At 40.4% G+C, this 288,358-nt stretch overlaps 3 protein-coding genes and 1 long non-coding RNA gene across 15 annotated transcripts in view; 3 read left to right on the forward strand and 1 right to left on the reverse strand.

The window, feature by feature from the left end:
• The first annotated feature begins 1,898 nt into the window (after positions 1–1,898).
• On the forward strand, positions 1,899–117,514 carry NRP1 (neuropilin 1). Of its 2 annotated transcripts, none has more exons than XM_075046197.1 (18): positions 1,899–2,039; positions 2,249–2,748; positions 6,026–6,200; positions 49,715–49,896; positions 54,618–54,845; positions 62,501–62,656; positions 65,389–65,555; positions 82,963–83,118; positions 85,996–86,140; positions 87,712–88,043; positions 92,543–92,687; positions 95,622–95,726; positions 99,240–99,299; positions 106,443–106,580; positions 109,943–110,214; positions 110,716–110,809; positions 112,414–112,473; positions 113,719–117,514. In XM_075046197.1, the coding sequence occupies exons 2-18, from the start codon at positions 2,682–2,684 to the stop codon at positions 114,006–114,008; spliced, it is 2,772 nt and encodes a 923-aa protein (XP_074902298.1). In that variant the 5' UTR covers positions 1,899–2,039; positions 2,249–2,681; the 3' UTR covers positions 114,009–117,514. The 2 variants fall into 2 exon arrangements, with proteins under 2 accessions (XP_074902298.1, XP_074902306.1); XM_075046205.1 differs by having other exon boundaries at positions 95,622–95,705.
• A 10,802-nt stretch (positions 117,515–128,316) lies between these two features.
• On the reverse strand, positions 128,317–174,216 carry LOC142039556 (uncharacterized). Of its 3 annotated transcripts, XR_012652937.1 has the most exons (5): positions 173,743–174,216; positions 171,609–171,724; positions 136,068–136,373; positions 133,383–133,500; positions 128,317–128,759 (listed from the first exon to the last, which is right to left on the reverse strand). It is a non-coding gene; the product is annotated as an uncharacterized LOC142039556 (long non-coding RNA). The 3 variants fall into 3 exon arrangements; XR_012652936.1 differs by lacking the exons at positions 128,317–128,759; positions 133,383–133,500 and adding an exon at positions 138,278–138,416 and having other exon boundaries at positions 134,720–136,373; XR_012652935.1 differs by lacking the exons at positions 128,317–128,759; positions 133,383–133,500 and having other exon boundaries at positions 134,720–136,373.
• Positions 174,217–174,419: 203 nt separating this feature from the next.
• ITGB1 (integrin subunit beta 1) lies at positions 174,420–221,493 on the forward strand. 2 transcript variants are annotated; one of them, XM_075046235.1, is made up of 17 exons: positions 174,420–174,677; positions 195,048–195,111; positions 195,352–195,437; positions 196,947–197,169; positions 199,136–199,306; positions 199,619–199,857; positions 202,188–202,343; positions 203,326–203,421; positions 204,128–204,217; positions 204,945–205,085; positions 205,219–205,421; positions 207,436–207,674; positions 209,168–209,390; positions 210,620–210,852; positions 212,990–213,156; positions 214,039–214,119; positions 220,263–221,493. In XM_075046235.1, the coding sequence occupies exons 1-16, from the start codon at positions 174,669–174,671 to the stop codon at positions 214,111–214,113; spliced, it is 2,415 nt and encodes an 804-aa protein (XP_074902336.1). In that variant the 5' UTR covers positions 174,420–174,668; the 3' UTR covers positions 214,114–214,119; positions 220,263–221,493. The 2 variants fall into 2 exon arrangements, with proteins under 2 accessions (XP_074902336.1, XP_074902340.1); XM_075046239.1 differs by lacking the exon at positions 214,039–214,119 and having other exon boundaries at positions 174,422–174,677.
• A 47,499-nt stretch (positions 221,494–268,992) lies between these two features.
• The window catches only part of EPC1 (enhancer of polycomb 1), a 71,304-nt gene continuing 51,938 nt past the window's right edge, over positions 268,993–288,358 (forward strand). For 6 of the 8 annotated variants that reach the window (XR_012652963.1, XR_012652964.1, XM_075046254.1 and 3 more), the window contains exon 1: positions 286,175–286,564. Coding sequence is in view for 4 of the 8 variants with exons in the window: in XM_075046254.1 (XP_074902355.1) it covers positions 286,412–286,564 (153 nt within the window). In the remaining 4 variants the exon portion in view is untranslated. Of the gene's footprint in view, positions 269,321–270,061; positions 270,166–286,171; positions 286,565–288,358 lie in introns of those variants that run through there. The other 2 variants (XM_075046283.1, XR_012652962.1) reach the window with 2 other exon arrangements.

Consider the following 288,358-nt stretch of genomic DNA (forward strand, 5'->3'; position numbering starts at 1 on the left):
AGTGTACAGAGAGCATAACAGGATCAAACTGCACTTTAGTGCATGATATTACAGAACTGCAATCACGGAAGAGAAGGGGAATGTCTGGCAAAAACTCAGAAAGTAGTGATGAGAGAGTGTGCAGTATGAAACCAGCAGACAGATTTCCTACGGACTTAATCTCCAGGCTTCAGCTGACCTTAAAGTCGGGGCTTCAAAAGGGCAGCGAAGAAGAGTGAGAGTGGAAGGCTTAAACTTGGGGCTGGAGACAAAGGGATGGAGGAGGCTGAATCTGTGTATGATTTCTGAACACAGATGTAACACATTTGTAGTTAATCTGTGTGGCTACAGACTTACAACTAGGTTTGAAAACTATTTCAAACATAGTTACACCTTCAGAGTGGACAGGGTTTTACTGCTGCAGCTGCACTTGGAGGATGACCCTGCCCCCAGCAAAGCCCAACTCTTTTCCCTCCGCATCCTTCACAAAGACTCCTTGTGGAGTGGGTCCTCTAACAGGTCTTTTTCCTGATGAAGCACGAACAGAATTTGCCTGGGCTGTGCACCAGTATCAAACTGTTTCCAAACTCTGCTCTGGGAGATGAGAGTGGCTGACATCCACCGTTGGCCGCAGGTCATTTTCCTAGCACAGACCCATCTTTGGGGACCATTTAACGCTGTGTTTCAGCTTTCAGCCTTAGAGCTCTTCCTCTAACCCCTACCCCAGCGACTGGATTGCCTCCACACAGAGGGAGCTCAAAGCACTCCACATAAAAGAAGCAGTTGGGTTCAGCTAGGTAATCGCTCCCCCGGTAAGGCAGGGCAACGGGGCAAGGAAGGGACAGGCCCCATAGCTGGGGAGCACCAGACCGTGCAGCCAAAGCAGCGGGATTCAGAGCCCACTCTGTCCCCGCTTTGTGCCTGTCCCCTGGTGCCAGCTGGGGGAGGGGATCGCTCAGAAGGAGACACGCACTCCCCGGTGGGGATTTCATGCCGCAGAGCCTCCGCGGGGAGCAGAGCTGGCCCCGGGGGACCCCAGCAGCTCCTCAGACCCTCAAGAGTCTTTACGAGAGACAGACAGACTGGGGGGGGGCAAAGCCGCAAGGGAAGCCGAGAGAGGCGGGAATGACAACCAGGGTGGGCGAAAAGGGAGGTGGGAAGACAGTGGGGAGGGAGAGGGTTCAGGAAGGTCCCCCAGAGATGCGGGAATGCAAAGGGGACAAGGGCAGCGGGTCCGGGTGAGCCTGCCACCGGAGGGTCCCTCCGCGGGGGTCCTCACAGCTCGCCCCACAGCAGCGCAGCCAGCAGCCCCTAGGATAGGTCCACGGGGGTCCTCACAGCTCGCCCCACAGCAGCGCAGCCAGCAGCCCCTAGGATCACAGGGGATAGTGGTGTCCTACCGGGGGACAGCAGGGACTCCAACAGACACGCGTGGGGCGGGTGCTTGGCTGCGCACTCGCGCGAAACAAAAAAGGGGGTCGGGGGGGGGGGGGGAAGGTGGCAGAGGGGGAGGCCCGGGAGGGGACAGGCTGCCCGCGGAGCGTGGGTCACGGCGGAGGGAGCGGGCCGGGAGGCGGGTAGGGGTACGCGTGTCTGCGTGGGGGGCCGGGGCGACGGGGGCGGCCGGGCCGCGCAGGAGCCCGCGGGGGCGGCGGGGCGCAGGTGGGTGCCTCCGCCCGGCTCGGCTCTACCTGCCGCGGCGGGGGGAGGCCGCCTCTCGTCGTCGTCCCCCCCTCTCCCTCCGCGTCCCCCCAAGCCAGCCCCCGCCCCGGCTGTGCGCCACGGCCGGGGCTCGGCGTGTTTGTTTGTTGGTTCTTCCGCGCTGCCGATGTCTTGGGGGGCTGAGGAGGAGGAGGAGGAGGAGGAGGGGGGCGGGGAGGGGGAGGGGACTGGGGCTTGGGAGACGGCGGCTCCTCGGCCTCTCTTATTGCCGCTGAGTTGCGCTCCTCTTCCTCAGGCTGCGAGCAGGAGCCGCCCGGGCGCTTCTCCCTTCCCCGGCCGGCCGGGAGTCCCTGCGGCGGCAGCGCGCTCGCTCGCCCGCCCGCCTCCCGCCGGGGCAGGTGAGTGCGGGGCGCCGGGCACCGCCGGGCACCGCCGCCCCGGCCGGGCAGTGCCGGGCACCGCCGCCCCGGGGCTGCCGGCCCCGCGGGAGCCGCGGCCGCGGGAGAGCGGGGCAGGCGCGGGGGGGGGGGGACGCAGTTTGGCAAACTCCAGCGCCCGGCTGGTCCCCGCTCACGGCCGCTTTCCCTTCCTTCTCTCCTCTCCGCAGAGCACCCCCGCCCCGTCTCCCGGAGCCCGCCCCGGCAGAGCGCTCCAGAGGTGCCAGCAGCCGCCAGGATTTTTGTCTGTCTTGTTTGTGTGTTTGTTGGGTTTTGGTTTTGTTTTTCTTTTTCTTTTTTTTTTTCCCCCCTCGTTTTCATTTGGCTTTCTAGTCTTGCTGGGAATGGCAGGGGCAGCGGCGCCTGGAGAAGGAACAAGTGTGGAGAAAGGGAGAGGGAGCCGGAGCTAAATGACAGGATGCGGGCGACTTGAGGCACAGAAAGAAGCCAGCTTCCCTCTGCCCCCGGGACTGCCCTTGCGGACGGCGCTTTCTGCTCCTGACTCCGGCCGGAGGATTTAAGACCTAGGAAGAGCTGTGCTTGGAGGGCGTTTATTTTTTTATTATTTTTTTTTTCCTCCTTTCCCTGCTGTCGGAAGGGAAAATGGATTGGGGACTTCTCCTGCACTGTGCAGCCCTCACCTTCACCCTCGCCAGGGCTCTGCGAAGCGGTGAGTGTCACGGGGGACGTCGGGTCTCGGCCTGGGCTCCGGGGCTGCCGGAGCGGGGGGCGGACGATGGGGCCGGCACCGACCTGAGCCCGGCCGGGGGGAACTTTCTGCCGGAGGAGGGAGGCGGCGCGGTCCTCGCCCGAGGCTCGCCCGCCCCGGCATTGCCTTCCGACTTTATTCTCTGCTCTTTTGGGTTGTTGTATAAAGCAGGCTGCTCGTTCTCACTAGATCAGGACAGCCAATTATCTTAATAGTGTTTCCTGCCATAGGCAATTAAATAAGTCTCGCCTTCGATATCTGAAAGATAATGAACACTTTAAAGGAAAGGCTTTCTCCCCCACCCCCCTTTCTTTTTCCAAAGCGTAAGACTTCAGATTATCGTGCCCTTTAGTAGTTGTGTGTGTACCTGCGAGTAGTCTTCAAACGGAGAGACCACTAGACTACTCCTTTCCCCAGTCTGCAGTTTACGTGCAACTTACACGGTGCCAAGAGAGAAGCTGAGCTTTTCTGTGAAGGCTCAAGACTCCCTTCCAAGAGAGAAATCCCGTAACAACTGGCTGATGTAGCTAGTGTACTATCAGGCAGCCCTTGAAAATACAACTAATTAAAAGCAGCGTGCTCCTCCTTCCCCGAACAATGCCAGAGCACTGTGAATATTTCACTGCATGATGCATTTTTAAAGGCGGTCTAATTGTGGGACTGCTTGACGTTTAGCTCTTGCACATGAAACGGCTCATGCGAGTTCTACTTTCCCGACAAATCCTGAGCAATTATTATTAACTAATGATCAAATATTTACTTTTGCCTGACTGGGTTTTCAATCAAAGTAATTAAAAGAAGAGAGCACCCTCCACTTACGCTGTTATATTGTTTTAATAAGGGACCACAAGTGGAGTGTCATGGAAGAGAGAGTATTAAAATCGCCTGGTTTATGATGGAAGTTAATCTCTTTCCCAATATGTTTTGAGGAAGCTGCTTAATTTAATCAGGACGAGCTGCCTCCTCCAGTGCTGCGGTGCAGGAGCAAAGGCGTTAGAGGTGTGCGCCAAACCCGACTTGGGGATGCTCTGAGAGGTGCACTTTGCTCATCCGCCCAGCCCAGGTGAGGGGTGCAGGCAGCTGCCTCCCTGGCCCCCACATAAACCAGGATTGCCTCTAGTCCTGCACCCTCTGAGGGGCAGAAGGAGGGCACCCGGTGCTCTTGTTGATCATTTCTCCCCATTAAAATAAGGGAGTGGGTTGCTTGCTGGGCCACAAGCTGTTAATGTGGTGGCCCTGCTGGAGTCACCAAGGCCATTAACCTCCTCTGTAACCTACCAGACCTACTAATGCCACCTTCACCTACGTGCAGTACTAGTGTCCGCTAAATTAATTCATTAACCTTATTTAGAGCTAATGGTCCAAAGTCATTAGAAACTGCTCTTCTTAATCAAGTGTGAGAGAGATTGCACAGAGCCAGGGAGTCTAGCAGACCGCATTATCTTATTACACTGTCACTTTCCCAGAAGTCGCAGATTAAGGAGTGCTGGTGGTAGTGAGTCCACCTCAGCGTCCTCTGAAGTGACTCTGTCAAGTGACTAGAAGCAGCACTGCTTTATTTCAGGCATTTAACAGATGCCAGACTCTGCCATGTTATTTGCAGGGCTGGAGTGGGCTTAATGAGACAGGATCACTTTCCGAGTGTGCTTACACGAGGAGGAAAAGGCAAGATTCCCCGAGAGCCCCAGACAGTGAATTAGCAAGATCACCAGTGACAGCTTTTGAGCTTTGAGCTGCAACGCCTTTTGTTCTGGTCAGAGGAAAACAGCCCGTTTTGCAAAGGCAAAGCAGAAATAAATAATAAGATAGCCTTTCCCAGCAACATGCTTAGCAGTATCTGGGTTTTAACCATACACCTGAGTATGTCTCGTCCCCTTCCCTCTTAATTTATGGCAAATAATTTCTATAAAGAGTGTAGCTTTATGCATTTTTGATGTGCGCTTCCTCATTCATTTCCATTTGACCTGTTTTTCCTACAATAAAATCCCCTACATTTATAAATTCATGCTGAGAGCAAGGAATGCCATTTTGCTTTCACAGGCAACGTATTAGATACAGCACTGCAGCCTGTATACACCATTATTGGGATGTAGTGATACACAGTCTTGCTTTTTAATGTGGACATTCTTCCTGTCTGTAGTTTATTGTCATATTTTATTGCTCAAAATTAAACAATCAAAGTGTGGAGAAAGTTTTTCCTCCCTGAAGGTCTATAGAAAGAAATCCATAGTAGTAAAGAAGTGATAACACAAACCTGCACTGGACAGTGAAGTGAGTGACTGTGTAGGTTGGAGTTCTTGTCCCTTTTTATTTTTCCTATAAACGTTAAAATGTAACCCTGACAATGCTGGCCAAAGGAGCAAGATGCAGCATACCACATTTCACAGTCACACTTGGTGATTCTGGAAACTTTTGCAACTATTTTGCTATTAGAAGTAAATCTTTGTTGTTGGGGTGGGGGGGGGGGAGGAAGGGATGGAGGGAAGAGGAAAGGATGTTGTTCTGCTCCATTACTTTGATGCAGTCTCCAAGCATGAGCAAACTTCCTTGAAGGAATAAATAGTGGATGATTTCTGCTTCACTAAAACCACTTTGTTCTCTGCTACCCTGGGTTTGAAGAGCACAGATAGTTTCAACCTGCCTAGATTTATGGACTGATAAAACAAAGGGAGGGTCTGCTGTGAATGAGCTTGGATCCACCAAGACAATCCCAATGGTCAGTGACATAGACCAGGCTTATCCCATAGCTGGGCAGGGGGTCAAATGGCATCCTTTTAGCTCTTCTCCCAGCTTTCCTTAAAACTTCATACTTAAGAAGATTATACTTTTTGGAGACAATTGTGTCTCAGACACCCTTCTGAGCCAACATTAACACCGTTGTGAGGATGCAAGGTTTTAACACTGTAAGGGGCACTGTTTGCTCTGGGCAGGGGGGTCTTCTTGAAAGGGTACTGTTTGGAAATGGGGTACCTTCTGCTGCCTGTCCAACTGCTGGGCTTATGGATGGGCACGCAGAGGCAGGCCTCTTCCCTCCTGTAAAATGTAGCAGAAATGCCTTTGAGTTAAAGGCATAAGGATGCAGCGAAAGTTTGCCTGAAGAAGGCTGCAGACCACCCCCCCACACCCCCCTCCGCCCAGCATTCCCACGGCGGTCGGCTGGTTCGCTGCTGCGGGCTGAAACCGGGTCCTTGCCGGGCGGGAGAACTGAGAAAAGCCGACCTGTTTGCTTCCCCTGCAGATAAATGCGGCGACACGATCAAAATTTTAAACCCCGGGTACCTCACGTCTCCCGGCTACCCGCAGTCCTACCACCCCAGCCAAAAATGCGAGTGGCTGATCCAGGCGCCGGAGCCCTACCAGAGGATCATGATCAACTTCAACCCCCACTTCGACCTGGAGGACCGCGACTGCAAGTAAGTGCGGGCGCCGCGCTCCGGAGCGCCACGGCGCCACCTGCCGGACGGCCGCCGCCCCGCGCCCGCGGATCCCCCGCCGCGCTGGGCTCCGCGGGGCGCCGCGCCCGGGGCCGGGACCGGGACCGGGACCGGGCCGGGGCCGGCCCCCCCGTGGCTGCCAAGGGGCTGCGGCCCGTGTTTGCTGTGGCGAGACGCAGGGGACGCTCAGCGGAGCATCCTTCGGGGCGGGGGGACGCCAACTTTTGGAGCGTTATAAAGTATGCTTGAATTCTCTCTGCCGGGTGGGGACGCCAACTTTTGGAGCGTTATAAAGTATACTTGAATTCTATCTGCCTGGTGGGGACGCCAACTTTTGGAGTGTTATAAAGTGTACTTGAATTCTATCTGCCTGACGGGCACGCAGGTGGATGACGGTGCTAATGCGCGTTACGGGGGCCCGATTAGGGGTGAGGCACCGCTGGGTGTTTGTTGGCCTGCTTGCTTTTTTGAGTAAGTCTTTGGAGTTTTAAAAAATAGTCCCCTTTCATTTTGTAGCCCCACCACTACAAACAGCCTACGGCAGAAACAGGCAATTTATAAATTGCCAAATCCTCTTAAAGCGGTTAGTCTGGCATTTACTTTCACCCATTAAGGGGCAGTGGACTGCAGGACTCACAGTCGTACTTCCCCCTTTCTCCATTTGCTGCTGATTTATAGCCAGTAGCTCTCCTTTCCCCTCCTCCTGCTCTACAGTAGTGCCCTGAGCAGAGGAAGGGGATAGCTGAGGCTCCCTTTGCTCCCCTGTCCTTGCATTGCCTTTGACCACCTATCTCCAGGAGTGGGAAGGCGAGTCAGAGCCTCCCAGAAGCTGTTCTCCACTTTTCCCCAAATCTGTAAATCACATAGCTTGCACAAGGCAATACAAGGTCAGATGATTCTCTTCTTCAACAAGCCCTCTAAGTTCAACCTGCTTCTTTCATGAAGAAAGTGATTTGTTTCATTTAACTTCATTTGTTTCATTTTAGTGATTCGTTATTTTAAAATTTCTTGAGTATCATGGTTTTTTCATCCCCTTAAAATTGCAAAAGGGAGTTATTTTTCATCAGTGCTACCAGTCAAGGTTTCCTCTGCATGTCAGAAAGAGATTAAACTCAATAGCCATTGGGGCTTGGCATTTCATGGGAGTAGTCAAGATTTTACAGGATTTGGTCCTGTAAAATGATGTTCAGCATCGTCAGGAGTGGTTGTAACACACCAAGAGGTTAGAGTGCTGGACTTAGAGAAAGAGACCAATTGTACTCAAGCACTTAATTTTTACCATGCACATCTTTGTTCCTATTATTTAATAAATTGATTACTTAGATCACAATTATTGATTTCCCTTAAAATGAAGTTCTTTAATGATGCAGTGTGGTGCTTAGCTGCTTTTTTGTTGGTTGTTTTTTTTTTATAACCTCTTACACATCAGCATTTCTGTACCATAGTTGAGTGATAATGCAGGAAAACCCTATGCTCATAAAACTAACCCATTTCTTCGTTAAAATGAGTTTTTACTGTGGTGTTAGAGCTGCAGCTCATATTCATGCCATATGCTCACACGCTGACTTCCCATTCTTTAATTTTTAATTTGTTGTACTCAGGCAGTTATTCACTTCCATGTGTCTTCCTGATACAGGTTTTGCTTTCGTTCTGTGGGACAGTGCTAATGCTTTAAAATGGTTGTCTGTCTCTCTTTGTCTCTTACATAAAGATTAGGAAATTAAATCAAGCATATTTCAGTGTCAAATCCTTTTTGCTCCTTGCTAGAACACATGTTTTTCCAACGCTGTAAAACCAACATGGTCTTTGACAGCGGTAAAGTGGTGTACAGCATACAATTATTTGAAGAACAAGTAATCTTTGTGGCATAGTGCTGTGCTAAACAGTGCTAGACTGAGCTGAACTGGGTCCAGGGAAGGGATTGATTCCCTCTCTCCATTGCTCCTTTCTCAATATTCATTGTCCACTCTTCCCCCTGCATTATTTCTTCCTCTGAAAGGGGGGCCAGTGAAGTAATGAGATGGTACTGGGTGCAAGGAAGTCTCTAAATAGGGTTGTTTGCATTGTCTTTGCTGTGTGCGATGGTGATGACTTTACCATTATTTGGTCTATGCTGAAACGCTAATCTTCCAGGCTAAGCTAAATTACTCAGCTGCTACTTCACTTATATTTAAAATTGTTCTTTTTAACTTGAGAGGGATTGTATTTGTGCCAAAAAAAACTTAGGACCAGAATAACAGAAAATGATTTCATCAACAGGAATTTGTCAACAATCTCTGTGGTTTGAAATTTCAGTGTCTACTTACAAAATTCACATTCCTCGTACCAAATATTGGATACAACAGGAGATTAATGCAATAAAACATATCACAAGATTTTTTGGTTTTGCAGCTAAGTACATTTTGATTTCCTAATATACTTAGTTTATTAGCAACTCAGTCTGCAATCTAGAATTGTGCAATTTAGGTTACACTCTAGTTTATTGAAAGGTTTAGCACTGGAAATTAATAAGCACTTAAATTTGAAATGCAGATAGAAAATGAGAGATAGGGGAATTCATGTCTGGGAACAAAAAATGCCCCATACAATTAGAGTAGACTAGAAGACAAGATTAGTTTGCTGGCCTAGCTCCCAAAATCCTCTTTATAATGCTGTTCATTGCATCTTAGACCTCAGTTAGCGTTGAAAACAACTTTAATAACAAGGACCCCCGGAGCCCAGGGAGGGAAACAATGTGACTTTGGAAAGGTTACCTTCTTGTTCTGTAGTGCCAACAAGAAAATCAAGAGACCTTATCTAACTTTTTAAAATATTACTCTGTATAGAGGCCTAGATGTATTGAAATGTAAAAGTGGTGAAAGGTTGATTCTCTGAGGAGAATCAAAAGCAGCAAATTTAAGCATTAGCTGTACTGAAGCTGTTCCCAGTTAGTCTCTTTGTATGTTAGGGTTTGGAATGAATTTTAAAAATATGCCCTTGATTTACCTACTTATTATGCTACGCTTTAATGAATAAGTATTTCTCAAATGACTCTTAATACAATTCATATATGTATGATTTTCTGACAATCAGAACCATTTGAGTTGTTTTAAATTTCAAGCAAACATGATGAAAATTCCTGTTTCTCTGGAGGCATTCCAAAGGACTCAACTTTCACAGTTTTGAAGAATAAAGATACGCAAATAATTAAAAATATGTTCACACAAGCTAGGTTCATCTAATAAAATATCTTCTAGCCAGAACTACTGAACCAGCATAATGGAAATACTGGGTCTTGACAGGAAGTATACAATCATGTCAACCACAGATTGTTATCAAGGACATACATAATGAAAAAATACACAGTCTCTTTTTAACTTTTAACTTTAATGAGTGTTATGCCTCCTCTTCAGGAGGCCAAGAAACAGGAATTATGGTTGTACTTCAAGAGAAAAGTAGTTTCTATTTGCCATTTTGCCTTTTCTCAAACAAGCCCAAATAACAGCCATGCATTTTTGGAGTCAGGAACATGGTTAAAATGAATAGAAGAGACAAAACATATGGCTACATATTAGTTTAAATGCTCCAGTGTTTGTTGCATGTGGTAAATGCTTTTCAGCACTTAGTGCAAGCTGTACAAGTCTCGTGTTGCTGAAGTATCCTACTGTGTAAATGTAGCCATCTTGAATCTAGTAAAACTTTATACCTAGATAATAAACAAGAATGTCACTGATACAGTACTTTGAATTTATGGAACTTTTCCGGTTTCCCAGCAATGCACACTATCAGCATGATAATTTATAATGGTTTGTGACAAATGTTGCTGAGCAAAGAGGTGTGTGGTTACATTCAGATCAGATGTCATTATCTAGGGAGCAATAAAAATTTCACAGACACTAGGTTAAAAACATTAAGAAAATGAATGTGAAGCTTCAGAAGAAAAGGGCTTAAGAAAGGTGGAGGGTTGGGTAGAGAAAGCCCAATAGTGGTTTCCTTACTGACAAATTATTGACTTTGTTGCCAGACTTGACTGTATTGTTTTACAAAGTTTTCACAGACATACCACACAGCACAATTGTTTTATTGGCCATCATTTCTAGACATAGAGAGTAAATATCATCCTTGCTTGACAATTATAGAGTGTATACACAATGCTGTCAAATCACTTGGAATGGAAAAATTGCCCATTTTGGAAACATTCAAGTTGTGGAAGGAGAGATGTCACAGATAATTATTCTTTATATTACATTTACCAGGGATTAGTTACACTGATGAGATTAGAGCTGTATAGAAATTGCAGTTAAGTTATAGAATACAGAGCAAAAAATACCTATGATTGTTTATATAGAAGAAAACAGCCCCTCCAGATCCTTGAGTAAGGAGGAAGGCATAGCTCTCCAAACCTACAGAGTGAAACTATAGCTCCATGGAACTCCTATAGACCTTAATGATGTTAGAAACCCATCCATCCATTTTATTTCTAAATAATGTCAATGGATTTATGCTATAAATCTGCAGGTATAACAAACTGAAGCTGGTAAAATAAACAGGAGCAAGGCAAGCCATGGCTCAGCCTTTCTTTAGTTTCTGCAAAGTTTAGGCTTTCATTTACTTTTGTCTAAATCCTGATTCCTATTCTTCCATGCAGCGAGGCGGGCTTTGTGCAGACCTTGTGCCTCGTGTTTCTCTCATGCAGAGGCAGTTTGAGCCCTTTGGGTTGAGCCGATGGGAGTAAGAGGAGCCCCGGATGGCACTGAGCTGCTGTGGCAATGCAGCAGTGCACATGGCCTAGCTGCCTGTCCAGAGGAGAACCGCCGGTAAAGGACATCACTGACAGGGCTGCCTGTCAGAAGGGTCCTGTCGATGGCTGCACACATGATAACTGCTTTCTGACTCCCTAGAGGTGCGGCTAGAGCCTAGCTCTGGGCTTACCAGCCCTGAACTGCTCCCACAAACTGCCCCAAGGACATCTCAGGTGTAACGGAGGGTCTGAGCCCAGTGCAACCCCATTATTGTTGCCCTCCGCTTCCACGGAGCTGTCTCCGGTGACTCTTTTAAGGCTGTGAGGAGGGGTGCAGCGCAGGCCCTGTGGGACTGGTTTATAACCGTATCAGTTGTTTTGATGGCAAATGTCAGTCAGAGCTTCCTGGTTCCCTCTCCTTCTGCTGCTGTTGAGCATGGCAGGCAGCGGGGTTGCTGCAGCTGACAACACGAGGAAAGCAGCAGAGCTAGCAAAGGAGCAGATTCGTTCAGGCCTGTGAGAGGCAAGGACCAAATTTGTCCATGGTTGAGCAGAGAAGTCCAAGGACCCAAGGCCTCTGAGCTTTCAGACAGAAATACGGTTTTAATGGCCTGGCCCCGTTCCTCTGGGCATCAGTGTCAGGCTTTTAGCAATTTTCCTCAGGACGAGGTACCCGAGCCAGGCGGGAATGCCCCCTCCTCACCTGCGGAGGGCAGCTCCTGGAAGGCCCACGCTCCTGTGTTTGCTCTGATTTAAGTTAACTAAATCACCCAGCCCACACACCTTGAGCCGCCCCACTCATGTACCTCACTGCAGGAGGCTGGCAAAGGCCGGAATGTCTCTCTGTCAAAGCCAGGCTCCACGCAGCTGTGAGTGGGACGTGGGCCCAGCACCGACAGACCCACTGGGAAGGCTGTACCTGGGCCGAAGGGGCGGCATCTCCACCCCCCTGTCTCCCTCAAAAATCTGTCCCTCAAAAGCTGTTTGGGGTTACTGAGAGATTATTTGGGAGTACTAACGGGATGAAACGGACCATCCTTCATTCTGTCCCCCAAAACAAGAAACAGGTATTTTTGGCATAGTTTAGGGTGAGTCGTTGCAGTGGATTTGGGGGCCATGTGATATCTCATGTTTCTGGGTGCACTTTGAGGGCATTTCTCTACTTTATATAAAGCACCTGAAAGGCTTTCTAGGGGACCGTGCTGCTAGACTCCAGAGAGCCCTGCTGGTGACCACTGCTATTCCATACCCTCTGGAAGGCTACATTAAACTGTGCCAAGGGAAGGACTCAGCCCAGAGACTTCACAGGATCAGAGAAGCAAAAAACACTTGTTGCAGTAGACATGGAGCATGTTACCACACAGACACACACACAAAAATAATACTTTTTCTTAAATGAAAAGTTCTGGATCATGAAAGTATATACAAGTATGTGCTCTTTGCTACAGGATTCAGCATGACACACAAGTATCAGATGCAAGTACCTAAAGATAATGCTCTTATTTTGTTGTGCTTTAGAGACTAAATAAGAGTTGAAAGAAGTTGGAAATTATATTGGTCTTCTGATTACACAGTGTAATAATCTGACTCTTTTGTTGTTTATTCAAGCAGTTAACTCTTGTGAAAGGCTCTATTGTCAAACTGTTTAACGATTCTTTCTTAGAGTAGCGGTTTGAGTTTTCTCAGGAAAAGGTATTAGGGAGACCATGACCAAACTGCCTGGTCATAGCTAGAGAGTCTGTGCTGGCCTCCCTTCAGGGCTGAGGTGTTGGATGCAGAGCCTGGTTTTGTACTCTAGGTGTATGGGTGCATTCCCTGGCCCAATAAAGTCTTGACTTGGGTCCCTGTACAGTAGTGCACTAAAATTATAATAACAAACATATGCAGGTGTTTCTGTTAATCCAGACAGTTAAGTGACCTATGGGGAGAATTCTGTCCTGATGTGCTACAACCAGATACCATTCAGACAGGAAAAAGTTTGAGGGTCAAATATGGATTCCCATGATCTTAATCCTTCATCCTTTCTGTGGACAGAAGTAGACAAATCCAGAACAGAGGGCTGAGTTCTTTCTAAATTGAAGCCCAGAGTCGTTGGCATTAGCCCTATGAAACACTCAATGTGTTTTCAGTCAACCCCACCCTGCTCTCCTCTCCACCCCCCTCTCTTCTGCTGATATAATTAAAACAAAAACCTATGTGTTGCTGAAAATTAGTTTCTTAATTATAGCTTATTGCAAGCTATAACATTGGATCATAATTTCATAATTATGATACAGAGATTTTTATACAGCTGATGTAAAACCAAATTCAATTATTTTCTTTTGTAGTATTTCCAAAGAATGAAATTATGTCTGAAAACAGGATATACATGCACTCACATGTATATGTCTAGACTTATATATCACACAGAACTACTTGGATATAGGCGTATGTGTTACATGAACCTCTCTAAGACTGTGCATATATACATTCATTTAGGCATATAGTATAGATTTCTTAGTTTACGTAGAAGTTCCTAAAGTAAATCTACTAATTAAAGCGCTAATACCCATCTTAAGGCTGATAATTAGGTATAAAGAGAAAAAGAGACAGGATTAGTGTTCAGATCATGTTCCAAATGCCTCTTAATTGGGTGTTTGTAATCAATCCTGATTGCAAGAGGCAGTGGTTTGGCAGAATAAAGAATGAAAAAGGCTTAGCCCTACTATTTTCCTGTTAGATGACTTGGCCATAGTATTTAGGTCAGGATCCAGTGTCAAACAAGGTAATTTTGTCAGCCTTAGTGATCCTCATAAAACATATAAAAATCTTTTCTAATGATATTTTTTCAAGCTAAAAACTCTCTTAAGCTAGAGAGTTATTTTCATCCAGAATCTTAAAAAGTGTTTTCAAGTGAACCACAGAAAAGACTTTGTTCTCCTGGCCTCCATCCACCACTGACTTCTGAAATCAGGTCTGAGTTCACTACAGGTCTTTCATTGCATTGACCTTGGCACTTTTCTCACCAGGCCATGGTTTTCCATCACAAAACCACACAGCTTGGTATAATGATTATTTCTTTATCCCAAGTAACCAAACAATTTTTTAAACAGGGTGACAGATTTCCCTCTTGCACTGTGGGAAGCAAGCACCTGGCCATTTCCAAATAGAGTTTTAATGAACTTCCTGAAGGAGATTTGAGGGAAGTTTAATAAGTCACCTGCCAACTTTTTGGGAGCATAGGTCATTTGCTATTCTGTAGGAATTCACAAAAATGTGAGAATAACCCCCTTCCCAAGTCCTAAACTTCCATGGAGGAAATTGATTTTCATGGGCAATATCAAACGTTTTTGAAAACGTAACCTCAAAAAATCAAATTTCTGGTTGTTTCTCACACATAAGGTACTGTGAAACTCTGTGATCCACAAAGCTGGTTCTGAACCGTGTGAGCTTTATAATAATTCATTTAAACAGAAAAGGATTGTACATATTTAAACTCATCTTGCATGTTAATAGCATTACAAGTATTTTACGTAATGCTATAAAATGAAGAATTTAGATGGCTCAAAAGGACCATTGAGAAAATATCTCCATATGTGGAAGAGACACCCATTTGATGTGGTGATTTCTTCCAGAAGAAGCTATGCACATCCCAGAAGCACAATAACCAGCTGTTGTATAGGAGAAACTGGGTGGTTGTCTGCTGCTTTCCATGCTGATGTGGAGCTGCAGTGGCCACATGCCCCATGCCTCCGCTAAATACAGATGGGCTGAGCCTCACACTGAATGAGAGCCTGGGTTAATCCCTTCCTTACACTCCCAGCAGCTGGGGCTCCGTTGTATATTTGCACTGTGGGCTGCTCCGTGCCCTCATTGAAGACACAACCCACCAGAGCTCTGGGGTGGGAGGAGGGTTGGAGCACCCCACTGCAGGGGTGGGCACACACTGCCCTCACAGCTCAGTCCTGTGCTGGGGCAGTGCCCCACCGCTTTTCATGTTGGAAAAGAAGCTACAGATAGTATTTTTTCTTTTCTTTTACAACATTCCTTCTTAAATTGGAAATTAGTAACCTAGAGAAAAATAGAGAGGTCTGTTCACACCTGTGTGATTATTCTGCCTCAAGCTTTGAGAAATGCTCCGTCACAGCCAAAGTTTTGCTCATCTTGTTCATATAAGCAGTCCCGCTGAAGTCAATTAAAACAGCAGACTCACTTGTGCAGGGCTCATAGTCAGGACATACATTTATGGCACTACACAAATTAATAATTACTTTTCATAACAATGGATTTCAGATGCTTGCAGATTAGTTTACAATACAGCAGAAAATTCAGCTTCCTTCTTTTTTGTCCCTTCAATTCATAAATCACCATGAATAAGTTATCAATTGTTCTCCAGAATCTTAGCTCATAATAGTGAAGGTTTGGGACAAGTTGCTAAGTGCATGAGTAAGAATCAAAGTTTGCCTTGTTATAGGATCTTGTGCCAATCTGTCATTAAGCCAGTCAGCTTCTACTGACTTTCTTCTGATGTATTCATCTGTAACAAGGGAAGCAGATCAGCAACTGAGAAAAGCTTTAGCTGGATCACCATGCAGAAACGTAGGCTACGCTGCCTATTTCCATAGCGATCACTTCACTTTGCCAGATGCAAAATGAGAGGCTTACATCCCTCATGCTAAAAACCCTTCTTAGAGGAAATTCTAGGCTGTCGCTCCATTTGAGTAGCTTTAGTTAAGTCTGGAAAAATATGCAAAGGTAGCTCTTAAATAAAAGTTCTTTTTTTTCTGTTTCACAACCATCTCCATAATCTGTTTTAGAGACAGAGGCATAAGATATATTAACATGGCAGGCATATGTTCTGATTGCTGAGTGTTTTTTGACATTCCCACAAAACCCCTGAGACTTTGTGTCACAATTCTATAAACTTTATCTATTTGTATATTCATATCTGGGCTTAAATCCAAAACTTTACATGCATTTACAGCAGCCAATTTAGGTTCATCTCCTTGTATTTCAGATGGCAAGCAGTTAAAGCAGGTACACATTTTAACCACTCTATACAGTCTAACATTCTAATGCATTTCAGAAGTCTTCTGTTGTGTTTCAATAGCACATACACTATGTAATATAAGTATATAAAATAGATACAGTACCACATTGAGCTGGGAAGCAAGTGAAGACAGCCCCGCTGATGCCAATAATGTTGCACCTGCTAATAGCTCAAACACAAAATACCGTAAGCATATTGTATTATATTCCTTACTGGTTTCCATTTTCATTTATCCTCCACAGCTATGGCCTTCAAACAGAATAATAGTCGTCTTTATCTAATTTCTCTGACATCATTTTCAAGTTCCTTATTACTCTTGAACAGTGTAGCTAATAGTGCCCAAATTGCTTCTTATTCTTCCCATCATAGCATGTCATTATTCAAGAAACCAGTGCTCTTCAGCCTTTCCCACATAAATAGCTCTCCCCCAAACTAAACTTAAAACTTACTTCCAAGAGCCAGTATCACATTTCCCAGACAATTAGGCTCTTTCTACTGGCTATTACATTTTTACTTTGCACATTTTTACACTTTTTAATTAAGTGTACCTGTGCACTCCTTGAGAATTGTATCTTTACCTTCTAAAGCCTAGTCTTCATACACTGATTTTTGTACTGATTAATGTTTTCAATTAAGGTTTTGTTTGTGTATAGTTAAAACAACTCAGCACGCACTGGGAGTTACATATATTCTAGTATAAAGATGTCTTATGTCAGTACTTTGCAGAATAAACCTTGCTAATGTCAGCCGTTTGTAGCAGGGACTGTACTGCTTTATCAATAATGTTTTCTAAACTAGTATAGCTGAAGTGTCTGTAAAAACACTGTATAGACCTACTTTGGTGTTGCATAACTAGTCACAAATGCTAGTAGAGGTTTTTAGGTACTGTATTAGCTAAATTTGTTAGCAAAAATTAATTAGATTGTCTTACTGATTGCAAGTTGCAAATTGCAATATAGACATACATATATATATATGTGTGTGCATATTGGGGGACTTACTGACACATCCATTTTCTCCCAGCTTTTATTCTTTGAACAAAAGCTTAGGCAAAGTGCCTAAGCTAAGCAGTTCCTCTGCCTGCTGTAACTATGCTTTCCAGGAAGGTTTTTTTTTGAACTTGCCTCACTAGGCAGCTAGATAAATTACTGTGGTGTGACCTTCAAGCACCTCGCTTACTCCATGGAAATTGTCCATATGCACACTCTCACCCCATGATAGTCCATATGACGTACAAGGTAGTTTATCCCTTCTCTTAGTTATTCCTCCCCCCACCCCCAACATTAGAAAGTAAAATATGCTCATAGGTGTGACCACAGCTCAGCTGATGCTCTGAAATCAAACTCTGAGTGCTCCGAAAATAAACATCTGATCACTGGGTAACTTTTGCATGTCCCCATATGCTCAGCATAGAAAGGAAAATATATCCTTCCTTGCCACATCCCAGCTTCAGCTCTTTCTCATCTGAAAGATATTAGATAATTTTGATTTAAATACATAAAGAAAGGAAACTGGTTTTCATGGGCCATATTCTTAATTTGTCCAAAGATCATTCTACTGATGTTAGTGGAACACCAGTGATTTATATCAGCTGAGTGAGGAGCTGACTCTACATTTCTACAGTTCCCTAGACATTCTCAGAAGAAAGGCCAGTATTGTAGCTGAAATGGCATTAACTCAGAGTGAGGTCAGTTAAAGTTTTGCCATTCAGCATGATCAGACCTTAATACTCAGGCAGAATGGGTAGGAGCTTCTTAAAAGTAGGTGGCATAAAGACCAAAGTCCTGCCATGTGTACAAACCTTTCTTTCCACTAACTGCTTTAATGAAGTATACAGGATTGGGTGCTAGGGCACTGTGGCAGTTTAAAGTGCTAACACTCTCATACTGCTTGATTTTGGGCCAGCCAATCATCACCTTTGTGCCTCAGTTTCCTTAGAGAGGATAATATTTCTCTGGTTTACAAATATCTGAGGATGCGCTTATTAGTGTTTGTGAAGTCCTTAGAGACTGCTGGGTGGAAATGTAGTGTAGTATAATAGTTATTTGCCATTGTTTTATATTTGTTCATCTTCTAGCTGTTAATTTTTTTTAACAATATACTGCTGTGTAAAAATGCATGTGGCAATCTTTTGACTTTCAGAGAAGTGTTATCCAAACAAAAATAAAGAATAGGACTCATGCTCACAAGAGACACATTATCCATGATGAGAAGAATCTATAACAGACACAGCACTAACTCAAAACTGAGCACCAAACAGCATCCAAATGCAAGCAATTTCAAATGTGTGCATATTGCCAGTACAAACCCAGGCCATTCTGCAAATGCAGCATCCCCTGAGGAGTAGTGAACCTAGCAGCAGCAATGCTAATGGCTGTCTTCTCATGTGCAGCGAGGGAAAGCAGCACTTTAGAGCCGCCTTGGGCAGCTGTTAAGTTATTCATTCTTAACTTACTTCTATAAAGCTGTTATTGGGTGGAACCAGATGACACAAAGATTTTGGGCCTGCTCTGTCTGCTATGGGGGGGTGTCGTGGCTTAGGCCCAGCTGGTAACAAAGCACCACGAAGCTGCTCGCTCACTACTCCCCCCCACCCACCCCGGTGGGATGAGGAGGAGAAAACATAAGGAAAAGCTCGTGGGTCAAGACAGCTCACTGACCACTTATGGTCACGGGCAAAAGACAGGCTCAACTTGGGGAAAAAAAAAAATCAGTTTAATTTACTACCAATCAAATCAAAACAAGAATAATGACAAGTAAAACCAAACCTTAGAACACCTTCCCCCCACCCCTCTCTCCTTCCCGGCACAACTCCACTCACAGTTTTCTCTCCCTTCTCCCCCCCAGCAGCACAGGGGGACAGGGAATGGGGGTTGGGGTCAGTTCATCACATGTTGTCTCTGCCGCTCCTTCTCCCCAGGGGCAGGACTCCTCACTCATCCCCTGCTCCACCATGGGGTCCCTCCCATGGGAGACAGTCCTCCATGAACTCCTCCAGCATGGGTTGTTTCTGTGGGCCAATCCTCAGTCACAGACTGCTCCAGCATGGGCTTTCCCAGGGAGTCCCAGCCATCTTTGGGGGCATCCACCCGCTCCAGCGTGGGGTCCTTTCTCCCCAGGCTGCAGGCGGGCATCTGCTTCCCTGCTCCCCTCCCTGGGCTGGGGGGACATCCTGCCATCTCACCACGGGCTGCGGGGGCATCCCCTCCTACAGCGCACCCCTGCACGCTCCTTCACTGACCGTGGTGTCTACATAAGGGGTTTCTCTCACATTCCCATCTCCTCCCCTGCTGCAGGTTCCCCTTCTTAAATCTGCTCTCCCAGAGGCGCTACCGCCGTCACTGACGGGGTCGGCCTGGCCCAGAGGCGGGTCCGGCTTGGAGCCGGGGAAGCTTCCAGCAGCTCCTCACAGGAGACACCCCTGCAGCCCTTCCACCGCTACCAAAACCCCACCACACAAACCCAAAACAGGAGGGAACATTCCCCATTCTTGCACATAGGGTGAAATTCTGGCTTCCTTCAAGTCAATAGCAAAATTTCTCCCCAGTCTCACTTGGACTGAAAAAAGTTATTTTAGGCTCCAGAAAACCCTTTTTTGAAGAGCACTGTTCTGGTGCCAGTGTATCTTGTAGAATTTTTCTCAGTTTGGGCATTACTTTTCTTCCAGTGCACACAGTGCATGTAGGGGAGCAGAGGCCCATGAGTTCTCAAATGCATTTGTACTGCTAGAACAATCATGAAATAAATAAATAAATAAATAAATAAAAATTCTGGGTTTAGAGTACATGTAATGCACGAAGTACTGTGCTAGGTCATCCACCTTGTTTCTTAATCTCCTTTCAGAACATTTCAGGCTGTTTTGTGGCTTGCTTATTCCACCTGATGCCTCATCCTTCCCTATCACCTCTCTATAGGTGATATGAAAGCTCACACTCTCCTGAGTAAAACACAGCAGTTTTCTTTCTCAATAGTGACCACTCCAAGTTTTGGACATCGTAAGTCAGGCCTCAAAAAATAGTGAGACTTTATAAAAATCCTTGTACCTCAAAAATCACTGTTGATTTCTTTTTCATTTTCCATCTAGTTTATTTTGGGGGATTTCCTCTGTGATAATAATAGCCAAAAAATTCCTCCACCTTAAATGAGAAGTTTGGCAATACCATGACATCAGCAGCTCATGCTTTAAAATCTGCAACAAAATTTCATGATACTTATGATAAAAATCATGAGAGCTGGCAATGCTGGATTCTTGCTAAACTCCCAGCTTCCTGATGCTGTTTCTGTTCTTAGTCACAGCCCTGAAACTCCCACTCAAGTGGTAGACTTACAGAAGAAAAATAGAATGAAAAGGATATGGAAGTATTAATTTATTAATTTATTAATTTATATTGATTTCACTGCTTGGCTATATTTCTTCACCCCTCGCTGCATAATCAAAACTTTCAGAAAGCAAACTTCATCCCAGCCAAAAAAAACCCTCTGAGTTTACCATCCTTTTCTCTGAGTAAAAGTAAAATAGCATTAGGAGTCCTATTGTTATGGAGGCTACATGTTTGCTTGACCTCAAAGCCAGCTTACACCAATGAGAAGAAAATGGATTTAAAGCCGTTAAACACAAGGACATGACTTTTGCCTCAGGAAGACCGTCATCTGCAAATTGCTGGCATGTTTGGGACAAAGATCCTTACACTGTCCCTCTGCTATCCCCTGGCAGGTGTGTTGGAGATAAATGGGGTGGACTGACACAGAAAAAACTTCTTATGCCATGCTCTTTTATGTATTGTGCAGGCTTATGTTTTGAGGAGATTGTTCTCTTTCAAATACTACACAAAAATACTCTGCAAAATAGCTAACATTGACATTAAGGATCCCATCCTCCACCTAACTATACCATTTTTATGTCTGCATGTTTCTAGTGAAGTCAATGAAGTTATGACTGACTGCTTTGTATTTCCTTTACTGTTTGGATCCTTCCCTGCTGCAGTTACAATAACTGCAGTAGGTCTAATCTGATGTGCACAAGCTGAGAAGTGGCTGTATAGCTCTAATCTCAGGGGCTGTTCTGGGGACAAAACTAATTTTCAAAACATTTTTATAAACTCAAGGAAATCTTAATGTCTTTATTCTGTTATTGCTTTAAAATAATAATCCCATACTGACCTGGGAGCTATTACTCAGTGAGCACTGGCCCCTTGGAAGGTTTCAACTTGTCAAGTTTAGCCATTTTTGAACGCACAGAGGAAGTCATTAAGGCACATCAGGCTGCTGATTGCTATTAAATTCTGCAGAGAGTTCTGTGTAAAAATCAATGGCATAACAGGGCTACAAGAATCTAAGAGGTAGGAAAAGCATTTATTTACCCTCTGGTAACACAAAAATGGATTAATAGGTTTTGTGAAACCTCAAAAAAATATCACCTATGAGCTAGGGGCCAAATGTAAACCTCTGTGACAAAATAATACAGCTCAGAAAGCTCTGAGCATGTGAAAATGGGATTATAATGGAACTGTCACTGCTGTAACCTCAACTGTATATTTCAGTGCTGGAGAAATCTCACACATCTGCACATACACACATGCACGTGCTTATTTATTGTATCCCAAGGAACACCTTTTTTGCTGTATTGCCACTAAGGAACCTGGAGGGAAAATGCATTTTTAGTACAGTATGATCTTATATAGCTTTTGCCAGAAAAGTACTACAAGAATTTTCCAGATTAGTTTAGTCTCAGCATCAGTAAAATTGTTACATAGATGGCTGGTGGATTTTGCTTGTGTGGGAACTGCACTGAAAAATGTAACACAGTTTGCTACTAGTTGAAGACTTCTGTAGAAAAAATATTTTTCATGGGAAAAACTAGTTTAAATCATATTAGGAAGTTGTATTGTAAACATGTACTATGTAAATCAGGCAAAGTCCATTGTCTGGTTCTGAGGCTAATTGCCATGCAACGGCTTAAATTCAAACTGTTCAGTTCTCTTCCCCCAGAAAACAAAGTGGCAGCATTCAATTCAATTTTGGCATGAATTTCATTCCATTTTTGATGATAAAATATTGAAACATCTTTTAAATTTGATTATTTTTCTTTGGTTCTTATATGAAAATAAAATTTTATTGAGCTGTATTACATTTGCTTCATTCTATCATAGGATCATTTGGGTTGGAAAGGAACTCAGGAAATCGCCTCATCCAACTTACTTCTCAAAGGAATTTCATTTTATATAATACAAAAGCTAAAATGAAGCAATCCATGTAAACCCAAATGTTTCCATAAAACCAAAGAAGACCTAGTTAGGATGTTTCAGAACCTTTATTTCATGGCCTATAACAGCCTTTCTGCTGAAGTAAATATTAGTTTCTCACCAGCTCTCCTTATTAATTTTAAAATTTTAGATTGCATGCTTTTATTGAAAAGAAGGTTCCCTTCTGTTTTTCCATTTTAAAATACATGGAAATATCATGTAGGGTTGACCCACCCTAGGAGGAGGGCTGAGGGGTAGGGCCACAAGCATGTCCCTACATGGTGGCCCTACCTGGGTCATGGTCTGCGGTCTCAGCTAAGCCCAGAAAAGACCTTTTTAAGGAAAGAACACGAAGGTGAGCCATCTCAGTATCAGGGCTCAGGGCAGGCAGGACTTGAGACCAAACCAGCCAATACCAAGTGGAGGTAAGTTTTGCCCAAAGCTCACCAAGGCTGCATGTGTCTGACAGTTTCCACTCTGTCCTGGCGAGCCACCACGGTGCATCCCCCCCAGTCTATGAGGAGAGCATACAGTCATGGCCGCAGCCAGCATGGCAAACCCTCCCAAAGTATCCAGGCCCAAGACTGAGGTCTGGAGAAAAGGATCGAAATTAGACTTTTCTGTTAAGGACCGTATCAAGCACATACAATGAAAAAGCTCTTAACAAGTGGGTTGTTAAAGCCAGTTTTAGTGCATATGGTCTGTATTGGCTGCAGCGAGGGGGCAGATTGTGGACTGTTTCCCCAGCACGGCACTGAGAAAGAGGGCTCCTACACTCTCATTATATAGCAGGGGAAAATCCACTTTTCTTGCATGGATAATTTGAAAGTTATGAATCAGCCTGTTGTTTTTATTTCAGTGGAATACAGACAAGAGTTGTGTAAAATGAGGCTGCTGCCTGTCTGTCAGGCAGCTGTAGTTTTTTACCCTGCAGCCTCTTTTAATGTGCATTCTTGGCAAATTCTGAAGAGAAGCAGTCACAACTGTGTGCTCAGATGTTAGAACAGATCTCATACCCTAGTCATTGAGCTGGGGACTTCACTTGTGCATCGCCCTGTGTTTGACGCAGCCGTTAAGCATCCTGACCCAGTAACCAGAAAACTGAATTGGTGTCTGAGTTAAAAGGCCCTGTAAAAATATGGTCTTGAATCATCCGTTTTTGAACAGAGATTAATATTTTCTTGCAGTGTATCTACTTTTCCCAGGTGTTAAATAGGCCATTTGCTGTCTGCTGGGTTTTAGATTTTTTTAAAGTCAGTGTTAAAGGCTATTCCAGCCTAACTCTACAGGGGTTTAAGGCTAGAGAGATGGTTAAAATGTATAAAAATGCCCATCTCTCTCAAATAATTAGCAATTATCTGTCAGAAAAGCTTCTGAACTGACTGCAGTAAGAAAAACACTTTTCATCTTTGGCTTTTTTTGTCTCCCACTTTCCACCTCCTCTTCGCCTCCCTCCCACCTTTCCCCTAGCATTTTCTGAGCAGTCTTTGCCAAAGGAAACACTGATGAAAGTAACTTTCAGTGGCTGAGCAATTCCCCCGTCACCTCCTCCCTGTCCACCCCCTAGATTGCAACAGACATCTGCCTTTGTACACACCGTGTCAGAGTCCAGCAGAGACATTTTATGTTCATTGTTTCTCCAAAATAAATAAAAGCAGCACAGACGAAGCGAACTGGCTGTAGACATCCAATTGCTAATAATGGAGGTATGTTGGTAATTGCTAATAATGATACAGTGTTTCAGCATGGGAACACCATTCTAGCCTTAATGTGGATCTGGCCTGAATAAAGTGACACAGATGGTAACATTATTGCATATTGCTTTGCAGTGGAAGTTGAAATTTTACTGTGGGAAAAAAGCCCATTCCTACATTTCCTTCCGGTTATTTCTTTAATATTAACAGCACTGGCATACTTGATTTGTGAACTGTGTCAGTGCCACCTGAGGAACTTGAACAGAAGTCTGCGAAGTGAGGAGAAGCAATTGTTTCCACTTAGCAAAGGAAGCACTTAGATGCTGTTTGACAGAATTGCATTTGCCTCCTTTGGCAGGGATGACCCATTTTGATCATACACAACAGCCAAACAACAAACAGCCAATTTGCAGTAAATCAGACTTTAAACATCTCTGTAACTGCTATCTGAAAGACTGGTTCTGGAGCCCTCGCTCATGAACCACAGCTCCCACATCTGTACCTCAGTCATCCGGGAGTGCTTCGCTGCTTTTTTGCAGGCTACAAACAACGGGAACACATGCTTTGTGGGCCAGCTCCTGGGTTTCAGCTTCCTTTGATGAGCGCAAAGTACGTGCTCCTCTGGGAGTGCCCGGCATCCTCCATGCTTACGTGCACAACCACTTCAGCACCCTGGCGAGCCAAAACCAGTGGAAGCACACACTGCTACTTTGGCCCGACTGCAACATGTTTCCTTTGAAAGGTGTTTGTAAAGCTGTGGCAGCATGTCAAAGATAAGAGGCAGGAATTGGTTGTATTTGCCAAGCGCCTGCCTTTGTTGGCTCTGTCCGCAAGAGCAGCTACCCTCATTTTTGAACTCTCCGAACTTGCTGCATGTTCATCCACAAAAATCGCTAGCTCACCCAGACCTAGAGTGTCAGGGCCAGAGTTGTCCTTCCTGCAAGATTAGGTCACAGCATTAGATCAAAGTCCTACTATGCCATTTTACACCACGTGGATGCAACAACCAGCCAAGTTTCAAGTCCCAAGCACAAGTGTCTAGTAACTGTAAGATGCACACATGAAAGTTAGAGCCAGAAGCCAAACTTACAAGCTAAATTTCATCTTTTTCCCCAACATTACACCTCTCTCATCCACGTTTATAACTGCATCCCCAATTTAAGTTTCAGAAGATCACTGCTAATGCCTAAAAATTTCCTGCCTGTCTTTCTTTTGCAAGTTTCTCTTTTCATCTGTCAATTCAAACCTGGGCTTAATAATGCACTTTTAAACAGTTGAGAAGGAATGGTGCACCAAAGAGGCTTCTTCCTGGTCAAAGAAGTGCTGCACAATACTAATTACCATGTGGAGGGAACATGTAGCAGAAAGCAGTGTTAGCATGTGTGTAGGAAGTAAACACAGTGTATTTGCTGCAGAGTTGCCATTTAGCTGGAAGTGCAAGGCATGATCAGGAGTGATAAGCAAGTGTCATTTAGAAATTATTATGAGCAAAGTAGTGAGAAAGTGCAGAAAGAACACCTAATTTCACCCTTCCAAAAGCTGAATGTCTCCTTTAAACTGGATATCTGGGCTGCTTCTGTGACTTATGGGGAGGGAGATACCTCCAGCAAAAATACATCCCACCTTAAGACTGATCACCAGGACAAATTATTCTTTCAAGGTGCCTTTATCTCTCTCCCCAGACTAAGAAGGGATAACTAGCTCAGAGTATCTCCTGGGTTTTAGACAACTACTGTAAGATCAACTAAATTTCACCCAAAGTCCTCAGAAATGGCTGCCCAAAGTGGACAGGAAAGCTGGCAGACTTAGATAGCTGCAGAAGCTCATTTCTGTCATGGTGGAGACATTGCTGATTGATTGCCAGGGTTGGTACAGTATTGCCCATTTCAATGAGGTAAAAAAAATCTTGCAACTCTTTGGAAATTGTTTGCCATGTCACAGGCTTAATGCACAAGTGGTATAATTGGTTTACAAGTGAAAACGAAAACAGAAAATGAGCATGAGAACTTTATGTTCTGTTCATAGAGAAGTAAACGTTTTCTTCAAGAACTGAAACTGCTGTCTTAAAATATATCACATGTTGATGTACTTACAGTGTAAAATTGTGTTTGCTTGGGCAGTGTTACCTGCAGCTTCTGTGGCTTGACTCAAAGCCTTTTTGAATCTCGGTGGGGCAGACTGACCTGTGCTTACTGGTCTGTGGTATTCGAAGTCACTCCTGCAGAGCACATGCACCACAGGAGCATGCTGGTCAGCAGTTAGAGGTCTTCTGTAGCAAAGATGATGCTTGATAGGGCATAAGGATATGAGCAACATCCCTGAAGTAGAAGGGAATGGAAAGGAAAATACCAGAGTATAACTGCACACAACATAGACTGTCTAATTCAGCAACTGCAATTCATTCACTTGAGCTTCCTCATTCCTCTCTCAGCACACATTCAGCCCTGTTTAACATATGCTTGAACCCCACTTATTTTAATGTAGCCAACAGGTGCTTACAATTAGGCACATGCTTAGTAACATGACTAAATTGAGGCCCAGATATTCCTGCTTCAACACATGAACAAGACTGTTTCTATTAAGATGGAGCATTGCACGCTAGGATTTGTAATCACATGCTTCCATTTAGGTCTGAGCTCAAACCTTTTTCTTAATCAGGGTCAAAGCAATGACTGTGTCTTAGACCAAGTTATGAAGCCCAAATCCTGAAGTTCCTGTTGCTGTAAACCTCCCACAGACATGAAACGTGCAAATTGTATGCAGTTCGTAGACTCCTGGCAGATTGTCAGGACAGTGTCCTTAAGTTTCTGATGTTTTGCTAAATTGTAGTAAGTAGTTCTGTAGTTTAAAATTCAGGAAAAAATAGAGGACACTGCATTTTCACTTACAATCTGATTTGTTGTCTCTACCTTATGTAACTAAAATAGGGTGGACTTAAGCAGCAATAGGTTAAGCAGTAATGACGCCAGCATTTTCTTTTGCTGAGGCTTTAGCCAAGCTAAGGATGCAATGCTAATCTAGAGTTGTTTCTCTTTTTCCGTAAATAATATTTTTATTGAGCAAGAAGCGGATGCCAGAATGGCCTTTTGATCAGCTAAAAACAACAGTGTCTCTAAGGGAATCTTTCCTGTTTATTGTATGCTGCTGCATTTGAAAAATGCTAGCCTACAGTAGAGCTAGACTCCTTAACATACAAGAAGCAGGGCAAAACAGGATGAGGCCAAAATGGGAACTGTATATCACAGGAACTCGGAAAGGCAGGAAGTAACAAAAGAAGTAGAAATTCTTGATTAAAAGTATAATTGTACCAGCTTGTGCAAGAGGATAATGACTTTCAAATGTCAGCCTTTGTGCCTGTTCATAATGATAAAGCTATTAAACCATATGTACTGTTCTTAATTCCATTTCTCATGGCAAGTCATTTAGGATCCACAACTATTCTGTCCACTAAAATCTAAAGTATTTCTTCAGCAGTATATTCAAACAGTAGATTAAAAGGAGTGCTAACCAGAGGAGTGCCAACCACGACTGCTGCACAGTCATTTAAAACGTGTCAGAGATTCTGTTATAAGCCCCTACTTTCAAGGATTTAAATATCAGCCATAAAAATTCACTCCCAGGATAAAAGTCAGCCAAGGAGTGAATATTTAAACCTAATTTGTTAAAATAAAAAGACATAATTTTTGTAGTTTAGAAGTTTTGTGTAAAAAGGAATAAGGTCTTAAACCATCATTTGCAGATCTCTTACTGAAAAGTAAATCTATTTCAAAAATTAACTCAGTAAGAAATTAACTCTTAAAGCAGTCAATAGCTTTGTTATTGCAGAAAATTAGTTATAGCAGAGACAGCCACAAACAAGTTACCAAGTTTTAAAACCATTGCTGCACAGCTGAGCTTGGTCCAGCTCTGCATTGCTAGTGGAAAAAGAACATTTGCTTCAGTGGTAATTAGATCAAATGCTAACTTCCTTATCAGGAAGTTAGATTCTGGAAGAAAAAGGAAAAGAGCTCAGTTTGGCAATCACAACACTTGGTAAAATGTTCACCTGTAAAGTTGCCTCCAAAGACAGGAAGACAAACGTTGTGCTGGTGTGACCATGGGGGCTTTAGCCTTCCCCAGCATCTCAGTCAGAGTGTCAGTGCTTCTGATCCCAGGCCATGGGATGGTGTTGCTTCCAGACTGAAGCTAGTAATACCATGTTTTATAATTACAGGCACATGCCAACAGAAAAGCTATAGAATAAATTGTCATTACCAGATGGTTCAATGTTTCAGGGGGGGAAGATGTTAGCAGAGAATTCTGCAGCAGCTTCCGCAAGTCCTACCCAGCAGGTGATATTTATGGACTGTTTACAAGATTTCCACATATGGCATTCTAAAGAGGTTTGTAACTTTTATACTCTGCCATCCAGTTTATTTATTCTACAAAAATCCTACTCCAAAGGTCAGCTATGTTCTGTCTGTCTCAGCAACTCCAGGCCTCGGGAAAAATACTGAACATAATCTCAGCATGGAGTAGTTAAACAAATGTGCTTTTAAACATGGTAGAGATGGTTTTGTGTCTTGTTCTCATATATCTTAGACCCCGTGTCTCTTGGCTTTAGGCATCATTTAAATGAGAGCACTGTTTAGCACCTCTTTCACATTCAAATGATATGTTTGTGTTCTTTTGTGTGGAAATGTCTGTATATTTTCAACACTGCTCAGTTCATGTGAAAGCAGACAGGAACAAACCAAGAAGACAAAGATTATGTCAAAGTGGGTGAATAATACCGAAGTGATCATGATGCATCTATTCTTCTTTTCAAAATCTTCAGAAGAAACCCTCCTTTCCTTTTCCAGCTTCCAAGCAGTGCAAGGAAGCTCATTTTAAACCCTTCCAGCCTGACACTCTGCTCTTGGTTGGGTTGGGTTTCTGTCTCTGAGCCTCCTCCTCTGCTCTGTCTGATTCAGGCATGGAGGCCAAACCCAGTACTGACTTCCCTCCTTAAGTGACAGCAAAACAGAATACCTTCTCTTTTTTCTTGCCACATCTTATCCATACATTTGAATAGATCCCATGCTAAGTAATTAATTGCACGTGAAACTCAAGCAATGCAAATGCTGCTACTCTCGTCTGGTCAAATCATTTTGCGGGTGCAAAACGCGCTCACATACAGGGAAGCCTCAGATCAGCTTTTTGGTTAGTATCCTAAACATCACTAGCTGGGAGATATTAGTACCTCAAAATTATATTTACTGTAGAAGACCAGTGATGAAATTTCAAAAATTGATTGAATAGTTGAATCTCTGATTCACAAAAGCAATATCATTACAGGGTAACTATTATTTATACAATGTCTGATTTGTGATATATGTGTATAATCAATTGCAAATTATGTGCTTTTCAAACATCTGCTGTAGTTTATTGTGAGTCTATTAGAGGATATCTAATATCCAGTAAGAAATGATGTGTAAGAAATCCGTCACCTCTTTTCTGGCAGGAGGGTCCTGTAATTCAAACAGATACTGTCTATCTTCTTTGTTATATTGACCCTCTGGATTTGAGGATCTGAGGTTTTCTGCTGAACCATCATGAAAATGCCTTCATGATATTTTCACATGTGCCATAATAAGTGTCTTTTCTGACCAAGAGGAAAAAGCAGCTATGCAGTATGCAAAAATGGGCACAGCTGTAAAAGAGGCATTAGTTCGAAGTCATGAAATAGTGCTGTTAGAAAAATAACAAAATACATGTTTTCAAGTCAAAATCACAAAATTGTTATATTCATCAGCTGGTAATATCACAAGGACTATTTCTTTTATGAATACTACCCAGGAGTATAGATTCCCTTTGTCTTAGGGGTCTGATGTACAAACTTTGGAGGCGGGATGTGCGGTTGCTTGTAGGATGCAAAGGAAGGTTTACGATTTCTGGTCTTATGCAACTTTTGTCAAATCACCACAATTTACAAATCCCACATTCTTCACTGGAGGAAGAACACTTGAAGTTGCATCTCAGCTGCAAGGTATAAAAGCAGCTATTAAATATACCTACTGCTACATGTTTATAGGTGTACTAAGAAGGACTTGCCTTGGGCTAGGCCTCAGCAGGTTAAATTGCATCCACTTAAATTAATAGAGCTGTGTCAGTTTTAAACTTTGGCGGAGCTGGAACAGCAGGACAGGACACCATGCAGGTCCTGCAAGCAGGACCAGAAAAGCTCTGTGAGAAGGACTTGAACATATTTTCAAAGTGCAGATTTCAAATTGCTCTTTAAGAGCTGAGATTTTTCAGTTGGTAACAACTTTTCTGCTTCTGAGAATATTTGGCTCTACCAGCAGAACCTGCATACTGCCATGCCCTCTGCTGCCAAAGTCAGCAGAGTTTCACGAAATGCCAGGGAGGAGAGTGTGACTGCAGAGTGTAGGTTTTTCGGGTTCCCTGTTGGGCAAGGTGTTGGCCATGGTCCTGTGGCACGGTTGCTGCACGGCTCCCTTGGAGCTCCTGGTCTCAGCCACGTGGCAGACTGTCATGGGTGCATTTTTCCCTTTTCTTCTCAGCCTGGAAAAAGTTCTATTATCTCTGTGGGAATTTAACTTATGCAGAGACCGTGGGATCAGGTCCGTGGCTTACTCTGTTACACCTAATTAACCCTGGGAATTCATTTCCACAACACAGAACTAGGCCAAGACCATAGGTAGTTTTACAAAAGAAAATGAAGGATTTGCAGTGAAGATGTGGAATATCCACAATTACATTTCATGTGATACAAAATAATTAAGGGATATAAGCCATAATGGTTCATGGCACAATCCAAGTTCTAACAGATGGGGATACGATGAAATTTCCCCATGGGAAAGTGATTTTGTAATTGTAGAGGTGGGTGTATTCCATTTACTTCTGTATTTATTTTAGCTGTGTATTTATATTTGTATAAACATTAAGGAAAAGCATCAATCTATAACCTCTGGGTATTTTTACCATTTCTTTAAAATACAGAAGTAATTGCTGCATACTTCTTAAAGAATAAAAGGGGGAAAAAAAATAAAACCCTCGTTTTTCCCCACCCACACATTTCTCTTCACTTCATATATCCCAACCCTCAGATTGCCCCTCCCTCTGCAAAAGCCTGGGAAAAGATTCACAAGCACATGTGAAAAATGATAGTTTCACATGGCTGTAGTAGGTTCACATCCTTATTATGTAAATGAGTGGTTTTGGTTTGGGCGTCTCTTTTGTGGTTTTTGTGCAGATGGTTAAATACTTAAACACAGTGGGCCAAATTGTTCCTACTGGAATTTCACTGGCTTTGGCTAAACTACACCAGGAATCGAAATAGGCCGTGGAACCAAAATCTGTTTTTGCATATAATGAAATAGCCAAATGGGTAATGGGATTGCTGCACAGTAGCAGAAAGGAAGAAGCAGCCATGAACAGATTTCCCTTTGTCTGTTCAGTAATTAATGAAGTACCTGGTGAATGATAGATCTGAGAAACCTCGCTTTGCTCCTGTGATCTGCACTTCCTCCAGACAGGTAAGCGCAGAGCCGTGTGTGCTGAAGACTGATTAATTAGCCCAAGCCAGTTGTAAAATCTTTAGGAAACAAGTGGTGTCTGTTTTCTTTTGCACAGGATGCCAAGAGATGTATTTAAAGTGTGAGAGTCAAAGGTCAGTTTGACATCACATACTCTAAGAAAGACCCCTCACTTGGATCCCTGTTTCATGTTAGAAATACTGTCTGCGAGCCGTGAAGCTATTGTACTTGATAAGAGAAGGAGTGGGATTAATCTGCAGCAAGGAAAATTTAGGTTAAATATTATGAAAAACGTTGTAACTGTGAGATCACTTAAGCAGAGTAGCAGACTGTCAAGGGAGACAGTCAAGGCTAGAAGTGACACTTTTCTATCAGAGCTGGTTTGGAGAATAATTAATAAGCATTTCTCTTTGAACGGGGGGAGGGGCACCAGGCTCCACTAGAAGTCTCTGCCAAACCAAATGAGCCTACGAATCTCACAGACACGCTGTGAGTTAATGCCTATGTACAGATAAAATGGAGCTCTCTGAAAGGACTTTTCCAGCCTCTTCTCAGCTTGTGTTACATATTCTAAATGTAAATTGAATGCAAATACTTTGAGCTGTTCACCACAAAGCAGTTTACAATCTCCTACTCTAAATCTGACCCACTGGAAATTTAAGGGGCCGTAGTAATGGTTCATAGAATTCTTTCAAAACTAATTGGGTTACAACAGCGAAAAAGTCTGCTCCAATCTGTATGATTTCTTATGCCTGTTTCATAGTTATTTCCACAAATTTCTTATTATAGTTTAATATTTCTAAGTTTTTAACCGATCTCTTCCACTATTAAAGTTAATGAATGTGTTAACATTGCATTCAGTGAGAAAATGCATAAGCTAGGTGTGTGGCTCAAGTTCTAAATATTCTGCTAAGGTTTTTATCTTCAGATTGTTCAGGCTTATCCGCTTGCACTGAACCAGTGATAATAAGGTATCTTTCTTTCTGTCTTTGCTCTGGAAAGATAAAATTTGTCATTTCCTAGCATTATATCCAAGTGCAGCAAATTGCAAAACAAATGCATTACCTCTACATTATTTTGGGGGTGCAGTGTGTGTTAAATTCATTTTCAAAATCAGATTACAGAAGGTTAAATCTCAGTCCCTAATTTGTGCCAACAAAATTGGCAAATCATCTTAACAAAGGGCCAAAGAATTATTGCCTTGATAATAACAGAAAATTTGAACTTGGCAGTTTTATAGATTGGCCCGTCTAAAAAGCTTTAGTAAAGGTTGTTCTCCAACATCTCCAGTGGAGTGCTGCTTCGTAAAAGCAAACATTGATTTTGCTCACTAACAGGGGTTTTGGCAAAATAAAGGGGGGCATAGGCAACATGAAATTTAATCCATAGCTTTCCATCTACTGCACCCTACAGAGCCACAACCCAGGGAACCAGAAGAACGAGATCAAAAGGCTTTAAAAATGTCAGGCAACAGGATCTTATTTAAATTATTAGGTGAGATGCCCTCTTGTTTTTAACAATAGCAAAACATATCACATAGCCTGTTTTCTTCTCTCCCTTTATGCTGTTTTTGACAGGCTGGTGCAAATTGCATGTAGAAATTGTATTTCTGCTTTCCCATATCACTTTGGACAACATTTGAAAACATGTTTTTGTAAAACAATGTAATATTCAAAGGTATTTGAATTGTGTAGAAGCTGCAGTATTTATAACAGGTTCTTAACCAGTATTGACTGAAATAAAACTAATTTGATGAAAAACCAGAAACCTGCCTTAGGTGAGGCCAATAAGCAGTCAGGGAATATAAGAAGGCTTATCTTAATTCTGTTAAGTGATTCAACTTTAAGGATTGCGCATTTCTAATTCACATACATATGCTAAAAGGGTTTTTTGAGTTTCCAACAGCTGAAATTGTTAAAACCATATAAGAAGAGATTTTTTTCTTGTTATTTATGTTGGCTTTATTGCAGAGAGATAGATACTGTCCCAACCTGATGTCATACTTGCAGAACAGTAAAAACTTTCTCCCAAGCTCTGTGTGCAACCTCTATGCTGCTAAATCATTGTGCACGAGTAGTCTCACTGACGTCAGCAAAAGCAGGGCTGTACAGTCTAATTCTTAAAATGTCATGTACATATCAATTCTGATGCTGTCATTTTTATCTCAGATTTTGTAAGGTGAAGCACATGGCCTGAATGTGAGACTGGCTGAATATTAAACTTCTCTAGCTTACGAGTACTTCATGTTTCTAAATCACATGAGTAGTGGATAGTACTGATTTAATAAAGCACCAATCAGCCAAGACTTAGGTGCTTAAAATGAAAGAAATACAAACAGAAGGTCTTTGATATACAAATGATTAATGATCATATTTAAAAGCAGTTGTCACCATGCCTCCTAATCATGGATTTGCACATCTGGGTGTCTGTGTGTATGAAGGGTGGGCTGAAATGAGGGAAAAGAAGACCTCAGCACCATTCTGTCTTCCTTACCTATGTTAATGCCTTTGGGATTCTTTTACAGAATAACACAGATATTGCAGATTAAGGAAAACAGGATGAGCTATTTTTAGGATTCAGTTCATATGAAACCATTTTCACTTACCTTATAGCAACTCCCTCATTTTCTTCTAACAAAGTGTGTTGACTTAATGTAGATGGGCAGGGGACCGCAAAATTGAAGTGAGAGGGACCTGTGTCCTTAAGGATTAAAAGCATCAGGACACAAAACATGTTGGGAGAGGAGCAAGCTTAAGTTCTGTGTGTAAAGGGCACTGGTCATACTGGATGAAAGGCACTTCACATTCAGAATGACTTGCCATAGTGAAGTGTTTGCTAATGTGCTCGCTTCCTCTCATGTTGCCCCAGGTATTCAAGACAGTTCTTACACGGCAAGCAGAGGAAGAGTCGTTTATAACATGACAGACTCATGCTAAGGCTGGCAGGGAATATCGTTAACCTCACAAGTCTTGATGTGACTGAAGAGGCTCAAGATCTGTATGGGAGACAAGTCTGAAAATTAACAGCCTCATTAATCAAATCACAATGTTTTGACAACTTCATGGTGTGTATGTAATCTATCCTGTATACAATTTCGCTAAGGCTTTTATGCAATGAGAGGTTTCTTGTAATAACTTTATGTGAAAAGACTCCACCCCACAGCACAATTCTATGCTGATTATCAAAGGGCAAAAAAGCATAATCAGCTGAGGTTTGAATAGAAAATACTGCCAGGATTATGAAGGAGGTAGCACATCTCCTTGTTTCCTATTCTGTTTTACTGACTGAAGTATAATCACCATCATCCCTTATTTAGAAAGTCTGGGGGAGAGGTGGCCAACCTCTCACACCTGAGCTCAGGTACAGGAAATACTCCTCTCCAAAAAATAAATCCTTTGAATCCATTTGCCCAATGTGTTTAGTCAAGAGTGAAACAATTGTGGATAATCTGCTGGGACCCCTACTGCGACACACCAGAGCATGTCCCTCAGATAACCAGCTCTCCAGAGCAGCAGAACACTCAGCACAGGGTAATTCAGAGTAATTCTGGGTTCCTCAGATGTCAGACATTCATTTTCTGGATAAAAACAGACTCTCCCCCATATCCTTTGTTCTTCAGTCTCCTTGTAAGTACCTATCTTAAGGAGCTTAGGGATACGCAGTCCACACCTAGGGATTTATGCAGAAGGCTTATTAATTCTTTTGAGTATTAATTGTGTAAATCCCTGCACATCTAGACAAGACTACATCCATGAGTATTTCTGGGTTATAAAGAAATGTTATTCCTTGTTCTAATATGCTCAGTAGAACAAGGTCTGATATAGTGGCAAGAGTAGCAAAATGCCATATTTCACTATGAACATTTTGAAATGGAGGCTCACAAAAATGCGTAGTATTTTAAGTGTCTTTGTCCTTCTTGTTCATTGCCCACCTGCAAAGGTAAAAATTTTACATCAAAGCTGAAAAGGGTTAGGAGCAAGAATGCAGAGCTGTCAACTAAATATATTTACAAAAGACATATTAAATCACAAAATTGATGACGGTGTCACTACTGTTGCAGCCATCTCAATTCATCCAATGCCTTCGAACTCTTTCAGGGAAATATCAATATGTGATTTTCCAGACTGGTAAACTGAGGCACAGGGAAGTTAGCTGACTCTTGGCTTCACTGAATAGTGATGGCACAGGAACAGAGCCTGTGCTTTCAGCCTTCCAGTCCAGTCTCTGCCAACTTTCTCCCATCATTTCCCATCTCTGTAAAAGACGTAACTAAGCCCCACCATACTGAGGGCCATCTAGGCTCACATTTGCTTGCATTTGAAACATGACATCTCAACTCTCTCTCTCATCTCACAACTTCATGGCCCTGTTAGCTACTGTGTGAACAGTACAGAGCTTTAATGACACAGAAAGTTTACAGGTGACTAAACAGGCAACCCCTGGGCAGCCCAATTCCCTTCCAATGCTCCTGCCTTCCCAGCCATTTTCTTCTCACGAAGGCAGAATGACTCCCAGCTTCCAACCTGCTCCATGTTGGACAGCTGCATCCACGCTGCAGTTGAAGATGTGACTGCGGCATCCATAATGGTGCCAAATCCTTACCCAGTTTGTGGCAAAGCTGTGGTGGCATAGGTTTTGTTGTCCCCAGTGGGAACACTCAGCACTGATCAGAGAATATGACATTATTAATACCTCAATCAGTTAAATAAAAATAGTCCAGGCATGTATTCCTGTGTTGTAATCACATCTCTGGGTGCAAGAATAGCAATTTTTGGTAGAGTTTATCACTGCTCTGAGCAGCACCATTAACGAGCAATACTGTGATTTTACCAGAGCATAATGCTGCATAGAAACCTTCCTCAGGTTCTTTCTAGCTGATATTGCTATTGAAGATAGCCTTTTATTGCTGGCATGAGAGGCTCTTCCATGATCCTTATCCCTATGGGGAAAAAAGAGACAGTACTTCATCGGTTTCTTTCTTACCCCTCTGCTAGTTCTGATTTTTGTGAATTCCCACATGGAATTTTCGTGGGGGGAAAAGACAAAGGTTTGAAATATTTCTCAAAGTTGTCTGGCTGGTGTGGTTCCCACATTAGACATGTGGCAATTGTGCAAGGGCAGAGGACACTTCATAGTATCTGTTTGAGGAGAAATGTGCAGTAATTGAGGAAAAGCTGAAATCTGGGATGTTATATGTCAAATACATGAAAATTCAATTCACTGGAGCTGTTTCAGGAATCTGTTCATCTCAACATGTGTTGGTACTGTGAGTCAGGCAGCATTTTGCCTCTCCAATTGTCTGTTAGTCTCTTAACATCCCTTTGTTCAGAGAGAGAGAAAGAAGGACTGGCTTTACAGTGCCTGTGAGACCAAATTCAGGTTAAAGCTAATGAGGAATGCGTACGTTTAATTTGTTAAAGGGTTTTTCTGCATGTTTCAGGAAAGAGGGGGGATTATTACCACTTTGCCCCTGTAATAAAAAACAGGATCCTGTATCTTGGAAATGTTTACAATGTAACAAAATGAGGTTATGTTACGTTGTAAAATTTTAAGGGGGACTGCACTGACACCTAGGCTCAAGGCATGAAACATGTGAGCTGTTCAGACATAGAAATTATGGAAATAATGTTTCAGTTTGAGAAAAACAAGTGCTTTTCACAAAAAGTTTGAGATTCCCCCAACTACAGATCCTCCCCCTGCCAGGTACCAACTGTTTTATTCAGAGTAGGGGATGAACACGATGCGCATATCATCTGGCTGGGTGTGATGTTGGTTATTTCTGTATCTTAGCTCTGAGAGAGCAGAACTGCAGGTTTCCCTTTCATTAACATGCTACAAGGTGACAGTGTCTGGCTGTACCACTGGCAGAGGGAGGATGCCTCCAGACCTGCACCTTGCGACCTGCAGTGCACCCCGGGAGCTGCACCCCCTCCAACACAGCACGGGGAGGGTTTGCAACAGGAGGATGGAGGCTGCGCTGCCAAAAGGAGTCCCTGATTCCTTCTGTGCAAGCCAGACATCTCTGTGAGCCAGCTCAGGCGGCTCGAAGTGAGGAAAGGGATGGGGCATTATCTCATTTCCTTCCCAGACTTCCTACTACTGTTTTGGGCAATTTATACCTTTAAGAATGTGTAAGGCAAACAAACCTTGTCCTCCCTAGTGTGTGAAAGCCTGTCTTCTGCATTATTAAACCGCAAAGGAAAGCATGGCGTTATCTTGCTCAGATTCTCTGCACGTACAAGAGAATCCGGCCCAAATATATTTCACGGCTTGTCTGTCTGGGTTAGTGTGCTGCTTGCCATGAGTGAAGGAGAGGAAAGAATCAATGCTTAATACCACAGAGTCTTATACAGATTGTTCCTGTATGCTCATCACTACTAAGTAGACAAACAAAAGTAAAAGCATTAATAGAAACCTGACTAGAAGTGTAAACGAAACAAAAGCCATCAAATCAGGATTTTATCCATTTAATTGCAGACTAGGTGTTATCACAAGCCATGTAGTGGTTTATTGCATTTCAAGGCTTATTTGTTGTAAGTGATTGATGAAGACATAGAGCACCACTCTCTTATGGATAACAAAAGGAAAGAAGTTGCAACACCATTTGTGCTTGCAATTCATTTGAGTTACTACAGGTCCCCTTGAAATATCAGGTAATACATTATTATAGCCTCATGTCACACTGTCCATTCCCCTGAGTAGAAAGCAAGGACAGAAGCGTGACCCATGAAATGCAGAAGACAAATCAACATCATTATCCCATGCTTTCTTGGACCCAGTAACAGCCTTTTCCTGAAGACTGTTTTTCTGGATCACAGCTGTCAAAGCAGCCAGGACAAGGATGGGAGAGAGTGGTTCTAGGAGAACATTGCTGCTGACCTCAAAAGCAGCAATTTCTGTGAGAGTGTGTTAGTCCTGACTTACAAAGGCAGGGGCCATCCCACAGCCAACGGCTGCAGACAAGATTTAGCCTTCAGAGTATAGGTCCACATGCTCAGCAGATTTAGGAGAGTGTATCTCAAGAAGTTGCACTGATGAGGGAGGAAAAGGAAGCGGAAAGAAGACACACTCAGTCCCATCTAATGAATACTTGCTCGACATTTGTGCAGCTCCTGCTGGGGATTTGAGCTGGCGTGCATGTATGCAGTATGGTCTCAATTACTGAAGCCCATGAGCTGTGTATGTGTTTGTGTTGTGTGTATGTTCATTTTCCTGCTTGCTTTCACAAGTAAGTATTTAGTACCAGAAGAAAACTATGAAAAATTCTTTAGCAGACACTTGAGAATTCTGGCAGGTTTTCAACTTAGTTTTCCATTTTAAAAAAGTGCAGGCCAATGCAGCTCTGATGCAACTCCAGTAAACTCTGTAAATTTGTACCAGGGATGATGCTGATCTGCTGTGCACATTTTCCTTCCTGTAAGTCATTATCACATGCCTCTCTTTCTAAGAAAGACATTTTTATGAGAGGTGGATCACTGGGGTGGTTTTTTTGTATGGCTGGTTTGCCCCATGCTCCAGCTATAACAATGCAGTTTCACTAGGCGCTGGGTCATATGGCTGACCTCAGCTAACAAGCTGTTCCTGTTTTTAGGCTACTGGGAATGTTTATTGGCCACTGTTTTCCTCCATTCTAAACACATAGTTATTTCTCAAGATGCATATAAATCGTAAGGTCACAAAACTCATAAAAACTGTGACATTCTCTGTGATATAAGATACAAATGAACTAACTTAAGGCTTAACAGCTTTAAACATCTATGGTATATTTTATCATAATATAAATTCATTCATTGAAGTTATATATACTTTTTAGTTCAAGGATACACACAATAAAATGGTAATAAAATTGGTCAATGGGACAAACTTTTATATACTGATGTTTCAAATTGGTACAGTTTAACTGTGAGCTCTATTACAAAAACAACGTACTGTAACTGTATGAAACTGAGTTTAAGAGAAATAGCGATCTGTTTGCAATAAACATTAAGTTTTCACGTACTTTATAAGAAAATTATGCTGAGGATGCTATTGAATTTCCTAATGTAGATTTCAAGAGCAGAAACCCATGAGAAGGTCTGTACTAACACGCTAGATTGACACACTGATGTGTGCAAAACCCAACTACACTTATAAGGAAACACTAAGTTATCAATAGAAGTTTTATTCATAATGTCTGTACTGAAATTGGACAACAAATTAATAGAAAAGGATTGGTAACAATTACTATAGTTAAATTCGCATAAAGGTTTCCACTCTGCTTCCCTGTTCTCATTTGCTTTAGTTGTTTTGAAATGCACTTTTTCCAGGCTGAAAGTTTCCCAGGCTGCTCCTCTGCTTGAGAATGAACTTTGGAAAGGGACAGCTAAAATGATTCAGGTCTTTTTTTGTACAAAGAATGTAAAAATATACACACAGAAACACAGACACATACATGCATACACGTGTCCCCGTTGCAAAACAGAAGAAGAACCGTGGGACTTTTTCAGGCAGCTCTTCAACCACACTTATGGAGATCAGAAGGCTGAATTTTGAAAGCACCATCCATGAGTAAGTGTTCCTTGCACTGCTCTTGTGAAATATCATTTAGATTTCACAAAGCCAGGGCTTCTTTAAAGTTGCCAGCTATGCGTATTACTCATGCTGCTTAAGGGTTGTTTGTTAAAGTGGCAATGTACACAACCAAATGATTTTGTGCTGAGATAACGGCCCGCCAGGAAACATGCAGACATTGTATGTGGGTTGATCTCTGAACTACAAACGCTTCTTATTCAGCTTTGTGTGCCTCCTGTGCCAGAGAGCACTTCTAGATGCTATGGCCAGGCACTTTGTCTTTCCAAGTTTGTATCATATGAAAGAAGTAAGGAGAGATGGTTTTCATCTTTAAGTGTTACAACAGACTGCCAGAAGTCTTCTGACCATTGTGAGAATGTTTAGCTAATAATGCCACACATTTCAGACACTTTAGGACTCCGTTTTCAATCCAGAAAAGCCTTGACAGCTTTGATTTCCTTTATGTAATTCAAACTCTTTTTTTCTTGGTGACAGCTTAAGAGAGTTTGCCCCCTCTCCCCCCCCAAAAAAAAAAAAAACGCAGGAAAAGCTCTAATATGTGTACATGATTAAACACTAATGAGTCAAAAGCTTCGACTACAAAGCTGTATTTTTTCCAATAACTCCACTTGTTTGTACGTATGCCTAGTCGTGTAGCTATACACAGGTTTTAGATTCAGTCTCAGCAAAAATCAATCCACTCATTTACATGTGTCACTTTCAGGCAAGGAAGACCCATAGCAATCATTTATATCAATACAGACTAGGTATATGAAGACACTAATCCCACAGTGGATTTTTCACTTGGCCAACAGTCTGCCCAAAGGGACTGTGGTGCAGAAATCAGGACAAAGGGAAAAACAGTGAGAAATATTGAGTTCCAAGTGCCTAATGCTCCATCCTTAATACTCTCTTAATATAGTTCCTAACTGGAAATAAATGAAAATACCCATCATTTTACTGCATTTATAGAGCTTCAGGACATGGTTACCATGGAAGAAAATTGCCATAACTTGTGTTCTAAAGCTGATATGTATGTCTGCAATTTCCTTTCTCCTTTAGCCTCTTTTAGTTTCGTTAATTATGGGTGTTGCTCAGAGAGGTTGTAGACAGCCCACAAGGGACAAATATTTGAGTTTCAAAATTGTGGAACTTACTTTATGTTCTGAACTTTCACAGTTTCTGTGAAAAGCTAAAATCCACTTAATACTTTTAAAAGTCAAGTTCCTAAGGTTATGATTAATATACCACATACATCCCAACAGGATAATTACTAATTAATCAGCAGTTCAAAACTCCCAAATGGAGTACTACAAGGTTGCCATCACTTTAAAGCATTCCTTTTCTACTTTCGTGGAAAGAAAAAGAAATCACAATTGATTCTGATCTTCGTTTGATACAACTCTTTCTCTGTTCTTTAGGCGTTCGAGGAAGCAAAGCTGAAGCTTCTATAACTTACCAGTTTAAGCAGGCTTTTTAGTGAATTCAGCAGTACATGCTAACAGTACTAATCCAACCACAAATCATTAAACTAGTCAGGCACATGAAAACAATGTTTAATGGATATAAAGGCACACAGATAGTGTTTGACTCCTTGCAGCAGCATGAGTGTGTATATATGCATGAGTCTCTGTATGCAAGTAATTTAGTCTAGTTCTCCTACAGAAATCACACAAATGTGTTTGTGAGACTGTGTGAGACTTTGCAGCCCCTTCTTCCAGTCATTCTGTGGCTTAAGAAAACTTCCAAGTTTTGAGCCTCTGTTAAGAAGCTTTATTTGAAACCCACAGAAGCTGTTAGGAATCTTTCCATTATTTCAGGAGGAGCTAGACTGGGCTCTTGTATTTAAAAGACAGTATCTGGCTATCTAGGCTTTGTTCCTTGATGTTTGCAAAATTTCTGGGAGACTGTTGGCACTCAGTCTCTCTCTTCTGTCTCCACATATGTAAAATGAGAATGACAACTTTACCTCAGAGGAATGTTGCAAAGCTTCACTTATAAACAGATTGGCATACTTGGACGAAGTTGCTCAACTAACGAGAAGTTTTCTGATAGATAGGCGTCTCTTGGGAGGTCATAAAAACAAAACCAAAACTGTATAATTGAGTTTTTGGAAATAATTTTTTTTGGCTTACAAGAACCTACTCTTACACAAGATGACTGCTTGTGCCATCTTTTTTCTCTCTCTTATCACCTAGAATATCTTTTGAAATCTAATCATGTCAAATTAGTGGCTAAATACTAAACTAAGCCAAGGCGTAACCCTCACACCTGAAATGTCCGTATGAAAGAATATAAAGTCGAGGTATAGTGAATAATAAGAAAATTACTTTAAAAAAAACACATTTTTTTCCAGTTTCTTAAGCCCTTAGCTGGCTCAATGTAGATAAAGTAACTATGAAACAACCAGTAAAAATTAGACTGCATTTTATTTTGTGAAGAACACTGGAAAGTTGGCAAGAGGTAAGATTTTGCAGTGAAATAGGGAGGTGAACAAGTTGTAAATGACTCTAATATCTTCCAGATGGCATATTTTACTTGGGAACTGAGTTTAGAGTAATTAGAGGCATGTGAATTTCCTATAAATACTAAACTTCACCAGTTTGACACTAGAAAGCTCCTTCATCTCTGAAGTCTTTAAACTGCTAAGTGTTTCTTTTTCCCTCACTTAAAGGGGAAGTCATAGATTTGTAAATTTGTCTTATTTGACAGACAGAAACCTTTTTCCATGAAAAGATAGCATTTTTCTATGCCAGAAAGTTATGAACTGAAGTTCTTCACTGAAGAGGTTTAAAATTGAATGTTTCTTCCCAGAAGAGATTTTCATTTTTATGTACTGGGATCATTATATTATAATTTATTACAGTATGTGGCAAGCAGTGAAATCAGTGGAGTTTGCCCTAACTTCAAGATCAAATCTTTTCATTGATAAAATGCTTTTTGCAGATAGGTATGCTGAAGACCTTAGCAGATGAATTTTGCTTTTACTTCCCCCAGGACATTTCAATACTAAAATGGCAAAACCTGGACCACAACCTCTGATTCTTCTTCATTTTCTGCATGACATTGTTACATTCATTCCCAGAGTGAATCCTGGTGTTCACATTTCTGTTGAAGAATTTTCCAGGTTTTATTTGGTCTAAATGGAATAGAACTAAGTAAATACAAGGCAAAATATTCTGTCACCACCTGCACCCTTTCTAGCCATATATCAGTGTAAACTGGCTTAGATCCATTGACATAAAGGGGCTAATCTCATTTGCAGCAGCTAAAGATCTGTCTACTGTTCTCTGTGGAGCTGTATAGATAAAAGTGCAGATATAATCTTTCTTATTTAGTTCAGATCTTCAGTTCTGCCAGTCCCAGGTATTCAAAAGGCATGAGCCAAACAACCAGAAGCATGTGATAAGATGAAGTATAATCAGATTTGAAAATAGTAGTGATTATTTTTATTTCTTCTGGGTTTTGAACTTTTATTGGTTAGGGTATGTTGTATTTCAGATTCCTCTGTTCAGCAGAGAATTAGAAGCTTAATTTTAAAATGAAAGGGCAAACCTCAAGGCATTAGATGATTCCAGAAACGAGTGTAATAACAAAACTATTGCTAACATTAGTCGCGATCAAACTGTTACAGTGGGTAACTGCAGATCTTCATCGATGTCTTTGTTACATCTTTTCTCTTTTTCACTACAGCATTGTCTTGTACTAAAATAGACCCTCACTAGTTCATTCTTAATGGAGACCCACTGTCAGTTAATGGCATTAGTAAATTACTGAACAGTGGCCAAATCCCAATGGCCTTATTCCCAGAAATCTCTTAGGTTGACAGGATCTTTGTATGAGTAACTTCAGTGAATTTTGGCCCTGGGTGAAGACCATAAAAACACAAGCTCACAAAAGATCAATGGGAACAAAGGCCCCCCAAACTGACAGGGATTTCAGTAAATTACAAATCATTAATCGATTGCAAATTGCATATTTAAATAGCCAGCATTTTAGAGGACTGTGGGATCCAGATGATACGTTGCCTCCCTTAGGGGGCTTCATCCACATCATGAATCCAGTACAAGCAAAACCAGCTTAAAAGCCTCCTGCCGTGGGCACTGGTTCCCACCTCCCTCTTTCTCACAGAGTTTGCACTGCCTGGCTGCTGCTAATTCAACCGTATATGTGTCCACACTCAGAGAAATGATCTGTTGAGCTTTCTAATAGACTTAAGAAAGCAAGAAAGAGAGAAAGTAAGAAAGAAAAAGAAAGAAAGAAAGGAAGAAAGGAAGGAAGAAAGAATTAAAAAAAAGGTCACTTCGCTCATCCTGCCAAAGACACATCCACACCAACAGTTGACTTGGCAGGATGGAGGAAGACTTCTCCATTGAGAAGACTGCACTGTGTTATGGGAGCAAAGAGCCAGGCAGGAATGCACCACGCAGGACTCCATGGCACCAAGCACACTGGGAAGGGGCTAAAAAAGCAAAAAAAAACCCCGCAGTTCCCTGCAGTTCCCGTGCCTCCCGGTGCTCAGGGAGTACCCATGCCCTGCTCAGGCCTGGTGCCTTGCTGCAGACCCAGCAGTCACCCAGGATCCTCCGAGGGCCACGTGCAGCTTTCACCTCCCTCCAGGTGTGTTTTGAGGGCCCACGCATGAGGAGTTATACGACCTCCACGTGGATACCTGCGTCGGCAGTCCCAGCTGCCAGGGAAGGCTGACGTGTCCCCACGGGAGGGGGCAGCCCCTCAGACGCCCATTAGACAGGTCGCCTCGCCAGGGTGGGACACAGGAGGCCCCGGAGAGCAGTCAGGCTGCTCGGAGGCTCAGATGGAGAGCAACCCGACAGACGCTGAGGTTACAGGCAGAAAAACAGCCCGTTTGGGGCCGTGCTTAATTTTTTATTTTTAACAGCATGTGCTTCTTTTTCTTCTTGCTAATAAACTGGGTTTAAGGTTGGTGTCCCTCGAGAGCCTGCAGTTCTTAAGCTTTTAGCTCTGGGATACAGATTGCCTTCTGCCACAAGCACCGCAGTAAATCCCACACCTCTAACCCTCAGTCACTAATGGGGCACAAATCCACGGTGCAGAACAACTTGAAACTCTTTATTTAGATTTCCTCTTGCAATGCCTTCTGTTCAGCTAAAATGGAGCCTTCTGAGGAATAAAGAAAAATTCTTTATAAAATAGAGGCAAAAAAAAGATACATACTAAGAAGAAAATTCTCAGAGATAATCTGACCAGGGTGGATAATTTGTGTCAGGGAGAGATTTAGCAGCTTGGTGGAAGTGGAATCAGAGTGATCAAAGAAACAGAGAGGTGGGAAATCTTTTCATTCTAACAGGTGAATAACTGAAATACTCATAACCACCCTATAGATGCATATCATAGTAGGCTGCAGAAAAATACGGCGTATTCAGATGTAAATTATAGATTTATATGCTTCACTGATTGTTTCATAAGGTTAAATGGCAGATATTTAGATTTCAGCTGAATTCTGCATATATCTTGGGAAGGAATTTTTTTAGGCAAAAGGCATCTCACTGCCCTAATAATAGGAAAATGCATAGAAGCGGAATGTATCTTGGCAGAGTGGCTGGCTTCAGCAGCAGGCAGGGCTTTCCAGCACTTTCACTTCACTTTCTGCAGTACAACGTGCTATGGTGTATTTCAGGGGTCGCCAGCACGTTCAGAACTGAAACCAGACGTAAGCACTGTTATCACCTACTAGAAACTGGAAATAGAAAATTCACCAAAATCTGTACTCTGCAGCTGTTTATGTTTTTCATTGCCCAGTGCTCATTTTATAGTATTGCTTGGCCTTTTCCTTGAACCCATAACTTAGACTTTCCAAAAAAAAGCAAGTTTTTTGCAATTCCATCAAGAGTTTGTCGAGGAATTCTAGATTCCCTCATCTTTCCAATGGGAATCTGTCCCAGACATTGTTTTACTGAACCGTAAAAGTAGGACCATCTAGTAATGGTATGTTCAGACACCAGCTGGGAGGAGCGTGCAAGCTCTGCAGTGCATTTCAGCAGGTTCCCACCTGAGAGCCACACACGTTCCTTGCACACCACAGAGGGTGCAAACAGAAAGCAAACAAAAATGGGATATCCAGAAAGACCCAGACAAGCAAAAAGGGAATTGCTTTTTGCGTCGTAGCATAGTGGTTCCATGAACATATCCACTGATTACCCCCTCTTCTGGGCAGGTATCTCCTATTTTCGCACATGAATTTGTGCTCTAGTCTTTCACCTGAAACTACACTCAATGGTTAGCACCATGTTTATATTTACATCTCTGTGCCATAAACCCTAAAGGACTATAACATTACAAGAAATATTTGCCACACCATTGACAGCAGTAACTGAGCGAAGAATTGCCAAGTGGGAAATCCAAATTTGCAAACTCAGTATTCTGGGCTGTGCGCCAAGACTGTCTGGGCGCTGCGGAGGTGACACATTCAGTCTCCTCACAGGGATGCCAATGTGCCAACTGCATCCCTGGCACAGCATCTTCTCTTGACAAACTTATGGAGAAGAACTGCTACCAAGTCCAGAGGGAGATGCAAGCTGCTTTCTGAGCTTCCTTGGCAGCAACTCCATTTTCAAGTTGTGACTGTACTTTCTCCTATTTATGAGAACAGTTGTTTGTGATACACTATGGTCTCTGGTAAGATTTTGAAAAGTGCAAAAATGACAGCAGGACATTGGTTTCCAAGTATAAACTAGTAAAATCCAGAGTAATTTCATTTCCCTAAGAAAAAAATAATATAGATACTCATTTACTGCAGCCCAGATATCAGAAGTTGCCGCCAGTGTGGGAGAATCCAAATCCATTTGTTAGCTGCCAAGAGAAAGACATGATCCTTAGAATATGAAGGTTGTAGCACTGATCTCTAAAGCTTCCCCTTTTCAAATCGTACTTCGTACCTATTGTTTCACAGCTAAGCCTTTTTCCTGTCTGTCAGTAATTTTTCAAAGCAAAAGAAAAAAACTGAAAAATCCTCCAATCTTCCACAGGGCTGCATGACCTATAACTTGCAAAATCCATTAGAAGACAGCCTTTTAGTAACCAAATTGTGTCATTTACAACTGCACAGCAGCCAGAAAGAGCACCATAAATTACAATTCTGTCACTATAAGGGACAATGGAAAGGTGTGGGCAGGCTATCGCTTAAAGGTAGAAACCTAAGAGAGTGACAGAATTTAATTTGAATACTTTTTTCCTGAATTTACTTCATATAATAGCAAAATTGGTACTTACAGGTTAATTATTTTTTTGGCTGTATACAAAAGACTTAGTAAGACTATAGAAGATGGTCTGTTTTTAAGGTGTAGCAGAATAAAAATACTGCATTCAAAGTTTTGGGGATTTTTTTTTCTTCTTCATACATGAAGTAAAAAAGCATGTAAAAATTTACTTAGCATTTTTAGTTAAAAATTCTCGTATCATTTAATAATTCAGAAATAGGGTTCTTTATATTAATTTGAAAATTTATCTACTGTTGTGGCTCGAAAGATGGATGGAGCCTGGGAAACTGGTGAAATAATGTCATCATGGGGAGAAAAGCGAAGACTGTCACTCTGATGCTGTGTTTTTATGTGGTTACTCTTTCTCTTTAAGAAGCAGTTAATTATTTGGAGAAAGGTTGTCTTGTTAAAAATTCTCAACAGTTGTTTTTTCCCTGAAGTCTAAAAACTAGCAGACTGCATCCCTGAGTACTTCCAATAGGTTTTGCAGGGAACCTAGATCCAGTATTCTTAAGGCTATTTCTAAAGGAAAAAACCAACCAAACAAACAATAAAACCCAAAGAAAAGCAATTCTGAGGTCTTTTTACAAGTGTCCTAACTCTCAAATCCTGTTATACTTATATCATAATGAAATTATACAAAGAACAGAAGTCTAATTTGAAAAAATGCAGGCTACTTAAAGTATCTGTAAAATTATCTCAGAAATAAACATTTCCACTTTGTATTTCCACCAATCTGAAATGGGACAGTGAACCTAACTAGCTGAGCAATTGCTACTAGAAAAAACAAATACATAAGAGGAAATGCAGTTAACACAATATTTCACATATGTTAATGCTTACAGTTCCATCAGTGTCAGCTTTATTTTCTACTTGATATACACCAAAGCTGGCACACAATTTTAACTGATGAGGTAATGTCATTTTTAATTTAAGGAGCCTTAAGCCGTCCACTTTAACTAGTGATATCATCTTTGCAGTTGTCTCACGGGGCTTCATGTAAACATAAGTAATGTGCCCTGGACGGTTTGGAGCAGAGTTGTTAAAAATGACATTGGTCATCATGAAGACATTTTTTTTCCTTTGATCTCTTTAAAAACGTCAGGCACACTTTATTGTCCTGTCATTTTTACCTCTTCCTTGTATATTAATATGCTTGGAACATTTCAGTGAACATAACAGTAGAATAAAGGTCTAAACAAATTAATGGCAACGTTTTAATGTCAGTCGTAGAAGGATAATGAAAAGTAAATGAGATTGTCTGGCTAACAGCAACTTGTTAAATAAAACAGCAGCACGGCTGAGACACAAAGACAGAGGGGCGGAGAAAAGCCTTTCGCCCGAGTCCGAAAGAGGCCCAGGGCACAGCCCAGGCTCCAAATGCCACCACCTTTTAGGAGAGGATTAAACTGATTCTACAGAGTGTGGCTGCTCCTCCTCCCTGTCCGGGGTGGAGTGAAATCATCTGCTAATAAAACTTAAAAACAGACCTGTCTCCACACCTGCAGCTTCTGCCTCCCTGTGACTTTTATTCTCCCTTGTGTTCTCTTGGCAGGCTCTGTACACCCAGCTCCTGGGCTCTCCTCAGCCTCTGAAACCAAATGCGTCAGACCAAGCCCCAAGTGTCGGCATCTCTGGTGACAGGGCTGAGGAACCCTAACGTGACTGTCGCTCCCAGGCAGACTTTTGCTACCCATCGTTATTGCATTATTATATGCTTTTCCTCATAAAGTCCTTAGGAAGGAAGCAAGTAACCAGGGGAGGATTTGGCCCAGCCTGTTCAGTAATCACATGCTGTACAAGTACGAACATTATAACGTGCACTTCTCGATTCAAATACCTAAGCAAAGACGATTTGTAATGAAACTTGTTTTGTCTGAGAAAAAACAAGTGCTGTGACTGATGTGTAGATTCTGTGATTTGCTCCAAACTATTTGTCCAGCTAACAAGGAAAATAACAGATTTTTCTACCACTGATCTGAAACATGGTGGAGTTTTGAACAAAATCTAATGTTTAGGGATTTATTTATTATTCTGTGGACATATGTTTGGAGGACAGCATATGGAAATCAAAGTATTGTTCATAAAGAGCTCCAGCCAAAAAGACATTTTTGAATTCATAACAGAACTTCACAGTTTGAAAAGAATGCTATGCATTATGTATTGATAACAACACTACACAGACAAAGGAACACAATTTAATAATACAGAATTGTGCTCATGAGATTTCCTTTTTTTTTGTTAATTGGTTACTTTAGCTGACATTGTCTGCAAGCATAATGGACACCATTCTTCCTAATAGTTCCATGTTGCCAGATGATGTCTACAGACATAATGTAGTCCATTTTAATTATTTCATTTTGCTTACATCTTTCAGCATAATGCATTTTCCAAGCAAGCTAGCATTTTTCTTGATTATCTATGTTGTGTTATGGTTTCTAAATTAATTAGGTCTCCTTCTTTCCCGGAAGTTAAAAGTTTCTTCCTTCCATTTATCTTCCAGGTATGATTATGTTGAAGTGATTGATGGAGATAATGCTGAAGGACGCTTATGGGGAAAGTACTGTGGAAAAATTGCTCCCCCTCCTTTAGTGTCTTCGGGGCCATATCTTTTTATTAAATTTGTTTCCGACTATGAGACACATGGAGCAGGATTTTCTATCCGTTATGAAGTTTTCAAAAGAGGTGAGAAACAATTCATTGTTATATAGCTTGTAACTTGTGATTTTTGCTCGCATCTAAAAGTTCACCGTAATTCTTTGGAATGGGGGGAATGCATGAAAATACTTGGAAGATAAAATTGTATTACCCTTGTCATTCCAAGGCAGGGCATGTATTCAATGGGTGTAAATCATTATGAATCCAGTGGGTCAGCTGCATCTGAGGATTGACTCCTCTGGGTGTAATGTGATAGTCTTCATCAGCTGGTTTTTTGGACCATCTTAAGACCATTAGCTTTCTTCCCCACCCCCCACCCCCACCTTTTTTTTTTTTTTTTTTTTTTTTGTGGTAATAATTACTGTATGATTTACAATGTTACTGCCTTAACAGCACTGTAACATTCTGAGTCCCTGACTTATTTTGGTTAGTGTTTTGCTCTGCATTCCCAAGAGATGGCTGTGGGCTTGGAAAGGACCAGAGTACACATGGGCAGCAGATGATGTTGCTGTTGCTTTCTTTCACAAGTCATGTTTGGGAGGTAAAGGAGAGGAGAAGCTCACACTGTTCACGGGCATGACCTGCTGGATTCTTGTGCCAGGAGTTCAGTGGTAGTGAGCACAGATAGCTGTATAGGGCACAGAGAAAGCCCAGAGAAACAGACAGTCCAGGATTAACCAGATCTATAGACAGTCCCTCTTTGATAACTCTCTTTCTGAGTCAATAGCTAGAAAGGCAGTAAGTTCTTTTTTTTTGGCATACACCTTCCCTATAGCAGGTTGGAGATAAATAATTCATATATTCCATGCCTGGAGAATACAGGACCAAAACTCATACTATATAAAAAGACAATAAGCTTAACTTTATAGAAAAAAAACCCGACATCAACATCAATGTTTAGGGCTATATTCACAAAAGCAGCTCAAAACTCCGAATTTCCAATGCACACCACTCCCAGACAGTGCCCCATTTTCAGAAGCAGTTCAAGTCCTTTTAACACACCTAAACCAGAGCCAGATTTTCAGCTGCATTCAGCACACTTGCTTGGTGGCAGCTGTACTGTTAATGAGGAGAAGCACAGTAATGAAGTCTCTTTTCTATTACATGCTATTGCTGCTCTGCACAGTGCTAACTGGGGCCACAGACTTCTTGTTCACCATCTTCCCTGTCTGTAAATCCACTCTTGGCTCCTAGAAATTCTTTTGGTGACCTTCAGGGTCACATTTTTTGAAAGAACTCAGCATCCAAATGACACCAAGCTTTCCTGAAAAAATATGTCTATTTATTTTCATGTCTTTAGGTGGCTAAACTCTTGAAACTGTGTCCTGACGTTTCTCAGTGCTTATGTATTCAGTACCATCTTTCGTAAAGAACAAGGATGAAACACAAGAAGAAGTGAAAGAATGACCTGTGAAACAATCTATATTAGCAACTGAGTGTTTTCAAGAAAAAAGCTTTTATTTATTTCCTAATAGTGTAGTGGCAACTCAGAGCTCTGACAGGAACATTGTGTTTATTTCCTTGTGTGGTCATTTACATCTCTCAGTGATATACATTAACCATGTTAAGATGGCATTATGAATGTGATTTTACACACACAGAAGTCAAGAAACTCAAAATTATGGCTCCCAGAGCAACTTTAAGTCTAGTTCATTCCACATAAACTGTATATTAAGGCAGGAAAGTTATCACCAGGTACAGTGTTAGAAAATGCTGTGTGTACACAAAGTATGCAAGTTACAGTTGCTGTGGGAACACAGCCCTTTTTAACTTCTGAGTTAATGCATAGATGCTATTCCAAATTTACATTTTAATATTTGTACCTAATAAAGCTGACCAGTTCACCCTGTTACACAGGCGAAGCTCAGTTGCTCACACTAGACTAATATGCTTTGTTTTAGCATATTCACAACTCAGCTCATCATTTCCCAGGTGTGAGAAGTATTAAAATTATCCCAAGCCCAAGGCCCTGTGGTGCTGAGCTGAAGGCTGAGCTGCATTCCAGCACACAGTATATTTTTTCCCATTGTTCCTGTGAGACCATCCTTACTTTTTTAAAAGAAAAACTGCATTACGCTACCTGTGTCTTAAGCTGAATTCTAAACCTGATGCTTAAAATGCTGCACGCCATGGAAATTGTAAGGAGAGAGCAGCACGCATAATGACTCCGATAAATGAAGTATGGGCTTTGAAAGTAGGAGCTGCCTTTACTTCTCATCCAGCTCCTTAGCCAGAAAGACACTGAAGAAGTTGAATTCCAGACTAAAACATGAAATGCATATTGCCCAACATTTAGCCCATCTGAAATGTTCATCATTTTGGCTTCAACAGCCAGCCTATCTTAGGATGGATGAGTAGCCTATTCACTGGAAGAGGATCTACATGGTTCACATTCAACATTCCTAACTTTAGTCAACTAAATGGTGTAAAGTGAAAGAAAAGACAGTGTCAATCAAGAAGGCAAATGATTTTCTGGCTCAGTGACACCTACAGAGAGCAAATGAAATTATTCCCAATGTCAACTCTTTCTCTTTCTTTGCTCTCTCTATTGCCTCCTCTCTCTCTCTTTCCTTCAGCTCATATCTCTTCACATGTAGATATGAGATGCATACATGAGTTTCTCCACTTCAGAAGTATCTATTCTGTCAGGTCTCTGCTAGAACCTTTTCTGCCAGTTTTCCATTAAGATCGCCCCATGGACCTCCTCATAACCTCAGCATTGATTTAATTCCTGGAGCTTCTTCACAGTGTCAATAAAGGGTCAGAATCTGTGGAGGGTATTTTAGTGAGGCAGCTCTTCTGAAAACAGTTTTTGTCTCTTGCACCAGATTGACTTGAACGTGTTTAAAATAAAGCAAGCTGGTATTGAGATACCATGTGCGAGTGTAAGGAGCCTGACGATCGTGCACTCACAGAGCCAGGATCTGGCTGTATTTAATAAAGCAATAATGATCCTGGCTTACATTTTATATTGCATCTTTTATTGGATTCCAAGAGGAGCACAGAGCACTTTATGCTATGAATGGCATAGCAAAACTATTTTATCCTGGAACAGCAGCTACTGGTGGGAGTGAGGAGCAACAACCAGAATATAACCCTCCCATACATGACAAGGAGACAAGGGAATGACAGGGAGAGAAGAAAAATATCCGACTAATGTGTAAGGGGGCGATTTAATTATAGGCAAAATGTAATTTCCCAAATTGGAATGGGTCAGGTTACATGAGCATTAATATCTACATCTTCCAAAATATGCCATGAAGTGTTCTGAATATTGATATGATAGCTCAAGCATTTCCTATCAGTGTCTGTTGAAGGACAAAAATACCTGAACTGATTAAATTCAGTCAGACCTCTCTCTTGCATGCTGAATTTAGCTGGGATGTGGCCAGATCTGTGGGGGGTAATAATGTTTGGCACATTAACAAGGAAAACATTTTCTATGGTGAAATAACAGTATTCATATATGCAACAAGCCAGACTGTTTTCCTTCAATGATCTGTGTTAAGCATTGGAAATCCTCTAAGGCTCCTGACTACAGTCTCTAAGGATGCTGGGTATCCTCATCCAAATTGAAACCTCGTACACACTCATCCTCCAACACAGACCTGCCTGTTGCAACCAAAGTGTGTTGCCTGTGGCTTTACTCCATGTCCAAAGACCTTCATCTGAGTCATCCTACTCAAACTCCCCAGGTCCGCTGCTGCCCACCAATGCCCCAAATCCTGTAAAATAATTTCCATTAAATTCAGAATGTCAAAAGTCAGAGAGGGTTACCTCTGCTGACCTTGTGGGAGGATGTGTGGGCAGTGCCTGCGGCTGACTTCTGAGCACACCTGCAGATGTGGGATCCACAGAGAGGATTCCTGAGGGACCTAAATAAAGGAGAAATGCGATCTGTCAACAAAAGAGGGACTCCAGTTTTAGTCCCCTGTATTCACAAAGGCAAACCCAGTGATCTGGCCTTTTATATCCTTGCATCGTTACTGCCACTCTCCTGCTCCGCCAAGAGCCCTGTTTGGAGCATCCCATTATGCCATGGTGGGGACATCAGGGAAAGCTGGTGTGTCAACATTGACATTAGGTGACTTCTAGCAACACTGCCTGTAATCACACAGTTTATCATGCCTGCACTAACAGCAACATTTTACTGGTGCACCTGTGTCAACACCACTCAGAATGAGTCACTCACCCTTGGTACATGTACGAATTACCTTTCACATTTAGTTTGTCAAGGAGGCATAGGTCACATCTGGCAGAGTTACTGAGTCAGTGCTCCAGGAATCTGAAACCACTACTCCCTCTACTGAATTCACTCACCCGCTTTTGTAAAAAATTCTATTTCACCAATAAAAGCCTGTCAGACGTAAGATTTAAAGATTTGAGCTTGAAGGGGCTATAATTATTTCTCTAGGGCTCTGTCGAGATTTCTGCAGCTTAGACTTTCATTGTTCCCACATGACTTTGTATTTGTCATAATTTTTTCTAGAGCTGGTACAAGTTTTCATATTGTTCCATACAAATTGAAAATTGGAGATCAGACAGTATATGCGAATTGCGTTTAAAACCTGACTATCAATAATAGGAACAAGCTGGCTGAATGATTAATGCAGCGATTAAAATGAGGTGTTTCATTGAAAAGCCACCTTTGCTGCTGGAGAGACAATACAACCTAATTTGTTTTCCAGCTAACTACTTTGCTTAGTAGCATAGTGTTAACCCAGGTGATTTTTCTCTTTCTCTTACAGGACCTGAATGTTCCAGAAACTTTACTGCATCAAGTGGAGTGATAAAGTCCCCCGGATTCCCTGAAAAATATCCCAATAGCCTTGAATGCACTTATATTATCTTTGCACCAAAGATGTCAGAGATTATACTGGAATTTGAAAGCTTTGAGCTAGAACCTGATTCAAATACTCCAGGGGGAGCATTCTGTCGCTACGACCGGTTGGAAATCTGGGATGGATTCCCTGATGGTAAGAGAAAAATGGACTGTGAAACGCATAACCATTACTCTGTAGTGGGCTGCAGAAGGCATATTCTCATTTTTTTAAATGTCATAGTACAGAGGTCCTTGCTTGATTTATATGAAATTAGTTGAATTAAAGAGAAATGGGGAAAATGGTCTGTAAATTCATTCAGTAAAGCATATCACAGTGTGAATGATTTTTTTATGAAATATGTTTAATTTTGAACAGTTGGCTTGGGGGAAACCTCTGTTTTTACAGGGAATATGTGAGGGACCTCCTACACTAAAATAAATTAAATATGAAGCCTCATAATTGGTCCCCAAACTTTCACAGCTAACACATTGTGCAGAAATTTCCAACAACTTGTGCAAACTGGACTTCAGGTACTAACCCTCCAGCTTGTGGAGGAACCAGGTTACAGGCCAGCTGTCAAAGCAGAGAATTTCTTTGCCAGAGAAAACGTGGTGTCCATACAATTGAAATCATAGTGACTAAATGATTACCCAGGTCAGTAAACAGTCACTGAGTTATTCATTCCAGGTAGCTTTGGTGATTGAGCTTTGGTGTCTCTTCCAGCAGTATAAGCAAATCCAAACGTTTTATCTTAATTTGTTCATTTATAATCTCTGATTAGCTGGGTACATATGTCAGGGTGGGTGTGTTGGGTACCCTTCTGGAGCTTACTTCTCTGCCATCTCAGTAATTTTCCACTTAGCTGTTGACCACACTTGACCTTGTGCAAATTCACTAAGTGCATAGCTAGATATTAGCTAAGCCTACAGAGCCAGTGAGCCCTCATTTCACCCTCTGCCCCATCTCATATCCCTGTTTTACACTGAGACTGATGAACAAAATAGCTGCATGATTTCTCTGTTTTTTTCATATATGGCAATGGGTCTGCAAGATCCAAGTTCCCTCTGGGGAGGGCAGCCATGTACCAGTTCTCTAAGGACCCCAGCTTGACAGGCTGCAGCTCCAGCCTAAAAGGGACTGTTCAAGCTGAACACCTAACCTTACAGTGCCCAAATGCCTATATGAATTCTGCAAACAGCGATGTAAAACTGATTGTTTGTGATGCCTTTTTCACTGTTGCTATGTATGGCACAAGCTGATAAAGAGAAGCATCTTGAAGCTGTCCTTTTTCTTCTTAATTTTGTAACTTGTAGCAAAACTCAACAACTGAAGATTTATGTTGTTTGTGTTGGGCACTAATTACAGCTATTTCAGTTTTCCACTGATGTGATAACCCACATTAATAGATATTTTCTTTGCTCTTATGAACAGCAGTGGCAGCTTCTACAAACTGTTAATCCTACATTAATATTTCATTTAAATGAAAACATGTAACTTAAGGAACATATTTTAATAACACATTTAAACTTGCCTTTTTTCCTGGATAAATCCCCAATATAATTTTAATTAAAGCTTTTATTGATGATGCAGTAAATAGGTATGTGCTTTTTAATGTATATTTGTTTTTCCTTTTTGTTTTATGCTTAATGGATTTACCATGACTCTTTTCAATACACTCCAATAAATAGTGAAGAAAGAGCCATAACAGTAGCTGAAAGACTATTTAGTATTTAATGCCTCAGTTAGGAAAACAGTATTGTAACACTACAATAATGATGTCTGGAACATTTAATAATAGGTTTATTTGTACATAGGCCAAATCTGTCCAAACTGAATTCCTGTAGAACTTGCATTCAAACTGACATGTGAAAAGATGATCCAATCCATCAATTTATGTGTAATATTACCAAAAAGAAATGCATTATTGTTAGTGTCAGGGGGTTTCAAAGCGGTAATTTCCTGGTTCAAGAAAGCGACTGAGCCATACTGAAGAGCAATTAACAACAGGCTTTATCAGCCTTCCAATTCCCTCACAAACTGTCTAAACCCAAAATGATCCTGACTTCCAATAAGAGTGTTTACATGTTTGTAAATATTCAACTGAATTTGTAGACTAGAAAGAAATGTTTTCTTAGATACAAACTGTTGGAGGTTGCGGCAGTTGTAGGGAAATGTTTGGTGCATCATTTCACTGTAGGACGATCCTTAGCCAGCAGCCAGTCTCTCTTGGTTAACTTAACACTACAAAGGCAGAGAGAATGTGATTGCTTCTCTATAAATGCATCACAGGATGAGTGCCTGGGAGGGAGAATAATTATTTCAACCAGAGAGCAAAGCTGACACAGGAAACCACTGGTATGACCTGGCCATAAACTGAAGATAGAAATTAAAAGTTTCTAGATATCAAAAAGAGAGTATCCAGATAATCTGGGGGGGAAAAAGAGGAAGGAAAAAAAAAAAAAAAGAGAGAAAGGAAGGCAAAATAAATCTAACTTGCATCTACATGGAAGTAGTTAATTTTTGAAAAATATTAGACAGTATGGTTGCCTTTCATGAAGGGAGGCTCACCCAGGGTGAGTCTTTCAGCCATTTGTCTATTTCCCTTTAGTCTGTGAAAAAACATTCTAAAGCTACATCTACACTATTAACTAAAACAGGGCCAAGGAGTGCCTGTGTGTACTTAATTGCTGGCATACTCCCTCGCATTATTTTAGCCCACGTCGGTTTGCCCTTTCCCAAGCAACTCCTAAGCGGGTTTTGGAGGACAGCGAAAGCCGGAGGTCATTCCCAACAGGTACATTGGACACAGCCATCTTGCTTCAGAGGGAAGAGCCCTATGGGAGCGAGGTGTGTCACACTGTTAGTTTGGTCCCAGGAACAGTCCCTGACCACTGGCTGCAGGTCCAGAGGCTGGTCCCTGGCCTGCTCTACTTACTGATATAGACATAGCTGTAAAAAAGGAAGCTATTTTGCTTTGTTACACTGCATTGCTGCTCACATGCCCAGTAGTGTTAGAGGTTAAAGCCGCCATTGCACCACACTCATAAACATGAAGTAGAAGGATTTTTTACATGTTTAGAAAAAATGTATATCCTTCAGTTCAAATCCCTTGCTCACCAGCATGATGGCAGTTCTTTAATAGGACACAGAGAACAGTTCCATGGAAAATAGTTGTGGCCGCAAGCAGGGCAGAATTAGATGGACAGCCCCCTGAACACGCTGCCCTCACCCAACTCTGGAAACCAGGTGTCAACATTTGAGCCAGGCACTGTCAGTCCCTCTGTTCTCAGCAGGGAACAGCACCCCACTCTGATCTGTCGCAGACACCTACTTTAGGGTGCAGTTAATGGACCTCTGGAGATTCTAATCTCATTGACTGTACTGGGAGCTATGGATCACTAACTCAGATGGAAACTTTAGATACCTAAGTTAGAGCAGATGAAACCCAACATAAGTGGAAAATGTTTTCACTGTAGAATTTGATCAGCTATAGTCACTAGAGATCAACAGGAAATGAATATGCTGTTTTCTACAGTTGTGATTTTTTTTTCCTCACTTCCTCAAAAAAGCAAAACAAAAAGAGAAATGTTCTCTTAAACAAATTTTCACAATGATGTTTAAAAGGATATGTCAAAATCAGTATGCTTCCATTTACCTTTTCCTTCTATGTAATTGCCATTTTTTCTGACGGAAAACAATTTTCTGTTAGACAATTTGCCAGCAACTGTAACAGTCATTCACAAAGACGTTAATCGTGAAATGCTCTGTCACAATCATGGAGCCCTCAGCCTACCTGGTTGTCCTTTTAGTGGATTGAATCTGGCAAGTGCTGAGTACTTGTGTCTTGATTCTGCAAAACATGTGCTTATCCTTGAAGCATGTGAGCAGTTAGATTGACTTCAGAAAGAATTCACCAAGGACACTTATAGATCTGAAGTTAAACACTGGTGTAAGTAAGTGTTTTGCTGGTTCAGGAGGGGAATGGTAGGCATTCAGGAATGCCTCAAACCTGGCGTTTTGTTTCTGCGTAACTGCCTGCCAAGGGCACCCTTTGGTCTCTTTAAAACAAAGCAATAAGTGAAACGAAACCTGTTGGAGAATATTCAGGAACTACAGGTGTACATTACAAAAATTGTGCAGAAAATGGACCATGGTTTGAAGGAGATAACAGGTAGAGTTAGAGCAGGAGAGTGAGTAGATCACAGAACAGATTTGTGATTTTGCATGAATAAACTAGACTCCAAAAATATCTTTGCCCAAGGCACAAATATACCTCAGCCTGCCTCAGCTGAGAAAAGTCCATTGATGATTTTGAAGAAAAATAGCCCACTCAAAACGAGGACTAGCTTAAGTGATGAATTGCACGTATTCATCATGCAGCTCTCTTTGAAGCTCTATAGACTGTCTACTAGGGGCTCAAAAGTAATTTAAAAAAGTTTACATATGGCTTGAGAACCACAGGCTAAGCATTGCTGCTTCGGTCAATACCACAAGAGCTTCCACTGAATTACAGAGCAAAACGAAATGCTTTACTTCAGTCTTTAACATCAGTGCAAATGAAGGTTGCTATTAATCTAAGTGTGTTTCTCCTCTGTTGTGGTTGCTTTCTACACTCTTGTGAGAAGCTATTAAGACACAAGAGCATACACAAGCTTAGTGTAGGTTAATAGTGGACTGTGAGGATGGGATTCATTTTTCAGTTCTTTTCTCTTTAGCATCCTAAATTGTGTGCAAATGTTTTGTCAATAGCTATCATACTGCTGTGAAAATACTGTCCACAGCACACCAGCATATTTTTAAAGACCAGCTTTAAAATTCAGTAAAATGGCTAGTTAACATGACATTTCTTTTAATATTTTAGAAGTCTGATATACCATATTTCCTTGCTTGTGTTTTGTTGGGTTTTTTTAAACTGAATTCCAAAAGCTAAGATTTCAACTGGGTGGGCAAATGTGTATTTCAAAAAGTCTCAAAATTTCCTGATACGGATAATCTTTGTCCAGAAGGGCAAACACTAGAAAAGAAAAGATTTAATAAGGATAAGGTTTCTATTTAGTCTTAAATCACCAGCCATATTCTATATGTTCCGCACTCAGATCTGTAAACCTTCAAACATACATATTAAGAATAATCAAGGATTTATTCAAGTTCTAAAATTAGATTCTGCATTTTGGGAAAAGCTTGCAAAACAGTTTTCTTAGTTGCCCCTCCATCTTTTAACCTGAAAGTTACCCAGTTTTCCACTATATCATACTATGCCGGTGGAAAGAGGAGCCAAGGTCCCAGAAATAGCTACAGCATGGGCAGTCAAATGAAGTAGCTGGCTCCCTGAAATGTCTTTGTTCTGTGGGTAATGTAGAAGTGTCCTTCACTGAGGACATTTCCAAGTGACTTATATTTGGAGTCGGCGTTCCTGGAGGATGCTGACAAAGCAACATGATGGCCTACAGGTAAAGGTTGCAAAGAGCTTTCTGGGCCTAATGACTTTTCAGCACCTGCCACCCTAAAATTCCCATTTGGAACTGTATATGGTCTAATATGAAAGCCCATCTCGGTTCATAAGGAAGGGTCAGGAAGATGGTAAGAAAAAAAAGCAGTAGCATCGTCTACCTAAGCAGACAGCAGTATCATCCCCTGAATGATTGCTCAGATGGTGTTCCCCACACAGCATTTACTTGATGTGGTCACACCTGAAACATTTGATAATTTCTTGTCTTTCAACAGTTTTCAAGACTTGAATGGAAAAAAGGAGAACTTCATGTTAGCTATTTATGTAAGAAGAATAAGAATCTCTATTTCATCCAGCTCTGCTTAGATCAATACCATATTAGCTCAGTAGGCTAAGGTTTACATGTTGTGCAAAAGAATTCAATACCTCTTTGTGTCATATTCTGCAAGTTTTTGGCTCTTGCATCTACATAGCTAGCAAAGGGAACAGTACTGTGACAGCAGGGCCAATCTGTAGAAGACTGAAATGCAGAATCACTAAATATGTCTTAAAAATTATAAACCAGTGAGTCATGGGGAATCTTAAAGCCTGTCTGCTTTAAACAAAGTTCTCTTCTGTTTGTCATTTCAAAGAGGCTTCCCTACAGGAAATGGGAGGAGGGAGGCTCAGAGTGCCATAACATGGTGGCCTTATCCTCCTTATTTTCTTGCGGTTCAGAGCAGCGTCAACAGCTATAATGTTGAAAGCCATCATGGGAAAGAGCAGGATCAGAGCTGTTTGCACATAGAAAATGCAAAAGCAAAAAAAAACCCCAAAACCACCACCAAATCTGCAGCATTTGGAGTGGGGGCATTATTTTGTGGTTTTAAAAAGCCACTAATAGTAACAGTCTAAAACAACTTTCTCACTCCAAATAATAAAACTGTAAAGCTTTAATGTTTTCTAGTATGAGGAAGAATTCAACTCATATCCTCTATAGGGTGTTTCATTCTATCAATAATGCATTGAACAATCCTGGTGGAAAGGGGCTGAACTGGCAGGTATTTTAAATGCCATGGGATTGCCAAGGCAACTGAAGACTAACTATGGCCAGAATATGGATAGAAAAGCACATGCTGGCAGCAAGAGCTATAACATCTGAGCCCCGTCTTTCTGGCAACTCTAGGGCCTTACAGAAATGTGTAGCTTACATAATAAAGTTATTCCAAGCTGGAACTGTTTTACTTGCTGGAAAATGCCAATAAATGACTACAAAATTATGTTAGCTAAGGATTTTCTTTGAACTGTGAATAATTAGGATATATAAACATATTCTATTTTAAACTGAAAGTGAAATGGACTTCCTAGAGAAATGACAAGGTGTTAATTTAATCCTGGAAAGCCAGTGGTGTAAGCATTAGAATGACATCTTATGATTATTTTCATGATTGACTCCATGGATGGGTTTCAGCATTATCTTTTCATATTGTTTGTAAGCACAGACATACCACTATTCAACAACCTAGGGACCTATCTGTAGGGAATGCTCAAGTGCTAGAAGGCCACATATGTTGGTTGCAAATTGAGTGGCTTAATTAAGGAAAAAGATTATCTCACTGCACAGGAAATCCAGAAAAATATCAGGAATTGGTTTATACATTATTAACACTGAGAGAGATCATGTATGTGTGTATGTGTGTGTGTGTTCTGTGACTGGAGATATACTTAAGAAATCCTTGCTCTTTTGAAAGGATTAAGATATTCCTCTTGAATTCTTTTACAGTATTCTTTAATATCGAGCATATGGGCAAAAGATCTGTGAGGGTGTGCTGGAAGGCTAAATAGGAGGGCATAAAGAGTCATTGGTCACAGTCTCAACATGAGTGCAAAAATGTTTTTCTAAGTTCACTATAAAATTAACAGATTATTTGCAGTATTGAGCTTAAAACCTGGAAGGTGCTGTTTGAACTTCTATTCCCAGTGCATCTTGTAGACTGCGTCAGCAAATCAGGCCATTCAGATGTCCTTGTCATAAAATAGGTGCTTCAATCACACTTTGGAAAATACTTCTGGTGTTTGCACATATAATTTTGTGCATTGTTGCCCTCTCTGCACACTTTAAAGGACACTTTCTAAAATCCTGGTTCTTTACATTTTCAGAGGTTTATGGAGTGCTATCTGGAACATTTTAGAAGTAGGATTACTGGCGTAGGATAAGCAATTTATTGTTCACCGCTAAGTTATTGATGAGATTGTGATTTTGAACTGTTGTAGAGGTTCACTATTTGCTGCTGAGGGACTCTCTTCAGAAGGCTATTGTAGTGGCATCTATTGTTGTAGTAGAACTGGTAGTTTACTATTATATCCTGTCTCTTTGCAGTTGGCCCACACATAGGGCGTTATTGTGGGCAGAACAACCCAGGACGTGTCCGGTCTTCAACAGGGATCCTTTCAATGGTATTTTACACTGACAGTGCAATAGCAAAAGAGGGATTCTCAGCAAACTACAGCGTGTCACAGAGCAGTGTATCAGAAGGTCAGTATTTATCTATACTGCAGAGCTTCTTGGAAAATATTCTCTGTTATGTCTTCTTGCACACCAGGTGTTGCATAAAACTTTAAAGAAACCTTAAATAAATAAGATGGTGGGGAAGGGTTGGTTCTGTCTTGCTTTTTTCTTTTTTTTTTTTTTTTTAAAGAATAGCTGCCCTTTGAAAAACAGTGCAAGAAACAGAATTCTCCTTACAGTTTTATTCCACATTATTGCCAGGAAGTTCGGGTAATTATTGTGAAAAACTGTGCTGACCAAGGAAACGCAGGAATACAGAGCAATTGAACACTTGCATTAAAACAATGAAACATGAACAATGAATGCACTATCCCAAGCCTTCTTTTATTACATGGAATAAGCTTTGATGATCTATTTGTTGAATAAAAAGAACCCATTTAATACATGTGCTCTTGTTAAACCATTTCATAAGCTATCTAAGCTTTGTTCTCCATCTCGTATTTTTTTTCCCAGTTGCCTCATTTTCATGCTTACCCTTTGGATGGAGAATGAAATGAAGTGAGGGAGATGCAGGAAAATAACAGGCTGTGTTACACCATGTCCTTGCAGATTTCCTTGCTTTCCTTAATGATAAAACACACACTTTAAATCATACTCTCTCTCCTTTCCACAACTTATTGAGTTTTGAGCAGATTTATCCAGATTTGATGTACTTGTTTAGAAGGAACAAAAAAAAAATGAGTAAACTGAAATTATCTCCATTACTCCCCACCTCTCTTCCTACCCTTGCCTCTTTAATAGCTTTCTTGTACATGCATAACCAGTAAGAGGCAATGGCACATACCCAGCCTCTGTGGATGGGAAGCACTCTCCTCTGTCTCTGTCAGACTGTATCTCCAGCTAGTTTGGCTTCTCCTTATGTAGGTGCTGTTCCTACCCCATCATTAGCTAGCACAGGCAACTTGGGTCCCCATGTCCATCTCCTCCACAGTCATCTCTACCTGGGCTGTAGAGGCATCATCACACTGGAGCCAGAATTGATAATATCTGCTATGCTGGGATGTCTTCAGCTCTTTTAAACACAGGACAACAGAACAGAAGTTAGTGTGTGTGAAAACCCTTTTGGATGATAAGAAGAAACATTTTCTATGATTCAGGCCTAGACAGAGGAGTGATTCTTCTCGTTTGATTTCGGCCACCCTTGCTCTTTGTGTTTTCAGTACAGAGAGGGTCACCTCCAGAAGACAACTCAGCCTCCGTATCTCAGCCATGTAAGATGCCCCCAGGAGGTACTTGTCCCTCTCAGCAGACCACAGGGAAAGCCCGCATGTCTAGATCAAACTGGACACCTACTTTTTAGATATTTTAGTATGACTCCCACCTACCATGTCTTGCATTCTTTGTAGTGGCTTAGGGCTCTGCTTCTGATTCCAAGCAGAAGTTAATTTACTTTGAGTCTTACCCTAATGTAGTTCAGCTTCAGTACTTCACCCAAGGCCACTAATAAGTTGAAGCAGCACAGAAATGGGGGAAAGGGTGGTACACCACAGGAAATGCAGTTTGGCAGCAAGTTTGATAATTCAGTTATGGGCACCCTAACTACAACTCCTGTGAGGTACTGTGAGAGTATTTCTGAATAGAAGTTTCTGGATCCCAGATAAAAGATTTAAACTTTTTTTTTTCAGAATATTTTAATTTTCATTGAAAAATCAGAACTTTGCTTATTAAAAGCTCAGGACCCACCCCTCTGTTAGAGATACATCAGCTCCAGAGAAGGTATGATAAAAAGGAGTGTGTACTCATATGTCAGGGCCTCCACTTCACACACTGGTATTTTAATTTAAACTGTTAATGAAGGAATGAATTATATTTATATACTATGAAGTCCCTGCACAGAACCATAAGCACATGTTATTTGCTCCTGCCCTTGCAATGGGGTTGGTAAACTTCTGACAGGGGGATGCATGAGCATCTGGGTGTGAGGATCCCTCTAAAGCCACCAGCCTCTCTTGCTTTGGTGGGGGTTGGAGCCTTTATTTTTGAAGAGTGAAGGAAGAATTTAGTCTCCATGCCCTATCATACTTTGAACTCAATATAGTGACTAGGGCGTCAATTGATTCTAAATTACCTAGGTAATTTTTGTGTCAACAAAAAGAGATTGAATGGAGATGATCAACTCATTTAAAATACAGCACGTTATTGAAGAGGTGGTAATTCCCTTAGGTCAATAATCTTCTGGCTTGGATTCAAATTTTGTCTATCTGTTTCTTTCCGGTGTCCAGGATGCAAAGAGGATACCTAGAATTTTAATAATATTTTTAAAACATTTTATACTTTTTGTACTGGAGTAAATAGTTTTAAAATAAAATTATTTTATACAGTCATCTGGTTTGTCTTTCCTGGCTTTGTGCATAATTACGAGTTCAACATACGTTGTTTTATATTATGAATCCACAGAAGTGCCTGTGCTACCCTAGAAAAGAGAATTCTATTGTCCTATATTGAAATGGCTACAATGCTGGGCTAAAAATATTTGTATAGCATTATTATTGCAGGAATTGCCATGGCAACTCAAATGACAGTATTAAGAATGACACCATAAGCCCAGTACTGCCTCACTTAAAGTTGCTAAAGAATTCAAAGTCACATAAAAATATATTCTTTAGATATTCATATTCAAAGCAGGAAAACGTTCTTATTATTCAAAGTCTAAATCAAAAAGCTGACCATAATAATGATGGTAATTTATTTTTCTTCAGATTTCCAGTGCATGGAACCACTGGGCATGGAGTCAGGAGAAATTCACTCTGATCAAATCACTGTCTCCTCCCAGTACAGCGCTATCTGGTCTTCAGAAAGGTCCCGGCTAAATTACCCTGAGAATGGATGGACCCCAGGGGAAGATTCTATCAGAGAATGGATACAGGTGAAAAGATAATGTTTTAAAGATATTATTAATAATACTCTGTGGAGTTTATTGAATGTGGAGAATGCAAAAGAAAAAAAACCCCACAGTAAAGTACTTCTACATAATCTACAAATCACTGCAAGTGAATAGCTCACATTCCCTATTAGGCACACAAAAAAAGACTGACTCCCAAAGGTATAAAAAAAGAAAAGGTCAGGAAGATTAATTCTTCTGCTTCCCACGTCTATTGTTTTTTCAGTCTTCTGGGCACAAATAACAGAGATTTTGGTTTAGTGGAAAAGTCAATATTAGTTTAACATGCACTTAAAGTGGAATGTCCCAGTAAACTGAGCATGTGCTATGTCTCTAGCTGATTACAGTTAAGCATTAATACAGCATGGTGTTTTCATGCACTCAGATTTCACCTCAGAAGACCTATGTCCATTCTAGAATAAGTCATACATGAAATAAGTTCAGTGGTCTCTGTCTAGTGGCTATTCTTCCACATCCTTAAACACAACATTCATTAGCAAGATTGGCTGCCTCAGCTTTGCTCTGTTAATACAGGAGAAATCGTGCAAACATTTGTTGCCACAAAGAGACTCCTTGAGGTCAGTCAGACTACTTGGGCTTGTTGCTTGCTATTTGTTATCAGGTCCATAGCTTAATGGTGCATGTCTCCTGAGCAGGTTATAGTTATTCATATGAATTCCTGTATACAAATAACCTATACTAGCAGGCAAGTATTAATATCATTAGGTGAAAAAACCACTGATTTATCTTAATTGTCGGTTGACTTACACTTCTTAGTTGTAACCTAGATTCTATTTCTGTTGGCAAAAGCTAAGAGAAAGGCTTGCGCATATTAGACCAATATTACTTCCACATATTAGATCAATATTACTAATATTGAAAACTTGTTCATATATTTGAAAGATTCCTCCTGCTTCTGTTGTTTTCTATAAGAAATTACTAACTGACATATAAAAACAATGCCTTATTAGCCGTCCATACGAATGTTCACATTGGTGTTTCCTGTGAGGTTTGCTGTCTGCAAGAAAGCTTAAAAATATGTTGAGTAGCAGTTAGTGAAGGGAAGAAAGAGAGGGAAATCTTTCATTTCTGATCCTTGGCACACAATGGGACTCTCAGGTGTCCTGCTTAGGGGCCCCTACACATCCTGAGCTCTTGGAAACTTGGTAATCATGTATGATGGACCTAACCAGACTTCAGAGCGGCAAAAAAAATCTGTTGATCCTTTTTCCTTACTCAGGAATAAATGCTAAAATCTCCCCAGCCTTATCTAAGTGCAAGGCTTGTTATTAATCATTGCCACTTGCAATCCATGGAATGCACATGGAAAAGGGGTGGAATGCATCAGAATCAAATTCCATGTGTTTCATCTGGTCAGAGGGCTGCCACTTTTTCTTTATTTCCTTCTTTTCTGCTGTCACTTATGCATTTATGACTGCATAATCAAAACAAGAGAGCGAGTCAAATCTCATTCAAGTGTTGTGTGTGCTTATTAACTTTATTAAGTTATGATGACTACGTACATATATAGAGAGAGCTTAATCCTTTCACTTAGAACTAGATCTTTCTGAGAAAAAATTTCAAAGGACTTTTTTTAGCCATTAACTTTCTTAATAATAAACACATAACAGAATCCAAGCTACTCCGGGGTTTATGCTTAAAACAGCTCAGAGTATTTCAGGCCTCCTGCCCATGAATTTCTCAGCCTCCTTTGCCTTCTGCCATAAACCACTGAGCATAATTTTTAGCATCTTTACACTGCCTCCAGCTACCACATCAGCCAAGAAGTTGGTGGTTATTTGGATGCTGTACTGCTCACGCTCATGGCACAGCTCTCACCTACTTCACCCAGCCCCCGGTTTGGAACCATTTCCCTGAGCAGTCCTGGCATGGTGTATCTCCTCCACTGCCCAGGGCCCCTGCAGAGGCACTGGCACCCCCAAGGCGACTTCATGACAGAGCAACTAGGCTGTAGCAGCCTTCGCTGCAGAGCTGGGGCTTGTTTGCAAGACTGAGCCTACAAAGTCTTGCTTGAAGATTCATTGCATTCAATAGGTGCGCTTAATACGTGTCGCAGAGGAGCTGTTAATCATTTCTACCACTCAACCTGCGTAGCAGAAGCAACCAAGCTAGGCTGGAGATTGAGTATGCCATCCCCTGGCTTTTCACAAGGTACAACGGTTTAACTCATCTTTGGTTCCATTTGTATTAGGAGGATATTAATTCTTATTTATTATAGTTTAATTCCATACTAACATTGTTAATTCAGACTTCCAAATGTGTTCCAAATGCTTTCCTGTTAAACTGAGTTGACAATTGTGAGATGGGTGCTAAGCACTTCAGACCATCAGGCACTTCAATAGCAGGGTCCTTGCACGTGTGAACTGCCATCGTCTACAAAGGCTCGATGCCGCTGGCAGTAAGCACACGTTGCAAGTTTCTATCTGGATAAAATATTGAAATCCCATGTTTCCTCTGTACAAATATCCCCAGGAACAGATGTTCATCTCCATAAGAGTTTACAGACAAACAACCAAGGACATGCAACTAATAAAATACTCTGAAATTACCCGCTGAAAAAAATCATAATATTTTATAAAAGGAGGAAGACATTGTATACGAAGGACTGAGGTCACTTTGTTCTGTTTTGTTTTGTATGCTATTGTAAACTAGTCATGTGAAGTATTTGCTTTTGAGCAGTACAGTGTAAATGGATTTTTGTTGTACAGAGCAAGAACTCTAGAAAATATTCAACAGCAAAAAACAGTCTGAAGGATACAGCAATGCTGAACTTGGAACTTTCAAAGCAAAAATTTCTGCCTATGTGCCCTTGTCTGAGAGACAAAGATTTTGTGTATATCAGTATTCATTAATCTTTTCACAATTGCAGGTTTCCATACCTGCACACACACTGCAGCTGGTTAAGTAGTGATGTCTGCCTTCAAACTGCTAATATGCATATGCAACTACATCATATATATGAGATATGTACAATCCATACATGGGCAAAGCAGCTTGAAAATTCAGCTCCAAATACTAATTTCCTTAGTGTATCATTTTTTTTATGTAGGGGAAATATTATAGTTCTCCTTACCTTTCCTTTTACCCCTCCTTTCAAGGTTAATGTTTTTGCTAAAACAAAAGAAACAGAAAACCTCAGTTAAGTATCAGCAAAGGGAGATTGATATCTATAGAGGACGTCTAGAGGGCATGCGATATGATTGTCTCCATTGAGGTGTTGACGTCTTTTGGACCGTTTCGCTGAAAAGAATTTAGAAAATAGTGTTGGCTTGCTGTTAGTAATGGATTTGCATGAATTCCATCTGTGGATGTGGAACCCATTCTTTGGTGAAAAAACTAGATTGCTCCTTTGTGGCTGACAAGGTACTAACTCCTGAGTTCATCTGAATGCCACCTGCTTGCCGGGCTCTGCTAAGTGAAAGTTGCCTGTCCGTTCCTTTCCTTAATTGTTTGGAAATAAATGTCGAAGCTTAGATTCAAAATATCCATAGCACAGTCACACCATAAGTCTGCACCATACTATCTCCATTTTATTTTTACCCTCAAACACACTTTTGAAAATTGCTCAACTAGCCTGAGATTTTGGAGTGACTCTATAATCAGAAACAGAGTCACTCCAGATTGAATTTCTTTTTTAAAAACACATTAATAAAGTCTGTGGATTTTCTAATACGAATGGAATAAAGATATGCATGAGGCAAGACCTGCCAAAAATAAGCATGAAGTTAGTTTATTGTCATATGGGATGTTATTAGCTCCTCAACCTTAAGCTCAGCCTACTTGTTTATTACAGTTACATTTCACACACTCGATTGCCCTTCGGTGTGAAATAGCATAATTTAAAATAAAAAATAAAAACAGGCCTTTAATCTAATCAAGAGCAGGGAACTGCCATTGCAACGTAAGTCATTGTCCCTCATTAACGTATCCTTTCACAGGAAAAATAGTATAGTGTTTCCATTTCTGTAATCTGAACAACAAACATGTTAATAGGTATCAATTACCAGCCAGTTTCAGTACTTAGAACCAGTAAGAAGGCCAGTGCGAGGGTTTCACATCTGGTTTCAGTGAAACTGTTCCTGTCTGTGGTATTTAAAATTTAAAGAACTCCTGTTATTGTGCAATTGGGAATCCTAGGGGAGTACAATGTTAATGAAATCCATAACATGCAGGGATTTTATGATTGCATTTTCAAGGCATTCCTTCAAACGGGACAACTGATTTCTGCCATGGCAGCAGTAATTGTGTTTTTACAGAGTAGATTTAACGTTTGCATTTAAGAAAGGCAGTTAGGTTTACACTCATCTGAAAAAGTAACACGCGAATTCTTTATATTTAGGGAACATTTTGCATCTTATTTGCGAAACCTTTGAGCAGAAGCCACGGGCCGCTGTGCATAGCAAGCCCTTGCACCTCAGGGGCGACCCAGTGGGTCACGGCCGGCAGCCCCCAGGGCAGCGCCGGAGCAAGGGAAGCTCCAGGAGGAGCGCCCGGCCGGATAGGTGCCGTCAGCTAAAGACACTTGAGACCCACGTGTGTGTGGTTTTGAAGGGAGACTGATTGCCTATTACCAGGGTCACTGGGAAACTGTGCTATCATCAATCCTTATAATGGCGTGAGTTTTCAGACCCGCAAGGAGCAACACCTTCTGGGTACTTTTACTGCAGAATCTGTATGTTTTCTATCAAAACGTTTCTTCTAATGCATATAACACAAATCTGTACACTCCTGCCAAGCTGGGTGATTGTTTCTGGGTGGCACAATTTTTCTCTCATCCTGTAACTCCGAGCTAGACCTCCAGCTTGCCCAGAAAGCAAAGCATGTTTGTTAGTAGCACAAGATCTTCAGTTCATATTATGGCTGGGGTTGGACAAAACTATAAATCCAGCTTTAAGAATCCTAGTATCAGATCAAAACTTTGCAGCCATAAACCAAAAAGCACTACTCTGATATAAACACACTCTGCCAGTTCAAATTTGTTCAAAAAAGGTTAACAGGAGGTTAACATAAATAGACGTTATACTCTGCATTGGGTATTATCTGTCATTCTGCAGCTGACATAAGGCCATACACTAAGATGAACTCCCTATTGTGTGTTCTGGCTAATATGACATAAATGGCTAATCTAGCCCAAATTTGTGCTGCCGGGTTTCTCAGCAGGGCACAGATCTGGTATGATGTGGAAACGGACGGAGTCAGAGGTTGGCACAGGGAGCAGCTCTGGTCGCTCCCTCTGGCTTCTGCCCGCCTGCCTCCACCTCGTCCCCCAACCATCCGTTCGGCACCGACGACTCTTGCAGAGTAATTTTCTAGACCCCTAGAGCAGTCAGCCCTAGGAATATCAACTGATCTGGTGCAAAATTCTTCCCCTGCATCTTGCAGCATTTAGGGATCTGGAGAAAGGCCAGAGAGAGGTAAGAATAGACCTCCTCAAAAAGCAACCTGGGAGATCCCCCTCGCCTCCACTGATTGAAATATCAGTTGTTTATTTAACACTAACTCTCCCATGCAAGGAAAATATACTTCCATTGATTTAAAACACTTCTATGTATACACTACTTCACCAGAGTGAGAGGGACCTCTGAGGTGGAATTTTCCTTCCACATTTGTCTTCATTCCTTTACATTTGCGGTAACCTACATTCTTCATTATTTGCTCCTTTGTAAGAGAAACCCAGGAGCATGCATCGCTGATGTGAACTGGTATATAGATTAGTACAGATTTATTCCTGTAGCACTTCTGAAAATAATTGCAGTTCATCATTTGATGTCTTGACCTTTCATCTGTGTCATAGCTTATTTCCTTATCAGGTATTCACTTAAAAATATAGTCAGTATTTATATATGCCACTGCACAGCACATTTGTTTCATTAACAGGTTTATTCTTACATCAGGCAGCTGTTTAGGTTGACTTTACTGAGCAAGCTTATCTAAGTATTTCACATGAAAGCTCAAGGAAGTGCAAGTCAACAATGCCTGTTATTTTTATTCTTATTATTTCTGTTTCTTTTGGAGGTTGCAGTGAAGTGCATAATATTACTGCATAGAATAACATGAAACCTGGGAAACCTCAGCCTCCCAGTTCTCCTAGTCTTTGAAGGACTGACTGAGAGCTGAAGTTCAGAGGCTTTGTGGCGGGGCTTGCCCATCATTAGGGAGCACACTGACATGAAAGCACAAAAACTGCCAGTCCTTTGTCTTCTCTACCACTTTAGAACACAAGTCATGTGTTTGGTTCACGTCATTTTACAGTTCATAACTGCACTCCAGAAATTACAAAAAGCAGAGTTAGCTTTGTGTGGAAAAGTGCTACAGTTATCTTATGGTCTTAACATACTTTGCACATGGCAAAGAATGACAAAAGAATATTCCTTTCTGGAAATCACAGCCGGTACAGACTGTGACACAGCGCAGAACCAGGGTTAATTGACCCAGCAGGATATATTCGTACCTTTATTTACTGTGACATGGGAACAAATGGTAGAGTTTCACAAAGGCAAGTACTGAAGTTAGACAAGAGGGAGAGGGAGAAATAAAAGGGCCCTACAAAGTATGAAGGTTTTTTTGATTATTCAAAGAAAGTTCCCAGCCATAGATTTATCACTCTGGGGAGGCTGAAGGGATGCTCAGAGAACTGCGCAAAACCATTGGCAGCCTTATTGCTCCAGAAGTGCAGGTGCAAAATGCAGTTTAGAAGAAAATCCTCTCTACCTCCCTCTGACATGTTTCAGCATCAGCCCTAATACAGAGGGGAGTCCGGCGTGGCTTCAAGCGATCCTGCGCGCAACATATGGAGGATCAGCAGAAGCGGAGCCCCTCCGAGCCTCCACTACCAGCCTAATCATTATAATAGTTGCAGTTCTTTCAGGGGAACCATTATGCGAAGATCCGAGTAGTTTGTATATAACTCTGTAATTACTTATGCATCCACTTCCCAGTCCAGCCCTACATCCCCTCAACGGCTGCAAGACAGATGGCCATTTAGAGCTGAGATAGCGAATTAAAAATGTGTCCAGCAAAAGCACTGATTCAGCATCTACTGAAATAATTTTGTAAATTTATCTCACTTTCACTAGTTGGTTCCAGGAGGGAAAGAAATTAAAACCTTTAAATATGTTTTTAAACTAAACACCACAGGTTTTTTTAAATCACAACATCATTTTCTTCTACTTTCTTTCACAGAAATTAAAGCCACTTAAAAAACTCTGTACAAAATCATTCTTCTCTCTCTTTTTTTTTTTCGGTTCACGTGTTTGGCTTGACTCAAAACATTTGTTATTGTTTGCTGGTTTTGAAACTGCCATCAAGCCAAAAAATCAGTTGTTTGCGCCATTCTGCTTGGTAGGGGAGCTCTCTCCCAGATGGCTTGCAGACCCCGTGGGGGCTGAGGCAGCCTCGCCCACCCAGCTACCAGGCGCTGCAACACATCTGCTCCGCCGCAGCCAGGACTTGCTGCAGATGTGAAGGAAGGTATCTCGGAAGGAGATTTTTCTGAGTCCAGCAGAAATAAATTAATCTACAAGACTAGGCAGGTGTCAAACGGCAGGTGAGGTAGAGCTCAAGGCTAGAAGTTAAGTGACTGAGGGTAGTGGCTAGAAATACAGCCTTGGGTAGGAACGCACAGCTGAGGCATGTTATAATAAGCAGAGTTGTTACTGAGCTAAAGGTCTCTGTTCTCACGGGGCCGACCCCTGGTTGGAGATGATAGGTGTACTGCTGAGTGCTTTGCAGAGACGATTGTGCATTTTTATTCACTCTTTCCACACCTGCACAGTAGTATGAAGCTGAAGAGTTTAAGTCCTATGGGCCCTTCCCCATCCCAGCATCCATGCTCCAGTTTTTCTGTTCCTGAGCTATTATTTGCCTCCCCTGTCCTTGTATCATCCTGCTTGTCTGTCCCAGTTTAATTCTGTTCTGCCCATTAGGTGACATTTTCACAGCAGTAGCAAAACAGGCAAAGTGGCAGGATAAATGAGATTTCTTCCAAGAGGTAAATACCTGGCCTTCAGAAAGCAATTTGTCTTCTTCCCACAAAAAAAAAGAAAAAAAAAAAAAAAAAAAAAGAAGAAGGTCTATTTCAACAAGGAAGTACTTCCATTTTTGCTTTACCTCTAACGTTTTCTTTTGAGGTTTTAAAAAACTCTTAAAAAAGGCATCAGAGTAAACTCCATAGCTGTCTGATAAACAAAACCTACTAGCAGAGAACACACAGTTGACCAAACATTAAGCTGAGGTTCAGTTCCTCTGTTTTCAGGAACAACTGGCTTCTCATCAGAGAAGCACTGTTTACCCATAACTTCCACCAACTAGCTGTACCTATGTAGTCTGGTCTTTCTCTTCATTGCAGCCTCCTGTGTTGAACACTTTGGGCCAAAATAATTTCTGGTGTTGATCCTCTGAAGCTGCTGAAAACATCATTTTGTCCTATCACATATAAAACCAGGGCGTATTTTAACTGGTCATATTTAGGTTATAGATTATTTTAATATAGACTAAGGTGGCTTTCAGCCTTAACAGAGACAGGAGCAGGCTATTCCATTGCAAATATTATTAAATTCAAGCTATGGGCTGAAGGGCTGACATAACACAGAATAATTTTTAAATGCTCTTATCAGGCCATAAAAATTAACTGTCCATAGGAGTGTTCCCTCCTTTCATGATATGCTTAACTAAGAAAATACATCCTGTGTTTATTTTAAAAAGCCACAGCACTTAGAAATCAAGCTTTGCTCTTTACATAGCTGGAGGTAGAGTAACTTTTAGAGAGGCAGAGTGGGGTTATACACAAACCTGGCGCCATTATGTGGCCAAAGAAATCCTAGAAGTGAAATCCCCATGGCTGGAGTTTGAGCGGGCTTTGTTAAGAGCAGGGCGGAGCTGGGGGCAGCCAGTCTCCCTGGTTTGCTTTAGCACCAGGGGGGCAAGTTGTCTCGGTAGTCACTGGCCTCCACCATCCCTTCTGCTGTCCCCCTTCCTCTTCTAGCACAGGACAAGAGCACCGCTCTCAGCAGCAGATCTTCCAAATCACAACCTTGGAAGTATTTCATCTATACCAGTGCATTTCCTCAGAGCTATGAGGGACATACCAAGGAAAAAGCAAGATTATCTTTGCATGTATAGTCTTTATCCCTTGTTTTTCACCATACATTTACAGTACCCTCACCACACCACCTAACTGCAGCTACCTGACATTTTTCTAGAAAGTAGCAGAAACTCATATTTTAAAAAAACAGTGACTTGCTTGGTGACCCAGTAGTAAATTAAAATCATCATACACAATGTGTATGAAATAGAAAATCGAATTTTGGTGCAACAAAACTGACAGTTCCATTTAACAGAGAATAAGTGAATGCAGACTCCTGTGGATGACTGACTGATTTAAAGAGACTGTGCCGATTTTCCAAGATGAGAAAGCTGATCACAAGAAAATACATATATTTCTATGTGACACAGGTTATACACCTATTGCAATTGGCAGTGAAATTAGGCTTAAAAAATATTAAATCTTAGACACTGGCACTTTTTCCTCATTTTGTTGCTATTTTTTATAGAAAGCCCAAAGCCTGAACTTTCAAAAACATCTAAGTGTAGCGAATTCCAGTGATTTTAGGGGAACTCACTCTGAACACAGTGATTGCACAGTCAGATCTATCTACACCATCAACATGTGCTATCTGAGACAGTAGAGGTTTAATTCTGCATAATATATCATCCCCTCACTTAACAGCTTCCTACCCAATTAGCATAGGTATGCTGTGAAACAGGAAGAAGCAGAGGTTATTTCTGTGTGTTTACGCATGTGTAATATTGTACTTACATTCAAAATACCAGAATGTATTACAACTCAAGCCCTTCTGCCTGTACCCTCTGATTTTAACAGGACAGCAGCTGGCAAAAAAATGCAACAGAAGAACTTTATAGACAAAATTCAGTGTTTTCCACCCAAAGCCCAGTTATTCGCATGTGAAGCAGTCTGATAGAGAAGCTTTGGATTACTTGTTTCCCATTTGTGCATTAGTTGCTCAGTACACTTAGGGGAAAAAAAGTCCTACAATTATGTCCTTCTCTCAGAAAAGAGTGGTTCTGCAAGTATTGCTATAGAGTTTCCCTTTTCTATAGTTTCTAACACAAACTGGGGAAGGTTACATTCAAACTGCACTAAATAGTTGTCTTCATTCCAGATCAGAGGATTAAGCTCAGGTTTAAAATTAAATGTAAATTACAAATAAGTATTCAGAAAACGTTAATTAAAAGTATTACGTTCCTGACTCATTTATTGCTCAGCAAGGGTTCCTAAGTATCTTAGCTGGAGAAAGGGGCCATTCACATTCCTCCTTTTTTGACCAAGTCATTGTACATGTCTTAGGTTATCCATTTGCAAGTTAATGTAGTGCCGAAGCAAAGGTTTTCATTTTAAAGAAGTAATATTTCACAGCAAGATATGCTTCTGCAAGATGTAAAACAATCTTTTTCTAAAGCACTGGGAGTTAATCAGCCTTTCTCTTCATTGCTACAGAGAGGGTTCGAATGGCATAAGATGCTGATTACATAGATCCCAGAGTCTATAGAATCCCAATACGATTACATTTTCCTCCCTTTGTTATCAGAGTTTATTGTATCTTGGTGTTCAGGTTTTAAGTAGTTTTCAAGTAAAAAAAATAAATTAAGAAGAAGGTATTTTCTGAGTCTTCTGAATAACGATCATGTCACACCGGAGCACCACATGAATGCTTAAGGTGGAGCTTGCAAATGACTAGCAGAAGGATCGTTCCCTATCACCGCATGTGCACTGGTTGCATTTCACATGATATAGTGAGCCCATTTCAGGGGAGCATTGCATCGCCCTTGCTTTTAAACCAAACTCCTTCAAAGACTCACACTAAAAATATCACACAGAGCTAATGTGTACCAGTGGCAGTGCTTCTCCCGGCCCACTCACAGCATTTCTCTTTCACATTTGATCTTTATAGTTTCCATACTGGAGCGACTTGGTTTGCTGAATTCTGGAAATGTCTCAAGTTGAAATGCTAGTGTATTAACCTGCTGTACTGAGTCTCTTTTGTTTCTCTTTACCAGAGTGCTGCTTGCCAATTTTTACAACTACAGCAGATTTTACTATTCAAACAGAACCAGATGGAACACCAGTTCAAAGAACATGTCAGAATTAAATATTTCTTTTTTAATTAGTTGCTTCTGATTTATGCAAAAAAAAATTAACATAAGAGTGGGAGAATGTGCCATGAATCCAGATGCAACACAGCCCACACAAGCATTATCTTTTCTCTGTCAGAGACACAGAGGCCTTTTCTTTCATTTTTTCTTGTCTTTTCTTTTTTCCTTTTGTTTCTGGATTTCATTTTTCTTACACTTTCTGCATCTTTTCCTTCCCCATAATGATGACTGAAGTTCTCTTGTGTTCATCAGTCATACTTTTTCATCTTTATCTTAAATTTTCTCTTGTAGAAACTGGCTGATCCGCTTCTAAAAAAAATTACTGTACTCAATACTACAACCCCAGCATCAGTATCTCAATGTGATAACATCCTTTGAGTCTGTTCTTTGTTTTCAATTGGGGGAATCTTTACACTTACGTTTTTTTCTGCTGCAGAAAAGGATTTGGGAAGAAGGTGAAGGTTGTGAGGAATATTTCAACTGCTAGAGAAAGTTCAGTTCCTTTTTGCTGTCAAGCATTCCTATTTCTCTGACATGAATGTTTGCTCATCTTCTATTTCATGCCTCCCCATTTTTGCCAAGTCACATAAGCATCAGTTCAGTAAACTATACTGACTGAGGACAGTTGTTAGGCACAGACTAGAAGCTGAGCATGTGATTAGCTGCTTTCTGTTCTGGGGCTTTTAGGATGTTGCTGTCAAGGTCAATGAGAAAGACTTCAGTGATTCAGGAGAGATCTTACTAACAGCAAAATTTTCTCCCCACTTCCTTTATGGAGCTGCCAGAAATATCACTGAGAATTTTGCACAAAGATCTGAGGTGGTTTGCAGCCTTAATTATTTTCACTTCAACCCCGGATGAATATTTGCACCCTGTCATTAATCAGGGAGTTGTGGTCATTTCAAGGATGAAGACTTTCGGAAGTAATTTTCCAATCAAGTTAATTAGAATATTTTCAGAATTTCTACTAGAACCTGTGCCATTTTTACTTAGCATTATAATCTTTACTTAAAGCTTAATAAATAAAGGAATTAAGTGATAGTTGTGTATACAACATGGGAGAGCATGATTGATCAAATCAACAGCAACACTTAATAAAAAAGATCAACTCTTGCTTAATTAAATATTTGACAGAAGAACAGTGAAGCATCACAACAGTTAATCCGACTCAGAGCACTGTATGCTATCTAGGGAAATGACACAGTTCTCTAAAAATATTTACTTTGGTATGGTGTGTCAAGTGATGGATTATACAGCTTTTCAAGCCACAAGAGATGCCCACAACAAAAAGCTTCCTGTTGTTAATCAAACTCCAGCACTTTGTCCTTTATTTTCTCAGGCTGTTGAACAGACCTACAGTAGGAGTGTTAAAAGCTGGTAAAATCGCTCCCTTGCTACAGCTCCCTCAATGACTGTATTTTATTTAGCAAGGCAGATTTTCATTCTGAAAATAAGGTCTTCCATACTATGACATGGTTATGTATGATGACAGGAAGCAGCAATATTTATTTCAAGTCGTGTATGTTGTGTGTTGTTCTTTATCCAGTAGTTTGCTAAGATTTGCTACATGATACATTGCGCAGAGCTAAATGTTATTCTTTTTCCTTCTCCTTAACTGGTCTCTAATAAAATGCCACCCCTTGCATATCTATGTCTTAAAAACGTGTCACCCACCCACATTTTTTGGAGATGGTAAGACAGCAATAAAAGTATTTTTCCTGGATGCTAAAAGATATTGCAGAATAAATAGAGAGGAAGTAATTCATATGTAGAAACAGCTAGTGTCTTGCAATATGCTCTCACAGGAAAGAAACTGATTTTAGAAGTAGGAACAACTAGGGCTTTTTTTACATGAACATTTCCCTCCTGGAAAAAAATACACACTTGGGATGTTCCTCATTTCTTGTAAGTTAGGGGCCCATTCCTATAGGCAAGTCTGCTCCCAGTCTTGTACTTACGAATAAAGTCAGTCACATTGCAGCACAGGCAATTATCAAAGGCTGTGTTTTTGGATAAGGCCCTAAGGCATCATTTTCCAAGAGAAAGATGCTTTTTAATCTGAATGAAAGTGAACAAAATTTGAAAAAAGAACTAGCAACATACTGCGGTTAGTCAAAGCTGAAACTCTGGCCACAGAAATGAAATGTCAAGATTTCAGGTTTGGAGACAGCTGCCTATCTCAGATCACAGCCTTACAGTATGCAATAACTTACAGAATCGCTTGCATCCTCCAAAATAAATACCAGATGTTTGTTTATCGTATGTGCAGAAAGTTAAATGTCAAATAATTGCAGGGAAATGCATTTGATGTTCGTAGTCAAAAGTACTGTATTTCATCACCACCTCCCTCCACAGTTCATTTTAACGTGAAACACAAGTTCTTGAAACAAAAAAGGACAAGAAGACCAAAACAAAAAGCTAGTTGTCAAAGATTTGTATTACTATCTCAGCTGGAGGAGACTGGATCTGAGGAAAATGGGTTACCTCTGGTCATGCTAACACTTGGAGACCTCTGTGGAGAGGACATACTAGGTTCACTGGAAATTACACAGGCAGTTGGACTCCATAAGCATAAGCCTCCAAAAAGCATAAGAATTTCCTACCTGGTGACACAGCTGTACTAGAGCTACTGCCCTCTGCAATGATTCCTCTGGATAACATGGTACAGAAGAGCTGTGTCTTACCACAGCTACGTTTTGGTACCTTCAGGTTCCAGTTGTTAATAGCAGTTGATATGCTTGAACTTCAACTCTGAGCAGTCCCTGTGACATTTAGAATGTGTATTTTATGCACAATTCTGCATTTTACAGAAAGTAAAGATTCAAAAGACAGTGGAAAGAAAACAAAATACATCACAAAGTGATTAATGAAGGTGAGCTTAACAGGCCCTTAAGATGTGTCATGCAGTTGCCAAGGTAGTCTTCTACATAATTTATTTCTACCACCTTTCTTAGAGAAGAAGATTGGTACATTTAGAGCTTGATTTACAAACATACTTTGGCACCACAGAGGGGTGCTCAGTGTTGCAATTCTGTTTGCATGCACCTGGAGAGGAGCGGTTCCTCTCCAGAGGCCGCTGCAGAGAACTGTCAAAAGGGAGGAAAATGTCTTAAGCGCTCTCTCTCCCGGACCTCTGCACTGACACAGAGTTAGTACTAAAAATTCCAGCCCTTCCGCTTCTCTGCTGCTTAGCCCCACCTTTCTTGTTTGCACTGCTCCTTTCTCACAAAACACTGATGAAGAAAGGTTATTCTTTTTTCCTCTATCCGCCTATGAGCAAACATCCCCTGGCATGTGGCAGGTCTGGGGTTACAGCTTGCTTTTGCAAGGGGTTTAAAGCTGTGGCACGCAGCTGAACACTCGAGCCATCAGCCTCCAGACACTCCAGGAGACGACTGCTGTTGACATAGTTCCAGTTTTCAAGAAGCACGTAAAGACTTTCTGATCCAGAGAGAGCACATCTATGTGAAAAGATGTTCTCCCTAACAACAAGAGATGCCTCCCTCCTCCTGTACTGTATTACACAGTTACTGGAGCCAGGAGTGCTAATGAGGTTGCCTCTTCCTTACCTATAGGCAATAAATCAGAGGTCATCTCAGAATCTCTCTCTCTCCCAGCGAGCTGTTTACTTCTGGCAGGAGAATTTCTGCCTGCCTTTTGAATTCTGCCAGGTTTTAGGCATGAAGGTAGATGTCTACATCCTTTGTGTGTTTAGGACTTAGTAATGGGCAGTGAGACAGATGCTGTAGGATATTCAGTGCCCCAGGAGTTAAGGGGGAGTGCTGAATACCAGCATTTGGAACCAAGCAAAATCTGGGGGCCTGAAGTTCTTTGATGAGACAAGCCTGAGTCGCCTGAACGGTCAGTGACTGGTAGCTGTAATTGTTAGCTCAGGCATGAGCTAATCAAACCTTCCCCTAAAACCCCAATGTTAAGTTTTAACTTGGCTTCAAATACCTAGAACTCTTGTAATAGGCCATTGCTTGACTATATTCACAATGAAGTACTTACTGTATATTAAAAAGCCCCTACTAGAATCATTTCAAATCAGTTGGAATGGTACAGGCTTGGGACCCTAATCATTTCAAAACTGAAGAGCTGTTTCAAATTGTAAGAGAAGCAGATCATTTAAATAACTTAGCTCTGCACTCCCTCAGACTTCCAGATTTTCAAGTGCACTTCAGCCTGGAAGTGAATGTGGTATTGGACATAACTCAGTGCAGCACACTTTACAATCAGCAGAGTACAGTTTGGAGAGCATTTGAAGTTAAGCTGAGATTGCTCAGCGCAATGATGCCCAGATTCCCCCATTAACTTTCAGATTGCAACAATCTAACATCTGAGACTCTCCAGTTACTTTAAATCACTTGATTGTTTTTGTAAGGTGGTGCGGGGATTTTTTTTTTAAGACTGAATTTTTTTATCACGACAAAACAAGATGTTGCAGTATTTCACCCCTAAAGACAAGGGCTAAAATGTTACATATAGACTTTAACAGCCTTAAAAACTGGGGCAAGGGCAGGGGCTTTGCCCTGAAAGCTAGTTCTATCTGTCACACACAAGGCTGCTATTCTTGTGTTGGAAGACTTCAAAATGCCTTGCACATGACATGGGCATTGAGACAGCAGCCAGTCTGTCCTCAATAGCACTTCCTTCAGCCTTTTGAGAGAATGCAGAGCATGTTGATTTAACAGCTCCAGTGCCTTTGGATATATGACATACATCCAGGAAAAAGGATGCCTGTGGGACACAGGGGACATATATTCTGCATCCTGCGTACTTTGGAAATAATGAAAAAGCCTGAGACATTCATGGGACATTCACTTGAGAAGGGTTAATTCAACCTATCATTATCCTGCTAAAATCTGGACAACTGAAGTTTAGGGGAATAAATTACTCTGATTAATATTTTGCCAATAGTGTCATTTTATATTGAAATTAAATGGTTTGCTTTAAGAAACAAAGAGAAGGTTCTAGCTGCAGAGAAAGAGGGTGATGAATTTTATTTTAATTGGTTTGTTGTTATGGCTAGAGAAATGGCAGGTGTTTCAAAGCTGTGGTCACCAACCTGGCTGTGAGAAAGTTTTGTGCCTAGTTTCAACCATTTGGTGGCTGGACTTGTGCAGTGGGACAAAGGGGGTTTTTTCCCAGCAGAACCAATTTGAGTAGTCACACTCTTGCACCCCACATCATCCTTCCAGTTATGCCGATACATCTTCTGTGATGCCACATGATGAACTAGATGAGGAAACAGATCTGGATGACAAATAACTTAACTGGGGGAGGGGAAGGTTAACCTAAATCACTTGTCCATTTGGTTGCACTGTAACTTCATGAGAGAAGGAGAGAGAAGGCCTCTAACACACATTTATGTGCACACCATAGCATCCATTTCTCCAGCAAGTTCAAAATGCCATTATTTTCTAATGATTAACGTTCACTACGTTTGACAGTTGGAACAGAATTATTACACTTGTGCTAATGCTTCTTTCTGTTTTCTTCAAATACATCATATGGTACAAGCAACTCATTTGCCTTTTTCCCAACACAGTCACACAGTGATTCATAATTATCCTGTGACTAATACACTATGGGATTCTTTTCTCCTCTTCTGTTTGCAAGTGCTCCTGGGTTTTAGCAGAATTCTTGTTATCATTCCCTAAGTGCATTACTTTGATATTGTACTATTAAATTTCATCCCATTTCTAATACTGCAGTCCTCAGGGTCATTCAGTTCTCACTGCATGACTCTCCTCTGTATTGACAATGCCTTGCAGCTTTGTGTCCTTAGTGAATTTCATTAGCATCTATGCAAGGTAGTTAATGAAAGTATTAAGTAAGATTGTTCCCCAGACTGATCCTTGAGGAACTTCTCTAGTAACTTCTCTGCAGTCTGGTGGTCCCCACTCACAATGATGAGGTCTCTGGTTCCTCTCCCACAGAGGAAAGGTAATTCTCTGGCATGTGGATAGCCCTCCTGGCTCATTAGGCAAATGTTCCCATGTCCTGTGATGACACTGTTTACAAAAGAGATTAGGGCTATGTTATTATCAACAATATGTTGCAATTTCCTTTATATAAAATCCTTATTATCTTTGTAAAACATGGGGGGGGAGGGGGTCAGAGGGGGTGTCATCTCTGCAGTGTTGTTGTGCCCTAAACTGATCGTCCTCATGTCCCAATTCATTCTTTACCACAGGTAGATCTAGGCCTTCTCCGCTTTGTTTCTGGAATTGGGACCCAAGGAGCCATTTCAAAAGAAACAAAGAAAGAATATTACCTGAAAACATACCGCGTAGATGTCAGCTCCAATGGAGAGGACTGGATTACACTGAAGGAGGGAAACAAGCCTGTTGTAAGTCTTTTCTCTTTTACAACTCTTCGGCCAAGAAATAGGCTGTTGAATTGTTTAGTTACTATCAGTTGTTAAAAAAACAGGAATAAGGTATCACAGGTTTAATCAGGTTGATCAGGGTTAGCAATATCCTAAATCCAAAAGATAGCTATTGTCTCAGTAGTAAAGGGCCACAGAAATTGTTTAACTAAAGCCTAGAGCAGCTAAAAGGGGTGCAAGGTGCTGCCCTGTCCCTTGTGCCCACCATAATTTGAGTGGTTTGGGTCTTTTCCCTGGAATGTGCTGCTGTTTCCCAGTTTACCAGAGATTTTCTATGTGACCTTGAGAAAAACATTATGGGGAACCTTTTAAAAAATATGTAGGTCCCTTCTCTGCAGTGAAGCTCTGGTTATGCAGTGTGTCAGCCCTTCAGCTCCCCATTCATAGCCACGCTGTCTTGCAGGAGTGCTAGCAAGTCATTAGTGGTTTGTTAGACTTCCAAGCATCTCAGTGATGGGGGTCATGCAGACAGATAATTAGGCACATCTTTCCATCCTTATAGATTTTTATCACCTTTCCATTTATCAGCAGATTTGCTCTCTGTGACCTCCCAATGAAACAGCTTTAGACACTCGTAAGAAAAATCTTCATTATCCGCTACCATGAGCATAAAGCTCGTTACTGAGAAGTCAATTCTGTTCCAACTCTCACATGAATAGTCCCAGTGAGGCTGTGCCTCCCTTCCCACCTCACTCAGGATGTGCCTGGGAGCAGCATCCCCAGAGGCTGCCAGAGGCTGCCAGGGGCTGATGCAACGGGAAAGGTTTTGTGGTACCTCCCTTACAAAATAGCTTCTGTGTGACCCATCTGTGAAGACCCAGAAGAGCTGTGTAATATTAAACTCTGTCTGTGTAACCATACCTAGCTCTAAGTATTTGGTTACTCGTTTGTCCCTAATTCATCTGTAAGTGCTCTGCCAAGTCCACTACATTTATCTAATCAAAATGGTAGCAGTGTTTAACACATACATCTTTCTTCTTTGAAGCACTTTGTAAAACAATAAAAAATGAATCCCAAAAGCTTCTCTTTGACAGGTATTATCCTGGTTTTACAGAGAAGGAACTTTAGAAGGTCAAATGCCACAGTGTGGGCACTGTATAATGATGTATAAAGGTACAATAACTGACTTGCCCAAAGTCACAAGAGGAGCCAACGCTGTGGCTGGTAGGACACACTGGCTCTGGTTCCTGTGATCTGAACAAATGCCTCTTTCAAAATCAGACCATGCCTGATTTTTCATTACCAAATTCAATTTGTACACTCTCCACAAGTGTATTTTACATGTTTCTCTTGTACATGCTGTCCTTAATTAGTGGGAATACTTCCTAAACCTGTGTTATTTGTTTAAAGGATTTATTAAAAAAATCGAGTTTCTAAAATGGCAATATTTTGCTGTTGATCAGGACAAGAAAAAACTACGCAGCAGTCTCCCTCTGATACCTTTATTCAAATGAAAAGTTAAGGAGACTTGGCCACTGAAGGAACAACAAAAGCAGGCAGCTGCAGATCTCAAGGCAGCCTCACACAAGTGTTGCACTAACCACGTATAAGGAGCTGTGTACTTTTGAGAAAAGACTCATTTTCTCTGTCAAATGCAGACCTTCAGAAAACCACAGCAGGTCCTCCCAGAGAAAAAAGTTGCTGAAAAGAAATGTAGCTCCATTTAAAATCTCTTGCCAGATATGAAACTCCTATATTAAATTACTTGAGACGTAACTGAGCCTGATGAGTTGACAGCTGTGCGCTGCTGGCCTCCACTCCAAGTTAGTACAGTTATTGCAAGTAACAAACAGGAAAGTAGACAGTGTATGTAAGAAATGGGAGAATCTCCCGTAAAAGGACAGGGGTTTGTATCCATGGAAAACAACAGGAAACTGGTCCCCTCTACGTGAGGAAGAAGCAGGAAGCTGAATCACCTTCTTCGGACGAGAACATTGCAAGGTTTCGCCTCTGCTAGGAAGGAGCGCATCTGCAGGATCCTCAACATGAAAGCACAGCACAATCCTGTCCCTTCTTGTGGAAGTCTCATTGTTCATCTAATTTCACTGTTAGCCTCAGGGGACGCAGAGAAAATCTTAGAGCCTGCTATACAGATTTTAAATAGACTTCCATCTCAGTATGCAAGGAGAAAGAAAGTCTGAGTACTTGTTAACAAGGATTTAAAAACAGAAGGTTAACAAAGCAAGGTTTGCACAGTACACTTTGCAAAACTCTTAAACCCAAGGAGAGCAAAACAATACATGTTTTTATCCTAACTCCATATAGCATTTTTATATGGCCTAACTGAAATCCAAACTTTTAATTTGGGCCTGAGGTTCTGTAGCTTTTTGCATCATTCTACAAGTGTACGAGGAATAAAACTGCCCTAATGGGGCATTGAGGGATTCTTCCAGGACACGGCAGTCCTTGGGTGACAAAGACCGGTGTATATCGTTCCTACATATAGATCTGGGCATTAGGAACACCTCAAAACAGGCAGGGAGCGGACAGACTCTTGCTGCAGTCAGGTGAGCTCCTGCTCTCGTGATGGCCCTGAGCTCTCCTGGTCTGCTCTGCAGCGTTATGGTGTGTTGCGGGACTCTGCAGGTGACAAGTATTTTTTAGTAGCGCTGAACACCTTACATCTTATTTTTTCCTCCCCAAGGAAAGCTTATCTGTGTGCAAAAATTGTCTTAGGAGTTTAATGAAATAGTTCCCCGTGCAAGTCTTTTGTCTCATCCCCACCCTGCAAAATAACCCTAGTTAGACCTTGTATCGTAACTATCTGTAAACCACAGAATTATAAACACCATTTCAGAGAAAGCCTAACAAATATATACTTTTTCTTTCCACACAAAGGTGTTTCAAGGGAATAGCAATCCCACTGAGGTTGTTTACAGACCTTTTGCCAAACCAGTTTTAACACGGTTTGTGCGAATTAGACCTGTGTCTTGGGAAAATGGAGTATCACTGAGATTTGAAGTTTATGGCTGCAAGATAACAGGTAGGTCCTGGGAAGGATCTTAAAACCAAGGGAATTTATTGTGCCTATGCTGTAGGTTTTATTTTTATAAGTGAAATGCATCTTCACTATTTCCACTCTGGTCTGAATGTAGAAATGTAAAAAAAAAAAAAAAAGAAAAGAAAACACAACCACCCAAACACACAGTGCTATCTGAATGTTGTTCTGGCACTATCTTTCAGGTGTTCAGCTTTAAGAAGTGAAAAAAATATCAAGGTTTAATCGCTTTTCTTGCAATTATTTTACTGGTCCATGCAAATTCTCATCTTGTTTTACCTTCCTAACCCTCCAGTCCCCCTCTTTCACACCTGCCATTTGTAGGTTGTTCTCAGCAGGTTGCCCAAGGAACAAACATACATAACTAGGTTCAAAAGCATTGCAAGGTACAAACACTTAGATCTGAAGCCTATTCAAGCAACTAGACATATACAGTCAGGTTCCCGCTAGTGATCAGCATTGGAATGGAACTCCTTTACATCACAGTTAACTACCAAAATAACTGCCCAAAATGCTTTCTGAAGTAACAGCAAAAGGCATTCATTATCATCAAAATACTATCTTAGGGGGAAAAAAAGAAAAAAAAAAAGCAGGCACAAGCAGGAATTTTTTTAGAAGTCTTTTTTTCTAGTTTTAGGATATCTATAACGGAGGCATTTTTATATGTAAAAATACAAGTTATAGATTAAAGAAAATATTAATGATTTAATATTTTTTACAAAGCTGATTTTTCTAAAAAATATTTAGCATCATTTTATAGCACTTAATACATTGGCACTGATTTTTAATAGTTCTAGGGATTTATTTTTTTTCCCCTTAAGGTGTTTCTTCACTCTTTAAAATGTTTCTTAGGACTGGTTTCCATAGAGAAGACAAATAAGTTTACTGATTACTATACTGTAGAATTCCAGGTCATACTATGAAATCTTTTCAGATTAGATGAAGGTAATATCAGCAGAACTGCTGTTACATTTTATATTGGAATTCTTTATTCCTTGTTAGTAGCTTTTCCTACTTCTAACTTATATTTATCTGGGACCATAAAAGAAGCAACTATTTAGCTTCTGTGTCATTTGAAAAAGCCTGAGAGACCAAAGAAATACAATAAGAAAATCTCAAGTATAGCAATAAATTAAATTTTACAGACTGTATAAGAGACTTCCCTTTCCAGTGTCACCAAAATTAAGTAATCTGCAACCAGGTTCTGGCTGATTTTGGAATTTTTCTCTAGGGAAATATGCACAAATTCAGATGTGACCCTGCACTCTTTTGCTTTAGCAAGAAGAATAGAAAACAAGAATAGAATAGGATTTTCTGATCCTTTTGGTTCCCATCAAGCCAGAAACACTTGTGGTATTTTGGTACTTCCTGCCAAAACTAGGATGTGCAAGTTTGAACAAATGAAAATTATATACAAATCCAAATATATTATTTTGGATATAAGAAAGAAATAAGTAATTGCTTATGATAGTTGAATTGACTGATGTGTCCTGTTTCTGTTTTGGTGCTTGTGCAGATTAACTATTTAATTTATTTTGGGGTTTTTTTCTCTGTAGATTATCCTTGCTCTGGGATGCTGGGTATGGTGTCTGGGCTCATTCCTGACTCTCAGATTACTGCATCTACTCAAGTTGATCGAAACTGGATTCCAGAAAATGCTCGCCTCATAACAAGCCGTTCAGGTTGGGCGCTGCCACCAACTACTCATCCATATACAAACGAATGGCTTCAAATAGACCTTGGTGAAGAAAAAAAAGTGAGGGGCATAATTGTCCAAGGAGGCAAGCACCGAGAAAACAAAGTATTCATGAAAAAATTCAAAATTGGCTACAGCAACAATGGATCAGATTGGAAAATGATCATGGATTCCAGCAAGAAAAAGATAAAGGTAAGGAGGAAAGCTCTGCACTAAAAAAAAAGTTTGCATTAAATTTCTACACATCTATCTCTGACCTTAGAAAGGGCACACAATTGGGATGAAGCCAAGCAGGACTCCTAGGGCAGCAGCCTGGAAGGGATGCTGTGGGAACCGTCCCATGCCTGAGGGCAGGAGCCGGCCTTAGGACATTCGCCTCTCCCTGTAGCGAAGGTTTTGTTTATTCAACAGCTAGTTCAGACTTGGTTTCTGACAAGGGCGGTGTGCCTCTGTGGCGCCTAGGTTACTGCAAAATCCCATGCAGTGGTAGTATGCAACACTGCCAAAAAAGTAGAGTTTCCTCTGCAGTTTTTCCACTGACAGTGAAGGAACCTATTTGAGACACTGAATTATTTTTCTTGTGCTTCTTTTTTGTCTGAGCTGTAGATTGAGAATGGTGTTATTTAACTCAAAGGGGTACCTGATGGATTTCTGAACTGCCTGTAGACTGCTTTGAGAGCTTCACAGGCTCTCTGTAACGATCTCATCCAAGTGGCTCCGAAATAAAGTGATGGAATTTTTGACGTGTTATCCCATCCCAAGTGAAAAGTACTACTGTACTGTCACAAGTGAAGCATCTTGGAGGTTGCTTGGGAAGAAAGGGCAGGTGGTTCATAGGTTCAAGCAGAAACTGCAAGACGTTTACAGAGAAGGGCCAAATGAATTGCTGGGTTAGATGCCAAGAAAAAGAAGATGAGTGTGGCTCAGAAAAGTTTCTGGGAATGTACCTATGTTGGTTTGTCTTTGAATGTATGCATTTCAGGACATAAATAGCACTGAGTGTTTAGCTTATTTACCCCAAATCCCATTTGTTAAGTCTTCCATCTCATTTTGCTATCATTGCTCACAAAGTGCATTTTTGCCTCAAAAGGCACAACCCTTTTTTAGTCCTCCTACCCTGTTCCTTGAGGAAACCAGTGGGCACGTAGTCCTGTTCACAAACTGGTGCTGCCGTACTGGGATGATCAGGGAATCATATACCAAAATGTGCCCTCAAAAGGCAAATCGGCATGGTGCTTGGCAGATGGGAATCCTGTGGGCTGCTCCATATCTCATCTGCCTTAGTCTGAAAATTAGATGTAAAAGCTGTTTTGCTATATAGACTCATCCATTGGACAAACCTGTGTTTCCTTAAAGGAAAAGCTGAGTGGGCCCATGGATGTAGCTTTTCCAGGCACATTTGGTAAATATTGGACTTCATTCTCTCCTGTTTTAATCTCACTGAATATGTCTGCATTTTCTCACTTCTCATCACTTTTCATCATTTGTTTTGGGGATTAAAACTAAATGAATTCAGCCTTTGCAGTCAGCTCCTTTCTCTTGTTACCATGAGTTTTGACTTCATCATAAAGTGTGAAGAGAGTGTAAATCAACAATGGGATCTAACCATTTTCTTTCTAAAATAGATGTTGTTTTGACATGTACTTCTACACTGTGGCTCAACGAGGGAAAAAAATAATGCCATATGCTTTCAAAGCAGTGTGCCGTCTGCTGCATGGCTTTCTGTTTTCTAATACAAGCACTTGCCATCATTGTCAGAAGTTAGCAGTTTGACAAGAAAACTAGTGTGCTAACTAATGCATTGAGCCCATCCTCAGCTTTCACCACTACCAGAAATTAACTTTCAAGATTAATGGAATGGGGAGGGCTGGAATTCAAATCTCTTGTGGCATAATTATAATTCTTCCCAAAAATTCAAGACATTTAATAAACTTTCTTCCACAGAACAAGTTTTCTTTAAAGAGAATCAGATAAATACCATGATTTGGGAGTCTGAGGGATTTGAAATGTTAATACTGGAATGTAGTACTTTTAAATTTAAGTGGAGCTGGATGGGACAGCATGCTATAATGAGTCACAGCAGGAATGTGGATTAGAAACAGCCCTGTTCTATGAAATGAAACACATCGTTTCACTTGGTTAAAGTCTTGACTTTCAATAAACAAACAACTGCATTTTAGGAAAAGAAAGAGCAGTGACAAGCTAAACATAACAGAATATGTCCAAAGGATGAAACATCACCTTTTTTCTCAACATGATCTTGTCATCCATGCCTGCAGCTTCTTTCACTAGAACTACCATAACTCCTTCCTCTTTGGCTGACCCAATTTCTGTTATTTTTGAATGTGCAGAATATGTCCCCCTTCAGCCTAGTTCAAGCACTCAAAGGAGTGAACATCACAAATCCTCAAACGACTACACAGAACGCCATTTTCATTTCAAGATCCAATTTGTATTTCTTCTCCATAGCCTTACTCAAGCTTACTCCATAAAGTCACCTTTCTCTTTCATATTTCTTTCCTCCTTCCACTTTTTTCAGTATTTTTATGCCTCTTTTCATCATTTCTGGTACAAGAAACTTCTGAATATCCTGTCATTTGGAACCACCTTTTTAAATTTTTCTGCAACCTTTATTTTGATTTTAAAAGATATTAGGAAGAATTTTTTCCTCTCACCAGTTTAGGTTTTCTTTTGTTTAGCTATTATTTATTATACTTATCTTTGTAATGAAGTAAAGCAATTTGTGACATAACCTGTATAAAAGACACTCACAAAGTGAAGTTTTACTGTATACTCCTCTCTCCTCCCCCACAAAGCATATCAGTACGTGTTTTAAATGAACAGTCAAAAATTGAATCACCGGCAGCTCTGCACTACAAAGGACAATGATTCAATATAATTCTAGATGCCTGTTGAATTCTAATGTCTATGTGTCAGTACTCCGGTACTGATGTCTTTTATAAAACTGTTTTCATTATTGTATGTTGCTATTAAGACTACTATTAAAAAGGAGGCAAGGATTCCTCAGATACATGTGTCTGTCTACTTTTTACACATAAAATGGCATTCATTCTTTCTCATATGGTAGGTAGCTTTTTCTGATCATTTGCACTATATTGCTATTCAAATATAATAATATGTAATTCCATGTTAATTAGATCTGACAGGCCATCTACATGTGAATTCTTGACAACTGTCTTCCAAGCACTAGCAGAACACCAGGTCAACCAGTGCCCCTTGAAGCCACCTTGGAGGTACAATCTTCCCTAGGAAGCAGGAGCAGAAGCATTAATGTCAAAATTATTTTTAATTCTTTTTTATTATTTAGTTGGTCATAGTCTCCCATCATCATTGGCTTTTGCGACTGGCACTCTAACCAATGGCCAGAAGGGGTTGTGGACCATTGGTTCATAACACAAAGGTGTACAGTAAAAACAAGCAAGGTTTTTAGGACCGCACTGAAAATATAAGCAGCAATCAGGTTTACCTACGGTTGTTTTGTGCCTTGGGAAATACAGCCAGCTTTTCCTATGGCCCGTGTTTCCTCTGCCCCAGATCAATAGGAGCAGTTCATTGCAGGTTGGGTTTTGTTCTCATCCAAAATGAAGGGCCTCTGGTGGTTTCTTCCTGAAGAAGGCTTCAGGCTTCACAATTATGAGTTGGAAGTATCTTATAACAGCACTTCTAATCCCAAATTTGAACTCTAGTTCAAAGAGATGTTTTTAAATGTTTCACCAGTTAACTAATCCATAGAAAAGTTGAAAATACTTTACTTTTACTTCATTGCTATATACATTCTTTACCATAAAATAGGGTAAAAATAACTCACTTTGCCTACCTTGGGTTATAAACTCTTCATGGCAAGGACTGTTTCTTTGTACAGTTAATTCATTCTAAGGACCAATCATCTCCATGGAGGCACCTGAGGTGTTGCTATAAGTACAAATTATAACTTGTTCTATCTGCAAAAGATCACTGACAAGAGAAGCTGAAGCTATCAAACAAATGCCATTGAGAGTGGCATTATGGCTGAAGAACCCAGGGTGCAAGTCAGAGAAGACATTTTTGTCTGAAATGTACATTTGCTGACCTGCCTTGCCCGTTGGATTATATTGCAGTTTTGTCAGGAAACAGCTTTCTTCTTTCTTTCTTTCTTTTTATTCTTATTCAATAGCAGGCTCACTGGAAGAACTCTTGCAGCTACTGTTCCCGGAGTTTAATTTATGCCTTTTGAAATAACTACAACTTGTGAAACTCTGTCACTGGGGGAAATCAGATTGAAATTTTCTCTTGAATAGTTGGATTATTATTGTAACCACTTAAAAGGTGACAGGATCTTCACCTCAGCCATTTTTTTTCCCTGAGAAGTGTTGAAAATGTCACCCAGTTAAACCCCAGATCAGACCGTCATTTAAAAACATGTCTCATTAAACACTCAGCTCTTGTTATGACCCTGATGGATTGGCTGCTACTGAGTTTATGAAAAATGAAATGCATTACTTTTCCAAGAAGCTTTAACTATGTATTTTCCATTCTCATTTAGGACAGGAGTGCCTGACATTTACTAAGCAGTTAGAATCTGGCTAACTGCTCACCTAATTCAAAGACTACAGAATGAAGGAAAAAAGACGATTATTGAAAATAGCTTTTTTTTTTTTCATTTAACAAGTAGCATTTGTCATGCTTTGCAGACTTTTGAAGGCAACACCAACTATGACACGCCTGAACTGCGGACTTTTGAACCTGTATCGACAAGATTCATCCGCGTCTACCCTGAGAGAGCCACACACGGAGGACTGGGGCTGCGAATGGAGCTGCTGGGCTGTGAACTCGAAGGTAATTGCTCTGCTAGAGATGAATGAACTTTATTATTTTCATAAATACATTCTCTACTTGGACTACTGCTGAACACCGCTGTGTCTGTACAGGCAGCACTTCGGACTCTCGCTTCTGTGACTGCTGTTAGTGCTCTTTCTTGGCCTAATCCGTTCCTTCTCTGCAGACATTTGAATATGCCCAAGGCACAAATATTATTCTTTCTCCTATTCTTTTGTTGAATCACAGTGATATTTTCCACATGGTTTTCTGTTCCCTTAAGCAGCCTTATGATTATACTTTCAAGAAGCACAGCGCTATTAGGAGAGAATAAAGACGGGAACTTAAATTTTATGTTACCATGATACAACCCTGGAAGAGATGTTTTCTGAGAATGCAGAGGGAGCTTTGCTCTAAATATAGCAATTATGTCCCTTTCTCCTTCAAAGGACGTGAAAGTCACACCAGACACTACAGTGGGCAATGATCGCTTGGCTGGAGAGTGTCTGCTGTTCCTTTCGGGGGGTAAAGGGGGCCTCTTTGTTCCTTACCAAGCTTTAATTTTGCAAGAGTTTGTAGGAGATGAAAGACTCAGAAAAGCAAAGTTTAGACACTTATCCTTGGACTGTGACATGAAGTCAAGCTTTGATTCTTGTTATATAAACAATAATTATTTAACTAGATAGATAACTACAGATAACACTACATGAATTTCACAATTTTATCTGGTGGATGATGGTGTAGTGGCGTGGCTTATAAACCACACAGCTTAGCAATACACAGAATAACAAACCATATTATTCAGGATTTCATATGATACCTCATACAGAAGTAGCTGAACAGGCTCCCAGATGAATGGAACCGACTGCCTCCATTTCTTTCTCACCATTTCTCCCCCAAGGCGGAAGAGTGGGAGGCATTTGCTGTGAGAACTGATGAGTTCTGTGTTGTTTTTTTAGTGAAGGCCAGATTGAATAAGTATGCTTTTTACTTGGCCCGGAAAGTGGGGAGGTTGGAAATACTTCTTAGTTCCTGCAGGAAGTCCTCATTTCCTGTGGGAATACTTAGTTCCTGCAGACTATTGTGCTACTTGCTCAGAAAAAAGAAAACCCAGCACCTGCCTTATGTAAACCCACAACCTGTGGGCCAAGTCCTTTGGCCACAGGGCCCCTGTAGCCACCTAGACATCAAGAAATGAGTCCGTGGACTACCTTACAAGAACACATTGCTCAGTGAGATGTAGGAGCCAAAGAGGAGACTGACCAGACAAAACACCTTTGCTTTTAGGCAAACTGCAACAACGAGTACCATTTTTCCCCAGGACACATCTTCTTGCATTTTTCTTTCTGCTATGGTGTACTTTTGAAGGGTGCTCACCAGGAGGTCACCCATGGACAGGTGAGGTCAATTCTCGTTTACCCGTGGGAGAAGCATAATAAGAAAACTTTGTTCTGTAACTGCATCTTAAGGAGGGAGTTGAATGAAGAGAAGTCACTTGAGATTTACTGAGCAAGAAAGTAGTTGCAATGAGAAAAGAAGCATGGAGGTAGGCACAGACAGGAGTAGAAATCAGCTCTCCAACAGTAATGAGCAAGGGGAAGTTTTGTGTGCTCGAAGCATCCCGGGGGGCTTATATGAAATGATGGCAGAGATGTAGGGAAGCTTGAGGCTATACAGGGGCATGAAGATCAAGACAAGAAACTAACTGGATGTAGAAAGCTAGAGGGAGCTCCCAGGGGTTTTAAGCAATGTGGGGAACAGACACTCTGCATAATTCATAATAAGCACAGAACTGTTTCTTTAACTAGGGATAGATTGTACATGTAAAGCATAGGTCAGGGTCCTAAAGAGCCAGGTTTCATCCCAGAATACAGCTACTTCAGAAACCACCACCCCTCCTGACATTTTCAGGCCAAGAAGTCAGTGCATATGGTCTTATGTGGCCAGTAGAAGGGCAAAGAAGAATCTGAGAAAGGGATGCATAATTGCAGAGCTTCTAATGAGAGTAAAAGATTGTTAATGAAAATAACAGTAGGTGAGAACAGACAAAAGCCTGGGTCACATTCCCAGAGTGGTTATCTTAAGCCAGGGAACTATACTTGAGGTATAAAACATAAACCTTAACATAACACCAAGTATCTGTATTCTGATTTTCCAGATGTGGTATGTTTTGCAGATACTGGGGTATAGATATATTTTCTGGCATCTTGCACAAATCTCAAGCTTTTAACTGCAATAACAAAGGTCAGACTTTTACTGGTTATGCAGCAGCTACCAGAAAGTCATCACCAGTGAGAAGCAGGCAGGTGGCTGGGAGGGATGACTGACATCACTGATGTCTTATTTATTTATAACTTCAGCAGAAACAAAAGAAACTCCTTCCAGATCTCCTCATTGAGCACAAAGTGATTCTACATCACACTGCCTTCCTGCCACTGTTACGAGGACTCTGCTCAGACATTTCCTCTCTCACATGTGCTCTGCAGAGAGGTTTATTCAGCAATGTGGTGGGTGCTGGAGAATTACCACCATGAGCATGCACCCCTCCTGCTCCTCTGTACAGGCCCACTCACAGGCATTTTGGCCTGCAATAAAATGATGGGGTTTCTACGCCACACCTCCCCTGCCCAAGACTCCCATTCTGCCTTGCCAGTCTTTCACTCATCTTTGGTAGGAACAACAAACACCCATCAGCCAGTGAATAGACAGTCCGGGGCTTTGCTGCCCAACTCTGCTCAGCCCTTGAGCTCAGATACAGCAGAGTGCCTTAGTGCAAGGAGGCAGAACAGATACGTCCCATTGCAAAGAAATACTAACTAACCTGCAAAGTGGAGTTGCTTCATTCCTCAGATACAACACATGAAGACAGCATATGGTGCTCATCAAAATGTTACTGCCAATTGCATGCTGATTCTCCAGCACATGTTTTAACTGGATGCCTGGATTTTGTTTCAGCTCCTACCGCTGTCCCTACTGTTTCCGAAGGCAAACCCGTGGATGAGTGTGATGATGACCAGGCAAACTGTCACAGTGGCACAGGTGATGACTACCAACTGACAGGTGCAGAAACCATCCTCATTCCATTGCAGCTTCATTGTAGCTCATATCCATCGCCAGTTACCAGCTAAACATTTGCAATGATTTAATCACTCAACATAAATGGACATTGGTATGCAGTTCGTATTGTCAGTGCTGTCAAAACATAGGCATCTGCCTTTTACATGTGACAATACTTCTGATTGTTTGTTCAGCTATGTAATTTTTGAAGCAAATAATAGTGACTAGCTGGAAGAGAGGGCAATCTTTTTGAGCAGGAATTGTGTCCAATCAAATGTCCTAATCAAACTTTCTCTTATTAAGAAAAAAGCTGGACAAACCTTTTGAGGTTTATTGTCTGAGATTGAAGAACGCAAAATGAAATATTATTTAGGTTCAAGATATGCATACACTTCCTTACCTATAATTTAGTATAGGACTCAAATCTCAGCCCCAAACCTTTCCCAGACAGAAATAGAGCAGATTCATTTCATCAAAGCATACTCACACATATAGTGCCAGAAATACTTCCATGAGCTTCCCCACCAACACTGCATTACAGCCACAGAGGGGCTGATGTTCTCCAAGCTGCCATCACTAGCAGAAAAATAGGAGGGAGAGACATAATATAGTCTGCATCGGGAATGGAGGAAGCTTGCTAGTTTTTATATTCTCACACTTTTGCACAGAACTACTGTCCTTCTGAGAGAGCTGACAGTGCACCACTACATTTTTGATCTCTTCTTGGAGGTCACTTGCTCCACAAAGCTCTGGGCCTAATTGATGAGATCTTCCTGTAGCAGATCTATACAGCTACAGTAATTGAGCTTATTTTTGGACATAGCGACACAAATTATTTCATCACTGCTCCCTGGTGTGCTTATCTAATAAATGTTTATTGCTTCTTATATCTATGATATAAAATAGCATTAAAATCTGGCAATAGCTGTCCAAGAGGACGTTGGGAAACCTTAGGTAAGACACTGGCTTTTTGGAAGCAGCCAAGTAGAACATCCGACAGCAGATACGAATGAAAGTGCAGTTTCAGCATCAAACCCTTTCTGAGCTTTGCCAATGTCTCCTGTAAATGCATGTTGCAAATCATAAATTGAAAAACAATTCCTGAGTGGAAAAGACACTGCACGGTCACTGTCACTGCTTTTCAAATCAGTGTCCCAGATGAATCTTATTCTTTTTGAAAACAGCCATGCAGGGAGTCTGATAAAATAGTCTGTATTGTGTTAAGGTAGCTCAGAAAGCTTTCAATGTTACTAAACATTGTAATTGATTTATTTTTCTGAAAGGAAAGAGCCAGGTCAGGAAATGCTGGGGCTTCCTGCAAAGCCATACACTGAGGGCTGGCTTGCAAAGCCCAATAGGTAGAGACATATGTCACATAGATGGAGGCTGTGTGAGGGGAAGGAGACAGATCTATGCAAGCACCTTCCCTGTTCACTCACAGTCCCTGCACTTCAGGGAACTCAGGAATGTATCCCACATGTCCCTTAGGGAAAGCTTATTGAGCAGAAGAAACTCCTTCTGGCAATTTTTGCAGGTTGTGCTTAGGGAGCAGTTTATAATCTTTAACAAAAGGGAACAGCCACCAGGCTTCCTGAGCACCAGCTCTTTTGGGGAACTGAACCTATTTCAGTACTAAAATTGAAAATTACTACATTGCCCTTCTACACAAGTGCAGACACTTTTGTATTACTATACCACCTAGAAACCCTGAGCAGTGCATGCCTAGCCGTTCTGGATACTGTAGAAGCACTGCATTGTTATGTATGATGTTACTCATAACACTAAAATGCACAGAAGTGATTTTACCAATAATTTCATTGTAAACATTCTTTGCTTCCTCCAAAATCCATAGAAGGAAAGTATGAAAATCTTGTGTCCCTTTAAGGATAGCAGGGCAGTGCACAGGGGATTTCATCAGTGCCTTACCCTCTTTTATCCACTCCTGATGCAAGTGTGGTACCCGTGTTCTCATGGGTACGACTGTTAGAGTCACTTCCCTGATGGCACTTGCACATATGTGAGTATCACAATGAAGCCTCCCTTGTAATTAACTGTAATTGTGCTGTAGGCCAGATTCCTTCCTGCTCTATTTGGACCCCATACAGAGCTACTCTATTTGCGTGGCTTATAGCATTTCCCATCAGATCATTCTCACAAACATAAAGCTGATATAGCTTGGGCATTCGTTCTCATTGGAAGTCATCATAGTCATCCTTTCTATAATGCTTTAAGCACTTGCTTGCTGGAGAAAAGAAAAGCCATTGACTGGTAATCAGCACCCCACTGCGCATTTATAATTGTGCTAATTTACTTTTTGTTTCCTTTATCAATATGAGGCTTGCTTTAAAAAGTCAAGTATTTTAAAAATATCAATTAGTGAGCTTAGGAAAGGGCCATGACCCCACTCACCTCTTGTTCATCTGCTTAAAGAAGATAGAATGGTTTGGGCAGGAAGGGACCTTAAAGATCATCTAGTTCCAACCCCCCTGCCATGGGCAGGGACACCTTCCACTAGACCAGGTTGCTCAAAGCCCCATCCAACCTGGCCTTGAACACTGCCAGGGATGGGGCACCCACAGCTTCTTTGGGCAAACCTGTCCCAGTGCCTCACCACCCTCACAGTAAAGAATTCTTTCCTAATATCGAATCTAAATCTACCCACTTTCAGTTTAAAGCCATTACCCCTTGTCCTATCACTACACTCCCTGTTAAAGAGTCCATCTCCAGCTTTCCTGTAGGCCCCTTTAGGTGCTGGAAGGCTGCTAAAAGATCATCCCGGAGCCTTCTCTTCTCCAGGCAGAACAAGCCCCACTCTCTCAGCCCGTCTTCACAGGAGAGGTGCTCCAGCCCTCTGATCACCTTCATGGCCGTCCTCTGGACTTGCTGCAACAGGTCCATGTCCTTCTTATGTTGGGGGCCCCAGAGCTGAATGCAGAAGACAAAGGGGAAGTCCTTAATTCCTCCTGCTCTTTGAGTCAGAAGTGAAACCTGCCTTAGCCTATAGCCTAAAGTCAGGCAATTCCCATGTACCTCTCTTGTGAGCTGGTCTCGCAACACAGCTATGAAACTGTGGAAATCCAGGGAGGCCCCAGCATGGCAGGGGCTGGAGGACCTCGTGTCCCTGATGTGAAAAACAACATGTCGTGGGTGAATGCACAAACTGGTGACTGTCAGGAGGTGCTATGGAGATCAGTCACTGCCTTCCCATCTGATTTGGAGCAAATCAGTGTCTATAAAACAAGGATAGACACAGGGACATGGTGAGGATTGATTAGTTGGTGTTTGCAAGGACTCCAAAGATATACAGCTTTATTTAATGATGAGTTCTTGTTTTCTTTTTTGATAAAGGAAACCAGATCTTTAATGTCGTATTTTCATGCTTAAGCTCACATACTTAGTTACCTACATGTCTAATAAAGACAGTATTATTTCAGATTTATATATAGGATATTCCTAACGACTGCTGTGTCCTTTGTTGTGTCCCATGTATCATGATATGCATAATTTCTTTTCCAGGTGGTACTACAGTGCTGAATACAGAAAAGCCAACAGTAATAGACAATACATTACAACCAGGTAAAAAAAAAAAAAAGATTTTTTTCTTATTAAAAACATAATAAATTCCATACCCAAATTTCATGCCAGAGACAAAATAATGAATTGCAGCACTTCCTGACTTCCCATTCCCTAAAAGTCTCTGAAGTAAAGAAGCATCTGGTCTCTCAGCTCTGTACAGTAAATATTTTATTCCTTTCATCCACATGTAGACACAGCAGAGAACAAGATTTCCTTCTGCATCAGCAAATGCCAAATGCTGACAAAATTAAACTAACTTAATCACACAGTGCACTCTGTTTAAATGTGGCACGTCAGTGACACAAAGTGTGTTTGCAGACTCCAGGAAAACAAAAACAGACCCACACAGGCCCACTCACTATTTATATCCATGGTTTTACAAAACTAAGACAAGTAAAGTTTGCCATTTTTCTCCACCAGGGAGCTGGCAGTTTTACAATATTGTTTTCTAGCAAGTTTTCTCAAAATGGGGTTACATAAACTGCTACCATGAACTTGAAAAGGGAAAAACAAGTTGTCACTGGCAGCAGGTCCTTTTTACTTAATCAATACAATAACTAGCAGCTTTTAAAATCCTTAGTTTGCAGCTTCCACAGCTTTCATACCATTTTTTAATATCCTGTACAATTTACTAGGAGTGGGGGAGAGGGTAGATTTGGGCAGAAAACCGAAACTCCAAGAACTATGAGCACCAGTTTAAAATCCTTTGCGTTAATAATCATGGAGAGGTAAAGAGGTCAGTTTTCAGTTACTCCCATTTCCTCCATTAAGGCACAGTCAGGCCCAGTCTTGCAAGTGATTTATTAACAGGGTGGGTAAGTGTTTATCATTGTTTCCTCAACCATGTGACACAATCAGCTCTTGCTTCAAGTAAAAGAAAGGGAATAATAATGCAAAAGTTTCATAAAGGACACTGATGGTGTCGACCTGATTAAGAGATAGAGCTGACTTATCTCAGACGTTGTTGCCACTCTCAGCCTCTGCATCCTGATATTGCAGGGGCGAATGCTTTTACTCCTCTCAAAATTTGTCTCCAGGGTCATCCAGCTGGCTTAGTCAGCATAGACTATTTCTAGCTCTGCCCTGCTTTAGGAGCAGAGAGAGATTGTGGAGTACTGGTGCAATGAGAAACACGACGGCAGGCTGGCCCCCCCTTCGCGGGACACCTCTCCACACTGCTATTCCACAGTCAGCGCTGCTGGAGGGCTGCTGGTGATCCCACGGTTCGGAAAGGGGTGGGGGATGCAAAGGAAGAAAGGATGCCGTGCAGCGGGTTTAGAGTAAAACATTTTAATTTTTATGGCTGAAATGATCTTTTAGCTTTCTATTTTGCTGAAATGAAGGATTTTTTACAGGTTTTTTAAACTATCTTCTTGCATTTAAACAAATTGCAAATTCCTAAAGTGCCTCTGTACAATGCAGTTTTCCTCCCTCCTCCTCAGTGCCAGTTGCATTTGCAGGTTGTGTTTAATCCCCTTGGCTTGGGTGGGACTCTCCAGTAACAGATTGACTGTTTCTGCCAGAGATTAAGATATCCTCATTTTCTCTCCTTACTTCCGTCCTGCACCACCTTCGCTTACTCCGTGATTAGCCAAGTTCTTTTCTCTAAAGGAGTTTCTGAGGTTCCCTTCAGAGCATGCCAATGTTACTTCCCTGCATTGTGCTGGTAGGAACTGTTTCCTTCCGGGGAATAAGGGACAAGTTCACATCCCAAACTCCAGGCTCCCACATGGCAGCACATTACAAAGATCATAGATAGAGATCAGACAGATGCTAATAAATAAGAATAAGGTTTCCAGAATCTCCAGTTTAAAACATAAAGGTTTCCAGCTGCTTCATAATCCCTCACTGAAAACCAGCCAGAAAACTCCCGAAAAGGGGCAGACAGAAATTCCCCTCAACATGGGGAAACCCCTCCTGGCACAAAGGTGGTGTAAGCGTTTCCTTCTGCTGAAGGGGCACGGCTGGACCTGGCTGGCATGATGAAGCACATCAGAGCAAGTGGCCATGCAGCTAGGAGTGAGATTCTGCTAGGGCAGCCATGAATAACATAGTTTAAACTGGCCTTGAAGTTACAGAGCTGCTCAGGGGCCTCCCCGGCCCTCAGCTGGCTGAGGATAAGTGCACTCCAGCTCTTTCAACTATTCTCAAGCTGAACAAGGTATGAATTTAACACACCAAGGACTGAGCCTTCAGCTTCAGCCTTAATTCCCTCTAAGGGCTAGTGTACCTTAAGATGCTAATACACCTTGAAGTAAATGAACTCCACGCCAAAGAGCTGTTCCAGATCAGTTGCAGGTTGCAGGCTCCAGTGGGTAACCCTGCACAAGCTACACCGTGCCAGTGCTGGCCACAGCAGCTTGTGCCACCGTGACTGGGGACAGAGATTTACCAGCCCTCCCAGTAGCAGCACCTGTGGTGGCACAGGTACTACTGCAATAGGTGCTAACAGCATGTATTGCTGTCCTCCTGCCTGCATTCAAGCCTGCAAACACTCCTAATCTTGTTATCCCAGACTAACATGCTTGTGTGTGTCAAAACCTGAGATTATCCTATTCCAACCAGCTTTCATATGCTGTGGAAACAGGAGCAAATAGCTGGAAAGCCTCCATGTATAAACAAGCTTTCCATCAAGGAGACTTTTACAGTTCATTTAAAGGGGACTGAATTGTAAGAAAATAAAAAAGAATCATGATTTCAAACTAGTAAAAATGTTTTAAGGTTTGGATTTTTTCTTTAAGTGAGGATCTACTTTCTTCCTCAAACTTTAAAAGCTGCCTTTAACAAATCTGTCTGTCAAGGTAAATACCTTTCAGGCCTCAGCCCTAGGACTCACCAACATCTAGTCTTTTTTGAATGCATCATTTTCAATTCCAAAGGACTATTTGACATGCTTGACTCTTAGCGATTTACACACAGAGCAAACTGTTCATTTACATTATGTGCTCTCAGCATGTAAGCTCAGTCCTTTGTAAAGCAGACTGTTCAAGAAGTACCTTGTTTTTCACACATGTAAGACCTATTTCAGAAAAAATACAACTAAGAAATCCTGAGGTAAAATCTATGCTAAGAAATCATTTAAAGGTAGAATAGGTCTGATTCTCATTTACGGTAGGACAACTTTGCATCAATAAAGGGATATTAAAGCAGTTAAATTATCATTTACTGTCATTTAAGGTAATTCTGTGCTGCTAGCATAAGTGGTATAAAAAGGTGAAATGCAAATACAAATCAGACCCAATATGCTGCTTTGAAGTGGTCCAAATTATGTTTGTAATTTCCCATTTTAATGTTGATTTACCCTTTGGCAAGAGCATCCTATAGAGAATGTTCATAGCATTTTTAATGCCATCATGCTCCTTCTTGCCTCTTGTTGGAGGAGTTATAAAAATATGTCAAAGTCTGTGGGCCACAAAAGATTAATGGACTTGCAAGAAACTCACTCAACTAGATTTTCAAATGACTTTCTTGTTCATGTGCAGTAATGGTTCCAGCTGTGAGCAAGATGTGGTCAAGTAGTACAGCTGTTGGTTATTCTTTGAGAGGATAAATCTGTTTTAATTCAGTATCACGTAGCCTACATTTTGAAAAAGGCATATGGGATTTCATTACACCTCCCTCTCAGATTCTCATCTGAACTGCTGCTGTTTGGTTACATAATAGCCGGTTTTCTTCATCCTCTCAGTACACACAAATCCAGAGATCAGTCACCTATTGGCAGGAGAATTATCCTAGCAGGGGAATGGGCCAGCACTGCAGAGGGACCCCACTAAATGCTACTTGTGCCTACTTCCTTCCTTCACCAGAGCTGCCAAGCTATAGTTCAAGGACAAAGAAGTGGACAGATTGCCTGTAGCTTACTGTGAGCTACTGTATCAGCCCCCTGGGACCTTTAATAGAAGTGTTGAACTGTTCTGTCTTTTGCTGGGGCAGATCCATTGTCCATACAACTAATGAACCTATCCCAATGCTACAAGTGTCTATTATTAATTGGCTAGCAGGTCTATTTTTTCTTTTTATGGGTCCCTGGGAGAAGCATTGGAAGAGACATAAGAATAGACAATAAGAGATGGCATGTTTAAGAAGCCCATAAAATAAGAGCACTCTGAAATGCCTTGCCTTTGACCTTCAATCCCATTGCTGTGATTGTCTAAGGAATATATTAACACAATCACTTTTAAGAAAACAATAGGAACCTAGCAAGAAACAGCTAACAGGGAGCATGTTACTGGTCAAATTCTGCTCAATTTCAGGGGATTCTCATTAACTTCTGCATGGAAAAGAAGTTCATTTTTATGCTATACCATGCTGTCTTTGAGTCCAAAGCCAAGGAACACAGGTATGGCCAAAGCATATCAGACTTAGGCTCTTTGCCAATTTCCTGGACTATATATTTCAAATGAAAATATAAGAAATTCTTTATTAGATGGTGCTGTGAAATTTAGCTCTGCTTTGAAACTCTCCTTCTAATCCCAATGGTCAGAGCTGGCTTCAGACCATGAAGAAAAAGGCTTTTGTCACTCCCTGCAATTTAGAATTAACAATTAAATTCTGGATATTTTCCTTATCCATTTCAGCATCCAGTTGTCTTTGAACTGTATTCAGCCTTAGCAGCATTCAAGGGAAGCAAGTATCACTCACATCATATAAGAATTTTTTTCCTTTGATCTGCATCGAACTTCACTGGATACCTCACAGTTCTTAGGCTATGAAATGGAGAAAACAGAATATTGTAATCTTCCTTCTCTGGATTCTTCACCCATTGATATACTTCTCCTATGTCTTCTGCTATTTATTTTTACACAGAGTTGAACAATACCAGTCCTTTCAATCTCTTTATGCTATGTGCTCCTTTATGCTGTGTGATATGTTCATATTGATGTGATCTATCTACCACTGTCTCCTTTCCTGTGGTTTGAATACCACATGGGCTATCACTAGCCTTGCATGATATAATCCTTTGGGATTAATAAGATTAATTTTGTTCTGTTTCATGGCTCTGATGTCAAAGCCATGCAATATAGCTCTCTCTAGGCCTCCTTGACAATGAAAGGCTATTTTTCACAAACCTAAAACCCTTTAATTCATTTCAGTGTTACTCTGTTTCTTTAAAAACTCCCCTTGATTTTCAGATGTCCCCTTCTGGGCAAGATGCCTTTGATCATGGCCCCATTGTCCAGAAAGAAAAAAACAAAACCCATATCCTGAAGAAAGAAACATAATGGATTGCCTTTCTGCACTCCTGTGCGCACAGGCTGAGTTCTGCTTCTTCAACGTTTTGAGCCCAAAGAGAGATTATTCACCACGATCTGCCCCTTTCCTAGAAATGGCTATGGTCCTCCAGGAAACATGTTTTCTCCACATTGAATTCCTGTGCCAGACGTTATCTGTTTAATTCATTTGTTCCCAGCTAGGATGTTGTGTTCGTGACGATGTGGGATAGACCCCTCCGGAGGCCGGCGGGAGGGAGTGGGGAGGCAGGCAGGGTGGGACAGATGAAAGGAAGGAGCGAAGAATGAGGGCTCAGCGCGGAGAGATGCCGCAGCACAGCCGAGGTACTGACGGGCAGAGGAGAGGGGCAGGAGCTGCCATACGCTCAGACCTCTCTGCTGACTGAAAGAAATTTTCTACAGGCCAGAGGGGAGAGGGCACAGTGGCTGCAGTGCAGGAACCGAGTGAGTTGAGTTAAAACTCTGTCTGGGAGAAAGGACCCACCAAACAAGGACATAGCAGGCAAGGAGAGAATGACAGATGAACACTTTTTATATCCATTCTGTCTCAAGCTACTCACTTGAGTTTTTCTCTGTGTTGATAAAATGATTATTCTAGTTTACTTTCCATTAAAACCTGAGTTGTAAGTTCAAAACCCTTTCCAGTCTTCCCTGGGCAGCTCACTACATGGAGGAGGTCTTTGCCTCTTCAGACTGGAAGAGCTCCACCTCAAAGGTCTGGCGAGCCACAGGTCCCAACACACTTCCCATAGTTCTCCATATTTTCCCACAATAAACAAAACACATTCTAGGGCTTGCATTATCTTTCCTGGGTTGTTTTTTTTAATAATGGGCAAGAAACACAATTCTTCCCCCAGAGCTGATATTGATGAGAGCAGAGTCCTTTGTTCTTAGTTCATACTTGCACGAAGCATCTCATTAAAGTAAACCCAAGTTATTCCTTTAATAAGACGTGAGTCATGCTTGAGAAAAGACTTCAGGATTTGGTCTCATTGCTGTGGGAAGGTATTGCTCTACTGGGAGTTGTCATTGCTCAAGGTGAGGTAAAAGTTCATACCAATGGGGTAGGAACCAAAAGCCCAAAAGATTTCAAACTGCTTCTGAAATGAAGAAATGCAAGGGATTTATATGCTATCTTTGTATAATCTTTCCATTCAAATTCCAAGTTCTATTGAAGAAAATAAGCTACTATGTATTAAACCTTTGGGCAGAATTGAAGAGAAGCTGAAAACAAGATATGATCTCATTCTGACCATAATACCAGACTTCCCTTGTTTTACATGGAGCTTGTTTTGAAGCTTATTTTGAGTTCATTTGGCAATCAGCCACATTTGTCCCTTTTCCGTCTCAATTTGTCCATTTCAATGCTGCCATCTTGTGGGCCTACTTAACTGTCTGGAAGATGCTGGAATAAGTTCCTTACTGAAGCCAAGTACTATACATTTCACCAGAAATCCTTTCCTGCCAAGGACATTCCATTAGTGTTTCTGCCCTTTCTTATTTTTCTCCAAATCTTATTGTGAGTTGTTGCAAAACGTTGCACCATTATGGTACAAATAGATATTAACAACCAGAAAATATATCTGATAAATAAGCCATAGCTTTCTTTTTGAGTCATATATGTTACAGCATAGTTATCAGCTAATGTGGGCAAATCAAAAGAATTAACCTAACCACAAAAAAATCCCAAAATATGGGTCATAAAGAGACAAAAAAACAACCACATCATTTACTAGAAATAGTTGTTCTTCATCTGTTTCCCAGCAGAGCTGCTCTTGCTGTGGCTTCTCAGAGTTTCAAGTGGAATGGTTCTGTTAATGGTCAAATGCATGCATTTGATTTTGAAGTACAAAATCTGAATTATGCAATTAATAATCACATTTTGTCCCTCCTTTTCCCTCTTTCCCTGCAGAGCTGCCACTATACAACTTCAACTGTGCCTTTGGCTGGGGATCCCAGAAGACTTTGTGCCACTGGGAGCACGACAACCAGGTGGATTTAAAGTGGGCAATCCTGACCAGCAAAACTGGGCCGATTCAAGACCACACAGGTAATCATGAGTTCATGATTTAGCCATATGACGTGGGAAGAGGTTGTTCTGTTTAATACCAACATGCCTTCCAAAACCATAGGAGAGTGAATTATACCTAAAATATGTAGAGTCACAAAGATGATTCTCTAGGCAACTTAATCTGTTATATGTAGTCAGAACTGACCATAATTGTCCTTTCTGTTGGGGAATAAAGATCATTTACTGCCAGGAATTGAAGAGATTGCCTTCCCCTGACTTGCCTTTGGATAACCATAATAGGGGTAGGAAAAAAATCTGAATGACCAAATACTCTGCAGATATCACTTACCAAGTGATACAGTCACAAACAAATCTCACATTATTCCTGTTTGTAGTTACAGGGATGGCCCACCACAGAAAGGCACTGTAAGTGAAGCTTCCCAGATGGATGTATTTCCACACTTTCCTCCTCTCTGGCAGGAGTTGGAGATTATAGCTATCCCTTTGTTCACACAAAATTTTTCCAGAAATATCACCCTGGGAAATTGATTGGTTGGTTTTGTAGTATCTAACTCATGGTTCTGCATAATTAGGCAATAAATATGCTGCTGGCTAGTGGAGAAGGGAGGGCATTGCGTGACCTGCACAGCCTCTCGCTTTAGTGCTCTCTCTTGTATACGTGCAGATTAATCAAATGTGTTGAAATGAATTCCCCTTCCCACTTCTGCAACCCCTTTGCTTAATGAGAATGACAAGGAAATTAGACAAAATTGGACTTTTTAAATTCTGAGACACTTTCAATTGAATCTTAAGACAAGTACAGTAGTTTCAGGGAAAAAAAACTTATAATACTTTGACTATAAATGGCATTGTACAAATAAATGGCATCAAATTAACTAAATGCAGTTAGCTGAAGTGAAGGCTGTAATGGTGGAAAAATTGATGTAGAGTAAAGTGAAATGGCTCAGTAGGATCTGACATTGAAAGGAGGTTAAAAGCTATGTTAGCCAGAGACTGACAAAATCTAAAAGGCATGCATAAGTAAAGCTCTAATTAAGACAATGAAGACAGAGTTCCTGACCCGGCATTGCAATAATATTCTGGAAATGAGAGCTATCTGCACTTTGCCACCACGGATTATAGAGCGACTGAACCTGTCTTCGATCAAGAGATGAAGAAATGATATTCTTCAAATGAGATTTCGTTGTTTCCGCTGGGCCCTGCAAGTGCAGAAGACTTACTTGTTCCATTAGCTGTAGCTTCAGTAACTCTTACATGCAGCCCCTTTTTCTCCTTACTGCACTAACTGAGAGAGTGGGGCTTGTTCTGCCTGGAGAAGAGAAGGCTCCTGGATGACCTTTTAGCAGCCCTCCAGCACCTAAAGGGGGCCTACAGAAAAGATGGAGATGGACTCTTTAACAGGGAGTGTAGTGATAGGACAAGGGGTAATGGCTTTAAACTAAAAGAAGGTAGATTTAGATTCAATATTAGGAAAGAATTCTTTACTGTGAGGGTGGTGAGGCACTGGGACAGGTTGCCCAGAGAAGCTGTGGGTGCCCCGTCTCTGGAAGTGTTCAAGGCCAGGTTGGATGGGGCTTTGAGCAACCTGGTCTAGTGGAAGGTGTCCCTGCCCATGGCAGGGGGGTTGGAACTAGATGATCTTTAAGGTCCCTTTCTGCCCAAACCACTCTATGATTCTATGATTCTTTGATGACATTTGCACATGTTGTGCTGCCCTCTGCACAGAAAAAAAAGTTGGAAAGAACATATAGGCACAAGCACTCCCATTGAAGAAGCTGGACAAGATATTACTGCAGTAAGATAGGAAAAAAAAAAAAAGCCTAAATTTTTTTGGCAATTTAACATCATCTTCACTTATAAATTTCTTTCAAAGACCAGATACTTCCACATGCATATTGGCTAGGATACCTCTGACTGCCCACAGAAAAATCCACACAAAAGAAAAAGTCCTTGTCTCATGTTAGAAGAAATATTTCTACTTCTCATTTATTAGGCCCGCTCCTTCCAGCCACTGGGTTTAACCCACTCCTCTTTGTCCCTGGTTCATCTTTTAATACCATGTCCTTCTTATGCTTCCCAGGGTTGCAGTGCTCATCTTCCCTTCTCCATTGGTGCAGGACTATACCATTACAATCCAGCAAGTCTCAATTATACATTATTTCAAATGAAATTCAAGGACATCATATATAAGCAAAACCCAATGTTGATAAGACACCACCCTTCCAAAACATCTTCCTTTGCCTCTTTTTACTTTTCTTTTGTTTAAGCACTGGTATAAACAGAGATATGTATACTTATTTCAGCATTTGAGCAATAGTATTTCTTATTATTACTTTTCTCCTTCTTACTTTCAAAATAACTTTATACCAATGCCAGTAAGTGCTGTCTCCATCCTTTTGTGTGAGTGCATTACACATGCAATCTATTCTTACACATACCAGGATGAACTTCATATTTTTCCACCATAATTCTCTGCAAAGAAGCTGTTCAAAAGCTGACTGGAATGGATGCCTGGCTGGTGAAAGTCAGAAGCACTTCTCTGTAGTCAGCATCTTACTTAGCAATTTTCTATTACCAAACTAATCACACTCCCACGTTCTTCTCTCCCAGTGTGATTAAGCAAGTAATTTTCCAAGTTAAGGGCATTAGGTGTTCAGATTTCAACATGTATAAATCCATTATGCTCTTCAGAAAATACCAGCCATAATCTTACTCTTTTGGGAAACGGCTCACAAATATACAGAGCCAAATATATTATTACGAAAATCAAGGGAAAAACTCTGGCACCATTTGGGACAATTGTCAGACTCTATTTAGGAGCCCTGTTTAGATCTCAGTTCCTGATCTCTGACCATGGCTGTTCAAAGCTATGTTATCCGCCAGTGTTCTTCCCATTCTAATCTTGCCTTCTCAAACACAGATTACTTTAAACAGAGATTAAAAATAGCTCTTGGGAGAATTAGTGTAGAGTAGGCCCCAGGGATTTCTGTCTAGCCTGCTGAACTAGGGCTGGGTCTCTTCAGGAGGTGCACGCTGACTAATGGAGCATATGCTGTTGCACCAAACATGCTTTTTGCCTCCTTCCCTGAGCAAAAGCAAGTGTCTGCTACGTAGTGAACATGTTGTTATGGTTCACTCTCAGCACAAAGCATCCCAATGAACAGCAAAGGAGACTGCCAGAAAAAATAAACTCTCCATAGAGTACCTCAGCTTTCCTAGAGCTCCCAAACCAACGCCTTCTGACTCTCTCGGTTGTGAGGCTTGACCCATCAGTGTGGAAGGAAAACAAAATGATCAGGGGTGGCTGGGGCTTCTTAGGTATACAAAGAAAAAAAAAAAAGCTGGTGGCTATTCCTAACACAGTCCTTCTGTCACAGTAGGAGATGGCAATTTCATTTATTCGCAAGCTGACGAAAGCCAGAAAGGGAAAGTTGCCCGACTGCTGAGCCCCGTGATTTACTCACAGAACTCTGCCCACTGCATGACTTTCTGGTACCACATGTCTGGTGCACACGTTGGCACCCTGAAGATCAAACTGCGGTACCAAAAGCCAGATGAATATGACCAGGTGCTGTGGACCCTGAGCGGGCACCAGGCAAACTGCTGGAAGGAAGGACGTGTTCTTCTTCACAAGTCTGTGAAACACTATCAGGTGAGCTTGACTGCTCCTTGCTGAACTAATGGAGCTGAGGCCAGTAAGACCTTGCTCGTCATGTTTTACACACCATAGCAGAAAATGTCACTGAAGAATTTATGTAGACAGTATTATACCTACAGATGAGGTGCTGTTGCTGTAACAGCAATAATAGTGGCATATTTCATGGTATCTCAGATGACAGTGATATAAGCAATTTGTTATCGAAGGCCAAATAAATAGTTTTGAAATAATTTTTTGGCTTTCACAAAACTGCATCCTTGACACAGTTTTGCTGATGATGTAAAAAGTCTTTAATGAAGTTACGACATTACATAAATTCACATTTGCACATATAAGTTCATAAAGGCATGCAGTGCAGATTGGCAGGCTACAATCAAAGTACATGTAGAGTGTCATGACAAGTGAAGATGTGTGTTAACAACTAATTATGATACCCTGAATGCTGCAATTGTGTATTAACAGGAAAACAATGTGAACACTATCTTATTTTGCCAGGTGGTTATTGAGGGAGAAATTGGAAAAGGAACTGGAGGAATTGCCGTGGATGATATTAAAATTGACAATCATGTAGCACAAGAGGATTGCAGAAGTAAGTACAAATAGCAAGAACATATAGACATCTCATCCAAAACATTATTTATTTTGTTTTGACAGCTGTTTTTATCTGTGAGAAAGGGATAGATAATTATTGACTATATAGGAAGTCTTGCACTGAAAACAGCCTGATCTGGCCCATAGTTTTATTCATACTAAGTGCCACTGGTGTCACCTCAGTGCCGCAGCAACTGCAGTCTTTTGGATCAGCACTGGCATCCTACTGACGTGGGTCACAGCATGTTCCCATTCTCACATCCCTCCCTATATTTTAGATTGCTGCCCTCTTTAAATTTCTGGTTTTCCTAATGCTCTTCCTGTTTTAACTAATGCTCAAAATTCAATTTTATTTCTTCACCCTTTTTAGATCACTTACTACCAAGCCTACTTGAATTCTATTTTAAAGGACCATATAAAACCCTTACAGGATACACAGATAGGGCAAAATGGCCCCTGCTCTGTCCTCTGCTGTCCTGCAATTCTGAGTTTGCTGCGACTCGTTCGCTGTAGTCACCAGATCCCAGACATGTGGGACACGAAGTAATGTTAGAACATGGCCTCTTCCACATCTGAGCCAGGCTATTCCTGAGATGCTATTTGAGTCCTTCTATATCTGGCCAGTCTTGAGTTATTCCAGTCACTGCTGATCATATGTGCATTGCACACTGCACGTAATTTGGCAGCAGCAACCCCAGATAAACACAAGTAACTGAACCCTGTCCTTCACGATGGAGATGAAGCAATGACTTTTATGTAGGAGAGGGAATAGAACTGAGAACCCACAGCATTAGAAATATAAACTTACGCCATGCGAGTCGGCAACACAACTGGGAGCAATAATAGAGGGTGTTCCTCACCTTTTGTAGCTAACAGCCTTTTGAGGGTAACATGACAGACTCCAGCTACATGGTAATTTCACTGCAGGATGAGAAAACTGTACAATTCCTTTTTATCACACATTCCCTCTCCTGGGGTTCATCATATGCCACCAGAGTGACAGTTACCAGAAAAGAGAGGCAAGACTCACTGCTTGGTCCTCCTGCAGTGTGTCCTCAGTGCCAAGAAGGGTGCTGGGACCGGTGATGACATTTATCTGACTCCAAAATGGGAGAGGAAAGTAACTTCTTTCCTACCTCCACATGTTTTGATTGTTCAAACTAAATGCTGAGCAAAGATTTTGGCCTGTGGGAGCTAAAGCCAAAAAGCTCAGTCTGAAGCCCAAACACAAGTGGTCTCGCTGCAGTCAGTGAAACTGTTCTTGTGATTAACTATGCCTACGCTGATGAAGTGTTATGGAATTGGGCTCCAAAATTGTAAATACAATGAATGAGATGCTAATTCATCACACTGATTTCTCTTTCCCAGGCATGGAAAACCCCTGCTGATAACTAAAACTGTGCCAAGACTGGGCGGAGAGGAGTTTTTAAATCTTTCTTTTTTCTCCATTAATTTTCAGAGCCCTTCATAATGAACAGTTCTGTCAAGCTGACATAATGATGCTCTGACACAGGAAAATCTGCTATACCATTATTGCCAGCATGATAGTCAATCAGTGTTTGTAACCCTAATAATCAATGTCAATTCTCTTTGCTTCATTAGAATCAACTGATGTGGAGAATGAAATAGATGAAGAAGAAGACCCAGAAAGTAATCAAACAGGTAAAAATTGTGTTATTGTTAAAAGGGAATTAATTTTAAAGTGCATTTTCATGGGAATTTGTGTATTCTATTTGTTTATAGATTAGTTCTCTAGCTGCGTATTGTATTAAGGTTTTTTGATTTATCTAGATCAGATGCTAAGAAGGCTTACATTCATTTGAAGAATTTAATAGTTTTATTCTTCTGTGTCATATAATCTTATGGACTTTGTATTATTCATACCTATCTCAAACCTTTCAAATTTTTTATACATAATTTGTCACATTGTGTACATATATAAGCATGCACACTATAGATCCTTAATATTTTGTTATCTAGAAAGCTTGTCCACAGCTGAAGAAACAGCTATCATTATATCTTACAATTTATGATTCATGCAGTGTCTAGGTAATTAGGCTCAAAACTCTTCAGGCTAATTGTTTCTCAGACCTGGCTGAAAATGTCATTTTATGACCAGTCTACCAAAACATTATCATTTTCAATGATGATAGCTGTAAATGGATCATTAAATGGATCGTAATTGTCATATTGTCCCAATAATAAAATATACTTGCCTTTTTCAGGCAGAGCTTAATTTTCTTCTGTTACAGTCAACGGGATTGCTATCATTGATTTCAGTGAAAGCAGAGTTTATCCAAAAAGACTTTTTGGCTTTTCCTGCAACAGTTAGCAGGGTTTGCAAGCTTATTGGATCTCTTTCATAAACTGAAAGGGTTGAGGGAAAACATTATGATACCCAGTGAATATTTTACACAACGGGGCAGAGTGCTCTTCTGTGTCAGTTCTGTCACTATTTCCATTTCAAGGTCCAATCCTGAAGTCAGTGAAGTGGAGATAGATGCAAAATGGCTGGAGATTCCCAATCAATGTCTAAGGCTATAAACCTTCACACGGAGCTGAACAAGATTTAATTAACATTTTTGAGCTAAATACTGAAAGCTGGCAAAATATAATCAAAAGATCTGGTTATTCATTCCCAAGACTCCCACTTAATCCAAGGCACAATCAGACCCCTACTACCATGCAGCGGATTCAAGGATTGGAGAACAGTATGAAAAAAATCAACAATTATTTGGGCCACATAGTTTTCAGCTATTTATGACTACCTCCTAGAAGCTAGGTTTTCAAATTATGTAGCAATTTATGTCAAAAACTTGATGTCCTTTCTCCAAATCTCCAACTCATCAAAGAAAGTTCTAACTAGAATCAGTTCTGAAAATTTTGCAATTCTTTACTCCATTTCAGGGTTTACACCTCCATACCATACAGGTGAGGACTACGATGATAACATCTCCAGGAAACCAGGCAATGTCCTGAAGACCCTAGATCCAATCCTTATCACCATCATAGCCATGAGTGCACTCGGGGTGCTTTTAGGAGCCATCTGTGGAGTTGTCCTGTACTGTGCCTGTTGGCACAATGGGATGTCAGAGAGGAACTTGTCTGCACTGGAGAATTACAATTTTGAACTGGTCGATGGTGTGAAACTGAAAAAAGATAAACTAAACACACAGAATTCATACTCGGAAGCATGAAGGTATAAAGCGACTAGAGAAGTTTCAGAGAATCGGGATGGAAGGACATAGCTCGGTCATGCTGGGGAACTGTTGATCTTCTTTTACTGTACAGGCTGAAAAGTGCATTGATGACACTGAGCCAAGCTTTTCTCAGGAGCTTCAATGAGTGTGTAACCGATAAACATGGACAACAATCTGTGTTAACAATCTGAATCATGTACAGTCTGCTTTTTCTGTTGGTTTTGTTTGAAATAATCAAATGCTGGTGTTGAGACCAAGTATGATTGACTTATAGTTCATTTTGTCTTTCTTTCTCTCCCTCTCTCTTGTTTTCTGTTAGTGGATAATTTGGGTTTTACTGTGCAAAATCCAAGATGCTGTCACAAAATGTATTCAGTGGGGTCCTTTGGATGGACATGCTGTCTGTAGCTCAGTGCCCAGAAAATATTGGAGTAACAGCAATTTAGTGGACTCCTGCACCTGTATTTGTGTATAATTGCTCGTGTTGTGCATAGGCAAAGAAGGGTTAGGATGTTTTTGAAAGTACTGCTGCATCAGTACCGATATAGTGTGTCAGCTCTGTTTACGAAGCAATACAGTCAAATTTTATTGATGTTTTTCAGTGTTGTACTAAATTTTGTGCTTGTGAACGCCATAAAAGAGTATGTGCCATCATCAGACACAACTGGTAACCAAGTGTACTGCCTAAAAACTAAACAAAAAAAGTCCTTGGCACTGGCTAGTGTATGTCCTCTCAAGTGCCTTTTTGTTTGTACTGCTTCTCATTGTGTTAACATTAACTACAGCTCTGCTTCTCTGCAGTTATGCCCTTGTCTTTAATCATATTCTAATGGCTCACTGACTAAAAGAAAAGTATATTTTAGTGTAAGAAAGTAGCCTCAGCAAGGCAAGGGCTAATCAGATTTGACAACCTGGCTCGATTGTTCTGCTTTCTGTATTTCAACTTCATGTCTCTTGACCCTTTTGTATAAAGCTGCAATATCCCCTTTTATTGTTCTTTCATATAGAATGTATTTTCAAATGTAAAATCTCTCTCCCTTTCTCTTCTCTTTCTCTCTCTCTTTCTCTTTCTGAGTAGATTGCATAAGCATTTGCCATTGCCAAGGAAAGAAAACTGCAGCTTTAACTTGCTGGTAATGGCAAAGGATTTTATTAGAGTTTGTGTTAAAAAATAAGGGAAAATTCTTAACTTTACCCTCCAAAGTCGAACTTTGGGTTTCTTCTTAACAGCATAAAGTGACAGTATCTTTTTTCCTGAAGTCATGAAATATGTCTTTTATCCTGAATAGCTTGCCTGTTAATTACACTAGGGAGAATGATTCCCTTACTGAAAAGATTGCCTGTAAAAAGAGAAACTTTCCTCCTCCTGCCCCTACCTGAACCCAGAGTTCTGTTCTCTCAGTAAACGTGCATTTTCATGCTAATCAATGCTAATTGGTCTTACGCGTGGGTACTGAGGGCAGAATAAAATCCCACAGTGTATGTAGGGTATGTTCTTATCATCCTGCTATATCCAATTGGCATTTCATACCAGGAGGTTTCTGTTTGACCAGAAGTGCAGATAGTGACAGATTCAGTGAGCCGAGTAATGTAAGCTGTTGGGAAAATGTGCTTGACAATTACGTGGCAATTTTTTAATATTTTAGGACAAATACCATTGGACAAATATATTCAACAGCCTATGCATCTGGTCCGACAGGGTAAAAAGAAACAAGACTTTGTTTCCCGCAGGGGTCCATAGGAAGAGGCGAGGGACCAGAGGGATTGCTCCTCTCCTGCAGGTGCCAGGGGAGCCCCTGGGTTTTCTGCAGTGCCCCGCACACAGCACAGCCATAACTGGGGAGGCAGTGGAAGAAGGCAGCTTTAACCTTCCCCTGCGTATCTACCAACCAGCAGATAAAACCAGTGCAAACATGGGGAAAGGAACGTCCTGCAAAGTGCTGAACTTATGTTTTTCCTCACTGAATTCCCTGAGTAGAGTCAGGGAAGTGATTGTGACTTTCTGAGTTAGTCTTTTCCAAAACTGCTTTTGTAGTAAAGCAATGAAGTATTCTGTCCAGGATTAGGACTAAAGAAGGGCTAATTCAGCCTTGAATTACATAGAGCAACAGAATCCACCCCTATTTATCAATTAAATGTTTTGAAGCATATCATTTCACCAATATGAACCATAAAACAGAAAAATCAGTAGAAAATCCACCAGTAACCTACAAATTGAAGAAAAGAGAGGGAGGCTGGAGGTAAAAACGTGAGTTTTGAAGTGGAAATATTTTAAAGGACAACCCAATAGGAAAAAAACCAGTGGACAGTTGCTACTTCAAAGGAGTCCTAAAGGCAAAGACTATAGTGAAACTTCAAACACCCACTTCAGGTCATCAAACCTCAGATGCCTAAATTGGAAGAGTTACCTCCCCAAGATCTAGACCTTGGCTCTTCCAGAAGGTGAGACAGAGCACCTAAGGCCTGAAAGTTTTGCCTAAAAGTTAGTCCATTAAAAGTCCCAAGTGACAAACTCACTTTGGCAGAGGTAGAATTTTCATTTGTATCTAACACTGTAATTTGACCATAATGGTATCGCAGCAGCTAGTTAATTAACCCAAAGAGAAAAAGGATTTTTTCAAAAGTATTTTAAGTACACCATCACTGTGTGTTTCAGGTGTTAGGGTCTGTTCTGAAAACACTTCTAGTCCACTAACTTGATTGAGAGTTACATGCATATATTGCCTTGAAAAGAAAATCCCAGTGGGGGGAGCCCAGGCCCAAACCCTTTTGAAATATTCTCATGGATCCACAGATTTCAATAGATTCTGGACCAGCTCTTGGTCTTGATCTATTTGAACAGTAAAGCTGGTGGTTGCTGGGGTTTTGTCTTCTTTTAACATACTGAGAATAGTGAACGCAAAATGAAATATATCTCCTTTGTTGTCTTCAGACCTTACTATGATAATGAGGATCTAGCACTGAAGATTTGATTTCTCTGAAGGTAATAGAATGAAAGTTGCCCTTCAATAAAGGAAAAATGATACTGCAACTTTACATTGAAAAGTATCTTGCACTGATAAATATATTTAAAAAAATTATATGTTTATAAAGTTATTAATTTGTAAAGGCAGTGTTACAAAATGTTCAGTTTATATTGTTTTAGATTGTTTCATAATTTTTAAAGTGTAAAATAACATATTTTTTTCTTTATTGAAAAACTATAAAAATCTTCTGTAGTAAAATGATTTCATTTTACTGGTATATTATTGCTTCATGTTTTGTACCATCATAAAACTTTGTGCAAATTTTTTTTACAGAAATTTTTATTTTCTATGACAATATGACACTTGTAAATTGTTGTTTCAAAATGAACAGCGAAGCCTTAACTTTAAATGACATTTGTATTCTCAGACACTGAGTAGCATTTAAAAAATCACATAGAACTGAACTGTAACTTAAATTTCCAAACTATGACTACTACATTCCAAAGAAACAGTTGAATTAAACATTTTCATAAAATATCCCATACCTGATGTATTTTATTATACTAAAATGGATTGGGTTTATTAAATGGCTGGTTTTATTTGGCATCTTGCAACAAGCACGATGTTTTAATCTTTGTTACATCTGTTGGTAGGCAACTCCAACAAACAGACACCTTGGTGGGACCATTCATGGTTTAGGATGGAGGGATTCACCCTCTGCCTGCCCAGTTCTCTCTCCCTGCTGGAAGACACTCCCGCTACCTGCCTAACTTTTAGCCAAACAGCAGGGATTTAAGAGTACAAATATGCCACCACTGCTCTTAAGTTGTAATTCCCCTCGCCACCATGGGAACCCCAAGCCGCACACCCTGTGTAGGTTATACACACCCCTTGTGGCTTACTCTTAGCAGGATGAGATTTACTGTGGAGTAATGTCCATTTTTGACAAGTTGCTCCACTGCTCCAGTAGTAAGGTTTGTACAGATGACCTCCCTGCAAATTTCCACTGAAGTCATGAGGATTTACCCTACTATGGCCAAATCTCCCAATGCAGAGCACCAGTTGCTGACAGGAGCAAATACTGGAAGGATGGCCCATTGGGCCTCATTTGGTGTTCAGCTGGGTGCTGAACTCATCTGTGGAACATACGATTGTGGGTAGGGAGACCTTCAAGAGGTTTGCATCCAGATCAGAAGCTTTAGATAGCACATTTCCTGTTTCAGGCAATACTTACCTATTTGTTGTTTTTTAATACCGAGCACTCCACACATGAAAGTTTGTTCAATCCTTTCTTTACATTGCGCACACGAACAATCCACATACTGTCAGTATGTCATTAGGTCGAGTACTCATAGACGAACATTTTACTTCAACTACTTTACTACTCCTGGGAAAAATACTGTACTTATTACCACATATTTGATGATTATTACACTTGAAGAGAAAGTATCAAATCTTGTCTCCTTGAGCGAGCAGTGCTGTGGGTACCTGTTTAAAATAAGAGATGTAACTACAGCAAGGCACCTGAGCAAAGCTTTGCTTTGTGGTCAGAGGAGGGAGTGCTCTCAAAAGGCAGTTGTGAAGGTTGTTGTCCATATAATCACTAAATCTAAATTCCTTAGAAATGTACTTCATTGCACTCTGTTTGCTTCTGTGATAACCAGCCACGGGGCTCTTTCTTTGAGAGAAAATAAATGGCAATGGAATTAATTAGTGAAAAAAAGAAATCTATAAAGTGAATCCATTTTGAGGATGAAGTTCAGAAAATAGAGACAAGTATTTTAAGTTAAGAAAATTCTCTTTCTTTCATTTAGGGGAAATTAATTAGCCTAGAAGCTAACACTAGCTACTTAGCACTAAACCTTCAGTTTTCCACACTAAACAGGCTGCATAAAGGGAAGACAAAAATAGTGCAATGGGAGCTGAATTACATTTCAGAACATAACTTGTAAACTTGAAAGAAAAAGAAGAGCAGATGGAAATAACAGATGGGTCAGCTACAGACAACCAGTGCCAGGAGTGCATAACTCTGAGGCACAGATATTAGCGTCACAGTCTGTAAAAAGGGTCTTTGGCAGGTAGTGACAAGCAAACGTTATTATTATTTCACCAATCAAACGTACCAGCCCTGAGCCAGCAGCCACATAGCCACAATGCTGAGCCCAGTCCCGTTTCCTTGCCTTTTGGCAGGACATAAAACACAATTACACAGCACAAGGCAGGAGAGGCAGGGGCAGCACAGCTGGCGTATGGTTGGATAAGGCCCACTGGTACCAGGGAAATGACAGCAGGGTCTGCCGGTACAAACCTGCCCGCTGGACCGAAGCTGCCGGTCCCACTGGAGATGAAGGCTCCTCAGGCCTCATAAACTACCTCTTATGAGGCATATGAAGACTTAACAGATGCATACTAACATGGCTCTAAATTTGACCCTTATAAGTCTTTTCTTATGCACAATTAGTCCATTTCTAAGTCAATTCTCCTAACCCAAAGTCAAATGTCGAAGTTGGTTTTGATTTTCAGATCATGGCATCTGGATGTTAGATCCCAGGATTAATTCCCTTCCCATTCCTTAATTGTCCTGTCCTTTGCAATGCATTATGCCTAACGGCATATTGGTTCAAGCAACATTAATTTATTAGAGCTTTAATTTCTTCTTTTATACCATTTCATGCCTCAAGTCACCCATAACCACAATTTTATGTACAAGTGTTTGTTAAATTATAACAGAGTATATATGAAATTTTTTTGCCATGGGATACTTTATATAGCTGTTTTATTTGCTGATTAGTCCCCCTATAGACTCTAATTGCTTTTCTACAGTAGGTCAGTTCTCTATATACACTTCTATTGTCATAGCTACACACAATCAAACTCTAATCTTATCACCTCAGGACTGATGGTGTCTCAATGTTTATAACTGAAAATCTCATTAAAAAGTCTTCTGGCATTTTTCACAGACGGATGGAGTCTTATCATGTGTCCAAACCTAATTCCACCTTCAATAATCATTCTCCTATTTAAATTTACATTGTTTTTATTCATCTCAGACATTTGATTCATGTCCCTGTCATTGTACAGCATCATTGTGCACCACGCACTGTGTTTTATTACAGACAGTTGTGTTTCCGTAACGGGTGAGGTGGGTCCGATTGAAAAAGGAATTGCAGTCTTACTGGAGCACTGCTGGTACCAGAGAAAGAGGTCAGGTGGTGCTCTCAAGGGGACAAGGTAAGGAAAAGGTTTGGCAGGGTTTGTCAGGTGTTGCCATGACAAAGACTGAGGGATTTAATGATGAGAGGCTGGAGGATGAAGAGCTTGCCTGAGGAAACAAGTATTTCAGGTGAAATGAGCTGCAAAGGGAATAATCAGAAAACTCCCTTGTTCATTTCCTTCATTTTTTCCCTTGCAAAAAAAAAAAAAAATCACAATTCTCAAAAAATGTCTGCATTACAGAAATGCCTCTGGCAGCTGCCATGCACTTTTAAATCCTCAAGCATGGAAGAAGGGAGTGGGTAGCTGAACCTAAATGGTGGATTTCTACACTCAAAGAGGCAACAGGTGTGGATGTGTCTTTGAAGACCCAGGCAGCATCTCAGGACTATAAGACTGGCATTCTTCGTGCATCATTTTCATCTTGAGCGCCTTTATTCCCATTCCTCTGTAACATGTTGGTTTATGCCATTTGTTTCAGAAGTAAATTGCCTGGGCTGAACTACTGGGTTTTATTATTTCCTACTGTTAATATATTTTTCCTTAGTGCAATTTATGCTTCCCTTACTGCTCAAATGCTTTTATAAACATCTTCCTATGCATTACTAAGGCATGCATAGCATGAAATAGCCCCACCTGGTGCCATGAAGAGCCCACCTCGTCCCACCCCTCCTCTTCCACAGCCCTGCCAGGGCTATGTTCTCCATGTCACTGACACTATGCCTTTAATAAATAATCTACCTTCTGGGGAGCCTCAATATTTTCTTCATCAGGCCTGATAACTTTGCATTGATTCATTAATTAAATATTGATACCAATCTTCCTACTATTTACTTACCAGCTTCATAGCTCTTAGCATAACATAGTGGGTCACTCTCATTTTGCCTTTTGAGACTACTAACTGAACCCCACTGTTTTATCTTTCTCTCTTTTTAACCTTCTAATCTGAATCTGTTTCCCATAGCTGTATCAGCAAGGAAAAAAAAATGAGAAAACCTAAAGTGAAGGCATAGCTATGTCCACTTTCTATCTATGGGACTGAAAAAAACCATTGAATATGTAAAAAAAATTAAATTTCTTTTTATTTTGAAATAAGGGTTTGTGGAGTGAAGAGGAAAGCCGCCAGACTGGTTGGAGGTGGTATTTGAGATGTTTGGGAGGCAGTAAGGAGACAGCCACTGGAGCCTTCTGAAAACTATCCTGTAACGTCTGGAAAGGCTTAACAAACAACTCTGCAAAGTGATGCAAGCACAGGATTATCAAAGTAAGCAGGCTGTGAAGGTAATGGTTTACCCCAAGCATTGTTGACAAAATGGAAGAAAAGCAGGAAAATACTTAGTGTTAAGAGTAGGTCAGAAAGGACCTCCTTATTCTAGGTCCTACTCATTTCTCTTTTAATTAGTCCTCAGAAGATGGGAGGCAAAGCAAGGAACGAACTCAACTGCAACTCAGTCCCACCTACAGCTCATGTTGACTAATTCACGTCCTACAGTGATCATGCAGCTCTGAGACTGAGGCAAGAAGTTGGTTGCCACCACCCTTTGTGTGAAAGATCTCTGACCCTCAACACCAACGTCCTTTGCATGTACTCCAAACGGTTACATGCAGGAAGCAATACCACTTTGTACCCATTGCCAGCATATTCAAATGTATTTTTTCTTGCTGTAGGCCATATTATCTTCGTTTTGCATTTCTTTGGCCTTTCTTCTTCTTAAGACAAGGCCTACCAAATAAGCCATGTTTCCCCAGACTCTCTGTCTTGCATGGTGCGGGGCACCCCAGTTCCCGTTTACCAGCTTGGGAAGCCCAGTGTGGGACCAGACCTCCCATTTGCTCAGCTGATGCTGCTCTGCTGCCCTGGCCACTCCTGGCCTGGGGGTTGTTTTGCATCACTATCTTGTTTGCAATGGCAGGTCACTGAAAGTTCACTTGAAATCTAGACTCTTACTTCAATGCCACAATCTGTAGGCAACTAAGGATCATCTTTGCTACTCTTAACAAGTCTTTTCACAATCTATTCCCTTTTCTCCATGCATACTGACATCTTAAAGTGGTCAACTTCAATCCATATATCTTGATAAAGTGGCTGAGTTACTGCCGCTGAATGGTAGGCCATTATCTACAATTAGTTTATGGCTCTTAATAGCTATTATTGCAAAAGATGGATTTCTCCATAGCATAAGTGTCTTACCAAAGATCTTGTTAGTACTCTTGCTTATGAAAAGTTAAGTGGTAGCTGCTTTCTGGAAAAGATCAGGTTACTTTCCAAGCTGAAATAAACCAGTACCAGCTTATTACTATGGGTAATATGGGTAATTACTAGGGGTAATAAATAGGTTATATGCATTATGAGGACTATTTGGTTCTTCTTTGCAATGTACTGTATGTAATAATGCAAATGTGCACAGCACTTTATAGACAAACAGACTGAAAAAATGCTGTGAGGATGTCACCATCTAGTTTAAGAGAAAAATACCAAACATCTGTCAGTCACAATCAGAGGACGTAGTAACTTGCCTCAGAGCAGCGGCTTTTCTTTTCCTGTTTATAGAAGTATGGTGGTTAGAACAGTTAGAATAAGTGTGTGCCAATTCATTGGAGGAAAGTATGGATTTATGAATCTCCTTGAGGAAGTGCCTTCTGCAGAAGGACATGAAGGAGCAGAGAGTAGAGGCAGAGTAGATGGGGTCATGAACTTCATTTTACTTCTCATCATGAGTAATAGTGCTAAACTGATAGTCAGTCAGATCTCTCATTTTCTTTAATTTAATGCTATTCTTCTTGCTCCTTGCATTACTGACCCCACATTATAACTGAACCATGTGTTTTATTACAATGCTAAGCACTGCTTTAAATGCACATGAGAAGATTTCAGTGCTTTTTATACTGCACAGTTATGTGTGGTGAGTTTTGTTCATTTCACATAAAGAACCATCTCAGAGCTAACAACTTGTATTATTTTAATCAAGTCTCATTTCACACAGGTTGTGAACTTTAATAGAGATTGCCATTTTTTCTGGGCTTCATATATAATGCACAGCTCAGCACAAGTCTGACCTTTGTGGTTTCATATCGGCACATACTTGCTGAAGGCACTTCATTAGACACCAAGAGCAATAGAGTTTTCAGCCTTTTCACTAGTTTTCTTTGGAGCTGCTGATGATTACCAATATATACATTTTACCCAATAACACATTCTGTGTGTATTAAATATAGTAAACATACATATATACGTATCTCCTGAGATGCAACCTTGATTCTACAACATAAGGTGAAGAAGCACTAGAAGTACTAGAATAGAAGGTTTGCCTAAAGGTAAAGGTCTGTGTGATTATTAAACCTCTGAGGGTTTTAGTCAGGTTTGGGGATTCCTTGTGACAGCGTAATGCACTTAAAAATGTAAAGACCATCTCTACAGGCAGAAGTATTTTCAGGCTGCTCTCATGTTGCTCTTCTAGCTCACTTCCTAGCTTAGATTTTGCAGGCTAAAGAGAGAGTCTTTAATATTTGGCAAATATTTTCCCCTACTACTTTATGCATATAATATTTTTTGAGCTAAAGGAATTTGTATTTCATGTTTATATTGTGATAGTGCCTACAGGATAACAAATTGTGGTCCCATAGTGCAAAACAACATGAAAAGATACAGAAAATGTGTATTCCTACCTCACAGGCAGGAGCTGTAATGTGGCTACTGTGAGCGTAGATGGTTCTAAACCCAGTGTCTTCGTCAAGTGCCTTTATTGCCAGCTGTCTCTTGTATTTTCCAGAGCTGTTGCTGGTTTTTATGATCAATACATCAAAGTCTGGGATGCTACTACAAATGTCAATTAGCCTTCAAGGCTAACATTCAGGTCATCTACCACTGGCTAAGTTGGACATCACCTCCGAATTGTGACTTATATCCACTGTGTCAAACACCTGTGTCAGGATGGGGTGGATTTTCGTCTTACAGTATCAGTTTCTCTTGTCTACAGAATAGTTTAAATAAATAGTTCAGATTTAAAGGCCTATATTTTAGATGGGTAAGATGAAATGAATAAAATTTCCTAACTATTTCTAATTATGAACAAACTAGTGGTGGTTATGTTTGGTTTTCCCAGGGACAAAGATCTGAAGTGCTTTGACTGATTTTTATCATGGTTGGTTTTGACATCTGAAAGCATTGGTCCACCTGCTAACCAGCTAGCAGAAGCAAAACTTAACCATTCAGTTTATAGTAGGACTCTCAAAACCCTCTGGTTCAGTTTCAGTAATGGAGGCAAATATGTAGTGTGAAGGTAGGTAGGACGACAGCTCCTTTATCACTGTGTCATCTACTGCTACATACAGAATTATGATATGCCTTGAAGAAGCCTTATTCTGCCCTCATACTTAGGCAGACTTGGGTCTGGTCGTGTCTTTATTCAGCATCCAGAACTAAGAATTAAACCTGAATTTTTATAGGCTTGTTAAATTTGCTTCTTAAATTGGTTTTGCTCTGGCTGCTACAAGCTAATTATACTGTATTCCTACAGTGCTGCAGTTTAGACTGATCATTGCCTACCTCACAGTCATCTATTCATTTTCTCACTTCCTGATCTTGTGTTTTGGTTTCATTCTGATCTACATGTATAACTTCACACAAAGCTGTTTTTTTCTTCTTAGAGATTTGATCTACCTACATTTTTATTCTCTGGTACTCCTTCTGACTCCACGAATAAAAAGCATATATTCCAGAAGTGCAGCTCTTTGTTCTCTCTAGGAAGCCTCAAACTTCTCCAACTTATAGCTATATTTCATAACTTCCCAGGCATTTCAAACCATTATTTTAGATGGTTTGCTAAGCATTTTTCTCAGCAAGAAACACACTTAATGTCCATGACAGGCAGCATGAAGGATGACCCAAAATCACTGTCTGCTTTTGATACAGAAGGAGTCCTAGTGAACATATTAATGAAACCTGACAGAACCTTGAAATGACCTGGAAGAAACTATCAGAAGTGTTAGTAAGCTTTAGTATAGATATTGTTATTGACACCACTGTGCTTGCAGTGAACCTTGAGATCTTTTCTGATTACCTTTTACTAGGAAAACTCATATTTCTTATCTGAATATGCATTTTAACAAAACGGTCATGAAATGTCTTCCTACTTTCTGTATTTATGTGGGCAAACAGGACAGGCCCCAGTGTATGCTATGTAAATCAACATCTTGGTGAAGTTTGTGCTGATTTTTTAGTGCTTGCTACACCAAAGAGACAGAGGCATCCATATTATCTTCACGTTACTCTTCAATATATTAGGGAATCTCCATGTTTCAGGTGCTTTGATTTTTATCTCTTCCAAGCCCATTTTCTGTTTCTCCATCTTCACTGTGCAGAATGAAGATAAAGATTTTCTGAGTCTCTCTTCAATCATTCTAAAAAAATACCTTTTTTCTTTTATGATTATTGCCTCAGGTCAGTTCATGTTCTAAAACAAATATAAATGCATACAAGAAACAGCTGTGATCCCTTAGGTGCATGTGTTATCAAATGTCTGGAAGATACTGTACAAACAAAATGTGCAAATGATAGAGAAATGGGAAACAGCTCATTTCCAAGCCCTTTAAATAGGAGTAATCAGACATCCCAAAATCTGCTAAGCTATGCTGAAGCTAGAGAAAACACTGAGCAATCAAAATGTCCCTGCTCCTCCCGCTAATGGTTCTACCAGATCCAATTCTATGGGCCTTACTCAAGTAAAACAGCCCAGAGAGTCAGATGGAGCTTTGTATGAAGGAGAAATGTTCAGGGCCACTGTCCACTGTTGCCAGCTGAAAAACAATGCCAGTGTCTTAGAGGACTATTAGCAGACAAGGAATAAGTGCCATAGCAACAGAAGACATAGAAAAACTTGAAAAATGCAAACTAAATGTTAACCAATTGCAGAAGTACAGAAAACTGGTCATTAGTAATTCACACAGACTTTCAAATATGAAATAATCATTATCATCTTTTGAAGAGAACACAGTTTTAGCTTTTATACAGCTTAGATATAGCTCCCAGCACTGAAACTATTTTTTACATTAAATGAAGTATAGTAAGTAGCTGATGTTACCATACGAAAACGATGACCTGTAAGTTCATAATGTACATTCAGAATGTAAGAAACCCCCAGAACCCCCCAAGGCAAGTTTCAAACAACTACTGTTGCTAGCAAATATATAAAGCCACCTTTTACATCATTTCCTACATTTAGTAGCTCCTCATTCCTCAAGCAGTTGAAATATCTTCTGATCCCTAGACATGTTGTTTGGTGCATAACTGCATGCAGATACTGGTTCACTTGAGGCACCTAACTCACAGAACTCATTAAAAGTCCAATTTAGCTGATCTGAATTACTGTCCGTGAGAGCTTATTTCTCTCAGTACTAAAGAAACATTAGAAGACAAGACTCCTCTTCTCCCCCAAATCAGTTCCAATGCTCAACTCCTGCTGTAAATTACTATTCAGTGTAAGCCACAGTCTCAAGAACTTGCCAGCCTGTTTGCTATTGGCAAACATGTCGTGATCATTGAGCAGTTTTTCAGGTTTTTTGAAACTCTTGTGCTCTTAACTTCACTGGAAAGAATGAAAACAGGATTGATTAATATGCACATAGGATCTCTCCAAGATTTTTGACCCAAGAACCTGGTGGCCATCATGTGCAGCAGCATGAATAAGTAATACTTTAAAATACATCTGTAAGATTTGGTATTATCTCAATATTCCACACACAACAAAACTATATGACTGCAAAATATATTTGATGGCCATTGGTAGTGACAGGATTTGTCTTTTTAAGTTACATCTCATCTCTAGAGTAATTGAACTGTGGTGCAGCTGCTAGAAGCTCAAGTTCCACCTTCCAATATATCATTATCATTTGATTGTAAAGACTTCACTCTTTTCCAAACACTGAAGAGCAATGCAGGTCCAACTCTGAGAAATAATATTCCAAAGATCGTGGATATTTTTAGACCTTTAAAACAAGCTACCTCTGTGGACTGAATAAAAACATATCTTGTCAGCCAATCAAGATGAAATGATCCCCTGAAGCAGGGGTTTGGCACTGTGAGAACATTTTTAAAGATTGGTTTGAAACCTTCTTGAACACAAATTCAAGTATATTGAAAGAGTTACTGAAGAGCATTTAAAATACTATATATTTTATATGTGACCCTAGATTCTACATGGACAGAGTGATTAAATAAAAGTGAAGAGAAGTAGTTCATTAAGCAAAGAGTGTGACTGCAGTTTCCTAACATATGTCTTCATCTCTGTAGGGATGATGGTTTCTGTTGTTTTCTTTAGCCTGTGAAATAGAACCAGTTGTCACCAACGCTGTTGCCTTTTCAGAGAAAGAGGATATTGGCTGTGGCAAATTGTCCAGTTTTTCTAACTATTCAATGTACAGGTGCAGCTGTCTCTTTTCTGAAGACTTTGCACTGAAGGCCTAACAAGAAGATACACAGCTTAGTTGTATTACTGCCTTCAGCACTTTAATTAAAGAGGGTGCTACTAGAAAAGTGGATTTAATCCGAGTGTTTTAATTAAATTCTAGCTTGGCACAAGTCCACCTGTCTGGATTCAATTGGATAGAGTTCTCTTTCCTTCTTGCTCCAGACATTACCATTGCCTGCTCCCATTGAACTGCTGCAGTGATTCTCCCATTGCATTGGAGCGCAAATAAATGCAGTCCTCAAATATAGAAAGCCTCTTACATAAAGGGGATGTAACATCAAAGCTACTATTTAAGACTAAAGTGTCACACCATTTACATGTTCAAATTGTCTGAAGCAGGCAGTTGTGTTCACACTGATCCCATACTGAGTGTGATGGTGTAGCCACGCATGGAGCTCAGTGCAGACTACTAAAATTAGTTTGGAAAGGCATCATCTGTACTGCAAGCAAGAGCCAAGTTATCACTTCAAAACTGTACTGGACAAGTTCATACAAGGTGCAGTGACTTCATTATGAATTAGAGAGGGGACAGAGATTTCCTACTCTGCGGCAGAGAGGGTGAAGTCAAAATCCTGAATGTATCGAAGGCGGGCAGTATTTTGCAATTTCATTTTACTCATCTTTGAAAATCCTAACTGGTTGAACACAAAAGCTTTCAAAGTGGATTTCTTGGGGGCAGGGTTGCAACAAGGAAGTTAAACAGCTTCTGCTATTAAAACTCCTGTGTCAGTCATCTATAGGTGGTAAACCTCCTAGTAGTGGAGAGGAACTGAACCCAAGGTTCAGTTGACCTTAGGTGGAAAGGGCTCTGAATCATGTGGGTAAGTATAGTCACCAGGCTATCACTCTTTCACCAAAAAGAAAACAAAGCAACACAAAATGGAGGTCTAATTTTTTTCCACCGCATACAACAAATTTTAAACCCTGACTTTATTCTTGAAACAAAAACCTTTCATTTCAAAGGTTTCAAAACCAGTCATTTGCTGTCTTTTGCCAAGGAGTTGCTCAGGCATATCATGGGGAACAGGAGAGGACAAGTGTGGAAGAAAACAAGGAAAGAGGCTTGGAAGCAGGAAACTTTAAAGGAGTGAGTTAACATCCTCCTGCAAAACACCAGAGAAAGAAATCAAGCGCTGAGTCACAAAAGTGGGATTCATCTTCATCCCCTCCAGTCATTCAAAAGTGAGGTCTAAGCCAGCCATCCAGATTCCTTCTGTGAGTAGAGATGGGCATGTCCAGATGGGAATTCAGCCCGCAATTCTTGGATGTCTATCTTAGGAAAAGACAAATCCCTGGTGTGCTCCAGCAGCCATGTAGCTACATGCCACCACTGACTCAAGGCTTCTTTAGTTAATTAGAGTTGAAATGTCAACATATGCGTTGCTCACCACTCCCACAGCCTTAATCCTCTCTCACATCTAACTGTTACTGCTCATCTTTTTACTCCCTTCTTCAAGCATAGGAAACAACTGTTTAGAGATATTTGAATTTTAGAGAGAATACTGCTGGTAAGGAGGAAGCACAGAGCATGTGATTCATTATATTTTAGAAATACTGAAAAACAGACTCGTCTCAGCGCAGATACCGGTCTTTACCAGTATGATGGCTCTGCTTCCCCTTTATGTGAAATATTGAGACTACACCCCCTCCCCACATGAAAGCAAATACTAAGAAGTGCACATGTTTACCAGCTTGAAAGTCATGCCACATAATACCGTTACAACCTGTTAGGCATTTGCCAGTCTCACTCTCTGAAAAGAACATTTTGCCACTCTCGGTTTGCCTACCCATTCTGCCATTAAAAAGAAGACTTTTTGCCAGACAAAGAACATTAGTGCCCAAGAAGGAGATAAGAAGGGGAAGAAAAAGAAAAGACATTTCTTACTGAAAAAAACTGCATAGTTAAGGAGTAAACCATACCACAATGTGCATTGTTAGGCTTGTTGAACTTAGGTGACTTCAGCACATTATGAAACTAAATGCATTCAGTTACTTGGCAGGAGGCAAATGTCTAACTCAAAGTTGCATGTGCCCAGATTCATCTTTATAGAATATTATAAAATAGCCAGAGGCATGTTTTGGTTTGTTGTTTCAATTTAGGGTTCGCAAAAGCTGATAGATCCACAAGGCTTCATACTGAGCGAATTCTGGACATTAAAAAGAGCCTTCTAAACTCATCTGAACCTCAAGTGCCCAATAACCCCATGCTGCTAGGAAACACCCCGGTCTCAGTATTCAACCAGGTGGTCCAGGGAGCTGTTAGCTCGTTGCTCCCTTCTGCACAGAACCGCTGGAGGCATCTTCCCAAAGGTGAAGCAATGATCCATGTCTGTGGTTTTGTCATACTTCTTTCATGACTTCTACTTTTAAGAAATACCAATGCCACTGGCAGGCAATTTTCTTCTCCTTAGTGAGGCAATTCCTTCCTCTGTATCATGTTGTAGACATCTTTTTACTTAGTGAGTTACTTTACTGTTGTGATTAGTCTTCAGCCTCTTGGAAGACTGGAATAGGGGCTGACCGCCCTTAGAGATAAATGATTTAGAAGTATTTTTATGGTCTAAGCTCCTCTAACATTAGTTAGGCTATTAGTTGGGCTATTTTTTCATCTTACACTGATATGGGGAGGTGTCACAAAAGAGAAGCTGATAGCCCTAATCAAATGAGGACCCAAGAAGTCTCTGTGATCTTTCACCCACCAAGACCAAGGACAAGTTACACACACTAAACGTGAGTCCTGCCAAACATTCGTCAGTCATTCATCCCTTGCTCTTGGAATTACTATGCAGTTTTTCCACTCCTTCCCCACCTACCAATCCCACCATGTCTGCAGGAGACTCAGGTTTGGTCCTGCGCCTTCCGTGGCAGTACTAAGGCCACAGGAGGACCTGGGAATGAAAGAAGCTACCGACAGCCAGATTCCCTGCCTGTGCCTAACACAGAGATCAGGCGAGCTGTGCATGAAGATGAAAGCATGTCTCAAAGTGCAAATAGCCTCCTCTCTTTCAGAGCTAACCTCCCACAGTGGCACCTTCGGTTTGCAGTCCCAGCACTTCGGGACCACAACGCGGGGTGGCCAAACAACCCTTTGTGATCCACACACAGCTTGCCAGCACCCCCAGCCTGCTCTCATTTTCTTACGCCAGATGTGTCAGAGCTGGGGAGAAAACAGCAGGTCAAACCACAGGACGGAAAAGGCTGCGGATGGTAAGGAGGCCCCTCTGCTCATGGAGGCCTGCTGGAAGCAGGAGGGATGATTCACACGTTTGCCTCTCTGCGGCTCGGGGAGCTCCATGAGACGTGCAAGGAGCCATTAAATTGCAAAACATGCCTGTGCCATGTGGCGCCGGGAGGGAGGCAGCATGTGGCACGGCAGCTGCTGGAGCTGCTGCCACTGCCCGCTGAGCGCTGCTGGACCGAGCGGGCATCGGCAGGGACCTACAGCAGAGGTGGTGGGCTGGCGGCTGCAAGGTTTGGAGAGGTGGGAGCTTGGGAGAAGCGGTGAGGGGTTCAGGTTGTTGGGAGGATTTGGGGAGGCAGAGGGGGACTGCAGCAGGGTCTGGGGGGACGGACGTCTGAGTTAGGGCAGTGGGACTCACAGGGTGGCTGAGGGAGATGCTGGAGGGGGAGAGGCTCTCAGGCAGATGAAAATTTGGGGTTGTGGCTTGTAGGACCTGGCAATCTGGGCACTCCTGTCATAAGCATTTAGAGGCACTTTGGGTTCTGTCTTTCCCAAATGAGTACTTGTAAGTTGCCTTGATGTTAATGAGAATTACATGCACACATCAGGGAAAGAATAGTCCCTCTACAATGGGCATGTGACAGCTAAAGTGCATCAGTCAGCAGGGAAACAAAAGAGGTCATAATTTATGTAAAAGGTTCATTTTTAATGTAAATTCTGCCCCCAAATGCTCTGCTTACCAGCCTGCATCTGTGGTATTTGGCAGTGGAAAATGAAAGGGGTGAAAAACTCACTGCTGGCAGGTAAGTGCATAATGTGATAGATTGATTTAAAATCCTTGTCATCTTTCTTTTCCACCTGCATACATAACGATCCTCTGTTAGTCATTAGGGCTCCTTGTACCTTCAGCACTCTAAAAAAATATTGGCTTTGAAATGATACTTCATTGTTAAGGAATTTTTGTCAGCTAGCTCCATTTATCGATGTATCAAAGACATTTTACAAGAGATAGGCTCCACTTTGGCACCGATAGCGCATACATTACGTGCCTTGTGAGGACTTGCATCTCATTCCAGCACTGAGTGGAAGTGCCAAGTGCCACCACGGTACATAATGAGACATGTCACCCGGTGTTGGGGACAGCAAGGAGATGTGAATGAATTGGCCCCCGATGTTTTCTCCTGGCCAGAGATGAGAGGAGTGGGGACATGAGGGGTCGCAGCAGACACATGCTTAGGGTGCTACTCTGCACAGAATAGCTGAGGACTCTTCTGTCAGAGCCCCCGGGGTGGGGGTAACATATGCCACCAAGCTGCATTTTTTTGTTGATGTATTTACACCTCCTCCCCAGACAGCAAGAGCCAAGCCTGGAAACACTCTTTTCTGTAGCCATATGTGTGTCTGCAACAAGGGTTTTTTTCAGCATACCGGTGATAACTGGGGGTGTCACGCTGTTTTGTGAGCAACATTTCGTAGCATAAGCCAAATCACAGAAAGACTACTACCAAGCAACTACCTCCAAAGCTGCTCAGGCTGTCTTGTGAATTAAATCATTTTTCTTTGTCCTTTTGTTTAGATCTTTACCTTGTGTTGCCAAGCAACTGAACGGGAAAGTTAATGGCAAAGCTCCCCTTTTAGACCAGGCAGGTAGGAGCTCTTTGAACTGAGGCGATCTGGTGTGGAAAAGACAAGGACTGAGAGAGAAGAAAAAGCCCGTGGTCTTTTGGATCTTGTTGGATTTTCCATGCATCCTAGAAACAGAGGATGCTGCAGCAGAGATAGCCAAAGGCAGGGCTTTCCTGTGCATAGTTTATTACAATGTCAGTTCAAGGAAACTGAACCCAAGTGCAGGCTATGCGCTGAGAGATGTCAAAAAGAGAATGTTGTCACACCAGTGATTTTCACTCCAAATTATCCTACCGACAGAATTTCTCCCTCAAAAGGAAAATCTCGACCCAGTTCACTGCCACTCAAACACTGAGCCTAAGCCTCTGCAGCCCAGGAAGGATTCTCTGCCTCCACTAAATCATACTGAAGCTGTAAAGGCTGCCACTACTTCCTGCCAGCAATACCTACTGCACCTTCCAGATGATAAACTCAAAGCCCACAGGATCCCTGTGAACTGGGACATGTATTTTTCAGGCTGAAGATTCATAGCTTAAAAGTAAAAGAGGGGCCCAAGACACAAGGAAACTGCTGCCTCGTACTGGCTCCCACACTCAATTTTCACAACTCACTGAACACAGTCACAGGGCTCGAGGAGTCCTGACCATTAGGCACTTCTACCCACCGCCATCAAAGACTCCTGAGCCTGGTTGTTTCCATTCATTGCCTTGCCTTTTCTTTTAGGAATATTATTAATGATCCCAGTCCTGTTTTCTAGTTATACCACATAACATCCACGCCTCTCAAGGCCAGGATTTCAAAGGACTGGTATTACTTCTAATTACATGCTTCATTTTGTAAACTCTTGGGTTTAGAAGGTATTAATTAGATTGGCCTAGTTAGTAGTGTTTTCAATTCATGATTTTACCATGCCCCGTACATTTGGCATTTCTCCCAGGAGCTCAGCTGCCGGACTCAGGACACTGCATGGGGACACTTCCAGCTCTCTTCACAGAGAAGAAAACCTGGGAAAGCTGAACCTTTTGCACCTGAAGATTCTGAAGAGCACCAAAAAAGTATCAGTTAAAAACAAGCCTCTTAAGTTTTTAAACCAATCAAGTCAGTACAATGATATTAGAGGTTCTGTTTGACATTTTTTTAATACCAGTAATACTAAGTTGATTCAGTGAGAGGTCAAATATTTAAACCCTGGTCTAGACAGAGCCAAAATAGAGGAATTCATCTCCAAAAGCTATATGTGCTACTTGTGCCTCATTTCATCTCCAAAGGTCAATAAATGCATTAGTAGGAATGTGCAAGAAGTGTGCATGGAAGCCAGACTCAGTAAGAAGACGGTTTAGTGTCTGCTGGGTATTTATGGGAACCAGCGGGATCATGGAAAAAGACATGGAAAAGGCAGAGAACTGCTGAGGGCTCATGGGATGAACTTAGCAGTCCCAATTGGAGCATGAGAGAAGTCGTGTTTCAGAAGGGTGTAGACCTGGAAACAACCTCCCTCTCTCTAACTGGCAAACCTATTTTGAAGTGAACATTATTCTATGTTCATCATTCTCTGCATTTGAAAAAAATTACTATTGCAGATGAGAAATTGCATCATGATAAATAGAAACTGCAGTCAAGCTTAATTTTTGTCACACAGCATTATGGGTGCAGCTGTGAGACTTGTGCTGAGGCTTAGCTAAAAATATTCCTACCGTATTTCACAAAGTTTACAGGCTGATCTGACCTGGCAGTTCCTGTGTTTCTATCTAGTCTAGTATCCTGTCTGAGAAATGCTAACACCAGCAGCTTCAGAGGACAAGAGATGAAACCTCTCACAGTCGGGTGGCACAGTATACCCTATAAAAATATTATCCAGAGCCGTAACAGCAGAAGATTGATTACCGAAGACAAACTAGTTCAGCTCTGTAGCAAATGCCCCATATGCAATAATAGCATATTATTTACAGCTCACATGCATTAAAAATCAAAAAAGTCTTTGCTTTACCACTAACAGCACTGTGGACTTTTGGCAGCTGTAGAACTGTACACGGAGACAACCATCTTGACAAGCTGTCAACTCTCTCTCACTACCTTTTTCTGAACACTGTAAAGGTTATTTACCATAGTATCCTTGTTTCAGCTGGGATAGAGTTAATTTTCTTCCTAGTAGCTGGTACAGTGTGTTTTGGATTTAGCGTGAGAATAATGTTGATAACACACTGATGTTTTAGTTGTTGCTCAGTAGCACTTATCCTAAGCTGAGGATTTTTCAGTTTCCCATGCTCTGCCAGCAAGCAGGTGCACAAGAAGCTGGGAGGGAGCATGGCCAGGGCCCCTGACCCGAACCAGCCAAAGAGATATTCCACACCATAGAACATCATGATCAGTATATAAACCGGGGGGATTTGGCCAGGAGGGGCGGATCGCGGCTCGGGCATTGGTCAGCAGGTGGTGAGCAATTGCATTGTGCATCACTTGTCTTTTCTAGGGTCTGATTTCTCTCTTTTTGTTATATTCCTTTTCATTACAATTATCATTACTGATATTACATTTTTATTTTTATTATTGTAATTATTATATTTTATTTTATTTTAGTTATTAAACTGTTCTTATTTCAATGCATGAGTTTTACTTTTTTCCTGGTTCTCCTCCCCATCCCACTGGGAAGGGGGAGGAGTGAGCAAGCAGCTGTGTGGTGCTTAGTTGCTGGCTGCGATTAAACCACAACACCTAGCAAGGTAAATTCAGTTGTGAGCTATAAGAAATAGGAAGTGCTTCTGTAGTTTTAAAATCAAGGAGATCCAAATTTAAGATCTCAGCTAAAATCATAGAAAAACGTCAATGTGCCAATGTTGTAATATAATTGTACACAGCCCAACTCACATTACTAATATGGTCTAATATGTCCTGCAAACTTTGTCTGAAATTATCAAACATTTTGTTCTAGTTTGATAATATTTGATTTTTTGTTATTGAAAGTATTTGTGTGCTTATATATCATGCGTGACTGATAGCCCCTTAGTTCTCTTCTAAACAGGAAATTACAGTGTAGATTTTTCTTCTAAGATTTCTGATAAGGTTCACACTTGTACATATGCATATATATACATATCCGCATGTGCTTATATAGTTGTTGTTAAAGCTTGTGGTTTTTACACTTTTATTTCTGTGTGACAAGATGTGTTCACACCTGACAAGCCCCTTTAGTGGGAAAGACGATAATAAATTTCTCTTTGCGGGCATTCTGCTTCTTCAGAATCACCTAAACACCATTAAAGCCTTCTTGGTTCTTTGCTAACCTACCTTAATTAATATTAATTATATATTAATAAGAATATTCTGTGGCAGACATACCAATTCTAGACAGACCATAGACAAATCAAATTGGATCATAAATTGTGTTTTAAAACATGCGAAGCATACATTCCATATAATGCTATTGAAGCTAAGAGGGCTAGGAGCACATTGCACTGGTCTCTGTCTTCCCTAAGAGACATGATATAACACACTAACAGGAAACCACCATAAATATATACGCAGAGCTCAAGGAAAAGTGCCTCATGAGTTTCACATTAATTATTCTCCCTCCTCCCACACACTGCTTCTTAATGGACAAACAGACCAATGTGGATGACCGCGTTTCAGGTCCACGTGGGTTGTTTGCCTAGAAACACCAAAGATCTCTGAAGACACCAGGCTTACCCTGAGAGAGGCCTCTGCTGCAGGGCCAGCTGCCACAAGGGTGTGGAGAAGACAACAGGCCATCTTCCACAAGAAACGTGTGGAATAAAACAGAAAGAAGTCCTTGTAAATGCTGCCACGCTCCTGCTTTGCTCCCCAGCTGGCAGGCAGAACTGGCAGCCCGTGTTGCTGGAAGTCTGAGCTGCGGAGCCTTCTGCTGCTCAGGAGATAAGGACAGCTACTGAGCCTGTGGAAAAAACAAGATACACGTTCTAAGGATTTACACTAAGGAATTGCATGCATACATCAACAATGGTATTACACTATCTGTGGCCAAACATATTGCCGGATACTACTTGAAACTCATGGTCTCCTCTGATGACTAAGAAAGATACGTTCTCCAGGTGGTACTCAGAGATGGGACTTCAGGGTGTGAGATGTTATTGGGAGCACAGGGATGAGCTGTGGAAGAGTGTCTGCAGCCACATGGGTCACCTTTGTGTGTCTGCAAAGAAGGATTTTATCCCCCTCCGAGAAATGCTGTGTGAACAGCTGAGCACTCAGTCCTCCCTGACATTTCTCCCACTGGCTTCTCATGCTAATAATTTTAAATATATCAGAGTGCATTGATTTTGCTATTTGAACCTCCCAGTTACCTTTGTGTCATTTTTTTTTCCCAAGACAGGTAGTTGGTTAATACAAAACACCATAGCCAGGAAATCAAGAGCTTTTCTTTCTGTTCCCAGTCCTGGCACTGCCTCCCTCCGTGCCATCAGCATTGTCTCAGGGTTCTCACCCTCCCCATACATACAGAAGATTGCAACACTTGCACAATTGGAGGAAATTGCTGGTTACATTTGATCAGCCCCATATAAATACCAGGAATTTTAAGAGCAAGGAACTCTCTATATGCCATATGGCATTGGTATTAATATATCAATAAATTCCTACCTAACTGCAACAGATGCTCAAGTCGGTAGTTTCATCATACAATGCAATGCACTGTTGTGTCCTTTCCTGTGAGCAAGAATAAGCCAGATGCTTTTCCACAACATATTGGCAGAAATATGGTGCTATACAGCCAGAGAAAGCAAACTTTACCTCAGCTACAGATGAGCCCCTACAGAACAGCTTTTTAAATCTTGCTTTCTTAAAGCTGATTAATTTTGACAAAGGATTTACCTACTGATAGCTATCCAGATGATCAAATACTGCTGGAACTGAGACTCATGTATCATCAAGGAATATAAAACTCCCCGAATGCCATAATTATATTTTTCTTATTTCTTTTTATAATACCATTAGACAAAGGAAATAAATCAGTGATTTTCTTTTTTCCCCCATTAACTATTTTTTTGCTTTTTTATCTTCTCTATTCACTCTTATTTATCTTCCTTCTCATTTCCTCAGAGACCAAACAGTGCTAACCTGCTTTCCTGCTTCCCTCATTAAATATAATTTGAATTATTTTTACTTCACCCTTACCCATTAGTTCTCTAAAGTTCTCTTCCAGCTGCATATATTAACACCTCACTATTCTAATCATTCTCTGTTGCAAATATCATCACCTAATTTTGGTACTTGAATCTTTGTTCTTTGATCCTTTAATTGGCATCTACTGTTGAATTTCTGTGGGGCTATGCTCTTTCGCTATTCACTTCCCCAGTAATTCACATCACCAACTCCTAAGTCTCCCTACCCGACTGTATTTCAGGATGTGCTTTCACAAATTATTTAAGCCACCTGAAGACTATGCGGCCACCAAGAAAGAGTTATCCTGCGATCCCAGCATCTCTGGTTGCATGTTCCCACCCCATTGCTGGGACTGCCATTACCACTTGTGCAACCACACAGTCAGCCTGACCACAACTGTTCTTTCAGTTCTTTGTGCTTTTTTTGGTAGGGTAAATTTTCTGGCAGATCAGTTAATGCCTGCTCAAGGGAGACAAGAGGGCTACGAGCAGAGAAAGAAAGGCAGGACTGCCTCTTTGGGCCTCAGGGCACGTGGATGGATTTACAGCATGCATGAAACTGCTGTCTAGTAAGTGCAAAAACCACACAGTGACAGGAAGAAATGTGCATTTAGATTCTTTCCAGCTACCACTTTTCTGTTTTAATCACAATCACAGTTTTATGATGGCAGTGCATTACCCTTTGGGGGAGGGGGTTGCTGTGTGCTTCACTGAACTGTTGAACTTCACCAGGCCTTCAGTTCAGCAAAAAGCAAAACGCACGACAAGAAATGGACAGGTCTTGCAATTCTTAGTCATTGACTTCAACAGGAGTTTGTCTGGAGGGGAGGAGGGAAAACCATTAACGAATAGGTCTAAAAATAAATGCAAGTGCTTCCTGACATTGTTTTCTGGTCTTCTGTAATCCCCTTATGAAGGAAAAAGAACAGTGGGTTCAAACTGCATTTTAGTTTGTTGTTAAAATTCAGAAGCCAAGAAAATATGTAAGTAATAGCAGGACTCAGAAATAAGAGCAGGTCTTGATCGTAACCATGAGGACCTTAACTTCTATTGCTCTTGGGGTTCGTGAAAGAGAAAAGAAATCACTCACCATTACCAATACACCTTCAAATTATTTGTTACAAGTTTAGATATCCAAAGACTTAACACTTAAAGGATTATTTTTCCTCCAAAAACTAGACCACTTTTATAAAAGAAAACAGTATGCTACATTTTTAGGTAACACCTTAAACTCATACATGTCAGAAAATATAATGAAAGCTCTAATTGTTTCTTTCAGTATCTTCAGGGAACCTGTCAGAAATTCTCCCACATCTGCAGCAGCCAAATACATAACTTTTCTAGCAATGTATCTATCTATGTCATAGGACAGGCTTAAAAAAGAAGCAGCAATATTGATCTTTCAGAAATCTATACAAAAACTATTTAGGTTCATCTATCTTGGATCCCATAATTATAGAGCACAGGTCTGGCTGTTAAGTTCCTTGATACATACTGAAACTAGTAGTTTGAGTATTTATTTTCTCCTTCAGAGTATCTCATTGCAAACTGCCCTAAAGATGTTCAAAGAAATCCACGAGTTTTCCTAATGGTTTACAAAAGTGGAAAAGCCCATTTCCTAAGGGTTTTTTCCTGTTATGCAAGATGTATATAACAGGCAAACCCCATGGGGGTCTGGAGGTATCTGGGGTCTGTTGCAGTGATGTAGCAGCGTATGACTTTCTCACTTCTGCCCTTCTGATGCTCTCCCCCATGCTGCTGCGGGGGGTGAGCGAGTGCTTGTGTAGGGCTGAGCCACCTACCGTGCCTACCAGGGTTAACCTATTACAACTTGTTCCGCTTTTTTTGCTGTCCCAGTCTGCTTTGACTTCATTTCACAGAGTTTAAGATCCCAAAGGAACATCGGTTCACCTCATATGACCTTTGGCACACAGAAGGAAAGTATAATTCACTCACAACCTTAGCTCAAAGATATTTGCTTGGCTAGAGGTTTCCAGCGTGAGGAACAAGGGCCAGTTTAACTGCTGTAATTTGCTGCAGAGACGGCTCCTCGCCTGGCTCTCTGCTTCCCAGGTGCTCGCCCTGGTCTTCTGCCCCTGCAACACCCACAGCTGCTCCAGCTGTTCCCCACGGTGCTCTCAGGTGTTTTGCTACGCCTTGCACATCTGCTGGGATCCTGCATCCTTTTGGCCTGGGTAAGCAGCTATCCATCACCACCCTGACTTCTGCTAGGCAGGAATTACAGAGGCCCAGGACCACAGTGCTGCGTTACCTGCTACTCTTATCCTTTAGTTCCTACCCACTGAGTCACACTGCTCTTCGTTGTCAGGGGCAGAGCACCTCAAACACAAGATGGAGATGCTATAAGCATTATTTCTGTGTATGTATCCTGTTTTGGTCCCTTTTTCTTTTAGGTTCTGCCCTCCCTGTGACTTCTCTATGACCTTACCACTTGCTCTGTGAGTGCCTCTGGTTATTGTGCATCTATGCTCAGATGCTTTCCTGTTATTGCTTTACCTTGATCTGCTGTGTGTGCTCCCAGCAGACAACATACCAGTGGGAGAAGGCTGAAGCTGTAGTCAAAATGCATTAATTTGGAAGTATAGTATATCTATCTGAAGGACAGGGGAATGAAAAAGACCTCAAAACCAAAAAAGAGAGTATGCCCACAGGTTCCCATTTTTCTTCTGATGTAGTTTAATGCGACAGTTCAGCTTACAGAGATGATCTGATTGCTGTCCTTCACCACTCTGTTCAGTGGGCATTAGCTCAGGAAAGTGGCTAAATATTACATAAACTGTTATTAGGGACAACTTTAGAAAATACTCATCTACAGACCTCGGGCTGCCACAGTTTGTTTGAATGTTCACTCTCCATCTCACCAGCTCAAAGCCTGTTTTGCTGGAGTGTAGCGTGTGCCTGGCTGGCTGGTGAGGCTAGCGCATCCTCGATGGGAGGCAGAACCCAGAGAGGATCCAGCCAGGCCAGGAGGCAGCTGTCTCCTCCACACTGATGCAGATGCCAGTCAGAAGCTCAAATCCCTTCTCCAGCTCCTGCTCATCTCCTGAGGATATAGTGACTTGATCAAGCCCAACTACATGGAAGACAAACTTGATCTCTGAAGTGTGACGTGCTCTTGGGACAGTGACATCTTTACAGTCAGGACGAAGCACACAACAGGAGCTTTTACAGTCAGGATGGAGCTGAAAACAGGACATTTTTGGATGCTGAGCATTAACTACAGACATTCTTCTTCCTGAGAAACACCAGTCTGAAATCTGATTCATTGTATAAAACCAAAAATTATACACGAATATAAAACTGGGGGGGGGTATTTGCTATAAAGCTATGAAGATAGTTTAAAGCTGGAATGGACCATTGTGATCATCTAATTTGATCTCCTACAGGGCATTAACTATTTGAATTCCCTGAATTCTTGATTTTAAAAGAATAAATATTAATAAAGAAAAAAATAGTTTGACAAAATTTATTACAAGCCTGTGACTAATTATCCTCCTTACTAATAAATTGTACTTTTATCAGTGAAAATTGAGATAAAATGTTGTAGTTCTATAGTGAATGTAACACAGTAAAACTTCAGTTCCTTTTCTCATAAAACGTTGAATATACAGGTTAAAATTCATATCAAATTGTAAGTATGTAAATAGAGATTTTCATTGTTGGGACAGCCTTTAAAAATAGATTAATATATATAGTGTTGGCATTATTGAAAACCTGTGTAGAAACCTGGTTTGTATCCAAAGTCAGTTAATCTCTTTCCAAAATGCATTATAAATAAGAATTGATTTGGTAACATTTTAAAATTGTATTATCAAGAAAGCCAGGTCTAAACATACCATTTTAACTTGATTTGCCATTTCTCATTATCATTTTACTATTTATTTTGTCCCATTTTTCAATTGAATGACTTAAGTATTGCCCTTGAGATGCTCCTATTTATAGCATATCTTAGAATTTATTAGGTTCACAAAAATTCAGTCAATGATGTTGACCTTTACAAGAAAGAATCACTCAGACTCCTTAATTCCATTTCACTGCATTGCAGTGGTAGCTATCTTTCTCCATTTTATCTAAATTTTACTTATTAATTTCACTATCCTAAAGCTGCCTCAAGCTGGAGGACATTTTCAAGCTTCAGTTTTTTCATAGCTTCTCTATTAAATGCAAATGTTCTCCTTTTGTAGTTTTCCTTTTCATTGAAAACTTAAGATAACAGACAAATAAACTATCTAATAAAAAAAAATGCTAGTTAGTGAACTCCCACTGGAAGGTATATTCTGCAAAGACAGAGAAGCCTTACCTTCCACAAAAGCATGGCCAAGTCCAGATCAGGGCTAAGAATCAAACTGAAAAATTACCATCCAGGTCACCCTATAGTAACGTGGGTTATATCTCCTTCAAAATTAATAGAAGGACTAGGACCACTAGAAATACGAGCATACAAGAAAAAAAAAATCATGCAAAACTGGATTAATTTAGTAGATTATGAGGAGGTTAAATAAAATGTCAGCACAGGGAGGAACATACATCACTGAAAAACTTCAGCATACAAAGTAGATAGTATGACTACTGAGTCACAGAAAAGAAGGTGATGGCAGGTTAATTAACCACATTTCATGTAGCTGTAGAAAGATCACAAAAGGAGCAGAGACTCAGAAATGGTAGTAAAAGCTGCTGTATTTTAACTTTCAAAGCTGGAATTGGCATGGATTTTGTTTGTAATTGCTGTCACTAACTGCTGACTGTATGTGCCCAGTGACCAATGCCTCAACACAGAGGTTCATTTAAAAACGCAAGAGAAGCTAGAAGAATGGCGAGCCCAGGACAGAATCACAATATTTACTCAAGCAGAGCCAAACTCAAAAGCAAAAGCTCCGGTGCAATGACATAACACACAGAAGAGGCAGGTATTTACCATGGTCATAAGGTGATTTTGCCACATGAAAGGGTCAGGAGAGCTCATAGTTCCAAGCTTTCTTCTCACTTTCTTATGATTATGGAAAAAGCAGCAAAATAGCTTCCTCTTTGGAAACATAACATCCTTTCTATCTTGCAGGGCATCTCTGCTAGCTAGAGTCACCCCATAGTCTTGGCTGCTAGGAGAGTCACCGGAGCAGGCGAGCATCCCAGCCTGCATCACAATGCAAATGAAGTGATGTCCAGATCCAGATCCTGGAAAATTATCCTCTCCAGTTTAGACAGTCAAACCTACCAGTTTACAGCATGCATTTGCAGACAAACGGATGCTACCTTACAGATTCTGGAGACTGGTAACCATGCCTACAGTGTGTGGTACTCTGGGAGAAATCCAGCAATTGTAATGATGGCAATTACAGTACCTAGTGTCTACCTGGTACTAGTGAATCACTTTATTACTATACAAGATAGGGATAAAAGATAAGGACCATTTTGTTTTGTAACACAGATTAAAACAGAGATCTACAGTAATAAAATTGCAGTAGAAGAATACAAGGCAGTATAACCTATCCTTCTAGGTTATATTTGTCAACCAAGATTTCCCCAAGTTGCTTGTGCACAGAAACTAGCTTGTGAGGCTGGGCTAGTCGCCTCCCCACCCTGATGGCAGGGGTTTTCCAGAAGAGACACCACCTTCTCAGCTGTTACGGTTAGAGATGGCTGCCCCTACCTGTCACCTGTGCCATGCCAGAAAAATCTCCTTCTTTTCGATCAGGGTTTGCCACTTCATTTTCTGTGACAAGTCACACAGCAATGTGAAAAACTGGATTATTATACTTTCCATTCCTCCCTGTTGTTTCCATGAGTCACATATCCATTGGATCCCTCTGCTACTTTTCCCATGAGGGGTTGTTTGTTGGGTTTGGGGGTGGTTTTTTTTTTTGGGGGGGGGAGGAAAGGAGGGTGAAATTTGTCATCTCATACACAAAAGTCTCTGGAGTGCGCTATTTATGGGACACATCTACCTTCTCACTGACCTTGCCTCCTTTGCACATTTATATATCCATTAGAATTTATTAACTATGAATACATTAGGCTCCAGGTGCATAACAAAGTGTCTAGAAAACATATTTTAATAAAATATCAAGACAGCATGTCCAGATAATGCCTGCAATGTCCCCATATGTCTTACTACACAGATCACACAACTTAGTATGTCCTGGTAATATGACCTGCAATAGGTATCATGAGCTACATTCACTACCATTTAAGATAGGACAAAAAGGCAAGATACTATTAAGTGTTTTCAGTTTTCTAACCATTCTATTTGATACTTAAGAGCATAATATTTTAATCAAGGCGGGGTTTTTTTCCCATTATGGAAATAATTTTGAAGCAACTTTCCTCCTGGTTGCTTAAGCAGGTTCATTACAATGCAATGCAATTTACCCAGCTGGACAGGTCTGCAGGTGGCCAGAAACCCATTAGAGAGGTATCTACCTACTACAGGGGAAACTAATATTCAGGAGACAGGAAATCTCACAGGGACTTCGATTTTGCCAGGCATTAACACAGCTGACTGGGTAGCAGGTGGCTGGAAGCATAAATTTCCCTGTAACTTATTTATTAGGGCTCCCTTGCCTCCCTTCTTCTAGAATTATAACATGCTCTTGGCATTGATAAGCCCCAGCAAGGGCACACTGTAAAGACACAAGTAGCAAAGTCTTGATAAATATTTTTTATCTATTTGACCTAAACTGTTTGAGCCAAACTGGAGTCTTATGTGGACCTTCTTTTTTTTTCTTTTCTGGGGAGAAAATAAAGTATTCCTATGATGCAAACCTCCTCATTTAGAAATAATATATAACTGCCTGTCTTCCTGAACAGAACAAGAGTCAAAGAGGAACTATGTTCTTCTGTCACAGCTCCAAACCTTCTTTCAGCCAACTCTCTGCTTGGAAAGCTCTCCATCAACTTTTTCCTACACCATAATCTGTTTTTCCTCTGTGGCTCTTTCCCCTCTCCATGTTTCCATGATGCTTTCTCTCCCACTAAAGCCCTAGCCCCCTTGCTCATTCCTGTGAAAATTATTTGAGCCATGAAGTTCGGTTTTCACTCAACATATGCCTCTGTACTGTTCATATGTTTCAGTTATCTAGTGCCCCAAAGGAGCTCATCTGTAGCTTATGCTTCCCTGGAAGGAAAGCTCATCACCACACGCACCAGCTCTGAAGAGGTTTGCTTCTGTGTATAACGAGAACATAGAAAAGAAGAACATTTTCTATTCATTCTGGAAGGAAAAGCATAGAAAACTCTCTCGTGAGTGTTTTGGGACTAGTTATTCAAATTCCCTAGAATATTCTGAAAATTTCAGCATTAATTCACAAACACCAAGGTCTGTATGGCTGCACTGTATCACATACACAGTCGCTTGTGAACCAGCACTCGTGACACCCTCAGTTTCACAGCACACTCACCTGTTCTGCCAGAACCAAGCAGAAATGCTACATTTAGACTTTTTTTTCACAGTTCATTCAGGACAATCACATATTCCTTCTCCAGCCCTGTGACCACACGTGCCACGTGGATTTGTGGAGGACGTGATGGGCTGATCAGGAGACCCCTATGCTGCAAGGATCCCTGCCGACTGACACAGAGCTGCCTTAGCCCTCCCCACTCCATGTGCCACACGCATCCTGCGTCACACGGTCTGACACACCACTACCTCCCATGCTGCAAAAAGAGGTCCTGGAGAGGCCCAGGACTATATGGGGACCTGTGGTATCCATCCTGCAAGCCCAAAATGTTATGGAAAAAGCACTGCCTTACGCAAATTAAAGAAATACTTCTCCCTGCCCACTCCCTGTTAACACCCACGTATCTTTTCCTGGAACTCATAGTCTCCTAGTAAGCAACAAATCCAGAAAGTTAATATAGTTACTGTAAGTGGGTTGGAGAATGGAAGTGGGTCTTATGTCTGCTTCTAAGAAATTTCATTAATAAGTAAACATATCCATAAATATTCTGAATAAAACAGGGGCTAGAAAGACATGTATTCCAGCCACTTAGAAGCAGGAAAAGCAAGAAAGGATTTCTTTCACAGATTCTTCCTGTAAATTATATGGGAGAGCTGCATAAATATTCTTCGACCTGGTTTAGCTATATACTGTGTTTTCCTATTAAAATATTCACATAAAATTAAGTATCCACAGGCAGACAGACAGGAGCAGAGATCATGGAGATGTAGGAGGAGTCTGCCACAGAAACAGATTCCTTCTCTTCACAATACAAATTACAAAACTCTCTAAAATGGTCAATGTAAATTTAATCTGTTGAAAACTGGCTTTAACTTATTTTCATTTCCTTTGTCCTTTCTCCCAAACCATCCCAACTTTTCTCTGTTAAAGTTGGCACTCAGAAAACAAATCATTACAGTTGTTTTTCTTTTTCTCAGCCCTTTAGTGCCACACACCATTGCTAGACAGATCCTGCTGGCTTTATTCACACACATCTCATCTTAATGACAGTCTAAGGCCTTTTAAAATGAGCCATTAAATAATAAACTCAACCACAAATATACAACCATTGCAGTAAATTCACATTAGACATTCAGACACTATGGCAATAAGAGATTAGATGACTAGAAAGACACTCTTAAAGCCACTTAAAACACAATTACAAAGGCAATGCTATCAGCTTTGTTTTCCCTTTTTAAAAAAAAACAATGCACTGGTTCTTCAGCACCTTCAGTTCTTGCCTTCCTCCCATGTGGAAGAGAAAAGGGCTATTGTGCAACCTCTAGACCCCAGAGAAGATGTCTACATCAACCTCAGGGACCTCCTGGGTTTGGCCCCAGAATATTTTCATCATAGCTGTGTTGTGTAAATGAGCACCATTTCTCCTTTGGAGTACCTGGGGCAAACAAGTGCCTCCAAGGTCCGTAGAGACCTGCCCTGACCCTGCATGATCGGGTTCAGCCATGAGAAGGGGTCACCTCGGCATGGCTATGGGCAGCCCTGGGCTGGTGTTTCTCAGCATGTTGGAACTGCCCAGCCCAGAAATTCCTTCCACTCAAAACACACCTTGGGGAGAACAACTTCTTTGGACCATGTTGAGTTCAGAGCCAAAGACCACTTGTGTTTCCTCCCAAGAGTCACTGGGCACAACACGCGGTCAGGACTGATGGCAGGTTCAAAGCCTTTCTTTTGCTCCTTCCCCCCCCGTGTCTTGTGTCTCCTGCTGTATGGTGGCTCTGCATAGGTAGGAGTAAGGGACAACACTGCCTCGCTCTGACTGTCCTGGAGGCTTATGGTAAAAGCACCAGCCTGGGAAGTGGTAGATGTTTCTTAGCAAATGCTCTGCTTCTGAGCAGCGTCCTGAGCAGCTCCAAGGTAAGCAAATGCCATCACATCCTCAGCAATTGGGCGCCTACCCTCAAAAAAACAATACGTACTTAATTTCAAATTATCAAGACACCAACTCCAAATAGAGCCAAGCGTCAGGCACCTCTTCACCATCAGATACATCCTAAGACATAGTGTTTGATGTTGGCTAGTCTCAGAGCACTTTGTTCCACATGTAGGACCCTTATATCAACCTACATAAGATACTAAGCTCCCTATTTAAACAATGGAAAAAGTATTTCATTCACATCCTCTATATAGGTCTTCAGGAGTACTCCGTCCCCGCAGTGATTGCAGAAGCCTATGCACCTAATTTCAGCAGTCTGAATTCCCCCCGCCAACACTAAATGCTCACTCACAAGGTTTTTTACTGCCTAAATAATGATGGCAGGTGATCAAAATCTGGCCTAATACCACATAAAAGTCCCTGGAGCTGAATCATCCCCAAAAATGTATTCAGCTTAATTATCTGGTAAGAAAAACAACTTTGTTCATGATGTTGACCCTTTGTGGAGTGAAGTTGATGCAAGCTATACATTTTACTTTTTTCTTCTCTAATATGTTTTGTCTTTTTTTTTTTCTTTTTTACATCTTTTTATTGCTTTTTTCCCCTTTGCATTTAGGCACAAGTATTGTTTACTATCTCATTAAGCTCAACTGAGAACGATCACAAGCTCCATTAGACCACAGTGACAATATATGGCTTTAATTATTTTTTCATAAAATACTCTCACACTGGAGCAGAGTGACTGGAGCGGTTGTGACATCTTGCTACAAATTCTTACGTGGGAGTGTGTGTGGTGGGAATGGGGCCTGGGGAGGGCTGATGGAGAGACAGGAGAAGGCAGAACCATTCTTTGGGTTTTTTTTTTAAGGAGAAGAATCTTGGTGAAATATTTCTGTATGCCACATATGCTAAAAGCACTTCCATCTTTAATGTCATCTGGTCAGAATTATACATTCAGCACACACTAAAATCTAAATCAGGTCATTATTTACTTTGTGAGATGATAATCATACTTTTATTAAAACTTTTAAGCAGTTTTGAGCTGATAGATTTCCATAACACTTAATTTTTAAGCCATATTCTGCTATTCCTGTATTTGCTGTTTAGCCTATCTTATGGCACCGTAAAAAGTCCTGCCATCTGGCAGAACAATCACAACCTTCCAAATTAGAACATAATTCTATACTTTCTTGGTTTGTTTCCTTGGCAAAGCTTTTGTCCTGAAATATGAATTCTCCTTACAAGCTAGAAAATATTTCCAAAGATATTTAGAGCCAGAAAAACTTTGGTACAAAGTGTCTCTTTTTACCAACAGATGCTGCTTCTAAAAGCAGGGAAAAATAGGCCTCAGCATCCTTAATACTCTTGGCTTTCACTTCATCAAGGCTTTTCTGTTGAAACATTCAATATTGTTGATATGAGAATTCTTGTGCTGGCAAGACGGTTTTCCTCTTTCGAGGGATCATAAAATAGTGTTATGCATTGAGAGGATCTTTATTCATATCCCACATAGTAGTGCTTATTCCACTGGCAGGCTCGCTGAGGTCTAAATCTTGGCGTCCCTTTTCTATCTCCAAGTTATTTGCCATTACTTCATCTCCAAGGAACTCTATTTTTTTTTTTTCTCCCATCTCCCCTAAACATACTTAAAGAAAAGGCCTGAATCCTCCAGTAAGTCAGTTTAAGGGCGTACATGCATCCTGTGTATGCCCCCAGAGGAGCCAGCAGGGTCTGCCTGAAGTCTGCAGGTGGGACGAGGACAGCCGCACTCCGCTTTCCTACGGCAGGAGGCTGCTGCCCGTGGAGGCATAGGGCACCTTTGGAGCAGTCCCTGAAAGGCCGAGCGGAAAGCTCTTTACTCCTTCAGCTTCCTCACAGTTCCCTGATATTTTTCAAACTACCTGGCTTGGGCCTGTGAATTGGCATGACACCACTGACTTTCTGGCAATTTAGTAAGGACTTCAGGCCCATTGTTTCCATTCCAGACTCCACTTCCTTAAAACAAATAGTTGGTATATAGTAAGTGTATAAGCATGCACAGAACTCCAGAAATTTCCAAAATTGCAATTCAGTTGTTCTACTGTGATCTCTAGCTCTCAGGGGCCCTTAGCCCTTGTCACTGAAATCCTGATGGTGAGGAACAGATAATTTAATTACCTTGAAATTAAAGTTTCAGCCTCAGTGTTACCTAGCAATACGTGCATCGAAAGCATTATGTTTTAAAAGCCATTTGAAAGCATGGGAAGGTTGCCAGCTATTCAAATATTGTCACAGTTCTGATTTTCCTCCAGCTGCCCTGATAAACACTCAGAAATGAGACCAGCCTTCCGAGGAGGAAAGACAGTCGGAATCGAGACATCTCCATTTATATATCCTGAAAACAAAGCAAAGAGCCGTCCCTGGGTTCAGTTTGGGCGTGTAGGTACCCTCACTTCACGCCAGGGGATAAGCGTTTCCCTCCATCTCTGCTACCTGGAGGAGGCAGGTTCCTATTGAATCAGATGGACGGCAGCCTTACAGATCCAGCTTTTGTAACAAGGAGGTTTGTTGGGGTGTCTCTGATATGCCCGCAGGATTGCCATAGGAATTATACTGTGTTCACTGTGGGTTTCTGCCTCCTGGTCCTCACTGTGAAAGCTCTATCTCAAGGAAGATGGAAGCCCAGGAAACTGTGGTAATCCTAGAAGGATTCACCTGCAAGCCCCAGTTCATCTTTTCCACAATCACTTCATAGATCTACTTGTCTGCTCCAGGCCTGTTACCTCTCTCCAAATTAAATCCTGCTGATCAGCAAAGGGCAGCAGCTGTCATCTCAGCTGACATGCTCTACTCCTTGGTTGGTTGTATATCCCTTTGCTGTGTGTCCCACCACTGCTTCTGCAGGCTTTGGGGCAGGGCCTGTCGTTTCATACCGGGGCTGCTATGATGGGGTCCAGCTCCAAGACGGAGGCTGCTAAGCTCTAGCATAATAAAAATACATAAATGAGACTCTGGGCAGCCTTTGTCCTGCTTTACATTACAGAGCTCTGAAGATCTTTATCATACGGTTTCTTCTATGTATGTTTGTCCAAGAGAGAAACGTACGTCTCAAGCAAATGTGACTGGCAATGATAACTCATCCTGAGAGGTTTAATGCTCTTTTCCTTGGAAATGTTCTCCATTTTAACATCCTGTATTCTCTTCTGTGGAAGCATCTTCAGAGCTGGAGAGAATAAAAAAGGAAATGAAGGATCACTGAGACCCAACAATGTGGAAGGTCAGAGGAAAGGATAAATAACCTCCTAGGCATTTACCCTTCCCCTCCTTGGGATGGGATTGAGCCCTGGGATGGAGCAGCCTCTCTTCAAAGTGATGACAAAACTCCTCTGCACAACCCTCTCAGCATTCTCGCTTCCACCACTGCTAACAATCCTCTAGCCATTGCCTTGAAGAACCTCCTCATTTGAGTTAAAACCCCATGTTTGTACTGAAACATAGAAGTAGCTCATTAAACTTTTTCTTAGATAAATTGTTTAGACTAAGTAATTCTCTCCTTTCCTCCCCTTGTGTTGCCAGCCTATTGTTTATAGCCAGCATTCCAGGCTGTGTGTGATGAAAATGCTGATGTGTTTCCTGAGTTACAGACCCAAGCTTTATCTCATCTTTCATTAGGAAACTGGCTGCTTTATCATTTTATGCTGCTGTGTGCAATGTTTATTTTTTCCCCATTATTAACATTGTATAGGAGGATGTGCCCAGCCCCATCAGCTGTTAGTTGTATTGTGCATACCATACACGCACACGCAAAAAAAAAAAGGGGGGGGGGGAAGGGGGAAAAAAGGAATACATAGTGTAATAGTTTGGGGAAATCTACACACACAGTTCACAAATTCCCTTTGATATTGGGGACAGCCTTTGGGTAACAGTGCCAATGTATAGCTGTGTCCTTCACACGCTATATTGACTGTGGAGTTTGCTGGTATTCTCTGCTGTCTTTTACTTCCATTTTTCAATCAAAATCCACAGGATATGACAAGGAAAATTCCTGCCCTTTGCACAGGCTTAATGATGATCACCTATTCATCTGGAGTCCTCTCAGAAAGAAATAACTCATCTCCAGGTTTTCCTCTGTTTGACTTCCAGGGGAGAAATTACTAAGCAGTGACTCACTCGATGGATCATGAAAGCAGCAAAGGGGACCAGGGGTTACACATGAATCTTTGACTAGCTATTCTGGTCAATAACAAACTAATCGGAAAAGTCAGAGACATAGTCCATGATTTAGAGAAGCTATGTTTAAGAGAAAAAGAATCCTGAATTTCCGATAGGATTTTGATTTAAATCCAAAGAATGCACAAGTGGTTTGAAAAGGAGGCAGATACTTATTCTTTTGTCTATAAGAGATATCTCTTGGGCTACTTCAAGCACATTGATTTTTTTTAATCAATTTTTGCAAAGCCTGTTTAACTTTTTGCTTTAACTACTGAAAGAGGTAAGTACTGGGAGAAAAAGGTACTACAATATTAGAAAGAGGATCAGCAGAGGTTGTAGGGGCCAAAAGCAACTGAATTAAAAGATGTCATTGCTGTGAAGGTGTAAAATTGCCTGTTTGGGGCTGTGTGCTGCCCTTGAGGATAGCTTCTAAATCTGAAACATTCTCACATGTGGTAGTCACTACAATTATTTTCAGTTACTGCTTTTATTGAATGTAATGGATTCATTGCATGCACACAGTGGATTGTCCTGAATTTCTGATGGACCCCAAAACCAAGGTTATCATACACTCTTAACGTCAGGCAGTTCAATTATTTCTTAGTGATTCTATCAATTGCTCTTCTTGAACCACTTCTCTTTTAACAACAATAAGCATTTTAATAATAATAAGCTTGCTAATAATAAGCATTCTCATTCTGAACTTTACCTACAACCATAGAACACCCAGAAAATGAGTCACCAGTTCTGTCTTTCTTTCTACATTATCTACATTTCCTTATGCTGACCTTCCTTTGGAAAGAATTATCTCTCCAAAATAATTTACATTTACCTAAACTGGAACAAAGGGACCTGATAAAAATATGGCTTGTCAAAATCCAGCTTGAACTTAGACTTGCTGCTCAGGTCTGCTTCCTTCCCTCCCTACACCCAATAGTATTTTCTTTCTCTGATTCAATTATTTTCAGTTCCATTTAATGTTCCCTTTCTCAACACCTCACTTCCTCATTAATGCACAGAACAGTGTATGGTTTTGAATGTTTGCCCTGTGGTCATCCACAAAACTCACATAAGCAATGCCAGAGCTAAATGATGACCTCCAAGGTTTAGTTGTCTAAGACCTGGGCCATGTGGATTCAATTCTCTAAATTTTCACAGACTTTTCTTTATAACCATGGCAAAGTTCAAACCACTTTGGTGTTACTGCATTCTCTGAAAGTTTCTCAGCTCTCCAGCCGTATTTTGTTTACACCATTTAAAATTAGTCTTTTGCTAACTGTGACACCCATCTGAAGGTATTCAGTTTAGTTATTTTTGGATCAATAAAAACAGACATACTGGAAGTGAGACATGCTAAACCAGAATAGTTTATAAAGATGAAGTATGTAGACTACTCTTTTCGTTGTGAGGATGGTATCTCCTGCAGGGCCCCTGGCCCCAAGGCCCACACAGTACCAAAAGAGGATCTGAACTACACTGAGTCTTTATTCAGCCTTACGCTATATCCAGCTGCCACACAGGGACATTCAGTTCATTTGATTTAAGTCAAGTTTCTGTTCTTCAAATTCAGGGACTGTCACAGCATTGATGTGATCCTTGTTACATTCTAGTGCAACCCGCAGGTGATCCTTAAACCGTGGTATCTATCTATTATCTGAAAGAACTGGTTTATAGAATCATTTAGGTTGGAAAAGACCTTCAAGATCATCGAGTCCAACTGTCAACCATGCCCACTAAACCATAGAATCATTTAGGTTGGAAAAGACCTTCAAGATCATCGAGTCCAACCGTCAACCATGCCCACTAAACCATAGAATCATTTAGGTTGGAAAAGACCTTCAAGATCATCGAGTCCAACCATCAACCATGCCCACTAAAGCATGTCCTGAAGTATCCCGTCTACTCGCTTTTTGAATACCTCCAGGGATGGCGACTCAACCACTTCCCTGGGCAGCCCGTTCCAATGTCTGACAACCCTCTCGGCAAAGAAATTTTTTCCTAATATCCAACCTAAACCTCCCCTGCCGCAACTTGCGGCCATTTCCCCTCGTCCTGTCTCCAGCCACCTGACAGAAGAGACCAGCACCACCCCAGCAAACCCCTTCCCGGCGGCTGCAGAGAGCCATCGGTGAGGTGCCCCCCCGCCGCCTCTCCTCCGGTGCAGTGCTCCCCCCCCGCCGTTCCCTTTCCTCCTTCCCTTTCGCAGCCCTGGTGCCAGCAGCGGGGGGGCACCGAGGCCGCTCGGCCTCACCCCCTCCAAGCCGGGTTTTGCGCAGGAGGCAAGGCTGGGAGCCGGGGGGACATCCGTCCCCTGAGAACTCGGGCCACCCCCCAGAAAGTCCGCTCCACACGAGGAACACTAGATGGCATACGACAACCGCGGTATGACTCCTCTTTCGCCTCAGACACCGAAAAGCGGTTTCAAAGCATCAGCCTGGAATGTGACTAAAGGCCTGAGCTCAAAACATGACTCTAAGTACGCTATAAAAACCCACTGGGAAGATAACCTTTCCAATAAAACCTCACCCCGCTTCCTCCGTCAGAATTATTTTTCTATTTATAACTCTGCCTAACTTGGCAGCTTCAGAAAGTAAACACAGATTTTATTTAGCGGCTTGTTGAGAAGCAAGGGAATACTGTCGGTTTAGTATACAATATAAAATAATAGAGTGGCACGCAAAGTAAAGCCCACTTGGCTCAGCGACCCCTACAATTCAAAAGATGACTGCTGGGACAAGAATCAAGTGATATAATAACCTACCACATGGATTCTGTTAAAGGATCTGTGCTTCACTTTGTAAGTAAAATCAAGTGCTCGCTTCTTTTTATATGCCAATAAGTATTTTTTCCTTGTCCTAAGAGATCTAATACCCCAGGGAAACAGATGCCTTTTGCTATTCCAACTCCTCCAACTTCTTATGCTTTATTGTATCCGTGCTTAGCATGGGTCTGTTTTAATTTGGGGGGGGGGGGGGGAACACCCAATAAACATTCTTTTGGTCAAAAGAATCCTTTACATTCTGTTGTTCATAAAAACACAGCATATAACAAGGAAAAGCACTTACAGGACTCTTCACACTTCATTACCAAAATACCAAAGCAGTCGGTTCCTGGTGCCACTTCACAGACTCATCACATCTGCATAAAGTGGTGCAACTTCTATCCATGGGCGAGGTTATGATTTAACTGAAATGATGTGAACTTTCAACTTCCTGTGAGCTGCTAGTAGTTGGTTTGGCTTCTTTGGAAAAGAGAACTATGTCCATGGTTACCTGGTAGAGGTCCAATCCTAAACTCACCTACTCATTTACAGGAAGCTGTAAATGCCATTTTACTGGCAGAAGGGTGTAAATTCTTGCTTGCTTGTATTAACAAAAACTAGCCGATGTAGGGGTAGGGAAGGGAGACTTGACCCTGAACGATTCCCCTTCTCCCTCTCAGAAGTGGGCTAGAAAGAGACCTAGTGGCCCCCTAGGAGGGGACTCTTCTGCGAAACGAACCTCAACTGTAGAGCCAAGACCAGTATAAGGCACTCACCAGGTTGAGAGATGACTCATCCAGGGAGAAAGGTCCCTCAGTGCTAACCAGAGTCCCCAGCAGAGATGAGTGTTGGGTTTTTTCTTTTTACTTTCATTTCCGTTCACCTATTTTTGCATGTTTCGCATTTCATGTTACCTCTTTTCAACTGTGTAAATAAGTAGTTTTATTTGGCTTTAACTTACTATGATTTTTGTCAAGAATAACTTCTGAGTAACTGGCTAAGCCTTGTGGTATTCCAGTCGTCCAGGATGGCAATCCTAAAAAAACAGGGTCTTGGACATCTCTACCCTGCTTCTCCTCTTTACCTCATATAATAAGGCATGTTTCCACATAGTTGCAGGGACCAGTCTGAGATGGAAAAGTAGATGCCTTGGGAGAAGTATTTATGCCTGCAAGTATCATTAACCTAGAAAGTTCTCCGGCATTAAGTAAAAAAGAGGAGGAGGGAGCACAGATAAATTCGTGGGATTTTTAAGGGACACGTGATAGTAATTATTGATATCTTATTTTTCAGTTTTAAATTAAACTCCTTTCCTACCAAGCATTCATGCCAGTTTGAGTTAAGTAATAACTGTTTCAAGGATACTGTGGTAAGAAAACTGGTGAAAAATTTTAAGTCCTATGTAAATCCATATTCTGGCTTATAGGAAATACACTTCCAAGAATACTATCGCAAAGTTGTGAATGTGTGTTGACAATCTGCTGTAACAGCTGCATATATTTAAAGGGATGGAAAGGAACTAAGTATATGTAAACAGTTCTCCCACCTTTTGTAAAAAGTCATAAATTTTTATGTTACTTGGAACTGTAGTTGCTAATTCTATGTTTGTTGCTTGAAATGAATGGCATTTTTATTGGATTTGTTCCTTAGCCAAAAGATTTCGTGCAAGATCTTAGCTAAAGTTAAGCCATCTACATATCCACTTCTGTATTTCTTTCACCTCCATATCACGCTACAAATTCATCTCATAAAATCCTCGGTTCCTCAGAAACAGATTTTTAATGGCATCACATGGGAACTTAATATCAGCAAATTAATGAAGCATGATTGAAAGCTTCCTAACACTATGGGAACAATTGAACACACCTGTCTCAAGCACAAGGACAGAGAGTGAAAAGCAACTTCAGGGGCCAGGATCCTGTGCTTGGGAGCAGTTGGATGCCAGTCCAGCTCTACCAGTTTCAGAGCTACACTACTACCTCCACGTGATGTTGGCCTGTTCCAGTTGTGCTGGACTGGTGGGAAATAAGTGAAATCACAAAGAGCCATTCGTTTACAAAGGCACTGAGGTCTCAGAGTCAGCTGCCTACCAGCCTGTCTGAAAATGCCCTTGGGGGTCTACCTGCATCTTTAACATATACGCACCTAGATACTTTTCACTAACATTCTACAGTAATTCTTGAAAATTAGTCTTAGGACCTTAGTAGCATAAATTTTAATAAAACTACACAGAAATTAAATGTTAATTTTTTCACTAACATTTTCTCAAAACATATCCAATTATTCTACTCTGTATTTTGTTCTATCTACTGTACAAGAAAAAGTAAAAAACGTGACTTGGTCACAGTCCAGAGGAAATGAGCAGATTGGAAACAGGAGAGGTGCGATCTAGGCTGAAAACTGGCAACAGGCTTCAGGCTGTAAATTGTAAACACTAAAAGAACATGCAAGGGCTGTGGTGGATTCCCCATCAGTTGAGGCTTTCAAGAGTGAAAAGCTCTCTGAAAGATACGCTTTATTCAAACAGGCATTTATGCAAGGCTTATGTTATACAGGAGATAAACTAGATGATCTCAAGGATCCCTTATGGCTTTACAGTCTATGAATAAAGAGCCTCTTTCACTCTAACAGACTCAGTATTTCAGCTACTTCGGACCCAATGTGGTGTTAGCGGGACTGCTACAAAGCAGGAATTGTCTCCGATACTTCTAATGCTGCGAAGGCCCCTGCAGAACACAATGAGGGACAAGTGTGTGAAAGAAGTTCTTTCAGTGCCCCATCAGGTCACTTGTTGGAGCACAAAGCAGCACTGAGTAAAGAATTACAGTATCTTTGTTCTATTCTCATATTATGAATCCCTTTTATTGACATACCCATGGACCTATTAAATGTGATATTATGGCTGCACAAACATGAAGTCTTCCAAGATTGGTGAGAGGTATATAGGACTTCTGTTTTGCCATTTCATGTAATCATTACTGTTTGGGGGGAAAGGGGAGAATTCAGAACAGAGTTAAACTTGGTTTATGAGTGAATCTTTCAGACTCAAAAGCTGAGCAGAAAAGTGATTTGTTTTTTTAAGTGTAAAAGAGAAACACTGACAGGTTGTCGGGTCTGAATTCCAAATCAGAGAAAAATTGCACTGCTAATACAAGCTAACAGGTATTGGTGTCTAGACCATAGAAGAGCTGGGTTATTAAAAAAAAAAAAAAAAAAATCACATCTGACAGACAAAGACACTTTGTTTCTTATTATAAAAATGAAAACAATTTTATAGATGTAGTTTGCAACAACTTGATTTTAGGAAGCACTTGTAACAGTAATTATGATATCTTAAATGGTGAATGCAAGCTGGCTTGAAGAAACCCCAGGTATGTCTTGACTGTAGCTTCTGCAGTATTTTTGGCTAATATGCAGATATGCATTAACTGGGTCTTCCCCATCTACTTCAGATATTACAAGGAACATAACCATGACACCACAGAGCTTAACTCCAGTTAACCACAGAGCCTTCCTAGGCGTGTACTGCAAACCATTCTGTATTTCATTTGGCCATTTCTATAGAGCTATCAGTAACCAAACTAATTTCAGTTGGAAGCCAGCTCAGATCATTTTTCATTTAACACTAGTTACAGCAGTCACTGAAACACAGGCATAGCCAGGGTAGCTGGTGATGAAACACAACATAATTCTGAACAAAATAATTCTGAGCTGGAAGAGAGAAAAGTACATGTCCATCAGGAAAACTGTTATAAGTCTTATTTAAAATATTTATTAAAGATTTAGAAGGATAAAGAGAATATTTTGAAATGAAAATTATACTAATTTAGAACGGGTTGCATATCTACAGCTCACATAAATCACCAGTTATTTCTGGAATGTAAAAAATATCTCAAGCAGAAATATTTGCTCTCACAATCCATTCTCAAAACCCAAACTCTTGTCTTGTTTACTGGACTAAACTTCAGTTCAAAGGTTACCTCTTCATGTCCTTCAAAAATAAGCATATTAGATATGTCCTTCTTGGTGTAGTTTAGCTTTATGGATGTTTACGTTTCTCCTGCTCATTAACATTAGGAATAAAGGCCAAAGTCCTCAGTTCAGCGACGCAAAAGCTAGGGAGAAGCAGAAGAGGAATGATTCCAGTTCAGGCTGGATTTTAAGCATGCACATTCTTTCTCTCTTCACTACTTTTTTTCCCCCCCTCTTGCCGACAGTGCCACACCATTTCATGAGTAAGAGCTTCCGCTTTGTTTCTGCACCCTCATTTCCTACTGCTTCCATCCTGTAAGCCTCCTTCAGGATTTTCAAAGTATTTTGCCACTCAGGCAGGGAGAATGCATTGAACTCAGCAGATGGTGGGGGAGACAATGTGGAAGAAGAAATAGAAAAGGAAAAGAGAAAGAGATGAGAAGGTATGGAAACAGAAAGGGCGGGTATAAATGAAATTAAGAAAATGGGAAGAAAGGACAAGAATAAACGAAAAATGAGCAGAGTGGTGAACAGCAAATTGAAGCAAAAGGGAGGCTTTACTGCTTCCCATCATTTCTGAATACTGGTCCACAGAATGAAAAAAATAAAACACTCTAATATCCATGTTTAGTAAGAAAACTAAAACAGGTAATTTCTCCAAAATCTAGCTGAGCTGGTCATGTCATATGATGCAGACAAATCCTCCAAACCCTGATGCTACACTGGCCGCTAAACAGAAGAAAAACTATGTCTCTGCATGCAGAGGTTCTAAGGTGGATTTAATGAGTAACTAAGGAGTACAGCTGTAAGTGCATGTCATAAGAAAGCCTCATACTATACAAGTCCATGTCTTAAAAATAGATAACTTTATGGTATGGCTGCAACTCCGACACTGTGTGCACTTCTGATCCCTCCATGAAAAAATGGAATGGTTACCTGTACCACAATTCATGTAAGACTGTCTTAGAAAGCAGGACAGAGATCGCTACTGGTCTCACATCTTCATCTCAACAGTGCAGACTTCATATAGCTTCAAACATGTTCTCTGAACAAGTTATGGGGTTGAGATATTCCAGTTACATTTTTTAAAAATAGAAAACCTTGACTTGTACATGAGAAAGTAAATGTCCAAAACTAAAATAATGTTCCCACAAGCAGTTTTCTGTACAGCTGCTGTACGTAACTCCTGTAACAAGACAGCAAACATACGTTTGGGGCTTGTTTTGCACTGTCCTGTAATCATCCAGTTTGAGAAGGCTTCTCATTTTCCTAGAAAGGGACTAGGAGGCCAAGCCACAAACATTTTCAAGAGTCAACCCTTTACAGGCAAGTTACTCAAAAAAATTAAGGGGAAGGGCAGTTTCTTCTCTACTCACAGATCAGGTTAGTCAGGCGGACAAGTCCATTCTAGTAGCATGTAAGGATGTCTGAACATGCACTAGCAACCTGTGTACCGAATCCTGGGCTGGTAAGCACTCTTTGAAACTGCACCGTGCCTCTCTCTTTCACCAGTATTTAAAGAAAAGAGCAAGGTAAAATCTCTGCCGCTTTTTCGAACAGGACAAAGGCATCAAATGGGACCGTGGAAACTGACAGGTGTTTTCCGTCAGCAACTAAGTCTCCCAGAGCTCCAGATAAACTGTCTGAACAGCCAGGGCTGTGCTACTTACACGCTTACTCAGTGGATACAAGCTAAAGCTGCGTCTCTTCACGCAGGCTTTATTCTGCAGCCAGATCTGCAGCTCTGCAGAGCCCTCCAGGCTCTGAATTTCCATCGCACTGTCTCCAGGATTCATCTCTACAGATACAGCTGCACGATCAGGGCCTTAGGCTGTAATTCTCTCAGGGCACAGATGGTGCCTTCCTTTTAGTCTTATTTTCTGTCTGTAGACCACCATCACATAAATGACACCAATAACAAATTTGTTTCTTCCTAGAGAATTTCAGTCATCACTCTTGGGTCATCTTTTCCATCCCTCTACTGCATGCTTCCATCCGCAGTACTCCAGAGCACTCTGTAAATGATGAGGCATAAGGGTTTTATTTCTGGAGTCTTTTCTACAAAGCAGTAAACCTGGGAAATTTTTTTCCTTGTACTTGTCCAAAAAGACATTTTTGCTCTATTTTAGTTATTCTTGATTCTAGTATAAGCTCTTGGATACTCCCAGAAAATTCCTCTCCCTCCTTGATGTCAGTGCCCTTTGAACACTTGCAGGCATTAATCCTCCTCCCTCCATTTTCTAGCCAAATTCTGCATATTTAGATTGTTTAATTTTCTTATACAGTTTGTAACAAAAACTCAGCAGAGGGACAGAAATCTCTTCAGAAAACTAACTGCCTACAAATTTTACAAAAACAGGCAGCGGAGATAAATCTGTCAAATCTCCTCACAGAGGCAAAGGCTGCAAGATCAGCTGATGTCCTGGTAGGCAGCAGAAAATGTATTTGGAAGCAAACCTGCAGGAAGAGGGAATGTATTATTGCTCGACAGCAAAAGAGGCTTCAACAAGGCTTTGTCCTTGTACACCAAAAAATGTAAGAATGATTATACCACAGCCACTTAATCTATCGCTGTGTCTCCAGCAATGATCAATAGCCTCCGGAAGAACCAGAGCAGCAGACACTGCCGCTTCCCCAGAAGTCTCGCTCCAGAGCCATGCGGTCGAGGGTCACAATTCCTGTTCCGAATGCTGCCAGAGAAAGGATGCTGGCACGCTCCAGTGAGCCGATACCTGCATCACAATTTTTATGAAGTGACAGAACAGCAAAACTCTGCTTACAAGCTCTATTATAATTGTTATTTAAGCTAAAATTAGCCCAAGGTCACCCTAAAAGATAGTATCTCCTATCTCTGTGTTTGGTTGCCATAGCAAAAGCAAAGGAATTTAAGCTAAAGCCAATTAGAAGATTACTTCTGCAACCAAGTTTTGTCAAAAAAAACCTGCATTCTTGATTGTGAAATGGTCCATCTGAAATAGCTTTTATTTGGCAGGCCTTTGCCAAAGCCAGGGTTTCTGAGGAAGCCCAGTACATGTGGGCTGGACAACACCAGAGGCAGCAGAACTTTACAGCCCTGTCCTCAGGTACAGCTCTGAACTGGGAGGCAGGCAGGTCCAGCAACTTCTGGCTGACCAAAATATTTTCAGACTAAGCTGGAAAAAAAAAAAGTATTTTATTTTATATATAGATGTGCTGCAAATGGAAATTGTTCTTTTTAATCAGTTGTGGTAAAATCAGTTGATGCTATCTCAGTACTGATGCACATCTCTCCGCTACTGGACTCAATTCAGTGCAGTGATGAAGAAGAATACTAGAGCTTCAGGTCTGTTGGCACTATTTCAATTTTCAGAAAACTATGGGAGGAACTTTTTTCCTTTCTTCCTGCCCAAGAAAACAAAAGACAGGAGGACAGCCTGCTGCCAGCTCTGCCTTTTCCCTACTCTCCAGTAGAGGATTAGTGTCTTGTATACTAAATGTAGGTATTTGTAATTCTCTTTTAAAAGTTGCTGCCTCTTTTTTTTCTATTTATTTGTGTGCGAAGAATTCTGACTTGTTTTAATTAAATCCAATTTTAAAACTATTTTGGCAACATTTAGTGGAAAAAAAATCATAGCATAACCACTCACTTAACAGTGTTAAAATGAGACAATCCCACATGAAGCAATGCTGCCCTGCCTTGCAGAATTATTACCCAGAGGAAAAGCACACCACACCTATTGTACAGTTTCTATCTTCAGAAACCTCTGCCAGGACCTTAAGGGTACTGTTTTCTTTCACTGTCTATACAAGTGAGTAACATAAAAAATAAGAAACTAGTTCTATATTATTAGAATAGAAAATTAAAACAAAATAGAACACAAAATAGTTATTTACAGTATTAGGGAAAAAAACAGTTTTGTCAAGTGAAATATATTCGTTCTATAGTCTCTGCATTTTCCATTTTTGTTCTTTATACCGCTATTATGTTAAAAATACACTCTGGCTAAGATACCAAACCTCGCAGGGAATTCTAGCTTTAGAGGCTCAGAAGAAAATGAGCCCAGCATTTGCAAAAACAGCTGCTGAGGATATCTTGCAAAACCAAAACCATGCTTGATTTCGACTAATTTCCCTTTTCAGTATTGCAATTTAAGCCAATCTATGAGGCCAAAGGACTCCAGACTAAATGGGTTTACCAAACTATTACAACCAAACTGGTAATTTCTGATAGTCAACCCTTCTGGGTAATGTTCATGGACTTGTAAAGGACCCAATCAAAATCCTCTGCACAATAGAAATGTGAAGGGAAAGACTTGGAAGTCTGTCAGGGAGGAAACCGCTGGATTTACACTTTAATAGATCCAGTGGGTACAGTAGAGATGTGGATGAGGACAACAGCTGGAAACAGAGCTGACACCCCCTGGTTTCCATGGAGTTTCCACCAAGCCCTGTTATTTATTCAGAAGCTATTTTCCAGGAAAACAGCCAGCCAGCCTGCAAAAGTGTTTTCAAGAAAATAATTTTCAAAGGATGGTGGAACAACAGAATAAGCAGTCCACAGATACCAGGTGGTGAGGTTTTCCTTTTGGGCTACCCCATTTGCGTGTTTGAATAATAATTTCAAGCTGGTAGCAGTCTGTTAAAAAGTAGCATGTATGCAATATTTCTACTTTGTATGGCCAAATTATATTTCTACACTATTTGCTCATTTTTTAGCCCAGTTTAATATTGCAACATAAAAGGTTTTTCATCCTATCACTAGAACCAGGTGTATGTATGTGTGTCCCGTAGTGTTTGGACCCTTTAGCGGATTTCCAGCAAATGCGGAAAGAGACAAGACATGAATATTTTTGGTTGTCTGAGGAATATTTTTTGCAGAAGAATGTATCTTGAACGACCAAATGGCATTTTTTTTTTGCTTTTTAGGGGATGCCTTTCTTTCTTCTCTGCCCTCAGATCTACTCAGATGGAGCGTTAGTTCCAGCTGCTTCTGTCTGGCACTCTGAAAGCCTTCTCTGAAGCTGCAGGTTGAACAGGGGATGGGGCAGCATGAGAGGAGACATGAGATTTGGCCAGCAGCACCAGTAGCCAAAAAGACCGCAGTAGCTGAGCCACTGGGAAAGCACTCAAGCAGAAGCACGATGCTTTGGGCAGCCAGAGAGGGACCGAGGCTGGCAGTCAGCAGACTGGGACGAGGGTTTGTGTGGAGGCTGACCTGGGGTGGGGACGTGGGGCACTAGGAGTAGAAAAAGGGTTGGGAAAAAAAAGAGCTTTGGCAGTCATCATGGGACATTTCCTCGCCGAGATAACTCAAACTAGGGGGCTAATATGAGGAAAACAGTGTAAGCACAGGACTGCTGCACTATGCCAGCAGGACAGCATCCTCCTTCATGCTGTCAGAAATAGGGTGCAGCAACCATCAATATAGCAGTCTGCATGCTGCTGCCCAAAATACCCCACGGAGAAGGGAAGAACAATTTAGTTGCACAATACATGTTGATATAAAATTGAAATGTTACCACAGCTCATTTAAAAGCAAGGAAATCATAAGGAAACAAACACTCAGCAGAACAGGCTGAGTTTTTTTTCTCACAATTTCTCACAAACTCATGTGCTCATTAAGGTTCATGTTTTCTCCAGAAAAATCAAGAGTAGTGGTGGCATCCAAGGGCCATATGGTAGCATCAGTCAGAGCAATTATCTATTCAAAATCCAGTGTAACAAATCCTACTTATTTCTAGAACTAATAGGAACACCACTGGGGTATGAAACACAGGAACTTAAATGCTGATATGAGACATGTCACTCTTCTCGGAGAATGTTGTAACACCACTGCCAAAGAAATCAAAAGGAGAACTATTTTTGTCCTGATTTTAGCCATAAGGTTTAGCCTATAAAGTTTTAAGAAATCATTAAATAGCTACTTCATTTAGATGAGTTATTTAAGTGTTCTGAATCAATAATAAAACCAGATAATACAGACAGCTGCCGCTCTGATACAGTTTTAAAAAGGTTTTTTAATGCAAAAGAGAAACTGGATGCTTCCTAGAAGAGGATGAGAGCAGAAAACTTGAAAATCTTTATAAATAATATACATACACACATACATATGTGTTTCTATATGCATATATGTATATGTACAGACATAAACAGATCAAGGTTTAGATTCCATTCATACAATAATTAATCCACTTCTTCTCCCTCACTTCAAGAAATGTAAAACCAGAAAATTTTGTCTTTTATTTACCAGTACTGGAAAGAAAGGAAGCTGACAGGGGATGATATCTAAAATTTAAGGATCCGGACGCAAGAATTCACATTCCTTCCTCAACCAGGAAAGCGCTCTGTGCCATTGGGGGGACACTCTATCACTAGTTATAAGCTTGCAATATTAAACTTTAAAAACCACATGCTGTGAGAAGCCAGTCAATGGACTCCTACATGAAATTAACTGCATATTGTGTAGTGCGGTAGATGAGACCTCCTCTGTCATGTAGCAGATCATTTAATACAACTGTCCTGGGACTTCCCTTTAGATATAAATTATGTATAAATAGGTATCTAAGCACTATTTAGCTTCTTGCACCAGTCTATCTGTCATACGTCCTCCTCCAGTGATCAAAAGACTAAATCAAATTTCAGAGTACTTCAGAGCTGAACTGTAACAAGTAACTATTTTTAAGTGCCAAAAATACGCAGTTCTCTTATAATTTCTTTTACTAAGTGATTTGATAATTTCTGCAAAATGATAAAAAGATAAAAATGACCTAATGAAAAAAAATTCTGTTAAATTAGCTCATTTTTCTGTATTCCAGGAAAAAACTTATTTCCAGAAATACCACAGTGCTCTTAAGGTAGTAAGTCCAGTAAGATAAAGGAGTAAGGTGATACAAGCAGCTCAGTATATGGATTTATCAGTGCTGTGTCATTTGGTTTTACTCCAACAACTGAACTTACTCCAGGTAAAGTGTCACAAGCACATCTGGACATTTTCCCACAGATGAATCAAGTTCCTGTTTGCAGCTGGAAATCAGGGCTGTTCCTAAGAGTATGACTGAAACGAAAATGCCCAGATAACAAGAATGACAACCTTCATTTTCACTTCAGTCCTGTTCTTTCCCAATAAAAATTAAAAATGCTTGCACACAAACAATACAACACTTGTATTCAGTTTACCTCCACTAAAAAGGACAAGGTGTAACAGATTAAATAGTTACAGAAACACCCAACGGCTGCCTAGTATACAATTAAATTTTAAATAAGGGAGAATAAACAAGTCACTTGAAAGCCTTATAAATAACCTGTGATGCCATCCAGAATCAGCTGAGCTGTAGGCATCATCTGCCCCAACCATGAGTCAGCTTGAGTCAGTTCAGTGTACTTTTATGGTACTATCATAGTCAGAAAATACAACTCTTGGCAGCACGAAAGAAGTCTCTGAAATATGGAACAAGTACTTGGTGGGAAGGCATTCTCTACTATAAGCTGGCAATGAAATTAGTGGAATAAATAAAATGCCAGCATACTTAACATTTCTGTCTCTTTATTTTTAGCCCAAACAGGGGACTGAAATCAAAGCATAAAATGAAAGGCAAATCACGTGCTCTCAAGGCCAAACAATTTGAAACTCTTCGTGAACTGTTTCTTCTGCACAGCAATTCTCTGACTGTGCAAAGAAGTTCTATGGTAATATGGATTCAGTAAACAGGGAACGCTTCCAGCTGTTTGCGTCCCTCCTACTCCCAGTATGCATAACATCCTGGCTGGTAGAAGTTATATTTGTGTTTAAACATGATAAGACTGATTTATACTAGAAGAATGTTTCTGATCAATCATTCGTGCTGAATAGCCAGTGACTAAGTGGAAATGCTTCACAGAGAGCACTGCCTAAGAAGAACTGAGTAAGAAGTTTATAAAACCTCAGGACATGGCCAACAGTCTCTAATCTACTCAGTAGACAGCACACGACTTCCTGTAACTGCTTACACTGGGCACACACACATTTCTTCCAGTACTCAGAAGAGACCCAGTATTTGTAATTATGGAACATAAAAGGTAGGGAGGGTTTGTCGCACTTAATTTTGCTAATGAAAAGTTAGCTACCAACTACAGACTGTTTATTACAGTCAACGGAGAGAAATATGAGACTTTTCAGGCACTTATCTTCAGACAGCATGAATCACTCTATCTACTGACTATGGTATCAGCCTAGAAACTAATTAGCTGCCTCTGGCTGAGATAGAACTCTCCAAAAGTTTGGTGCTGTCTGACTGTAGGATGGATCATCGGCTGATGTTCTTTGTCAAACTGTCAATAGTTATGCATCCAGTGGAGCTACAGAAACCAGCAGAGGCAAAGATCTGCTCCTAGGTCTTTGCCAATTTTACAATCCAGTGGCCTGAGTACAACGCATCTGCTTTTGAGAACTCCTTGCAGAATGGTTTTATAGTGCACAAATAAATATTTACACCAGTAAAATGTTTCTCCTTTGATATTTGAAAAAATAATAAAGTGATTGAATTTAAAATAAAGTGTTAGTCTTTTACAATATTTTAATAAAGAAAACCTTAAAGGGGGGGGGGGGAACGACAAAAAGGCTACACTGTATTTTTTAAAAGACCTGCATTGCCAGTAACATCAGAGGGTGTCAAATTATCAAAATGGATATGTTTCAAAACTAGTTTAATATTTACTGTTAATCATGGCTTTTAAACTTACTATGTTGATTCTGCTCAGACAATGAAATGACACGGGCCCATTTTAATTTATGGTTCACCTGTTATCTCAGTGCTGTGGCATCTGAGAGAATTATTTAAATTGAATAACACCTTTTCATTTTACAGCTTTTCACAAAGTTAGCATTGCAGTACTTTATTTTAAGGCACTAGGAAATTTATTAATGTCACCTCAGCAATGTTTATGTAAACCTACAAAACCAATGTATAAGTATTACTGCCTTCAGTCAAGGCCAAATTTCTGTTTATAACCCCCTCTTATCTATTATATAGCTTTGCTGTGTTTATGCATCAGGCTGAAGACATCTAAGAAAATCATCTTCCTGAAGCTGTATGTTTTCCTTTGGAAAGCAAAAATGGACCCACCATTTCCAATAGTGTAAAACTAAAATACAAAAAACAAAGGTAAAATAATTCCTGCAACCTCCCATCCTTGGGGAAAGGCCTTTGAGCCATTAGAGGTATCCTTGGCTTTTCTAACGACAGCTTAGTAAATCAGGCTACTTTATGAGACTGGACTACCTCTGTTCACATATATTTGATAGAAACTTATTAGCATTTGACATTTTCCAAAGCTTTGTCTATAGCAAGCAGACTCCAATCCGGAAAGGCAGCAGCTGAGCAGAGTTTTCTTGGAACCTTCAGGTCCATCTTCAGAGGATGTTGTCAGACTCCACTGCCCTTAAAATTAATCTTTCCTGAAGGGGAATTGGGAACAGATGAGTGCAACTAGAAAGCGTAAACACAAAGGCGTAGGTGCCACTGGTGAAAGGGATAGCTCAGAGTCCACACCACGGACCAGAATGAGGGGACTGTTCCAAGCAGATGAGGAAATCTGGAGGGTCATAGATGAAAATGGGGAGGAGGAAAAGGAAGGGCAGGGTAAGATGGAATAACAAGTTTTTTCTGTGATATAGGTACAAGCCAAGCAAAGAGAATTAAGATTCACATTTACTAGTTTGAAGACAGTTTAATTTTAGCTAAACCTCAGCTACAGCAGAAAGGCAATGCCACATACTCAAGTATGTGGTTACAGAAAATACCACAGATCCTGAGTAAGCTGTGAGGCAAAAGGCTGAAAGCCAAATGCCTTTCCACCACTGGAGCAATGGGACATCCAGCATGGCCTACATGTGCATTATCCTCATAGTAACTTTAAAATATTTTTTTAACATGAACTAGACCGATAAATTCACTTCCTTGCGATGTTCCACCTCATTCTTTTTGAGCTTTTCTAAAAATTGCTTGTGAATCTTTCCATTATATCTTAGTTCATTGACAACTATCTTTTCACTTTCATTCCTTGCTGGTTCATTACACCCAGCTGAAATGAGAATGGAACTTTGTGTTTGTAACAGTTATAATGTCAGCTGTGGCCAGAATATCCTGCTGCCAAGGATACTAGTGCACTGCAAAACTTTTTGCTGTAGTTTCACACCTATGATTTAATTAATCATGTATTTCATTTAAGAGTCTGCACCTGCAGACAGAGAAACTGAATTCTTCTCTTAATGAGTCCTGTGAGTTACACAGTTACTGTTGCAAAATACTGTAACTGCTGGCAGAGTCATAAAGATGGGAAGAAAAGCTGGGCGAATAGCACAACAGAAACTCAGAATTGCTTTGTATTAGCCTCTGCTTAGATGACAAGGTAGTGGGATAAATCAATACTCAAGTAAAACTGCTATTAATGTCCAGACATAACCTCTTATTCTTAAGAACATTTATGACGCTTGTGCTGGAAAGAGGACAATATATGGGGATCATTGAGAGTGCGCAAGTGAGAGATTTTGGCTGTAAATCACTGGCATCTTCATCTAAACATCATTACTGCCAAAGCGGTTTAGATGTAAGTCTAGGAAATAACAAAAAAGAGTCAGTGAAACAGATGATTTGAAGAAACGCAATCATGGGAGTAAGACCAGGTGCATAGGAATGGGGAGGATAAATTGGGGGTTTCAGAACAATCTCAAAATAGGACTCTCTTCTACTTGACAGAAATGGTATTATAAAAATATTATGTTCTGCCTTTTTTTGCCATTGTCTTCTATTAGAACAGCCAATCACCTTATACAACAGTGATTCTATTTGTCCAATTTCCTTTCCCAGAGGTACCATTTCTATTTATTGCCTTCAGACTTTATTTGTCCTGTTTCTTGCCTTCTAGTCTTGCTTAAAATCTGCTGTTTTCCACATTGCTCCTCTTTCCCCTATATACCAATGAACATAAAATCTGTGCTTATTCCTGGTCTCATGACACAAGACTCACTGCTAGTAGGTTGCTTCCCCCTCCTACTTTTTCTGAAGCAGATGATATCAAAATCCTCCTTTCTCATTCCTATCCCTCTTCTCCTCTACAAAAGTCTAAATTTCAGTAATTTCATGCAGTAATAACTACTGCATAGAGCTTAAAATGTTGCTGCATGCCCCTCACAGCAAAACTGAGATGGAAGAATTCTGCAAAGCAAAGCTCTCACAACCCTCCTTGCACACGTCTTTGGGGGCAGTGGAATTCATTTTTTCCCCAAATGAGCAGGAGCTGCTTGTCTAAGCAGTGGGAATCCCCTGAGAAGGAGGGAATGGAACATGTGGGCATGTGATCTCAGAGCCTCACAGAATAAAAGCAGCACATGGTAAGAATTAACTAACTGCTGAATCTCAGAAAGTTATTGTAAATTCAGAATTATCATCCTTTGGGGATATTTCTAATTTCCCATAGGCATCTTTTCTTGGGTAATTAAACACTAAAATATCTTCAAGCCTGAAGCTTTAAAACCAAGTGCTCTACAAAACATGCTTTAGTTCAAGCAACATAAGGAGCTGGTGCAGAAGTTCTCTCCCCTGTGTTATCATGATCATAAGTGTTTCCTTTGAACATAAAACTCAAAGACTTTATTGTCCTCACTTAACTCCTACTCACTTCCTTACTTTGGAACACAGGAGGAACCTGTGCTTCATGCTTAAGGATGAAAAAAAAAGATTCCTGCCTTGCTTACTGAGAGTTGAAATATAGCATTTCTGCATAAAACAAATGATCTTCACAACAACATAGGAGTCACACAAAACAGCTTTGGAAGAAATACATCCATGTGACAAACAAGAAGGAATGTGTAAGCTAACGGCAGCAGGGAAAACATGGGACTGTAACAGCAACAACTTAGTTTATCCAGACATATGCACACAAAGAGGAGAGGGTAGCTTTGCAGGTGAAGTAAATGCAGAGAAAGTCAGAGGAAGACAGAAGGACCACAAGGCACAGTGCAGCTGTAAGAGAAGCTGCCCTTCAGCCCCTCCACCCGAACAGCCCGCTCCGTGCCCATGCAATGGGCATGGGCCAGTCCCACCAGAAGGGCCCCGTGCTCTGGCTGACCTCTCCTTTCTCCTTGCCTGACAGCCAAAAGGGGACAAGTTGCTTTTTAAACACAGGTGAGCTGATGGAAGGGCTTGGTGGACTCTGACCTTTTTAGGCTCCTGCTAGACACAGGACTTTTGATTGAACAAAGTAAAGATCTAAGTGTTGATCATAAACCAGGTGTTAATATATCAGGCTGATTGCGGCTCAGTGCTGAACGTTGCTCTGGCAGACAGGAGGCAAGTCCAGCAGGTCATTCAGTGTCTTGCAGCCAGACAATCTTGGAGAGCAAACCTTTGCCCACAGACTACAATCTACCACAATCCTCCAGCTGGATGTATCTGTGACTCACATCACTCCAGACCTTGTGTGCAGCAGGAGATCCTCCTCCAAGGTAAACATACCGCTCCATATAATGGGCACATTGTATGTGACTGACAAGCTGCCAGGTTTGCTCACTGCCTGCCTCCAAAGTATTCCTTATTGTTCGGGAGAAGAGGAGCCAAATAAAGGCTGTTCCTGAAAGCAATTACCACAACCATTTAGCACCATCACATCCCATACTGAGCGACCCTATCTTCTAATAATACTTTCTGCACTAATCTTGTGTCCATGTCTAACAACTCCATCATCCTCTACACTGGAAGGCTTAGCCCAGCACTGACAACCTGCCAGGGGGGCCTCAGCACCGGCTGTGCCCCTCAGTGACTGCACAGCCGCTGCTGGAATAAAACAGCGGCTGCAGCTGCTGCTGCTCTGCTCTGAGGCCAGGCCAGGAAAACCCAGTGCTCCCGCCGTCGGCGCAGCCCAGGTGGCCGCAGCCTGCTGCGGTCCCAGGAGACCTGCCTTCTGTTTCTAGCTCCATTGCTATCCTTGGGAAAAATGACTTGGGCTTTCTGTTTTCTCTCCCACACTTTATCTGTGTTTTGTATTTAGACGATGATTATTCGCCTCAGGTTTATGATTTGGTTTTCTTTAGTTTGGAAAGAAAAATTATCTTAGGTAGGGTAGGAGCATTTTAAAAAGGTAGGAGAAGAAAGAGAAAGAAAGTACCCTGCCCTCAGTAACAAAGTGTGTTGGGAAAGAGAAGTAGTACAGAGAAAATAACAGTCCCTGAGGCAGAGGTGGGTGAGATACCTAGTACAGTATGAAGAAGTAAAGGGGAAAAACTTATATTAGTGGGTGCTGAGATTATGAAGCTGCCCAGTGGGGTGCTCTGATGGGAGGCATTTAGGGGCTAACGTGAAAACCATGGCACTCCTCAGTGTGGCTCCAGTTGAAAAGTATCTCCCTTTACACCCTCTGCAAGCTTCAGGAGTGGAGTAGGAGATGATGAGGAACAGGGTGACAGCCTCCGCGCTGTGTGGGCTTTAGTAACTCGGAGTTCAGTGGCTTGGCAGCAGCATGCGGTGACTGGGAAACTGCAGCAAAGGAAATAATACCCTGATAACTGGTAGGAGCTGTTGCAGCTTCTCCTACCAACCAGCTCCTTTACACATGCAACACTGGACACACCAAAACCTGGTTTGGAATTTCTGGGTGTTTCTGTAAAAGTTATAATAAAACCTGTATCTGCAAGGCAAGCTGTGGCTACAAATTGATTCCTCCACAACACAATCTGGTCATACTGATAATATATGTTTCTATTATATATATATATAAAATGACTCACTGACAATAGGCCAAAGATTCTCAGACTGTGACCTACACACCACAGGTGCTCCACCAACCACTTCTCTTCTGTGATACCGGAGTCCTTTTTTGCTGATGGCTTCGATTAAAAGATAGCTAGACAGAATGAAAATATATTATTCAATGGGCTTTTAAAGCAAAACTCTAGTAGGTATGAAAGTTAATGCCATGTAATTAAATCAGATGTACCTACTAAGTAATATAATTTGCCAAATATACTGTAAACACTTTGAAAGCAATAACTAAAATACTAAGATATTTATTTTTCTGATTATCTATATGAATTTTTCAATAATATGATACACAAATAATCATAAACTGAAGTATATTACTATTTCTGCTAATATCTGCAGACATCACTCTGCCAGCTGTCCTGTGATGGTATATTCTACAGCACAGAAATTTACTTCTTACATTGTTCGCAGATAATGAACGTATGTTTCACATAAAACAAAAGGCATCCCTACCAAATGACAGTCTTTATTGTCTTCCAAATACAACCCAAGTATTAAGTACACATTAAAAATCAGGAAAAATGGTGTGTTAATTTAATGTAATTAAGCCAATTAAATAAAATCAGGTTAAACTAACTGAAGTATTATAATTCTGGTATTTTCCAATAACTATATGGGCTTGACACGTGCAAGTACTTGGAGAAAGAAGAGTTGAAAACTTATATCCAAATCCTACAACAAAGAACCACAATCTCTCAAAATCACAGAAAAAAGCAATAGCGAACACAACAGCAAATCCAGCAGTAGCAAACAAATCAGTATACATACTAAGTGAATATATATCATTCACAATCCCGTCTCCAGTGTCACATTTTCTCACCTATTTTCTGTAAGATGCAAGGATGTGGATTCCCAGAAATGGTACCCAAGCCTAACACTGACCCACACACTTCCTGGCTGCCTGCTCAAGCATGAAAACCTGTCTTTTTTTGAGCTCTTCCATGCAAAAATGTTCACTCACTCTCCCAGATGTCATGTATACTGCAGTATGGAGATGCTACATTAAACATTTTGACATCATCTGCAATTATGTCTGCCGGCTCAGACACCTCCAGCACTTTTTTCTGACATCTTTAGTATTTCAGAAGTGTTGGAAAATAACAAATGGCATTCGTACGCATCTGTACTCTCCAAAGGAGTCCAGAAGGCAGCCAAATAATTTTTTTCAGCTCTTTGGGAGATTTTTTCCTGCCAATTTCCTATTGCACGGCACAGCCACCCACTGGCAACTTGACACACAAATGTCTGAGCTGAGTGTTGGGTAGTACTTGAAGCACCAGTTTGTTAAGCAGTTTTATTTACTCCTCATAGCCTCACAATCTGAAGCACATTTTTGCCACCTCTTGTTTGCAGTACACCATAGTGGACTTCTGCTCACCATTTGCGTGTTCTGGCAACATGTGCTTTTTTCCCTGCAATAAGGAAGCAGAGAAGAATACCTTGGCTAAAAGTAATTTTTCTCCCCCAGTATTTAAATTTCTTACATTTTTGGCAGATCACTATTCCTCCAGCATTTGCTTTTATTTTGCATGGCATACATTTCCACCATTTCAAAACTTTGGTTTTATGGCAGCTTCTTTCCCTGTTCCTGGCAGTATTCATATTATATACTAATTTACCTGTTGAAACATATGGTCTCTGGCTTCCTTATCTCTGATTGTCAAAGTTATTTCTTTTCCACTTCATTTGTCCAGTGCTTGCTTCTGTTGAAGCTGCCTGGAGCAGCAGTCTACCATTTCAATCTCATTTTCTAACACCATGAAAACAGTTTTACCATTATAGTTGTACAGGCATTAAAAGCTTCTGCTAATGCAGCTATGTTAATAGACTACATCCTAAACAACTGCACTGCCCAACTGGAACATAGGGTTGAATCAGAGCCTGCGCTTGAGTAAGGCAGAAACATCATTAATTTTTTATTTTAAAGTGCAGCTAGAAACAAAGCAGGGGGAAAGCGATAAAAATTATTATCAGCTTGCAGCACCACTTGTTTAGTCAATCATACCAAAATAAGAACTGACAGCAGCTCCAGTGGGCACGCATAACCGCACAGCCTTTATGACTGCGAGCCCGTAGCTTGCGTTTCCCATTGCTCCTTACCTCCAAAAAAAGTGTCAAATGCCACTTTTTTTTTTTTTTATTTAAATGGGTAGCACCTCCAAGAACCCACTTTGAGGACCACTTAAAAACGCTAAGGCAAGCGCCGGACAGCAGCAGGCTCTGGCCAAGGGACCCGGGGAGTTCCACTTTTGAGCCTGGACCGGGCATCAGCGCCGTGCCAAGCTCACCCACCGCTTCCAGACTTCCACCGCCTCTGGAAAGAGCGGAGAGCCAGAGGGACGGCCGGGACCCCTTCCCCAGCCGCCCCCCCGCGCCGGGCCGAGCAGGCAGGAGCCAGGCGGCGAGGCGAGCAGGGGAAAAGCGCAGCCCTGAAAAACAAGCGCCGGCGTCGAGCGGCCTTTCCACCCCGGCGCGCCGAGGGAAACGCCGCCAGCCGCGGGGCGGCCGCGGCCCCTCGGCCCGTCCCTCGGCCGCGCACGGGGGCTGCGGAGCCGGCGGGCGGGCAGCCGGGGAGCTAATAAAACCCCACCAAATAAGGCGCTGGCGGTCGCCGCGAAGGGAGAGGGGGGAACCAGCAGGGGACGAGCCCCGCCTGGGGCAGGGAGAGCCCCTCCTTCCCGGCCCCGCCGCGGCGGAGAGCGCCTCCCCCGCCCGGGCTTGACGGCAGCGGGGAGGAATGTGTTTCCGGGGCGGGGAAAGCGCGGCCGAGCGCGGACCTTCCCCTCCCTTCCCTCCCCTCCCCTCTCCCCTCCCTCCCCCGCCGACGCCGGGCTCCCCCTCAGCAGCTCGGAGGCGGCGGCGGGCAGCCGGACGGCGAGCGAGGAGCGAGGCCGGGCGTCCCGCCGCGCCGCGCCCAGCCCGCTCCCGGGACGCCGGGGCGGAGGGGGAGCTTCAGTCAGTCAGTCAGTCACTCAGTCAGGCGGGCCGGAGCGCGCCCCCTGCCAGGAGCCGGCCGCGCCGCGGCAATGGCCGAGGTAGCGGGAGGACGGGGCGGGGGGGGGGGGGGGTTGGAGCCGGCCGGGAGCGGGCTGAGCGGTGCCCGGCCGAGCCCGGGGCGCCTCGGCTCGGCCGCGTCCGACGGTATCCGGGCGGGCTCCGGCGGGTGGGCTGGGGCGGGGCGGAGGGCGGCGAGCGCGGCTTCCCGCCCGTCTGCCTGCCCGCCCGCGCGAGGAGCTGCCGGCAGCGCCCGGGAGCCGGCGGGGCGCGGGTCCCTCAGCGCCCGTCCCGGGCGGAGGAGGGGGCGCCTCGCCTCCCCGTCGTGCCTGCCCCGCCGCCGGGGCGGCGTTGCTCGCATGGGGCCGGCGCTGCGGGTGGGAGGGAAGGTGTCGGGCCCAGCCTGCGGCTTCCTGTGGCGGCGGGACGGCGGCCTCGGGCCTCCCGTGCCGGGGGGGGGGGCAGCCAGGCCTTTGTCCGCCCGGGGCCCGGCCCAGCCCGGGCCGCCCCGACCCTTCTTCCCTCTCGACGAAGGTGGCAGGCTGTAGCGGTGTCCCGCTCAGAGCTGCCCTTGCCGCCCGGAGGTGCCCGGGGTAGGGGCGGCACTAGGCTGGGCAAAGTTTCGGGCGGCTTCCCCGGGAGTGCGTGGGAGGGCGGGCGTCCCCCTCAGCGCCCGGGCCGGCGGCGGCAGCAGGGCCGGAGGGGGAAGGCTTGTCTTCCGCGGGAAGCGGTCGCTGGGGAGAAGCGAGTTACGGGAGCGAGATGGTGAGGAGTGAGGCAGTGTAGGAACTTGAATATCGAGATTTTTGACCTGCACGTGTCTGCTAAAAGTAACCATTAAGAGCGGGGTACGTGCACTGTTTGAGTGACGGCGTGATCGTACTGCAGCGTTTTGACCGCTCGATGCATTCAAATTTGTGCGGTTTTTGCTCTAATTAAGCTGGCTCTGAGCCTTTATAGCTTGCTATAAGCTTGTGTCGGGCTGGAAGTGGGAATGTGAGGCCTCTGTATGTGGACTGTTTCACGTGGAGATTTCTGAAATAACTTACAGCAATAGGAGCGCAATGTTTTGTCTCAGATTATTACCTTCCTATACTGATGGTTGGAAGGAAACATGAAGTGATGGGAAATTCTTTCTGAATCACTGTTTAGCCCATGTCAGATGTCTTCATCTTATGGAATAAGTGTCTGACTGCCTGTTAGAGTCATCAGGTAGTCTTTGTGAGTATTTTTCTTTATGAAAAACAGTTGAACAGTGTTCTTGGTTCCTTGTGCATTTATCCTTGGTATAATACAACAGTCCATTCATGCCAACATATATAAACATACCTGTTGGGTGAAAATGTTGATTTTTCTGGTAGATTTGCCATTGGTGCTACAGTCCTGTTTGTGCCAAGACACACAAACCTTTAGGAGTAAGGATTGTCTCCGTTCGGATTAGTGGAACCGCTCATGGCTAATGCTGCACGTGTGCTTAAGTGTTGAAATGGAGCAGGACTTTATGTATGTGAAAACAGATTTAGATAATCTACTCCTGGTGTATTAATCATTTGGTAGGTGATGGTGATAGGGTGAGAAAAAGCAGTTTGCTATTATGAAATGAGATAACTTGGTAGCGGCTTTTTTTTTTTTAAAGAAGTATTGTACTACTAGAAAGATGTAAATTAGACTAAATTAAACAAGACTTTAAAAGTAGTGAAGACGTTCACTGTCCACATCCATCCCAGTGATGAAACTGATGATTCATTCTCCTGTCACAAAAAATATTACTTGCCTCTGGCAAATGATTAAGTAGAATTCTGCAAGCCTGCTTAAGGCTATATTTATAAGGGTTGCAAAAACAGTGAGCCATTGGCAATAGGTAGGCAAGATGAGGCAAGTTTAGGATGTGAACACCTTCAACTTTTGTCCTTTTCAAAGATGTTTCAGCTGAAAAGTGCAAACCTGACAGGCACGCAGAGTGAAATCTTGCCTTAATCAAAGTTGGAGCTGGTAAGTGCTGTGTCTGTTTGCCAGCCACATGATAAATGAAGCAGACTTCAAAATGAAATGTCAGCAGTTAAAAATCTGGTGTTCTTTGTGTGCACAGGCAGGGAGCTCATTCTCCTCTGTACATTTGGTCATCCGATCTGCATCATGTTCCTAGCTATCCAGTCTGCATTGTGTTCCTAGTTATGCCCACCCGTGTGAAGGACTGATTTGGAGGGATGCAGGTTTCTCTGGAATATGCGTGAATTTCTTGATGCGAGTGCAGAATTTTAGTGTTTTGTCTTGAGTTTTAAGTGACTCAAGTGGTTAATCTTCTACCACTTCCTTTGGGAAGTGATTCCCACAGCTGAAAACAAACTGTCCGGAAACTTTTCCTGCTGTTCTTTCTTCCTCATCCATGATTTCATTCTTCTGCTCTTAACCATCCTCCCTGTACCTCTCTTGGGGTAGCTCTGCTGTGGTGCAGTTTTGTAAAGAGCTCGTTTGCTATAGCAAGCGGCTCAGGAAGTAGATAACTTGGGTAGCAGAAAGGCAAGCTCGGGGAGAGTGATGCAAATGTGGGGCGGACATGTGCTATGTTCTCTGTTGCCCTGAATATAATTCCCTCACTGCCACTGGTATGAATGCTCTTCAGTTTTTTGTAAATAGTTGTCACGCCTACCTTTCTAGTCAGTCTTGATTTAGTTGTGATGTGAAGTACACTTACCTTGTGGTTCTCTCGGCCCTCTGATCAGCCTGCTACAGGCTTCATGGCTGTCCGTGGCTCTTGGTAGTGCAGCCCTCAGAAACCATTCTGGTTGCGATTGTGGCAGGACTGCTGTTGAACAGGGTGTTGAAGTACCTCTTCTTGATGGGACCCTTTTTGTAAGCCATTTTCAAAGGCTGTCGTTGGCACAGGCTCCATCACCGTTCCCTTTCCTTCTAGTGGACAGACATGTAGAGTCCCTGCTGTTCCTCTCCTGCCTGTGGGCCACGGGTCCTGAGCTTCTTCAGTGCAGATCTACTTGTGATGCCTGGTGCAGCCTTTGCTGATGCTACCATTGCACATAGGGAGCGGATGCGTGAGCTGTGCTACCTTATGTTTGTTCTCCATTAGTTGCACCTACCACATGACATGGGGAGTGGGTTTTGGGGAGGGAAGAGTAGAGGCTGGAGATGGAGCATTGCTGGCCATTGGTATAACTGACCTCCTTTTCCTCCCCGCTTCTTTCCAAATATGTTTCGTACCCCTTTCACGTGAGAGAGACTATTAAAATCAGTGAGATGTTGCAAAACTGAAGTTAAAGCAGGCAGGGATTTTCCTAATCAGTATTAACTGTAGCAAGCTAGCTAGCTTTAAGATTGCTCATGCCTCCTCACATGGCACTTGGAAGAGATATTGCTTAGGCAGATCCAGAAAAGAGGGAATCCAGGCTTGGCAATAGCGGAGCCTATTCTGCCCTCATTTGCTTTTCTAGAACTTCAAATGATTTATTTTTTCCAACTTTTTTTAGGATGGCAAATCCCCTTGGCATCCTTTTAATTCTTAGGAGCGGCAGTCAGCCCTCTGAGAGGGAATCCTTGTTGGGAGTGCCTTTCTTTCCTTTTTTTTTTTTTTTTTTTCTTTTTAAGCTTCTCGAGATCTATTGGTAGAGCTCATAAAGCAATTACATAAATAATTCTTTAAAATGTAATTAAGGCAATATGTAGTTAGATTTATTTTGGAAGTGTCATGTACTATTCCCCTGTGACTAGATTTTTAAGTCATCTGCTATATTCCGTGCCCTGTAGAAAATTTCCTGTCTCCCAGCAGCAGAAAACTTGGAGTTAAGTCCATGTTTTCCTACCTCTTGTCTCCCATCTGTCTTTATATCGCTGATTCTACAAACTGTTCCCACTTGCTCTACTCGCCTTGCTTTGAAGGCACTTACTTGTAGTAGCATTCTCATTAGCAGTTATAATATTGCTGGTTAAGATGACTTGAGATTGTTCAGGCTTCTGGTGTGTGTGTGTGTATGGGTGTGTTTTATACAAACACGTGCATCTCGGAGCTTTACAGGAAAGTGAGTTTTTGCTGTAGGGGAGAGTTAGCTGTTGTTTCGGAAGAGGGTGTTTGTTTTTCAAGAGGGAATGTCACAGAATCATGAACAAATGAACAAATTCTGTGGCTTTGTCTCCTGGACAGACGCTGGCAATATCTTGGTCTGATTTAAGGCTCCTTTTGTGTCAAAAAGCTGGAATTTGTTGGTTAGTTCTAATGCTGAATAATGTTGTCATTTATGGTGGCCAATACGATCTCCTTTTTTCTGTGTAGTTCTTCCTTGCTCTATGTTGCTGTATTCTGTTGCCAGCTTTCTGAAAAGGATGATGTTGCTTGCCATGCAGTAACCGCAGTGGACCACAGTATTGACAGGTATCTGTCAGTTGTTGTGGTTATGGAGTTTCTTGGGTAGCCTACAAAGTGATTTTTGTGTTTACCCACAAATGGGAAGACAAATTCTACTTTTTTTTTCTTTTTTTATTCTAATTTGTCCAGCGTAGGCATGGCCCAGTAACCTAAACTGTTAAAACTGTAAGTCAGGATAAATCTATGACGAGACCTTTCTCTAAACTTTCTTCTCTCCCACCATGTGGATTAGTAGTGTAAGTACCAGTAGAAGGTATATACAGCTTCATTGTAAGAAACCATCATGTGCTTTAGCTGTGTTTGTAACAGGCTGTATGAGTTTCTAGCCCAATTTAAGATGTGTGTAGGCTTGTTGAATAGCTTCTATTGGGAATATTATGCAGAGAAAGTGAAAATTCTGACTTCTGTGAATGAAAAATGAGACACTGGGCACCTTGTTATGCATCACTAAATAGTACAGTTGTCTTTTTCAGTACTAAGGGTGCTCTCTTTAGCAGAATGTTGTTATTAAACATCCTGTATTTTTGTAATAAACACCTTGTTTTACTTTTCTATTCTTAGACTAATCAGAGTGGTTAGTGGACTTCTAGGCTATCGTAGTCTTCTGTTAACAGATTGAAGATGTTCACAGAGATGGTAAAGGCACTAATTTAGTACAAAATGTGCACACAACCAAGCATATGGTAGGGAAAGTAGTGTGGTGAGACTATAATATTAACGTTTTCTTTTGGAAAGGGTAATAGGATTCCTACCTGAGCTGTAATCCTCTTTGGGGTGTCACTGAGTAAAGGCTCTTTAATATATTAGAGTGATATTTTTGTCTATATCTTTCTCAATTTCTCTTTGCAGTCAGCTGCAAAAAGGGTTATGAAATATGCTTTCTGTCTTAAAAGCAGTTTCATGTGCTTTCTTTCTTTCTTTCTTGTCCAACAGCAGCAGCAAAATATCATTAGTATTCTTGTGGGTTTTATTAGAGGGGGAAGTTTTGAGTAACAAAATTGAGGCTAGAATCTTAACTTTGTTATTGCTAGTAAGAGCTAAGAAGATACTGGTGTTTTCTCACCATCCTTTTCATTCCTTTCTTTCTCTCACAGAAAAAACCTCTTGCGTATCTTTGATAAATTAATGCAGTTCTCACGTTCTGCCAACAGATCATTAGCTTTCTGTTTATAGTCATTTCCTCTAAACTTCTAATTTGTAAGACCACGTTTAAGTGCAGATTCTTCTTAAAATGCTCATAAACTGTAACACATACAATATCTAGTGCCAGTATTTTCTCCCTTCAAAAGATCAACATCATATTTGCAGGTCATTTATTTCCAATTCTTGTTTTGTACAAGATTACTTAAGCTTAACTCAGTCCTAGTTTTGACTTAGCTCAGTTTTAACTTCTGCTCTTGGTACATTCTAGTGTATAAGCAGGAAGGAGAGCCATTGTTTATATGGATTCTTACTGTATTAAACTATAAATTTCTGTGTAGTATACATACTGCATACAAGTACTCACATGTTGTTGGTTTTCTGTTATGGTTATTAACAAACAACTTTTTTGCCTTTAGAGATGTGCAAGTAAAGGCACTTTTGATGTGGAAGCTGAACAGAAAAAGTGAAAGCTTTCTTCTTCTTTTCTCATCCTTTGTGGTAGAATGAAAAACAATAATTATATATTGGGCTGAACTGAAACACTGAACTTACCCTCATACAAAGATGACTGATTTGTGGTTATTTAAAAGAGGAAAAAAATAATTGTTTTTAGATTAATTTAGAAAGAGTCAGTATTTCACTTAGGAAATGGTGCTATTGTGAGTCAAAGGTAGTATCTTGGATATTAATGCGTACTTCATCCCTGAGGTCATGGTTTTGAAAAACAAACCCGAGACTGGGATGTCTGGTTTGGCATAACCTTGACCCTGAAGTAAGTATTGAGATAAGGATGCAGTGTGGCCTTTCCTTTTTGCGAAAGAAAAAGGAGGATAAGCTGTCATTCTCGGGTTTGTTCATTTTCTTTGGTGGAATTGTAGTTTAGTGTGTCTTAACATGGTGCTAACCTGAGGCATTGGCACCAAAGAGTCATGTCTGCCTCTTGTGCAGCTAGCTGCTCTACGAAACCCTTTGATCTGTCCTCATCTGCTCTGTCTCTCTGTAGGCTGGCAGGACCCACAGGGAGTGATCTGTGGCCTCGCGCTGCCCTAAAGCAGGATGCTCTTCCTGTGAGTTGTGGGGTAGCCTGAGCGTCAGGAGCATATCGGGGACTGTAGGAGGTCATTTGAAGGACTTGGCGTTCTAGTAGCTTGGCCAGCATCCTCTGCAGATTCAGTTGCTCAGGTATTAAATTGGGCAACATCCAAGCTCTGCCTAGAGCCTCAGCTGTCTGGTTTTCCAGATCTTAGGTAAAAGGGTTTTGTGTGAAGATGAGTACAGCTAAAAGGAAAGCCTATTTCTGAAGTGGAGATAAATACAAAAGAATGTAATCTTTTTGATGTTAAATAAAAAGTACTCTCCCAGGGATCAAAAGATGACACATTTTAGTAGTTGGTTATCATTAAATTGGGATTAAATTTTGCATCTGGATGATTTCTCATATTATTACCATGTCTTTGATAGTGGAGTGACTGAAGACTTTGTGCTTGTCCAGTCAGCAAGTGAAATGCTCCCTCTCCTGATAATAAAAAGGAGAAATGAGGAAATCTTTGCTAGCATCGTCCACAAGATTGACTAGGGTAAGCAAGGTTGATTATGTGCTGCCAGTGTGTTCTGGCTGGGTTTTTTTCTTATTACACTGACGTTTTATTTTCTTGTGTATTAGGAAATTAGTTTTGGTGGGCATAGTATACTCAGGAATTACCTTCTCTGAGGTTCCTTTTTCATTTTTGCAAGGGTTGTATTTAGTGTATGTTAATGTGCTCACATTATGGTGCTAGCTAAAGACTGTCCCGATGCTGAAAGGCATACTGTAGCCTATCTGCATAAAATGCAAGGCTTGACAGTTTTTTGAAATGTCAGTTTGCTGGTTTTGTGTCGGAGTAGATTAAAAATCTGTCAGATGTGCATGAATGTAACCTATGTGCATTTCTAAAACATCTGTAAGTGTAACATTTTAGGGGATAACATTTGTTCTTTGCTTTTACTGTACAGTTCAAAAATGGGGAATATTTTTTTGGTGCTGTTTTTGTCATTTATATGCAAACACAAATCTGTGTGAGAAATTGGTGTTCAAGAATTTCAGTGTAGTTTTTCCTGGGTGTGGACTTAAGCATAATAAAGGAAACAGCAAATCTCCTTTTTCGGAAGAACATACTGTACGTATCAGCTATAGGTTGTTTAAAATGCATTATAAAATTGATAAACATTCTTTTTTTTCCTATGTATATGTTACTTCCCTCCACTACAGATGTTGTTTATATAACTTTTCAAAGGCTAGACTAAAATGTTACATAGCCGTGTTGCTGATATCACCAGTTCCAGTGAAAAACTCAAACTTTAGCATTAAAGAGTAACTATGGTGTCTAAGATTGCTGCCAGCATTTTTATCGCTGCCAGCTTACCAATCTGAAGAGTGTTTAGATAGTAATAAAAAAGCTTGCACAAATACTGGCTCTTTTTGGTGCATAATTCACAATGCAGTTTCACTTTCTAAATTAATAATGCCTGTATTTAACATGATTAACATTTGATTGTAGCTGGAAGCAATTTTAATACTATGTCTCTGCAGAGTTTAAAAGAAAAAAATATCTCACTCATAAGCGATAACTCAAAACTCTGCAGTAGACAAGTGGTTTTCAAATTTACCTGAATTTCATATTTCATAAAATGTTCCTGTGACCATTGAACCATGAATTCAACTAAAAATGTGTTTTATTTTTGTAGGAACATGGCTCTGCAGCAATTTATACCAACGTAGGTCTTAACTGTCCCTCCTGCCTGTAGCTGTGCAGTCTTGCCATCTTCTTTGCATCAGCATTGGAAGTCATAAGGCTGTACAGTAAGTCATGAAGTAGCTGATCTGGTTGAAAAATAGCTTGGCAAAAAACTAATTTTCAGCTAGATCAGCTGTTTCAACTGGTGGACCACATGCATTATTAGCGACACGCTTCAGACAAAGGGGAGGAATAGGAAAACGTGCAGCTCATAGCAAGAGGAGTGTGGGACTGTGGTAGTCCAGAGATAAGTTGGCATAAACTGCTGTGGAACCTCACAGTATCTGCTTGTGCATGCTTCAGTGCTCTTCTGACTCAAGTAGTCCATCTTAGCTTGCTAGATCAGGTGAGAAATAACTCAGCAAGGAGTTATTGCTCAACTTCTACTGTCTCAGTTAAGAGGTAAAAGTATCAGCCTCAGTTGGCACCAGATAGAAGAAGGTTGCAAAGCGGGGAATTTTAGGGCCCAGAGAAGCTGAGCTGTCTCTGTTCAGTAGTGGCAAACTGGTAGATCTACTTGACTACTTTGAGAAACCTCATCTTTTATTATCTTTTGCAGTCCTCTTAGAAGCAGCCTGCAGACTCCAGCCTTAAAATCCTGCTCTGGAAAGTACCAGAAGTATGTTAATAGGCAGGTTGTTCAGGCAAGGACTGCTTTTTATAAAGTACTTTGTGATGGTTCTGTTTTGTTGTTTTTGTGGGGCTTGTTTTGTTTTGTTTGAAAAACAAGACAGACATCCTTTAAGATTGAAGTAAATTTTTTTCCTGGGATTGGTGAGCTTTTTGCAAGTGCTCAAACTTCAGGATTAAAATCTGGATGAAGTCCACTGTTTGTTTCACTGTGTGCTTATACCTAGCCAGTTATCACTGCCATTTTGAATTAACAATCATCACTAGTTACATATATATATTAAAAATACATATAACATACATACGTAAAATTAAATATATAGAGAATTAAATATATATTTAAAAAATCTCACAGATAGATACAGAGTTATAACGCTGTATGTAGTTCTGTGGGATAACCCGTTTTTTATTATTTCTGCTGTTCATTTTCCTGACCAATTACCTGATGTTGAAAGTATGTTGAGGATGAGAGTTGTTTCAGTACAAGTCTCGCTCTAAATTATGGTAGTAGTGAATATTTTAAAAAACTTGCAATTAAATATTTGGATACTATCTGTAAACATTATTCTATGTACTTGCCATTCAAATCCTGAATTAAATTTAAAATAAACAAAAAAAAAACAACCCGAAAAACCTTCAATGCTTTGTTCTTTGTTTGTCTTAATTTTTTTTGGCCAACTAAGTTATTCTAATAACCTATTGGAAAAAATAAAAATAAAATCAGAATAGTTCCCTAAACTGGCTAGCTGTGTTACAGAGCATTCATAAGCAATTCACCCAAGGCCAGCAGAGAAGGAAGGTGGGCCTGTGACAGCCTGGATTTAGGCTGGTTTAGCAGCACTCAAAGAGCCCAGTGTATAATTTCGGAGGTCAGCCAGTCTGACAGCCACCTGCCACTTTATAGAAGCTGTTTCCTCGGCACTCCTCTGTTCATGTGGAGATCTGGTTCAGTTCACTGAGACTTACAGAAAGTGAGTTTCAGTGTGATGGGGAAAGGGATGACTCAAGGTGTTGCTTTGCCAGCCCAGCAAGCTGAGCTGCCTCAGGATGGTGGGGAGGGAGGTCCATGAGTGGGAGCACAGGCACAGAGGTTGCTTTTTTGGAGGTGGGGATGCTGTAGCACTGCTGTTACTTTCAGCAGCAGTTGGCTTTCATCTTCATTTTGGTTGCTGAAACTGTACCCTGAGTGTTAATGATAGCTACTGGTGGGTGAACACTGCCATGTAACAACAGAGTTTCCGCTGAGTTTGCCCTTTGCGGTGTGCCAGCTTCTGGCTTCCTGCAGTACCTGCAGCAATAGCCAGCGAGGTGTTTGCAACTGTTTTCTCTTAAAGAAATAGATGAATGAGACATTGTATTAACTTAAATTCTTTAGCTTTTTTGCTTAAGAATGTCCATGCCTCTGTTCTGCTTTTCCTTTAACAGAAAAGCTTGGATTAAGGTAAGTTTAGCCAGATGTTGTGACAGTCGTGGATATTACTAAGGCGGTACAGCCTTGGAAACATCAGTTACAGTCAGCTGTGTAAGAGCTATATTTATATGTTTAACTAAACTTTTCATTTCCCCCTGTGTAGATGAATGTGAGGTTTAAGTTGCACAAAATTAAATAGTCTTTTTATGGGAGTAGTAAGTGGTGCAGAGTGTGTGGGAATTTAATACTACCACAAGGAACAGACACCCGTGTTTCCTACTAGAATGGCTTAAATTGTTATGTGGCATTCCTAATTGTAATCTGTCTGAGATGGAAATGCTAAACTTAGCCAAGAAGTCCTGTAGACTAGCAAGACCTATGTAAACAAGCTAAATATTTAATTCACACTCTCCCCTGCCAAAAAAAAAAGGTCACATTTAAGCAAGAGGAGAAATTAAATTATTACGGCAAAAATGACTGATGGGTCTAAAGGCATTTGAAAAGTGGTGAAACCACAGAGGTTTTTGGTTGGGTTTTTTCCTCTGTTTTAATCACAATTGTGTAAGAGGTGCTTGTAATAATGAAACCCCTGAAATACTTGTTATGGAAAAATGCCTACAGATAACAGTGAGATTGGGTACAATGAGAATTCTTACAGATTCATGGACACAATGTGCTTTGAGTCATTAAGGCTGTGATGGACTTGAACTACTGGAAACTTCTGCTGGCAAGAGTATGGAAAACTGCTATTTTTGACAGTGATGGTTTTAAGGGGGGGGGGAATTGGTTGTTTGGTTCTTAATACTTACATGTCCTCATTATATATTTATCCTTAAAGAGGAAGCTCTCAAGGTGCACGTGTATAGAAGCTGCTGGAGATACAGAAAATACTAGTTTCAACCACAGTATCGGTACCCATGGGCTTGGAGTGTTAGCTGTTCAGCTTTAGAGAGGTGCTGTCTTTGGGGTGTGCTTGCATGCTAGCATAAAGTGTATGAATAGGTTTTATTATTTTGTCCTTGCTTAAAATTTAAGGAGCTTCACAATGTCCTTGTAGGAATCCCAGCTTTCTGTGGGCAGGATGCACTGACATGGGATTTCTTAGCGAAAGAGGAGAGGGCAAGTGTATGGTGGTAGGGTGTTCTGCTTTTTTATTCTGTACTGTAGTAAGCACAATAGTTTGAGAGGTGTGGAGTAGCAAGAGGTAGTTACAAACTGGCTTTTCAGAAAAAGATGCAAATATTTTAGTTGAAGCTATGTATAAGCCATAGGTAATAAATAGTAAAAACATATTGCTGGTGTTTTAATTAGATGTAGCTGCAGGCCTCTGCCTGCTCTACTTGAGAATAAGTAGAGTTGTATTTCTCTCTTACTTTAATGTTGAACATTAAGCACGATACACCTGTTTGTTAGTCTAGTTTTCCAAAATACAGTTGTCAGAGTTTACCTTATAAATTGCAGTCTGTGGATAATTGCCCGGTAAAAATACCTAAATAAACCTATGTGGAAATAACTCTCATGAGAAAGAGCATCTCACTTGGCTCTTAAAACTGTTTCCTCTACGTGGTGCTCATACACAGGTTGTTTGTTCACATAAGCTGTGTCTAGGTACTACTTGCCTTTCAAGCATCAAGATGCTTTCCAAAGCAACTCCTAAGCTATGGAATCTTGGCTTCAAATTATGATTCAATGGGTCAAGAAAACATTACACAAATAGTCTCTTTGTCCACGTTAGGACCAAGCTAGGGACAAGGATGGTTAATACAGCAAAGTGTTCTTAAATTAATAATTATTGGTGGTATGGTAGTACTAAGGAAGTCTAGTCATGAATTGCAAACCTTCTGTTCATGGTGCTATGTGCATATACTATTTGAAAAAAGGTCCCTCCTTCAAAAGTGGTGCTGACTAACCAATGTTAGTCCTGCCTGCTCTGCAGTACACTCCGAAAGACATTAGAACAAAGGGAAAAGATCAAGGTTGCCCTTGGGGTTTGCTGACTTGACAGGTGAAGGCTCTTTGTCAGTGGCAGCATCTTCATGTTGTCCCTGAGCATCATCTTCTCATTCTTTTACTTTCCATCACTGTCATCAGCATGAAATCTGGACTTGTGTGACTTCTTAAATAGAAATATGTTATGAAAAGACAAATTGAGTAGGTTTTTAGCAGCACTAGTATTCTTTACAATTTACTGTGCAACTTGTTTTTGCTTGTGATGAGTATTATTTAGGTTTGCAGCTGGTTGCAGGAGTGAGTTTGTCATTAAGTGAAATTATCAATGGATTTTGCTAATGAAAACATGTATAGAAATACAGTGCCATGAAATAAAACATGATATGTAATCTGTCCTGCCTAAATAGGTTTGCTATGTTCCATACAAATTCAGTAAGTCTCTTCTTGCTTACCAGGAGCTCTCTGGCTGCCTTTAGTCGCTTGTTGGAGGATAAGTATCCACTTTAACTTCTTTAAGTCCACAGAGAAGTCTGTATAGTTCAGGTCGGTCAGGTCTGCAATTGGAGAGGGATTTCAGGTCAGTGTGCAGTAGTCAGAGTAGTCATTCATGATACAGGAGGTTTGCAGTTGAGGCTGTCTTCTGTGTCTGAGTGTGAACATACATCTGTTTCCCTTCACCTTCCTACAGGTTAAGGTATTTGGTGAGAAAGAAATGAAGTTCATACTCCAAATCATGGCCCCAAGACTCTTTGCTTTTATCTATTGACAATATGCTATAAAATTTGTATATATATATTACGGGGAGCAGGATCTGGAACCCCACTTACATCTTTCTTCTACCTCCCACCACCTGAGTGCTTCAGTAGCTAAACAAGAGTGAAAACTTCTATCAGCTCATTTTCTGTCTCTGTGCCTTTCATTGTTGGTTGCATAGCAGCTTTAAGTGTTCTTACTAGTATATCTTGTAGGATGATAGAGCATTCCCAGGAAATGTGGGAATTTGGGGCTGAGGAGGGACTGGAGCCCAGTTATCTTACTTCCTGGGTATGCTTCAGTGCTGTAAAATATCTGGGAACCATTACCACCCTCTGTCATGCAAACAGTATCACAACTGGATCTATCATGTTTTATTTTTCTCGAGGTGGAGAGATGTCAAGTATCAGGATGCTTTATTATCTGTAGTTGTTCTGAAATCGGTACCTTTTTTTCTGATTATAGAGGAAATCTGTGTGTTCTATCAAGAAAAATCTCCTTCCCCACCCCCTTCCCTGCAGCCAGGCACCTAACTTGGGCATATTTGTTTCCACTCAGTAATTCAAATCAAGACCAAAACATACTTTTCAGAAAAATACCTAATTGCTTTTCATTCCACTATTTAGAACTGTTGGTAAGTTGAGGGCTCCTGGGAAATCCAGGAACAAGTATCAATAAATTATATATAAAAGGAATAATATGGTCAAACTGCATGAGTGCTTGTGAAGTTAGCTGTTCTGTCCTGAAGCAGCTGTGTCCCATATAAACTAACAAACACCCTATACTCTGGGGACACAAGCTGATACCATGAACAGCCTTCCAGACCTGTTCTCATGCGCTGTGATCTCAGCCTGCTAGTACTTGTAAATGAACATTTTCATGTATTCAGCTAAAGAGGCAATGCAATGTGATGCAGGTGTCCATGCTGGGTTTTCAGTAGTGGTTTCAGACCCACAAGGCTATTTTAGAACCTAACACTTACTGTTTTTTCCTGTTGAATCCAGTCCTTTTTGGTGAACTTTTAAGCAACTTGATCTCTTGAGAAATTTTTTAGAGCTGTAAGTATGAATAAACTGGGTAGTAATGCAGTATGACTGAGTGTCTTAGTAAACAAGTTGTGTTACTGTGTCTGTTTTACTAAGCATAGGAGGGGGGCACAGTAGTTTCCATGCAGAATTGTGATACATTTCCCAGTGCTGCTGGCATGCAGGAATGTGTATTCTCATCTTTTTTTTGGACTCTCAACTTTGCAGGGGAATCTTCTGAACTAACCAGTAACATACACTAATTGTGGCACATAACCTCAGATAACCATACTGGAGGAGCTGGTCTCCTTAACCTAAGCAGAAAATCAGTTTCCTGTAGATTTTAACTCTTTTTAACAAAGAGTTAAAAATTTTAAGTCCTAATTAATTTGTTATATATTATTTTAACATATGATGACCCACTAAAACAGAGTGGTTATGGAAGTGCTTATCTTGAGTATTTGGTGACTATGTTTGTTTTATTCCGTTAACTTAGAGATAATAACTGACAGAGAGAAATGAAGCCCAATGTGAAATAATGCTGATTCTTTTATCCTGTAGTGTCACAGTAGCTGAAGTGGTTATGCCTTAAAGCTTTTGCAGGACACAATTTGAGTAAGCAATTTTGGTATGATGAATTTTTGTGTAAAAGCTGTTTCAATGCTAAAGAATTTCTTATTTTGCACATTAATCTGGGTTAACGTCCCATTCTTTCTAGATTACTGCAAGCAGTTCAAAACCTGCTCCGTTAATGTCTGCGAAGTTGTTGGGGAGAAAGAATATAGTGGTCTTGATGAGCTATGCTGTTGCTAGGCTGGTAGATCAATAGGCTGTTGAAGACAGGCTTACTTCTAGCACTTCCATGTGGATTGGGGTGCTGCAAAGTCCTGCTTTTGAGACTGCACTTTTGTTGTCCGTTTTGACTGTTCCCATCAACTTCGCTTCCCCTGCATGGGGATACTCTGCTACCTCATCTCTGGTACAAGGTGAGGAGCTGGGCCTCTCTGTGAAAGGCAGCCATCACAAGGCTGGACCACATCCAGGGAACAAATAGTTTTGCAGGGTGAGTTACGGTTTTGGTTTTTGATTAAAATTTCTTGCTTTTCAATCATCAGTGCTTACCCCCAGTCTCTACTTCATGAAGAAGAATGCATCATGTAGTTTCTTGATCTGGTGGTCCTGGAATTTCCTGTGCAAGCAGTGTATTCCAGCTATAATTCAGTATTACAGTAACATTTACATTGATTAAGTAAGATAACGGTTAAGGTCACAAATGAAGAATTACCTATTTAAGATTTGTCGGAAAATGTACACCACAAACTTGGAAGTTTTAATCACAAGTAACTCCTTGGTGTGAAACATTTTAATTTCTGTACCTGTGCCTTTCTGAGCAATATACTTCTCTCAAGACAGAGCAGCAAGATACCATTATACCACTTACTTTATAGTGAATTGCTGCTTTGCAGTGAGTTGTTGTACAAGCAGACATGCTTGGAGTTGTAGCATGTCCAGGCAAATTTGGGTTTGTAATTAACAGCATTTGTTGTGAGAGTTCTGGCCGTCAGGAGTTCTTACAGAGGCATGGGTCATTGCTAGATGTCTGTAGTGTCTGTGTAATTGCTGTTGCATGTCACTGGGGTTGTTTGGTTTCTCCAGTTAAGAAAATCACTGTGTCCTTTTTTTTTTTTTTTCCCCAGAAATGTGAATGGGATTCATCTTGCCAGTCCATAAAATTCACCCTGAAAAGCGTGGCCCTCTGCTAAAGCCAGTAAACCTTTCTGGAGTGAGGGAGGAAGGAACTTTTTTAGCAGGGTAGCCATCAAGTCCTGAAACAGGCATCTCCAGAGACTATCTAATTCTGCTTATTTTAGAAACATGTCTCTTCCTGCTCTTTTTATAACCAGAGCCGTGATAACTGCGGTTGGGGGCTAACTGTGTGACCAATGTAGTCCAGTATACAGCCACTGACTGTGGCTGAGAAGCAGTATCCTTTGCTTTTTTGTCCCCAGTTCTCTTTTTCTCCATCCCTATCTCGCCACCTCTGCCGTGCCAGGACAAGCAGTTTTGTCCCCAGATGGCTGAAACAAGCCACTTTCTTTGTTGAATTAGTGTCTCAGCCAGATCTTTTCCTCGCTCCAGTGCTCCTTGGTGGCTGCGCTAATGCTGGCACTGGTCAGAAAGGAAAGCAGTAAGAATAATCAACTAGAAGGTTGATTAGTGAGGATGAATAATAGACAAGGAGGATGGGGCAGCTCTCTTAAGGGACTTTCTATCCTTATGCTAGATGGCAGTGGCTGTAAGCATAATCTTGGCTCTAGGAGGGATCAATTCCATAGAGCATTTCTCAATCACGCTTTAAACCCATGAAAATGCAGCTGATGGAAAGAGGTGTCAGTCTGCGGGAAGCACGAATGCTAGTCCAAAAGTGTGAGTTGCTTATTTCTAGGTTTATAAGTGGGGATGTGAATAAGTAGGTTGTCTGGTTATTGCCTCAAAAAGGTGGCTTCTGCACAACTCAACTCTCACTGTATGTTTAAATGTTTCCCCCGTGGTCCGAAGCATAGTTATGTATTTCAATAGAAGGCTTTGCAGCAAGGCACGCTTCAGTATGCTGTATGGGCAGATGCCTTGTAGTGTTTTCCTTTGGTTGGCGTTGGCTTGGTGGATGCCGGACTACTGGGTCAGATGAGGAACTGCTCAGCTGAGTGAAATAATACTACAGTGACCTAATGCCTTGTTGTTAACATTGCCTTATACCAGTATAAACTGTGGCCTGTGTTAGGTGGGGTGAAATGCTGAGCTGAAGAGTGGTAAGAGGAGAGCAGCATAGCCATCAATATTTCATTTCAAAGGAATTAATGTTTCTGTAACACTTACCCTTTTTTCTTGATCCCATTTAACCAGTTAATTTTCTGCACAGATGCTATTGCTGTTCTAATAAATAAATTTAAAAAGCCGCAAAAGGTTTTAGTGCTGTGGAGTAGTAAACTTGATTTCTAAATATCTTGATGATTAGCAGAATACAATGGTGCTAAATATTTGATTTGCAAATTCAAAATTAGTCTTACTATGGAGAAATAATTCTTCCTTTTTCCTGTTGTCACTTAATGAGTCTCTCATTTCAAATTAGAAGCTCCAGAGATTTCCATCAAAGCTGGTTTTGTAAAGAAAAAATTCTCCTAGAGCATTACTGTTTGTAGAGAGAGTTAGCAAAAAAACTTGGAAAGCAGCAAGTCTAAACATTCAAGGTTATGTCCATGTTTGTCTACCTAAAATATTCAACAAAAATAAAGTACGGTTCACAAATGTGCAGAAATAATTTTAAAACCAGTTTTTCCAACAGCATACCATTTGCAGCCTTTTAAAAAGGATCCAAATGGTGATATAGTTGTTAAGGAGATTTCAGTTCTTGGCAAGCTTACCTTTTGTAAGCTTTGAGCTGCTTTTTTTTGGGGGGGGGGATCACTTTCAAGGATTCTGGGATATTTTTCAAGGACTTAATTAAAAAGAGGAAAACAAGTATAATAGAAAAATACGTAAATGTTGCGCAAAAAAAAATCATTTCTTTCTTGCAACAATGGGTTCTTTTCTGTTCCCGTCATCTGTGGTTCAATACTGACATGGGGTTTAGTTCCAGCTCCACCAATGGTTTCCAAAGGCTTCCTTTGGCTGTCTAGTGTAGTTAGGCGTAGTTTGTTTTGGTTTATTCCCTTAGCAGAAAAATCTGCAACAGGGCAATCCACAGTACTAACCAGTGACTTGCAGGAGAATGTATTTGACACTGTTGTGACCAGGCTGCTGCAGTGGCCAGGAGGAGTTTTGGAGCCTGAGGATATGCATCGTTTTGCTTGCATTGAAGACCAATCAGAATTGAATCCAAATGAGCAAATCTTTACTCGAGTTTTTCCAAAACTCAGCAGATGGAAAAGCTATTAAGCCGTGGAGGTAAAGGAAGCGAGCTAGCGTGTGTCGGCGGGCAGGCGGCTTGCTTTAGGAGAGGCATTGGCTTAGCCATATATGGAAGAGGACATTTTCCTTGTTAACTTTACGGGGAATCTGTGCCCAGAACTGCATTCATCATGCGGATGCATTTCCACAGGAACGTTTCTCATCCAAATGGTCTTAATCATAGTTTTAGCACTGTGTCACATCTTTGCTGACTTATTTATATAGTCTGCATGGGCTTGCTGTGCATCTGCTGCTAGTCTGCCCTAAAAAGGTGAACTGTTTATAATTTTCTCATTTTGGCTAACGGAAAAGACAGTACTAAACTGATGCCAGCAGCTTAGTTTTTTTCTTACTGAAAAGCCCAGCCTGTTCTGGGCTGTACTTAAAGCAAAACTGCTTCTCAAGTAGCAAAATATCATTTCATTTGGGGGAAGTAAGGTTTGCTAAACAGAGAGCATACCTACCATAAAACCAGAAAAGAAGGAACCTAAAAGTTAAGCAGCCTGGTAAGGCTTTCCCCTCCAGACTCCAGTCCGATAGGTGTGCTCCTGCACCATGCAACCAACCACTCTCTTTCTCTAACCTTGATTCAGTCCCTTTGTCTTCCACCTACTCGCATTTATTGGATCACGGTTCCCCTCTGATCAAGGCTCGTGGTTGCACAGGTTTGATTTAGGTGATTGCTTATAGAGGGGACTTAAAGAGTGTTCGTGAAAGAGAGTTTTTGCAAATGAAGGGCTGATCACCTCTGCAGTGATGGGTACAGGGAAAAATTGGGTTAGATACGTACAATAAGTAACGCTCAAAAGTTAAGTAAGGTATAATTCACAGTTCAATTTTTTCTTTGATTTTTTAGTCGGTAATTTCTTATGTGCATATGCGTAACTTCTAGCAAAGTCATTCTACAGCAAATTCTCTAAACTCCTACATATAAAATCCCTCCTGCCCTCTGCCTACAACATCCATTGAAGAGAAGAGCAGGCCAAAATTAATTATCAGAAAAGTATGAACTGTCTAATACTGTTGTTGGATACAATTTGTTAGCAAACGGTTGGCTTCTGTTTGAAACCTTTTCCACCAGATTTTAGAGCAGCTATCCCTTCTCCGTTAGGTCTGGCTGGATGTGGAAAGTAACAATTATGAACAACCTTAAATCAGTGTGGGAAAACTAAAGCTCAACTGCTGTGCTAATTTAAGCATTGCTCACTTTGCTAACTTATATGAATAATAGTACATCTTCTAGAAAATGACAGGTTCATTTTAAAAAATTCTGCCAAAGTCACTTTTCCTTGGCTATATTGCAAGATACTTTTTAGAACAAAAAGATATCAAGAATATTGATGTTTCCAGGGTGACTAGAAAGGTTTTAATTAGCAATAAACATCTTAGGATGACCAAGGAAATTGGCAGCCATGGTCCAAGTTCTCAGAATTCCTATACTGAATAAAAGAGAAATGGAATTTAAAACTGTACCGAAATGTCAAAGATATGACAACTGACCGTGGCTGACTACCTGCTATTAGAGTAGAAGAAAATTTGGAAAAAGACGGTCTATTTGAAACCTATTTTTAGAATGACATCCTAGCTCTGGAGTACTAAGTGAAGTCTTGCCACTAATTAGGGAACATGACAAGTCAGTAACCCTAAATTGTGGTTTATAAGCATTCAAAGCTTGTCTCATAAAGCATATAGCTTATATAGTTTGTATGTATGTATTTTTTTCTGCCAGGCTTTCATTAAGATTTATAGCACTGAACAAAGAGTAGAGTTTTTTCTTTAATAAGGATGGTGTCCATTAATTCTCTGTTGTCTAAAGAGCCAAAAATGGGGCTGGGTTTATATCAAGGATGCTTTATGTTGCATATTGTGAGAGGTAATTTCTAGTTCAGAGTGTAAGGTACAAAGTTAGCCTTTAAAATGCCCTTTGAAGATTCTGAGGAAAGTATTTTGGAAAGTGCTTTGACATTTATCTTAAAACAGAGACTTCAATAGAGAAGCTCACTTCCGTCTTCTGTATCTGTGGTATCTTTATTTAGAAGTGTCTCTGTGATAACATTCAGAGCATAAATTTTTTTTTCTATGATGTTAATAGATTTGTTTGGGTTCTTCCGCCACAGACTGAACAGTGTTTCCAAATTCCTCATAGCTTGCTGGTTTACCTCACATAAGAGTATTTAAAAATAATTTAAGAAGCTACCCTGTTTGATGTCTTCTAAATACAGTTGGTTGTATTAGAGCAAAACTGTCCAGCTGGTACAACTAAGATAATTTGATTTGCGTCTGCTCCATGTTCCTTGTCTCCTCTGAAACAGTTACATGTCTGCAGTTTCATGCAACTTAGGTGTTTTTTTTGCTTGTTTATGATAAATCATACCATTTGGTCTTCCGGTTCTGTGTTTCAGACAAAATTGCTCACGTGGGCTGGCATCCTCTGTTGCTTGATATGGAATGGATTTGCTCAGCAAGGTAAGTCACGTGATTTCATTGCAGTCGTTTAATGTTGCTTTAAAACTACATATACTTAGCAGTCATGTAGATAAATATGTCATTGTTAGACAGTGCAATGGCAATGTCAACCTTATCTCATGTTAATAACCTGTTTGTAGTTAGAACTTAAGTTTACAAAGCCAGAATAAAACAAACTAAAATTTTATTGTTGATAGCACCTTTTTATAAATGAAGTGACTGGTTTGTGTTCTTCGCTAGGTGGAAGCGACTGCATAAAAGCTAATGCAAAATCATGTGGTGAATGTATACAAGCAGGACCAAACTGTGGTTGGTGTAAAAAAACGGTAAGTGTTGCAAAATTCCTTTTATGGTTTGTTTTTTTTCGCTTGGTTTCAAATTTTAGTAAATACTTCAAATGTATAGAAAGGTCTATTTTCATTAATAATAGTTTCCTGTAGCTTTTCAATTGGATACTTACTTGTACTTAAAAATTCAGATTCTGTTATTTTCCTGGATGTCCTCATTTGAGTATAATTGCTTTTCACAATGTGTTTACTTCTCCTTTTCTTAATCTTAAGTGTATACAGACCCTACAGGCTGTCTCATAGTTATTTAAAATCATTCCAGCATGGAATCTGTCTGGGTATGCTCAATTATATTCTTCCAGTGACACTGGAATAAGAGGTAATTTTAGACAGACATAGGTGGAATAGGCAAAGAGATTGAAGGTTTTCTTTTATGAAGGAAAGATGTTCAAGTTTTAGTTTTACATTGTTGGTAGACTTGGGGGGTAAGAGATTGGTTTATGTGGGTGGGTGGTTTGTTTCAGTATGAAACAGAGAGTGCTTTCTTATGTAACTAAAAATTAAATTCAGGAAATAAAAAAGGTAAGATAATCTTAAATTGTGTGACTTAACTAGTATATGCTGAAGTGTCCTCTTCAGGTTAGAAACAGAAGAAAATGTTTTCTTCAGCTCTTCTTTGGTTTGTTATACAAAGCTGAGAAATTTTCCTGTTTCTTGGTATTTATTTCCATATAGTACCTACTTACTATCCCCCAAACCAGCTTATAAACTTTAAACATTTAATTAAACTGACTAACTTTAAAATTTGGCCTTGGGCTGTCAGATTCAGTGTAGGTCCTAGTCATCAAGAACTGACAAGCTTTAAGATCTATATATTTATATGCATATTTTTTTTTGGGGGGGGGGGGGGATCAAAATTGCTAAGTTTCACTTAGAAGCCTTATTTATTTGAGGTTAGAGCTTTTTTTTTAGGTTTGAGGTAATGGTAATTTGTTGTTCAGAGCAAAGTTACATATTGGTTTTGCTTATGGATCTTACTTTGGGATTGAACTTCCCCAAAATAAGAATTGTCTGCCTTTCCCCTGCTCTGTCAGCATATTGCCATTATTTTGTCATGGAGTACCAAGGTACACTTACATAATCTTTAATTAAAGCCTTCCAAAAAACCAGAAAAGTTAAAAGGGAGGATAGTTGCCAAGTAGGCTGTAGAAACAGGTTCATGTTATTGATCACTACATGAAGATGAGAGCTTTTTCCACCTGCTGTCACTTTTAGGGTAGGATGTCCTGCTTCTATGAGAGGTGACATTGGGCTTTGTTTTTTTTATTTCGTCTTTCTTACATCTTAAACACAGATGAGTATAAGTAGATGCAAACTCCTGGACTAAATAATAGTCATGATGTATTTAGTATAATCTAATATATTTAAGGACTGTGTGTTTTCATACTGAACTTGGAAAAAAAAAAGAGTAATTGTAAAAAGTGTGGGTAGAGTGTAACAGATTGCAGATAGCTGTAAACTTGATGCTCTTTTGCCTGTGTTTTCTAGGACTTTTTGCAAGAAGGAGAACCAACATCTGCCCGATGTGATGACTTGGCAGCACTAAAGAGTAAAGGCTGTCCTGTGAATGATATAGAAGATCCCAGAGGTAGCAAACACGTGCTTGAAGATAGAGAAGTAACAAATCGTAAGATAGGTGCTGCAGAAAAGCTGAAACCAGAGGCCATTACACAGATCCAGCCACAAAAACTACTACTGAAACTAAGAGTCGGTAAGAAGAGTTTCATTCTAGTCTTCAGGTGATTTTTCTGTCACCACCACATCTGCATTTTAGTTTTGAATGTGTAACTGCTTTGTTAGAGAAACTGCTAGTGTTCATATAACCTGAATGATAGCAGAGCCATTCAGATCAGCCCCAGGTATTTAGACACTCCAAATACTGTTTGATTTTTATGAAAGGTTAGATGTTATCACTGTTTCCAATAGAACTTAGGAGAAAATAGATACAGCATGGATCGATACATATATTAGAAAGGTAAAATTGTTTTGTTTTCAGTATTTCGTAGTTGATTTTCTATAGTGTGGCTTCTTAGAATGAAAGCAGAGGAGTGAGCAAAAACTTAGAAAAGTTATGACAGCATTTCCTTTTCCTTGAAATACTGCTGTTGCCTAAAGTCTGCATGTCTGAACTGAATGGTTTCGTAGTTATGCAGCAAGATTTTGGAATACTTTCCAGAGGCTAAAGATGTGGACACAGGACTACAGTAATGAGAACAAAGTAGTTGTGTACCATTTCTAGCCCCTAAAGTGAACTTTATTTAATTCAAATGGGTGGTGAGAGGGGACAGGACACGGGGCTAGTAGCTCATGCAGTATTTGAGCATAATGGAGATTGTCCTTAAGGAGAGTTCCTAGGTACTGCAGACACATTCAACCTTGTATTTACCTGGAATAAGAGCCTGTACTCAGGGTCAGGTGCTTGGTGGTGATTGCCTTAATAAATGCAAGACGATCTGAAGAAGCTTAGTGTGATGAGGAGAGGAAAGGAAAGGAATGAAAGTTATTTTGCAATTTTGGTATTGCCTCTATTTCTAATGTGATGCTTTCAGCTTCAAACCAAATTATTGTTCCTCTGTTGACATAGAATTTTCTTCATCAGAACATATGAGGGACCTGGACAACCAGAACCTGATTACTCAAAAGATTATTACTTTGCTTTATAAGCACTTCTCTTGGCCATAAGTTTTCTGATGAGGGACTGTGCTTGCAGAGGGGGATACTTGCTTCCTCTGCAGGCTCTTTTAAACAGTAGCTAAGGAAAATCTAAAGCTTTTAGGTTTTGGTTGTTGGGTTTTTTGCCTTTTTTTTTGTGTGTGAAAACCATGCTGCATAGCTGTGTGATCCATATGCTATTAATTTTGCCCATTTACTTGTTTCCCCAGTTTGCTAATTTTGCTCATATTAAGCAAATGTTTGCTAATTATTAAGCAGACTTAAGCAGCATCAATATAACCATTTAACTTCAGTGACTGAGGGGGCAGGGGAAAAAACTTATAATTCCATTTCTTATTTCATATATAATAGGCAAAAGAATACTTTTCCGTTTTCTGGGGGGTGGTAATTCTTCTGCATTGTCTTTCAACATCAAGAGTGAGATGACATGCTTCTGTTGGCAGAACTCAGTCTGGGCTTACAATTGCAACAAATAGTAACTTGTCATTATCTCACTGCCATTTCTGTGCTCTCAGCCTTTATTTGATGCAAAGTAACTTGAAATATTCCATCCAGAACTGATTTTTCTGTTACAAGCATATTTAAATAATGTGGCATTTTTAAACTAAACCCTGAGAATTTTTGGAGTCATCTTGGATGCAAATAGATATTGAAAATTTGTGCTATAAGATCTTATAGGAACCTTGTTAAAATTATTGCAAGTATGAAGATTTGAAATAGCAGCAACTAAGAGAGCCTTGATTTTTGGCAGGCTAGTATTTTCTATGGAGAGATAAAATACCTTGGAAATACGAAGTTGGATATTTGAAAGAAATACTTCTTGAAAATTTTTTCGTCATAATTTGATGTTAAGCATTTCAATTAACAGGAGAAGAAAAATTACTCGTGTCTAGTTCAAAATCTCCATCAGTGTTTCAAAGCCTTTCCTTAAAATGGCATTTTTCTTGCCAGTGCAGTTGTAGAACTTTTAATGGTTTCTATTTGTTGTTTATTCTCTGAAACAGGGGAACCCCAAACAGTTTCATTAAAATTTAAGAGAGCTGAAGACTACCCCATTGACCTTTATTATCTTATGGACCTCTCCTATTCTATGAAAGATGATTTAGAGAATGTGAAAAGTCTCGGAACGGCTCTGATGTTAGAAATGGAAAAAATAACTTCAGACTTTCGAATTGGTAAGAAAGATTTGACTATTCTAAAAAAAAATAATTGAAAAGGTCAAGTTTCCTTCCTGGTGTTTTTCACATGATTATGTATGAAGAGTGATTTTTTTTAAATTAGCAGTATTATGGTAGATATTCTAATGTATAGAGCCTGTTGAGGAACATAAGAGTACTTGGTGTTGGTGGAGAAAGTGGACCGTAAACAGAGATGAGAGCTATTTCTGACGTCAGTTTAGCTATAATGCATTTGCATTCTGTTGTGTCATAATATAAATACGAGACTTCCATTCTTCAACTTACAGGGTTTTTATTGTTCTGTCTTAGGCTTTGGCTCTTTTGTGGAGAAAACTGTGATGCCATATATAAGTACAACACCAGCCAAACTCAGAAATCCTTGTACAGGTGACCAGAACTGTACAAGTCCATTTAGCTATAAAAATGTGCTCAGCCTTACCAGTGAAGGAAATAAATTCAATGAACTTGTAGGTAAACAGCACATTTCTGGGAATTTAGATTCTCCTGAAGGTGGATTTGATGCGATAATGCAGGTTGCAGTTTGTGGGGTAAGTGTGTATTAGTTTTCTTTACTGCTCTATTAGATGAAAATGTTTGAATACAGCCTCAGTGTTTTATGGTGGCTGACGTTTGAACATACCATCTCATGCTAGCAAGACAAGATAGACTAGGCAGACTTCATGGATACATGCATTTGCCCTTTGTAGAGACCTCTAGTGAGTGAATGAAACTAGGAAATGTGAAAGTGCTGATTAGAGATCATGTTCACAGCAGATAGATGCATTCCAAAGAAAAAGTTTTTAAAGTTTGCTGTAAAAGGAGGATCAAATTCTGCTCAGAAGTGTATGAAATCCCAAGTAAGCAACTATTTTCAAATTATTTGAAAGCTCATATGCTTTTTGTAGTTGTTGTTTCAGAACAGCTTGGTAAATTGTAACTTCTACTAGCTTCTCAGACAGTAGTAGATGGAAACATGAATTTTGTTTATTTTTGAAGACCTGATCTAGATCACTGCATCATTCTTTGATGTTTCTGAAGTCTGACAGACCATTCTATGCACCTGTACAACAGGGACTCCCAAAAAAGTGATATCCAAGTTTATTGCTTTGTTAACCATATTATTTTTGCTGTTGATCAATGGAGTCAGGACTTTCTGAAACAATCTGGAGTCTTATTTTAAAAGTGCAATGTTAATCATAGGCCTTCTGGGTTTTTTTTTGTTGCTTTTTATTTTTGGTGGTTGTGGTGGGTTGACCCTGGCTGGATGCCAGCTGCCCACCAAAGCCACTCTATCACTCCCCTCCTCACCTGGACAGGGGAGAGAAAATATAATGAAAGCCTCATGGGTTGAGATAAAGACAGGGAGAGGAGAGATCATTCAACAATTACCGTCACAGGCAAAGCAGACTTGACTTGAGGAAACTAGTTTAATTTATTACCAATCAAATCAGAGTAGGATAATGAGAAATAAAACCAAATCTTAAAACACCTTCTGTTCACACACACACACACACACCCCCACACCCATTCTTCCCAGGCTTAACTTTACTCCTGAATTCTCTACCTCCTCCCCTTCAATGGCACAGGGGGACAGGGAATAGGAGTTGTGGTCAGTTCATCACACATTGTGTCTGTCGCTCCTTCCTCCTCAGGGGGAGGACTCATCACTCTTCCCCTGCTCCAGCGTGGGGTCTGTCCCACAGGAGACAGTCGTCCAGCATGGGCTTCCCACAGGGTCACAGCCTCCTTTGGGCACCCACCTGCTCCGGTGTGGGGTCCTCCACGGGCTGCAGATGGAGATCTGCTCCACTGTGGACCTCCATGGGCTGCAGGGGGACAGCCTGCCTCACCATGGTCTTCCCCACGGGCTGCAGGGGAATCTCTGCTCCGGTGCCTGGAGCACCTCCTCCCCTCCTTCTGCACTGACCTGGGGGTCTGCAGGGCTGTTTCTTTTACATGGTCTCACTCCTCTCTCTCCCCACTGGAGTTGCTGTTGCACAACAACTGTTTTCCCTTCTTAAATCTGTTATCCCAGAGGTGCTACCACTATCGCTGATGGGCTCAGCCTTGGCTAGCAGCAGGTCCGTCTTGGAGCCGGCTGGCATTGGCTTTGTCGGACACAGGGGAAGCTTCCAGCAGCTTCTCACAGAAGCCACCCCTGTAACCTCCCCTCTACCACAACCTTGCCGCGCAAACCCAATACAGTGGTAACTGGTGTTTATGTAACACTTGTACATGGTCTTCACTCAAATTAACTAGGGCTTCAACTTGATGGAAGAATTTAGAAAAAAATAGGAAAAGGTAGGTTACAGAATTAGGCCCTGCAATTGTGGGCCAGAATGCTCACAGGACAGTGAAAAAGGGCACTCCTCTGGCAAGCACTATGCTGGGTACAAATCTGGACTAGATTGGTAAAGCCTGATGATTCTTCAGAATGTAATGCTGGGCAAGCCACAGTCTTCCAATTCAAGATTGCAGCAGTGCTCTACACACTAATGTTGTCTGCTGTGCTCAGGCTGCGTGGTAGTGACATAGAAGTGGACTTGGCATTAAAGAGCTGGACTGACATGCCTGATTTCTAAAACCCTATTGCTCTTCAGATACTCTAGTAAGAACTGAACAGACCAAAGTATATCTCAAAAAGAATGTTTCTTGCATTTGGTGAAAAACCTGCAGCAGATGTTTTGGAGCAGATATTTAATTAAATGCAAGTGCTTTTAAGGTTTGAGTGAATTACGTGATTTCTGGGATGACACTTATGCAGTATGGCTTCTCCTAAGTCTGTCTTTTTCATGCATTTCTCTCTCAAGCGTTGCTCCCCAGTGCTATAAAATAAATCGGTGCAAAATACCAAAAATCCATTTGTTTGTTTCCCAAGGAACAAATTGGCTGGAGAAACGTTACAAGACTATTAGTGTTTTCCACGGATGCTGGATTTCACTTTGCAGGAGACGGTAAACTTGGTGGAATTGTTTTACCAAATGATGGGAAATGTCATCTGGAAAATAATATGTACACAATGAGCCACTATTACGTAAGTCTTTACATCATCTTCTAGGGAAATTAATATTTCATGATGCTTAAGCTCAAAAATCTCATTAGGTCATCTGGTATAGTTTCAGACTGCTATATCTTTTCAACTTTACCCATTTACCTCTGTATTACATGAAGTGACTTTAGCTTAACTAAGGCAAGTGCACAAGAATTAGTCCAGTCTTTTTTGGAAAATTTCAAGAAATGGCAACTTTCACACTATAGTTTGTCTTGTTGGATTTTAACCTTTCTAATAATTAATAATGCTGCATGTCCGCTGGCAAACTGTGGTGGCTCTGTCCCATTATTTTATCATTTGCTAGTCTTTGTCTTCAGAAGTATTTCACTACTGTAAAAAATAATGTAAAATAGAGAGCTCCTTGTCATTTTTTTTTTAAGACTGCTTGAAATCTTATGATGCAGAGTTTATGATAAAAGTATGCTTAACAACACTGACTTCATGGTTTATTGATAGGTAGATCAGACAAAAAGTGAAAAGAAAAACATTTACTAGATGGGGTAAACACGACAAGCTTTACAAATTTTATGTGGTCATATATTCCTGAAGTTAAGTAAGTATTGTTCAATAAAATCCTAAAATTAATTCAGTTTTTTCATCTTTTCTTTATGAACCAGTGCAAAAGGTAGTGGTTTTCACTGAGATAAGTGTTATGGAAAACTACCAAAGGTAATTTTCTGAGAACATTGAGATCAGGGTTTTAACCTGGAGACTTTAAATGGTAGGGAATATGATAATGTTATTGTGGAAAAAACACCTACCTTCATGGGGCATATACGGAATGTTTTCAATGTGTGTTTGTTTTCAGAGGTTGTTTTGGTTTAGAATGGTGACACAAGCCGGCTAGTTAGAAGTCTTACCTATGTTTCTAAAGGTGATTTGTATTTATGATGTCAAAGTCTTTCTGATTGTTTTCTAGCATGTGTCCCAAATTTGAATTGCATTTTGTGCTTGATTTTTATAGGATTATCCCTCTATTGCTCATCTGGTACAGAAGCTTAGTGAGAACAACATTCAGACAATCTTTGCTGTTACTGAAGAGTTTCAGGCGGTTTATAAGGTAAAGATAAATGACACATTTCTGGTCACTGTACTTTTTTCCCTCTAACACAAAGACTGACTCAGATTTCCTCTCAAGTCATTAAAGTTGCTTGATTTGAAATTAAAACAAGTATGGAAGTAAGTGATCGTGGAAGTAATATTTTGGTATTCATGTTTTTATTATTAAGCCTTTTTTACTTGTTCAAATTGATACTGAGTGCATGTGTAATTTCTGAGGAGAAAGTGCCCCTCCTCCTTGCCCCTTTTTATAGGTGGGAGTGAGCGGAGAACATATTTGCAGTGCTACTTTTTATGAACGTTTTTACAGCAAAATAGCCGAGGGGGGTGTGGACACTGAATCAAGAGACACTTATGAAAGAGCGTATTTTGTCCTTTGTGGTCTATTTATATTCCTGATGTTTAAAATTAACTGAACTGTTGGGTGTGATTGTGAAATAGGAAATGACTGTGTAAAGGAGATGCATATTTTTCCTCATTTTAACCTAACAAGGTATTTTTTCTTTTTTTAGCTATATTCAATTTGTTAAGTTTATTTCTTTTTCATTGGAAATCATCTTTTATCTGCTCATCTATAATGCACTAGAAGTGTGGTGCTTCTTCTGTAAGGTCAAGCATTATATCACCATATAGATATTTATGGTACAAATTATACTTTGTTGTTAGTAAGACTGTAATTTTCTTTTTACTTTTGTAAATACTGAAAGGAATTGAAAAATCTGATACCAAAATCAGCAGTGGGAACATTGTCTTCAAACTCCAGCAATGTAATTCAGCTGATCATTGATGCATACAATGTAAGTTTGGATTTTATTGGGGTTTATTTTTCCTGCGTGTAAGTTATTATTAATTTTTCAGGCAGATGCTCCAAGGTAAATGTTATGGTTTTTCCTACAAAATAGGAAGTTAGTGCACTAAACTACTAATATACCACCATTGCATTAAAACCACACTAGAGATATAGACACTACGTCAATAAGAGGTTAGACGACTAGAAAGATGTACTCTTAAAGCCACTTAAAACTACAAGGAAAAAGTTATCATACATGTTTTCCCTTTTAAAAAATAAAACCCACAAACAAAAACCCCACTGTTTCTTCAGCATCTTCAGTTCTTGCCTTCCTCCCATGTGGAAGAGAAAAGGGCTATTATGCAACCTCTAGACCCCAAAGAAGATGTCTACATCAACCTCAGGGACCTCTTGGGTTTGGCCCCAGAATATTTTCTTCATAGCTGTGTTGTGTAAATGAGCACCATTTCTCCTTTGGAGTACCTGGGGCAAACAAGTGCCTCCAAGGTCCATAGAGACCTGCCCTGACCCTGCATGATCGGGTTCAGCCATGAGAAGGGGTCACCTCGGCATGGCTATGGGCAGCCCTGGGCTGGTGTTTCTCGGCATGTTGGAACTTACATAATTCCAGTGCACCCATTGGACTGGCACTTAGACTGTGCATAGTTGTATAATGTCTTCAGCAAAATGCTTATGCAACTCAATTTGAAGTTAGCAAATAACTATTGTTTTAGTCCCTTTCTTCAGAGGTTATCCTGGAAAACAGTAAGCTACCAAAAGGAGTGACAATCAGTTATAAGTCTTTCTGCAAGAATGGAGTGAATGACACACAAGAAGATGGAAGGAAATGTTCTAACATTTCAATTGGAGATGAGGTAACTTACAGTATATGTGCTGCTACTAAAGTATAAAATCCATTGAAAATGTCCAACACTCAGTATTTTTTTTTAAATAGTACAGACAAAACTCCTTTTAGTAATGTGGCACTCCATTTATTTTTCTTTGCAGGTTAAATTTGAGATTAATGTAACAGCTAATGAATGTCCAAAGAAAGGACAAAATGAAACAATTAAAATCAAACCACTGGGATTCACTGAAGAAGTGGAAATTAATCTCCAGTTCATCTGTGAATGTCAGTGTCAAAGTGAAGGAGAACCTAACAGTCCAGCCTGCCACGAAGGAAATGGAACATTTGAATGTGGTGCATGCAGGTAAATAAATAGACATTTTCTTTATTTTTGCAAAAGAGAAACATGAGCAAGACCTTTGTTTCCTTAATTAGGGTTTATTTGATTTTACTAATTTTTTTAGTGAAAGAACAAGAATTACTGTTACCGACCTATTTCTTTTAGGATATTTTGACATACTGCCTTATCTCCGAAAATAATCCCTATGCTGCAATTCATACTATTGATCATTAGATTGGCAGCATTGTAAAAGTCAGAATTCAAATTTGGCCTTGAGTCAGTACTTTAAAGCATATGGGTCTTACTGCCTTTTCTGTTTCTTTATTTAATTCTGAGGTGCATGTAACATGGCAAAAATTATGGATTTGTGGAACAAAATGAATGGGATTACTTTGTGATGGTTTTGCAAAAATTCATACTAATCAAATTACATATATCTTTCTAATGTGAGGTCTGTTGATTTTGAGAAATTCACAGGCTTCCTAGTTTTTTGGTAGGAGGTCCTACCCAGATTGGCACCAATTGTTTCATAGCAGGAAAGAGTAAAAAGTCATAAAAGAACTACCTTTTATTTTGGATGACATCCCAGTCTCTTCTTCCTGCTTTATTTCTAACCTTTTGGGGTCTTGTTACAATGTTTCTTCTAATTGCATGCATCTACAAATCTTTCAGAATATATATAATTTTTTTGTATACTTACACCTTTGAAATATCCATTTTTGCCCATCACTGGGATTAGATAACACATGTATTCGTTATTACACATTTGAAAATTAAGTAAAATGATACTGGATTTTCTGGAATTACACACAATGAAAGCAGAGTAAAATCCTTCACTGGAGACTGGTTGAAGATCAACCTAGGAAGTCAAGGTTTAAGCCTTCCCCCCCTCCCCCCCCCCCCCCAAGAAACCTAGAGCAAAAATGAAAACTGTTTCCTTTTGGAAATCCTTGAGATGAGAATGGTAAGAGCAGAATGGAATTACAGTCTTCTCCAGGAAAGCAAGATCCAGGACTTTGGAAAACAGTACTGGTGCCTGCTCAGTGAACTATAACGGAAATAAAATGTAAAATTCTCATTCCACATGGTTTAGTATGTGACTTATTAAAAATAAAGCGGAAGATACTGACTTCATTCTTAGGACTTCTGGTGTAGGGTGGACTAACATCTGCCTGGTGAAGCTGGTGGTGGTAGTTAACAGGGTGTTTGAATGACTGAGGTATGGCCCCCTAACTGCTTAGTATTCTGTTAGTTGAGAAATAAGCTACTTTGTATCCAGTATTTATGGTCCATTGCTCCATTTTGCAGTCAGTTTTTGATGCTCCCTTCAAGTAAGGAGAACAGATTTTCCCATCTTTGTGCAGAAAGACTTCCTAAACTTGGTATCGCTGTCACTAGTGTCCCCATGGCTTCATGTGGGGGAGAACAGAGCTGTAGGTAAGAACAGCCTTTTGCTCTTGCAGCAGTAGCAGTTTCCTGGCTGAACTGCGGTCTCTGGATGCGCACAGCAAGCAGTTTGTCAATCACTGCTGGGAACAAGAACAACCTCTGTTTGCTCATTGATACTTTAGCCTTGATAACGAGAAGTGCTGATCCCCAAAGATCTCAGCTGAATTTGCTGGTGCTCAGCAGCTCTGAAGATCATCTACTCCCCTGCCTAATTGCTGTTCAGGGGAAATCTTTTCATTGAAAGATGACAGCAGCTACAGTGAACTGTCACTTAAAAATAATTGTTGCTCTGTCACCTGAGAGAAAGGAATTAATAGTGGTTATGTGGCAATTTAGTTAGAGGTCGTGACACAGTTTCTCACCTGGAACAAGTAATCATCATAGAAGCAACTTAGTCTAGTTTGCTCCAGCAGCTTCAAGAATGTCTATGTAGGTAGGTGTCAGCTGGAAATCTCATTCGAAGTTTAACTTGGAATATTCCTTGAGAGAGTAGTCACTTTTATTCCTGTTCTTTGTGCTATTTTTGCAGTCGTCTTATTGTATCACTTTTAATTAAGTTTACATTTTCAGTTGTGTTTTTACCTTGCAGATGTAATGAAGGACGTATTGGAAGACTATGTGAATGTAGTACAGATGAAGTAAATAGTGAGGATATGGATGCTTACTGCAGGAGAGAGAACAGTACAGAAATATGCAGTAACAATGGAGAATGCATTTGTGGACAATGTGTATGCAAGAAAAGAGAAAACACCAATGAAGTGTATTCTGGCAAATATTGTGAATGTGATAACTTCAACTGTGATCGATCAAATGGTTTGATTTGTGGAGGTGAGAAACTACTTCAGAGTTTGCAGGCAAAACTGGCCAGCAGTTTACAAGTCTGTCAACTCTACCGTGTAGAGTAGTGATACTTAGCTTAAAGACCATAGCTACTTGATAAAAGAGATGAGAATATGCACAGATTTATTGATTGAAAATGTCTATTAATAAAACAGCTCTCTTGATCATGAACATATAGTGTGTAATACACATTTCGCCTTCCTTGGATCAGCTTCAAGAAGGATGTAAAGTGAACTTGACTTCTGCTGTTTATTACAGAATTACCCTCAGGTATTATAGTAAAGATTGCTGACACAACTGGCCTGAGATTATAATGTTATCCTGGCTCAGTGTAACCACTGCGTCAATAAAAAGAGATAATGACCTCAGCTTACTTGTAATACTGAGTGCTTGACTCGGTGCTTGACAAGATACCAGTGAGATGCTATCTTGAGACTATTCTGAAAGGTAAGTGAAGATCAAAACATGCAAGATCCAGAAGAACACCTTAAGTACTTGAAACAAGATTCTGATGGCAATTAATTCCCAAAATTAAAAGCAATTTAGAAAATCCTCCAGCAGCCAGTGTCTAAATTATTTTGCTGCATGCATTTTTGTCCTATAACTTCCCTAGGCTGCTTTGCACATTGAAGTACCTGGTAGGAGTGTAACTACTACCTCAGTTTTGACTGTGATACAAAAATAAAACAGAGAAGCCACTAAGCTTTAACTGAATTATGAAAATACCTCATCTGTCTGATTTGCTCAGTATACACTATTGCTCACCAGCTCCACAAAGGATAGGAGCAGTAGTGGTGGTGTTCCAAAATATATGGTGGCAGATAAGTATTGACTTAAACATTTTGTTCTCAATAGAGAAGGAGGGGTGTAGCCAAAGATCTTTCCATTTCATCCAAATCACCCTTCTGGAGATACAGGTATCTTACTTCCTGTGTAAGGAGCATAAAGTTTGTTTGGCTGGGTGAGATCAGAAGTACAGCAGTTCAATGGTGGTATTCAAAGGAGCCAAAGGTGTTTCATCTGTTCTGTTTTGTGAAGTCTAAGTTAGTGCATTCCTCATCTTTTTAGGTCTTGCTTTATAAATTTGCATAGTGATAGATAGAAAGACAGGAGTGATCAGTGCATCTATATACATATAAAATTGTGAACTGAAGCACTGCTGTAACGCTCTCCACCCAGGAGATATGGCCATCATATTATACTATTCTCAGTCCGCTTTCCCTAGTCATCTTATTTTGTTTATTAAAAGAAATCCAAGTGTAGGAGAATGGGAAAAGGGGAGAAATGCCTGTAAGTAGGTTTTTCAAGGAGCTAAAATTTATTTTGTAGCTCTTAATTCATTACTGTCTTCATTATCTCTCCACCAGGGTTTTCTTTTCCCTGTATCTATCCTGAGGTAGTGAACATTTATTTCTTACTGTCATAAATTTTGTGGTTTTATATTAGACTCCATTTCACTGAAATATCTTTTCAATGCACAGGAAACGGTATCTGCAAATGCAGAGTGTGCGAGTGTTTCCCCAACTTCACTGGCAGCGCATGCGATTGTTCTTTGGATACTTTCCCATGTATGGCATCTAATGGCCAGATTTGCAATGGAAGAGGAACCTGTGAATGTGGCACCTGTAATTGTACAGATCCCAAATTCCAAGGCCCTACATGTGAAATGTGTCAGACTTGTCTCGGTGTCTGTGCAGAGCACAAGTAAGTACCTAGAAAACCAAGTTCCAGCTTCTATGCATTTGAGTTTGTGATATTTACATGTGCAGAACAAGGCTTTTGATACTGTGCTTTATTCTACCCTGAAATGTAGGGGCATCATGTCGTATCATCCCTTTAGACAGTGAAAGTTGTTGGGTGATAATAATTACAAACAAAACATTATTAATACAGTATTTTGATTGCTTCCAGGTATGCTAATTATTTCTCTAAATTCTTTACCTGCCATTTTTTGTTAGGCATAGAAATGTGTACATTATGTTAAATCAGTTTTAACCATTCAGATTGATTTGAGCACGTTACAGCTTTCCCCTGTTTCATGTATGATTATCAACAGCCAACCCTCTGCAGAGTTGGAGGGAACATAAGTCTATAATGTAGCAGGCTGTAAAGTTCCATCATCTTGATCTTTTGAAATTAATGTATCAAAAATATACGTATACTGTGCAATTTCCAGAATATTTAAAACTTCCGCTAAGCTTTTTGCTTAAAACTTTTATTCTGAAATACTACTGAAAAAGTCAGACTGTCCAGACCGTCGAAAACTAAACCTAGATCTGTGTGGGCCAGTGAAATTTGCATCCCTGCCTTTAGAAATCCGGGTTTTTAGAAACTAAGCATTTTCTGCACAGAAGCTTTGAAATAAGTTTATGATTAGTGGCTGGGGTGATTCCTGGCTTTGTGCAGCTGACTTGAAGGTTTTCTCTCAGCGCAGTCTTTTTAGTATAAAAATCCTGCTCAGTCCGCTTTTTTCAATTAGTTATTCAGAGTGATATCCTGCCGTAAAGCTTGTCACTCAGTTTGTTCTTTTTAACCTGTCTGTCTCTCAGATACTGTTTCACTGTGAACACTCTGTTCCTACACTGCCTTCTCTGAGAGTATTCAGTTTCCAGGTGGAGGTGTTGAAAAAGTTTTAGCCTTATTCCCTTTTAGAGATTTAGGTAAATTTTTTTTTCCTGTCCTTGAAGCTTGTGGGTCATCCAGGGAAAGAGGAATTTATTAAAGGGGGCTTTTGTTGATCACAAGTTATGTAGAATTTCTGGCTGGTAAAAAACAGTGTCTTGCTTTATTTTTTCCTGGCCTTTATATGGCGAAAGGGCTGGTTTTCTTGGGTTTTTCTCTGACACTTTCTCCTTTACGTTTCTTTAGATTAAATGCTAGAACTCTTTCATGAACATGTTAAAAAGCATTGCTTCTGATTTGTACTTCCACAGGGATTGCGTTCAATGCAGAGCTTTCGATAAGGGAGAAAAGAAGGAAACGTGTTCTCAGGAATGTATGCATTTCAACATGACACGGGTAGAAAGTCGAGACAAGTTGCCACAGCCTGGACAGCCCGATCCGTTGTCTCATTGCAAAGAGAAGGACGTTGATGACTGCTGGTTCTACTTCACATATTCTGTCAACTCAAATGGTGAAGCCAATGTCCACGTGGTAGAGACCCCAGGTATGAACGTGATGTTGCCTGCTCTCCCTTTGTCTTTGTTGTTAATTCATGCAGTTGTTGTGTACTACAAAATAGCTCTGGTTGATTTGTGGGTTAGATGCATTTGGAAATAGGCACTTTATTCCCTAAGTGAGAGAGAGTTGTGGATGTCTGGAACTTGAGCAGCTTTAGAAAAACCTAAGTCTCTCTAGACCTAGTTTTTTGAAACCTTTAGGCTGACAGAAACAGGTTTTGGTTTTTAAAAACAAAGTCAATCAGATATGTGTATTTGTTAAAGCATTTCATGTTTCGACTTGGACACTTTGCAGGCTTGTTTTACCTGTCCTGTAACAAGTCCTAGATATCTAAATTTTGATAATTTTTTTTGACTGGGCTTGTGCTACAGGTGAGAAACAATGGTGTCTGTGAGGTTTTGTTGCTTTTTTTCTTTTCCTTTTCTTAATAATATGGGACCAGTCTTGCACATAAAAAAACCAACAGCACAAAATTGTGTACTGTGCTGCAAACTGCTTAAATTATTTCATGCTGGGAGCCTTTACTTTTACTCAATTGAGGTACCTTCAAGAATAGATCTGAAAAGCCTTTTGCTTAGTTAATCCTTAATAGTCAGCTGTTCTTGATTTTGTTCAATCTTCTGACACAAAAAAGAGAGAACAATTCTACAGCTCGATCAGTAATTTACCATTTATTCACCAAGAGTATTGTTAGTTTGAATCATGAGATGTAGCATCTAACAGTGCAAAAATTCTGGTTTTGTACATTAGCAGTGTGTGGTCTCCTGATTTTTATAAGCCTGATAGAAAATACACACCTTACTTGCGTGTTGAAAAGTTTAGTGCTGTATTGTACTCAAGGAATTTTCAGAATTGATCATTTGGGTGATTGTCACTTAATACAGGTCGGTGGTTAGTGGCTTTTAGAAATAAATGCCACTTCAATTCAGAATGTTTTAAATGCTCTAAAAATGTAGTCCAACATGTAGAGGAGGACCTTGAACCCTGTCGTCTTCTAGGACAAGTCAACAGATACCCTACACTTCAGGGGTCTGACTTTTTCTTAATGGATAGATTTCTGTTGCCTTAGTTAAGAGCTGAATCAAGCCTTCATGGACTGGGAGGCACCTTAATTTTGTGCCAAGCAAGTGCTGAAGGAACAAGCTTTGTTCAGTAGAGCTATATTCGGTGGAGCAGACACTTGTTCCTTGCTGGTTCCCAAGGAATTCCTGTCATGTCCCTTCCCACTGCACCCACTCCTGCAGAGGCAGCTACCAAGATTAGGAGTGTGCAGTTTGGGGGGAAGCAGTGTTCCTATTGACAGCACAGAAGTTGCATTTGTTTGTTTCTGATTTCTTCAGCCTGTGCATTGAGCTCTGCAAGAGCCCTTTTTCAGTTTGTGATTATTGAGAATTTCATATTAATAGAAGAGTTGGGTTTTATTTTGGAGGATTATTATTTCTATGTCAGTCACCTTAAATCATTTTGCATCTGTATTACTCTTTTCAAACACATAATTCACTTATTTTGAAAGTACATGATATTTTTATCCAAAGATGTGCCCTTTTTAAAAATCTTATTTCAGCAGAGATCAATTTCCAAGATGAGGAGATAGCCTAAAAAATCTGTCTCAGAAGCGAAGTTATTACTTATCTCTATATATTAGCTACTAACAATAACAGCCATCTGAGGTAAATCGAGGAACACCCTTTTTCTGTAACACTGTTGATAGAGTATGTGGGGACTGTTTTGCTAATCTGCATTTGTACTCTAGCTGGTTTATCCCTCTAGCGCCACCTTTGACTTGGCACTTTTTCATGTTTAAAATACAATTGCTAGTTATTTTACTTTAATACTCTTAAGCTACTGAATAGCTTAAGGGGTTAGCAGTGTGTAGACTTTATCATCAGGACATGAATTGTTCTATTGCTAAGACTAAACACAAATTAGAAGGATAAAAATAAGTTAGAATGTTACAGGATGTACACATTCCAAAACTTCCATTGTTTGAAAGGAAAATAGTATTGGCATATCTCTGATATTCAAAATACTCACTTCAGTACAAAATAAAATTTCAAAAGCGTCTGGTTATGCATTACCTTTACCATTTTGTAAAATCATGCTTCCCTCACTTTGTTCCCTAGAATGCCCCAGTGGCCCTGACATCATTCCCATTGTAGCTGGTGTGGTTGCTGGAATTGTTCTTATTGGACTTGCATTATTATTGATTTGGAAACTACTAATGATCATTCATGACAGAAGAGAATTTGCTAAATTTGAAAAGGAGAAGATGAATGCCAAGTGGGATACGGTAAGTCAAGAGGCTTTTATCTATCTAAAAGCTACAGTAGTTGAGGAAGAATAGAAGATTTTTGTTCACGTGCCTTAAATGTTTCAGAATGTATCCCTGCCTTTTGGCCTATGGAGGAACAGAAATATCGTTATTTTAAGCTGACTTTAAAACATATTATATGTTACCACTAGCAAAAAAACCTAAAACAAAACAAACAAACAACGAAAAACACCAAAAAAAACCCCAAACCACAACAAAAACGGCAACACTCTTTGAGAAGTACCTCTTGGGTTAGAAAAGCGAGTAATAACTTCAGTAGAAATAAAAATGTGATGGTGACAGAATAGTTCAGCTTTGCAGTTCTACCACACTTTACAACATAATATTAAAATGTTTATTAGAAGATGAGAGTCACTTTTGCATAAAATGAAGAAGAAAATTTTATGCTTATGAAAGAGATCTTGTGAATACTCATATAGGTTTGCTTGGGAGATTTCAATAACTGGTCACAAAATCGTGGCTGGTACTGGTTTGTTGAAATCTTCCCAGCCCCTTGTCAACAGAAAAGTATGCAAGAAAAACAAGCCTATGTTCTATAGGCTTACATAGGCTATAGGGTCGCTGCCTCTGGGAAATTTTAGGAACCTGCTAATCAAAAACCCTTCACTACAGTTCTGTAGAAGTCAACACCCACGTATGCTTGATAAGGGAATACTTTAAAAAAATCTCCTAGGAAGTCTTTTGTTTTTATTTAAGAAAATTCATTAATTCTATGCTAGAAAAAGAATTACTAACACTTTTCCTTATATAGAGCATGATTTTTTTCAGTGATAGTTGAGAATATTACTTTTCTTTTTTTCCTGTTGAGTTATTCGACATTGACCATTTCTTTTACTTCAGCAAGAAAATCCAATATACAAGAGCCCTATTAACAATTTCAAGAATCCAAACTATGGACGTAAAGCTGGTCTCTAAGTCTCAGTTTGTATCTTCTTTCATTTTCTTCCTTTTTTTTTTCCTTTGCATGTCACTTCAAACTCACTGTGTGTCAGTCAGTTAATCACAGTTTGAGTCTTGCTTAGTTTATCTACTGCTGCTTTGATTCTGGGGTTTTAAAGAATGCAGCTTGAAAATTTTTAACTTGTTTTGACAGCAAGATTGCTTGCTTACTAATACCACCAGTACTGGCTTAAACTATTCTACAAGTGAATTATATTTTTTTTTCCCGGATAAATGTCTGGATATATAATAGAACAACTGTTAGGATTGAAGAAGCTCTTTGGATTGTGGAGAGACACAGAGTTCAGAGGAGGGTTTGTCTTCTATTTCCTCGAATCAGCAGTCAGTTTGCTTGAAGTTGATGTTTGCAAAGCTAGTTTAGATATTCCTCAGATATCCCAGTCTATAAATACCACTGTTTTTATTAGAATAACTCTGGGAACATTCAGAGTAGCCTTACAGATATTTTTTTTTTAATTGCTTTGGCTTATTAACCTACTATAGAGCTACCCTGTGTTTAAAGCGTGAAAATACATATACTCTATTGATTTTATAATTAAATATGCATCTTATTTTTTCCATCCATATTTCTGCTGAAACTGGCAATATCACAGTCCTCATAACCCAGCCAGCTTGGGGGTCTCCATAGAAAAAAAACCATTAATATGAGAGGAAGAAATGTTCTTGTCCCCTCTAGATGCATTTTCCCCCAGTTTCTTAGTCCCTCTTAAACTCTGCCTGAACACCTCATTTCTGTTTGGAAATGCTGACTTCAGTTCTCTTCACACCCAACAAGCAAGGAGAAATGGCAATATTCAGAAGAGCAAGTCAGTAAACCAGAAGTGATGGAGAGAGATCTTCTGTAGACTTTGATATTGCACTTTCTTGAATGCTTTAGATGTTCATCTCCTTCCCTGGGCTGTCCAGCTTCTGGGGAAGGAATGAGAAAGGGAGCATTAGATGGGGAATGGATGTCACAAGAATGTTGGGAGGTGAGAAGTACAGACATCAGATTAGAGGGAGGGGAAGGAAGAAGCTGGGAAGGCAGCTCATCCTTTTAAATATCCAAGGGCTTTTCGACAGGCGCCAGTGGAAGGGAAGAATCTGTTATCTCTAATTTTATTCTGTCTGCTGTCTCCCTTTTTCAGCGTTGCATTCGAAAGATTTAGTAAAGGAAAAATGAGGGGAGAAAGCAGGAATTAAGAGTATTTAAGCTCTTATCTGTCCTCATGGTGACAAAAATTCCAAATACTTTGTCTAGCATTCTGAGCCCTTCCTTGATGAAATATACTTTCCTCTTCTCTTTGCAGTCATTTCACTTTCCAGTGTGTTCGAAATTGATTGTAAAAAAATCTTCATTTTGCTTGCCACACCGACCACATTCAATTCCTTTCCACTTTTCTTCTCAGAGTCGATTATTCTGGGGAGGAAATGGAGTTCTTGTTCCTTTCTAACGTTTCACATAATCCATCTGGTTAAGTCTCTCTTACCTTCTCTTCTGGTATTCACTTAATTGTGTACTCTGTTGCATGCAGGACAAGCATCTAACAAACCATACGGTGTGTAACTTCCATTCTGTGCTCTCGTTCTCTGCCCCATTACTCTTTCAGGATCTAATGTCTTTAGTGCTGCCATTTCTCCTCAAAATGTACTTCTTGCAGAAAGCTTTCCTCTTGCGTAAATGGAGGGATTGAATTCTGCCGCCTTGTTTCACTCACTGCAAAGATCAGATGTATGAAAGAGTGTGGGTTTTTTAAACACGTCTTTATCATTTTTGATGTTCATAGAAATATCAGAACTTTGGGGAGAAAGGGAGCTGGGTTTAGTTTTATTGGCCACTGAAAAAGACAAGATCAGTATCGGCAGAATAGGTGACCCACAGGAAGTAAAAGAAGAAAATCCTCCTTTCTCCTATAACTAAGATTTTTCTGGGGTTTTTAGATTGTTGAAGTAACCTTTCATTTAGGTGAAGAAAGTTGTCTTGTCAAGGCAAGAAAGTCATCTGAAATACCATTACAAGAAGATTACACTGCAGTAGGTTCCCTCCGGTTATATACGTATACAGTAAAATTAACTGTGTACGGTTTGTGCGACCCTTCCCCCTCTTCCACAACAGTCATACACACAGGTGGGCTTGGTTACTGCAATGAGTAAACTGCAGCACCACGAAGCTTGTCGTGGACCAGGTGCCCGAATACTTTACCAGTCCTGGTCTGTGGTGATGTGAATGACTTGTCACCACAATATCTGTGCAGTTGATGCTCAAGCCAGCTAGGTTGAACCAAGTTCAAGTTGTCCTTGGCCTGCAGTATAGCTACTGTCTTAGTATCCTTTCACTGCTGTCGGGCCTTACTGTCTTCACTGCCTGTCTCGTTCAGATTCGTGCCATTAAAAGAGTATTTACTTAACAGCAGGCTAGCTGCTTTCCTCTAGTCTTCCAGTCATGGTAGATGATACCCTCTGTTGTCTGTGTTGCCTTTAACTTTGGCCTTTGCTTCATCCTCTGATGCAACTGCTGTATTTATGGGTTGACAGATGACTCACTTTATATTACTGTAAAATAATGATGGATATTGATGAGAGCTGAAAATAGTAAGAACCAGCTCTTGAACAATGTATATGGATGAGTTTAAAAATTCTAGTGTGCAGTTTCTTGCAGTGACTTAGGACTTAAACCCACTGTAAAGGTAGTTTAAGTGACTATTGAAATAGTAAGTCCATGGGGAAAAAAGGAATACAAAGGTTAATCAAACATCCTATATAATAGGTTCATCTTTATGCAACACTAGACTGAACTGTTACCCTCTGAACAGCCCAGTCTAGTTGAAAACTAACAGTGTTGCAAGAACATAGCTCGTTATTCTCTGCTGAAAGTTACTTTTTAAAAATACCTCCATCTTAATTTTAATGTATTTCACTTCATCTTGTATGTAGTTATTGTTTGACTTTTATTTTGGTTTAAGTGTGCATGGTGTTTTCATTTATAGGGGCATGTGGCAAATGTGTTTTCCCTAACTTTGCATGCTTAAACCAGTGTATCCTCTGTAGTGGCATAAAGAAAACGGGCTTATTTAAAAAACAGTAGTATTTGTCTAAGACAGCAAGTTTGGAATACCATGTTTTAGTGGCCAGTTAAAAATCTGGAATGCTGCTAATCTCTGAAAGTTCATACCATGTGCCAGCTGTGAGGGGCCCTAAGGGAGGTGAGAGTCGTGTTGAACTAGTGGACATTTATTTACTACTTTCATGTTAGTTTTAATGGTAAGCTATCTGTAGAAGACCTTGCCAACCCAGGGCTGAGACACAGTGATTGAGTATGGCTGGAAAGGCCAGTGTTGCTGCCTGTCTAACAGAAGATAGCAGGGAGGGAATTGCAAATCCATTGGGTGCCTATGTTGCAGTTATAGGCAGTAGAGCCTCAAGAGCCATTTAGCTGGTCGAACGTAAGGTTGGGTTAAGCTGAACAGTTCTCTGTGTGTTGACAACTGAGGCACTCAACTGACATGGGGAGACACCTTGTTAAGTGCCTTATTCAGTGACCTAAATCCCACTGTGTGTTTCTGAGAGTTCTTGGGAACATAGAGTGCAAGTACAGGGGAAAAGAGTACAGCGTTTTGGTTTCTTTGTGAATAGGGCTTATGCTAAATAAAGAGCATGTAAATTTCAAATTCTGATTTCTCTTGAAAAAGCATTATAGTAAAAAATTTATAATCTTATTATGCAAATTGCATTTTAAACCTGATTCCAAGTTCAAATTAATTGTATGAGCAGCACCCTGCAAATTTCCAAGTTTTAGTCCTAACCTTTAGACCAACTCCTGCACAACCTGAAAGAAGTTATCTTTTACAAACAAGAAAATGTAAACATATACCTCCCTGTATGTGCTGGGGGTAGTCTCTTTTGTAAAATGTTGAAGGTTAAAAGCATAAAAGCACAGTATAACAAATATTACATAATGCCTTGCCACTGAAAAGCTGTGCAATACCTTCCAGTCTGCATATGATACAGCCTATTAAGCTTACAGACTTTCTCTGCATCATAAACTTTACTGATTTATATTTATATTTTTAAGAATTCTCCATTAAAAGTCATTGAGGAAACACACAATGTACATTGCCAAGAATGTTGAGGCATAATGAGATACTTCAGTTACAGATTAAATCTCTCATCCCTGGATGTTCTTCCAGTTTAATTTACATCTTACTATTGCAAAGCTTTTTATTAAAAATGGGGGGGGGGGTGTGTATGTAATTTTGCATTGATTAATTTGTCTGGTGAGAACTAGCCACAACACTATTTCCATGATTTAAAAAAAAAACAAACAAACAAACCAAACAAGCAAAAAAACTTAACTCAGCATCCCTTTCCAAACTAGTAGCTGATATACTTTTAATGAAGGCAGAGTTTGCCTGGGAACTGATAGAAAGGTCTTTTGCTGGTACTATGTATTTGTGAAGTACAGCCAGCACTGGACACCTAGTTCTTCCTTCACCTCAAACCAGATATGACGTTGACTTAGATATTGAGAAGAGTGAGCAGGGAACCTTAACTTCCATTGTCCAGCAATCTGTGTTCTGGCTGGACTTGAGAGACTAGGCTGGATTCTTTCAGGTCTAGGTGGGCTTGGATGTGCCTCGTTGCTCTTTCCATGTAGAGAAGCTGGCTTCAAGGAGAAACAGCCTTTTTCTGTGAAAGGAACCATGACAGAAAGGCAGTACACCAGCTAAATGGTCTTCCTTAGCAGCAGCTACTGTTGTTGGGGTAAGCCAGTTACTTGCCCCATACCAGGTCTTGCAAATAGAAGGCAACAAACGTCCCAGGAATTGTGATAGGAAAATTTCACACCAAGTTGGTTTCTTGCTTGCCTTGTCACCTTTTGGCACATCCTGTGGTATTCCCAGTTGTTTTTCCAGGTTTATGACCCTGAAAAAACAGACACACCTGGTGTTTGTGTGTCTACGGGAGGATTTCCTTCAATTGACTGTAGGAAAAGTTTTTTTTAACCTGAAATATTTTAAATGCTGTGTAATTTAATAGAGTAGAATTGAATTAATATGGTTATATAGGCCATCTCAGACTAGAGGGATCTTCAAAGGGAGAGAGATTCCCTTACTGCTGATGAAGGCCAGATATGATTCTGGCCAGAACTGCACTCAGGCTGACATCTGCACTGTACTGAATTTCCTCAGGAATTATTCATGTATGCACAGAAGAGTTTCATATACTGGTAAACAACATTTATTTAGGTTGAAGTTCAGGTTGTGATAAGAGCACAGCACTGCTGATCCAGGTTGTATCGGTAGTGTCCTAGCCTAGTGGTAGCCCCTTTCTCCTAGTAAGATTTATCTATTCATTTTGAGTTCAAGCCGTTCATCTTAGGTGTGCAAGGATGCCATAAATGGAGTAAGATTTACTGAGATAAAAGGAAACCTAGAAACAAAGGAAGCTTACAGTAAGCTTAATTTAGAGGTTTTCAAATCTCAACAAGAGAGGTGTAAGTGATTGTTCTGTAGCCATTTCTTGTGTCAGTAGAAGTAATGTTTTTATTGCAATGTTTGCACCAGTACTGAAGTTTCTTAGTTTTAACTACGCATTTTGCAAGTTGGGGAGACCTGCAGGAATAAAAGGAGAATGACAAGCACTGAATGTTCAATATAAATATTGAATGTGTATTATCAAAATAGTATAAGCCTTTCCACTTTGTTTCTAGAATTAAATTATAATGCAAGATAAGCTATTTAAATGTTTATTATAGCAGAATGTGGTCTGTGGTCAGTCATGATTTCAAACAATGTTGTTTACAGTCCTGTTCTTCTTTAAAAAATATCATGGGCCGCAGACCCCCAAGTTGATGGCTGAGCCCTGGGATGACCATATGAGTTTCATATGCTTTGAAGGAAATCTGTGGTGTAAACTGGACAGGATCATGCCCTAACCTTTTGCTTTATTAGCTGAGCATGCCTTTCTTCAAGTTGCTAGAGGGAAAGCTAGTTTGATTTAAGCTGTTTGTGTGTACAAACAAAACATTAATGGATAATTTCTTAGGCTAATTTTTACACTTCTTGTAAACACAGTGCTTTTTTCATCTCTTTAAAATGTTAATGTAAATATTTTTCTTTTTCTAGGGTGAAAATCCTATTTACAAGAGTGCAGTGACAACTGTGGTCAATCCTAAATATGAGGGAAAATGAACACTGCTTGTATAACTTCACAACACTGTATGCAGCATAGCAATTTTTTGTAGTCACAGTAAGATAGATTTAGGGCAAACTGCAGTGATTTTACTAATTCATTACATGTAGGTTTGTTTTCCTGTGCAGGTTTTGAAAATGTACCATATGTAATTTTTTATTTTTATTTTTTTTGCAAATAAAAGTAATCAGTGCCAGACGTCTGACAAAAAAAACTTGAGACTGTGTAGCCTAGTCAGCTAAGGTCACATGGTGCCTTTTTGACCTTTTCCACTCCTGTGCTGTGAATCTAGGTCTTCTGCAGGGTGCGATACTGCTGTGGCATGACTGGGAGGGAAATGGTTAAAGCAATCAGCATGAGGGCTCTGCCTAGCCATTTAGTATTAAACTTTTTAGCTTTACAGGGAAATCAGGGCTTGAGTTTGCAGATATAATTAAACTCATGTAGCATGGAGCTGATGGTTAACTGATCTTCTACTTGCTAGACATATGATTAAGTATATGGTAAGTTGAGTAAGTTGGAAGTGAGCAGTGTAAATGACTGAAAAGTGTGTGCATACTTATTTTTAATTTTTAAGTTCCTTATTGCCAGGGTATGGTTAAAATGAAAGGGTTTGAGAAGAATGTTAAGAAGGAAAAAATAGCTTTAAAACACGTGCCATTACTGAAAAAGTTGCTGACTGGTAACTTGCTTAGTTTTAATTTGTAAATTCAAGCCCTGGGTGGCAGTGTCATGAAATACCTTACCAAGACATCCTCAAAATACATAAGGGCCTTACATCATACTGTGTCTTTATTCTGTAATGTTTCCTTGGTTTCAAGCCTGGTGCTTTGTCACCCTTCTAATCTTTTTAACGTATTTGGTTGCGATTCTTTTTGTAATATTTTTGTATCAACACAAGCTTTTTTTTCCCTTGGTTTTTTTTTTTTTGAGCAGTCTTAGCTGTAAATTTGCCTTTACCCTGTAGCTAAGATTGCATAGTTTGCCATGTGACAAGTCACACATCATTCTTGACATGTGCCATGTATATTTGCCTTTGACCATTCAAACTGCATCATAGTCATATTCTTGTTTTAAGTGCCTTTTTATTTTAACAGATGTTCACTTTTTACAGTGCTATTACTGAAGTTATTTATTAAATAAAAGTACCTTAAAATACTTAAATCTCGTCTCTTTATGTTGTAGAAGTTGATACTATTCCAAAAACCTGAGAACTGTGTCTGTTTGGGCAAGAGGTAATAAACATTGTAATAATACCAAATGTGTCCTTTAGATCAAATCTGAGAAACATCAAGCAGAAGTGATCTTGCATAACAAACGTTAGCTGTTGTATGAAATGCACAAAGGCCAGAGTGTAGCACAGTGTTCTGTGTTACGTACAGTGGCTGCTGATGTAAAGCCCCAGGCTTGCATGTGTGCTAAAGAAGTTCTGTAGTTTAGTAACTGTTCCAGCAAATGGGCTATTTGGTTAACATTGTTTCACAACACACAGCAAATGAGAAAAATCACTACATTTTGTAGCAAAAGAAAGTCTTCCAAATTTTTTTTAAGGGTATAATATTCTAGATAGATTGTCAAAACCATTTTGTAATTAAATACATTCCTAAGGCATATTCATGGAATCTGTATGATTTATTTTTTCTTTTTTAAACTGCTGGTACTTCAGGTTATCCTGAGAAGCTGTGGGGATCTAAAAGTCCCTTTTAACCTCCATCTGTGGGCAGAAGGAGCCTGGTTTCCACGAAGTGGGAGGGGGGCATCGACGGAGAGGTGGGGCGGTGTGTGTGTGTGTCTGTCTCCATCCCTCTATGAGGGAAGCAGCTGGAGACAAGAGGATCCAAGGGCCAGTTAGGAGGTGGGCTTGGTTGTCTAAGGCTGGTTGCTTGAGAAATCCACGATGGGGTGGGGTGGGCGGGTGGGTGTACGTCGGGGTGTGTGAGCAGGGAGGTCTGCAGCAGCGGCTGGAGCAGGGCCGGCACGGGTGGTGGCAGCAGGGCAGAGCGGAGATCCAGGGGCAGCGGCTGGGGAAGGCTGAGTGTCTAAGCACAGGGATGTCCATTGGTCCTGTTCGTATTTCCATGAGTGCTCTCTTCTATCTGTGATGCTCTGTGTGTGTGTATGTACATACTGCGTACGTGTTGTGTGCGTGCCTGCACATGCTTACTGGCAATACGTGCTTAGGCTCGCTACGGGTTGGACCTGGGGACACAGAGCTGCTGCAGCCTGCCTTCTCTTGAGCTACCAGATTTGGCAACAGGTACGTTTTCTGATGGTTGGTGCAAACGGGGGCAAACTCACAGATGGGAAGAAGCTGTGCTACAATTTGGCCTGCTATCCTTCATAACAAAGTCCACAGTACTGCTCTGGATTAGTTCTTAACATCATGAATGCTCTTCCTTGTGTTGCCTTTCCAACTAAGGGAACCGAAACAGCCTGAGAATGCCTTCCTACCTGACCCAAGATAAGAAACCAGCTGCACTCGTATGTACGGCTGGTGTTGTCTGTTCCTCTTGATACTAACTTTACAGAGTTGTGACTTGACTGTGGCCGTGACAGATGAGATTTTATTTTGAGCATTTGAGTACTTGCCTCCCTTCCTACTGCTTTGGTCACTTTCCCAATACTGAGGATTTTCAATAGTTCCATAAGAAAAAATGCAGAAATTTCTGTATTACTTGTCCATGAAAACTATCTTCACTGGAGACAAGGCGATTTAAACAGAAGGGATAATTTCTGATCTTTATGGCTGTTGGTTTTTCAATATTCTAGAAAGAATAATCCCAAATTTCTGTTTCAGACTGGGTATCGAAGTCCCCTTCAGATCTGTCTTTTTACCTCTCAGTCTTTCCCAGACTACACAGAACACTGGAGTCCTGAACTAACCAGAATTCAAGTCCTACAGGTAGCAGGATGCTGACCTTTAGGAACCCTGATGCCTATACAGTATTACCAGTCCTCCTAAATTAAGCAAATTTTCAATAACATGTGCATTAACCTGGTTCTGTCCACTCATCTATGTTACATGTTCTGCAGTTTCCTTAGCGAGTCTGGTTTCAAAATGCTTTTGTGGATTGGTAGATGACTTTTTTCACAGAGATGCTCCTTGAAGGCTTTGAATTCAAGTGGCCCATTAAGGAGAGCTTTTGTTAAACCCTTATTCAAACTGGGTTTCCAGTAGCCACTTCCAGCCAGATGGAAGCTGATTAATATCTCCAAGTGAACAGTTGCTTAAATGAGAGAGAACAGCTGCCATCCTACAGTATCAGATTCAAGTTGCTGTAGGTGTCACGGACCGTATGATTTGCTTTAAAGCAGGATTGGATGCTCTAGCTAAGAGAGATGGTGTAGTTCAAATATGATAAAATTTAAGTGCTGGCAAATGGAAGTAGTTGTGGATCCTTCCTGGCTTATAAATACTGACCTTGGCTACTTACCCTGAATTCTGCAAGTTGGTGAAGCAGGGAACTCTTACTAAAATACCAACAGATGCATAGACTCAAAAGACTGTGATCCCACACAAGCTAGATAGAAGATCCCAGTAGTATATGTGTTTTTAAAAAACTACAGTTAATATAACCATCGTCTAGCTATCTTTAATTCATCAATTTCCCCAGTTCTTGTCCAGTAACTAGAGGTAAGCTAGAATTGCTTTATGGCAGTTGTTAATAAAGTTTCTTGTCTTGGATTGAAACTATAACAGCAAAAATAAAAGTCAGCTAAAGAAAATATCTATAATCATGTAGTTTATTAAGTGATATCCATCAACTAACTTTGCCACAGTATGTTGAGACTCTTGCCTTAAACTACCCCTAGGCTGCTTGGAAGACTAGTCAAGAGCTCAAACTGAAACAGCCTCTTAGCACAATCTGGAGCACCTATATATGAGGAAATCTAGACTGATAAATACATACTTCCCTTGGGATTCTGATGTTTTTCCTTCCTTTTCTGCACAATTGCACAGCTATACAATATGACCATTTTTTCTTTTCCATAAGAAGTACAAATTCATTCTCAGAGGAGCACAGAATATGAACAGAAAAAAAAGATTAACTTTTAAAATAAAACTCTTCTATTTACTAAAGCTTTGGTATTGACCAAGTGGAAGTGGTGAAAGAGTATGCTCTAGCTACAAAGTTCTACTATTTAAAGGGTGTTTTCCAAGCACTTCTGGGTTTTTTTGAGGGGTGTTCCTCAGGTGTTGGTATTGGGACCGGTGCTATTTAACATCTTTGTTGGTGACATGGACAGTGGGATTGAGTGCACCCTCAGAAAGTTTGCTGATGACACCAAGCTGTGCGGTGCAGTCAACATGCTGGAGGGAAGGGATGCCATCCAGAGGGACCTTGACAGGTTTGAGAGGTGGGCCCGTGCAAACCTCATGAAGTTCAACAAGGCCAAGTGCAAGGTCCTGCACATGGGTCAGGGCAATCCCAAGCACAAATACAGGCTGGGCGATGAGTGGATTGAGAGTAGCCCTGCAGAGAAGGACTTGGGGGTATTGGTGGATGAGACAGGAACATGCGCTTGCAGTGCACAAAGCCAACTGTATCCTGGGCCGCATCAAAAGAAGCGTGACCAGCAGGTCGAGGGAGGTGATTCTTTCCCTCTCCTCTGCTCTCATGGGATCCCACCTGGAGTACTGTGCTCAGCTCTGGGGCCCCCAACATAAGAAAGACATGGACCTGCTCAAGCAGGTCTAGAGAAGGGCCACAAAGTGATCAGGGGGCTGGAGCACCTCTCCTATGAAGACAGGCTGAGAGACTTGGGGTTGTTCTGCCTGGAGAAGAGAAGGCTCTGGGATGACCTTATAGCAGCCTCCCAGCACCTAAACGGGGCCTACAGGAAAGCTGGAGATGGACTCTTTAACAGGGAGTGTAGTGATAGGACAAGGGGTAATGGCTTTAAACTGAAAGAGGGTAGATTTAGATTCAATATTAGGAAAGAATTCTTTACTGTGAGAATGGTGAGGCACTGGACCAGGTTTCCCAGAGAAGTTGTGGGTGCCCCATCCCTGGAAGTGTTCAAGGCCAGGTTGGATGGGGCTTTGAGCAACCTGATCCAGTGGAAGGTGTCCCTGCCCATGGCAGGGGGTTGGAACTAGATGATCTTTAAGGTCCCTTCCTGCCCAAACCATTCTACGATTCTATAAAATCAGAATTGCTGCCAAAGCAGTTATCTAGCAGAAAGAAAATATTTATAAGCAACTATGAATACAAGTACCAGAACACAAGTGCTGCAAAGTAATTCAAGTGAATGTTCATTAATGATAATAAATACATTAACCCCTATCTCATTAAAATGGATAAATTGCAGCTAGAAAAAAACACTGTAGGGCATAATTTTAAATAACTTGAAAATATTTGGGTTAAACATTAATTTTAAATGAATTTTGAAGGCAGGTTTTTTTTAAAAATAACATTAAACTGAAGAGTTTCATACAGATCAATGTAAGAAATAGCTTGTAAAATACATAGAAAAAAAACAAGTCTCAAATACTTTGTCACTGGAAAATGATCAGAAATATTCTATTTGTTTATTCTTCATAGGATAGCTATATGAACTGTCTCACCTTGCTTTAACATTGCATTACATAAAACAAGTCTTGTTATCCACAAGTGATTTAAAAGTACTATATTGCAGATTCTCTGCTATGTGACATTTCAAACTCTTGGCTCCATTCCTAATTTTATATACACAATTGGGATTGCCAAAGCAGACATTAACACACACTTAAAAATCACTTTTCAGTGATTTAAACAGCAAGACTTCCATTGTCAATGTCTTGCACTGAAAGCTATTGAATATTCTTTTACATATGTGATATTTGTTCTTGCTGTTTGAAACTTCCAAGCTGCATCTGCTTACCAAGATATTCATTACCAGTTAAAGATGTCGCACAGTGAAGAATGAGCCAACGCTGCAGATGAAAGCATAGATTATTCTTCATAGGTACTAGGTATTGCGGATCAGCCTCTAATACATCTATTGACCACAGTCCGCTTTTCTCCTTCGCTCTGCTTCCAAAGGAGAGGATGCAGCTTGTACGTGGCGCTGCTGGCAGCAAGGTATGTTGGCCAGCGTTTGTAACGGGGTGAATGTCGAGAAGCAAAGTTTCAGAGCGAGGAATGAACGCGAGTGATCAGGAGAATGCCTGAGGTATGGAAGCAGCGCACAGAGGAAGGGTAGGCAGGGGAACGAGGAGCCAGAGCACATGGGCAAGGGAGGGAAATCCACCTGTTTTCCGTAAGTCACCCACGCTCCTCCATCTACATGTTTGCTTTCAGATCCTTTTACTAAGTTATTTACTTTGCAATTACCAATGAATCTGTCGTGATTAAATGATTTCTTGTCACATTCTCAACTTTTTGCAAGCTCTGATTTTCTTCTATTTCAGCAATCAAAATTTCTCCTTTCCTGATGAGTTCATCATGAGTTCTATAAAAAGTGGATGGTTTTGGTGTATATCTCAGAAAAAAATTTATAGAGCAGCTGTATAAAATGAAAACAGATACAGAACATGGAAAAGAAATGTTTGTGTTTCCTCAGCACTGCCATGGTAATACAGAACAGTCAACATAGATTAATCAAACCATTGCATTTCATTAGATAAAGTAACTATGTGTTGTAAAAAAAAAAACTATTTATTTTTTCTTATCTATTATTTTATTTACCTTTTATGCTAGCACAGGGCAAAGACAAGTAAAAAAAAAAAAAGAAGTGTGTATCTGAAGTGTCATAGATTTTATTCTAGAAATATTTCCTAACCAAAGCACAGCCCTTAGAAGAATCAGTCACACAGTCATGGCTTTTTTCTGAGTAAGGAGTACAGACTCAGGATCAAGCCCTACTTCAGAGTCCCATATAAAAAAAAAGGCATCAAAAACCAGTAAGTCAGATCAAATGAATCCATTCTTCTAAACAAGCGGTAGTCTAAGACGTAAGATAGGGTAAGGGGTAGAATTCCTGTTTTTTTTAATGAGGATGCTGACATAGCGTAATAGGTGTATCAGAAACTCTGAGAGGATGATAATTGATAGGATATTATAATTGCAAGACTGATAAAAGTCAAACCATCTACTACAGTAATGCCTAATTTCAAAAAGGGAAAGTATAAAAAATAGACTTAAAGGGGTAACTATAAATGTGTTTGGAGGGAGGCACCAAGTTATTCTTGGGTACCACAAGAAAGACTTCAGAAAGATCACACAAACAGAAGAAAGACTGATTAAACAGCCAGTAAAAGAAGCTGATCAAAGTAAGGTGTCCTTGGAAAAGCTGAATTGCATTTAAATGAAGAAAATAAAAAAGAACAGAAAGTTGAACATTAAAAGTATGCTAAAGAGGATTTAGTGCCTCAGGGAAGGCATGAAAACCAATAAATACACTGGAACAAGAATCCTGACACTGAGATATAAGAAGGACAGTTGGAACAGAGAAATAACAGAATATGTAAACTCATTCTTTGCTTCTATATTTACTGTTGAGGAGTTTCATGAGATAGCCAACCTAAAATTCCCCAGCTTGGGGCAAATACCAGAGAAATTATTCACATTGAAGCATCAACAAAATATTCTAGGGCTAAATCAACAAAAGGAAGGGCAGCAAACTGCCAAGAGCCAATGTTAATCTTTTAAGAAGGCTTAAGGAACTCAAGGATGAGTGCCAGATCTCATTGCCATATGAATGGAAAATGGCTAACATACATAGTCTCGATTTTTAAGAGGCTTTCTGGGAGTTAAAAGCAAAATACAGAAGAGTTATCCAGATGTTTCTACCACTATCTGGTAGAAATTAATAGGTAGACACATGGATAAGTATAACATATTGTGGAAGAATCAATATGGGCAGAGGGAAGTCATATCTCACGAATCTAGACTTCTTTGAGGGAGTCAGTAACATGCAGACAGAGAGAGATAATTTCATACAACTGGGTTTCCAAAGCCTTTCAACAGTGCTTTTCATCAAAGACCCTTAAAGAAACTTCCAGGGGATGTGAAGAAAGTCTTCAAAAGAATAAATAACTGTTAGAGACAGAGGATAGAAAACACAGCATAGCAATTAATTACCGGTTTTCTAATTTGAGGGATGTCATTGACGGAGTCTTCGACCTGCTGGCCGCACTCCTTGTAGTGCAGTCCAGGATACCATTAGCTTTCTTTGCCATGAGGGCGCATTGCTGGCTTGTTGTCGGCTTGCTGTCCCCCCGGACCAACAAGGTCCTCCTCCTCCACAGAGCTGCTTTCCAGATGGTTGGACCCCAGTGTGTGCTGGTGCGCAGGGTTATTCCTCCCCAGGCGCAGGTCTTGGCACTTCCCTTCATTGAATATCATGGGGTTCCTCTGCCCACGTCCCTCCGAATTGCAGCACAACCACACAGTGTACCAGCTACTCCTCTGAGTTTGGTATCATCTGCAAACTTGCTGAGGGTGCCGTCTGACCCGTCATCCAGGCCATTATAGAAGATGTTATACTGCAAAAGGGCCAGTATCAAACCCCGGGATATGCCCCCGGTGATTGGCCTCCAACCAGACTTTGTGCCACTGATCACAACCCTCTCAGCCCAGCCATTCAGCCAGTTTTCAATCCACTGCCCACTTACCTAACATTTACTTCATCACCTTGACTACAATGATGATATGGGAAACAGGGTCAAAAGCCTTACTAAAGTCAAGAAAACATCCACTGCTGTCCCCTCAGAAAATTATATTCATACATTTAAACCAAGATCGTACCTGTACATAGTCAGTGACAGTCTCTGAACTCTCTGTTGCCTGCTCAGGAAATAAGGTACAGACCATCAGCTTAATACTCAGCAACAGTCAATAAAACATACAGAACAACTAGGCATTACTAGAAAATAGGTAAAAAGCAAACAGAAAATGCTGTCAAATTGAAAAAAAAAAAAAATCTTGAGTAAATCTTGAATACCACTTCAGTCTCAGCCTTCTCAGCAAAGATATAATAAAACTAGAAAAGACACTGAGGAGGATGACAAAGATAATGAAAGTTGCATACCAGTTTCTATACAGGGAGTGATTAAATACAAAGGGATTTTTTCAGCCTGGAAAACACAACTCAGTGAGGATACCATAGTGACCTGTCATGAGAGGCAATGGAGAAGATGAATAGTGGAAGACCGAAGAGTTATCAGACAAAGGTAGTTCCAAGCTCAAAATAAACGTAAGGTACTTCTTCCCATAACCCACAGTTAAGTTGTAAAATACTTTGACATACTATGGATTTAAAATGAGTAGATAAATTCACAAAAGAAGAGCTCATCATGGTATATTAGCTACAGAACATAGCAAATATGCCTTAGTTTGAAATTGGAGATTATTCTAGGAAGAATCGTATACTGTTCTCTACACATCTACTTTTGAACACAGATGCAGAGAGGGCACTGGATTACATCAACCTTTAATCTGATCCAGGAAGGTTAGTTTAGTATTTACTATTCATGCCACAAAACTGGCTAGCTGCAAGAGCCCGAGCTTGGTGCAGAACTTTCCGGTTTGATTTCAAGCTAGTAAGCAAAAGCTTTTTTCGTTGCCTCCTGCATTTTCTTTTCTATCACAAGAGAAATACATTGTAGCAATAATTAGAAGTAAATTACATTTACTATTTTAAAATCTGATTCAAAAGAAACAATAGCCTTATTTCAGCAAGTTGTCTGGCATGCTACTTTGTGTCACACTAATGGGCACATCAAAACCCCACCCCGCAACAAATGCTTTTTTTTTCAAGACTCTCCACTGATGTAAAACTAGACCACTTTTCCATAAATCTCTCAAACAGCAGTAGGAAATCAGTGTATGTCAAGAGTTCTGGGAGCTGTTGCAGAAGAGGTGCCTGGCAGAAAAAGACACTTCACTTCAGTCTAATACATCAGAATAAAATATGCTGGCACTTAGCAGTGCATGACTAGGAAGACACCACCAGTCCACTCCTTTATATTCAGTTCTTTCATATGGTGCATTAATTGTATTACCAGAACAGAAAATCTAGCCATATGGATGTAGTTTATAGAGTCTGGGATTTTCAAAACCACCTATAACTTGGAAGCATCCAAATATATCTACATTTCTGTAAGAACTGGTGTTTTAGTGAAATGAACCAAGTGCCAATCAGTCTAATCCCCAAACTAAAATGTGATTATTCTGTGCTCCTGTTTGAAGCATCTATGGTCAGCAAATAAGAAATATTAAAAATAAAATTTTACGTCAGTTACTGCCTTTCACTGGCACTTCAGTGGCATCTTCATCCATAAAGGACTCAGAGCACTGAGCCCTCCCTGGGTGTGGGCAAGTGTCATACAGTTCAGTGGTTGGAGTACACCTTTGAATAACAGAGTTTTATTGGACTCCATTCCTTGTTAAAACCGGATCACGGTGCAGTCAGAACATCTTTTGAACAGTTGAAAACCAGGAAGGCATGATACTCTATAACATGGTAACTTAACACATTCAGCTTCTGCTGAACTGCTGTCTGACTTGGGCACTTCAGTTCTTCATGAAGCATCCTAAGTGCCAAAGTAGGTAAGGTCTGACCTTTGCACTGAATTCAATCTCCTGTGTAACACTGGTCATCAAATTTTCCTCAATTAATTCCTTTTGAGATAGAAAATGAAAATGAAAATAACAACCTATTTTCCTTTTACATTGTTAAGGAACACATCACAAAGCTGACAAGTATTCAGCTGGAATACGTTTGACAAGACGGTTAATGCCATATCTATCTAATTTTGTAATAAAAATATCTTTCTTCAAAACTCTAGTGATTCATCTGTCTCAGCTATGCCAACATTATAACTGCTATTAATAAATAAGGTAACCTCATTAATAAATAAGGTAACCTCAACACCTCTCCAAAAAAAATTAAGTTGGTTTGAATGTTTTCTTCCATAAAACAATAGTGAGTAACATCAGTTATGTTTCCTTCCTTTAGTTTTCTGTTAATATTGCCCTGCTAAATGATTCTATCCAATGTCAAGCTGATACTGTCCCATATATCCTTTTAAAAACTAGCACAACAGTAGCTCCATTACAGCTTTCTGGAAATTTTCCACTGTTTCAAGAATGACTATAAATTAATATTAACTGTCCAAACAGCTCCTTGATAGGCTCATTTATTCAGTACCTTTATGAGACAGTCTTCAGCTCACAAATATGTAATCAGCTAATGCATATGCAGACTGGAACACTACCTATGCCCTTGTAGTACAAAATTTTCAGTCTAACAAGTTTAATATTTCTTTCCCATTTTTGGAAATATCCTATCAGTTCCATCAGAGTTTAATAAAACCTGAAAATCTGACAGCAATTAGTACAAAAAAACCCTTTCTGAACAAGTTTTTCCTGCTGTTAGAAAATCTTTCAAAGTTTAAATAATTTCCAAAGGCTTTCTCAGAATTTATAGTCTATCAACAATTTTATACCAAAATGGTTTCTTAGAACTATAACATTTTATCATCAAATTTTCATTTTAAGTTTATATATTAAAATTTCACTAGCCACATAACAATGGCAGATAGTTATTAAATTAAAGAGTTGTACTTAGATATAAAACATATTCTAGCTGACATCTTAAACCATAACACTGTTTTTCAGAGGCTTGTAAAAACAAGATAGCTGCAGCTGGACAGAGTTGATGAATACAGCCTATAAGAAATATTCTGCAACTTCAGTGGAACCACAAGGGCATAACACAGAAATGGCTACAGCAAAAAGAACACAGAGGAGAAGTCTACATAAATTAGCTCTGCCTTCTGTGTTTTAGAACATAGGTCATCAAGGAATTTGGCTGCAATTTCACAAAACCATATTTTAAAATGTATTGAGAACTTTAAGGTAAATTTGATTAATGTTAAAATGACATAAATACATATTTGGGTCAGTAACTATATTTTTCAGTTCTATTAATTAGGTACTGAATTGGGAAGAAAAAGATTGAGGGATCTATCAAAAAAAGAATTTACAATCTCCTGATTTGTTTGCCTATCTTGATAAGGCAGAAGACTCTTAAGGCTAATTACGTTTTATAGTGTATAGATCAGTTCAGAATATTTGTTCACGTTTCATCTTATGACTAAGAAGTATAACCATCTAACAAATTCCAAATCAGACACAAATGATAATAATACATATTTTCAGTAAAAAAACATATATTTAAGTATCCATCCTAGGACTGTCAACCAAAGCCAGAATTTTTACTGACCATACATATAGATGAATGTACATACAGGGTCACACCCCCTGACTCATGCATGCCTAGCTGATCTGCTACAGGAGCCTCCACTTGCTGCAGGTCTTTCAATTTTGCTTCCAGATTTGCAGTTAAATCCCTTTTAGCTCATATCCTTTCCTCACTATAGAAAATGACAGATTTATTATTCAATTTGAAGTTTTACAAGCTCTTGTAATAGATTTTAAGCTATAGTGTTTATTGTTGAAAAGTTGCCTTTGCATTCATATAGTAAATACAGTATATGAAATATTAGTAATTACTCAAAGTTGTTTTAAAAATATTTAAATTGAAGAATGAAACCATTCTATAAACTGCTATGGACTATCACACAAGATATAATGCAGGTATGTAACACACTCGGTATGTACAGCTTAAAGAATAAAAGCAAGTAATTCCTGCCTGCTGAAACTTATACCTTTGATAACATTTTCCAATTATAGTGACAATCTAGTTTTGCAGACATAGATCAGAAGTATATTTTTATGCATATTGAACTATTATGCTCCTAAGTTATAATTTCAAATGTATTTTCTTTAAAAATACCTAAGTAGCACTCAGTCAACCTAAATTATCCCTCCCCAGTCTCAGAACTTTAGTCAATGACCATTTTCACCTATGTGAAAATAGATATTCCCTTCAACTTCTTATTTTTTTTTACATAAGTCTCAAGCAAAAGAATTCTAAACATTAAAATTTGCTAAAATAATGTCCATGTTTATAAAAAGCCAGTCCTGTACTCGTACTCCTGGAAGATATGAATGTCTCAGCAATTCTACTCTATGGACACACAAAACTGTTAGTGAATAAATAATACGGTATCAGACTTCAGCTGTGTACTTACCCTTCATGCTGCCTGTTTGGCTGGCTGCCAGAGCCAGTGTTTCCTGCAGGTCTTTCACATTTGATTCCAAAATTGCAAGAAGCCTTCTCTGGTTTGGTAGCTCACTTTGTTGTCTGCAGTAGGTGCAAAATATCAGTCATTAGTTGGAAAACTACATTTATAGATTTCTTTTAAAAATTGAATCCTGTCAGATGGATCTTGAGCTTAAAATTTACTTTATATTGGAAATAACATCCGTGATATAATAAATCATTAGCCCATACTGTGAGTAATGTTTAAAATAAATTTCTAAGCCTTGAAAAGAAAGCATTGTCATTTGCTCACATTTAAATAATACCACAATTAAAAAGTGCACAGGGAATGAAAAACAATGGCATTTTTATTGCCCTGCCTTCCTGAATATGTTGTATTTTAGATTTAAGCCCTTCAAAACAAAGGATATCTTCTTGTTTATATCACAGCGTAACTGTGATTCTCATTCCAGCCTCTGCATCTTAATATCTCATTTTCCCATCTTACACATTACAATAGCAAGAAGGAATTATGGTCAGACATAGGACTGGGGATGAGTTCCTGACCCTAATTAAACCGATTACAAAATTCTCATTAACTGCAGCAGAGTCCACCGTAAGTCATGAAACAGTATGAGTCACCTGGGCCCTGAGTGCAGCCTGTTCCCCCCTCCTAGGGGCTCAGCTACCTGCGGTCAAGGACAGCTCTGGTATGACGCGGTCTGGTAACCTGGGGAGAAGACCACCGTGAAAAGAGCTGGGTGAGAATAAGCTGTGAGAGGAGGGTCCCTTCTCCTTGCCTTGGGAGCTGTGTGAGCTTTCAGGCTCTTGCCGGAGCAATGTTGTAGGCATGCTTTTTCCTGGCCGTGACCTCACTGATCTTGACCTACTGACTTGATTTCCTGGCTTGACTTTCAACTTGCCTTCTCATTATAGATTTGCCTGACAGTCACTGGACTGTCGGCTGAACCTGGTTGCTGTCACCAGCCCTGATTCTGACCCTGACACGCTGACTTCGTTTCAGATTACATCTCATCATTTTGCACTTGTCTTGTGATCTGGACTGTTGGGTGATCCTAATTACCATAACCAGACCCACTCTGCATGCCTTGGGCGGCTACTGTGGGGTTATGCCCTTGTCAGTGAAGACGTTGCCCCTGACCGTCTTGCTGTCACCGTCATCTCCCAGATGGCCTTCCTTGCGGAGCAGCCTACTCTTGCTGCTCCCTGACATACAGAATCTCACTGCCCTTCATCTCCCATCTTTTCTTTCTCTTTTGCCTTCTTCCTATCTTTGATATCATTGATCATTCCTGCCTTCCTGGCATTTTACACCCACGAGGCTTGAAGATCACTTTTTTCCCTCCAGTTCTTTTCAAGACTGTTATTTTAGTTCATCTTTTGGTGAGCCTTTTCACTCTTTCCCCGCTCTCTCATCATTCCCCAGGGCAGTGTCTATAGCCTTTTGCTCATCTTACATTATGTTCTCTCTCCAAGCAATTTCATCAGCTGACAGTTATTCAGTTATCACCTCCCTGCTGATGACTAACAAATCAAGCTCAGCATCATTAATTGTTCTTTTAGTAATATTCTCCATCTGTCCTTCTCTCAAATTATGTCACTTCAAGGTTTTATCAGCTTTAAATAAACTTGCAAAAAAGAGCTAATATCTGTCTTTCTAAAAACCTGCCATATCTTTACTTTCCAAAACTAACTTTCTGGATATTCAGGTGTGTAATCTCAGGATACTTTCAAAGTTTTCCCTCACGTTGCTCTTAATAAAAAAAATCCACCTGCCATTTTGGGATCCTGCTCTACTCAACATCTTCATTCCCTGGTTGCCCAAACAGAAGTGGCCTCCTTTCAGTCCTTATAAAATGTTATAAAAACCCTTTCAATTTGTTCATGTAGCACCCTTGCTTCAACACTCCCATCTGAATTCTTCAACCAGCTTCCAGTTCTCTTTGACACCAAATTCACATTTTTCAGTATTGCTTTTAAGTGTTCATGTGATGTATAAATGTACATCTATTAAAAAAAAAAAAAAAAAAAAAAAGAAACAACACCCCCCACCCTGTATTAGGTAAAATATACCTAGTTACCAAGTTGAAGAAATATCTGAGCTAGTTTTAAATTGGCCAGGTATTGACAGAAGCCAATTAACGCTAGTGAAATACCACCAGCAACAGTGCTACAGAACTTCTTGGCAGGATGTATTAGCTTATGCACAGCTTTATGCTTTTGTGGATAAATGTTCTTCCTGTTCTTCTGTATAGCTCTGCGGTTCCCTCAGAACATATTCTCTCATTAAGCTTTATGCTTATTCATATTTTGTACATTCTGCCAGTATTCCCAGTTTTGGTTAATTTGTTTGACAGTCTGTCATCTATATATCAAATAACATAAAGTCTTTTAGCTTATTTGCATTTAAGTTCCTCTTAAAATAGTTCTACTTTTCACGGTGTCTCCAGTAACTTTCACTAATGTCTGTTTCTTCATCTTGAGACCAGGAGTTGCTAGAGCAGTAACACTTCTTGAGTAAGTGCATATGAGCTGTTGGAGTAAATTAAACAGGGACCTAAATAATAGAATACAGACCTCTACATTTATTCTGCATTTACCAGTACTTCTGTCTATTCCACTATCTTCAAAAGCCTCTTTGTCTTTCAGATCTTCTATACCTGATGACAGCTTAACAAGCGTACTGTGCAAAAGCTCAACTGTTTTCTTCGTAAAGATAAAAGCTACTCAGAAAGATGTTCAGCAGAGAAAACATCTAAACAGTGTCTAATGTTTTTCCTCTAGAAACTGGCACACAGTATTTTCCAAAAAGAGTGAAGTAAACTTTCTATAACTCTTAAGAATTAGACTTTATTGCATTTCTTACTGCAGTCATGTGCATTCCATGCAGTTTCATTCAGCGATGAAGGCAAAGTATGTACCAGTCCAGATGTGGGCATTTGGGCCCATTTTGGAGAGCACACGCATAGCACAGATGTAGGTAGTTTCATCCGCACATGAAGATTTTAGATTTTGCTGTAGAATAGCCTTACTTCATTCTTCATTATATCATCTTTATTAGCCATTTTATACAGATAGATGAAGAACTGGCACAAATTTAAGATTTTATGGAGTTGGTCAAGCTTTGGTAACAGTTGGGAAAATAAAACAAGAAGAAAAGGAAAAGAAGGACTTCACTGAGGGCAAACTGTCAACATCTTCAGGAAATGTTTAATGTTCTCTTAGCAGATCCCTACACGATTAGCTTTCCACTTACCAGTTTCCAGGCCAGTTTCTGCTGGTGAAAGTGTTGATGCTTGTTGCATTTTACTCACTTGATTTATTAATGGAAGACTGTAGACGTTTAATAGAAGTTCTACCTCATTGGGAATGTGACAAAAGCAAAAAGTTACTTTAGGAAAACACATAGGCCTTAACCTGGCACACAGAAAGAGTGACATGTTTTACTTTAAAGCTATGTTCTATATTTAATACTATGATCTTTTTGGACTACAGTATCTTATATATAAATACATAATACATTACAGCCTTGATTATCGTTTATATTAAAGCCACTGCATACTGTCCTGTTAATGTAATTAAACTTTAAAATAGCTGAAGCACCACTAGTATAAAACACATTCAGGCTTATGTTTATTATTAATCTAAAGATCAAAAAAGGATTAATACGTATCATATTTCTGATCTTATATATTTACCTAAAACCAAGTTTTATTACTTTGTAACAAACTTATTTGCAAGATGAGAATACATACCCAACCATGCAAATGTATCTGAAGGCATAAGAATCATTATCTCTTTTTATAGAAGTAAAAACTGAAGGCTCAGGGGACAGGGGTAAACAAGTTTGCAAAAGGTTAAGAAGTAAATTAATTGCCAATACAGAAATATCAGTGCAGCATATGAACAATGTCCTTTTCTGTCTAAAAAGACTGTAAACACACATGGATAAATGCCAGTTCTCTTGGCTAAATATCAGACAAGATGATTTCATTAATTTGTAGAATTTAAAAAATGTGTTTACATTGCCATATTTTTTAGCACATAAACAACGAGCATGTAAGGCTGACAGTCACTTCAGGAATTGCGTCAGAAACCTTAACAGGGCCAGGTGTGTCTTATTTCTCGTGATAACCCCACAAGTTCCAGTATTTATCAATTAAGAAGTCATAATCTAGTCATTCAAGAAAGACTCCCACAGAAAATAACCCATAATAATTTGTGGAGTCACTGTGAAAATAATCATTGTCATTATAGGGCTCCTACATTATTGTTTGTCTGGATCTAATTAAATTATGGCTATTTTCTACTTGTTGCATAGGCTCCTCCTTTGGCAACTGTTATAAAAATATAAGCTTTACTTATATAAATATTCCCCATGCAGCAAAAATATTTTTTAATAGCAGAACACATTAATGCCCATAAATTTTCATAGAATTTTATCATATATTATGTGTTACTATTATTTAAAATTCATACTTTTTGCATGTCGGTATGACTGAACGTGTTTTATATGTAATCAACTCCATTAGAAATATGTTCATTGGTATAACAAATCCCCAGTGTATCAGAGAGAAATGCTTCTCAGTACTGTCAAAATACTGGATTTGGGAAGCATATTCCAAGGTCTCTGGCAATCTTTGGCATGATGGCACTAGTTACAATCAAGCACTCTTCTTTCAAAAGAAAGGTTATGATTTATCTTTGACATCTACTACTTCTTGTTAAAGTCCAAGGAAGATTTTCTTCTTCAGGCAAGATGGTTTCCAAAGTTACATTCTATAATGAAAAATAATAGCATTATGTTAAATTGTTTGCTATTATTATAAAAGTAGTCAACTGATAAATGTTCTTATTTCAACATATCCAAGTCCTGAAAAAACTCATTCAAACTATAAATTAATGAGTTATCTTTAAGAACCAAGAAGTAATTAGTTAATTTACTAAAACTAATTTCTAAACAGATAAATGGAATAATATTTCCCTTTTTGTCTCATTTTGATTTATTCAAATTCACAGAACCCTATGCAGAAATGGAGTTCCATCTTCACTTTTTTCCATCAACTTTTTCAAGACTGAAAAGTCAAATATCAAACCAATAAAATGCTCGCAGCTGATGCTTTAAAAGAAATCCTTCAATATTGGGAAAATTACAGAATATATATTAACTTTGGGTCTTAGAAGGTATGTTTTGGAACTGCTGAACTGTGGGAACAGTGCTGGACAAAGAAGAGATCTCTCACACAGTAGTGCTGGAAAGACTGTGTCATATTCCAATATGCAAAGAAAAACAGAGATGCTAGAGGTTTGCTGTAGATTACCGCTGCTGCCATAAAACCCTTTAGAATCATTTTCATCATTTCCATATGGCTAGGAACCAGTGAAGTATTCTACTCCAAAATATGTTATTGATTATATTTTAACACTTCTTCAGGATAATCTTATATATTCCAGTTTCTGTGTTAGGTTTTTACCTCCTTACCTCATGAGATTCTTGTAGACTGCTTTCAGATCAAAATACTGTAATATAAGCATAATATATTATAACACTCAAATACATTCCACTACAGTTTTTGCGCTACTCTGTGCTACTGTCATGTAGAAGAACTGGTGAAGTCCAAGATAGAAAATCTTTTCATGCAAAAGTCCCCAAATGTCAAACATGCTGTGTTCAACTGCTGAACATTAATTTATGAAAAGGTCATCTGCTTCATTATAGTTTAAGGAAGCAAAACTCATGAATACATTCAAACACGGGAACTAAGTGTACCCAAGAGCCAATGGATTATTCTGGAAATATAGGAAACACTTTGTTTCACCTTTTTTATCTTGATTCAGTTCCTTTGTGTTTGTATTTTCATCCCCCAAAACAATGAGAAATATTAAGGTGGAACATTTTACAATGTTGGTAATTTCACAAACTGAAAAAAGAATAGGACAGGTAAGAAAATGAAAGAATCCCTTCAACTGCAGTTAATTTCTCCAAGTTTAAGCAGCTGCAGTTCAGGTTACAAACAAGACAGTTTTCCCACTGAATGAAGCTATGCTAAGTGTTAATTGCTAACAGACAGAGAGCACTGACACAGCAATACTGCAGTAATAAAAAGTTATTAAAATTCACCTCCAGTGCATAAGAGAATTGAATAAACTCTGTCCTCATTTGTCTGTTTCTTCTTCTGAAATATTTTACTACTATATCAAGTTCACAAAACAGACTTGAAGATTGGAACAGACAAAATGCAATGTAAATATGCAGGTACTCCTAGGGTGACCAACATCTTGGAAAATAAATACTTCAGAGTTTTCACTTACTTATTTTAAAAATCATTTATTGTTATTTGGACTGAGGTTCACTGGTATATTTTGTTTGGCATCAAAACTGATTTTAAAAGGTCCTACCATACCACACTCCCAGACAGTATTCCCTTCAGCGTACCGCAGTTCACTGCCTTCTCAGTTGTACTACTGCAATGATTTGTAAGGCTGCAGTCTGAAATGACCTATATTTTTTAAAAAGTTTGCTGGTTCTGCTTTTTACTACCGCACTGAACTCTGACTAGTCTCCAAGGCACACTGAAAAACCCTAGCATCTAGTTACTTCAGGCTAAAAAACACCAGAAAGATACATCCTTATTGCAGTAGCTGGACTGAACTAAGTAATTTGATCAGTTTTTCCTGTATTGAGTTTCTGTCTATTTACTGTAAAACAAAGGGAGTTATCATGGTTGATTCTTGATACTGTATTAGCCAAAGGAAAAAGGAAAAAAAAAAAAATGAGGTGGGGAGTCTTAGAAGTGTATGACTCTTCTTCGGAAAATGACAAGCACAAGTATCCCATCCCATTCACCTTCAAAAGCACTATTTTTTTCAAGAATAGGCAGGAAACCTGCCTGAAAGCTGGATGGATTTAGAGTTTACATGACTGAAATACAAGGCTTTCTATTCAGATGGAGAGGAAAGAAGTAAGACAGCTGCTGAATGCTGACATAACTCAGAACAATCATTAGAGATGCTGTAAATTATACTGATATAATGTACATCCATGACAGAACCTAAAGTTCTACCTATGAGATCCTGGCAGAATCATTACCTCATTGTATCACAGATTTCATCTGCAGCAAGTGGATAATAATGTTTATCCATCTTTATAAATAATTTTAATAGCTTGAGATTAAAATTATTGTATGAATCAGTCCTGTAAAAGCCAAAGAACTGGAGTGCAGATGCAGAAGTTTTCTCTTGTCTTTCTGAGATTAGTTGGGGTGAGCCTTCCCTATTTAAAGACTTGGGTAATAATTGTTCTCAATGTTTGAAGGAGAAATGGGATAAAGTTGAAAAAAAAAGCAGGTCTACTTTTGGTATAACTGTTTTTAGCATTACTGAACAGTTTGGAAAGAAATAATATTTTTAAACTAGACCATTACCCAAAATGAAGCTACACTGCTAATGAAAGTCAGTAAGACCTTGCCCATAGTCCTTTAGAGTATTTTGGTACTATCTTTATCATTCACAGTGAGGAAAAAACTGTGGTCCCTAGGCCAAATGAGACGAATCCATTTAAGCTTAGAATCCTTCAGAGCACACTGGCCGTGTTCATACTTCCTAGGAAAGGGAATACTCCCTGTCCCCACACACGTAAATATGCACCACATTCACCATTCGTTTGCCTGATGCACAACACGTGAGCGTGGCAGTAGTCTTGATATGAGGGGTTTGTGCTTGTCATGTCCCCAGAGACAACTGCTCACTTGTGAGCACATCCTAGTTCATCACCCCCATCTATGGGCCAGACTAATCCTCCAGAAAGGGCCATCTAAGCTATTACTACGTGGACATTTAGGGACACCCTGGAAGAAGGGTGTCCCTGGAAGAACTAGTGCTACTGAAACTGCAGGAGTAGGAAGAGATACTTTCTTATCAGTGGTGTGTTCCAGCACCCTGAGTTTTTGGCATCAGGCTGAGTCATGAATGCTATGGTAAGCTTCCTCCTGTTCAGAGAAGGTTTTAAGTCCCAAAAGAATAGTACCTTCTTGCCAACATTATAACATGCTATATCTCAAATGACTCAGCAGCAAGCATAATTTGGATAGAGAGAATACTTCCACGGAGCAGGAAAACACCATGGAGCTTCCACAGTCCTTGACTTCCATCAGCAGGCAGCTTACTGGGGCAAGGCCACGGTGGGCTAGCTGGTGATCTCCCAAACCATCAGAATGTCCAAATCTGCACTCATTAGCAACAGCAGTTAGGTTGCATGGGCCACTTCTCAGTGAGACTTGGGTCAAATGCAGAAAGACAGATTCAGATGGCTCTAAAGTCTGATTCACACCTCCCCCTGAGAAACATGCTCATAGCTCAGTTGGATCCTGAATTTCCTCAGGGTCAAGACTGAGCTGGAATGTAATTAACCGACAGGCAAATAGAAAGATCACCAAGGATAAACAGAGGTAAAGAGAATGCACGTGTGGAAGACTTCAGTCTGCCTCACCTCACCTCGATGTGAACTTATACTTTCAGAATAGGACCTCTATGCACAGGCCGGTACCTCTGTTATTACAAGCACCCCAGACTTCTGCATGAGCAAATAAGAATACAATGTCTCCTGTGCTCCTCCTCCAGTTCAGGACTAGTTCTGCCCAACAAACAACAGACAGGTCTCCAAGGATAATTAACATGCTTAATATTGGTACTGCGACTTATAATGATCATTCCTGAAAAATAAATCTTACCTGTAAATGGAGTTGGATTTTCCATCAATTCATCCTGCCTTTAAAAACAAACAAACAAACAAACAAACATTAATGTAAACAAAAAGGAACACACAAAAACTCTGATTTTCTGTTTCCTCTCGCTGCTGTTGACCTTTACTGGGTTTTACCAGATAACAATGATGTTGGCTCCTCATCAGTATGTTTAGAAGAATACTGCATGTTTGCATGTTGAGATGGGTAAGTTGCAAGTCTTGGAGACTTTTCAATTATAAGAACTAATTTCTTAGGTTTATCCAACATTCCTTACTCCTGGACGTGATCTTTTCCTTTTAACTTGCTTGCTGAAACCCCATGATTGTTACACTACTTTCTCTCTGCTAATCCTTTTTCTCGTAGTTGAACATCCTTTTTTAGAGATGGTGCTGCATTGCCTTTTGTTTATTGCTTGTTCCCCTTGATTCACTGCTGTCAATTTCTGTACTAATTCATCAGCTTCAGTAATGGACTTGGATGGTAACACTGCACGGTCTTTTCCATTGCCTTCACTTTAAGTTATTTTTTGGCATTTCTTAGATATATCTTCAGCGGTTTTTTTTCATAGGAGTGTCAGAAACATCAATATGATCCTCTTCTGCATTTTTGTAACAGAAGTTTGTATCTTGAACAACTTGTGTCTTGAAAATGAGTAGATTTTGCTAGGTTTGCAAGCTGCTTGTTAGGATTTGCGGCTTCCTATTAAAGTATATATTATGAACATATTTGCATTAAAATTATGTTGCTGTTTGGGTTCACTTCAATCCATTTAAATACCTCCTTAAGCCCTTTTCAACTGAAGCATGTTCTCAACTACTTTAAATTTAAAAACCATTTAAGCTTCGAGTCAAATATACACTTAAATAATATCTGGAGCACAGCTACAGCAAAGCACCTTTAAATATAGAAGTAATATATAACAAGTGGTAAAACCATTATTTAAAGCTTTTCAAATAGCAATGAACTGAAAACAGAAGAGCTGAATTAAGCTTTTATAAGAAATAACTGAAAAATTTCCCCAGGAGTTTAAAATACTGCAATTTTTAAGTTAAAACTTGTTTAATACATTAAAATATAACTATAGAAGTTACAAAATGGAAGTTTAAAATAAAAGCTAGGAAAGACAAATTAATGTTCCAGTAGATACATAATTTTGCCATTCTTTTTAAACTTGTATATTGTGAAATTTACAGCACTTAGTACAGAGGACATGGACTGATCAAACTTCCATTTCCTGCTTTTTTTTTAAGCTGCTATATTTTAGCGTTCCATCAATGTTTTCAGTATATAGGAGGTATTTTTCAATCTTCCAATTAAAAATACAGGCAAGTTGTAATCTTGTATAAGATTACAGAGAATCTGTAAGATTCATCTCATCTAGCTTCCATGTCTGCATTTGAATTAGTCTCTAATTAAACTTGTTTGTTCTTCTAGTGAGTGGAAAGAAATTATTATTTCTAGAACACAGTTAATCTTATCCCAAAATAAATACTTAAACCAGTTCAGATAAGTTGTTCATTAGAAATGCCCAATTATCCCTGTTAGTAGACCAGCTCAGATACAAATGTCTGTGTGACAGACCTCTAATGTTAAGTGAAATTAATCTCATGTTAGGTTTCCCTTTTCTTTGAAAGAGTAAAAAAGTCCACTACAGTGATTTTACCACCCTCTAGGAATTTCTGTTTTCATTTACCAAATTAAAAAAATGTTGTTCCTTGTAAGAAAGGTATTAAAGAAGAAACCCAAAACAAAACTAGGACAAATTAAAGGGAAAATAAAGAATGTTAATCTCCCTTCCTCAACTACTTCTTCCCCAAACCCAGATATTTCTTTCACTGCCCTATCCCAGACACACTCGTACTCAACTGCAGGATATTTTGGGAAAAAATCTTTTTTCTTTCCTGAAAACATCCGGTATTATTATAAATTTTTAAGGATAGCAGATTAACACAGGAGTGATTGAAACTAAAACGGCAGTTATTAAGTATCTTTTAGAATCTCTTAGCAAATGCTCTTAAAATTAAATACATAAACTGTTTTTCATACTACTGAGGATAATGAAATGCACAGAAAAGAGCTGTTTAGATAAAAGTGTATAACTAATTTTTTCTTCTAAAACTGACATTACAAACCAATTATTTTCCCAACATAGTAGGAAAGTAAAAAAATACATATATCCACAAAAATACATTTCCTGGATCAGTACTTGTAATGCTCTTTCAACTTTTCTTCAAAGATTTTTTTTTTCTCACTTGCTTGCAAACATTCATTTGATATATGACGACAGTCTATCAGACACTGTGATTCTTTCATGTTTATCTGTTGAATCTAAGTCCGCCTTGTAATTCTTTCAGAGTTAGGAAATGTAAGTTTAAAAAAAAAAAAAAAAAGAAAATATTATTTCAATCTGATATGATGCTCCTTTAGTAAGTGAAAATGGTAGCGTAGATGTACCAATTACAGCAACACCTTGACAAACAAATTTATTTTGAAACATCTAGATTAGGTTTTACTGCAATACAAGCATCAGACAGCTTTGCCTGAAGTAGAGACATATTTTAATTTGGCTTTAAATAGTTTTGTAGGTAAATGGATCAGTAGAGATTAATATCTGAACATACACTGACACTGATCTGTACCTGTCCTCATGTAAAAATAACAGCTATGCTGTTGCAGAGATTTAAAGTGATCCTATATTAAAGACCTGTACTGTCTCAGATCTGCTAAGTAACTTCAGGTAATTCACATAAGCTCTCCGTGCCTCAGTTTCCTCATCCGTAAATTGAATATAACATTCTCCTACTTCACAGAGATGTGGCAACATGCATTCAATATTTGTAAGGTACTCAAATACTACATAAGCCATAAATAAAACACACTATATTCTAGTTTAACATTGTGATGTTCATAAGGTGATGATGGTAATGAAAAATGCATTCACAGAAAAAGAGCAAGTAACAGTGAATGACATCTTTACAAGCTCACTATGCAAAACCCTCCATGCTATTATACAAAAATAAAACAAGCATACTGCTATGCACATAAATCACAATGATAAACATAAATGATACACATTAAAAGCATATTTAAAATATATAGAACATCAACAGAGAGAATGAGACATGATCCACTACCTGTGTGAAAACACTTTTCTCATGGAAAGGAATTGATCCTCTAAAGAACTTAACATTAAGTGGAGCATCTGCAAGCTGTACTGCTTATATTTGCAATGAAACAGTGAATGTCTAAGGAAAAAAATTGCACACATTCTAACCATAGCAGGAATCAGATAATATCCACTTTTTCCTCATTCTTTGTGTCATATCTATAGTATGATGGGGAGTGCATGACATTTTTGGTTTATTTCCACGTTAGGATTCCCTTGTTTGTGCAAAATATTACTATAGATTGTCAAAAAGTGCTACATGAAAGAAAAGTACGAAGGCTGTCTACATACATGCGGACAACATATCCAGACATCAGTTTTCTCCAAATGATTGTCCACATGCTTATTAACAATGCAGATGATTCCAAGTACCACCTTTGTAACGCATGCAAGTTACCAAAAAGAAGGCCTCAAATTCTTAGGGAAAATATAAGCAGGGAGCCTTTATGGCAATATTCTGCTTGCTCTCTGAAGGCCTCAGCTATGGCTCTCAAAAATCTCTATGAGTAGAGCTTTGAGTCAGCTTTGACTGACCCAAATTTCTCATTTCCCTACAGTCACCCACAGAGGAATCACTGAGGTTTTGGCAGTCATTTGCCTGGAGGGCACTCTTGATGGGCAAAACAAGCATTCTGAGCATCGGGCAGGACATGGAAGGGTGCTGGGCGTGATTTGAGTGATCACATAAAGGGACCGCATAAGCAGAGCAAAATCGGATCAGGGCAACATGAACAGGTAGATATCAGCAACTACACCACTAACCACCACCAGGGTTGCCCAAGATGTCTGCTGCCTACTGGAAGACCGATGACAACCAACCAGCCATGCACGCTTGGCACTGGGGAACGTCGGCACACCTGCGTTGTGCTGGGTGGCCGAATATCAAACGGCAGGGCGAGCAGCCCGTAGCAGACCCGTCTGCACACCATGCTCAAATGCGCAATGCTGTGTCTGAGCCAGCAGCAGCACACGGAGCAGCTATCAAAGAGGAAAAGTAACGCACCGAGCCTCAAAAAGTATTCCCAAACCTTTGCTAAGCATGTGGGCTTGCTTTTTGTAAGCTGACCAGTAGTGACGTTCCTCTGTGTGTGCGCACAGGACGGAACAAGAGAGATTGGCTACTTACCTGGCACCGGCCAGAATATGTGGAGGGACAACTGGACTGGAGAGAGATGGCGGTATCTGAGGTTGGAAGCAGGGGAAAAGAGGTCCATTTTTAATCTTTTTTTTACAAAAAAAGGCCACGGGGCCTGACAAATGTCCCGTGACAGGTAAAAATTAGGTGCAGATCATATTTCATATGTGAAAGAATTACCAGTGAAAGGACAATGTCAAGGTAAGAAACTTCCAGAAATTTGTGCTGAGGTTACCCCTTACTTACTGAGAAAAGTTACAAGAGTTTTTCAAAAGTGGCAGAAGTGTACTGAGAACACAATCACCACAGTCACTTACAAGCTGATGATATGTAATTCTTAGTTCTGTTGCCCATCAGCTTGAGTTGGCAAGCAGACAGACAGACAGCTAAACATTTTAGGTAGCAACCACTACCGTTTTCAACTCTCATAGCTGTAGGAGAAGCTCTACAAGAGCTTCTAAGTAACAGGCATTTTAAAATTGCTAGTTTATCTAAAGGTCACTATACATACACTTGAGTCTTCATGTGCCTCTTCTTCCTTCACTTCAACTTTTTTCTATATATTTTCCATTGTGTTTATAATCTGTAAGAAAATTAATATTAACTAGTAAGTATATTAAGAAAAAAAATCTCTTTGCGTTGTGCGTAAATTGCAAGGTTTTGGTAGGGCCGCGTGCTCTGTGCTGGAGACAGTTGGTTCCAGCCAGCTCCACAAGGGACCCACTGCAGGCCAAATCTCAGCCAAATCAAACAAGTTTGTAGTGCCTCTGAAAACAAGACAACACAAGCCTGATGTGACCCTACAAGTTAAAGAACAGAATTATTAGAGAAAATATATAGAATTACTAATTAAGACTCAAGTGATTAATAGTTATTTCTAAAATATATTCTTTTGTTTAAAGGCAAATAGTTAATTTACAGTAAAAAATAATTTGCACGTGACATTCAACATACCTGATTGTTGATCTAGCAATAAGCATATAATTATACTTACTATTCTCATTTGCTGTTCTACTAAAAAGCTACAAGGACAAGAACCTGAAGCTGTTACTGAAGAATTCTAAAAATTATACACTGAGCAACATACAATAATTGCTTTCAGAGCAGTTATGATAAATTGTTCTGACAAAACACTGATCAAAACTGATTATCAATCAAAGGCTTGTGTAATCTGGGTCATCATGTTTTAATTGAGTGAACAAACAGACTCCTGAAATTCTGCTCAACTTCAGGGAATTTTCCCAAGTATAAAATGATTATTGTTTAAATCAATTTTTTTTGTTGTTTTTTTTTCCAATATATCTTCTTTAATTGGCATGATTATGGTTTGATTGTCCAGTGTTCTAGTAACAAAAAGGCCTTTTCTATCTCCTTCCATATGCATAATCAAAATGAAAGGAGCCTTTTAATTCAAACTAAAAAATATAAATGGGAAAGCAATGTTGATCTTGCAATAAAAATATAAGAAGTTTTTCACTGGAAGAAGAAAAACCACAGCAAAAATTTGACTGTGAATTGTAAAGGTGGCATTTTTTCACTATTGGCAAGTGTTACCCTGAAAGTAGCCAGCATCCGATGTCAGCTGCCTTTGATTCAAAAGACAATTACAACAGATCTAGTTTAAATTATGGATATGCCAACTACGCTCTTTCAGGTTCAAGGCATGAAATAATTAGGTCTCTATAGCCTGAAACAACTTTAGACTAGCAAACCAAAGAAAAAAATTATGCGATGACCACCGTGTTCAACAGCAACTCATAGACCTGTCCTCCAACACGTACAACCCCGTTTAGCTACTGATACCCCACACAAACAACTAAGCGAGGCTGACTAAGCGTGGGTGTCCACATGGCAAGTGCCTACACCTGAGCTAGTGACACTGGACTCCCTTTTCAGCCAGCCGAAATTCAGTCAGTACAGCCAGTGCACAGAAGTCAGCCTCCACTAGAAAAGACGCCTACATTTAGTCATATAAATTAATCTTCAAGGCTCCCTATAAAATTAATGAAAAGACATATGTTTGGTACATATCCTTACAGTTAGCTGGCACATTTTTAGTCTGAATTGTAAGGGAACTTCAAACAGAGATTAAACAGGGGAAATCTAATGAAGGGAAATTTCATTATGTACACAATACAAACTGATCTCTCTTTTTTATCTTTCCTACCACTGCCTGGTCAGATTTATGCTGCTGAAAACTCAAACCCAGCTTTCTGATACAGTATTAAAGAAATCAAATCATTGGGAGCAAAGTGACATTGTTGTATTATTTGTAAACCACACAAAAATACAAAGAAAACAGATAACCAAGAAAATGTAGTGTTTACTTTTAAGAGTATGTATTACCGTTTTCGTAGTAACAATATATCTGCAACAATTGAATACAAAAGACAAAATGAAACCTAAACCATTTTATATATATTTTAAAAACATAGAATACAGAATATTATGTACTTTTATGTAGGCTCAAAATAATTCAGCATGTCTAAAAGCAAAATCTTCCACAGCACTACATAAAAAAGTAATGCTATGACAATAATAAAAGTGTTTGGTACATTTCAGGATACATACAAATCTTCTTCATAGCCAAGTTAAAAATTAGAAGCCAATACACAGTTCCACAATGATCAGAGACAAAATGCTGCAGGATGATCACATTTCCTAAAGTAGTAAAACTAAAAGAGCTCTCAGGCTTTGCTAAGTTGGTTGGACCACATTGGCTTCAGCTGCCTCTGAGCACCATAAAAAACACATCATAAAAACACCTTTGAGCTTCTGTCTCTTGTGTTCAGCATGCAGTCAGAGAGCATTTAAGTCTTCTATCCCTATTATTTTTCTTCTTAAGTAGATCAGATTTTTTTAGATTTTCTACTTAAATTTTACTTATATTTTATTTTCCAATTTTATGTATATATTGATTTTTAAACTAAAAATCACAATTTAGCTTAAAAAAACCAGAGGAATACGATAGGAAAGAAGGGGTTGGTCATAATCCTTCTATATTGTACCAACGTGAATCAAGGTCTTTACGTGTGAATATAATTGCCACTATTGCATTCACCATTTCTGTACTTGCAGAAAACCTCCCTATAGATGCAAGCATTCACTAATTTTAAAATATGACTCTATTAAAGGAAAGTTAGAGACTTTACATTACAATACAACAAATACCTACTAAAAAAAAACCCCAACAAATATTCTAAGACCTTCCTGTTTCTCAGCAGATGCAAATATCCAAGGAATAAGTACATTTGGGTTTTAAGTAAATGAAGATAATGGTCAACTTAAGTAAATCAATATCTAACTATTTGCAGCCTGCCTAAACTCCCTTATCTTATGTAATTTAAATGTATTTTTGTGACAACCACAGCACTATAAAAATTATCCCCCTTCACTTCTGTGCTGGTTTTGACTGGGATAGTTTTCTCCATAGGACCTTGTATGGTGCTGTCTTTTGGATTTGTGCTGGAAACAGTGTTGATAATGCCGAGATGTTTTCGTTACTGCTGAGTGGTGCTTACACAGCTTCAAGGCCTTTTCTGCTTCTCACCCACCCCACCAGCGAGGAGGCTGGGGAGGCACAAGGAGTTGGGAGGGGACACAGCCGGGACAGCTGACCCCAACTGACCAAAGTGATATTCCAGACCATACGATGTCATGCTCAGTATATAAAGCTGGGGAAAGAAAGAGGAAGGGGGGACATTGGGAGTGATGGCATTTGTCTTCCCAAGTCCCCATCAGGCGTGATGGAGCCCTGCTGTCCTGGAGATGGATGAACACCTGCCTGCCATGGGAAGTGGGGAATGAATTCCTTGTTTTGCTCTGCTTGCGTGCATGGCTTTTGCTTTACCTATTAGAAGTCAACAAAACCAATATTGATCCCCCCCTCACTTGAAAAGGTCTCTTTTGCTATTTTTAGTGGTGGGCAAGATAAAAAGCAGCTGTTTTCTGATCTTTCACAAAGCAGGGTCCAGACCTGAGCCCCCATACCTACCTATTCAGGGAATTACATTCCCTGGGTAATTAACAACATGCCTCCTAACTGCTCTGGCTTACCAACTTCAAGGAACAGGTCAGGACTGAGAGGTTCCTGCTCCCTCTCACAGCAGCACCTGCATCAGGGAAGTTTCTGGAGCATTTCAGTGGCTTCACAGGCAGTATCTGATCGGGACCCGAAAAACCAAGAAACGCAGATCTGCATAATGGTTTTTGTTTGGGACACCTGACAGGGGACAGGTTCTGGGTATGGGTGATATGATGGCCACAGGAGCAGCCACCAACCTTGCAGCAATTTCCTTCCCAAGTCTCCTGGTCAGAGAATCCCACATTCATTTTTGTAATTTGCTGGCAGGGACCACCATATTGTCCCAATGTCTGTACAGCACCAAGAGCCCCAAAGCCCTCCATGATGAGTGTGAGGGAGCCCAGTTATGATATTATCTGCATAATAGCTAACGATTATCGTTGAGAAAGCTCTTCCAGGTCTGAAGATACCGCCAGGTAGGCCAGCAGGACAATTCTGGCTGTGCGGGACTGCCAGAGGAAGGCGAGGGGAGGAAGGGAGGCAGCGGCGGGGCTGCTGTGGGACGGCAGGTGAACCTGAAAAAGGGGGTTCCTTTCCGGAGGATGTGACTACTTATTTAGTACAACAAAACTGCTTTTATCAAAGCAAAGCTAAAATAATGGTATTTGATGCATGTTGTACCATATGTTTAGTTTGTGGCAGTGTCACGAAATGCAGGAAGCACAGGCGTTATGCTGTAATGCTCGTTAGGCGTTTAGCACCGTGGGTACACGGCAGCAGGACCATGGGTGCTTCAGACAATCCCAGCTGGGGGCACGCAATTAAGAAATGAATAATGTAGGATGTCAAAAAGTTACTAAGTAATTTAAAGTTCTTATTGTTACTGGAGCTTCAGGCTTTAATTAAAATAATCCACGATCAAAGCGCGACTGTAGGTTGCTTCTAATGTCAATACTATCAGTTTTCATACAGGCAACAGATGGTGTATTAACATTGCATACAAACAAGAACCCAAAGTGGTCCTCTCGGGCAGGGGAAAGGGCGATATCCTTCTCACCCTGTGAGAAAAAGGGGTTTTTTTAATACATCAGACTTAATAAATACATAAAGCCCCAAAGAGAATTCTATTTTAAAATGTGGAGCAGAGGGAGGGTGCTAAGCGCACAACAGAACTTTTTTAACAGAAAATTATCCAATTACAAACAACCTACTCAGATCAAATACAAATTCCAGGTGAAACTTTGGACGCAACAATATAATGCAATAAATTTATTAACTGAAAATTTAAATAGTGCTCCTTGACATGCACATGTCATTTTCATTAAGAATGCCCAGCTCCAGTAAGAAAGAAATCATCCCTGAGCAAATAAACAGAAACCCTATCACTGTCATAATGTCCATAATAAAACAGAGTAACATTTACACAATAAATTGGGTAAAGCAAGAGCAAATAAGAGTAGGTAATGATTTTAAAATAGAAAAATATATAAACACTGCAACTGCATCTTTATTTTATCCATTCTCTTTTCATTATACCATATGTTCGCTAAGGCACAAATCATGCAACCAGGCAAATAGGCGAATGTGATGACTCACTTTAAAAAGGTAGCTGCTGAACTGCTTGTAAAAACACATGGACTAGGTATTCGTATTTCATAATACAATGAAGAGCATAATCCTGAGCAGATTACTAGACTAGACTATAAGTATTGACCTTGCATATAAACTGTATTTAAATATTTATTGTTGCATGGTCAAGTACTTGCAGATTAGAAAATGCCATGACTAAGTTTGCACATATAACTTTAATTCCTGCTTCTTTGTGCTTTACATGTCTTAAGGTCTCATGGAAAAATTAATCTTCACTTTACACGGTGGGAATCCCTAAACCAGTAGCTATTCATAACTTCATTCAAAATGCTAATATACACTACACCATTTTCAAATCATGCTTTGGAAATGGATTATTATTTCCTTTTGGCTTTTTCCTCTTTCTTTACAATGCAGGTCACCACTATGAGTCCTTTGCAAACATTAATTCATGCATTTTCAGAGACACTTGTATCATGGCTGAGGTGATGGTGTAATTTTATACATGAGTATGAAGAGAGCAAAGTCAGTAGTGTCAACCTATTCTGCAGCTCCAAGGTGAGCTTTGATTTTACCAGTGTTAACACTTGCTGTGTTCTGATCAGGGTTCCCACTGACAACACCTACTCATATGCGTGGCAAGTCCCGCTACACATTGTGGCATTTCCAAATTGTACCTTCCACCACTTTTCCAAATTTTATTGGACTAACTGGGCCAGGATCATACAGGAAGACAGAAATTCAGTCCTATTGGGGGGTTATACAGCTGCCTTAATCTTTTCTTTTTCTGAGGCACTTTTCTACCTCATTCACTGCATATTCTGTGTACATATTCTGAAATCAAATGATCTGGGAATATCAGAGACAACTTCATTCCCTGAGGATCATGTTTCATGCACTGAAGGAAGCAGGGATCTTGTAGAAAAAATAGTAAGTGACTGCCTATTTAAGGCCCATACTCCATCATGCTTGCAAAAGTTCTCCAAAAGAAGGTTGCACACACAACATTTTCTAGAATAAGAAACCTACAGCTTTAGCATGCCTTTAAAACTGGGCCTTGTGTGTTGTTTTTTCTTTTGCTTTAATATGAATATTACTTCTCAAACTTTTTTTTTTTTTTTTAAGGGAGGAAGATACACACATACACTCTCTGCGCTGCCTCTCCAGAAATTTCATCATGTGGAAATACATTTACCCCACACAGAATCTGAACAAAAGTGGACCATTCAGATTGGCAGCACGGACGACTGCCCAGTAACTTGTTGCTGTCTTCTACACAGAGAAATCAGAAGAGAGGTCACATACCTTTTCATTATTTTCAAAGCTATTTGATGATGGCAGATGCACACATTGACTCCAAGAATTATGGATTAATTCCAGGTACTCAGAGGAGTTCCTCCTTCTTCCTTAGCCTTTCTACTTCTGTTTTTTCCTCCTAATCAATTCTCTTTGTCTTCTTTAATATGCAGCTGCCCCACAGACTTGTATTCCAGTCAGACTGCATCTGCGAGTTCTCCACGTGTTAGTGGTTGAACAAGGAAAATCTCAGACATCACCCACAGTCTTAGTTTTAGCACCACAGTAACTTTCAGTACCATAACAGAAATGTTAGATGCCTGTTGAGCTCTGGAGTCCTCAGACTGAGCTACCTCTTTGTTAGCCAGCAGGGAGGCAGAGCTATAGCAACAGCTGTAAGGATCCGATGACCATGCTACCTACAAGATGCAGCAGAATAAGACTCTCATTAATATATAGGAGCTATGTGGCAATGGAGAACTCTACATATAGATACAATCTTTCTAAAAATTATAAATGATACACAATTGGCATGTAAAAGTAAAAACAATAAAATTACATACTTTATAGGTAAGAGAAATCTATTAGTATTTACTGAACAGATGGGAATTGTTTTTCTGGGGCTTATGTGGCCAAAATTTGATGGCGGTCATAAAAATAGCAAATTCACATCACTAATGTCGGAGGGGTTCTGCTGCCAAATTCCAAGTCCCTGCTCCAAAATGTGACAATACTATACCTGATAGTTCTAAAATCTCAGTACCAGGGAAATTAAATGTGAGAAACGTGATCCTTTCATAAGGACTCCCAAAATGATCCTGGGAACTCTAAGCTGCTAAGACTGACCTCCATATTGGGAAAACTATTGGTAGAAGCTATTACAGGTATAATATTGAAGGGCAGATGGATAAATATGATATACCTGGGGAGGAGTCACCACCACTTCTGTAAGTGTAAAATTATGCACATTGGGAAAATAAAATGCAATTGCATATATATATAAAAATGGATTCTAAGTTGCTATTAATTCCTTCTCCCTATCCTGAAAAAGCTGAGGTTATCATTGTTAGTTAGTACTAAGTAAATAATGCTAAAAAAATACTGGAATATGAAAATAAAAATAAGCAGAAGATAACAAGCAAAGAAAACTAAAATCCAGATGAAAACAGCATTGTCCTGCTGTATGCATGGATGGTATGCCCACACCTTGACTACTACATCTATCTCTGGCAGTCCCACCTCAGAAAGAATAAAAAAGTAGAAAAGGTCATAGAAAGGTGACAAAGATAACAAGAGGCATTGAACTGCTTCACTTCAAGTCAAGAACTTGCTTGTAGTTTCCCCCAAAATACAACAGAATGCTTCTTATCCAACAGATATAATAAACGTATAGAATTAGGAGTGATTGGAGAATGTGAGTTGGAAATTATTATTTGTCATTTCTAAAATGAAAGAAACAGGGCACTATGTTAGAAAATCAATCAGCCATTTACAAATTAAGTCAAACTGGAAATCATTTCTATTACAGAAACTAAAAATATAAATGGTTTTTAAAAATACTGTTCTGTGTATGCCCATTGGTAGCTAATGACCATTGTGAACCAGATGTAAAAATAAGCTTCAGAAATCCCTAACTCACCACCTGTCAGAAGCTAAGCGTGTATACTGATGCAAGGATCACTCTGTACTTGACCTGTTTCCTATATTCCTCCCCAGGTATCTGCTGTCATTAGCAGTAGCAGACTGACATTTCTTTTCACTTTCTGGCTGTTCTCACTTTCTTACATTACTAAGCGATATTAGCACAGCAAGCCTACACCAGATAAACAAGCAAAAGCATTCACTGATCTGCGTGTGGCCTAGATTCCTGTGCTTTTTTCAGCTTCCACTAATTGTGTACTTGCTATGTTTTCACCCCAAAGAAAATATTTCACTGGTACCATGAAAATTCTCCTTTTCCCAGACACCCAGAACTACTGATTGATGGAGATGCCTTGTTCTCCAACATGTGTTTAAATTCTAATTTATTAGTCTATGTTATTTAATATTATAATTAGTTGAAAATGTAATATTAGCTTTGTCAGAAACCACATTTTACTTCTTAAAGTAATCCAGCTAGGCTTCTCACTGATTTCTCCAATTCCACAAATGGGGTGACGTGCATATGAGGAAGTATCCATTTTATGCAAACCCTTTGGTAGCTCAGGATGTGATCCTAACTAGGCAAATGAACTGTTAATGTGGTGATGGAGCCAGAAAAAAAGATATCCCTCCAAACTGATGGCATTTTGTTAAAAAAACAGTGTAAGTAATAAAAATTTAAAATTCTGAAAGTAGTAGAATGACCAAAGCTGAGTCTCCACTGTAGAACTTCTTTGTGCATTTACTGTTTTTTAAGATTTTCTTCAGTGGGGGTATTAATATGATGTATCTCTGTTTTAATGAATTAGTAGGAGTTGAATATATTTACATAAATGCGTATCACTCTAGGAGCTCACAAAACTCTGATTGTGGTTAGACATTTGAATTATGCATACAGAAGCAGAGTGACATAAACACAGTTTCTTCCTCTGTCAAATATGATTGAAACTGGCCAGCAGGTTCAAAAATTATTAGAGGTGGACTGCAATACATGACTGTAAAAACTTAATTTCACCATGAAACCTGCTACAAAGCCCTATGAGAACTTTAAGGGGTGAGCTGTAGAGAAGGAAAGGAATTCTGGACCTTACTATAATGGAGATGAGCTGAAGTAAAGGGAATAAAAAGACAGTATTAACTGAGTAAAGAGAAAGGCCACAAAAGTATTTAAAGAAACCATTCACTCCAAAGGATATATCAAAGTGGCATTTGTGAGAGACTGAAAGAGTTCATGTCTCAGCCATTGTGGTGGGGCAAGTTCTGCTTAAAGACAAACGCTGCACAGCCAGGAGCCAAGGTGAAAAGCCCATCAGCTCAGACACCAGCAACAGGAGGGGGAGGGCGTGCTGGAGGGTCCAGCTCCCTGTTCTGATCAGCTGTTCTGGTACAAAGATCAAACAATGGACACGTCTGCAGGGAAGGAGAAGTTACTCCACAAACGACCCCCAAGCCCAAAGGCTCGCCAACTGCTCATTAACCTGACGAGTTTGGGTGCCCGCCCGAAGGAGGGGCAAGGATGATAAAAGGACACACACTGAAGCCCCAGGTGCACAAGCCCACCAGGACTGGACCCCTCGGCTGGCTGAACCAGCGCTGGACCCCGGACCAGTGAAATCTTTCTCTCTTCCTTTTTCTCTCTGTCTTCTCTCTTTCCTTTTCCTTTTCCACAATCCCTACACCTCATCCATTTCAAGATATAAACCGCTGACCAAGTCTGAGGCTAAGCGTGGATCCAGCCGCCCCTGGGCCCTTCTCTGAGGAGGAGTCTGGAAAGCAAGGGGGTCTGCTCGGAACCTCGTGACCCAACCGGAGGGATCTCCTTATTCCCTGAATTGATGTATGTGGTTACATGGTTTACAGAAGTAGTCTTATGCCAATTCCTGTTGTGAGAAACCCTGCCATCTACTACCACACCTCCCCAGTTCTGTTTGCTACTGATTGTTTGGTGTCGTTTCACCTTAATTTAGCCCGAGGGAATTTCGAATTAAACATGACTCCCTGGTCTGTCCAGTCTGGGTCGTGACAGCATTACTCTAAATGGGAAGGAAGTTTTGCTGAAATAAGACATTTCTGAAATTTAGGAGACATATCAAATACTGTTGCTCATTTAGCAAGCAACATGTGCAATGATGAATCAATGGTTTGAAATATATGTCAGATCCTGTCCAAATAACAGTCAACTTCAAGACAGAAGGCCTCTGTAAGCACAGACATATAAGAAAGCTTAAAAAAGAATAATCTTGCATTTACCCGTAGCCATTTAGTAATGATACTTCAACACATTTATACACTGCATGAAAACTATTAGGCTTGACTTGGATCTTCTTGACAAGTTTATCTGAAAATATGAGATCCTTCATGTCTGTACTGGTCTGGATGACTGCGAAGGAGCTGGAAAATTGCTCTTTATTTTTGAATTTTATTAAAGAATTTTTCTTTTAATTTGTATCATTAGAGAAAAAAAGTATATTCTTATCAATTTTACATCCAAGTGTATCAATAAAGTCAGTATATCAATGAGAAAATAGGCATAAATGCTGTATTTGAATGTAGGGTTGTGCCAATTTGATCTGTAGGCCCTAGATTTTCTTAATTATTCACTGAACTTGTTGCTGCAAAGAACTTGAGCTGAAAAAAAGTGTTGACTTAAGGTATGGAAACTGTAAACACTTAGCATGCTGTATAAAATTTATTAAGTACTTTTAGTTCAAGTATAATTAATCTTCCATGAATTACATGAGTATATGATTTATGTATTACTAGGATCTAATATTATACTTACACGAAGGACTCTGCCTAAAAGCTTCTAAGGCAGGTATACAGAATAAAAGTGTTAAACTGTGGAGCATTATTAATCTGAAGTGCTAGGAAGGGGAAACAAATTAGTTCATAGGCAATTTCCCAAGTCAATAGAGCCCCAATAATAAAACTATACCAAAACTGATCATGTTTTTCAGAATATTTAATCTTATCCAATACTTCCAATGCTAAGAATCATTAACAGCTTTAGTATCGTTTTTAAGGCCCATGAAAAAGGATATTCCTAAGATTTCCAGTCCTTTGACTAGTAATATCTCACTTAAGAAAGCAAACTCTTTACTCACAGATTTTAAAGCATCTGATTCTTCTTCCATTTTTTATTTAACCCCAGGAGAATTCTTGCTACAAAATTTACATGTGTTCATTCCTTTCTTCCTTTCTTTTCAAGATGTTAAGCTATCAATACCGTAGTAATAAAGTCCACTTGATTTTATGTTGGCTCAATAGTCTCCCAAGTCTATTTGGTGTGGTTTTTGATAAATGAGGAAATTCAATGAAGTGTGAGTAGGTTAACTAGTAATTGATCAAATGATATCCATTAAGTAATGAGAAAAATGTGTTAGCACTGGGGAGAAGGACTTTTGGCTCAGAAAAGTAAATGAGACTAAACCCAAGTAAACCCAGCTAAGCTGCTTTTTTTCATTGTGACAGAAACATTTATAACTATCCTCTCTGACAAATGTCTGAAGTCTACCTGAAATAAAGGTCTGTGCTAAAGCTTTACAAAAAGCAAGCAAGGAGATCATGTGGGAGCTCAGCTCTATCTTGGGCAAAATAATTGACTTCAACTCGGTTGTGAGTTCATAGTGCTTGTGAAGTACTTTGCATAAAAATATTAACCGTTTTATAAAGTACTTCCAAGCAATATGAACTTAGTTCATAGTTCACTTTAATACTTTACAACAAGTATGAAGATATATAAATGGTAAAACTACCTAATATTTTTGTGCACAGCTTCATCATCTTCATTATTTCTTCATGTCTAAACAAAAGCTGTTGCATCTCTACTTGCATCAATTCATATAACTTGTTGGCGTTATAACAGCAGATGCTAAAGCCTTACTGCTGATTCTCGCAGTACTTCTAACCACACAGAAGCTACCACCCTGTACATAACTGTTCTGGCATTAGTGCTAGATATCCCATGTAGCAAATACACAGAAGGTACTTCACTGTTTTTAAACACTTTGTTTTCAAATCAGGTAACTACAGTATGCACCTGGGTACCGTCATCCACTTCCACATAGCTTCAAGGCTCTCACATGAAAGTTTTCTTTATCATTCACATTTGAAATAATGCTACTATGTGCTGCTAAATATAAAAGAGTGGACATCAGGGCTCACATTAGAATCTGAGGGGATGAGAAAGCTCCAGTCCTGTTACAACTCAGTGGTCAATACTTTGGTGCAGGGATTAAAGCAACCACTGTGGAAACAGGGATGGGGAATGGAATTTTCAAAGCTGTTACCCATGATCAGTATGTATGTGTTCACACATATTGCAGAAGCAATATTTGCACAGGAGGTGGGCTGCAGCACTCCTAGCATCTTCAGTAAATCTACAGTTACTATGATGTATGCCAAAAGAATACAGAAATTAACACAGAAGAGACTATTTCACCAGTCAATGCTGGAATTAAAAGGTCTGGTATATGATTTTGTTACAATCTGAGACAGAAATCAGGTTTTTGGGACCAAATACATACCAGTTCCTTATGAAATAAGACCACATTCTAATGCTCCAGCCCTTCTCTCAGTCACTAACTGTCCTATACATCGAACTGTTCTTCCACAGCTGTACCTAGTATTGGTGCCAAGCCAAGACTTCAGGTCTGCTGATCTGCCAAATACAGTTTTAAAATTCTAGTAGGCTGTAAGTCTTATCTTTTCAACAGAAGAAAAATACAAAAAAGGTGCAGGCATAGAAAAAGAAAACCCTTGTGGGGAAAGTACAGAAGACACGCTGTGCCTGTGGAATGGGGAGAAAAAGAGCAATGAAGGTCATGACAGGAAAAGTAACATAAAGAGTGATGCAAAAGATGAAAAGAATGGCAAAGCTTCATACAAGAGCATGCAGGGCACACAGCAGCCCTGAGAAGGACTAAGAACACAAAGAGAATCCGGCTGGCAACTGAAGGATGTTAGGCACTGTTGAAGAGGTAAGGGACATCTGCATCATCTGATGGATAACAAATGGAGGAATAAGTACCAAAGAGCCTGGGTACTTTTGGCATGGGAAAAGGTCTGGAAGATTCCTGAGATAAATAAATATGGACATCGGCTGAGTGAGGTCTGGAGAAATGTAACCAGTTGTCTGCATGTGCGCTGAGCACACTGAGGCAGGCCAGCTGAAAGTAACTTTGCCAGGCTAGAGTCAGGAATAGAGACAGGATCACAGTAAAGGTAATCCAGGATTAAAAAACAGTGGATGAACTAGTCCAAAGAGCAAGATAAAAATGTGGTCTATGGCAAAACCAAAAGTCAGGAAGGAAAGTAATCTCTAGTATAAAGTATGGCAGTGGGGCATGTCATAAAGTCATAGATTAGCCCAGGTTGGAAGGGACATCAAAAGATCATCTGGTCCAACCTTTCATGGGAAAGGGAGCCTAGATGAGATTATCTAGCACCCTGTCCAATCGCATCTTGAAAACCTCCAGTGATGGGGACTCTACCACATCCCGGGGGAGGTTGTTCCAGTGAATGATTGTTCTCACTGTAAAAAACTTCTTTCTTATATCAAGGTGAAACCTCTCCCGGTGCAACTTGTACCCGTTTCCCCTTGCCTTCTCCACGTGGCTCCTTGAGAAGTGAGAGCCTCCATGCTCTTGGTAACTGCCCTTTAAATACTGGAATACGGTGATGAGGTCCGCCTGAGCCTTCTCTTCTCCAGGGAGAAAATATCAAATTCCTCTTTCCTCATAGGACAGGTTCTCCAGCCCTTTGATCATCTCTGTGGCCCTCCTTTGGACCCTCTCCAGTCTGTCCATGTGTTTCTTGAATTGTGGTGACCAGAACAGGACACAGTACTCCAGGTGTGGCCTGACAAGTGCTGAGTGGAGTGGGATGATCACATCTCTGTCTCTGCCAGTAATGTCCCTGAGGATGCAGCCCAGGATCCAATTTGCCTTCCTTGCTGCAGTGGTGCACTGCTGACTCACCACAAGCCAGGTTAGACAGACCTGTCAAGGAGCAGAAATAAAAATTTAGGATTATATCATAACCCAGAAGTAAATTGAACAGCAAAGGACAGAAATTGCCCAATGCTAACTTGGGGAAAATGTTAAATCACTGGCCAGTTCCTTGTCGATGAGGCTTGCTAGGCCCTCAGTCACTGAAGAGACAGACTGCAGGCAGACTCTTACAGGTTTTGCCTGGCCAAAACAAAAGTAGTCAGCTGCATGGCCTTCTCATGGTGTGTATTTCAGTCTATGCTCAGGTCTCATCTATAAAAGATTCATTTTCAGTGAGGACCTACTTACATTTTACGTTTCAATATTTTAGTTTAAGAGTTGAGTGACAAAAATAGGAATGTTTTCAATACAAGGAGCTTCAGTTCTTAATGAACATGTACTAGAACACCCGTACTAGACACCTTTGCTGACAGCCAACATCTTGCCGTTCGTTCCCCTTAGAAAATCTAGTCATAAAGCAGTAAATAAGGCTCTAAATAACTTTTAAACTATAAAAGATTGAAACTAATACAGAATTTTTCAAACTGAGCTACGGGCTCTTCCAGGTTTCACTAGTATTCAATCACAAATAATTAGCCTCTGTTTTCAGAAAATATGTACTCTTAAAAATACACATTTTGATTCTCAAAAATTAAGCAATTATAAGCTAAATAATTTTAGGGAAAGTTGCATCAAGAGAAACGTTAGTGGCTATTTATAAGGTAAAAGCTAAAGTTCTATCACCACAAAAGAAATTCCATGCTAGTTTTAAAAATTAAGAGGAACCTGAGATGAAGCAGCTATGAAAATAAAGAATATATTTATAAACTGTTAAGTTCCCCTTTCTTCCATTTGTGGACTGATAACATACCTATTTTAAGTTGGCCTGTGTAGGTAAGGCAAAACTAAAGGCTTTCTTCTACTTTATACCAGACTGTGAAGTACATTTCTATAAGGTTTAATGATCAGTGTTACAAATGTAGCTCATCACTTACAGGTGTGCCATTTACAAACCACTGAGAAACATTTGCATTAAGATTTTTGTGTAACAGCCTGAGCCTTGGATGCTGTGCATATTCCCCATCTTTGCTCAGACCAAAAGGGCTCTGCAATGCTTCTTGGAAATTTACTCTGTAAATAAGTTATTGTGATCCAGCTGACAATACCTGTGCTAGATCTAGCCTGTAGAATACTTTCTTTTGGTCTGGTATTTTTTCTTTGTGGAAACTATGGAGCATTTTTTTGACAGAAGAGAGACTTCTTTCCTTTTGCTAAGAGATGCTGCTACCTTTAGGTCCCTATGAGTGGAAGCAGCAGGGCAAGGAGCACATTTCTTACTGTACGTGAGCAGCACAGGAATGGATGTTACTATTGTCTCTGCAGCACACGTAGGGAGGGCAAAATTGGGACCAGTGTAACATAAGATATACAAGACATTACGTGAAAAGGCTGCATCCCTGCAACATGGTGTGTCTACTACTAGAGACTTTTTCTTGCCTATTGATTACATTTACAATCAACAAGCTAATTAAGTTTGGTCAGCTTAGTCTTCAGAGCTTTTTCTAACATTAATAAAAAGACCAATAATAAACACATTATTTAAACTTAAAAATAGTGAAACTGCCAATAAATTTATACTATAAGTCAGAATTTCTAGAAAATTGACAAGGATGTGAAAAAGCAAAGAACACTTGATCAGCAAAATTAGGGATACAAGAAGGGATTCAAGAAAAAATAGGTAAAAAAAAAAGTATTGTATTTGTCCCTGAGTGGTTTGAAATATCACAGCTGATAATAATAATGCAGAAGAGCAGATATGTCAAATAGGTGATTTGATATTTGAGAATATGATGGACAATGTAATAATACCAGAAGATGTATATGAACTACTTTGTTTTCCAACAGCAATTAATAATGGTATGAAAAAACACCCACTTTATTCTGACATCTTAAAATAATTAATGCCTTATCATTGTCATCCTGGAATTTCAGATGAGCTGACCAATTAACGCACTGAGGTTGCTGACCCGAGTTTATGCTGCCTGATTCTAGTTGCTCAGTGAAAGGTACCCAAATTGAAATAGTGTTATCTATAAAAAGGCTGAACATAATAAGAAACAAGGAGAAGAAATTAAAGCTTTTGTGACTGCAGTTCATAGTCTTGCTGAATCTGGAACTGTAAAGGACTTTGGTTCAGTCATCTCAGATCTACATATCCTCGAAGTTATATGCAACTGTAGGCTCTTCTTAAATTCCCGTTGAAATACTCTTCCTATGCTCATCAAGCTTTCGCTGACTAAACTGGCTTCCATTCAGTATGTCACCAGCATCAGAACATTTCAGAAAAGAAAACTGAATTGTGACAGCATTGCCTTTGCCATACAGATGGTGCATTTATTTGCAGCAGCAGTAAAATTGAACACCATGAGTGACTCTGAACAGTTCTGAGATGTTTTCAACAGTGGCCCTTTATTCTGAGTGACAAATGTGAATTCAGAAAAGAACAGATAAAATCTGCTGAACACATAAACCAGTCAACAGGCAAGTCAGCGGAACACAGATGGACTGCAGCCATTATTCACCTTATCTGAATCCGTGGCATTTCTGCTGAAATTTCCTAGGTATAATAAATCATATGGGAAAATGGTCTCCAATAGTAGCTGGACTAATAAAATTCGTAAGCGATCCCCTTAATTGTCAGAAGATGAAATTCCAAGAAAACAACAGAACGTATTTAATAAAGCAGAAGCATCAATTGCATGTTCCCTTGTTTTGGTGCAACACACTGTAAACAATTCAACAGCAGTAGCAACAGCTGTATCTTACAGTCCGGGAACAATGCTTGCACAAGAAGCATTGTGGAAATAAAAGAGGAATGCAAGCAAGTGAGAAAGATGCTTTAACTGTTACTTCTGCTTGCAAACATCTCAATGAATATTTATTCAGCATCAATTTTAATACAAAAATGAGGATCCAGTGCTTGGATTCAAAAGCACCGAATAACCTTCCACCCGAAATTCCAAGACCTGGACCAAAGCTGATGTGATTCTTTTTCAAATATCAGCACATAACAGGAAAAGTATGCAGAGCAATCCCAATCAAACAACCGCCAAATTTAAAAGAAAGGTTTCACAGTGAGCTTTTTTTTTCCCAGATTTTTTTTTCTGAATTTGTTCTGAAATCACACCCAGTAATTCCCCACCAGCTTCAACCCATTAAATATAGACATCTAAAAGACCAGAATTTTTTTAAATTTGTCTGTGCCAACATGGTATGGCTGAAGTATTCTTTTAATAAGTATACTATGGTATAGGACTTTTCATATGGACATAGATTTAATTGTGAAAGGATGGCACATTTTGATACTTGCCAAAGCTTATGAAGATTGTTAATGCATAAAAAGATGTAGGTTATGAACTGACCAATCTGTACAGTGGATCTGAGTAGATACTTTCAGACCATAATACAAAGATACAACAGAAATAACCCGGGGGGGGGGGGGGGGGCAGGGGGAAGCTATCTTCAGAGATGTGTGGCATACCTTGGCAACCAACAGCAACAGATGTTTTGGAGGTTTATTTCTGTTTTTTATTTTCTGAAGACTTCCATGCATTTTTGTAATGAATTGCTTTTCCACCTATATTGACTTGGCTCTTTTCCCACAGCTTTTGCCACTGAACATCATCCTTAAACCATCTGAACTGTCACTGGCAGGACTTCTGACTTGAAAAGGATGAATGACAGATCAGCCTGTGACAATACTGTAATTTAAATCTACTTGGTCTAATCATAAATTATTTGAACATGAGGTCCCAGCACAAGGAAAGAAATTCAGCAGTGCAACTTCAGTGTCTGAAACAAAGAAAAACACTGCTTGAAATAAGATTAATGAGAAAAGAAATCCTTACTGATGCTCACAGTACTGCAGAGCTGGAATGAGAGGAAAATAGTGTTGAATGGGTTATCGGTAAAAGGCAACTTCGTTCAGCTTATTAAGGCAGGCACAAGTGACAGCAGTATGCATATCTGTGTACAGGTGAAAACAAAATTCCGAGAGCACTGTTAAGTCCTATTGACAGAAGAAGTGAGAAGGTATGACCTAAAAGGGATTACTGCGAAGGATACCGAAATTAATGGGATGGTTTGCTGAACAGGGGTACCTATAATGGTAATGCAGCAAGAAAGCAAATGAAATTTTGGGGTACACAGAAGAAATATCAGGAGTTACCTTACTTTAGTATGCGGCAAGTAGAGTGACTGTTCTTGGCATATTGCACCTGTTCCTGACGTCCATGAGTTGTGAAGCATGAAGATTGCGGATAAACTGGAGAAGCACTACAATCACATAACAAAGAGTAACATTTTGTGAGTCTTATATACTCAAACAAAACCAGAACTTGGGCAGACACATGGAAAGAGGAGGTTTAATAAGTTACACAGCCTGTGATTTAAAGTTAAATTTCAAGCAAGTCAAGTAATCACCGTAACAATTTAGTGAAGATTGTGGTGGATTTTTTTATCACTATACATTCTCATTCAAGAGTGGATGCTTTTTAAAAATATCTGACCTGGGTCAAACAAGAATTATGCTAGGGAAGTCTATGTCCTCCTTTATAATGCAGTCAGGCATCAATGATCCATTCTTATGCTATAATTTATGAATTTTCCAAATTACAGCAAATCAGTTTTTTACGTTCTTCAAGAGCAATTATGCAGCTATGTGAACATTATCTATTGAATAAAAATGCAAAATATTTATGCATTTGGTGATCTTTCAACTGAAAAACATTCAATGCCATCTTTATGAAAAGAAAACAAATAATCGTTTACATACCAGTTGCAAAAGCACTTTGATATCCTTCAGCTATTGCTATCTACCTAATGATTTACTGACAAAACAGACTGATAATTCACTTCCTAAAGACATCAAGAAAAGATCATTGAAAGAAGATCAGTGTAATTTGTTTATTACAAGTGTAGAGACAGAGACCTACTTGGAAAATATGGCAGTAGAGTTAAATCTTTATGGGCAAGATAAAGATTAATGAAAATGAAAGATAAAGAATAATAAAAGCAATTATACTGCAAGCAGAATGTAAAAAGTGGTTGCACTAGTTTGAGTAAGAAGATGTTATTTGAATGCTATCAGTTTTTAGCCACTTTTTTGTGTTAGTCTAAATCCTAAAATATAGCTAGTTTGTTTCTTTGCTCCCATACAGTTGTTCTATTTCCCTGGTTTTAAGTAAAATCTCAACATGAATATTCACACCAAGCATTGGACAAAGCTTTAAAAAAAAAGTGTGCAGAATGGATGGTGGTGCTCTTTGGAGTTACTCTGAACAATAAGAAATTGGGCAAATTTGACATCAAGTCAAGTGAGGGTTGTTCTTAAAGCATAAGAACGTATTGTTCAGCTTTTGTTGGAACACTTGTTCAGATAAAAAAAGCCACAATGTGCATTTTAATCACTATCTCAATTCTCAACATTTAGCACTCGCTATACACTATTTTCAGTTAAAACTGATGACAAGATCAAACATGAAAGAAAATGACCCTGGCTTAAAGAGTTACCATACCTCAGCTCATTTACAGAACTAGTAAGCTTTAAATTGGAAGGAAATTTGGGATAGTTCAGCTTAGTTTAGCCTGTAACAAAAGAATCCAGTCAAATTCTTTCACATTTGCCACACTGTGATATTTCTGCAGACATTCACCAAGGCCTGACTCATCCGAGATTATTTACTTTGCAGTGTTGTATCATGGCTAGCCAACATACTTAAGAGCTTGTCACATTGTTGCTGTAGTAAATACAGTCTTATCTAAGGTATTGCATGCAAAGGAATGACAAAGAGTTTGCAAATATGCACCTGCTACTACTGCAATGCCACTACTAAATGTGGGAAGGAAAGAAAAAAAAAAAGTTTAAAAACCTACAGCGACCTAACATAACAAAGACTGTACTGAGAGGGGTATGAGCCTACAGACCACAGCCCTCCTCCAAAGCACGGTTTGCTCTCCTGGATGTAGCTATGTCCTAGAAGCAACCTGCGTGGCCCTTTCTGCCCCTTCAGGTTACATTCAGGTGAGGGCTCTCTCAGACCTGTGCTAGTTTAAGGCGGATAGTGATGAACATTTAATCTGTTGGACACTGCAGGGAGATGAAGGCTTCTCAAAAAATAGGTGATAGGAGCAGGAGCCTTCCCAGTGTGCGTGGTTATTTTGGTCCCAACCCTCCTGCCTGCTTATCTAGTTGTATTAACAAGTTTGAGGTGACCCTTTGGTAAGCAGGTGTTCATATAATAAACACTACCACCGGAGTAGTACTTACGAATTCATTAAATACAAGTTAGGAGGGAGGTTCAGATAGTCAACATGTAGTCCTCTAATGGTTAAGAATAACACTTTTAATCTTATAAAAAGCATGCTACATCTCTTCAGGCCCATATAATTTGAACTAATGTATATCTTTTTTTTCTAGGACTTGTTAACTGCTAGCAGGCCTGGCTTATGATTTTTCCATGTCACCATGCCTTTTGGATCTTTTCATTGCCCCTCCTACATCAAACATAAGATTTGCATGTGTATTTTCAACACTCTCATAGCCTGCTTCCGCCCTTATCTATTTTCTGTCATTCCAAAAAAATTAATGCCGATTTGATTAGGCTTCTGTAGTTCATCTGCTGCTTTTGAACTAAACATCTTTGCGCTTTCTTCCATGCTGTCCTTCTTGCTGGAGAAGTCTTCTTTCAGCAGCCCCAAGCCCAATTAATTGTCTTCATCAAATCCCACCTTATGTCTTCTTCACCATGACATATACACAGAAACAAGAGTTAGGCTGGTGGTGTGTTGCAAACTGTGCCTTCCCGGTTGATCAATACAGTCTCATTGTTTCCCTCATCTGTCTGTAGCCATCTGCTGTCTTTTGTCTTATACTGTTGAGCTCTTCAGGGCAGGAATTATCTTTTTGTCCTATATTTCTATACGGTATATCATTGTAATCATAGTCCAGGATTAAGGCTGCTAGACAGCATGATAATACAAATAAATAATAATAATGGCAAAATTTGCTCCAAGTTCTTTGCAGGTTTTTGGTTGTTTTTTTTTTTTTAAATCTGAGACCTAGAAATATGAGGTGGTTCGGGGGGGGAGGGAAATTACCGATTTTGCTGGTTTTTCAGTGCTTCTGAAAAAGGTTTAGAATGGCAGTGGATGGGAATATTAATTCAAGTCTTTTAATACAGTGCTGGATCAGGCTCAGCAGGTCTGACAGCCTGTCTCCATTGTAACTCCTACTAAAGGCAGTAAAAGGACTCTCCTGGGAAATGAATCAGGCCCTACAGAGCCCAGGAGGCAGCGTGCGAGAGGAGCTGTGCTACTGCCTGGCAAGATCGGTGGCTCAGATAGAGGACCACATATTGACATTTTTATGATCATCTCTAATTTAAACTTGCCATATTTTCCTATTTATTTTCATTTCAAGAGGAATCTCAAAAAAGTTAAAGGGCTGCAACGCTACACAGGGTCATAACAAGAGAAAATCCGCGATTATTTCCACAGAGATGGTAATTCAGGCAGACTACCGTGAACCACAAACGCAAAAAGATGAATGTTACAAAACGTGTATTTCTGTGCGAGAGGCCTAAGTTTCAGTTACGGCTGAGAATCCTCCTTCCAGTGTCTTCTCGGCGCCCACACGCTCACTTACGAGACCGTAATATGTCAGGGGGGTAATTTTATCTCGCACCGAGCACCGAAAGCGTTAGAATTTGCCCGTCTTTTCCCAGCGGAGCTACAGAGGGACTACCTGACTCAGCGCCCAAACTAGAGCCACAGCATCAAATTTCCCAACCCACTTAATTTGAAAGCCTGACAAGATAGGTGAAAGACCTTATAAATATGTAAAGCAGGAAGTTCAAATTACACAGTGATGTAAATTCCCAGCGCTCGATGCCCTTTTAAAAACAATAAAAATCCTCGCGAAAGTCCAACGTCGGTAAATCCGCGTTACTACCCGCGGTGTCTGGCGGTGCCCTGCGGAGTTTAGCCGCGGCATTGTTACTTTTCGTGCGGATTTTATTTTGGATTTCTACCACTTCCTGGAGGCCAGGGGGAGGCACAGTGGGAGGAACCAAAAAACTCGGTGCCACAGCCATTTTGTTTGTGGGCAGCATGGTAGAATTCTGTCAGTCAGTATAAGGAGGGGTTTTTAAAACAGTATTTATGGAAAAACTATTCCTGCCGTAACGGATGTATCTGTTGAATTTAGTGTTAATTTAGTTCTTTCATAAGGTAGGTATTTATATTCGTAAGTAAAGGGAGCCTTTGCGGGGATCCGAGCCTCCCCACTTTCCAGGAATCGTGGATTTTGTTTCAGGCATGACTGGCTTTTTTAGATGCTGCGAGGTTGCTAACGGCGGCGGGGCCGGGGTGCGGGCGGCGGGGGGAGGCCGAGGGATGGATGCGCTTCTCGGCAGAAACTTGCTCCGGGGTCGGGCAGGGGGAGCCGGGAAAACGCCAAAGTCTCGGAATGATTTTCTCCGGCTGTCCGTCTTTATTAATTCGCAAGAGGCGGCTGCTCTCGTTGAGGGGAGGGATGGGGCGGGGGGGTGGGGGGGGGGGGTTGCGCGGAGCGAGCCGTAGTTTTGCAGTGTCACCGAAAACCAGCGCTAGACTTTGGTCCTGTGTGTTTCAAAGGCGGGTGTAAAATGGCACACTGCATTTTTCCAGGCGGCGGCGGGGAGGGGGGGGGGGAGCGCGGAGGGGCGGGGGGGCCGCTGCCCGCGGAGCCCATCCAGCCGCCGCCGGCCCTGGCAAAGTTGTGACCCCGGCGGCGCCGGGCGCCCCCGCCCCGGCTGCCGGCCGCCCGCCGGCATCGCCCGCAGACCCTCGGGGAAGCCGCCTCCTTCCTCGCCCGGCGAGCCTGGCGGGGGTGACGGGGAGCGGGGGGGGGTGGGGGGAGGGAAAAAAAAGAGGAAAAAAAAAAAGAAAGAAAGAAAAGTCTCACTTTTTGCATTTGCGAAATATTTTAAGGATGTTCGGGGAGCCCTTTGCAGCATGGAGGTGGCTGGCTGTAGGAGAGCGAATATGCGGTCCATATTGTTACAGCCGTTTTGCAAGGACTGCCTTCTCCGAAGGTAAGTTTTGTGGTTTTCACCAAAAATATTCGTCGCTGCGGTTTTTAGCGTGTGTTGGTGCTGTGGAGGGGTTTCCTTGTGTGGATGAACAAAACGTAGCCTTGTATTTTTCTTAGCTTTGATCTCGTGTGTATCCCACCCAACGATGTCTCTCCTTAATATCGACAATTGCTGAAGTCAGTTTTGTTTCCTCTTTAAAATTTCATACACGCGAAGCTTAACAGCAATTTAAGTTCAATTTAAGAGTATAAGAACTCGGATATTTTCCAGATTGACTTGGGGGTTTTTTGGTTCTGGCTTTTTGTTTGGGGGGGGGGGGGGGGTTCTTTACCGAGTAATAAAAGGAGCCAGGACCAAATATGTGACTGTCTTTATAAATATAATGCAGCTCTAGTATGTGAAGAAGCATATTGTGTTGCTGCTACAAGGTCTGGTCGTGGCTAAAAGAGTTTACAATGCCATTTGTGATGGCTCTTGATGGATTACTTTGGTCTAAAGTACGGGGGAAAACTGCCCTTGGTATGGTGAAGGTGGAGATTGACATAACAGGCTTTATATTAAGTTATGTCTCTTACTAAACAGTGACCTTTTTATTTGCAAATTAGCGCTCTTGTGGCAATTAGCTTAAAGCATTAGTTATATAAATGTTCTTATTTCACCACACTTCATCTAGATGTCTGGAGGTTTTTTTGAGGGGGGAGAGGGGTGGGTGGTTGGTTTATTCTTTTTCCTCCAAGAAGGTACATTTGGGAGACATTTTGTAATTTTTGGCATTTTTCTAGGCGCATTTTTTTTTTTTCACACGGTGGGAGATCTTTTTTGTTTTGCATTGGGCTGTGTTGGTGGCGCTGTGGGGCTCCGAAACAATTTGTGTCCCTGGCTCTGAAGGGGGAGGGGGCCGGGGGGGCGGGGGGGGGGGGAGAGAAAGGTGGGGCACGGTTTGATCTATTGTATCTTTTCCTTTTCTCTGTATCAAAAGTAATCGCAGATTAGTTAGAAAGACAATTAAATTGTACCTTTGAAAAATTGTAGTGTTGCATGAACTATGGCCCGGAACAGGCATGACCTCACCCTTTCGCTGGTTTGTGTAATGAAGCAGATTTATTTTTTTTTTCCCCCCCCAATCCTGTACCTAGAGACCAGTTTTCTTCAGTAATGAGATTTTCGGCCCCACCCCCAAAATGATTTTACAGTGGCTGCGGATGAAAGGTTTTAAAATTATTTTTGCATACAATATGGAAGGCTTTGGTGGACATTTATTGTGCAACTAGTCCATTGTTTGCTTGTTGTGAAGTTAAAGGTTATATTCACCACTGCTTAGTAAACCATAAGGTTCCTTTTGCTTGTGTGCTTGCATATGCAAATTTCTTGCTGAGGTCCGTAGGAGTTTGGATTGTGTATGAAGGTGGGATTGTAAAGAAGGGAAAATCTAACCTAAGCCTTCGGATTGTTACAGGATTCACCTGAGGTGGGTGGGTTTTTTTCTTTCCTGTTGCTAAGTGGAGCATGCATTTTACATGTCTTTATAAATATATATTAGTGTGTGTTTGTTTTCTTTTGTTACAACCTACAGATCACCTCGGTTCTACGTGCAAATGTTTTAGAAGGCTTTCTGCTAACATCCATATTAGGTGTTTAAGAAAACAGAAGTGATTAATGTTCTAAGAAGATGGGTGGGAAGACATAGTCAAGCCTATGATCAGAGCATATATTAGAAAACTCAACAGGTTCAGGAGTAAGTTTAACATTAAATTTCACACATTTTTAAGGAATCCATGTACCTATTATTTTGGAGTGATATGAAGCTGACAATTTGAGACACCTTTGCATCTATTTTACATTTCATTGTCTTCATTATTTTCAAAGAATAAATTTGACAAATACTAGACAGTTTGAAACAGTCTGTAAACTTCTCATGAGCACTTGAATCTTCAAAAATGCATTTAGATTTTGTTATTAAAGGAAGTTTGCTCAGTAAATTATTTAGGTTTATGGAAACTGATACACAACTTCAGGTAGATCTCTGCCATGAGATCTTTTTCTTTTTTTTTTTTCTTTTTTTTTTTTTTTTAAAGGAAGGTGAAATTTACTTCTGTCTTAGGTAAATATGTCTTGTAACCTTCTTCCAGTAAGAGACATCTACATCCAAGAGAGCAGGCAGCTTTTTTTCATCTCTCCTCTGTCAGGCAAGATCTGCTTTCATGAAGTCTTGGCTGCAGCGTAGAGTCCTGTTGGCCTATGACAGTACAATATGACCATTACATCTTCGGTGTCCTGGTACAACTGGGTCTTGAGGACAAGTATCAAGATATGGACCCTCTTAGAAAGCGTGGATCTTGGATCTCTTCCATCTCTGAGACCTGATCATTAGGTCACAAGGTTGGCATTTTGGGTTATGCCAATGGAAGTAGAGCCAATTGTTGTTGAATCTATTACAGTAATTATAAATCTTGGAGAATCACTGGGTTATTTACATCTGAGCAATTCTGATACAACTTTCATTTTCTTCTTTACATCATGTAGACCAATGTTCAGTTTGCTCATCCATGGACAACAGTACTGAGCAAATGATAAACTGCTGAAGGTAATTTCATGCTTCTGCTCTTCTTGTCATCCTGGACTATGAAAGTAATGATTTCTTGTGACTGCAGCCTGCGCACGCAGGCTAGGAATGAACTGATTGCTAGTGATCTTGCTGCTCAGAGGAGCTCAGTGAAGTCAGCAAGAACATGAATGCTGAATAGAAACTTGCTTCATACTTGCTCTTCTTTCTCCCACTCACTTGGGTCTGCTCTTAAACATTGGTTATGGTTTTGCAACTTTGATGCTGCATCTGGTGAAAGTGCCTGTTCTCACTCCTACCAAGAAGTCATAAGGCGAGAGGAGTGAAGTGCTGATGTTTTGCAATTCAGCAGTTTCCTCACTTCTCTCCTGCTTCCTTGTTGAGCCATTGTTGAACAAGAAATAATTCCCAGCAGATGTGTTGCCAATAAGGAATAAGAATTGACTAAGATTTAGCATCCTCTCAAAGCTAAAGAGCGACTAATTTACCTCCAGCATCTTCTGCAGAAATGGTGGAAGTGTCATTACTGAGGGGTGGCTCTGTCTTAATTGTTTTCCCCACCCTGCTCCTTCTGAAAAGCCTGTCTGTGGAATACCAGGATCTAAAACATAAGGGATTATTTCTTCTTTTTTTTTTTTTCCCCTTGGTGGATTTCTTAATTTTGTCCCTTATATATCCCTCCCTTTCTAAGATGGCAAAACCAATATATTTTTCTCCTAATACGGTTTCCCTTTTACCTAGAAACTCTATATAGACTCCATACACCTTTCCAAGATATTTAGCTATCCTGGCTTAAAACTATTTGAAGTATAACATCCTACTGTAGATCAAATAACCTTTTCCAAGATCTTAACTCATGCTGGGTGACCAAATTGTTCTGTGTGCCTTCATGACATTGTCCTACCAACATTACTAGTATTACATACTCAAGTAAGAGGCATGGGGTAAAGATGGCTGCTGTCTAAAATTGTCATAGAAATGCAGATGTGTAGATCCCAGGCAGATTTAATCAGCTTCCAAAGTTAGCCAACAATAATGTGAAGACAGTTCCCCAGATGTGTGCTAGTGGTATAGAAGAACATTGTTTGGGACTCGATTCAAGTAAAAGCCATAACTCCTGCTTCATTGAGTCATATATCACTGTGTTCTCTATTTTCCTATGGTGATAACATACCTTGGTGGCTGGGGCTCATGGCTGTTCTCTTTTGTGTGTTCTAAACTATTCATTGTTTCCTTGATTCAACACTCAACAAGGTTGCAGGAGTGGGGGTAAGGTATCTTTATGTTCCAAACCTTGTGACATAGTCTTGTTTCTCACCTTTCTTATTTCATGCCTTTGCTATCTGTACTACTCCACATCATACATGTCAGCATCAAGTTATGACAATGAATAATTTTTTAAAAACTTGCTTCAAGGGTCACCTGTTTCCCAGCTGTGAACAAAGGATGGTATATTTCTTGCTTGCTTCAGACTCTCATCTTCTAGAAAGCTGGGTCCCTCCACACCTCTTCCAGACTGGTATTTGCATGGCTCTTCAGTGTTATGAAATAATCTGCTCTACCTCCTGTATGCCAGAAGAAACTGGTATGGCTAGCGCATCCTTCCACCTTTTAGCATTCTTCATATTTTTCCTCTTCTATCAAATAGCTCAAGAAGTTAATTCATGTTGTAGTGAAGAGGTCCAAATCTTTGAGACAATCCTAGATTTTAAATGCTTTAATAAATGTGTGGGGTGTGGAATTATTGGTCCTTTGAAACAGAATTTCTCTGACTTGCTGTTGTGAGTAACAAAGTATGCCTTGGACACATATGACCGCATACCAGTGGCTTCAGCTTCCATGGGCTTCTTTAGATGCTTAGCTAAGTCATGTTTCCAGTATATCTTGTTACCACTGGACTGTCCTTTGGCCCCACGAGCAAGATAACACCCAGATTTCCTTAATAGGAAGTTTTGTTCATAAATTCCCTACTGAAAATAGCTAGAGTCTAAAAATGGTGGTCAGAATTTGGCCCTTAAAGTAGGCATCGCAGTGCTTAAAAAGTAAGTACATTTGCGAAAAATTATTCTTTCTGCTTATCCACCTGTATAAACAACAGAGAGAGAAGGGAACTGCCAAATAACATGTGAGTACTAGTCTTCACTAGTTGTGCAAGGAGTTGAGATGCTGTTATGGAGGTCCCAGGTGGTAAATGGAAAGTTGCTCAGAGACATACAATAGAAAACAGTATTTACGGATGCCAATGTCTGTTGGTTTGAGCACCAGTAAAAAATAGCAAGAGCTCTAAATGCTGGGCCTTCTGCAGTCTGTGGAAATTCAAACCTGGAGCAAATGGTTTCAAATGGTGGGATGCTGATTCTCCATTTTCTGTTGTTGAAGATGTTCTGGATCACTTTTGCTAGGAAAAGGGAAAAGGAGGAGTTAGATTTTACAATGTGTTGAGCACTGGAATTCCCTGAGGAAGAGGGAAAGAGGTGGGCTGGATCTCATCCCTGTTCCCAGGGCTGCTTCATGGATTTTACTCAATAATGTTTAAATGTGAAATGTAGGAAGCCCTAGGAACAGTGAGCAGAACCAAGGACTTGTTCCTCCTAGAGCAGTCTTCTTTTTGTCAGGTTACATTTTGATTTTGATTGTTTTACAAGTATATGGTTAGATATCTAGGTAATGAGCGTGTAAGGTGGTGTTAACTCATGCCTCAATAGATAAGTAAGCTATGCTTCTGAGTAAATTGGAATCACTGTCTTGTAAACACTTAATGTACAACTTGCTTCACCTGACTTTAGATGGATATTGTTAAATCTGTAATCCTTAGTCACTGAAAAGAAACAGGTCAAATAAATCACATCTTTAAAAAAACAAACAACAAAAAGACCCCAACAAAAAAACCCGCATATTTTGGATTTCTGCTGCAATATGAACCAAATTTTAAACTTCACTGAGTATCCTGACCAGATCTCCATCTGCCTAGTATGACTAGCCTGGATGTGAATGTCCTCAAACAGATAAATCCCATGCCCCAGTGTTTGCTTATACTGACTCGTGCATGATTTAGGTAATGAAAAGTTAGCTCTTAATCCTCACACCCCTTCAGAGCTTTAAGAAACTTGCTAAATGGACACAAGACCTGCCTGGCCTCACAGGTGTGTGCATCTTGAATATTCATTAACACAAATAAGAGAGAGTCTTCCATGTTTGTTCAAACAGGCTAAAAAACTATGTGACTTGGATCTGGGCCTTCCAGCATTATAGGCATCCCTTAGGTCCTGTATCTGTTTACTACGAATTTTGGTGTTGCCATAACCTGATGACTAAAAGGATAATTTCTTCAAAGGGTCCTTTTACCTGACAGCTTTTAGATAGGGCATGTTACCTGACTGAATTTGTTCAGAGAGTTTTTTCTTAAGAAAATTTAAAATTTAATTTCAAATGTTATGATGCAGAGCAGTTATGTTATTTCTGATGGTTTTATCCATACAAGACAGAATATCTTGGTGCCTTTAGACAATGCGATCGTGTATTCACAATTCAAGAAAGGTGCCAGAACCAGCATCTTTTAAGGAGAAGCCATGCTGTATAACAGAGGGGAAAAATCTTATATCTGATGACTCTGCATACACACATTCTGTTTGGCCCATATCCATTTATAATCACATAATGAATGAAGATTCAGTAAGAAAGTATTCTGATTTCTTTTGTTAACTCTGAATCAATTTCCAAGCTAAAAATTGGGTATCACAGGACTCTGTAGGGCTTGGAAGCTCTAGTCAAGCAGACTTTCAGATGAGCAACTTAAATGTAAAAAACTGTTTTCCTTCTTATCTTCTATGTTCTCCCCCCCCCCCCCTTTTTTTTATTTATTAGGTCATGTCCATTTGTGCTAACACCCTTCTTTAGTTGCTTACAGATCAGATGAAGTTCAGCAGACTTGGCACTTGTGACCAGTACCTGGCTCATGCACAGGCCCCTGTGTTAATGACAGTGGTCTGTCGTCTTCTGTTGGGCAGATCAACAGAGTGTCAAACAACTGTAAAACTAACACATTATTTAATAAGAGAATGAGAATGGAGTGTCTGTGTTGGTGAGGGGGTGAAACCCTTAACTGCTTGGACTCTAAATGATTTGAGAAAACTACTTTTCACTTGGTTGTGTTTCTCAGGTTGCCCTTAGAGCAGACTTAGGGTTTTCACTGGGTGAGGGGGAGAAGAAAATGGCAATGATACCACATCAGCTTCGGTTTTCTGAGACCACCTACATTAGCAACATAGAGAAAATAATCGAATATGATTTCTCTGTCTTTCTTCTCAGGGCAACTTCATATTTCCATCTAAACCAAAACACTTCCCCTCTCAACATTTTCCCAACTTCCATGAGGTTTTTTGCATTCTCTAAATGTTAAAAAAACCTCTGAAAATCTATTTTCTCCAGGTTAACCCTATCAGAGTTCTCCATTTTTATGGCTCTGATGCTATCATGTGAAGACATACATATATATATATATCTCAAAACAGTCTTATCAGATCAGTTTTGTATTCAGATCTAGCCTCCTCTGCTGGGTATAGATATTCAAACATAGCTTTTTTCCTAATACAGTGTTATTAATTTGAGCTTTCTGAAGTGAGTATATAAATGTTTAATTATAAATATGATTGTGACTATAGTTTGTATCCCAGAAGACAAACAATATCTTTATAATGCTGTCTCATCCTTAATTTAAAAGTTTAAATCAAACTACAGTGTGTAGTGTAAAGGAATCCACATCTGAGATTGAAAGAATTTTTGTGTTCTTGCAAATTAATAACATCAGACTTTTGAAATCCAAAAGCTGAGTTATCTGTGGGGTTTTTCCTTTCTTTGGAGAAATGTATTTATCTTAAGTAAAGATGGTATAACCTGTATTAGGTACTTAATAACACAATCCTATTAATTTGATATGGAATTAATGAGGTTTTAGTCATACTGTAGGTGTGTAGGTAGGTACTACTAACATTAAATAAAAAAAAAAAAAAAAAAAAGCTTGGCCACCTCCGCTCCAATCTAAACATACGCATTAGGAAATGCCTCTTCATTCCAAGATGCAAGTATACTTTCCTGCACCAAAAGACTTCTGAAGCCTAGCTAATTCTTATCTAGGTATAAATCAATGTTTTCCTGAATTGTCTGAGGCAAGCAGATACACTACTTTCATTCTGATTCAGGAACTGCAGTTTAAAGCATTTGACATGATAGAGTAGATACCAGACTATAACTTCACATCATTTAACATCAGCAATGTAATTCTGAAGATCTGCAAATACTTGATTGTACTATCCAGAAGCTCTCAAGCACTTGAAACAATTTTCATAGATTGACTTGCGAGATAGGATTTCTATCTTAGGAGTGTAAGGTATTAAAGTAAATTATTTATTTTAAAAACAAAAAGTTAGACCATAAGAGTTTACCTGGATTGAATTTGTTACACATTTGCACATATATAGAGCCATGCAATTAACGGTGTAGTAGTAAACTTTCTAAAGTTATGCAAAGCAATGTAGCTTGTCCCCGGTATATTCCCTTTATCTGGGGTCCTGGGTTGGTGTGTGAACACTGTGGCAGCCTAAGCTTCATGTAGTGGTGTGGGCGTGTGTTCGTGGTGGGGTTTTTTTGGTTTGTTTGTTTTTAACTTAATGGTCAATTGAAGGATTCAGGACAGTGTGCAACACTGTGCCTACCATCAGACCTATGTACAACCATAATTTCTCTACTTCTGTTTCACACTTTTAGCCTTTCACCTTATCCTATGCAGAGTATCAAAGTAATCTATACTTAGCTCTTTGATTAAAGAATTAGCAGTTGTGTTGGCAAAAGAAGGTGGGGCTTTTGTATTTGGTTGGTTTGGGCATTTTTGTTTGTTTGGGGTTTTGTTTGCTTTTTTGTTTTGTTTTGGTTTTTTTTTTTCCCTTCTGTTAGCTCTTCTAGTGGAAATACATGATCATGTGATTTACTTCACTTGACTCAGAAATTATTCATGTGTTATAAACCAATGTTTGCAGAAGTCCATGCCTAATTAAGAAGTGGCTAGCCTGTCTGCCCAGCTCAGATTTTATTATTTTTAATATTATTATTGTTTTGTACCTCAGAATACAAAATTTTTTGGATTAAAGGCTTTTAAAAAAAAAACCTGGAGCATAAAGTCAGACAGTTTTTGATTTTTTTTCCCTCCTTCTAAAAAAAAAAAACAAAAAAAAAAACTTTGCAAACAGGTTACATTTTAAAACTTTGTCTGTCTTGCTACATAATCCTAAAAAACTATTTTGTGAAATAAGTTGCTGGAGAAGATGACTAAAGCAAGAATTCAAGGTGTGCCTAGCGTAAAATTTTGGAGGGAATACATATTATGGAATAAAAGAGTAAAGGAGAAAGTCATAAATCACTTATCTTTTAACCCTTAAAATTCTATTCTGAATCCATTAAAACTTAAATGGGGAAAGTTATCTTTCAATACAGAAGAGTCTCAGCGTAGTTTTTGTCTTTTTACCACTGCTATATCTAACAGAATAACTGCTTCCACAGTTATGTGTTTTCCCTACACACATAAAAACTTAAGTCTCCTGAACAAGCCATATAAAGGAAGCTAATTCCTTTCTGACACCACTAAAAAACTCCCACAAACCCTCTGTGCTTTCAGATACATTTTAGGCAAGAGAATGTTAAAATGGGCTCTATCTGTACAGGTGATGTCGGGACGAATGTTGAGTCTGTGATAATAATCCTAAATCATTAGTTCCTCTCGCAGTCTCTCTCCTCCTCCTATGGAGGCAACTGCCTCCACCATCCTGAAGAGCATAGCTATAGTTGCAAAAGTAGAAATGTGATAATAGCTTTCGCTGCTCCTTTCTTAGCTTTGTTTCTTCTCAGGAAGAGAATTGCTGGCTAGTGGCTTTTTCTTCTCTTTTGGATATAGCTCAGTGGCATAACACCTTTCAGGTTCAGCTTAGTTTCCCTGAGGATGCTGGACTCTACTTTTGAATATGTATGGCTGACAACACATTCCCCAAATAAGATTACACCATTAAATTGGCATCTAACTCCTTTCGCTCATGTGGAAAAACGTTGCCTGTTATATATGTACTTGAAACTGTAAAACCCCACCCATACATAGTGATATGTAATTAGTCTGAAAGAAAATAAGAAATCCTTCAATTATAGCCTAGTTCAGACACTAGTCTTGTAGGCAAAGGTTTTCAAATATAGCATATGACAGTGTGTTACTGTTTTGAGTGCGAATTAAATTGCATATACAGTTTTATAATTTTCAAATCCTTTTTGCACAGGTTTTATTATTCCAGACTACTGTATTCTGTAGCCTTCACAAACTGGATCATCCGAAGAAGAGGCAGTGGCAGTAAACTGTAGCTAGTGGGGGAATATAACTTCTAACATGGATCTTTTCTTCTGATTTATGTAGTTGAGTTTTTTTGCTGAGTTGTTAAAGTATCTGATCGGATTCCCACTTGGTACTCAGTGCAGCTTCCCAAGCAGTGGTGCTGATACAAATGAGAAAGAATGAACAGCAGGGCAGAAAGCGGGACCGCAGTATCTTAAACCAGTATTGTTAACAAAGGCAACACATTACAGTGACAGTCTCTCAGGAGAGCCTGAGAAATTACAGAACTATTGTTCATTTCAGCCTATCTTGGTTTTGTTAGCATTACCTAATGCAAAATAATGTTGTCTTGTGATTTCCTGCATGTAGTTTTAAAATGTGAAACCCATTGATCACATGGTAATGCCTTATCCAGTTTTAAGTACGGCCACTTGCAACAAAGTGTTAAAACTTCAGGTTTTTTTTAGGAAAGCCAATTTCTGTGTTTCTGTTCTGAATGTTAATAACACAACTAGTTTTGTAATGCTACTTTTCTTGTCATTTCTAGTAAGACACTGCTCGTGAGAATAGCAATCATTGGTTTTATAGTGGAAAAATCACATACTCATGTTTAACATTTCCAAGCTTCTTGTTTTACCTCTTGTTTATATCTCCAAATTAAAAATTTTTTAGTCATCTTTGGAATCTAAAGGATTATGTTTACTTACATTCTGTTGAATGGTAACAGAAATAGGAGATTAAATGCAGTATTATACTTTTTCATCTCTATTTGGCATTCTGCAGTGTAAACTGGAAGTGCTTACAAAAATAAAAGGTAACTGGATTTGGGCATGCAGTACATATACCTATCTACCTGTTCATTACAGAAACAAAAATTCATATGTATATGAAAGAGATCACTTTCCCCTCATTGAGACAAGAATTGAGGAAGCCATTTATTTGGTCACTATTCAAATTATGATTCAGAAAGAACTTCAAACAAGCCTTGTACCTATTGCATCTCAACCACTAACACCTAAAATAGCTAAGTGAACATATCATACCATTCTTTGAGATACCAAAGCTATGAAACACTAAATTATATTTAAAAAAAAAAGGCAGAAGTTATCACAAAGTTGTTCTACACCAGTTTTGTAATATGGTGTCTGAACTCTTTAAATATATTTGACGGTTCCGTTATCTCTTTTAAAACAGACAGCTGACACCAGCAAATAAGGTGAAATTCACTATGAATTACATCAGTTCATTTATGGTTGAAATCTTCATGCTGTTAAGATAATTTCTATATGCATCTACTTACTACTGAAATGGACATTTTATAAAATAACGAAGAACGTCTAGTGTCATATTTGCCTACATTTATCTCACTTTAATCAAAACTCCAGGTAGCTCATGATTTAAAACAATATAGCTATCTGTAGTATTATAAAACATTCCAAAAAAGATAGCTGAGAAAAAAACTTGAACAGAAGCGTCAGTACCAAATGTAAAACAGGAATATACATACAGAAGCCATAATAACTTACTACAGAACAAAAGAGCCACCTGTATCTTTCCAAATACCCCTAAGGGTAATTAATTCTGGAAAGAAACCCAAGTATGGTAATTTCATTTCTTAATGCTTGATCATTGAAAGTGGGAAAAAGATGACCAATGATACTTTTTATCAGTTCAGAGTAGTCAGCATTTATGGAGATAAAAGGCAAAAAACAGGTCAACAAAATTGCTGTATAAATAAATGATGACTTAGTGAGCTCTACAATAGTAGAAGCAGGGTGTAAAGTAGTCCCAGAGTGAGAAAAATTAAAAATTGCAAATAGTTATGGATATGCAAGTTAGTGTATAGTTTAGTGTACTCGGCATATTCCTTAGTTTATGAAAATACTGTATTATCTTCTGTATGTAAGAAATATTTTTAAATGGTTGGCAAATAAGAAACATGCCCTACCTTGAACGTGTTCTGCTTTTAGTTGTTGTCTGCTACAGTTTTAAGTAGGTACAAGAAAAGTATGGCTAGAGAAAATGAATGTATGTAAGGAGACAAATGTACGTGGTTTGTAACCCTAGTTTGACTCTGGATTTCAGTGTATCATTATTTTGGGGGGGAGGGGAAGGAAGGAAGAAAGCTTAAAAAACCAAAACCAAACAAACCTCCCTCTTCCAATGAGGCTGGAGAGTGGAATGACATCAAATGTTCACTGTTAATACTATGTATTGCTGTGGATATTTATTTTCTCAAATAAACAGGCTTTCCTTAAAAGTAGAACAATAGAAAACTTATATATGCAATACCAGCCTTTGTATTATACTTTATTTCAATCTTTAGCTCCTTTTATTTTATACTTGCCTTTATATAATGTACTTAATTGGAGATAAACTCCTAATATTAAAAAAAAAAAAGAATATTTAAAAAAGGGGTTTTAGAAGTTGAACAACTGTCTCCTAGAATTTTATATCCTTAAAATATAGAGTTGCTTGATTCCAGAAAGCACCAAAAATGACACACAGTTTAACCTATATGCCCTTTATGCATATAGCTATTTTCTGACTAGAACCAATGATTGCTCTTAGAATGGGAGACAATATTAAACTCCTGTTCAGAAGTCTACAACTCATGCTTAAAGAAACTACTGAAAGTCTTTCTTTAACTTGGAGAGGTTTTAAGCCACAAAATTAAGTAAATACTAAAATGTGTAAAAACTTGTAAAATGGTACATAGAAGTTGCAAACCAAAATAGCAAGTTAAGTTTTTGGGCTTCACAAACCTGAGTTAGATGATACGACAGGAGACCCCTTTCTGTAGCTGTATGGATCAAGTTGTTGGATCTTCACCCTTAATGCTCAGTCTGAATTTAGTACTCTTGAATGTATATTGAAATGGTTATATTTACCACCTGCATAGCTGATGTACCAAGTTCTTTCATTTTAGTAAAGCTTCTTAAGTATTTCTTAAGAAAGAAGAGATCATAAAAAGATGGAGCCTTAAAGAAACGCCTCCAGTGTTAAAGATCTAATTTCAGTGGTTCATACAAAAAAAAAGAACAGCAGTCCAAAATGCCGTATTCATTATATTTCAGTTACCTTACAGTTCATTAAATTTCAGTTTTTAAAATGGACACATAGCACTTTGGTACAAGAAATGAGTTTACACTTACTGATCTTTTACTGAGAGCTGGCAAAGAGTATTTTGGTCATATTGCAAAACGTACCAATTTTACATTAACTACTGTCATAGTGCAGCACTGATGTCTACAAATGTAATGTTAGCATTTTGGTAAATGCTACAGAATGCCAAAACTTAAAATATATCTGCATATCCTAACTGAAAGGAAGGTAAAATAGAAACATCGGCCTGTTCATGTTCTATACTTTTTCCTGTTATCACCTTTACAGAATAAAAATTAGGGCTGATGTCGCACTGTTTTCAAATATCACTTTTCATCTTACTAGCAAATTAATTTAGGCAATTTTGAGGGCTAATCAACTTCTGCTACAAAATAGTTAAATGCAATCTATTTTATTGGCAAAACATTAAAAGCTGATGAGTCCAAGAGTTTCAGGCCAAACCTCTTTCTTAATGCATACTGTCCTGTTTGTATCCAAATGCTATTGTCCATTCTGCTTGTTCTGCACTTTTCTCAAGCCTGTGGTAGGGTTAGAAATTCAAAGGTCAGTTAGGGATAAGTTTAAACTTGAATATTCTTTCTTTATAGTTCAGGATATTTTCTATACTTCACTTTTCATTATGTATTGGTTTTCTTTCATCAGTAGAAGTGGGGAGTTATATTTAATGGCCTTATTTTTTGCTTAGCTGCCAGGCATTTCATTTTCATTTAGTGTTTTAGGTCAAAGCCAATCTATGATAGCGTATTGCTTTTTTTTTTTTTTTTGTCATCACCTTATCTGTCTGCTAGTTGGATAAACTAAATTATTCAGTATTTGTGGAAAACTCTGTAGATGTCTTACGTGCAATTTACTTTAGGATTACTTTAGGATTACTGTTTCTAGCGAGTGTGTGCTTTAAGCTTTAAAACTAGCATAAAAAGCTATATGCATTTTTTTAAACATTTGGTTCTGATGTAACTACTGAAATACAAATTAATACAATGATATTCCTTAGTTCATGCCATTCTCCTTTTCAAAAACAACCCCAACAAAACAAACAAACAAAACCCCAACCTTCCCTTAAAAAAAAAAAAAAGTCTCATTCTCCCTCGCAGCTGTCTTCCACTGCATTACCCGTTTGCAATACAGATAGAATTTCCTGTCCCAAGGAGGTTGTGAAGCTAAATGACTTGCAGGTGAAACAGTTTGGGAGACCTATGGGGAAGTCAGACATGCAAATCGTTGGCTTGAAACTGCTGTTAACAACTGAACTGCATCTAGCAAGATTTCATCCCGTGGCTAGGAGCTGTTTAAGGTTGAGAATGGTGGTATCATCACTAAAGAGGTGATGTGATTAAAAAAAATGGCTTTTCCTTCTCTTATAGAGAGATCAGATTTTTAACATTACTAAGCAAACCAAGGCTGTTCTAATGATTTTGCTACGTTTATGTCCTATTTCTGAAAGTTCTATTTCCCAGGAGTAATTCTCATGTAACAGCACAAAACTACAATGTTTTGCTTTAGAAGTGGAAGGATACTTAAATTCAAACAGAACACAGTTTTTGCATGCTTTTTAATGAAAACAAACATTGACGTGCAGAAAACAGACTTCAAGAAGGTGGATTGATTCTAGATCTAGAAGGTGGATAGAACTAGAATTACATTACGACCTAATGCAAGAACATAACATACCTAAGCGTGTGAAGTGTTCCTTAACTAGAACACGAACGGTTTTTGATATTTTCATGGCTGTGCTGGGATGACCTGGGGCGGCATGTGGAGACGTTATGGAGACAAGCAAGACTCTAAATTCCCTATCCGTTGCTTACAGCGGAATACTGCACCCATTTAATCGAACCATTGAGATGTAAACGAGCTTACCTAATGAGTCATGCTCAAATTAGTCCTAACCTTTGCCTGCAGTGAGCTCGCTCGAGTGCGTAACCGGCAACTCGAATCCAGGCAAGGGTTAAACTAGTTCACGTGTCTGCACTTCGCGACTGGACCAAGTTTCTGAAAGCCTCGGAGAAACAGGCTAGAAGTGCTGTCGTGGAGGCGGCCTGTTCTTGCTGCGGCTCCTCACCTTTCCAGGGAGGTGCCGGTGTTTCTCCTTGGTTTAGCACGAAGGCGAACCTGGTTCCGCCATGCAGGGAGGGACCGGGCCCGGCGGGCAGGTGCCGCCGCGGGGGCAGGGGGTGCCGCCTGGCTGCCCGAGGCGCCGCGGGACGCCGGGGGCCGGGGCCGCCGCGGGGCTCGGGCCGGGCCCTGAGGCGAGGAGCGCTGCCCCCTCCCCGGGCGGCCCCTCCGCCGCCCCGCAGCCGGAGCCCCTCGGCGGGCGCCGCTCGGGCCCTCGCTCGGGGGGCGCCGCGCTCGAAGGGAACCGGGCGGCCCCGCCGCCCGCCCGGGTCGGGGTAAGTTCAGCGCTCGGGGCAGGCTGTCCTTCGGTCCGGCGCCCAGCCGGCCCCCCGAGCGGCCGGACGGGTCGGGGCCGGCATTTTCCCGCTCTCCCCCCTTGTCTTCCTCAGGTTCCCCGTAAGCCAGGAGGCTGTCAGGGAAAGGCGCTGCTCCGTTTACCCCGGGGAGGCTTCCCCCGCCCCGGGGGGGGGGCGCGGGGATCGGCTGAACCGCCTTGCCCCCGCAGGAGCGGAGCGCGCCTCGCCCGGCGTAGCTCAGAGGCGGGCGAGCGGAGCGGCCCTGGCCGCACGCTGAGGGAAGGCTCCCCCCCTTCTCCCCCCCCCCCCACGCGAGACGGGGTCCCGCGGGGAGCAGCGGCGCCCCCACACCCCCCCGCCAGCGGTGCCCCGTGCCCGCTGCCCGGCCGCTCCGAGCTCTCCCGCGCTCCCGAGCCCGCGCTCCCGTGCCCGCGCTGCGCGCGCTCTCCCCCGGGCGGCGCTGTGCCCGCGCCCTTGCGCGATGCAGTGTGGGAATGGCTGTGGCGCTGGGGTTGGCTGAAAGAGGCGGCCAGTCGAGGTTTAATGTCCGCCATGTTGGCCGTGGCGTATTGAGCGGAGCCGGAGCGGCGGAGGAGAGAAGCCAGCGCCCAGCCCAGCCGCGCCAGCCGGCGCCGCCGGGCCCCGTGTCGGAGTGCGCCCCGCCCTGCCGGGGGAGCCCCGGTCCCTCCATGAGAGCGCTCGGCGGGGTCCGGCTCTCAGCTCGGAGCGCTCTTGCTGTCGCCCCCCCCTCCCCAGCCGGAGCCGCCATCGCCGCCTAACATGAGCAAACTGTCGTTCCGGGCCCGGGCGCTGGACGCGTCCAAGCCGCTGCCCGTCTTCCGCTGCGAGGACCTGCCCGACTTGGCCGAATATGCCTCCATTAACCGGGCCGTGCCGCAGATGCCCACGGGCATGGAGAAGGAAGAGGAGTCGGTACGTGAGACCCCCCCCCCCCCCTCGGCCGGGTCCCTCCATCCCCCCCGCACCCGGGGCCCCCACCTTCGCCTCTGCGCAAGCACAAAATGGCCGCCATCTTCTCCCCACTCTCCCCGCCCGCCGGGAGGGGGGGGGGCGGACGGACGGGGACCTGGGGAGGGAAGGCGCCGAGCCCGGCGGCCCTGTACCGCACCTTCCCCCGGCGCTTTCCTACGGCCCCCTCTCCCCCCGGCCCGCGCCCCGCGGTAGCTGGCGGCCCTTTCGCCAGGCCCCGAAAGGCACAAAGGGGGTCACGTGATACCGCGGGCGGCCGCCATTTTGTCTCTTGGTTCTTGGGCCGGGCCTTGTGCGGCAGCGGCGAGGAGACGGGCCGCGGCGGCGGCGGCGCCGTCGTGCCCGCTCTGCCCCACCGGGTGGCGCTGCCGAGCCGGCCGCCGCCGCAGGGGGCGCTCGGCGGCGGGTGGCGCTCGGAAGTTGTGGCGGCTGGCGCGGGAGCGCGCGCCGGCCCGGGCCGCCCTCGTGGGGCGAGCGGGGACCAATGGCCGGGCCGGCTGCGGGCTCGGGGGGACGGGACGGGACGGGATACCGGAGTTAGGGGTGCGGGGAGCTGAGCGGGGCCCGGCGCCGGCCGCCGGAGCGTTGTTGTCGTTGCCGGCGTCCCCGCGCACGTGTCGTGGTGGCGTGCCTCCTGCGGGCGGGCGGGCGGGCTGCCGCCAGGCTGCGCGGGCTTCGGCTGCGCGCCGCAGGCCGGCGGGAGCTGCTCCGGCGTGAACTTAGCTCGGCGTTAACTAAAATGGTGATGTTCGCTACGTGGAAGTACAAAAGTCAGTACTGAAATACTATTAGGAGTAAGAAAATCCGAATTTGGAGGCCAAAAGTCTACCACTTCCCTCTCAGTTTGCTGTCTCCGTGGAGAATGAAACTTAAGCCTTTTCGAACTTAAGGATCACTTAATCATTCACTCAGCAGTTTCCAAGATAGGTATAACGTTCAGTGGCCGTTGTTGATGAAGACCCCTGCTGAAGTGGGCTATTTGTTACTTTCAGCGTTTGCAGATCTTCAGTTATTTCGTTCGTATAATCAGTTTTCCCCATTTGTGCGTTAAGCACAGCAAATAGGGGAGAACTGTAGAAATACGGTTATGTAAACAAGTTTTGGAATTTAGTGATAACAAACGTGACAATTTTAGTCTTGAGTTTTGCTAGCTGTCAGGCTTCCATTGTCCTTCTACCGTGACAGGCTCTAAAGTTCCTGTTTGTATTTCCAGATGTAGCAAATTTGGAGTTACTTCTCTAAAACTCAAAATACACATATATTCTTTAAATATAGTCTTCTCTTTGTGGCACTGTTGTTCTAAGTTAACTGGTTCTGTGATTTTTTTATGAAGTGTCTTCAGGCTGAATGATTTCTAGAGAGTGGTACTCTTTGCATGTTGTGGTCTCCGTTCACTAACTGCTTTCTGAGGCTTTTCTAGTGTAACTGCCTACCATTTTAACATAATTCAATATTTCCAAGTCCTGTGCAAGTCATAAGTTGCTTTTAAACATCCACTAAAATGTGTATTATGAAGCGTGAGGCTTTCTTGGTGGTGGGTGGTGGGGTTTTTTATGGTTTTGTTTTGGTGGTGCTTATTTTTGTGAAGTGAAGGTGCTCAAAACTTTAGCATGGTATCCATTTAGTAGTAGTATTTAAGCAGCAGGTAGCTATGCTTAGATGCTCCTGTTTCTTTTTACACAGTAGATGTATTCTGAATTGATACTTGTAGATTCTGAATATGAGAGAGAGCACCCT

The sequence above is a fragment of the Buteo buteo genome, chromosome 2 (genome assembly GCF_964188355.1).
Source record: "Buteo buteo chromosome 2, bButBut1.hap1.1, whole genome shotgun sequence".
NCBI lineage: Eukaryota > Metazoa > Chordata > Aves > Accipitriformes > Accipitridae > Buteo > Buteo buteo.

What these genes read in the sequence shown, in the direction of transcription:
- ITGB1 (XM_075046235.1), top strand. An exon ending in TTTGAATGTGGTGCATGCAG is followed by an intron (nt 205,422 to 207,435) that starts GTAAATAAATAG and finishes TTTACCTTGCAG; the next exon opens with ATGTAATGAAGGACGTATTG. An exon ending in TGAATGCCAAGTGGGATACG is followed by an intron (nt 213,157 to 214,038) that starts GTAAGTCAAGAG and finishes CTTTTACTTCAG; the next exon opens with CAAGAAAATCCAATATACAA.
- NRP1 (XM_075046197.1), top strand. Translation starts at nt 2,682, where the DNA reads ATGGATTGGGGACTTCTCCTGCACTGTGCAGCCCTCACCTTCACCCTC. An exon ending in TTATGAAGTTTTCAAAAGAG is followed by an intron (nt 49,897 to 54,617) that starts GTGAGAAACAAT and finishes TTTCTCTTACAG; the next exon opens with GACCTGAATGTTCCAGAAAC. An exon ending in GCTGGGCTGTGAACTCGAAG is followed by an intron (nt 92,688 to 95,621) that starts GTAATTGCTCTG and finishes ATTTTGTTTCAG; the next exon opens with CTCCTACCGCTGTCCCTACT.